This window comes from Choloepus didactylus (assembly GCF_015220235.1).
Source record: "Choloepus didactylus isolate mChoDid1 chromosome X unlocalized genomic scaffold, mChoDid1.pri SUPER_X_unloc1, whole genome shotgun sequence".
NCBI classification, from domain to species: domain Eukaryota; kingdom Metazoa; phylum Chordata; class Mammalia; order Pilosa; family Megalonychidae; genus Choloepus; species Choloepus didactylus.
Window position 1 is genome coordinate 618,497 of NW_023637621.1, and position 245,410 is coordinate 863,906.

Genomic DNA, 245,410 nt, shown 5'->3' on the forward strand with positions numbered 1-245,410 from the left:
GGAGAGAGGAAGGAGGAGGGAGGGAAGGGAGGGAGGAAGGAAGGAGGGAGGAGGGAGGGAGGAGGGAGGGAAGTCTTAGAGTCCCTTCTTTTTGTTGGTGTTTTTGGAGTAAGGGGAGTTATGTTTATCTGAGCACATACTGACTCCCTCTCAGGGTTTGAGCCGTGCCTGGCTAATCTCCAGCCTGAGCAGCTGGGGGACCCAGAAGTGTTGTGACACAGGGGCAACCTCTCCAGGTCAGTTTTGCCTCTTTATCTCTTGCAGCTCCCTGGTTCTGCCCAAGAACAGCCCAGAACCTGGTGGCCCAACTTTGCTTTCCTTTTGTCCCCCTCTCACCCGTCCCAATGGGGATGTCCTTGGCTGGCTCGTCTTACACCCTGCCCATCAATTTGCCCCACCCTCTGTGTCCTACACACCTGAGCCCTGCACCTGCCTCATGGCAACCGCCCCACCTTTACCTGAGCCTCAACACCTGCGTTTCACTCAAGTTTAAAGGGGGCCACCTGACCCCACCTGGTGCAGCCAGAGCTCACCTCAGAGCTGCTGAAGTCCAATGGGCGAAGCTCATTTCTCGGCTCATCCCCATCACACCTGGCACTGCATCCCTGAGCTCCTCACCCCACCTGCTGAGGGTCACTGACTGAGGGGACCAGAAAGCACCCCCCTACCTAGCTCCCTGGTCACTAAGCTTCCTACATGCACTATGCAGTTTGGGAGTCTCCTAAAAGGGTGACCATTTTCCTCGAAGAAGTAAGAAGGAGAGGGAGGCTTTCATCTCCCAGGGAGTAGTGGGGGCTGGTCACGGAAGACATAAGGTGAGTGATGGAGACAAAAACAAAGCAAACAAAAGCCTCGCTGGTCTGATGGGCTGAGGCTGCAAGGAAGGGGAGATATGGGCTGTGACTGTGGGGCAATGGCAACCACAAGGTGTAAGGAGGCCACTAAGGAGTAAGGACAGTGGGCGAAACTTCAGCTGGGATCTGTGGAAGAACAGAGCACATGCTGGAAGGAAAGTCGGGGGCGGCTGCCCAGGAAGCTGTAAGCAGTCACCTAACCTGGGGTGCAGGGTTTTGCCATGGCAACTTGAAGGAAGACGGCCAAGCCAGCAGCCTGGGACCCCGCCATTCAGGCTCATCGAGTTCAATTTACTATAGCAGGAAATTGCCCAACCCTTTTTGAATGGTAAGCAGTAATTATAATCATAACACACAGGAATACACACCAAGAAATGAGAACAAGAGAATAACATGTTTTAAAAAGAGGGTCCCAATGAAAGCCCTCAGCCTTTCTCCTCTGTACCTACCCGCTTCCAAGCCTAGGAGAAGGGGTTCCCTGGCTCTGTCTCCAACCAGACCCGATACTCATTGGATGGGATTTTTAGGGGTGGGGCCCCACTTGGAGGCGATAAAAAGGGCTGAATAGGGAGAACAAGCTTCGATTTCTCTTTGGAAAGGCTTCCTTTCATACAGCCAGCTGGGAAAACAACACAGAGCTGAGGAGCCTGCGGTGGGATGCGCCTGGGATTCGGACCCCCAGAGCAGCCAGACGGGACCCACGCGTGCTGCCTGCCAACACTGGAGTTTTCTTGGCATCCAAGGTAAGATCCCTGATGGCGGGGCAGGATGAGGGAAGCCACCGGGTCTGCTTTCCCAGGAGAGCTACACTGGCTGGGAAAGGGGAAACCATCCCTGGACAACCACTGAGCACTGGGATGTTGATGGTTCAAACTCAGATGTGCAGCCGTGAGCAGTACACACCACATTCCAAAGACTCTGTATGCAAAAAGGGATGCTAAATATCACATCGGTGATTTTTATACAGATTACATGTTTACGGGATGCTATTTTGGATGTATTGGGTTAGAGAGGATAAATGATCAGTATTGACTGCCATTTTTGCACCTTTTTAAATGTGGCTCCTAGAAAATTTAAATGGACCCCTGCGGATCAGTTTTTGTTTCTATTGGGTGGTGCTTGATTGGTAGACTTAGAGCTGTTTTGTGGGCTGGGACCACAGCCTCATCTTGCTATGTTTCCTGGCTTCTCAGAATCCCCAGGGAGCTTGTGAAAGTTCAGATCCCACACAGGGCTTAATTCACAATGGCCAAGACATGGAAACAGCCCACATGTCCATCAATGGAGGAATGAGTCACCATAGTGTGGTCTCTCCATACAATGGAATATTATTCAGCCATAAAAAGGAAAGAAGTTCTGCTCCATCATGCAACATGGATGAACCTTGAAAACTTTAGTCCCAGTGAAAGAAGCCAGACATAAAAGAAGTGCTGTGATTTCATTTATATGAAATGTGCAAAATGGGCAAATCCATAGAGATAGATAGCAGTTGCCAGGGGCTAAAGGCACATCTTTATTCCTTGTTCCTTATTCCTGGCAGTCTGAATCACCTCTGAAGCCTGGGAAGGGTCTCACATATGTGCCAAGTAGACTTGGCTTTGGATTCGGCTACCTGCTGCCTGGAAGTTCTTCCCCAGGGAAAGAGGAAGCTCTCTGAGCTGGACCATGTCTTCCCTGGACTTGCTGGGAGATGGTTCACCTGCTCTCCCCCAGGGATCCTCCCCCAGGCAGGGGCTCCCAAGGGGCTTGAGCCTTCCTTCCCCTCCAGCCTGGCTACCCCACCATGTTCCCACCCTCAACAGACTCAGTTTCCCCCAGGCTCACAGCTTCTTCATTAATTGGAGAAATGCAAGATATGCTGAAACACCAGTTAGATGTCTGACTGCACAAGCCTCGCTGTGCTAGAGGGATGTATACTGGGAACTTGGGGTGCTCAAGCAGAACCAGGGACCCAGACTCACTGCCCAGTGGATGCCCACAGGTACAAGCCCCGGACGGCCACCAGCCCCACCTTCATCAAATCATGAAGGGCTCCGGATGGCGTCAGCTGATACCTGCCCTGTTTTCACTTAAAATGTTGATATTTTGTCCACTGTGGATTTTTTTTGCATTAATTTTGATTTTTTTTAAAATTGCATCAAAGTATTTTGAGTTTTGGGGGGCTCCCTTTAAATTCTGCACCTGCGGCAAATGCTTCACTTACCTTATCCTCGTCCCAGCCAGTGAATAAAAATTGTATGCAAAGCATCTGTCCCATACATGTCCCCTGGAGCTTGCCAACACCCTTATTCCAGAACCAGCATTCCCTGGGGGCTGGCCGCATGCTTCGGGAAGAAGTTTGTGTATCATCTCAAATCACCTCGTGTAAAAAGTGGTACTTGTAAAAAAAAAAGTGGTACTTGCAGGGGGCTGCTGGGGACTGAATTGTGGGCCCCAAAAAGATAAGTTCAAGTCCCAGGATGCTACAGACTTGGGGAAAAAATATGGCCAAAACTTTGGACTTCCGGACTCTAAAACTGTGAGGCCATAAATCTCTGTTATTTAGGGCAACCACTGTGGGGTGTTTGTCACAGCAGCCCAGGAAAACCGAGGCAGGGGCCCCTGGGAAGTTGCATTGTTGGGGGGCTAACTCCCCTAAGAAGTCCTTGGGCTCCCAGGAATGGATCGGGGAGTGACTAGGAACCCTGAAGGCATTTGGGTTTGGTCCCTTCGTGAGGGAGTCTACGCCCCTTTAAAGGTGAGTTGGAATGATGGGGGGCTGAAAAAGAACCCCCTAACTAGGTATGGAGAGAGCCAGCACCCTCAGGCTTGACTGGTCAGCCAAAAACCCCCAAGTGAGATGCTTTGTGGGTGTGAGGGTCAGAGAGCATGGAAGGGGATGGGTGGTCCCCAAGGCTGGGGGTGGTGGATGTTGTCTGTGTGTCAGCAGCTGACTCCCAGCTCAAAAGCAGCACCCTGTTTGCAAAAGGCGGTGAGGGGTAGGGGCTCCATCAGGGCACCCAGCAGCCGACTGCCCCAGTGGATGTAAATGGCCAGTCCCCAGGGTGAGAGCTCCAGAGGGGGTCCACGGCCAGTGCCACCAATGGCTCCTGGCTGGGGGGCTGAGGCAGCACACAACCCAGACTTACAATAACTCCACTCAGGAAATTCAAGTCTGCCCTGATTTCATACTTTTAATTCAACTTCCTTCCCATGCTTTGTCATGAGAATGTTTCCTGGTGTGTGCTTTCCTGGTTTCTGGATAGGGCTTGAGCCAAGAGTGTGCCAAACCCCCAAGCCAGGAGCCACTTCTACAACAGTTTCTCTCTCTCCCTCTCTCTCCCTCCTTCCCTCTCTCTCTCCCTCTCTCTCTCCACCTCTCTCCATTCTGGAATGAGCTACCTGCCCCAGGAGATATTTATTAACGAGCTCCGCCACCCCCAGACTCCCTCAGGTGCTAACCCACACGGACACTCCATCAGGTAACTCCCTTCTCCTCTTTCAGCTCACCACTGCCCTCCCTCCCTGTGGGAGCTGCATCCATGCTGGCCTTCTCTTGGCTCGCTGTGTTTCTGATGACCGTTATCTGTCTGCAGCCTAGCAACCAGGGTAAGCACCAGACAAAATTCCGCGGATATGTGTGGGTCTCTTGGGGCATTTTGTTTTTACGTGAAGCTTTTTGTTTTTTTCTTTTCTTTTTCCTTTTTTTTTTTTTTTTTTTTTTTTTTTTAGCAATTATAAGAAATAATACAAAGAAATCCTGGGTAACTTCACCCAGTTTCCCCAAAAGATAACATCTTGCAAAATTGTACTATGAGTGATAAAACGTTCTTGGAACTTGATAGAGGTAGTGGTTGCAAAACACTGAGTGGACTTAATGCCGCTGAATTTTCCACTTAAAATGGCTAAAATGGGTAATTTCATGCCAAAAAAAAAAAAAAATTACACAATGTTACATCACACCCAGGATGTGGATACTGATCTGGTCAAGAGCTCAGGGTATTCTGATGTAAAGCAGATCCCAGGAACTCTTGCTTCATTCTGAATTATCATTTGGAGAGGGAATCAAATGCAGCATGGGTTGTCCCAAACCTGGGTAAAAGACCACAAATGTTATTAAAAATACGGTGGTCTCAAGCATCGAGAGGCAGATGAGCAAAAGGTGTAGCTCGGTTGCTTTTCAGCCCATTTGAAACCCCGCCATGTGCTGTAAGACTTTGGGGTGTCTCCTGGCAGCATCCACAGGACCACAGTGGGGAGAAGGGGATCCCTGAAGGAAAGGGGTGCAGCCACAAGGGTAACCGTCAAGACCACCATCCTCCTCACCTCACCAAGAGGCTGCCCTGAAAGCTCACCCCACTCCCTCTTCCCATCTGCACGACCCCAAGCTGCTGTGCAGCCATCAATTGACCAACACGAAAACTCGCCCTGTCCGCATGGAGAGCCACATGAAAGAGGCAGCCCAGCAGTTTCCAGCTCCACCCCTCTCCTGCACCCTGAGAAACATGCATCTCTCTCGACAAGCTCTGAGATGGGCTTTCCTGATTTCCTAAGTGGCTCCTCGATGAGATGTGAAATCCACCTTCCAGACACCCAATGTGTAACCATGGGGAGAAAAGAGGGTAACCCCAACAGAAACTGTGAAACTTCCACTTGTAAAAGAGGAGAAGGGGGGACAACTGGCAGAAGCTCCTTCTATCACTCGGATCACATAATGACCATCACAGATGGCGGGGTCTAACCACAAGTTTGGGTTTCCTCATTGCCCAATATGGCAGTTCCTGCTTCTGCTTCCTGTGGGGTTCTCCACTGCCCCCTCAAAGAAGGGTCTGCAGGAGTTTTGCCTCCATGAGCTGGATAACTACAGCCTTCAAGTTGGCAGAATTAGTTTCTGGGCAGCAGTGGCCATTTGCCAGGCTTAGGAGTTTCCTTAAAATAGACTTAAATTCCTAGTAGCTGCCAAACATTTGATTGGAGTCTTGTACCATCACAATCCCCTAATTTTGGCTGCATCCTGCAGGGAGTCCCATGTCTTTGCAGCTGACCCCACAACTCAGCCCCAGCCTAAGGCTCCAACAGAGGACAGGTTGAAGAGGCAAACAGGTGTGTACTGTTACCTGGCACACCACAGGATTTCATCAGACTCTCCTTCATGTCCTGATTTTGTCTGCCTGCCTCATCCAGCAGCAGAGGTTGCTGCGTCTTACTGGTCTCCAGGCACACAGATATTCTAGGATCTGAGACAACAGACAGGAGGAGTTTCTATGAGTTTCTGTCTCTCAGAACCTTACCAAAGGCTGAAAGAAGCAACTGAGATGCTCTAAAATTGTAACATTTTTCTTCCAAGTCTCCTGAAGCTCCACCTTTGGCCAAGATGCATTAGGAGGGACTTTGATACAATACAATTTTGCCTGGAAGTGGTGAGAGCAGACAGCCTTCCCCCATTCCCAGGCTTAAGGAAAGGCAGTTAGTCCTTCACCTTTTAGTATGATTTAGCTGAAGGATTTTCCTAGAGCTTCTATCAGTGTAAGGAAATTTTATTCTATTCCATGTTTGCTCAGGGTTTTTATCATGAGTGCATGTTACATTTTGTCCAAAGTTTTTTCTGCTTCTATTGAGGTGAGCATTAGTTTTTGGTTAATATGGCAAATTATATCAATTGTGAAAACAACATTGCATTCCTGGAATAAACCTGACTTTGGCATGGGGAATTATCAATTCCACATATTGATGGATTCTGTTTACCAATATTTTGTTGAGGAATTTTGTGCCTATGTTTGTGAAGGATATTGTCCTCTAGTTTACTTTCAATGTCTTCTTCTGATTTTGGTGTTAAAATATTGCTGGCTTCATAAAGTGAGTCAGAAATAATTTCTCCTCCTCTTGTATTTTAAAGTTTGAGTACATTGATATTATTTCTTCCATATATATCTGATAGAATTTACCAGTGAAGCCATCTATGCCTGGAGTTAGTGTTAGTGTGTGTGTGTGTGTTTGTGTGTGTGTGTAAAGGTTTTAAATTACAGATTCTATTGCTTTAATAGAGACAGCTTTCTTCAGGTTTTCTTTGCCTTTTATCAATGTTGTTACTATGTCTTTAAAGGAATTTATCCATTTCATGTGTTTTGAATATTTTGGCATGAATTTGTTCAGAATTTTCCTTTATTTTTCTTTCTAGTCTGATAATCTTTCCTTTTCATTGGAGTATTTAGATCACTCACATTTAACGTAATTATTAATATGGTTGGGTTTAATTTTACATGATGCTATTTGTTTCCTTTTTCCCCATCTTTTCTTTGTTCTTTTCTTTCCCTTTTTCCTGATTTCTTTCAGATTAAATATTTTTCAGACTTCTTCCCCCCACCCCCCATACTATTGGTTCTTTGGCTATTTCTCTTTGTGTCGTTGATTTAGTGGTTACTCAGGGTTTAAAATATGCATCGGTAACTTATCACATACTATCTTCAAATAATATGATTTTACATCACATATAATTAAGACTCTTGCAACAGAATACTTCTACCTTCCCTGTCTCATTCTTTGTGTCATTCTTTGTGCATTTTTCTTCTACATATCTTATAAACCCATAATGCACGGTTATTAATTTGCTTAAAGTCAATTTTCTTTTTTAAATAGTAAAGATGAGGCAAAAACATTTAAATTGTTTATCTACATATTTGCTATTTCTGGTATGTTGCTTTTAAATTCTTTTTTACCTTCCTTTAACATTCCTCTATGTAGATCTGATTTTCCATCCATTGTTATTTTCCTTTAGCCAGAATAAATTCCTTTAAGATTTCTTGTATTCCTGGTCTTCTGGCAACAAATTCTTTCCACTTTTCTTTGCATAAAAATGTCCTTATATCACCTTCAGGTTTTTCTGGATAGTGTTTTCTAGGTTAACAAGGTTTTTGGTCTTTCTTTCTTCCTTCTTTCCACCTTCCTTCCTTTCCTTTTTTCTTTATTTCTCATTTCTTTCTTTTTTTCAGAATTTAAATATGTCATTCTGTTATCTTCTGCCTTTCATTATTTCTAATGAGAGATCAGCAGTAATTGTTATCTTTGTTCCCTAAAATGTAGTGTGTCTTTTTTTCTCTAAGATTTTCTTACACTATTGTTTTGGTTTTCTTAAAAGTGGGGTTTGTTCATTTTCTGATGTGTGTGTCTGTGTGTATATATAAATCCTGCTTAGGATTTTTGAGCTTTTTGGATCTGTGGGTGTGTAATATTCATCAAATGTGGGAAATTCACAGCCATTAATTCTTCATATGTTTTTCTGACTCACACATTCCTGGACCCTAAATACACGCCTTGCCACAGTCATGGGGACTCCATTCTCCCCAGCCTTTTTCTCCGTGTGCTTCAGTTTGGATGCTTTTTCTTGCCATGTCTTACAGTTCACTGGTCATTTCTTCTTCAGTGTCTAATCTGCTGCTCAGCCTATCTGGTGAATTTTTCTTTTCAGATGTTATATGTTCCACCTGTAGAAGTTCCATTTGACTCATTTTTATAGCTTCCATTTCTCACTGTGTTGTGTTCATGTTTTCTTTTAACATTCACAATGGCTGTCTTGATGCCTTTTTCAATTATTTTCATAATCTCTTTTATTTAGGAGCCTATTTCTTCCTGGTTATAGGTGACCCATTCCTGATTCTTTGCATGTCTAGTAAATATTGGATGCTAGGTTTGGCGAATGATTGAGGAGTGTCTGGTTTTGCAGTCTTCCTTTAAAACATTGAGTTTTGCTTTGGTTGACCATTACTTTATTGGTGGAGGAGCTTCCTTTGAAGCTTTTCAGGGTGGGTTTATAGTAGACTTTAGTTTAGAGTGAGTTTCTCCCAGATCTAAGGCATGACCTTTCTGCAATCTCTTCTAACTGCCCTGGGTGCTCAAAAAAGGTCTCTCCCCGTGGCCAGTTGCAACTTCAGTGCCTCCTACCTCTAAATTAACTCTCAGAACTGTTGAGCTTGTAGCTACCCAGTAATTTTTTCCTGGCAGTTTCCATTGTTCTATACTGCCTCATCCAATGTCTGGAAGTAGTTGATTTGTGCAACTATGTATTTTGCTCTGTTTTCCAGTTGTTTATGGTGACGGGTAAATCTGGTACTAGTGAATCTATCCTGACTAGAAGAGTAACTCTTATCTAGTTTTTAAAATCTCCCCAAGTGATTCTAATGTGCAACCAGGGTTTAGAACACCACCTGCCTGTCTCTTTTGAAAATACTGAAGACTTGCTAGTTTATTGTAATAAAGACCTTATGCATAGTTGCATTGCTTTTATTACATTTTGCCTTCATGGACCTGATTTTACCATTTTTTGCATTAAATTTTGTTTCATTTGGGAGCAAAATCATAGTTGGACAGTGAATAACCCCTATGAAAGAGCCAAAAAAAAAAAAAAAAAACCTCTTAGACTTTGCAGAATACTGACAGAAAATTTCCTTCTTTTGACTTTTTAATAGTAACTAACATAACAATAGCCATCATTTATCTATTTTAATGAATTTGAAGCTGTTTCAGCAGAAGTGAGTATAAATTTTGAGACCTAATTATCCATTAAAACTTACATTTTCTATATGATAAAATATTTTGAATCAAAAATATAAAGCATGAAAAGTTTTAAAAGTCATAGAATTATACAAAACAATTGGTGAACCCTAATGTAAACTATGGACTATAGTTAGTATAATTATAATATTATTGTTTCATCAATTGTAACAAAGGTATCACACTAATGCAAAGTGTAAATAATAAGGAAAATTGTGTGTGGTAGGGAGGTTATATGGAAACTCTTTCTGCATGATTTTTCTGTAAACCTAAAACCTCTCTAATTAAAAAAAAATGTATATTTTCAACTTATAATAATTGGCCCTTGCAGACTATTTCTTTGTCAATACACTATTTTTATGAGTCAGGAGAAAATTATTCCAGAAATCAAGCTATTCATTTTGTTTGGGCTTGCTTATCACACCAAGATGGTTGATTATGGCAATTAACATTAATATTTACATTCCTTGTTTGTAAATCACCCAAAATACATACATTTGAATAAATTTCAAGGTTAACCAAGGCACACAAACCAGAAAAATGTGTCAATATAGAAGGCAGTCTCTATTTACAGGGTCAGGGTCTAATGTATTGTATTGTGACCATTTCAGATACAAACTCACCAATTCATAACAAGAGTGGATAAAAAAGAGCAATATTGACCTGAGACCTCAATGGAGATATAATATGTACTCTAAATCCTCTGAGAAATTGCCAATGAAACCTTCAGAAGTATCTGATGTATCGTTATAGTTTGAGTTTTTGGTTAAATGGGATTGATCAATGCCTTCTCCATCTTTTTACGAGTCTTTAATACATTGACACTGTTATGCTAACATGTATCCTTTGGTTACACTTCAAAATTTATTCAAATGCATGTATTTTGGGTGCTTTCCTAAAAATATCAGAATTGCAGAAGCAGTCTGTGAACTCCATAAGGAAATAAATATTGCATAAAAATCATACCTCATATGTAATGAAGCAGGGCAAAGAAATAGTCTATTACAATTTGAAAAGTGCTGTTCCAAAATGACAGTCTGCATAGGAAAACTTGAGCCAAATTTCTAAACTACAATTTGTTCTCCATGAAAATAACATACTGTTAGATGCCTGGTTATAAAATTAAGTGTCACATAAACAGGGATGGCATGTGATGTTTTTCTGCCATTATTTTTCATCATTGAGAAGGTGAGCTAATGAGATCAAGAAGATACCATTGCTTCATGGCTTCTGCCAATCAGAGACATCTGTAACATCCAAGGTATTTGCTAACACCATCAAGATGCTATCTTAAGAAAATCATTTCTCTCTCCTAATGCTAACTTGTGACCATTTCAGATACAAACTCACCAATTCATAACATAACAGTGGATCCAAAAAGAGGGATGTTGAGCTGGGACTCAATGGAAATGTAGATGAAATTATGTGCAACAAATCAACAAGGTAGCGCTACAAGGTAAGCCACGTTCCCTGTAATTGGAACACGAGATATTTCTGTCTCCTTTGGTAACTTGAGAGCCAGTGGGTCTTCAGTATCACAGAGACTGCTTCTGAATCCAGGTTCACCTGACTCAGTGATGGAACGAGCTCTTAGCAACAAAGACTCAGCTTCTGCATTTGTAGGATGTGTAAAATGGCAACTGCTTGAGATGGTTCATGGGGAAATTGGCCAAGATATTGCAGGGAGAGAAGCAATCCTGACCCAAAGCAAGTGCCCAGGAAACATTTTCCCCACCCCATCCCTTGCATCATCTCCTGGGTTGGGACCCATCACACCAGATCTTAAGGGAAGGCCATAGGGGGTCTTCAAATGATTCAGAATCCAAAATGACTCATGAGGAATGAACACTCATCAACTTCCTTAAGGATAAATTGGATGTCCTCAAATTATTCAATAATTCAATACAATTGAATTCAATACAATCCAACTCACAACCCCAGTGGGGATTTAATGGACTTGGCAAGTTGACTCTAAACTTTACCAGGAAAGTAAATACTATTGAAAAACCAAGAAAATTTTTTTTCAAAAGACTAGTGATTAGGAACTTCCCTACAAATCTCAAAATGTACCAATAAACTTACAATAATGTATAGTGTACATTAGGGGAATGCAAATAGATCCAGAAACAGAAAGAGGCATTTGTGGGAAATATATATGTAATTAATATGATATTTCAAGTCAGTGGAGAAAATATGGGTATTGAATAAATGATGTCAGTACAAATTCCAAAAGGAACTATAGTTAAGTGGGATTCCTATTTCACACTTACTTTGATATAAATCAAATGTATTAGAAAACTAGAATTTTTTAAATGACAGAAGTAGATACTATAGGAAAATAGTTTTAAAAATCAGAATAGAGACAATCTCTCCAAACAAATCATGAAACCTAGAAGTGAAGAAGGAAAATTAGACAAATTAACTATATAAAAATATAAACTTAAAAAACAGACTGGAAGAAATGTTTGCAGTATTTATATAGAAAAAGGTTAATCTTCATAACATGTAGCTATATAATTAAATGCATAAGCTATTATATAGTATATATAAAAATAATATCTATCATATATGTAACCATATAATATAAAGAATAGCTAAAATCAGGAAGAAAAAAAGACACCACCACAGAAAATTTTAAAAAGGCCCTGAACAGGCAATTCACAGAAGATGAAACATAAACAGCCAACCAAAAAAAAAAAAAAAAAAAAGAAAAAAAAGAAAAGGGACTCAACTTTTCTAGAAATCTGGAAAAAGCAATTTAAAGACAACTGCACAATATCACATTTTACCCATTTTACTGGAAAGGTTACTAAGATTAATTATGTCAAAAGAGGTGAGATGATGTCTTTCTCATATACTACTCCTGGTGGAGGAATTAAATTGTGAACTCTTTTTGCAGGAATTTTGGCTGTTCTTATGAAAATGTGAACTGCATATATCTCCAAATCAGTAAATCCATTCTAAAAATCTATCCTACAGATATATGCAAAAGGATGTTTATGTCAATATTGTTTTTAACAGCCAAAAATTAAGAGAAAACATTAGCATCCATGGAGTCAGTTTGGATTTTCCAGAAGCAGACAGCAAGACAGAATTCAATGTGCTAGAGAATTATTGGGGGAAATGGCTCTGAAGGATAAAGGGGAGAGGAGCAGGTGTAGACTGGGATCCATTGATATTAACCGACACCTGTGAAGGGAGAGAGGGAAGGAAGGAGCATGGGATAGACAAGCTAGCAGTGCAGCTCTGAGAATATCCCAGCCAGGTCAATGGGTAGCCCCCGAGCAGAGGTGATGTTTGGAAAGAGCCTTAATTGGTCAGAAATGCTCTGTCTCTGGTGCTCAGTCAGTCTGGGAGCATCCTGGAGAGACTGTGATCTCAGTGTGAATGGGGTGCATTCTGACAGTGTGGAAGCTGGAGCTTGTCAGCTAACTTCACTCCTCATAGCAGGTTCCCTCCCTGAAGAGACACCTCGTTGGTGCATCTCTAAAGCCACCACATTTGTCTATAGGAAAATGGTTAAATAAATGATTGTCTGTTCATAATCAGGAATACCATGTGGATGTTGAAAAGTAAGAGGTAGGTTTATATGTAGTTAGTTGGAAACAAGTCAATGATTTGCAAAAACAACAAACTCACAGAATGATATTAAGATGTAAATTTTTCTTCCAAAAATGTATTTATGAGAGTATGTTTCCATCCATCATCCATCCATCCCTCCATCCCTTCATCCATCCGTCCACCTACCCATCCACCCATCCACTCCCTCATCCACCCATCCATCCATCCATCCATTCATCCATAGATCCGTCTATCCCTCCATGCATGCACCCATCCATCCTTCCATCCATCCATCCATCAACTCATCCACCCACCATTCATCCATCCACCCACCCATTCATTATCCACCCATCCACTCCCCCATCCATCCATTCATCCATCCATCCATTCATCCATTGATCCGTCTATCCCTCCATGCATGCACCCATCCATCCTTCCATCCATCCATCCATCAACTCATCCACCCACCCCCCACCATTCATCCATCCACCCACCCATTCATTATCCACCCATCCATCCATCCACCCACCCATCCATTCATCTATCCATCCATCTATCCCTCCATGCATGCATGCATGCATGCATCCATCCACCCATCCCTCCATCCATCCAAGCACCCACCCACCCATCCATCTGTCCACCCACCCAACCACTCCCCCATCCATCCATTCTCCATTCATCCACCCATCCATTCATCCATCCATCCATCCATCTATCCCTCCATGCACCCACCCATCCATCCTTCCATCCATCAACTCATCCACCCACCCACCCAACCACTCATCCATTCACCCACCCATTCATCACCAACCCACCAATCCATCATCCACCCATCCCTCCATCCCTCCATCCATCCATCCAACCACCCACCTACCCACCCATCCCTCCATCTGTCCACTCACCCATCCACCCATTCACTCCCCCACCCATGTAACTATCCATCCATCCATCCATCCATCCACCCACCCATCTATCCCTTCATCACCCACCCATACATCCTTCAATCCATCCATCAACTCATCTACCCAACCACCCACCCACCCATCCATCAGTCCATCAATCTATCCACCCATACACCCACCCACCCATCCATCCAGTATGGCTATCCTGGTTGTTGAAAGCCCAGATCTGGTTTAATTGACTGGTGCTCATTTTGTCTATTTCTGGCATTATTCCAGAGCCTTTAGAGACCATAATTACAGAAGAAACACCCTAAAAACCTTATTAGTTAGGCATTTTTCAGCTTCTATTGAATTGAAACAACAAAAATTAAGATCTTTGTGAATGTATAACAATGCCCAAAATTTGAGGGGAAAAAATTCACTGGTTGTTTTGCCTGGGTCTAGACATTGACAAAGAACATCTGCACCCTATTCTTTTAAGAGGAAAGGAAACTAATTCTTCTGAAGAGCTTCCTCCAAACAACCTTTTCTTCAATTGGGGAAACACTTCCATCGTTTGCAGAATTCAACTTGGGGTCCCAGTTAGGGGAGCTCCAAGGTGGGAGTGGGCTGTGTTGCTTCTCCCCTAATTTCCCAGAAACCTTCTACTGGGAGGATGTATGGGAAGACTATTTGGTTTCTCAGTTCCACTGGCAGGTGGGTCCTTTCTAGGCACTGAAACCTTTTCTGGGGTCAGGATCCAACACACCTTCCCACCCACCAACCTGCCATGGTGGGCGTTGTCTCGGATGTCTGAAGCAGAATGGTTTAGAATCTATGGCCTCGTGACCCGTTGCCATTCCCTCATTGGCTACATCCCAACCTCAGAGGTGGGGGCTGGAGTTTGCTTTCAGGATGACAGACCACTTAGTTCTCAAGCCCTTTTACCATTTGTTTCCCAAACTTTCCTGGTGCTTGTTTTCTTTATCAACTTTTGTTTTTATCGGTGCTATATCTGCACATAGCTTAAACAGTAGAATAGTTATACAAGATTTCTTACGACAAAAAAGAAACAAACAAAAAACCACACACACACACAAAAAAACTGTCCTGTACCCTCCCTGCTCTTCATTTCCCTCAAGATGTCACTCTGACCTTTTAAAACTGATTCTGCTTGAAGACGATCGTATAAAAATGTAGCTTATGAGGGGTGACAATGTGATTGGGAAAGACATATGGACCACACTCCCCTTTGTCCAGTGTATGGATGGATGAGTAGAAAAACAGGGGCAAAAAAAACCCAAACCAAAACAAAACAAAAAAACACCCAGTGTTCTTTTTTACTTTAATTGTTCTTTTTCACTTTAATTTTTAGTCTAATTATTTGTGTGTGTGTGGTAATGAAAATGTTCAAACATTAATTTTGGTGACAAATGCACAACTATATAATGGTACTGTGAACAATTGAATGTCTGCTTTGTATGACTGCATGGTATGTGAATATATCTCAATAAAATTGAGTTTAAAAAAAAACTGATTCTGTTGTTGTATGCTTCTTGTTTCTAAATAGTGCTTGGCATTGCAATCCTTGATTATTTCAATTTAGGCAAAGCCTTGATTTTCCCTAAGGAAGATGAGTTGAATTCTGCTTCCTCCTTATACTCATCCCACACCTTTCTCTCCCTTCTTCCTTCCTTCTCCTCTTTCCCTCCCTTCCTCTCTCTTTCCCTCTCCCTCCCTCCTTCCCCCCTCATAATCATGATAAACAAATATTCCATTTATTACAATTATAAATGTGCTATTCACGACTGAGCGATACATGAAATTAACCATGTTCATTTTTCCCTTACTGCCCAAATTTGTGTTTTCCCTGAATTTAGTTATTTTTGTTATTGTTACCTGTTACACCATTATTTAATGTATTGATCACTAATTCAGCATCAGACTCTTTTCCAAATGGTGGTATCACCTCTCAAAACATTGAGACTTCCTGAAAAGTCTCTCCAGGGATCTTCAGACTTTCCTTGGTCTTTCTGTACACTCGGTTAACAGCCAAAATTCTACACCACCGACATGGGTACTCCTTTGCTTGTCTCGAGCTTATGGTCTCTTTCTATAGATTTTTAAAAATATAAGCATTATTAGTTATCACACTAAGTGTGTTTGCTAAATAATAACCAAATTATTATGTCTTTCTCAGGCCAAAAACAACCGGTATTGCCAACTTTTCGCCTTCTTCTCGTGTACAGCAACAAACTATACCATAACAATCACCAAGGGTCCTTCATTCTCAACTATGATTCGGTATCCTACAGAAGGTGAGGAAAAATGATTTGTTTGTTTTTAACCAGCATTCAGTCTTCTTAGTGTCAAAATAATGACTTTTAAGTTAGCCAAATCTCCAGGGAATTATGCTGAGTGAATAAAAGAAAAACCAATCCTAGGAGGCTACACACAATATTTCATTTGTACAACATTCTTGAAATGTAGAAATGGAGAACAGAGTAGTGTTTGCCAGGGGTTAAGTGGAGAGGGGCATGAGGGAGGTAGTTATGGCTACAAAAGTGTAAGGATGGAGATTTTGTGGTGATGGAATGTTCTGTCTCTTCACTGTATCAGTCAGCTTCTTGGTTGTAACATTGTACTCTAGTTTTGTAAGATGTTACCTTTCAGGGAAAATGTAAGACAGAAAAGTTGCCTTAAAGATTAATTCACATTGTTTTATCTTCTTTGCAAGCCCAGAAGGAAAACCTGGGACGGCTGCTGAAAATCTGACATGCTGGGTTCATGACAAAGATTTCCTTCAGTGCAGTTGGGCAGTGGGCTCGGCAGCCCCCAGAGATGTGCAGTATTACCTGTACATGAAGGAGGAGAGGTAGGTGTGGTGTTGGAACCCAGCCACCTTGCTGGGCAGGGTGACAGGGTTGCCCACATCTTCCATCACCTGCCCTCCTTGCAGACACCCCTTTGAGGAGCACAAATGTCCACGTTACAGAAAGAATACGCAGGGAAGACATGTTGGGTGTCATTTTGATGACATCTCTAGATTGAAAGATGATGTCCTCTTCTGATTCATGGTAAATGGAACCAGCAAAACTTCCAGAGTCTCCTGCACTGAAGACTTCAAGTCTTTAATAGAAATTGGTGAGTGAGGACCCATTGCAGGGTGATGGTTTGGACGCTGCTATGTCCATTTCACTTGAGGAAATGAGGCATTCTCTTGGAGCATTCTGCTAGCCTTGCATTCCGAAGGCAGCCAAGGGCTCATGGTATCACTGGGAGGCGAGGCAGACTCTCCAGTTCTCGGGTTCCCTCACTCACAGGCCCATCTCCAGGCTTTTCTATTTTAAGGCAAAACCCATGTTACTGAAGAGCCATTTTCATAGCCTTTTCCTTAAAGTGGACCCTCAAATTCTAACCCCTTCAGATGCTCTATTTGTTGTCAAGGCTGCCACCACAGACTACTCTATGCTGGGGGGCTTAAAACAACAGCAATTTATTTTCTCACAGTTCTGGAGGCTCGAAGTACGAGATCAAGGTGTGAGCAGGGCTGGGCTCCCTCCAAAGACTCTGTGTTAAATTCCCAATGGTTGAATTTAGGCTTTACTCTAATCTAATATGACCACATCTTAACCTGATTCCATATGCAAAGACTCTATTTCCAAAAAAGCTCATGTTCACAGGCTCTGAGTGGATGCAAATTTTGGGGGTTGGCAGGCAAAACATTCAACCCAGTGCAGTGTCCACAAAACCTGAGACTGCTCTGGCCAGACCGTTTACCTGAAGCTCAGGGTCAGCTACGGATATCGTGGGGCCACGCGTCCAAAACTCAGGGAAAAGTGTTCTCCTTTCTTCCATGGTCTCTTTCTTTTTTGAGCTCTCTCAGTGATTTTTCTTGGCCATGTAATATCTTGTTTCCTCTGAGGAGCAGACCCTCACAGGCACTGAGGCCACCCTGGGCTTGGGGCATGAAACAGATCCCGACCCAGGTTGTCTAGGGGAACTGAGCAGACAGGCACCTCTTGGAGGGAGGGAAGCCATTAAGCAGACTGATGGAGCCAATGCACGTGGAAGGTTTTTCTCCCCTGTGGGAGGCATGGTGGAATAAATGTCACTGGAATTGGCAAAAGGGCAAAGAATAAACATCTTTCTAGGGGATGGCAGTTCAACGAGGGAGGGTGAACTGCACAGTTGGCTGAAGAAAGCTTTTGAGGATGTCTCCTAGGGTGGGCAGAACTCTCCCACCATGCTAGCATCTAGGAGCTGGCCCCATTGCTGATTTAGGTTAAATATCTTTATGATCCTATATTTAGTCATGTGTTTCTGTCTGTATTTTTACCCACTCTTCAAACCTTCAATTGGATTTCCTCTTTCTATTTCTGAATTTGTAGGAGGCATGTTTCAAAGTATCTTCAGTAAAAGAAAAGTGATTTGCTTTACTCATAGAAGTGTTTTTCCTCCCAGAGGTGTTAAGTCCACCCAACATCACTGGATGGTGCAACAAATCCTATTCTTTCATGGGGTGGAAAATACCAAGCCTCTTGAACAGCAGACTTTCATATGAACTTCAAATACACAAGGTAAAAAGCTTTCCTGAGTCTTCATCCTTCATCCTCTATAATATGAAATTTGCAGCCTTGGGGTAGACAAGGTCTTCTCAGATAGAAAATAAAAAGCATGAACCATAAAAAAGTGATAATCTGGGCTTTAGCAAAATTTAAAATGGTTGCCTTTGAAAGAAATCATTAAGAAATTGAAAAGGCAAGCCACAGGATGGAAGAAATGGTTGTAATACACTTATCTGCCAAAGAACTTGTATCCATAATCTATAAAGAGTTCTTAAACTCAATAACAAAAAGACAAACAACCCTATAAAAAATGGGCAAAACATTTAAACACTTTCCAAAAGATATATTAATGGGCAATAAGTTCATAAAAGGATGCTCAACATCATGAGTCATCAGAGAAATGCAAATTAAAACCACAAGGAGATACCACTAAAACCCATTTAATGGTTAAAATGAAACAAGACTGATAATCCAATTGTTCATGAGGATGTGAAGTAATTGGAACTCTGATACATGCTAGTGGGAATTTAAAATGGTACAACCACTGTGGGAAACTCTGGCAATAAAGCCAGTCCCCTTCTAGGCATTGATTGACCCAAGAGAAATGACAACACATGTCTACCAAAGATTACACAAAAGGGTGCATACAAAAGAGTGTATGATTCCACTGATAAAACAAATAGAGAATGCAAGCTGATGTGCAGTGACACAAAGCAGTTCAGTGGTTCTCTGGGGCAGGGAGAGAAGGGAGGAATGAATTTCAGAGAGGCACGAGAGAACTTCGGGGGTAATAGAAATGTTCCTTATCCTGAATATAGTGGTGTACACATTTATCAATACTTGTAGAATTATACACTTTAAATGGGCAATTTACTATGAGCAAACTACACCTCAATAAAGTTGTTATTAAAAATGACCAAGTATTTTTTAGCTAATCAGTATTTTATACCATTTTTCTTTTTCTCTGGACAAATGCACCACAATTTTTTTCTCTCCCTTTAATTGACTCAAGGGAGCAGGTATAGCTACAACTGTAGGCACAGTCTTAGCCAGGTTTCAAATCTATGCAAAGTCCTCTGTGCTGTCACTACCTATCCTGCTGACCCAGCATGAGATTCTGGTGCACCAGATGTCCCTCCACCTCCCCCCACAGCCCTGAAGCCTCTGGAGAGACAGTGGGTCTTGCTGACTCAACTGATCTCCTTGATGGGGGCAGGGAGGCTTTCCACACTCACGAAGGAGAAGCCACTTCTTCAGGCTCTTTTTGTCCTCAAGCTCTTGGTTTGACACTCACTCCCCAAACCCTCCCTGCTGCTAGGCTGACCCCCATGGAGAGAAATACAGTGGGTATTTCTCAGAGGAGGGACTCAAGATTGAGCACTCACCCACTTGTTTTGCTTTTCTCTTGCAGAGCACAGATCCTGTACAGAGGGTGAGTGCCCCCTGCCCTTGCATCTCAAAGGGCCAAATTCACCAGGGCAAGTTTATGGTTATTGTGACCCAGCACCTGCCAGTGGTCAGACACTCTGTATAGGCATCACTCCCCATTACCCTAGTCTTCCAAGGTTGGTATTTTTACCTCCAAATTTAGAGACTCAGAAATGATGCTTCCAAGCTGATACAGCCAGAATGCTGTTGCTTGCCTGGCACCACCTGAGCAAGGCTGGCTCGTTCACCACCAAATTACTTAGACTGAACTTTCCCCACAAGCCTGAGGCTGTGCCAGGTACCAAGAGTTCAAGGCGAGCAAGTTGCTGAACGCTGCACTCTACCCAGTAAAGGCAAACTTCTCTCTACCCTCCCTTCTCTTTCTCTGTCTCTGTCTGTTCTAGTTTGCTAATGCTGCCAGGATGCAAAACACCAGAGATGGACTGGCTTTTATAAAGGAGGTTTATTTGGTTACACAGTTACAGTCTTAAGGTCATAAACCATCCATCAACAAAGGGCACCTTCACTGGAGGATGGCCATTGGTGTCTGGAAAACCTCTGTTAGCTGGGAAGGCACGTGGCTGGAGTCTGTTCCAAAGTTCTGGTTTCAAAATGGCTTTATCCCAGGACATTCCTCTCTAGGTTGCAGTTCCTCAAAAATGTCACTCTTAGTTGTTCTTGGGGTGTTTGTCCTCTCTTAGCTTCTCCAGAGCAAGAGTGTGCTTTCAATGGCCATCTTCAAACTGTCTCTCATCTGCAGCTCCTCTCTCAGTTCCTGTGCATTCTTCAGTGTCCCTCTTGGCTGTAGCAAGCTAGCTCCTTCTGTCTGAGCTTACATAGTGCTCTAGTAAACTAATCAAGGCCCATGCTGAATGGGGGGGGGGAGCACACCCCTATGGAAATTATCCAATGAAAGATCTCGCCCACAGTTGAGTGATCACATCTCCACAAAACATCCAATCAAATGTCTCCAACCCAGTCAACACCAATATGTTTCCTGCCTACACAACTGCATCAAAGATAATGGTGTTTTGGGGGACATAATACATCCAAACCAGCACACCTTCATATTGATTCTCCACACTCTGTCTCTCTCTGTGTCTCCCTCTCTGCCTCTCTCACCTCTCTCTCTCCCTCTCCCTCTTTTTATCTCTCTCTGTCTCCTTCTTTCCCTCTCTCTCCTCTGTTTCCCTTTTTCTCTCTCTCCTTTCTACCTCCCTCTGTTTCTCTCTCTGGCTTCCTCCTCTCTTTTTCTTCTTTCTTTCTCTCTCTGCCTCTCTCCCTTCCCCTCTGTCTTTCTCTTTCTCCTTCTCTCTCTGCATCTCTCTGCATACCCCCTTCTGTCTCCCTCATTCTATTTCTCCTCTCTGTCTCTGTGTGTCTCCCTCTCTCCCTCCCTCTCTTTCTCTCTCTATGTAGCTGACTCCAGACCCCTGTGTCCAGCCCATTAGGAGCAGAGTAGAGTGACAAGGCCAAGGCTTTTGAGGCAAGCTGCTCACCAACATTCCCTGGTGCCTTTAGATATGCATGGACTTGTCAGAGCAAGATCCCTGCAACTCACATCATCTCAGGGGTTCTGAGCTGTTCCCACGTGACTGTGGACCCTCCATGCAGGGCACATCACAGGCACAGACATCAGCTTGCACAATGCAGGCAGGGATGGGGGTGGACGTGTCCATGTGTCTGAGAGGCTGCCCACAGAGGACCACCTCTGAGCACTGGTCCTCCCCCACTGGGGTCGGGGGCCTCTGTCTTCCTGTCCTCTCATCTCCCTTTACCTCTCAGATGAGTGTGTGACAAGGAGCCATCCACGTGGGCGGGCAAAATGGCAAAATAGGGAGAGGGCTTACATTAGTTTCCTGGGGCTGCTGAAACAAATTACAACACATTGGGTTGCTTAAAAGGACGGAAATGCATCCTCTTACAGCTCTGGAGGCCAGAAGTCCTAACTCAGGTGTCGGCAGTGGTTCCTTCGGGAGACTCGAGGAGAGAGCCTGTCCGGAGCTTCTCTCCCAGCTCGTGGTGGCTGCCAGCGACCCTCAGGGTTGCTTGGCTTGTGGACACCTCACTTCAATCTCAGTCATGTGGTGACTCCCTGTTTCTCTGTTTCTCTCCTCTTCTCATAGGGACACCCCAGTCATTGGATTTAGGGTCCAATCATGCATGACCTCATCTCAAGATCCTTACCCAAATTCCATTTGTGAAAACCCCTATTCCAATAAGATCACATTCTGGGGTCCCAGGTGGACACACCTTTCGGGGGATACAGTACAACCCCTGACAGGCTTCTGTATCCTACACACCACCACCCAGATGGCTGTCACTCTTCTGAGCCTCACAGGATTTTGTTTACCTTCTACTTACTATTTTTAAAAAACAGGATTTATTATTTTGCCACTGAGAGCCGGGGCTGAGAAGGAAGTTGTGTTCTCTGCTCTCCCTGGCAGAGCCTGGCTCAGGCTCTCTCTGGGGGATGGGGTGGGGTAGGGCCCCTTCTCTCTCCAGCAACTGTGCATGAACTTTTCTTAATTATTGATCATGAAGAGGGAAGAAAATAAAAACTACACCACGCTAACTAATCCTGGAACCTACACAGTGAAAATCAGAACCCAGAGAAGGCACTCAGACAACCAATACAGCGCATGGAGTGCTCCCCAGCGATTTGGTGAGAGAAGCCTCCCTTTAATCTCTCCTATTTATTGCATCAATGCTGTGTGCCCTGCCCCATTTGCCACGGAAATGCAGCCTGCTGAGGACTGGCTTTTCATTTATTCTTCTTCATATTCTCCTGTCAAAGGAGGGGGGACTGCTCTCCATCTCCTTCTCTATCCCCAAAGAGGAAACTTGGACACAAATGTTATCTGCCCTGTGCTCTCAACCCACGGGATGGCTGAGAGTGGCAGGGACAAGACCATGCCACTTAGAGCTCCTTGGTCTTGCTAAGAATGATGCTGTCTAAACCACAGTGAGATACGACACACCTATTAGAATGGCTAAACTCCAAAAACTGACAACACCGAGTGCTGGTGAGGAAGTGGAGCAACTGGAGTTGTCATGCCTTGTTGGTGGGAAAGCAAAATGGTGCAGCCACTTTGGAAGAAGCCCAGCATTTCCTTCCTTCCTTCCTTCCTTCCCTCCTTCCCTCCCTCCTGCCCTCCTTTCTCTCTTTCCTTCCTTCCTTCCTCCCTTCCTTCCTTCCTCTCTCCCTCTTTCTTTTCTTTCTTTCTTTCTTTCTTTCTCTTTCTTTCCTTCCTTCTCTTTCTTTCTCTCTTTTCTTCCTTCCTTCCTCCTTTAATTTTTATTGTATTAAAATATACACAACATAAAATGTCCCCTTTTAGCCACAACCACATATACAATTCAGAGGTATTAATTACATTCACAATGTTGTGCAACCATTACCACTATCCATTACCAAACAGTCTGGTAGTTTCTTACAAGGTTAAAATTAGGATTTCCCTATTATCCAGCAATTGCACTCCTAGGTATTTACCCAAACAAGTTGAAAACTGATGTCATACAAAACTCTGCACATAGATGTTTAATAGTGAAGCTGTGGGCAAGCAGTGTGTTCCTTGGCTTCCATGACAAGGATCCCTGGATGTGGCTCTGGGGCCTAATTAGAAGAATTTACCTTGTATAAGAGCTATCCATGCTCCCTGAGCCTTTCTGAACCCTAATCTAGAGATACAACCACCCTCCTGGGCTCCAAAGAACAGTTCCCCCAATCCCAGAGGTGGCCCAGTGGGAGAGCTTGGCCCCCTGAGCCATGGCACCTGGGGAGGGTGTGGGAATCCCCCTACTCCCAGCGAGGCGCCCTCCCAGGGATGTCCATCCTCCTGCGGGTACAGAACAGCCCCACCTCACCCCATGCCAGAGAAGGCCATCCTGGGTCTAAAGAATGCCCCCCACCCCCATCCCAGAGTTGGCCCAGCAAGAGAGAGTTTGGTCCTCCAGCTCCTGGCACCCTGGAGAGGGTGTGGGAAACTCCTGCTTCCAGTTGAGCTCCCCCTCCTGCCTCTTTTATGTAAGGACAGCCACTCCTCCATTGCAGCAGACTTGCCTGGGCAGGTGGGGTCCCCTGGGCTGGCTCTTCAGTCCCCGTTAGAGCTGACACTGCCCTCTAAGGATCCCCTCCCCAGTCTGCAGCCACAGCTCTTGCTTCTCTGATGGGACCAAAAAGGACACGTGCAGTGGCTTCCCAACCCTTCTGAGACTTGTTCCCCTTGCACACGGAGGGATGGCCAAGGTCAGAGAAGGGTGACTGTGGCCACAGGGGGCTTGGGGCGGGGGGTGGATGAGGCTCTGGGGCAGGACGGATTCTGTCTCCTGGAAGATTAAGGTTGGGACTTTCTTGGGTCCAAAAGTCTCGGTCATCAAGGTAGAGCCTCCAACCATTATCTACAGTCTACAAAGAGACATTCTTTAGAAAGACTAGAGGTGCAGACAGGAAAATGCTCCAAGGCAGCTGTGTTCAAAGGTGTGTCCAAACAAGAAGCCTCGAAGGGACCCTGGGTTCCCATATGTCTGCTGGGGGGCCTGGGGCTTTCCCAGAAAGGGAAGCTGGGGGCTGCTGCCCCAGTGCTGTTTCCTTCTGCTACTTTCCCTCTGGGGCCAGCCTCCTGGGCAAGAGCAGTTCTCACCCACAGCCTGCAGGTGCCCTAGGACTTGCTGTGTTTTCTCAGCTCCATGGGCATCTAACTGGAGGCCTCAGAGGCTACCCAAAACCCCTCGCAATGGCCCCTGCCCCTTCCGTGCTGCATTCTTCCTGCTGAACCCCATTTCCCCACAGATTCCATCTCAGGGTTACTTCAGCTCGGTGTCCTGCCCCCACTGTTCTGGGGGGCCCTCTGGCTTCCCCAGCCATCCCACTCTGCAGAGAGCTTGCCCCCAAACATCAGTCATCCAGATAACATCTTTTACTCACTGTTTATACTGTAGTAATGTACATATAACACAACATTTCCACCTTAACCATTTTTGAAGTGTACAGTTCCATGGCATTAATTACATTCACAATGTTGTGCAACCATTACCACTGTCCATTACCAAAAGTTTTTCATCACCCCAGGCAGAAATGCTGCACCCATGAAGCAATAACTCCCCATTCCTCCTTCCCCCGCTCCTGGTAACTTCTGATCTACTTTCTGTCTCTATGAGTTTGCCTATTCTAGATATTTCATAGAAGTGGAATTGTACAATATCTGTCCTTTGTGTCTGGCTTATTTCACTCAGCATAATGTTTTCAAGATTCATCCATATTGTACCACGTATCAGAACGTCTTCCCTTTTTACGCTTGAATAACACTCCATTGTGTGTGTATACCACATTTTTAAAAATTCATTCACCCGTTGATGGACACTTGGGTTGTTTCCACATTTTGGCTCCTGTGAATGATGCTGTGATGAACATTGGTGTACAGGTATCTGAGTCCCAGTTTTCAGTTATTTTGGGCATAAACCTAGGAATTGAATAGCCAGGTCATATGGTAATTCTTTTTTTAACTTTTGGGAATCACCAAACTGATTTCCACAGTGGCTGCACCATTGTACATTCCCATCAACCAAGCTCCAGAGTTCTGAGTTCTTCACATCCACAGCAACATCAAGATACCTCTTTTAATGCAATATTTTTAAAAAGCAAAAATAATGCAAAAAAAAAAAAAAAAATCCACAGTGAACCAAATGTCAAAATGTCAGCATTCAAGGAGCCAGTCATCTGCACATATGCTGCTGTGCGTGGACGAGGGGTGGAGGAGTTGGCTTGCAGGAAAATAGTGGTTCCGGGGCGCAAACTTTATGGCCTTCCCGCCGACCCTCCTCCCTGGCGCCTTCCCCTTCCCGCGAATCTGGCTTCCCAGGTGCAGGCCAGGCTGCAGCAAGAGGGAAGGCCACGCTGCTCAGCTCTTTCCAAGCTCACGGGTGTCCCCCAGTGCCTCACACTGACCCAGCCCGCGAGGCCACACCCTGCCGTGGTCCTACCTCAATCCTCTCCTTGCCAGCGCCCCAAGTGCAAGTGCGCGGAAACTGGTTGCACTGGAGAGGGTGGGGGTTGGAGCTTCCGCCGAGTCTGCTCCACGGCAGAAGGGGTCCAGCACCGGGTGTCGTCTGTCCCCGGCGCGGCGGAGTGTCGCCCCGTGGAACCTCCCAGCCCGGGCCGCTCCAGGGCGGACCTGACAATATCCCTTCCCTCTTTCCCCGCAGAGTGCGGCCATGAGGAGGAATCGAGCCTCAGCGTTTGGCAGACTTCGCTGCTGATCGCCTTGGGGACGCTCCTGGCCCTCGGGCTCGCCGCGCTCCTCTGCAGGCGGTAGGCCCAGGCCGGTGGCTCCCGCGTGGCTGTGACCACTCCGAGGGCCACGCGGGCTGTCCAGGCAGCACGGGCGGGGCGCACGGCGAGGGCAGCCGTGGACCTGGGGAGTGGTCCCTCTGTCCCAACACGGGCGCCCCGAGTCCCCCACAACGGCCCTTCTGAAACAGGACCCTGTGGTCCCTGCCACCTACGGGACACGGCGCAGGGTTCCCAAGCAGCGTCGCGCCCTCGACCCAGCCCGCGCGACCCCCTCCTGCCCTCCTGAGCCCCCAGCCGGGCTGCTGCGGACCCACGTGGCCTTCGCACCGCCCCGACCCGCCCCCTGCGTGCGCCTGCGCGCGTTCCCTTAGGCGCTTCCTCCCGGGAGGGGTCCCAGCACTTTGGGAGATTTATGGCGAGGTTCGGGGGCCCCTTCCTGCACTGGGTGGGTAGGCAGTCAGCAAACTCTTCCTCTCAGCCCCCCCTCACCTCTGCCCACAGCAAAGGGCTCCGGCCCCAGCCCCAGCCCGGCTGGCGCCCTCCTGGCTGTGCGGTTTCTCTCAGGGCGAACGCCCCCAGCCCGGGTTTTGGTTCCTGTCCCGGGTCTCCCTCCTTGCTTCGGCCCCCCGTCACCCATTTTGTCTGAGCTGAACGACTTGCTCTGGGACTTAGCTTTTTAGCCACCCCCCCCCCCCACTGCCAACTCACCCGTGGCAGGCAAAAACCTGTTTGCTGTAATGAGGAAGCTGTGTGGGAGAGGGTCGCCGTGGCCATAGGGCTGGGGGCTGCCTCCTTCCCTGGCAACCTGCAGTCAGGACTCTGAAGCAGCCCAGAACTCTGCACCCTCACCTGGGAAGGGCTGAGACACCCAGGTTTGACCTATAACCCCTGGAGATACAGGTCTCCCAAGACCCCCTGCAGGTCACGATGTTAAAGCCCTGTGGTGGGGGCACGGGTACGTTCCCCAAATGGGGTGGAAGGGGGGCTGACAGGAGCCTTCTCTGGTATCCCCAAGGTGGAGGACAGGGTGGACGGCACCATGTCTCCCCCAAACAGGCCTGCAAAAGCCAGAGGACAGGGTTCCACCTTAGGAAGGCAGTGCTCTCTGGATGGGAGGGGGCCGTGGAGACTGAGGTAGGGACACAGCCGGGCAGAGTGCAGCCAGCTGGACCCGGGCACCACGCCGTGGTCAGTAGCTGGGTGACCTCAGGCAATGACTGATGCCCCGTGGGCCTTGGGGTTTTACCTGTAAAATGGGCACGGTGACAGCACCTGCGTCCCAGGGTGGCTGCGGACGACGAGATCCCTCTGTGAGCTCCTGACAAGGATGGAGGATGCAAAGCCTTCAGCCGCCAGTTCTTGCCTCCTGCTGGTCCTCCTGCTACATTCAGGCTGGGGCCGGGCAATGGGGGGCTCACCCCAAGGAAGTGTGAGCTTTCCACTCCACGACTCCACCAAGGACTCGGAGGCCCTTTCTCGGAGCCTCCGGCATTCCCCAAGATCCACGGCTGATGCTGGATTTACAGCCGGTGACTTTCTCTTCTCTCCAAGGTACTCGGTGATACAAAAGGTCTTTCCCCCTATTCCTCGGGTAAAAGACCCCATCAAGGACAACTTCCTGAGTGACAGCATCAGCATGGTACGTTGTGTGTGCTGCCATCTGATGTTCCTGGGGAGGTGGTCTAGAGCCATTCCCGCCGCGGGAAGCAGGATGCTCGAATGGTCTGTCCGTCCTGGCGGGTGGTCGGGGGAAGCGGTTGTGGAATGAGCAAGGAGGGGTCTGCAATGGGGGTGGTCAACAGTGCCTGCTGCTCCACTCCCACCCCCCACTGGGGGGACCAGGAGCTCCCATGAGCCGAGCCTGCTTGTTGGGTCTGCGCTTACCGCTTACCGTGCCTCCCCGCCTCTCCCCGCAGATGGTGTGGGACGAAGGCAGCGCGTGCCTAGAGGAGTGTCGGGTGGAAGAAGTGCAGCTTGTGGGGGAGTCGTGAAGCCCGGAGGGAGGGCAGGCTGCCTCGGCCACCGGCGTCCAACGTGGCTTTACACACAGCTCTTTACACGGCTGGGTGTCAGGGGTGTGGGCTGGGAAGCGCGAGAGAATTTAGTGAGGAGCTGCAGCTGAGAAGAACGGAACCTTTGGGTTTTGCTTATCTCCTGAATAAAGGGCTTTTTTCACTGCCTTCGGTTAATCCGGCCAGTTTGGGGCCACCTCTCCATCTTCCTGAAATTGGCTCCTGCCAGGGTATCAATTGCATGTCATCTTCCCTGACTCCTGTCAACCCCCCCCCCCTCGAGTTGTACTTTGTTTTCTTGCTGTACTTCCTCATTCTTTGTAAGCCACTTTAAACTGCTTGTGCGTCAAGGGGGTAGCTTCCCTACATTTGTGTGCAGAGTGTTTATACCTGTGGAGAAATAGGAACCCACTGGGAACGATGGGGGGAAGCTGCTGGCACGGGGGTCTCCTTGCCTGCCCTCCCCTGCCCCCTCGGGTCTGCCCCTACCCGTGGCCAATTGAGACCTCAGCTTCCTCCTCGGCTGTCTGGTGGTCCCCTTCCTGATTGCACTCTTGGTCTGGATGCTGACCCAACGTCGTACCCCTTCCCTGTTGGCTGCCAGGCTCTCCCAACCCGTCTGGGTCTCCCATCTGCTCAGGTAGGTTTGGACGGTCCCTGGAACGCCAATGAAGCACAAAAGGGAGATGGAGGTATTTCGGCAGCAGAGAAAGGAGTGCCAGTGTGTGGGAGAGACAGAGCGGCTGGGGCAGGGCGCGGTCCTGTGTGCAACAAAGCGGGAGGTGGAATCCAGATGCTGGTGGGTGATGGGGGGCCTTGGGGGTGCCACCCCCAGGCAGGTGGGTGACGGTGGGAGGGTGTCAGTGTCACTGCCTGCGGCATCAGGTGCTAACACACGAGCCACCCCCAGGGACTCAGAGCCCTGTAGTCCACAGAAGAGGGCAGTGAGCATGACCGACAAAACTCAAAACTACACTCTCCACTCTCCAAGGCCCCGGGGCGCCCCTAAAACACTGCCCCCGGCTTTCCCAGTAACCGTTTACTCACAAACTTAGCTCTAATTTTCTTTTAAAAAACTTTGCTTATATTTTTTAGTAACTTAAGTTTGCCTAGAACAGAAGCCACTCTAAATTGCAGATGCCAGGCTTAGAATACCAATTTTGAGAAAACCACACCTGCCAAATCACAAAAAGAGTAGGATCCACAGGTCAAGGGACCAGGAGAGTTTTAGTCAACTACTAATTTAAACAAGGCTTTAAAGACCCACATGAAGTTCTCATTTTCTGTAAGATTAAAATATGAGGGGGAAAATGTGTCCCAATGCTGGGCAGGGCTGTTACCACAGGGTGTAAGTTGTTACTCCATCCCAAACCGTGGGGTCCAGGGTTGTCTAAGTTCAAGCTGTCAGGTCCTCTGTGGATGCACATGGCCCTGGGGCTGTGGCCTGGGCTGGGTCCCGTCCTGCCACTTGTCGGCTGACTCCTCAGAAGGTGCCCTGTGACCTCACGAAAGCTCAAGACCTGACTTCCTTGTTTCTTATCTGCTGTCTGACCTAGTTATTGAGGAGGAATGATTATCTTGCGAAAATGCCTGGAAATCAAAACGACAGGTGAAGATCCTGCCCTTTGACCAGGATTTCTGGAAAACCCAAGACGGCAGGGTTTGGGGGAATCCATTGCTGTCTTCCAACACTGTTTCACGTGCAAAGACAATCCCTAGGTCAATGCTTCAAAATACCTACTTTCTGCAATGAACATGGAATTTGTGGAAAAACAGCTCAAAGAGACCTAGGGAACTAGTCTGGTTGAGGGGACCAGGCACCTCCCCACGCAGGACTCACAGGTGAACCAGCCTAAAGGTAGGTCATGGATGCAAACCTGCTCTCTACCACTAGGGGGAACCTCACACTGCACTGCTGATGCTTGAACCGCAGATAGTGGCCGCAAGGAGTTATAAGCCCAGAGAAATGTAAAGCCAGGAAGAAATCCACCCAGGGGAGCTCAAATGAGGGGGAATAGGGGGTGAATATTCCCAGGGTCCTTCAGCATTCCACCAGCAACTTCCAGGACAAGCTGAACTGCAGATGGGCAACTGGGAGTCCAGGCTCCAGCCTGGGCCTGCATGGCTTTCAGCCACTCCCTAGCTGGTGACTGTGGCAATCACGTGTCCTCTCCTGCCCTCAGGGGTGTTGTCAGGGCCTGGAACTGCAAGTCCATGGAGGACTTATGTGGAAAGACTATTTCCTATTGACCTTTGGTTCCTCATCCCAGAATGCTGAATGTGCTGGCACCGTGACACACCACAAAGTAACCCATTTCAAAAATGAAAAAACTCCACACCACATCTCTAAGAGTGTCCTGCTTATTTATTGTTTTGCAGCAGAATGCCCAACATAAAACATAATTGCAAATATCCAGCTGTGCAAAAGGAGATAGTGCTTAAGTACAAATGGGAGACATGATTTCTTTTTAAATAAATACTTAAACACAACTGAGGATCCTACAAGCATTTGGACTCGAGGGTTTCTAGGTCTGCGTAGCTGAGCTGCCTCACCTGTGGACCCACGATGGTCATGATTCCCCTCCCCCCCAATAATCAATACATGGAATCAGCAGTGCCAATGGTCAAATGTGATCACAATGATCCCCTTTTCTAGAGCTTTCCCTAGCCCTCTACAGACTTGATCTGCTTGGGTAAAAACAATAGGAATTTCTTGAAGGTCAATGGTCCATAATGGTTAAGTAAGGATTCTACATGATTCTCTTGTTCCCATTTCTAGGAAGACAGACACACTTAGATGACTTTCTTGAATTCGTCGTATAGGACCAGCACAAAGGCTCCACCCATGCCTCTGAGAACATTGGACCATGCACCCTTGAAGAAAGCTTTGCCACCTTCATCTCTGAAAATCTTCCTCCAGCAATCGACAGTCCCACTATACATGATGTCAGCTGCAAGGAGAGTTAGGATATAACTGTTAAGTTCCTCAGAAAACAACAGGCAAGAGGCAAACCAAAGGTATCTTAAAGAAACAAAACCCCAAATGTCAGTATGTGGACAACTTTAAAACTCAAGTTTTGGTCATAAAGGAAAACAGGATCTCAACACCAACTGTCTGGCTTGTTCTGGAGGTGTTTCAATGCACAGGCCTTAGCCCAGTTTCTGCAATATCCACAGAGTTCCTCATGAATGACAGAGAAGAATAGGATTCAGTGAAAGCAAGAATCGACAACACTAGGATAGCGGGATTTAGAGAGCATCACCTCAAGAAAGGAACACATGCAAGAAGTCTGTTGCTACTGAGGACTTGCGCTCAGGCTAGGCTCCTTTGTGAAAAAATATTCTCCACAACCTTTTAATGAAGTGCCTTATTTGATTGTTCTGGGCCTCATAAGGACTGAGGTGAAAAGGCAAATTAAGCAGCTCACATATTTTCACTTCCCACAAATACTTTATTTGCCTTAAGAAACTAACGCTCATTCAATGTTTAACCAGAGTTTAAAGACAAGATACCTCCTTTGCGCCCAGACTGCATCATCATCCGCCGCCTCACAGTGTCAAAGGGGTAGGAGACCACACCAGCCACAGCTGTCACAGTCTGAGCGATCATCCAGCTCACCACGATGTGTGTGTTCCTGGGGTCGGGGAGCATACCTGCAGAGGCACCAGCCAGCATGAGGCTCTCTGTCTCATTCACACATTCACACACACACACACAGTCACTCACTTTTGAAGAAATGCAGCAACAGAGTTTTTCAAAGCCAGAACTGACCCCTGTAGCTCCACATTAAGAACCAGGTAATTTTACAATACTTGGAGAACTCAGGATGGCTTTCCTGACAGGGTCAGTTACAAAGCCAGGAAGGGAAGAAACAGCCTATTGCATATGCTCAGGTTTAGAGCCTAGAGATAGCCTCTCTAGAAAAGGAAATGGCAGTCTTGGGAAATGAATACATCACACATCCAAGGCAGTTCCTTTGTAGAAATGGCAACACTTCAATCTAGCAGACCCAGGCCCCCTGACCTTTGGCCGTATCAAAGCTTACCTTTGGCTGTATCATACATGCCAAAATAGGCTGCCCTGTAGATGATGATGCCTTGCACAGAAACATTGAAGCCCTGGTACAGGCCCCGTATGCCATCAGACTTTGTGATTTTCACCAGACAGTCTCCCAAGCCTTTGAATTCTCTTTCTGCACCAGATTTCCCAACATCAGCTGCCAAACGGGTTCTAGCAAAATCCAGTGGGTAGACAAAGCAGAGAGATGTGGCTCCAGCTGCCCCACCGGAGGCCAGGTTGCCAGCAAAATACCTCCAGAACTGTGTGTGCTTGTCTACACCGCCCAGAAACATCTGCTTATACTTATCCTTAAAGGCAAAGTTGAGGGCTTGGGTGGGGAAGTAGCGGATGACGTTGGCCAAGTTACCCCTCCAGTAGGAGAGAATGCCCTGCTCCTTGGGAATGCGGACTATACAGTCCACGATGCCTTTGTACTGTCTGTCAGCGGCGATCTGTTTACTGGCATGTTGTACCTGAAAGCGAATGTATGTAAAGGATCAGGAGGGCGTTCCAGCAAAAGACTTAGTCTACACCCCGAAGTACCAAATTACAGGGCATGCATTCTTAAAAAAGATGCACGCATCATGGACATAGCGGTATTAATTGCTCATGCCTTGAAAAGTCCATTGTTTAAGGCGTAAGAGTAGACATTTATGGGAGCAATTTTGCCAAGTAGTGCGCTACTTTTGGAAACACTTTCACCATTAGTGGGACAGGATTCCTTTTAATTTATGATTGCATAATCTCTTTGAGCATAAAGGGAATATGGAGGTAAACACGACAAAGGAGGGGCTGAAACATGATAATATTAAAGCATTTTAGCGGGAGACGTGTGGGCAGGGGACAGGGGGTCAGTAGCATTGGAACTGACCCTTTGGGGAGGCGCGCAAATGTCAAAGTCAGGGTTCCCATGGTTAAAGCCGCTCGGCGGCCGGAGTGACAAAATCGCTCGGCAGCCAGGGAAGCCTCTCAAGGTTACTGGCGCCTCTCCACGGGGCCTGTCGCCGGTCCCGCCGCGCGCCCCCCGCGAGCAGCCCCCACGTGACCCGGCCTCGGCCCGCCCACGGAAGCCGCCCGCGCGGGGACAAAGCACCGAGGCCTCCTGCTCCGGCGCCCGCCGGTCCGATGCCCGCGGCCTGGTCCGGCCCCGCCGCCCTCTCCGGCGCCCCCCGCCCCGGGCCCGGCACCCCCGGCCCGCCACCCACCTGCAGCAGCAGCTTGACCCGCTCGATGGGCGCCACGGCCGTCTTGGAGATGGCGGCGGCGACACCGCCCGCCAGGAAGTCCTTGGCGAAGGAAATGGCCTGTTCCGTCATGGCTGGAGCGGGTGCAGGGCCGGGTGGAAGCACCGAGAGCCGGGAGGGTAGGGCCGCTAGCTCAGCGTAGCCGCCGCCGGCACCGAAAAGACGGGGCGCCCAGAGCGCAGCCGCTAAGGCGCCCACGCCCCGCCCCGCGGCCCCGTCTGCCGCTCCCATTGGCTGGGACGCCCGCTGTGTCCCGCCCCGCACCGCTCACGCCACGCCCCGGCCCGTTAGCCGTGCCCCCGCAGACTGCCGGGAGCCGCGACCCGCCCCGCCCCACCGCGCCCATTGGCTACATTGCCCGCTACGGCCCGCCCCTTCCGGCCGGGCGCTCCGCCCCGAGGGATGCCGGGAACCGCGCCCGCCCATGCGCTGTGGGGGCCGGGGGAGCGTGGGGAGGCCTTGACCTTCTCAAGGTCACGCCGGTGGCGCAGGCCGCTAGGAAGGGGTCTGTAAGGGGTCCTAAAGGCCGGGCGACCGCCGACTCCTCCCGGGCTGCCCGCCCACACCGAGAGGCGTGTCCTGGGGCTCAGGGCGTCATCCCCCAATCGCTCCCCCGCTCCCGACTCCCTGCGGAGCCTTCCGGGGAGGGGGCCTCGCGGGTGGGCGACCCCCTCTGGCCCTGCACCCCCGGGAGGGTGGGCGACCCCCCTCTGGCCCTGCACCCCCGGGAGGGTGGGCGAACCCCTCTGGCCCTACAACCCCGGGAGGGTGGGCGACCCCCTAGGTCCTGCACCCCGGGAGGGTGGGCGACCCCCTCAGGCCCTGCACCCCGGGAGGGTGGGCGACCCCCCTCAGGCCCTGCACCTCGGGAGGGTGGGCGACCCCCTCTGGCCCTGCACCCCCTGGAGGGTGGGTGACCCCCTAGGTCCTGCACCCCGGGAGGGTGGGCGACCCCGTGTCACCTTGCACCCCAGGAGGGTGGGCGATCCCGTGTCACCTTGCACCCCAGGAGGATGGGCGACCCCCTAGGTCCTGCACCCCGGGAGGGTGGGTGACCCCCTCAGGCCCTGCACCCCGGGAGGGTGGGCGACCCCCTCGGGCCCTGCACCCCGGGAGGGTGGGCGACCCCATGTGACCTTGCACCCCAGGAGGGTGGGCGACCCCCTAGGTCCTGCACCCCAGGAGAGTGGGTGACCCCCTAGGTCCTGCACCCCGGGAGGGTGGGCGACCCCCTCAGGCCCTGCATCCCCGGGAGGGTGGGCGACCCCCTCAGGCCCTGCACCCCGGGAGGGTAGGAGACCCCCTCAGGCCCTGCACCCCGGGAGGGTAGGAGACCCCCTCAGGCCCTGCACCCCTGGGAGGGTGGGCGAACCCCTCTGGCCCTACAACCGCGGGAGGGTGGGCGACCCCCTAGGTCCTGCACCCCGGGAGGGTGGGCGACCCCTCTGGCCCTGCACCCCCGGGAGGGTGGGCGACCCTCTCTGAGCCTGCACCCCGGGAGGGTGGGCGACCCCCTCAGGCCCTGCACCCCGGGAGGGTGGGCGACCCTCTCAGGCCTTGCACATCAGATGCTCAGGGGCCTGGGTCCCAGGGCCACCAGGGTGGATGCGTCTTCTTCATGTCCTACAAGGAAACGCTGAGATTTGGGGGCTCTGGGAAGAGCAGGCCAGACGCTGCCCAGTACTCTCATGCACAAGCACACAGGCTCACTCCTGCAAACATGCACCCTGAGAATGAACGCCGATGAGGGCCACCAGGCCTGGGAATGCTTTGAACTTTTTGTTGAACTTTAGAAAACTGCACAAGTCCCAAGTGTATCATGTGAGATGAACGTCCACAGGATGAACACAGCTGTTTAACCAGCACCAAGATCGAACACCGCCCTCCTAGCTACCCAGAAGCAGGGATCTACCCTCCTGCCTTCTTCTCCCACCCTCTTTCTTTCCTTCTTTTTCTTTTCTCCTCTTTTCCTTCCTTCCTTCCTCTTTCTTTCCCACCTCCCTCCTCCCCTCCCTTCCTTCCCTTACGTCCTCTTCTTTTTTCATTTTTTGGCCAGTATCCCCAGCAGGTTGACCACTTCTTGGCACTGAATGGATGGTGGATGGAAGGGACCCACCCAGGAGAGATCTGGGGCCCCTCATCCTGCGGATTTCACCAGTCTGCAGTGTCCTTGCAAATGCTGTCCTCTGCCCTACCAGGACGCTTCCCTGTAAGGCAGATAAGGAGCAGGGCTTGAGGCTGGCTGGATTCCAGAGGCCAGTTGGACTGGAGCAGATGAGACTGGCTCAGACAGTTTGGAGGGTCGAAGGTTCTAGCCTGGGAGAATTGCTGAGGGGAAGGCCTTGGAGCTTCTAGCACATTCTTCCACATTGTCTGGGCTGGGAAGGAGCCTGACCAAGCTGGTTTGTATCAGGGCCAGTCCTGGAACGAGGCATTTGTACTTCAAAGCATGTAGCATCTGCAGCAGAGAAGAGTGGAAAGTTCCTTCAAGCAGGTGGGGCAGTGGAGACAACACCCCACCCCCTACCCCTGGCCCTAAGAAGATGCTTGGCAAATGCTTTTGGGATCTATGAGTGTGGCATGTCCCTCTCATTGCTTTCTGGGATTTGGGACATGCTTATCTGTAGAAAGCATTGCCAGTGGGGATTAGATGTACACACCCACTCAATCGCCCCTCATCTGTCAGGGAGGCGGACAGGGCTGCCATGCCCCATCCCAGAGGAACCTGGGTAGAGGAGCGGAAACTCGAGAACACCAATCCCTGGGAAAGGAGGGTGTGGGTAGAGACGAGCTGGAATTGGAGAAGGGAGAGAGAACACCTGCAGGGTGGGGCTGGGTCACCCAGAGGATTAAATTGCCTGACCTAAGAGAGGAGACAAGGAGAGTTTGTCACCAGGGAAGGCTCACTCCTCAGTCTTGTCTCAGGAATTGTATTAAATAATTCTTATTTAATATTTGAAATATTTAATACATTTTGGGTTTTAGCTGATAGCTCCAACACACGTGATATCTTTATGGCTCATTGTCTGCACCCTCTCCTCACCCCCCTACAAGTAAATCCAGAGGGTAGTTTTTATTCAGTGACACATCAAAACAGAATAGCTCTGGTATACAGTGTTGCTCATAATTCTGCAGAATGAGCAAATGAAGGAATGAATTCCACCCGGGGCGGGGGGGGGGGGGGTCAGATTAGCCTGCCCTGCACAGAATTTCAACCTTGAAATCTCTATTGGGTTCTAAATAATGAAAACCCTTTAAAGACACATGTGCACACAGCTGTGTGTGCACACACCTACATGCACACACATCCCTTCTTCTCAGAGTCCCTCACAGTATTATTATTATTATTATTTTGCATATCATTCTTAATAAACAAGAGACATGTTGCACATGTCATATTTTCTCTTCTTGTATTTTTAAATTTTTATCATAGAAAATTCAAGAGGGGTAGTGCGTGATATAATGGCCCCCATGAGCCATTTATGCACCGTCCAAAAATGGTATCCCCCGTGGTTACTTTCCAACATAGGGGTCACCCTCTGGGGGGGGGTCCCTTATGTGAGGGTGCCGTCCGGGTATGTGAACTTGGCCACCCGGAGTTCCTAGGTCAGCAGCCACCTGCCCCCTTCCCTCCAGGGACCTGTGGCTCTCTCCCGTCCTTGCCACCAGCCTCCAGGCCAGCCTACTCCCTTGCTCAGCGGAGGCGGCGCCGCCTCCAGGAAGCCTTCTGGGAGCCACAGTCGGGGGCAGATGGCTTCCCACGAGCGCCCCGGACCCTGCGCCTGCGGAACGGCCCCGCGGCTGCCCCAGACCTGCCCTCCGCCCACCGCGCCGCGCGGGAGAGGGGCCGGGGCCGGGGGTGGGGAGGCGCGTCCTGTGCCGACGTGGCCCGCTATCGCTGGGGACATCTGCTGGGGCCTTCGCCGTCCACGTGGGCAGCGACGATGCTAACAAGGAAAGGCGACCTCGGGCTGCGCGGTGCCCGGCAGGACTGGACTGGTTTCCCTGGTCCGGGAGGGAGCTGGAGCACAAGGTGAACGGGTCGGCGCGCACCGGCTCCAGCCCGGCTGGGACTGGCCCGCGGTGGCCGTTCCCCTTGGGGCGCTCTCCCCTGGGCCGGGGCCAGGCTCGGGAGGAGAGCCCGGGCGGGGGGCGGGGGCGCCTCCCAGGGACACGCACCGCTGCCCGGCCGCCTGCCCACGCCCCCCACTTGACCCCCCCAACCCCAAACCCACCTCTGACCCCTGACCCCCAGCCCACACCTCTGCCAGAGACTCCAGAACTCTTATTCTTCATAGTTCTTAACCTGTGACAGCAAACTCCACCCATTCTGCAAACACAGCCCCCCCCCCCCCCCCCGTATACCCCCGTATAGCCAAAATTGATTTCCTTCTTCCTCCATCCGGGCCTGGAGGAGGACACATTTGTGAATTGTTTTTTATTTGGATTTCATCCAAAATTAGACATAGGTATAAAATATATGTGATGTACCTGTTGTATTTACATAATACGCATTTCATAGGTAGAATAGTAATTCATATAGGATTATATGTTTTTACAAACTATGTACCATGGTTGTTATAAGCAGGAAGGCACAGCTGAAATTTTAGTACCTGCCATACCATAGCTGAGAGAGTGTTGTATGTTCGAGCAGTTGCCCCTGTTTGACGGCCAGGAGATCGTCTCTAGTTATTATGTGTATTTCCAAATAACAGTCAGCCTATAAGTTGCTACATATTTACTATTGGGTAATGGACAAAAGAATTTGTGCACACTTGCTCTTTTAAGAAACAGAAACACAATTGAAATACAGGACAGGCTTCTGCTCGCCCTCAAACGTATAAATTAAGGACATTTGCAGCTGGAATAATCTTGACGTGATAAACTGCTGCCCCTTAGATGGGACCCCTTTGAAGAGTGTTTTTTCCCCTGCTCTGGAGACTCGTCTCGCATGGAGACATCAACTTCTGGTTGAAGGTCCACGACCAAACAGATGCTGAGGACTGTGAAGCGTCCACAGAAAAAATGTGAGGTTTATTGAGAGGAGGTTCTGTCTTACCCACCCCCACACCTGGCACCCTCCTCACGGGCACTCGGTCATGTTCGGGGAAGGGGTTCTACATGCCCTTGGGAGCCCCACGAGGAAGCCAGGTCTCCACAGCGCAGCCTGGAGCTCTGTCAGCAGGAGCTGAGGGGCTTCGTGGGCATCTGTGTCCTCAGGAACAGGGACACTTGGACCACAAAGGCAGTCCCGTGACTGTAAACAGGATATTTGAGAAGCTACTGGAAGGCCATGTCTTGGAGAAAACGGTATATCTCAGCAAGAAGCAGCGCTTTCTGGAAGACACAGCTGATGGATCTGGGTAGGTGCCACTGGCTCTCCTGGGTGAGGTACTGGGTTTATTTTTAAAGTCATGGTTTAACCATTGAACTGGGGGGAGGGAGGCACTGACTCCAGCTTCACTGTCACTATAAGGCTCAATCGACAGGACGCATTCAAAGACCTGCGCTGGCCGCTGGCCGGTAGGTGCTGTGAAGTCACACAGATAAGCACATTTAAAATAGGGATGTGAATAAACAAGCTCATAAATTTGGCCATTTGGCCATCAGCCAGGTTAAAAAATAAGCAACAGACTGGGAGAAAACATTTGCAACACATATAGCAAAGCATTAATATCCAGAATATAGAAAAAATTAAAAAAAAAATCTGTAAGAAGAAATACAAATGGCCAATAAATTATGGTGGGAAGTTGCTCAAACTCATTAGTAAACAGAGAGATACAAACAATGTGATATCATTTTTTATACATCAGCTGAGCAAAATATAAATACCTGTTAATATCAAGTTTTGAGGAGTATATGAGAAATTGGGCACAATATTTACTCTTGGTAGATAAACTGGAATAGCCTTTTCATAGGGCAAGGTCCATGGATCTAGTGTATACATAATTGTTATCCAGTAACTCCATTTCTTAGTATTGACCTGAAAAATATTCTTGCATGCGCACAAATATGTATGTACAAGGATTTTTCAAAAAAGCATTGTTTGAAATAGCAAAAAAAAAAAAAAGATTCAACGCCGAAGTGCCATATCCAATGACCATATGTGCATTTAATGTGTACAGCTTTGACTTTTATTTTCTAATGTCTTATAACTCATGGGTTTAAGTTTCTTTCCTCACCATAACAGGTTCCAAGTGTTCAGTATCTATTATTAGTATTACAATTATCATATAGAAAAAATTAAAAAAAATAATAAAATAAAATAGGGGTGTGAGATTAGAAAATATGGACTGGAAGCTTCCAAGCAACAGCCAGTCCTCATTATTCGCAGATTACGTATTCTACTCACGAAAATTTATTGTGACCCACAAGTCAATACTCGTGGCATTTTCAGTCATTTGCAGACATAGGCAGAGCATGGAAAAATTTGAGTTGCCCAATGCCTGCATTCCCAGCTGAGATGAATAAGCTCTCATGCTGTAATCGAGTGTCCTTCTCATGGCCGATTTAGTGCCATGCTTTCCACATTTTTGTGTGTTTTCTGGGTGATTTCTTTGTTTAAAACATCCCCCAACTGAAGTCTTAAAGTGCTGTCCAGTGTTTCCAAGTATGAGAAGGCTGTGATATGCCTTACGGGGAAAATATGTGATTAGATAAGCTTCTTTCAGGCATGAACAAAGTGCACTGCCATTGACAGTGGGTTCGATGCCGAATCAACAAGATCTATTAATTAAGATGTTTTTAGGCAGAAACACAATAAAACAAGGTGTTGATTGGTTGACAAAAATGGTGTGATCAGAGGCTCGCAGGAACCTCACCATGAACTTCCCCTGGGAGCAACGGTTTAGTGCCCCCAAGTTCAGTGTTGGCAGCAACTTTATAGACTATAAATAATATTAATATATAATTATTATTAATATAATAAATAATATTCTCATTACCTTGAAAAATGAGAGTCGACTGTACTTGAAATCTATTGGTTAGGATGCGTAAGGCAGTGCTGAGCCACTAAAAATCTGCTGTTGAAACGGAGGAAAGCAGTTCCAGCACGTGCCCCTTCCTCCACGCGGCTGCCCTGGCCACTACGGACTGTTCCAGAAGGCGACGTCTGCCATGTCAGCATGGACCCTGCCCTGGCGTGGCTCCAGCGATGGCTTTTCGGACAGGCATTGGGTTCGCACTGCCCCCTTCTCCCCGACCTGCCTTAGGTCAGAGCGTCCCACAAACGAATTCGGAGCCGGGCGTGCTTTCCGCACTCTTTACTGCACTCTGTGATAACTGGCACATGCGAGTGTTGCTCTCGTAGCGATGCTTTGTCTAAAAGCCATCCGTCTTCTGCACGGAGAGGCCTAGCGGGGAGTCATGGGGGGCTCTGCCCCTTGGCGCCGAAGCCCACGCCCCGCGCGCTCCCGGTGGGCAGAACCCGTGCGTCTGGGAAGCCGTGCGGCTGCAGCAGGCCTCTGTACTCGGTGCCCGTCCTCTGCCTGCCCTCTGGCTGGACCAGCATCTTCAAGGACTGCAGCCCGTGGAGCGCCGACAAAGCCAGAGTTACGCTCGGAGCACAGCAGGGAACCTGCGTGGAGGAGAGGGGAGCGCGTGGAGCCCCCAGGGATAACTCGGAGTGGCCGGGGCTGACAGCAGAGCCTGCCTGGGGCAGTTCGGGGGCAGGGGAGAGCCTTGGGGTGGCAGTCACAGGGGCCGGCTCCATTTTGCCACGGAAATGTGCCAGGAATTTTTGCAGCACTAGCAGGAGCGCGGGAGCCTGAGCCCTGCACCCCGGTTGTGCATGTTGGAGATAGGATGGATACCCATCGCCGACTGAGCTTCTGGGTCCCGGGTCAGCGCCAGCCAGTTGGGATTATCAGTTGAGAAAGCTGATGTGAATAAGCTTTGAAAAGTAGACAGACAGACAGATACATACTCGATATGGATTTTTTTTTTTTTTTTTTTTTTTGCTATAAGGATCTTAACTGATATGTCCAGAGTATTTAAGTCTATGGGGGCTATTTTAAGCAGATCCCCTGAACTCAGGATCCCCCTGCATTTCCGGGGCTGACCCCTGGTGCAGACTCAGTCTTTTCCCTCCTGGACTTTGTGTTCACCTGACCCACAACTCCTGGGGTTCTGATTTTAGAATTCAGTTTTGGATCTCCTGATTTTCTCATGTCTTCCCAACTTCCCATCTGCTTTTGTTCTTTCTTGGACTGCACTTTGCAGAGCCATCTATTTCTCAGGCTTCATGTCATTTCCAAGTGCTTTCTCATGTTCGGTCCTCATTCATGGCTTTCTGTTCTGTCCTTGGCTCTATATTCTGTTATCTTGGACTATTTTAGTTATGGATTCTGTTATGCTGTTCCCAAGGCAGCGTCTGTTTTCCGCTGAGCACCTTTGTCTGGCTTTGGCCTCTGTCTTGTCCTGGGAGATGCCTCTGGGTCTCTTGTGATTTCTGTGTATCCACTTGCCTGTAAGAAGTTGTGTGATGAGCATGGATCAGATGGGCTCAGGGCAGGGGGCTGCTGCCTTCCTGTTTCTGGGAAAATGCTGCCTGCACTCCCACCCCATGTGCCCCTTTTGTCCCTGTCCCCTTTGTCCTGGCAGTCCCACCCCCCTTGGCATCCCTTCCTTTGCTTTGATGCAACTTGGACAGGGAGGAGGTGGCATGGACTTTGGTGATGTTCAATCCAGTGTTCTTGGAGGGTGTGAGTCCAGTCACATGGAGGCTTAGAGGGATTTAAGTGGAAAGGTAAGTGATCAGCAAGGGCTATAGAGGAGGGTGCCAGTTTGCATAAGGTTCAGCTTCTGAATGACTTCAGACATACAGAGACGAAACGGTCAGCCTTAGAGCAAGGGACATGCTGGCCTGTCCCCTGGTAGGAGACCCTGCCCCGGATTAGGGATCAGCTCAGTCCCCTGGAGGACCCCTTTGCCATCCCTTGGAGGGTGGTACAAGATGAGGAGGGGGTATGCGGGGGGTCCAGGGTGGGGAGGGGGCACAGCAGGCTTCCGGGAAGAGCAATGTGCCGACAATCTTATGCTTGTAGCACATGCCACGACAAAGCACACAGGCCCTCAGGGATGACTGGTCAACGTTTTATTGGGAGCAAAATTAAAACTAAAACCAGGGGCTGGTTTAGAAGAATTCAGAGATGGAGTCAATCCTGGCAGATGGCTGGAAACCACACTAGAGACTCAATGTTCCAACACACAAAAATAACCCCCCAGATGGACCTTCCATTGTTCTGGTTTTGGTTCAAAGTACGAGACTCAAGAACAACAACCGTTTCCCAGGAGAGTGGAAAATAAAGTGCGAATTGCTAAATATTTCATGTTCTGGAACTGCAGAAAAGAGGCCCTGCAAACTCGGGGAACACAGGAAAACATGAGTTGTGCTGCTGGTGACGTCGAGAGCCTGAGGGAACCCGGGAACGAGCTGTGGTCCTGTCCTGGGATCTGCAAAGCCACCGGGAAGGCGGGTGGAGAACACAGAGCCTGTGGGTGGTGGGGACCACAGGTCCCGGGAGGTGACATATGGAGGTGTCCGGAGCAGTGCCCAGAACCACGCGGCAGAGGTCAGGGGTCCGGCTTTCGAAATGCCAACACGGCGTCCAGGAGGCTCCCGGTGACTTTGGTCCTCACCCGCGTGAAGCCGTGCCCTTCCAGGAGGTGCTGGTACTTGGCGGCGCTTCTCTGCTGGCCGGGGGACAGGCTGAGGGCTTGCAGCACCGCCCAGCGAGGGAGGGTCTTCTCGGCATCCAGCATCGTCTCGGCCACCAGCAGGGCGCAGCCTGCAGCCCCGACAGCCCCACAAGGGAAGGGAGATGAGACGCTGAGGGGTGAGTTGGCCCCGGGGAGGGGGCTGAGCCACCCTGTATCTCTGCTCTTTTGTTTTAACAGGGAAGTGAGCTGGCTGTGCTTACCTGGTTTGCAGCTCTCTGAGATTCTGCTCATTAACGCGTGGACTTTGTCATCCGGCCAGTGGTGCAGAACTCTGGAAAGAATGTAGAGCGCAGCTTCAGGGAGGTGGTCTTTGAAAAAGTCACCTGGATTGGGAACAAAATGCAGCAGATCGGTTTCAGGGACGCAGCCATGGGCAGGCTGCGGGTGGGACTGAGGCGAGAACAGGGGCCTCCCCAAATAGGTCACGGTGAGGGTTTAAGTCATTGCTTGGGGGGGTGGCCACAGGGCCTTTGCAGCTCCGTCCGGGCAGGCAGAGGGTGTGAGAGGGACAGAGGTCAGGCCAGGAGAATGCAGACGCCACCGGTCAGGGCAGGCAGCACCAGCAGGGATGGGACGGGCCCTCCCTCTCAGAGGTGGGGGTCTCCTGTGGGGAGAGGCTTGAGGGCTCTGGCTTCTGGGTCTGAAGGATGCCTGCAGTTTTGCTAAGTGGCCTCACTCTGTCTCCTTGCGGGAATGAAAAGGCACCCTGCTGATACCGTGCATCCTGGTTTCTGAGAAGTGGACCCTATTTGGAAATAGGTTCTTTGGAAATGAGGTCATCATGCTGCAGGGTGGGGCCTGACCCAATGGCTGGTGTCCTTACACGGAGGGGAGAAGAGGCGGGACATGCAGGGAAGGTGTCCACGGGGAAGGTAGAGAGAGCTGGGGTGATGCAGCCACAAGCCAAGGGACACCTAAGGTCCCCAGGAGCTGGACGAGGCAGGGAGGAGCCTCCTGGAGCCTCCAGAAGGCCGACACCTTGATTTTGAACATGCGGCTTCCAGAGCCATGAGAGAATACGTTTCTGGGGCTTAAACCCTACCAATTTGTGGTGCTTTGTTGCAGCAGCCCCAGGCAGCTAGGACACCTCCTTGTGGGAATGAAAACCTTTTTACTTGTTTATTTACATCTGCTTCAGTCCACAAAGGACCTGAGGCAGCTCATAGATATGCACAGAAAGCCACAAGATAAAGGGAAAAGTGTGAGATGGCCTGAGGGAAAGAAAGGGCATGGAATGTGAATACAAGGTTTGCAGACAGACGTTAGGATTCTGTGGTCCTGGATGGCCACAGGAAAAAGTGTGCTTGGTTTTAAAGGCTTTTTTCCCCCTCTTGCCTTTATCACTGGTTTTTCTTTATTTTTTTTGTAGATATGGCAAATCATTAGCAGAGTTTTCTCATACATCTATATCTCATGCTTCAAAGTAACTAACTTTTTCTTTTCTTAAAAAATTCGGCTGTTATGTACCCATGGAAAGGTCATGTTCTTTTAATCCATATTGTGGATGCAGACCATTGCAGGTAGGACCTTTTGATTAGGTTGTTTCAATTGAGATGTGACCCACCCCATTCAAGGTGGGTCTTAATCCTCTTACTAGAGCCCTTTATGAGAGGATAAAAGACAGAAAAAGTGCAGAGATCTCAGAGAGAGAAATTCTGAGAGGAGCTAAGAGAATAAAAGCTCCTGGAAGAGCTGAGAGAGAGAGAGCACCACTAGGAGGAAGGATGTTGCTGCAATGGCTGGTGCTGAAGCAGCCACTCTCAGCCACTAGGAAGAAGAATGTTTAACTGCAGCTGGAAGCCAGATGCTAACCCTGGGAAAGAAGGGCCAGCAGACATTACCATGTGCCTTCCCATATGACAGAGGAACCCCAGATGCTGGCAGCCTTTCTTCAGAGAAGGGGACATTCTGTTGATGCCATGAGTTGGACATTTTCATGGCCTCAGAACTGTAAATTGTAAATTAACCCTTATAGTAATAGCCAACCCATTTCTGGTTATTGCATTCCAGCAGCTTTAGCAAACCAAAACCTGCCTTTGGGCAAGGCGATGATCTGATGATATTGAGTTGCCAGGATGTTAAGTTTTCCTTTTACTGATGCTGGTATTTATGGCTACTGCTGGGAAGTTCTTCCTTTGGTCTAACTCAGGTCTTTTCTGTCACAGCTTTTGGTGCCTTCCTTTTGTGGTGTCAGTCATATAAACCTGCAAATGCTGTTCCAGGTTGTTCTCCCTCCTCACCTGCCCTCCCACCCCTACCACTTCCAGTGAAGTGTTAACTACACCTCCACTTACCTGATGTGGAGTCACACACACACACACACACACACACACACACACACACACACAGTCTGTATATGAATCAGGTTGGCACCTTTAACATATGGTCATGTAAAAGCAAAATGTACCTGACACGAAGCTGATTTGAGCTGTCTGTTGTTGTCTGTCGAGTTGGAAACACGAAACGTGTTCAATAACCTCTGGGAGGTCAAACACCGTGACCTTCAGGTGTGGGTACTCCTGAATGAGCTCGTGGGCCAGAGCTCCTGTGCAACCTGTGGAAAAGCAAACAGAGATTTTGCAACCAGACTTCCCAGTGCTGATGAAACCCTTGACACGTCTCTAGAGGTCGCTCCAGGCAAAAGTGAAATGATGTTTGAGAATGTGGCATTTGAGGCCTTTGCAGAGAAACAGAGCTGTTGGTGGCAGATAGTGGTGGTGTGCAATGCTGGGCTGGCAGCCCCCCAGGAGCAAGACTGTGTGAGTTGGTTTTGGCCAAGAGGATGTCAGCAGGGTGGGCACAGAACTCACAGAAGAATCCTTAGAAGGGAGAATCCATAGAAGGAAGTTCAGGAGTCCCTACTTTTCCATTCCTCCTACTACAGGGGATTCAGATGCAATGGCTGGTGCTGGAGCAGCCACTCTGGACCACTAGGAGGAAGGATTTTGAAGCAATGGCTGGTGCTGGAGCAGCCACCCTGGGCCACTAGGAGGAAGGATGTTGAACTGCAGCTGGAAAGAGCCAGGGGCCCTGAAAAGAGAAAGGAGCCATCACAGGGATTGATTCCACACCTAGATGTTGGTGAACCCAGCCTTCCCAGGCAGCACCCTACAAAATGCTATGAGAAGGCTGGGGACCCTAATGGACTATTATCTATACTATAGTTATGGTTTATATTTTATAGTTTTTATAAATATAGTGTTGTGGATTGAATGGTGTCCCCCCAAAAATACACATACAAGCTCTAACCCCTGGTCCTTATTTGTAAAACAGGTGTGCCGGTTTGGATGTGTTACGTTCCCCAAAACTTCATGTTCTTTGATGCAATCTTGTGGGGGCAGCCATATGAGTGTTGATTAGGTTGGAACCTATTGGTTCAGTGTTTCCATGGAGATGTGACTCAATCAACTGTGGGCAAGACCTTTCATTGGATTATTTCTATGGACGTGTTGCCCCACCCATTCAGGGTGGGTCTTTACTGGATCACTGGAGTACTTTAAAAAGAGCCACACAGGCCCAGATGCAGAGCAGCTGTGAGTGACATTTTGGAGAGCAACTGAGAGTGACATTTTGAAGAACAGCTGCAGCTAAGAGAGGACAAAATGCCTCAAGAGCAACATTTTGGAGAACGCCATTTTGAAACACAACCTGGGAGCAAGTGGATGCCAGCCACGTGCCTTCCAAGCTAACAGAGGTTTCCCGGATGCCAATGGCCTTTCTCCAGTGGATACTTTATGGCCTTAAGACTGTAACTGTGTAACCAAATAAACCCCCTTTATAAAAGCCAATCCATTTCTGGTGTTTTGAAAAGAGCAGATTAGCAAACTGGAACAATAGGGTTTCTGATGAGTCTTTAAGTTAGGATGAGGTTGACCTGGAGTAGAATGGGCTCTAACCCAGCCTGACTGGCATTATTATAAGGTGAGGAAATTTGGACACAGAGACAGAGAGGCAGAGAGAGCTGGCCATGTGGTGGAGGTGAAGATTGGGTGATGGCACCACAAGCCAAGGAGCGCCATGCATTGCCAGTCACCCACCAGGAGCCAGGGGAGAGGCACGGAACACATCCTCCTGTTAAGAGGAAGCACACAGAGCTTGTATTAGATAATAGCTCCCTGATGTTTAAGCCATCTAGCCTGTAGTACTTTGTTACAGCAGCCCTGGCAAGCAACGACATTTAGTCTACAATTATACTATGTTTAAACTACTATTTAAACATACAGTTTATATATACCATGTTTAAACTGCAGTTTAACTATACCATTTTTATATACTATGTTTAAACTACTACTTAAATATACAGTTTATATATACCATGTTTAAACTGCAGTTTAAACATACCATTTATATATACTATGTTAAACTAAAATTTAAATATACCCTTTATATATTGTGTGTGTGTGTATACACACACACACACACACACACACTATGTTTAAGCTATCATTTCAATATGCCATTTTTATACACATAGTATAAATTATAATTTATACATACCATTTAAAACTATAATTTATATATACCATTTCTGGCTACGCCATATATAAACTGTAATTTAAATATACCATTTACATATACTATGTTTAAGTTATAGCTTAATTGAACTTCCTCCATGGGATGAAGCCGTTAGAAACCAGGAAGATACATACCCTACTTGTGACAGCACTTAATAAGGAATGTGCAAATTGCTGCAAAGCCCAGGTGTTGCGCTGCCCCAATTTTCCTTTGACTGAGAAAGTTTCAAGACTTAGCGAGGGACTGGCCAAGGGCAACGGTGACAAGTGGGCCCCGGGCCTCCCGGTTCCTGCTTTACCGGGAGGGGCGGCTCCGACGCCCGCGGGCCGTTAGCTGATGCCACCGCGCGTCCTGGGGCGGGGGAAACGCAGCCTGGTGGAACGAGCCGCGTTGCTCCCACAACCGCCTCCTTCAGCCCTGTGCATCACTGTAATTAAAAGCGTTTCGCAGTTGCCCAGGTAGCATGCTTGCATCCAAGGAGCTGCGGCGGACCCTCCCCTCCCTTCCCGACTCGAAGGTCCTGAGGGGAGCAGGCCCCTGGGGTCTAGAATGGGGCTTAAGCCTCAAAGACCCCCTACCCGGACAGGCGGCCGTCCAGGAAGGGGCGTGGCCTCGCCCACCGCGGGGCCTTGGCGGCCTGAGAGCCCCTCCCTGCGTCCCAGTGTCTTCCTCCTGCACTTGGCTCTGGCTCACGCGCCCCCAAAGCGGTGACGCAGGCCGGGGCATGAGGCCCTGGGGCAGACGCAGGGGGCTATGGCAAGGGGTCCGCCAAGGCCCCCCTCCCCAAATCCATGTCTCCCTTTCACCTCCATCTGCTCTCCTGGGGTGGGACCAGGTAGGCGTGGGGTGGGCAGGGGAGAGGGGCATCCTCAGACCCTGTGGGGAGGGGAGGAGGACCTCTACGGACCATCCCCAGGAGCCTTCCAGAACTAGATTATTTCTGCGAGATCTGGTGCCCCTTCTCCCCCCAACACACACAGCTGAATTTAGGTCCCTCTGTGGAGCATAAAGCGGTAAACCCGTTTTGCAGGATTTTCAGCAGCAGGGAAGGTGCCGGGAACTAGGGAAAGAAAGAAGAGCCCGCCCGCCGTTTGCACGCGCTCCTGGGGCGTCCACGCACCTCCCAGGTCGCAGGCGGAGGAAAATCTGAACAGGTCGAAGGCCGAGGCCACGTGCGGCGCCGTCAGCTTGCTGAGGCCGTGCATGGCGCGCAGGAGCCGCAGCTTCGCCTCCTCGCTGTGGTAGCAGGAGTCCTGAAACAGAACTGGGTCTGAGCAGACGCAGACGGGAGGCCCAGCTGCTCCTGCAGGTTCCCGCCATTTCCAGCAAGGGTGTCCAGGGCAGCAGCGGCAGCACTCTGGGGCTGGGGGCCGAGGCAGAGCTGTGTCCCAGTCTCCAGGGGTGTGCTGGAGAGGGTGGGAGCCGCCGACGTGGGCGCCCGTTTCTTCTGGTTTGCACAGTGTTCCCCAAATTCATGTGCACAGGGAACCTCTTTGAAGGAAGGTGGCCTTATTTGGAAAGAGGGTCGTTGCAGGTGTAATTAGTTGCTATAAGGCCAGACTGGATTGGAGTGGGCCATAAATGCAATGACAAGTGGCTTATAAAAAGAAGACGGGACACAAAGGCACAGAGGAGGAGACGGTGTGAAGCTGGAGGCAGAGCTGGGGGTGATGCAGCCACAAGCCAAGGAGCACCCGGGGCCTCAGGAGCTGGAAGAGGCAGCAACGAGCCTGCCTGCAGCCTCCAGAAGGAGCTAGCCCTCCCCACAGCTTGATTTCGGACCTGTGGCCTCCAGAGCCACGAGAGGATAAATTTCTGCTGTCTGCAGCCACCCAGTGGTGGTGCTTTGTTGCAGCAGCTGCAGAAAACTCATGTGCTGTTCAAACTCCTCTGGCCACCCAGACACTCAGCCCTAGGAGCTGGAGCTCTTCCATCAGTGGGGTTTTTTGCCACAGATGCTCCAAATTCCTGTGGAACTGTCTCAGAAGAGGGAAAACAGGGGGACATAAATTGTGAGGCTTCCCCCTTGCCCCTTCTCTTGGCTTCTCTGTGCAGAAACAATGCTTCACTCGCTGCCCCCTGTGGTGCCCACGGGCTTTGGGCCTCACCAGGAGAGAGGACCCAAGTGCTGGGGTCGGGAGAAGGGGGTGCTGGGTGACCTGGGAGAGGGGAAGGGGATGCTGGGTGAACTGGGGAGGAGAATGGGGGTCCTGGGTGACCAGGGGAGAGAACAGGGTGCTGGGTGGCCTGGGAGAGGAGAACAGGGGACAGGGTGGCTCAGGAAGAGGAGAAGGGGGGGCTGGGCAGCCTGGAGAGAAGGGGAGTGCTGGGTGGCCTGGAGAGGAAAAGGGGGGCAGGTGGCCTGGGGAGAGAACAGAGTGCTGGGTGGCTTGGGAGATGAGACCCTTTCCCCTCCCAACAGGCATGGGTGAAAACGGGAGGGTCAGAGGTGGGGGCTCAGGAGGGGCTCGTGGCATTTACCCCATCTTGCGCTCTGCTTCCACCAAATTAAAACCACAATAAACTGTCAGAGCTGTAAGGGAATGCAAATCAAAGCCACAATAAACTATCACCTCACACCCAAGAGGATGCCTATAATTAAAAAGAAAATGAAAAAAACAAAAACAAACAAACAAAAAAAACCCAGGAAACAGCACATCATGGAGAGGCTGTGGAGAAATAGGAACCCTCAAGCACTGCTATGGAAATGGATCGTGGGGCAGCTGCTGTGGAAGATGGTTTGGTGGTTCCTCAGGAAGCTAACTATAGAATTACCATTGCGACCAGGCAATCCCATCACTAGCCATAGACCCAAAGTAATTGAAAGCAAGGACTCAAACAGATCTCATGCACCAGTGTTCATAGTGGCATTATCCACAATAGCCAAAAGGTGGGAGCCACCCAAGAGTCCATCAACCACTGAATGGATAAACAAAATGTGGTCTATGCATATGACAGAATATTACTCAGCTGTAAAAAAGGAATAAACTGCTAACACAGCTACAGCCTAGATGGACCTAGAAACAATTATGTTCAGTGAGGGAAGCCCATCACGAAGCCACATACTGCACGAAATGTCCATTATATGAAATGTCCAGAATGCACAAATCCTTAGAGATGGAGAGAGAGGTGGTTTCCAGGGCATGGGCAGGGGGACCGGGAAGGGTAGTGCCAGCAAATGGGTTTGGGGCTTCCTATTGGGGTGATGAAATGTTCTGGGACTGGAGAGAGGTGATGGCTTCACAGCCTTATGAATGTGCTAAATGCAAGTGAATTGTGCACTTTAAAATAATTTTATGTTATGTGAATTTTACCTCAATAAAATACACACACACACACACACACACACACACACACACACACACACGAACAACCACTTTAAAAACAAAGTCCGTACAAGAAGATGGGGTATGTGATGAATGGACATGTGTTCTGAGCTGCCTGGGGTCTGCCCCAAGGTTGGGGAGCAGGAGAGCCCCAGGGGACAAGCAGACTGGGGAAGAACTTTCAGGACCAAAGGTCCAGGATTCCTTCTTGCAGATCACATGGTCCAAATTCTCTCGATTACAGTCCGTTCTGCGTTTGCTAACACCTTCTGCTAACCAGGAGCAAGGACAAGCAGCATCTCTTGTGGCCTCAGCTCCTTCGCCAATGCCTGCCCTATTCTTTTTTTTTTTTTTATCATAAGTTTCACAAGAGCAAGCCTCAAGATCAAGAGCTTGCCTTATAAAGTAGGCGGTCCCTAATTTCACACAGCATAGTTCTGCCCATGATAATCAATCAATATCTCACATTATCATCACTTAGCCCATTCTTGGATGCTCCATGTTAAGGAGCTGCCCTGTTGGCCTGGCCACGTCCTGCCCCTGCAGCTGTATCCGCCTGGCCCCTCTCACACAGCACACCCCATCGACGTCCAGGAGCTCACTCCAATACCCAAGCTGGCAGTTCCCCACCCACCGGGTGTGCACGTGGTGCTGGGCTCTGCGTTTTCAGGCTCTGCCGGACTTGGCACGGCTTCTCCCCACTGGCCGGCCCCAGACGCTCCCCAGGCCGTGCTCAGCCCCTTCAAAGACTCCTGGGCTTGTGCTCCAGGCCTGGACCCCCAGGCTACAGCCAGCCTTGCTCCAACGCTGCCTCCAGGCCTTCAGCTCCAACCCCACGGATGGCCCCTGCCTGGCAGACTGTCTGCGAGTTCTTTCCAAGTCCCTTCTAGACCTTCCCTCCAGCAGAGAACGCTTCTCAGGCTTTGCTGATGAACATCCCACCAGCCTGGGCCCTCCGTGGTTCTCCTGTGGCCTTCTGAGGAGCTCTGAGTTTTTGGTGATGCTCAAGAAGTTAGAGCTCTCTCCCCCTCTCTGTCTCTCCATTTCTCCCTCCTTTTCTCTCTCCCTCTCTCTCTCTTTCTCCCTGCTCTCTCACTTTGTGCCACTGCTGTCTCTCTGTATCTGTTTGTCTCTCTGTGTCCATCTGTCTCTCTCTGTCTCTTTCTCTTTCCTCTGTCTCTCTGTGTCCCGTTTATCCCTTATCCTCTCTCGCGTGCTCTCTCTCTTTACCCTCTCCTGTCTGTCAATGTCTTTTTCTCCCCCCCCTTCTCTCTCTCCCACCGTAGCTCTCTGTCCCTCTCTCCCCACCCCCGACTGGATTGACACCCCAGGCCCTGCCTGGCTCATTTCACCATGGTACATGGATCCTGCTCAGCAAACGCCCCCGAGGAACTAGCAGGCTGCCGGTGGGTCCACCCCAAAGCCCACATCCCCTAAGGCTCTGCAGACCTCGAACCCCGTCGTGAGAAGGGCAGGGCAAGATCTGCGAGTGGGTCTGCATCAAACTCCAAAGGTACTCTCCCCGGAGAGCGGGGACAAACGAGGGAAGGACCTGCCAACCGTGGGTCTGAGATCTCCGGTGTTCATTCGACTCAAGCGCGCATAGCAAAAATGGTGCGTCGACTCAGCTCGGCCTGTGTAAGCACTGGCTAGGAGAAGAAACCGCTTCCAGCCGCTGATTATAGGGGTGCACGTGAAAACCGGGGACTGAACGCCCTAAAGCCTCTCGGCTGCAGAGCTGAACATCAGCTGCAGCGCTACGGCCTGCGGGAAGAACAGCGGGCGTTTAGGGTCGGGAGGCCAAAGGGACTCGGCTTCTTTGAGCCCACCTGTGGGACAGGGAGAGCGCCCAGCCCCCTGCGGAGCGCCCAGCGGTGCCGTCCACCCGGCCCCCTGGATAACCTCTCCAGACGCGCCGCCCCACGGTCTCTCCGCCCGCAGGCCGCCCGCTGCCTTCCAGAGAGAGGCTTTGCGCCCAGACAACGACGGCTCGCGGGATTTCTCCGCGGTTCCAGCATCCCACGTCGGGGACTCCCGGAGGCGCTTTCCCCACGCCCTTCTGCGGAAGATGCAAAATGCCAGGGACTCGCCTGCCAGACGCTACCTGGAACAAGCCCTCCGCCTCCTTCCCGAAGGCTCTGCGGTTCTCGTTGGTTCCTTCCCTGACGGCAAACTCCAGGTGCGTGAAGAGGTTCCACGTGTGCTCGTCGCAATGCATGACGACGCCGTGGAGAGAACGTTCCCCGTCCGAGGTCAGGTACAGGTTCGCGGATTCTGTGTTGCTGTAACCTTTATAAAAAAAAGACATGCATGGTGGAATGGCGGCCTAACACAGACACAGGAGCAGAGCTGTATGGAGGGGTGGGGGTAGGGAAGCCCCTTAACATCCCGAATTAAAATGAGCCGCCCCTCTCTAAGGCACCCCAACAGGGAATATCACGGCCCAGGGAATAGGAGTCAGGTGCAGGTGGACTTGAGCCCCCAAAAAAGGCATGTCCGAGCCCCAATCCCTGATACCTGTGACTGAGAGCTTATTTGGAAATAGGGTAGGTATGGATGGAAAATAGTTAAGGGAGTCCTGATCCAATATGACTGTGTATTTATAAGAAGGGGAGACCCAGGCACGCAGGGGAGGAGGCTGGGTGGAAAAAGGCAGGGATTGGGGTGATGCAGACACAAGCCAAGGAACCCCAAGGAGAGGCAAACACCAGAAGGTGGGAGAAAGGCAGGACATGTCCTCTCCTAGAACCACCAGCGGGAGTGCTCCCTCCAGAACTGGCGAGAATAAACCCCTGCTGTTTTCAGCTGCCCCATTTGTGGGGTTTTGTGGGGCAGCCCCAGGATATTTGTACATTCTCTGACAAAGAGCCTTACAGAAAGCCCCTCTGGTGACCCACACCTGCTCCCTTTCTCTCAGGTACCCTTTGCTTTTCAGGAGTAGCAGCGAGCCCGAGGGAGGAGGGCAGGGCTGTGTGGCCCCTGCCTCGCCCAGCCCTGCAGCCGCTCCCTCCCTGACCAGCTCCCACCTGCAAAGGTTCCTGGGGGCCCAGTCACCTCGCTCCGTCTTCCTCAGCAATCCCAGGCCCGCGCAGGCATCCAGCAGCCTGCCAGTCCCGCATACGGAGGCCTCGATCTTTCCCGCGACATTGGCAGCGTTCAGGACAGCGCCGTCCCTTAGTAAGTCGAACACCCTCAGCTTGCTCGCGGTGAACAGGGCCTGTGCGTTAAAAACGAGCACCGTGGGCTTCCGAAAACTCTTGGAGAGAGTCACTCTTTTCTCCCACAGATTCAAAAGTTGGAGGTTAAAAATGCCAGAGATATAGTTGAAGATGGTTAAAATGGTTTTAAGTTAGGTATATTTTACCACAGCGTTTTAAAAGTGAAAAAAAAAAAAAGTGTTTAACTTACCCACTTAATCTTATTTTTTTAATTTTCATTTTTATTTGACTGAATCTCCTACAGAGAGGAGTGTGTTTTGCCCCCAGCTAGAACAGGCTTTGCATGTGGTGAGAGCAAATGAGTCACTATGAAGCCAAAACCTGCCCCACCGGGACAGAATTCAATGGCAAAAGTGGTTCAGAGGTCCACACTCCCCTTTGTCTAGTTTATGGATGGATAAGCAGAAAAATGGGGGAAGGAAAAAAAAAAGGCAACCAGTGTTCTTTTGTACTTTGTTCTTTTTCACTTTAATTTTTATTCTTATTATTTTTGTGTGTGTGGTAATGAAAATGTCAAAATTAATTTTGGTGATGCATGCACAACTATGTAATGGTACTGTAAACAATTGAATGTACGCTTTGTTCTGTATGTTTGCATGGTATGTGAATATATCTCAATAAAAATGAATTTTTAAAAAAAACAAAAATGGTCCAGAGGTGAAACCAGACCTGGGTGCTCGCAGGGGAGTTGGCTGGTTTTCACAAATCGCTTCCTGCCCCCTTTTATTTTAAATTACATTTTATCCTGGTAACATCTATGTAACCTGAAGTTTCCTGTTTTAACCACTTGCACGCAGACAATTCAGAGCTATCGATTACACAATGCTGTGCTGTCATCTCCACCACCCGTTAACAAAACGGTTCCATCCGCCCAAACGGACCTGCACTTCGGGTGCGCCCGGGGTCCCTGGGGAGCGAACGTGCTAGACCCTCCCCATTCCTGTCCTGAGCTGCGTCTACTGCAGCTTCTGGATCCTTCCGCGAAGGGGTGACCAGCCAAGGCGCGCGGGCTCCCTCCGCCCCCAGACACGGCTCCCAGGGCATCGACCCCGGCAAGGCTGGTGATAGGGACGACCAGGAGGGCATGGAGGTTACTCGGTAAATCCCTGAGCGCATCTAGAAGAGCCTGGTGGTCCCCGCGAGGAGACTGAGCGCAGAAACGCCCGCAGCCCACTTTCTTCCTCCAGAGCTCCAGGGCTGGCTGCGGGGGACGGGCTGGTGGGGAGGGGGTAGTGGGTGGAGGGTCATTGAAACCCTGACATCGCTGCACCCCTGGGCACGTGGGGCGTTACAAGAGCGTTGGTTTAACTTTAACTAGAGGAATTAAGGCCCAATGTAACAAGCTGTCTTTATTTCCCAATCCCTAGATATCCGCCCCCCCCCCCCAACAATGAGATAGCAGGAAGGTGGGTAGCAGGTGGAGCAGGGAAAGGGGCAGTTCCCCACATCCCTTCTTGCGGGACACTGTTATCGAGTTCTGACTTGGCGGGCCTGGGCCAGGGGAACTGATCAGCCCCTAGGAAAGGTAGTGGGGCACGGGTGGTTGCGCCCTCCACGGCCCCCCGGGCCTGAGAAAGTGGAGCCGAATGCAGGCCCCATTTCCTCACCCCAAAGTAAAAACCATTGGGGAGGGCTTGCCGGAGAAAACCGCCCCCTTTACCTTGCCCACCCACTCCCCGTTACCGGAGCAACTCCCGCCCCTTTTCAATCAACCTCCGTGCCCTCTCAAAACCAATCCAAGCCTTTAACCCTTGCAGCTACCCCGCCCTCTAAATGCCCAATATAAGCTTGTACTCTCCCCTAATAAACTCTCTCTTGGTTTTCATCATCCTTAAAAGAAATCGTGTCCCGCCTGTTCCTTTCTCGCCGCCCTCCATACTTGCACGCCTCCCGCCGGGGACCTGGCCAAGTCCCCCGCCTCGCCCTCGCCTCCGGGAAAGAGCCCCCGCCGCCGGTACCCTCGGAGCAATCCTGGGAGCCTAGGATTTAGCAACCGGCCGCCACCCTCCCCCAGACGAATCAACTGCGACCGCAACTGGCGCCCAACGTGGGGCCCCTGGAATTAAAAGTCCTCTCCACGCAGCGGTCCAGTGAAACCACCCGCTCGCCCGGACGCCTCTCCAGCTCCCCTTCTCCTCGCCTGCAAAGTAAGGGCCGCCTCTCCCTCGCCGCCCCGCGGAGCCGCCCCTCCCTCGCCGCTCCACGTCTGGAGCCGCCCCTCCCACGCCGCTCCGCGCCCGGGCCGCTCTTCCTTTCCCGCGTTAACCTAACTCTTACCCCCGACTACCTTTCGTCTTCTCTTCCTATATCCCCCACATTCCTCCTAACACTCTTCCTCCAGTAGCTTTCCCTCTTCCCCTCCATTACTTTGCTGTGGTCCTCTGTGTCTTTGTTTCTTTGTTTCGCGCGGTGTGCCTCTTTGCAACCGCCCCCCCCCCCAAACTGCTCTCGCTACTAGAGGCTCCCTCTTTAGCTACTAGAGGCTCCTGCCTTCCATTCTCACCATCTCCTTCGGCCTCGCTGCCACAGTTTACCTCATTTTCTTTACTCAATAATCAAACCCCTTTTTTTCTCTTTTCTCACTCCGCTATGGGTAATCGTCTATCTGCACGCCAAGCACCCCAAGTTCGCGCTCTGGCGGGTCTCCTAGACACACATCGCTGTAAAGTGTCTGTCCGGCAGCTGCAGGTATACTGGGACCTCCTGCTGCCCTTTAACCCATGGCTCACCACTTGCCATCTTCGGGACCCTGTTACTTATGATCGCCTTATTGATCGGGTCACCAACGCCATGGAACATGAGAGCAAGCGCTTCCCTCCCGGCTTGCTCCCCACCTTAATAACCGTCCGCTCCTGCCTTCAAGGCTCCCTTCCCCCTGATCGAGGCCCCATTAAATCCAAGGAGGCCCTATCAACCCAGCCAACAGATTCAGACAGCGATACTAATGTAGACCACGATTCGGACACAGAATCCTTAGTCGAGCAAATTAACAACGCGCTCGAAGTCGCCCCCCAAAAACAAAGCAATACTAAGCCTCGCCAAGATAGCGAACTTCCTCCTTCTTCTTCCATCGAGGGGAGGAAGTGCTCCGGCGATGACGTCAGCCCTAAGCTGGGCCGGAAACCGCATGCGCTTTACCCCGCCCTTTCACAGGGCGGAGTTAGTCCGCCATCTTATGCCTTGGGCCCCACCCTTTCACAGGGCGGAGCTAGTCCACCATCCTATGCCTTAGCCACTCCCAACGCGCCGCCGTCTTGCGACGCTTGGGGCCTCCCACTTCCGCCTCCCCCTCCGGCGAGCTCCCCCTCGGAGCCGCTACCGGCAGCTGCCGCCGCTCCTCCCACCCTGCCGACTAACAACCCCTGGCTGCCTTCTACACCTCAAGGCAACCCTTGGGGCAACGCTCCCCCTACCCCCACTCCCGCGCCAAGCCCTCTGCAAGCGCGTCCTCCTTTCTCTCGTGCCTTTCGCTGCTTTCCTCTTAACCTTACCCCCACACCACAGAAACCGTATGACTGGTATCCCATTGACTCTAATACTATTAAGCAGCTTCGCAGGGCCGTCAAGGAGGACGGGTTGGGTAGCCCATACGCTTCCCAAATACTGCAGGATCTCGGCATGGACTTTTGCATCCCCCAAGACTGGGCCTCGCTTGCCCGTACCATTCTTAACCCCGGCCAGTTTGTTGATTGGCGTGCCCACTTCCAGGCAGAAGCAGCTAGGCAGAGCGAGCAAGACGCAGCCACTGGGGCCACTCATCCCCCCGAGGCTTACCTGGGCACGGAAACGTTTATAAATGCATCCGCCTATATTAATGCGCCTGCCACCTTTTGGCCTATCCTTCGGGGAATCGCCTTGCGAGCTTTTGCCAACTGCTCTGCCTGTCGGCCTAATAAATTCACCAAGCTCTTCCAGGAGCCGAGTGAGCCTTTCGCCACCTTTGTCTCCAGAGTCGAAGAAACCTGCGCCAGGAAGGTAAGTGATCCCCAGGCCCAATATTACATGTGCCCATCCTCAAATCCTGGAAAATCGTACTGTAATTCCCCCAACGAGTACTACTGTGCATACTGGGGGTGTGAAACATTAGCCACTAATTGGAAGCCTCCTGTTCCTAATCATTACCTTACCTTAAAATGGACCCCTACAGGGTGCAAACTCCCTACAGTTAACTGGCTCGGCCGAGAAAGCGAGGAATCCTGCACACATCTTAATCTTACAGTGCAGCTCCCCACTGATCCCTCCTGGTTACTCGGTCAAACTTGGGGCTTCAGAATCTATGAGAAAGGAGCCGACCGAGAATCACTTATTCTCATAAAAAAGGAGGCTGCAAACCAACCAGGCCAAAATACTGCATTAAGAACACCCTCTGGCATAGGTCCCAACCAAGTCATTAACCCCCTTTTTCCACAGCTCTCCAGCCGCACCTCAGCTCCAACCAGCCGCACCTCATCTGCAAACAATGCATCGCCAACCCCACCACCCCGACCTCCTCTACCCCCCTCTCGCTACTCCTCTCGCTACTCTTCTCCCCTCCTCGGCCTTATCCAAGCGGCCTTCACCTCAGTGAATTCCTCCAACCCCAATCTTACCTCCTCTTGTTGGCTTTGCCTCTCCACTTCCTCCCCCCTGTATGAGCCAGTAACCTCCAACCTCTCCTTTTCAGAAAACACAGAGGACAGCCCCTCGGAATGTAATTGGAATACCTCTGCCGTCCCCCTAACCTTTCATTCAGTCTCCTTTACAGGAAAGTGCATCCGCCCTCGCTCCAGTAACTCTCCCAGCCTCACTGCCTGTGCCAGCTACTCATCTCCCAGCAGCTCTGCCAAATTTCTCATTCCTCATAACTCCTCCCAATGGCTCTGCTCCTCTACAGGACTTACCCCCTGCCTTAACGTGCAAACCCTCAATACAACTAATGAAACTTGCCTCCTAATTGTCCTTATCCCTAGGGTCCTATACCACAGCGAGGAAGACTTCTTCCTCCGCCTGGAAAGAACTGCAGCCCCTGCTCCACTGCAAAAGCGAGAGCCCATCACCGTCCTCACGATTGCCTCCCTCCTAGGTCTTGCAGGCGCTGGCACCGGAATCGCTGCATTAGCCAGTCAAGGCTCCGCCCTAACTCACCTCCGGGCGGCTGTTGACGAGGACATTCGTCACCTACAAGACGCTATTTCTCATCTTAAAAATTCTGTCAATTCCCTCTCTGAGGTCGTACTCCAAAACCGCCGAGGCCTCGACCTTCTCCTCCTCAAAGAAGGGGGCCTCTGCGCCGCCCTAGGAGAAGAGTGCTGTGTATATGCCAATTCCACAGGTCTCGCCGAGGACAGCCTAAAAAAGGTCCGAGAGGGACTGGAACAACGCAAAAAAGACCGTGAAGCCACCAGCTATTGGTCCCACATCTTTACCCCCCTCCTCCCATACCTCCTCCCTCTCATCGGCCCCCTACTAATGATTATTCTAGCTCTCACCCTAGGGCCCTGCATTATCCGCAAAATTGTTCAGCTTGCTAAGCACCAAGCCAATGCTGTCTTTTCATCATTTGTGCAAGTCCAGTATCAACAACTTGCCTCCACTGAAGAAGCTGACCCTCCGCAGCGTCGCCACCCTCGTCCATCCCGCAAGCAGCGAGGCCCCTCTCGAACGCCCGGGCACCACACCAACGTCGAGCTCCAGCCTCTCTACCATCTACCCCTATCCCTTCCCCCACCTCCCCTTTCCCTCATCCCTTGGCGGATCTCTCCGGTAAGCTTCTTCCTCTAATTAGAAAAGAAGGGGGAAATGCGGGACACTGTTATCGAGTTCTGACTTGGCGGGCCTGGGCCAGGGGAACTGATCAGCCCCTAGGAAAGGTAGTGGGGCACGGGTGGTTGCGCCCTCCACGGCCCCCCGGGCCTGAGAAAGTGGAGCCGAATGCAGGCCCCATTTCCTCACCCCAAAGTAAAAACCATTGGGGAGGGCTTGCTGGAGAAAACCGCCCCCTTTACCTTGCCCACCCACTCCCCGTTACCGGAGCAACTCCCGCCCCTTTTCAATCAACCTCCGCGCCCTCTCAGAACCAATCCAAGCCTTTAACCCTTGCAGCTACCCCGCCCTCTAAATGCCCGATATAAGCTTGTACTCTCCCCTAATAAACTCTCTCTTGGTTTTCATCATCCTTAAAAGAAATCGTGTCCCGCCTGTTCCTTTCTCGCCGCCCTCCATACTTGCACGCCTCCCGCCGGGGACCTGGCCAAGTCCCCCGCCTCGCCCTCGCCTCCGGGAAAGAGCCCCCGCCGCCGGTACCCTCGGAGCAATCCTGGGAGCCTAGGATTTAGCAACCGGCCGCCACCCTCCCCCAGACGAATCAACTGCGACCGCACCTTCTAGAACCTTCCTCCATCACTAGATAGGCCCCTGGGGCCACCGCCTTTGGGAGAGGCAGGAGGGGTCTGCTCTGAAGGGATATGTTCAGGGGCAGCCCTGCCCACCCTAACCCGGGCAGGGACAGCGGACCATGTCTGGGGTATCCTTTGGTCATTGCAGTCCGCCGCACACAGGCCTGGAGGGTGGGGGAGCTTCTTGGGGATGCAGCTCACCGCCCCCCTGACCACGGCAAGCCTGGGCTGACGCCGCCGCCCCCGGCTCTCCAGAAGCCTCTGCCTTTGAATCGGTCTAAGGCGGAACGTCGCCTGAAATACCTTGGACGCTTTGAAGTCGTCTATCAGTTCTAGAAGGTCCCACGGAATCGGGAGCACGGTCTGCGCCGTCCGGTTGCGGCCGGCGTCGCCCCGGGCCCGCGGCTCGCCGCCGGCCTCCTCCAGGCCTGGGGTCTCCGCTGCGCCCGCGCCCTCGCCGCCGCCGCCCTCGTCGCTCAGGTCCTCAAAGGTGTCCACGGCCGGGATGGAGTCATCCTTGGCGCGCTGCACGGCCCCTGCGCGGGGCGGGTAGTACAGCTCGGCCAGCTTCTTGCAGAAGTGGTTGAGGGGGAAGCCCACGACGTTCAGGAAGTCGCCGTGGACGCACTCCACCAGCATGCCTCCCAGGGCCTGGATGCCGTAGCCGCCGGCCTTGTCCCTAGGAGCGGGGAGAGGGGGGAGGTGAAGACCAGGTGTATGGGGTGGGGAGCAAGGGCAGGGTGGGCAGCCCAGGGCCACTGAGGGGGACTGTCTCAGGCAAACCAGACCTGCCGAAAGAGGGAACCCAGGGCCGTCCACTTCCAGGCTGCAACCCAGCTCTGGGGGCACCACAGACCCCGGCTCTGCAGGCGGGACCCCAGCCCTCAACCTGCAGAGGGGGGTTGAATGGTCACCCCCAAAAGACACGTTCAAGGTCAAACACCCCTGATGCCATGTAAGTGGCAGATATGATTAGTTAAGCTGATGCCAAGCAGGAGGATGTGGGCTCAACTCCAACCGGACTTAGAAGATACAGACAGACAGAGAGAAGGAGGGCACATGAAGACTGAGCAGAGCTTGGGGTGATGTGTCCACAAGCCAAGGGACGCCTGAGGCCACTGGGAGCCAGAAAACGCAGGAAGGAGCCTCCCCTGGAGCCTCCAGATGGAATCAACCGTGCCGACACTTTGATTTTGGACTTGCAGCTTCCAGAACTGTGGGAGAATGAATTCCTGTTGTTTTAAGCCCCCCAGCATGTGGCATTTGCTATAGCAGCCCCAGGAACTCAAACTGCTCATAGCTCTTTGCAGCCTGAGCCCATCTTCCTTGCCTATATACTAATATATATAAATAATAACACAGACCTCCAGGTACCTTAGAGGATGGCGAACACGTGGGGTCCTTGGCTCAGGGCGTGCGGGTTTTTATTCCCACAGAGCTGGGGGCTCCCATGCAGGACCCACATGGTTTCACGCGGGCAGAGATGGCTCCTGGGTGTGGTGGGTGAGTCCTCCTGTGGCCGAGGGGACATGTGGTCACTGCCTGTCATGACTTGCTGTGATCATGCTTCTGCCTTTAATGGCATGCCCACTGGGGTGAACTGACCCCACACTGCTGGCACATCCTGGGGGCAGCTGGGTTAGTTCCTGAATCTTCTCTGGGGGCAGGGGGCTTGGCAGCTCCCTCCGTCTCAGTTAGCTGAGGCTGCTACAACAAATACCACATGCTGGTTGAAATTTATTGTCTTTGTCTTGCAAGTCCAATGTCAGGGTGGACAGGCTGTGCTTTCTACCAGAGCCTGTGGCACTCAGTGCTGGCTCACCGCAATCCTTGGGGGTCCTTGGTTTGCCCCTGCCTCCATCACGTGACTCTCTCTCGCTGTCTCTCTAGGTCACTCTCTCCTCTGATTTCTGGTTTCTTTGCTTATGTCCAAATTTCCTCTGCTTATATGAATTAAGACCACCCCCGTTCAGTTTGGCCGCATCTAGACAGGATCTTCACAGATCTGATTCCCAAATGAGAGCACCCTTAACCAACAAGGACATCTCTGAGGGTCCTGCCTACAAATGGCACAGAGAACAGGACCTGAGCGTGTCTTCGTGGGGCCGTGATTCAGTCCCAACCTCCTTGTCTCCCTTCCTAAGGGCTCACACTTGTCAGCCCGGCCCCACCCTGTCTGGTTACATGGACCCAAATGGCATTTCCTTCACCAGCCCCTGCTGGGGCGATGGTGCACCTTTAGCTCTGACCTATATGTTTAAGACTCACGGATTTATACCTCCGATTTGGACCCTGTGATGAAGGCAGGTGGACTTTCCACCACCACCCCCTGCCCCCTTCTGCTTCATTCTTGCCTGGCACATCCAAACCACCCCTCGTCTTCCTTCCGGAAGCTGCCTTCGTCCTCACACTGCACATTTAGTCCCTGAATCTGGGAGGGCAGCTCTGTGCTTTCCCTCACCAAGGCTCAGAGCCCTCCAAGACTCCCCCTTCTGTCACCCTTCCCAACCCATCTGCAGACTCTGTCCACTTTACCCTCAGAGTGGATCCAAAAGCTATGCATGATTTTTCTATCAATCTACAACTTCTGTGACAACAAAAAAAATCAATTAATTTAAATTTTAAAAGAAAGCTGAGTCCTTCCCACCAGTCCATCCAGGACCCTGCTGTGATGGGTTGAACTCTGTCCCCACACCCCAAATGGCATGTACCCCTCTTAGCTCTTAGTCCATGCCTGTGACCTTATTAGAAATAGGGTCTTTGCAGGGGTGAGTAAAGATGAGGCCAAAGCAGTTTGTCCTTTGAGGAAGAGGGAATTTGGACACAGAGGAGAAGAAGGCCATGGAGGATGGAGGCCCAGATGGGGCGATGCGGCCACAAGCCAAGGGACACCAAGGACAGCCGGCAACACCAGGAGCTGGAAGACGCAGAGAGGAGCCTCCCTGGAGCTTCCAGAGGGAGTTTGGCCTAGACCCCTCTTTGAATTTGGACATCTAGCTCCAGAGCAGTGAGACCATAAACTTCTGTTGCTTTAAGCCCCCTGGTTTGGGGAGTTCTGTTATGGCAGTGATAGAAAACTCAAAGAAAAGACATAAGGACCAGTGGCCCCTGCCCCAGCCAGATGTTGGACACATGAGTGGGACCACCAGGGACTGGCCAGTCCCCAGTCGGTGAGCCCAGTGAGGCCGGCCAAGGAGCCACCTGGGGGGTCCGGTGCAGACCTCGACCCCCAAGTCAAGCACTCATCCCCAGTGGCTGTTTGCAGCCTCGAGGCCCTGGGGGTGTGCTGGTTTGTATATATTATGTCCCCCAGAAAAAGCCATATTCTTTGATGCAATCTTGTGGGGCAGATGTATTAGTGTTGATTAAGTTGGAGCCTATTGATTGAGTGTTTCCATGGAGATGTGACTCAGTAAACTGTGGGCAAGACCTTTGATTGGATAATTTCCATGGAGGTGTTGCCCCATGCATTCAGGGTGGGTCTTTATTGGATCACTGGAGTACTTTAACAAGAGCCACACAGGCCCAGACACAGAGCAGCTGCAGCTAAGAGAGGACAAAATGCCCCAAGAGCAACATTTTGGAGAATGCCATTTTGAAATGCAACCTGGGAGCAAGTGGATTCTAGCCGTGTGCCTTCCGAGCTAACAGAGGTTTTCCAGATGCCAATGGCCATCCTTCATTGAAGGTACCTGTGCCAGTTTGAGTGTATTGTGTCCCCCAGATGCCATTATCTTTGTAGTCTTGTGTGGGGCAGAAGTTTTGGTGTTGGTTAGATTTGCTTGGAGTGTGCCCCACCCAGCTGTGGGAGATAATTTTGATGAGATGTTCCCATGGAGGCGTGGCCCCACCCATTCGGGGTGGGCCTTGATCGGTGGAGCTATATAAATGAGCTGACTCGGGGGGGAAGAAAGAGAGTGCAGCTGGGAGTGATGTTTTGAAGAGAAGCAAGCTTGCTAGAGAGGAACGTCCTGGGAGAAAGCCGTTTTGAGGCCGGAGCTTTGGAGCAGACGCCAGCTGCCTTCCTAGCTAACAGAGGTTTTCCGGAGGCCATTGGCCATCCTCCGGTGAGGGTACCCGATTGCTGATGTGTTGCCTTGGACGCTTTGTGGCCTTAAGACTGTAACTGTGTAGCAAAATAAATCCCTGTTTTATAAAAGCCAATCCATCTCTGGTGTTTTGCATTCTGCAGCATTAGCAAACTAGAACAGTACCCGATTGCTGATGCTTTACCTTGGATACTTTATGGCCTTAAGACTGTAACTGTGTAACCAAATAAACCACCTTTATAAAAGCCAATTATTTCTGGTGTTTTGCATTCTGGCAGCATTAGCAAACCAGAACAGCAGTGGTTGGTGACCATCAGCTCCTGCTTGCTGGCCTTCCAGAAGACAAGCACGTTATCGAGGCAGAGCTGCTGCAGGGCACAGGGCTGGGAGCCCTTCCCTTGATCCCCACAGAACATCCTTGGAGCTCTGAGCTGCCAGAACCAAGCACTGCATCTGCTCTGAGGCGTCGGACACGGCCACTGTGAACGTGGACCCCACACGTAGGCCATGGGTGTTGTCTCCCCACCCACCATTGCTGGGCTGCTGGGACCCACCGGGGAGTGCAGCCGCAGCTCCAGAACTCACATGGGCTCACCGCTGTGGATGTACTCCCACAGCAGCTCCTCGGACAGCTCGGAGAACGTCACCTTCGTCTCCTCGTGGAACTCGCAGACCTCAGTCTCCAGAAGGCCGTCTGAAATGAGAAGGCCCAGGAGAGAGGGCAGGTGCCTAGAAGGACAGACACCCGGAAGGACAGGTGCCGAGAAGGACAAACAACCCAGAAGGACAGGTGCCCAGGACAGAGGCCCCAGAAGGACAGGTGCCCCAGAAGGACATTAGCCCAGAAGGACAGACACCCCAGAAGGACAGGTGCCCAGAAGGACAGATGCCCCAGAAAGACAGACACCCCAGAAGGACAGATGCCCAGAAAGACAGACACCCTAGAAAGACAGACACCCCAGAAGGACAGACACCCCAGAAAGACAGACACCCCAGAGGGTCAGATGCCCCAGAAGGACAGATGCCCAGGACAGACGTCCCAGAAGTGAGTGGGGCCCTTTTTACTGAGGGCTCCCGTGAATGCACCCCCCAGCTCAGCTCCCACCCCGGCACGGTCTCCTGCAGGGATGCAGGCATGACCCCAACACATGCAGACGCACAGTGGGATGGCGCAGGGTCCGCAGTTACCTGGGCTGGAGCAGTGGACAATGGCCACGCCTGTAAACACACTGTGCTCCTTTCCATTCAACCTGCAAGGGAAATCGGGGCACCGTTGCCGCAGCCTGCAATCGGGTGCAGGCGCACGGCCCTTGACACTCCCTGGGGCGAGTTTCCTCGCTCCCGGACCCCTCTGCTCCTCCTGTGTCCCCCCGGGCCGAGGTCTCACGGGGCACCTGGAGGGCAGGTCTCCGTGGTCGTCCCTTACAGAGCGGACAGCACGGCTGGGCCATCTGTTTCCAGCCCAGGGCGTGTGGCCAGAATCCAGGCGCGGGCAGCCCCCACCACCCCAAGCCCAGCCCACCTGCCCACCCCAGCAGGGACGTGCACTTGGATGCACTCTGCTCTCCAGAAACGGTCGGACACGGTGGCTATTCTCAGACCCCGGATTTGAGACGCTGATATCTCAGGACACACAGGAAGTGGGCCTCAGGTAGGGGGGAAGCTGGTTGGATTGAACCATATCCATACAAGAGGCATGTTTTCAGTCTTAATGTACATTCTGGTCACTTTGAGCCCATCTGCAAATAGGACCTTTGGAGACGTTATTTTTAGTGAAGGACTCATTGGTAAATAGGATTCGAAGATGCTATTAAGATGAGGCCAATTGAATGAAGATGGCACAAATCCATATGCCTGGAAGCCTCAGAAGGAAACGGAATCAGACACAGAAGGAGAAGCCAGAAGTCAGTGGGAACCAGGAGCTGATGCAAGAGGGAGGAGAAGGACTGCCGAGGGACGGAATTCCTGGAATGCTGGGATTCCAGGAGAAAGCAAGCTGTGCCCAGAACCACAAGACTGTAAACCCCTGTGGTTCAAGCTGTTACAGCAGCCCTTGCAAACTAAGGAGCCAAGCAGTGAGGACAAAGGGGCTGGAGACCCCAGACTTGTGCTTACACCTGGGACACAGGTATGGGCCCCTCCTCATCTCCTATCTTATGAAGGATGGGCAAAAGCCCTGACCCAGGAGATGGCGGCCAACCCAATGTGAAGGCAGGGGACACAGTGGACCCTGGAGAGACGTGGCCCTTTCCCAGGCCCAGGCCTCAGGTCCACCACCACACACCTGGATAGGATCCTGTACGCATCCTGCTTGTCCACTGGCTTCTCCAGGATCAGTCCCCCCACTGCCTGCGAGAGAAAAGAGGTGGCAAGATCATGGAAGGGGCCTAAAGCAGGTCTGCAAAGAGACCACTGCTTGCTTTTTACATTTTTTTAAATAGAGGTGAAATTCATGTAATATAACCATTTTAAAGTGCACAATGCAGTGCCATATAGCACATTCACATGTTTCGACCCTATCACCTGTATCTAATTCTAAAAGGAAACCCCATACCCTGCAGCAGTCATTCCCCATTCCCACTCTCCCCAGTCCCTGGAAACCACTATCTCCTTCTATCTCTATGGATCTGTCTATTCTGGATGTTTCGTATAGATGGAATCATACGACAGGTGGCCTTTAGTGTCTGGCTTATTCCATTTAGCATGATGTCTTCAAGGCTCAACCTTGTAGCAGTGTGCATCAAACTTCACTCCTGCTTATTGCTAATATTCCATCATTGCATGGACCACAATTTGTTGATCCAGTCACCTATCAATGGACACTCGGGTTGTTTCTGCCTTCTGGCTCTTGTGACTAATGCGGCTATAAACATTGGTGTGCAGGTATTTGTTCAAGTCCTCTTTCCAGTTCTTCCATGCGTGTACCTAGGAATGGAATTGCCCCATCAGATGGTTCTTCTAGGCTTAACTTCCTGAAGAACTTGTGCTGTTCACTTTCGAGCCTCAACGTAGAAACGTCCTTCAGCACAAACCAGAATCAGAGTCTGCTTCTGGTCTGCACACATGCAGGTACCACACAGCCCACTTGGAAAGAGATGGCATGTGAGAGCACGGCCGGGTCCCTGGGAACACACGAGCAGGCATTTCCCAATCCTAGACTCCTGGAAATATTCAAATCCACAGCCCCCACCTGGAATGGAGATAGCACCTCGGCGTCCCCCAGTGACATTTGCCACCAGGCTGGTCCATCTCCAGTGCAGGGGCCAGCGCTGAGGTCCACTCCCCAGGACCTCCCACTGGGAGTACGTTCCCCATTGTCCATTGTAGTTTGAGTTAAATTGCATCCTCCCCAACATATGCTGAAATCCTAAAGCCTGGTTATCTGTGAATGGGGCTTTATTTGGAAATAGGTTCTTTGAAGATGTGATTAGTTAGGATGAGGCCAAACTGGGTCAGGGAGGGTCCTAATCTGATAGGACTGGGGTCCTTATAAGAAGAGGGAATGTGGACACACACACAGAGGAGGTGGCCATGAAGACAGAGCAGAGCTTGGAGTGGTGCAACCACAAGTCACGGGACACCTGGGATCCCCAGGACCTGGGAGAGGCAGAAAGGAGCCCCCCTAGAACCTTGGAGGGAGCAGAACCCCGTACAGACCTGGATGTCAGAATTCTGGCTCCAAAACTGGGAGAGTAAACTCCTGTGCTTTTTAGCTTCCCAGTTTGTGGTCTTTGTTAGAGCAGCCTAAGCACACAAGCGAACGACATCCTGCAGGGGACCAGCAGCTCCCCGCAGCACTCACTGCATCCATTGAGGATCGGAAACCAGACATTTAAACCAACTTAGAGGCTCAAAGGAGACCCCAGACAGACTCACCACAATGGTGTCGGCTCCGATGACAATTTCGGGGGTCCGCAAGTCTTTCTGCAGGAAATGCAAACCCGAATGTAAAAATAGCCCCACTGCTTGTCTTACACAAACATTCTCACATTGCTACAGGTGTGAACCATGAGACAGAAGCATCGGCACAAAGCTGGGCTAGCTTCGCAAACGATGGTCTGGGCTCCCTTGGTGCCCCGAGCAAGTATGTGGACATGAGAGGGTCACCAAGACTCCTTCCCTGCTTTGCACTCCCTAATGGCAGGCAGAAGAGCCACAGCCTGGCATGGCAAGCCCTGCAGGCTGGGAAGGGCCAGTGGCCTAGCAGCTCCTCAGACAGCCTGGGGACCAGAGCTCAGAGGGGACACTGGTTTTGCAAAGGCTCTCAGCTGGTTAACGCACAGCAAACACTGCACCATCCCAGAAGAACACACTCATATGAAATCCTTACACAACCTCGAACTTATGTCCCACTCAAATACAAGCATTACTAGCCTTTCCACTGCCGAAGATCAAGCCATCAATCAATCAATATTCAAAGCTCTATAACAATACTTAGTATAATCTTGATTATAATGTATTCTATCAATTGCCATGGTCTATGATATGGTAATACGTAGTAATAGATAAACTGCATTCATTATATATTATAAATGCCATTTATTTATAACATATACATTAAAACTTACACATTCCCTCAGAGCTGAAGAACTTTAAAAAATCAAGCAGAAAGGCAAAACGGCACTTACCAGATGCATCCTGTGTGCCACCTCCAGAGCTTTCTGCTTGGCTGTCTCGATGGCATAGGCATAAGGGGTGGGGAAGGAGGCTTTGTCCAGCGTCTCCTTAAATCTGGAAGGGACCACTTCAAACCGGAGGCCCTGGCACAGAGGAGAGGTGGTCAGGAGGTTTTGTAGCAAGGACCCAGGAAGAGGAGAGAGAGTGCAGGTTTACAAGGAATGAAGTCTCCCTACATGCTGTCTTCCCCGCTGACCGCTTCATTATCACTGTGAACTTGTACTGACCACCAGCCACCCACTGGGAGCCTGTAGCAGGGGCAGCATCCAGCCACAGGGCCTGGGAGTGGACTTGGCAGGAAGATGCTTGCCCAGGAGGCATCTTGGGGAAGCAGTGATTAGGAATTCAAGGCCGCTGACCCAAGAGGTCACAGGGCTCCCAGCTGCCCTAAAAACCAAGTGATCCACAAATACAACGCTGGTAGGAAATTAAACAAGCATGTCAGAAATTGTCGCTGGGTGGGGGGAGAATCAGAACTGCTTTAGTTTGATCCCAAAACATGTAATTTTGGAGGCCTGTTATAGAGACAGTGACATTTCCAGAGTCCTCTGGGGACAGAGATGTGAACCATTAACCCCCAATGAGGGTGCTGCCCCTTCCCCACCTCCCTACAGAGCCTGCTCAGCCCTGCACACCTCTCAGGCCCTTCCCCTGGACCCCCAGGCAGCACCTCTGTCCCCCCTGCAGCTCCGCAATCCCCACTTTTTCCACCTCCAGACACTCCCACCACCGTTGTGTACCTTTTCTCACCTGCAGGTGTCCCCCCAGCTCCCTACAGCACCTCCAAAACTGAACAGCGTCCCATCTGCTCTGTGCCTTCCGCCCACCCTGCCTCCATCGCCCTACAGCTCCCCCTCCCCGTCCATACCTCCCCTCACCCAGTGCACAGACTCCACCCCGGCCGGTAGACCCCAATCCCAACCCCTGACCCCCCGCCTCAGAGACCCCGACCCGAGAAGACCCTGCAGGTCTCTGCCTGGCAGCCCCCCACCCCTGAAGTCCCGCAGACCCTGTAGGCCCCGGCGCTCACCGCCTGGATGAGGATCTCCTGGCGGCGCGGCGAGGCGCTGGCCAGCACCACCCGCTTCCCCAGCAGCTTCCCGATCACCGGGCACAGCACCATGGCGGCGCCCGCCGAGCGGTCAGCCCGGAGCACCGCGGCCGCGGAGCGGCAAGGACGAGCCGCGCCCCGCCCCGCCAGGAAGCCACGCCCTCCGGGGAGCCACGCCCCTCCAGGAAGCCCCTCCCCCGCCTCGAGCGAGGCTCCGGCCCAGGCCCCGCCCCTAGCCGCCCGCCTTCCGGGTTTGAGGCCGCACCCGCCTCTGGCCCCGCCCTCTCCCCGCCCACTCCGCGAGGCTGCGGCTCGTTCTGCCTCGGGATAAAGGCTCCGCCCACCCCGGCCCAGGCCCCGCCCGGCCCTGAACGAAGCTCCGCCCCCGCCCTGCCTACTCGCTGAGGGACAGAAGTTCCCGAGAGCGGGGACGGTGAGGCCAGGAGGGGTGTCCCCGAGGGCGCGGTTCGGGGTGGTCTCGGCGGAGTGGAGGGTAAGTGTAGTGATGGGGGCTCCCCGTGGAGGTGTGTGGGAGGACCCCGTGGGGTGGGTGGGGTGCAGTGATGGGGTTTTCCCTTGGGGGGTGTGGTGTGGTCCCTGATGGGGAAGCAGTGGAGGGGGCTAGTCCACGGGGGCTTCCTGCAGATGGGGTGCAGATGGAAGTGGGGTTCTGATGGTGGGGTGCAGAGACGGGATCCCTGCAGGCAGGGTGAGAGGAGGTCCCCGTGGACTGTGGGGGTGCAGTGGGGACATAGCGCTGGGGGTCTCTGCAGATGGGGTGTGGGGGAGGATGCTCTGGGGTCTGGAGTGCAGTGGGGTGCAGGGTTGAGGGGTGTTTGAGGGAGATCCCAGTGGGTGTAAAGATAGGCTGGGGTGCCTGCAGGTGCAGAAACAGGGGTTCCCAGCAGGCACAGCATGGGCCAGCAGTTGGGGAGTTGCTGCAGTTGAGTTGTTTAAGAGGGACCCTGCAGGCAAGATGGTGGTGAAGTCCCTGCAGGTGGGGAGATAGGGGTAGGTTCTTCCTGCATGGGAGGTGAGGGGACCCTCCCTCACTGTGTGGGGTGTGAGAGACTAAACAAGGTGATTCTAAGCATGTGTGCACTGGCCAAGGGGTGGGATGAGCCCAGCACCTTGAAGAAGCAGGTGGGAGGAACTGCTCCACCAAGTGTCACCAACTATTTATGAGAATGTGGTCTTGTCACTGGGATGGAAAGAGAGAACAACCCAAGAGTGCAGAGAGCCCAGACACAGACCAGGGGGTAGACCCTAGATTTTGGATGAGAGGCACTGAAGATGGAAAGGGGACCCAGATGGCCTTTGGCAATTTGGTTCTTGGGCAACTGGGTGTGACTGAGGAGGAAGATCAAATCGGACCCTTTTTACATGGTCCACAAATATCATTTCCAGATGGATATAGAATTAAGTGTGCAAATCAGTACTATGTGAAACTTTAGGAGATGGTGCCAGGAAAAGAGTCCAGTCATGACCTCAGCATTGAGAAGGAGTTTTTAAACAATATTCAGTGTGTTCCATGACATTAAAGTGGAGAATATCTATTCATTCAGTGACAGTATAGAAAGAGTGAAAAGAGAAGCCAAGGAGTCAAATCCAGAGTATATAAAGAACTTCAGAGATAGTTGAGGAAATTGCTGGAGAAAATGAGCAACGGGCATTTTGCAAAATAGACAGTACATGTATGAAAACATGCTCACTTGCAGGCAAGTGTGCATTGAAAACACACTGAGTAGTTGTTATATACCCTGGAGTTCATTTAAAAGCAAAACTCAAATAATACCAATTTCTGGGGTGCAGATGTGAGGCCATTGGAGTGTCCATTGGTGGAACCACTTTGGGACACAATGTGGCATTGCCTAACGTATTAGCCAGGGTTCTCTAGTGAAACAGAACCGACAGGAGATAGATTATGTAAATATTATGAGATTTTTATAATTATAGTCTCACAACTGTGCAGATGAGCAAGTCAAAATTCCATAGGGCAGGCTGCAAGCTGGGAACTCTAATGAAGGTTTTCAGGAATTCCTCAAGAGAAGCTGGCTGGCTGTAGTAGAGATGGAAATTCTCTCTTCTGACTGCTGAAGTCATCACTTCTTTTAAGGCCTTCAACTGATTGGATGAGACTTCTCTCATTGTGGAAGGCAATCTCCTCAGTGGATTGTAGATGCAATCAGTTGTAGATGCGATCAGATGACTACTGATTTAGCTCCATCTACAAAATATCCTCACAGTAACAATCAGGCCAGTGCTTCCTTGACCAAACAACTGGATACCATCACCTGGACAAGTTGACACGTGAACTTGACCATCACACCTAGTAATGATGGAGAGATGCATTCCCTCTTAAGCCTGCAATGTGTACATGGATTTTATAGCATTATTCACAATACAAAAAGGTGGAAGCACCCCAATGTCCATCAGCAGATGAATGGATAAACAAAATGCAGTCCATCTGGACAATGGAATATTAATCTGCCATAGAAAGAAATGGATAATAATACATGCTGCAGTTTGAATGAATCTTGGAAATGTTATGTTATGTGAAAGTAGCCAGACACAAAAGGCCACATATTGCATGATTCTATTTGTATGAAATATCTAGAGTAGCAAATCCTTAGAGATGGAAGGTGGATTAGTGGTTGGGAGGGATGGGTGTAGGATTGGTGGGAGTGGGAGATGATAGCTAAAGGGTACAGGGTTTTGATGAAAATGTTCCAAAATTGACTGTGGTGATGGTTACACATATCTTGTACACTTTAAATGGGTGAATTTTATGTTATGTGAATTATATCACAATGTATTAAAATGTTAAGCTTGAATAATATGGGTGAAGAATGTGCCTGCATTTAATATCTATTTCTCAAAATTTGTTATGTTTAAAAAAGGAAAAAGCTAGCCAAATTTGGATTAGGGTTTCAGATTGTGGCTGAATAACTTTCTTAGCTTTGAAGCAATAGACGACTGAATTTTACCTACTGGACTACGTAAAAATGAAACTCAATGCAGGAAAAATATAAACATAGCAGTAAAGGAAAATGTCATTATCTACAGTAGACAAAATTTCAAGACTGTTACTCCCTTAAGAGTTTATTTACTGGATAAGAGAAGCACAGGGGTTCAATGTCAAAGGTGCAGATTGGCAAGTCACACAACAGGAGCTCAACTGTTTGATTCTGCCACATTTGCACATGCACACACACATACATGCACACACACTCCCCTACCCTCCAGGAGAGCCCCACTCTCTGTGACTGCAAGAGGGGTCCAGAAAGGGAAATCGAGGAAGGAGATGGTTGCCTTGGTGACAATCCGAGCAAATTCACAGAAACCAGGAGAAGAAACTCTGGTTTCCTGGACCATGCAGCAATCCCCACAGGCTTACTGGGGCAGGGAGGAAGCAGGATTATATGGTTTATTTTTTCCTGGGGAAGCCTGCAGCTCTCACTCTGTGCATCCCCTTCTACTTGCTCGCCAGACCCTTCCTCAAATAATCCTGTTCTTTGTCCTCTATTCCACTAATTTCTGGACTTTCCAACTTCTTATTTGAAGAGCAGCCTCAGCAGCTACCACTGAATGTGTATTTACTCATTTATAAACTATACACATGTCTTATGTACCACTATATTATTAGTGTAAATATATTCCAAAATATTAATTTTTTTAAAAGGAGATAAAATTGATAGCAGTTGAGGTGGTGATATTTTCTTCCCGTACCCCAGGGGTGTTTTCTTATGTTGCGTTTTGTAGATCTCAAACCCTTCTAAATGCCATAGCTTTCCTCCCCCAAGATGAGGCTCCAAAGACATAAAACCTCCTCCCATCAATACTAGCTGCTTCCTTTGCACTTGGGTTCCGTCTTGATAATGTCAAAGTGTGAGGTCCGGCTGTACCTCCTGCAGCTTTTTCTTTTTCAAAACCTCTGTTTTATTTGCAAGATTTCACCTATGATATTGGCTGTCTTCTCCCCACCCCCCCCCCAACCTCTCTCTCTCATTGTCTCTCTCTGAGAAAACTGTAGATTCACATGAAGTTGGAAGAAATAATATAGAACCATCCTGTGTATCCGTTACCCAATTTCACCAGTGGCGACATTTTGCCAAACGGTAGTATAATATTGTAACCAACATGTTAAAACCGTCTGAGTTTTCCAGGGATGCTATGACAGTTACTACACACTGCTTTGGTGTAAAGAACAGGGATTTGTTGTCTCATGGTTTTGGGAAGCTGGAAGTTTAACACAAAGTTCTCAGCAGTCCGTGCTTTCTCCCCGAGTCTGGTGCTGGCTCCCCACAATCCTTGGGGTTCTGGGTTTGCATCCATCACGTGACAATCTGCTTTGTTCTCAGGCTTCTACTGACTTCCGGCTTTCACCTCCACATCCGATTTCCTTTGCTTATAAGGAGTCCAGTCATTTGGATTAGACCCTCGCTGATTCAATTTGGCCTCATCTAAAACGGATCTTCAAATATCCTACTCAGAATCGAGTTCACACCTTAGCTAAGAATAACTTCTTCAGAAGTCCTAGTTACAAACAGGTTCTCACTCACAGGAATGCAGATTAAAACTTGAACAGGTGTTTATGGGGATGTCACTCAATCCCCAAGAGCCAGTTTCCCCCAGTGGTGATATTTTGCAAAACTGTAGTATAATATCACAACCAAGATATTGACATTACTACAATCCACCCATGCTATTCAGATATGCCCAGTTTTACTTGAACACGTGTGTGTGTTAGCACAGTGCAATCTTATCACATGTGTAGGTCCATACTCCTACCACCACAGTCAAGATATTGGACATTTTTCCATAACCACAAGGACCCCTTGTGCTTCCTTTTTATAGCCACACCCACCACCCTCCCACACTTCCATCACTCATCGCTTGGTGCCTTGGCAACCAATAGCCTGTGCTCCATCTTAAAATGTTGTCACTTCAAGAGTCTTAGTTGTATAGATGGTACCAAACAGTATGTAATGTTTTGGGATTGGCTGTTTTCATTCATCCTAATTTCCTGGATTTTCATTCAAGTTGTTCCTCTTTTGATGTTTTCTTCCCTTTTATTACAGAGTATTATTCCATGTTTGGGTGTTCTGTGGTTTCCTTAAGGACTCATCCTTTGAAGGGCTTCTGGGCTGAATCCAGTTTGGGGCTATTACAAATAAAGTGAAGGTTTGTAAAGGATCGGTGTGGATATAGGTTTTCACCTCTTTGGGATAAATGCCCAGAAGTGTCCCTTCTGGCAGTAGGATGTTCCCAAACTTCCTTCCATCTTTACTTTCTCTTCTTAGAGCACATTAATCAAGACATGGTCTGCTATGTTGGCTTTCTACTAATTTTAAAAATTCTAATTTCCAAAAAAATAATGGTAGATTACATCTTTGCACATATTCACATTTTCCATCCTAGTATGTTAAGATTCTATTCCAGTCAATAAAACCCTGCAAAGGGTCACCAAATGCAGAAAAAATGTCCTCTGACACATCATGTACTGAAAACAGTGCAAATCAAACAGACGCATGGTACTTTTTGAAATGTAAATATTGAAAACATTTTGTTGCTTCTCCATCCAGAAGCACAAAAGAATTGGAAGCAATTTAGTCATCTAATGTTGGGCAATAAACAGTTTATCAGATGCCTTAGCTGCAGGGTTTCTCAGGCATTTTAAGTCCCAAGTAAAAGGATGTGGTATTGAGAATTCCCAAACTTCACTTCACAACAGATTTTATGCCTTGCAGAGTAGCTGGAGGTCTTTGGAACTCACATTAGAAAATGCCCCATTAGCTTGTCCCTCTTTAGCATGCTCTTGGTTGTTGGTTTAGGATCAGTATCACTGGTACTTTTTTTAGGAAGGACTTTTCTTTTTGTTGTATCCTTGTGTCTTGAATGGCTGTTGAGAAAAGAACCCCTTTCTGCATTTATGGAGATGCCCAAGTTGTCTGTTCACCCATCCTGAGATGTGTTTTAACACTTATATTAAATATTTTTAAAGTATAATAAAGTCCTTAGTTTTAAGCCATCCCAACCTACCCAAATAAGCTCTACCTGAAGCAGGTCTAGCAACCCTTCATATATTCCTATTTGTCTCTGCAACTTGGTCCTTTTCTTTTAACAACATGTATCAAAAGCCCTCTGGGGCACCATGGAGAGCTCCAATTTATTCTTTCTGATAGCTCTGAGACATTACTTGTCGGCATTTACAGATGCAAGCCATCCTCCTTCTATTGAGCCTTCAGGCAATTTTTGTGCTTCTTATTTAAAATGATGTGATAGTAAATCCTGTTGTTTTTTCTTTCTGCAGGATGGTGGCGCAGAAGTAAGGGGCAGGGGGTGGGGGATGGCTCGGCCGAATGGTGTTTCTTTGATTACTTTTCATGGAGATTGCTAGGTTGCCTTCTGAAGGCTACAGCAAGCAACATTCTTTCCTGCTTTGGATGGGTAACGTTGTTCATATGTTTGCCAAAAGGAAGGATGGACAGTGAAATCTCGTGCTTGGGTTTTTGCTTCCTTGAGCGCTAGTGAGTGCCTTTTATCACTGAGACAGTCATCCCTTCTCTCCTCACTTTCAAAAGGAACTTTTGTAGATTGAATGCATGAACTCTTGCAAATGTGTCTGCCTGCTGTCCTGTGTCTTTGTGTCTTCTACCATATGATTAAAAGATGCTTAGTAGTCCAATGTATCTATTTCGTTTTCTCCTATCCTAAAGCTATATGGTACCTTGTTTTGTTTAGCTGATGGTATGGGTTGAATTCTGTCCTCTCCAAAAGATACGTTGAAGTCCTAACACCTGTTATCTGTAATGGGACTTTATTTGGAAATAGATTCCTTGCAGACAGAATTGATGAAATTAAAATGAGGTCATTCTTCAGTAGGGTATGCCCTTAATCTCACATAACTGTCCTTATAAGAAGGGGGAGAAAGACACAGAAACACAGGGAGAGGGCTGTGTGATGACAGAGGCAGAGATTGGAGTGATGCATCTACAAGGAACGCCAAGGATCACCAGCAAACACCAGAAGCTGGGAAGAGGGAAGAGGCAACCTCCCCTATGGATTTCAGAGAGAGCACAGCCCTACTGACATGTTGATTTCAGACTTCTGGCCTCCAGAACTGTGAGACAATAAATCTCTATGGTTTTAAGCCACCCGTTTGTGGTCCTTTGATATGACAGCACCAGGAAGCTAAGACAGTTTTAGAGCTATCCCTGATTCCTGGATAAGACAGATATTATCTATGACATTCCTCCCTCTCTCTTAAGGGTGTAATTTTAGGTGCTGGTTTTCCCTGATGACCCGTGAGTCCCTGGAGGACAGAATTTCTCTCTTTATAAAATTTATCCCGTTAATGGCGCAAACTGGGTAAGTAGCAACGGATGAATGATTGAAAGCAGTGGGTGCAGCATGTGAGCCTGCCCAGTTCACCAGTGTGAAGATCAGGGGGTCCCACAGGCACCTTGATAACTCAGCAGGGGCTGAGGCAGGCAGACAAGGAATAGCAGATAATTTTATCCAAGACATTCAAGTTCAGCCTCAAAAATAGCCTGCTTTGCTAACCACTGGGTAGTAATAAGGCATATGGGATTTCTGTGAATTGGATGTGTTTTCTTGGGTTAAAGGGATATTGAAAGGAGAAAATACTTTATATGTAGGAGAGGTTGAGTGCAATGATGACTTAGTATTACTCAATAGGTCTGAGGTTGTCAACCCTGTGTGCTGAGCTGTGATCACATTCAGACACACTGTTCTTGATAAAGCTATTCACATATACCAGGAAATGGTCAATTTACAGAAAGCCAAGCTTGTTGTGAAACCTATGACTTTCTCTGAAAAGTCTTGGAATTTTGAAAGAGTAACTCCATTTGTTTCCTCATCTATAAAATTAGGGAATGTGTCCATGTTAGGATTATGCTATCATCATAAGCAAAGAGATCAGAGGAAGTGCCTTTAGTACGTTGTGTTTGGTTCCTTGGGGAACGTGCAAAGTACATGGCCGTCCATTCAAAAATAGAAGAATTGACTTGGGAAACTCTTCAGTTTTCCACAAATAAGACTTTGGGGAGTAACTTTGTGTTCTAAGCTCTATTAATAATAAATCAGTAAAATTATTCAGTGAGCATCTTTTAGAGTCAGGTTTTAAAGGATTTGCCATGAGTCCTATCCTTGAAGGGCTCATTCTACATCAGAGCAGGGTTTCTCACCTTGGCACCATTGATATTTGGGGCTGGACCGGTCTCTGTGGTAGGGCCATCCTGGGCATTGTAGGATGTTTAGCAGCATCCCTGACCTCCACCCACTGGATGCCAGGAGCAAACACACTTCCAGTTATGAAAACCAAAAATGTCTTCAGACATGGCCAAGTAGCCCCTGGAGGGCAGCATCACCTCCAGTTAAGGACAACTGCATCAGTCAAGCCCCTACCCACTCACACACACTTGAGAACAATTGATCATTAACCCAGATGGTGACAGCTCAACATGAAAAGGACATTGAAGAGCAAAGCTGAGATTTGCAAATGGGAGGGAACCTTCTGGTGCATGGACAGGATAGGTCCATAGAGAAGCAGAGAATCCAGGTACAGGGGTGTGGTGTTTCCGAGGCCAGGGGAGACAGGTCCTTGGAACTTGCACCAGGGGGTGGGTCTGGGTATGGAAGGGGCCATGAGAGATGGGCATTCTGTATCTAGGGGTCCTTGTGAGGAGCAGGAGGAGAAAGGGTCAGTGTGGATGTTGGGTTTCCCACAGTGGGTGAAGGCTGAATCGGATGTCCAAGCAATCATGGATGCTTGAGCCTCAGACCCACGTTTAGAAAGAATTTAATGAATGATGCCACCTAAATGGGACTTGGCCTCCATTTTAACAAGTGTTAAAGTCCTTCATTTTCTGTGTTGAGTTTATGGTTGAGCCATTTGGACATAGTCGCGGGCTCTATTGACTTTTTTTTTTATTAAAAGTATTTTATTAACTGAAGTTCATAGTTTTCATTAGGGTTCCCTCTGTTGTACAGTTATATATATAAATATATATATATTTTAATTGTAGTAACATACACACAATGTAACATTTTCCATTTTAACCACTTTCAAGTACACAATTCACTGGTGTTAATTACATTCACAATCTTGTGCTACCATCAACACCAAAACTTTTCCATCACTCCAAACAGAAACTTACCATTTGGTTTTTTTTTTTTTTGTTTTTTGTTTTGTTTTTTTTTTTAATCATCGTTTTATTGAGATATATTCACATACCACGCAGTCATACAAAACAAATTGTACTTTCGATTGTTTACAGTACCATTACATAGTTGTACATTCATCACCTAAATCAATCCCTGACACCTTCATTAGCACACACACAAAAATAACAAGAATAATAATTAGAGTGAAAAAGAGCAATTGAAGTAAAAAAGAACACTGGGCACCTTTGTCTGTTTGTTTGCTTCTCCTACTTTTCTACACATCCATCCATAAACTAGACAAAGTGGAGTTTGGTCCTTATGGCATTCCCAATCCCACTGTCACCCCTCATAAGCTACATTTTTATACAACTGTCTTCGAGATTCATGGGTTCTGGGTTGTAGTTTAATAGTTTCAGGTATCCACCACCAGCTACCCCAATTCTTTAGAACCTAAAAAATGTTGTCTAAAGTGTGCGTAAGAGTGCCCACCAGAGTGATCTCTCGGCTCGTTTTGGAATCTCTCTGCCACTGAAGCTTATTTCATTTCCTTTCACATCCCCCTTTTGGTCAAGAAGATGTTCTCCATCCCACGATGCCGGGTCTACATTCCTCCCCGGGAGTCATATTCCACGTTGCCAGGGAGATTCACTTCCCTGGGTGTCTGATCCCACGTAGGGGGGAGGGCAGTGATTTCACCTTTCAAGTTGGCTTAGCCAGAGAGAGAGGGCCACATCTGAGCAACAAAGAGGCATTCAGGAGGAGACTCTTAGGCACAAATACAGGGAGGCCTAGCCTCTCCTTTGCAGCAACAGTCTTTCCAAGGGTAAAACTTATGGTAGAGGGCTCAACCCATCAAACCACCAGTCCCCTATGTCTGCGGTCATGCCAGCAACCATGGAGGCGGGGCAGGCGAACACCCCTGCACTCTCCACAGGCTCCTCAAGGGGGCACCACATCTTTTTTTTTTTTTTTTTCCTTGTTTGTCTTTTTTCTTTTTTTTCTTTTTTTTTTTTTTTTAACTTTCCCTTCTTTTTTAAATCAACTGTATGAAAAAAAAAGTTAAAAAGAAAACAAACATACAATAAAAGAACATTTCAAAGAGACCATAACAAGGGAGTAAGAAAAAGACAACTAACCTAAGATAACTGCTTAACTTCCAACATGTTCCTACTTTACCCCAAGAAAGTTACATAATATAGCAACATTTCAGTGAACTTGTTCCTACTACATCCATCAGAAATTAACAGACCATAGTCATTTCTGGGCATCCCCAGAACGTTAAATAGCTTATCTGTTCTTCTTGGATTATTGTTCCCCCTTCCTTAATTGCTCTCTACTGCTAGTTCCCCTACATTCTACATTATAAACCATTTGTTTTACATTTTTCAAAGTTCACATTAGTGGTAGCATATAATATTTCTCTTTTTGTGCCTGGCTTATTTCGCTCAGCATTATGTCTTCAAGGTTCATCCATGTTGTCATATGTTTCACCAGATCGTTCCTTCTTACTGCCGCGTAGTATTCCATCGTGTGTATATACCACATTTTATTTATCCACTCATCTGTTGAAGGACATTTGGGTTGTTTCCATCTCTTGGCAATTGTGAATAATGCTGCTATGAACATTGGCGTGCAGATATCTGTTCGTGTCACTGCTTTCCGATCTTCCGGGTATATACCGAGAAGTGCAATCGCTGGATCGAATGGTAGCTCTATATCTAGTTTTCTAAGGAACTGCCAGACTGACTTCCAGAGTGGCTGAACCATTATACAGTCCCACCAACAATGAATAAGAGTTCCAATTTCTCCACATCCCCTCCAGCATTTGTAGTTTCCTGTTTGTTTAATGGCAGCCATTCTAACCGGTGTTAGATGGTATCTCATTGTGGTCTTAATTTGCATCTCTCTAATAGCTAGTGAAGCTGAACATTTTTTCATGTGTTTCTTGGCCATTTGTATTTCCTCTTCAGAGAACTGTCTTTTCATATCTTTTGCCCATTTTATAATTGGGCTGTCTGTACTATTGTCATTGAGTTGTAGGATTTCTTTGTATATGCAAGATATCAGTCTTTTGTCAGATACATGGTTTCCAAAAATTTTTTCCCATTGAGTTGGCTGCCTCTTTACCTTTTTGAGAAATTCCTTTGAGGTGCAGAAACTTCTAAGCTTGAGGAGTTCCCATTTATCTATTTTCTCTTTTGTTGCTTGTGCTTTGGGTGTAAAGTCTAGGAAGTGGCCTCCTAATACAAGGTCTTGAAGATGTTTTCCTACATTATCTTCTAGGAGTTTTATGGTACTTTCTTTTATATTGAGATCTTTGGTCCATTTTGAGTTAATTTTTGTGTAGGGGGTGAGGTAGGGGTCCTCTTTCATTCTTTTGGATATGGATATCCAACTCTCCCAGCCCCATTTGTTGAAAAGACCATTATGGCTCAGTTCGGTGACTTTGGGGGCCTTATCAAAGATCAGTCGGCCATAGATCTGAGGGTCTATCTCTGAATTCTCAATTCGATTCCATTGATCTATATGTCTATCTTTGTGCCAGTACCATGCTGTTTTGGCAACTGTGGCTTTATAATAAGCTTCAAAGTCAGGGAGTGTAAGTCCTCCCACTTCGTTTTTCTTTTTTAGAGTGTCTTTAGCAATTCGAGTCATCTTCCCTTTCCAAATAAATTTGATAACTAGCTTTTCCAAGTCTGCAAAGTAGGTTGTTGGAATTTTGATTGTGATTGCATTGAATCTGTAGATGAGTTTGGGTAGAATTGACATCTTAATGACATTTAGCCTTCCTATCCATGAACATGGAATATTTTTCCATCTTTTAAGGTCCCCTTCTATTTCTTTTAGTAGAGTTATGTAGTTTTCTTTGTATAGGTCTTTTACATCTTTGGTTAAGTTTATTCCTAGGTACTTGATTTTTTTAGTTGCTATTGAAAATGGTATCTTTTTCTTGAGTGTCTCTTCAGTTTGTTCATTTCTAGCATATAGAAACATTACTGACTTATGTGCATTAATCTTGTATCCCGCTACTTTGCTAAATTTGTTTATTAGCTCTAGTAGGTGTATCGTTGATTTCTCAGGGTTTTCTAGATATAAGATCATATCATCTGCAAACAATGACAGTTTTACTTCTTCTTTTCCAATTTGGATGCCTTTTATTTCTTTGTCTTGCCGGATTGCCCTGGCTAGCACTTCCAGCACAATGTTGAATAACAGTGGTGACAGCGGGCATCCTTGTCTTGTTCCTGATCTTAGAGGGAAGGCTTTCAGTCTCTCACCATTGAGTACTATGCTGGCTGTGGGTTTTTCATATATGCTCTTTATCATGTTGAGGAAGTTTCCTTCAATTCCTACCTTTTGAAGTGTTTTTATCAAAAAGGGATGTTGGATTTTGTCAAATGCTTTTTCAGCATCTATTGAGATGATCAATTGATTTTTCCCTTTCGAGTTTTTAATGTGTTGTAATACATTGATTGTTTTTCTTATGTTGAACCATCCTTGCATGCCTGGAATGAACCCCACTTGGTCATGGTGTATGATTTTTTTAATGTGTCTTTGGATTCGATTTGCAAGTATTTTGTTGAGGATTTTTGCATCTATATTCATTAGGGAGATTGGCCGGTAGTTTTCCTTTTTTGTAGCATCTTTGCCTGGTTTTGGTATTAGATTGATGTTAGCTTCATAAAATGAGTTAGGTAGTGTTCCATTTTTTTCAATGTTTTGAAAGAGTTTGAGTAAGATTGGTGTCAGTTCTTTCTGGAAAGTTTGGTAGAATTCCCCTGTGAAGCCATCTGGCCCTGGGCATTTATTTGTGGGAAGATTTTTGATGACTGATTGGATCTCTTTGCTTGTGATGGGTTGGTTGAGGTCTTCTATTTCTTCTCTGGTCAGTCTAGGTTGTTCATATGTTTCCAGGAAATTGTCCATTTCTTCTACATTATCCAGTTTGTTGCCATACAGTTGTTCATAATATCCTCTTATAATTTTTTTAATTTCTTCAGGATCTGCAGTTATGTCACCTTTTTCATTCATTATTTTGTTTATATGGGTCTTCTCTCTTTTTGATTTTGTCAGTCTAGCTAGGGGCTTGTCAATCTTGTTGATCTTCTCAAAGAACCAACTTTTGGTGATATTTATCCTCTCTATTGTTTTTTTGTTCTCTATGTCATTTATTTCTGCTTTAATCCTTGTTATTTCTTTTCTTGTACTTGGTTTAGGATTGGTTTGCTGTTCATTTTCTAGCTTCTTCAGTTGATCCATTAGTTCTTTGATTTTGGCTCTTTCTTCCTTTTTAATATATGCGTTTAGTGCTATAAATTTCCCCCTTAGCACTGCTTTTGCTGCATCCCATAGGTTTTGGTATGTTGTGTTCTCATTTTCATTCGTCTCTATATATTTAGCAATTTCTCTTGCTATTTCTTCTTTAACCCACTGATTGTTTAGGAGTGTGTTGTTTAACCTCCAGGTATTTGTGAATTTTCTAAGTCTCTGATGGTTATTGACTTCTAATTGTATTCCATTGTGGTCAGAGAATGTGCTTTGAATAATTTCAATCTTTTTAAATTTATTGAGGCTTGTTTTATGTCCCAGCATATGATCTATTCTGGAGAAAGTTCCGTGAGCACTAGAAAAGTATGTGTATCCTGGTGATTTGGGATGTAATGTCCTGTAGATGTCTGTTAAATCTAATTCATTTATCAGATTGTTTAGGTTTTCAATTTCCTTATTGGTCTTCTGTCTGGTTGATCTATCTATAGGAGAGAGTGATGTGTTGAAGTCACCCACAATTATTGTGGAAACATCAATTGCTTCCTTTAGTTTTGCCAATGTTTCTCTCATGTATTTTGTGGCACCTTGATTGGGTGCATAGACATTTACGATTGTTATTTCTTCTTGCTGAATTGCCCCTTTTATTAGTATGTAGTGGCCTTCTTTGTCTCTCAAAACATCCCTGCATTTGAAGTCTATTTTATCTGAGATTAATATTGCTACACCTGATTTCTTTTGGCTGTAGCTTGCATGAAATATTTTTTTCCATCCTTTCACTTTCAGTTTCTTTGTGTCCCTGTGTCTAAGATGAGTCTCTTGTATGCAACATATTGATGGTTCATTTTTTTTGATCCATTCTGCGAATCTATATCTTTTAATTGGGGAGTTTAATCCATTTACATTCAACGTTAAAACCGTGAAGGCATTTCTTGAATCGGCCATCTTATCCTTTGGATTATGTTTGCCATATTTTTCCCTCTCTCTATTAATATCCTTTATTGTACCCATACCGAATCTCTTTAGTACTGAACCTTTCTCCAAGTCTCTCTGTCCTGTCTTTGTTTCTCTGTCTGTAGGGCTCCCTTTAGTATCTCCAGTAGGGCAGGTCTCTTGTTAGCAAATTCTCTCAGCATTTGTTTGTCTGTGAAAAATTTAAGCTCTCCCTCAAATTTGAAGGAGAGCTTTGCTGGATAAAGTATTCTTGGCTGGAAATTCCTCTCACTCAGAATTTTAAATATATCGTGCCACTGCCTTCTTGCCTCCATGGTGGCTGCTGAGTAGTCACTACTTAGTCTTATGCTGTTTCCTTTGTATGTGGTGAATTGCTTTTCTCTTGCTGCTTTCAGAACTTGCTCCTTCTCTTCTATGTTTGACAGTGTGATCAGTATATGTCTCGGAGTGGGTTTTTTTGGTTTTATTCTATTTGGAGTTCGCTGAGCATTTATGATTTGTGTATTTATGTTGTTTAGAAGATTTGGGAAGTTTTCCCCAACAATTTCTTTGAATACTCTTCCTAGACCTTTACCCTTTTCTTCCCCTTCTGGGACACCAATCAGTCTTATATTTGGACGTTTCATATTATCTATCATATCCCTGAGGTCCATTTCGAGTTTTTCAATTTTTTTCCCCATTCTTTCTTTTATGCTTTCATTTTCCATTCTGTCATCTTCCAGGTCACTGATTCGTTGTTCAACTTCCTCTAGTCTTGTACTATGAGTGTCCAGAATCTTTTTAATTTGGTCAACAGTTTCTTTAATTTCCATAAGATCATCCATTTTTTTATTTAGTCTTGCAATGTCTTCTTTATGCTCTTCTAGGGTCTTCTTGATTTCCTTCATATCCCGTACTATGGTCTCATTGTTCATCTTTAGTTCTTTGAGTAGCTGCTCTAGGTGCTGTGTCTCTTCTGATCTTTTGATTTGGGTGCTTGGGCTTGGGTTATCCATATCGTCTGGTTTTTTCATATGCTTTATAATTTTCTGTTGTTTTTGGCCTCGTGGCATTTGCTGAACTTGATAGGGTTCTTTTAGGGTTTGTAGACCAGTTGAAGTCCTTATCTCTAATTTATCAGATCTACAGCTTCGTGGAGTACACTTTCTCTAACTAACCAGCAGGTGGCGTCCACGAGCCACCTGTTCTCCACAAGCCAGATCTCCCCTGCTTAGCCTTTTTGGTGAGTGGGGGAGTGAGTCTTGTGGGGCCCAATTGGTGTCCCAAGCTTGCGTGTGTAGTTGGTGTTGCCTGCCCTGTATGTGGGGCGTGTTTCTGGGCAGTCGGGGAGGGGGGGTGGCCCTAACAATCAAATCTCCCTGATGATCCTAGAGTTTTAAAGCTGCTGCAATAGTCTAATCCTTCAGGTCAGTCCTGCCACAGTTTGTCTCTGCCACTGACCCACAAGTCTTTGGTATTGGCGTATGGCTCCTGAGACTTGCAAGTGGGCCCCTCTTCCAGGCTGTGCACCCCGGGTCCTCTGTTGAGGGATGACTGTGCTATGTCACAGGTGAGTGCCGTCCCCCCAGGGCAGTTCTGGGCTGCTGGGCTGTGTTGGGAGGCTCCCAGTCTGCTCAAATGATGGCTGAATGGGGCTCTGTTAATTCACACTGCTCCCCCTTCCCAGCTCTGGGACATTCAGCTGAGGTTGCAGGGAAGGCTAATGTCCACGCCCAGTTTTGTGGTGTGTGCCTGTTATTTGAAGCACTTCCGTCACACTGGGTTGTCTGGGACAACTCTGGGCTATGGGGCTGGCGATGGGCAGGAGTGTTTCCTGTCCACCAGGATGGTGGCTGTGAGCGGACACCCCCCTTTTCTTGGGAAGTTGTGTTGTTTAGTGAATTTTCCCAGCCACTGGATTATTGCCTTTTGTCTCAGAGCTCTCTTAGTTCTGCTCTTGACTTGACGTGCCCAAATTTCAATTCTTTGAAGCTTTCTGTATTGAGCTTCTTAGAGTAATTGTTTTAGAAAAAGCAAAAAGGATTTAAAAAAAAAAAAAAAAAAAAAAAAAAACGGCCCTCCTCAGAGATCTAATGGGTTATTGAAATGCTAATAGACAAAGCAACCAGGGCCATTAAGGAAAGGTGCACAGGGCAGAGAGATCAGCTTTGCTTCGGGATTTGCATATGTGCCTCAAGGCCTGATCTCCGCCCTTCCCCTTTCTGTGTTCACCAGAACTCCAAAAATCCTCTGCTTTTATTTTGGAGTTTTTCGTGTTGTTTGTTTTCTATGCCTGTCTCCTCTCTGCTGGGCTGGCTGCTCTCAGATTCTCTGGTGTCTGGTCTCAGTCTATCTATTGTTGGAGTTTGAATCAGTAGAATGAGTTTCCGATAAGAGCAGCCACTGCAATTCTCCCTTCTCCTTCCCGGAGCTGACAGCCCCTCCTCCCCCGGGACTGAGCCTGGCAGGGAGGGGCGCGGGTCCCCTGGCCGCAAAAACTTACAGATTTCGCTGATCTCAGCAGTTCCACGTTTCATGAGTGTTGTATGAAGTATGCCCAAAGACAGATTGCTCTGTGGTGTCCAGTCCACGCAGTTCCTGGCTTTTTACCTACTTTCCTGGAGGAGTAACTAAAACATACAGCTCACCAGTCTGCCATCTTGCCCCGCCTACCTCTATTGACTTTTGGACTTGTTCTCCTGGAGTAGATAGAGTCTCAGCCCCGAGTTCCTGTGTGTAAACACTGGAGCCACAGCCAAAGCTGGCCTGGCAATTCTACTCCTGATATATGGCCAAGTGTTTTGGTTTACTAAAGCTGCCAGAATGCAATATACCAGAAATAATAGTGGTTTATTAGTTTCCAAATTTACAGTTCTAAGAGCCATGAAAATGTTCCAATTAAGGCATCAGCAGGATGATAGCTGGACTCTGGAGAAAGGCCACTGCCATTTGGGACACCTCTGTCAGGTGGGAAGGCAAATGCCGGCTTCTGCTGGTCTTTGCTCCTGTTTCCATTGCTTTCAGCTTCTGATTCCAGTGGCTTTCTCTCTTTGTCCTGTGGGTCTTCTCTTAGAGTCTCTGAGGACATTTTTCTCTTTAAGCATCTGTGAGTCCTCTCTTAGCTTCTCTGGGGCAAACTCTGGATTTCATCTCTTAGCTTCTCTTAGCTCTCTCTCCATGAGCTATCTTAAAGGACTCCAGGAAAAGATTAACACCCACCTTGAATTGGGTGGGTCACATCTCTAAGGAAACAAGCTGATCAAAAGGTGCCACCCAACATTAGGTCTGCCCCCACAAGAATGGATTAAAAGAACATAGTCTTTTCTGGGGTATGTAACAGATTCAAGCCAGCACACCAAGAGAACTGAAAGCAGGTGTTCAAACAAAAACCTGTAATGGAAGTTCACAGTAGCATTGTTCACAGTAGCTGAAAACTGGAGACAACCCAAATGTCCATCACCAGATGAATGGATAAACACAACGTGGTCCATCCAAATGATGGAATATTATGCAGCCAAAGAAAGGAATGGAGTTCTGATGCATGCTACAAACACGGGTGCAAAATGAATGAAGTCAGATACAAAAGACCATGTGTTGCATGATCCCATTTGTATGAAATGTCCAAAGTAGGCAAATTCATAGAGACAGAAAGCAGATCAGAGGGTGCCAGGGGCTGGGGCTGGAGAAAGGGAATGGAGAATGACTGCTATTGGGTACAGGGTGCCCTTTTGGGGTGAAGAATTGTCTAAGGACTAGACAGAGGTGGTTGCACAACATTGTGAATGTACTAAATTATACCGATTGTACACTTCACAATGGCGAATTTTATGTCATGTGGATTTCACCTCAGATTTAAAGAGCTGGATTTGCCTGATTTTAGCACGGGGACTGGGCAAGGTGTGCATTCTTGGAGGAGAGAGATCCCATAACTGTCATCAGATTCAAAGACTTCTGAGACCCTGCATCATGGAAGGATATGATGGACTGGTCAGGGAGCTCTAGAACCCCCTATAGCCCTGCATGCTGTCTTCCTTCCAGGACTGCCTTGCAATGAGATGTCCTGTTGTGGGATTTTTTCCTCTTTTGATTTTTATGTAAGTGTGACCTGTGATTTCCAGTCTGTGGTGACTTACATTGTAGGGAGACACTGGGGAGAGCCCCTTCTGCTGAAGACTGCAGAGCTGGTGAGCAGTCACCATGCAGCTGTCACGGCTGAGGATGGGAACTGCTGGGATCAGAGCCAGTGGTGGCCGTGGACCCCAGCACATCTGAAGGGCAGTGGAGAGTCAAGGTCAGTGAGCTGGAGGGTGGCCCAGTGAAGAGCTGGACCTGTGCCAGCTGGGTGGTGGACTTTATGCCTCATCACTGATAATTGGACTTCACTCTGCTCTGGATTCAGAAGAATCCCTGATGCTGTGTTCCACTGAAGAGCAGTTTGGGGACAATGCCCTCATTTTTCAGATGGGAGAGTGAAGGCAGGGTGGTGAGGTAGGAGAGGGGCCACATGTCTAAGCTGTGTAACCACAGTCCCATTCCATGTTCTCTTGGGGTTTTAGATGGCTTTTAATTGCCTTTATCCCAATGAACATATTCTCTCTTCTGAGGGTAGGGTAGGTATTAGTGACATTTTAATGTTGTTGTATTAGCCAAAGTTCTCCAGAGAAACATAGCCAACAGGATATATAGGCATGTATGTAAATATTAAGAGATTTATTATAGGAACTGTGGAGATTGGCAAGTCAAAAGTCCATAGGGCAGGATGTAAATTGGAAACTCGTTGAAGATGATGTTGAATTCCCCAGGAGAAGCTAGCTGGCAGAAATAGAGATGGACATCCTTCCTTCTGACTGCTGCAATCATCAGTTCTCCTTTTAAGGCTGTCAACTGATTGGATGAGACATCTCTCATTGCTGCAGCCCATCTCCTTTGTTAATTGTAGATGCAATCAACTGTAGATGCAATCAGATGACTAATGATTTAGATCCATCTACAAACTATCCTCACAGAAACCATCTGGCCATATGGTGCTTGCTGGACACCATAACCTGGCCAAGTTGACCCATGAAATTAACCATCACATGATCATGCAGTGAAACGGTGCTTTAAGAATGTAAGTTTCACAGTGGAGGAAGTGTTAATATGCTGGTAAAGGTAATTTCCTAACAGCTTTCCCCTGGATCTGAAGGCACAGCCAGTGGTGAGTGTCTGCTAGCCCACAGCATCAGAACACACTTGGGATCCACACTCTGGTTGGATACAGGAGGCCCTGGGTGGATACAGGGGACTTTGGGTGCTTAGAAGAGGCTTTGAGTGGATACGCAATACTTTGAATTCTTTGTTTCATCTTGTGAATGGTAAATACTACACCATAAATTCAGAGGAACTCCAGCACAGTGAAGTCAACATCCCTTGATGGTTTTGTTTCTTTAAAATGGAAATCAAAGGTGAGGTGGGTGGTGTGTGTGTATGTGTCCATTCTAGAAATGAAGTCTGGGTTCTAGGAGGATACTGACGTATTCGGAGCTGCCTGGAAACACTGGTGGAAATTCAGAGTGTGTAAATGGAAGTCCCTTCTAGGTGGCCCTGAATCTCATGACCCAACTTTCTCCTTCCCTGGGAGTCTCTGCTTCTCCAGCATGCTTAAATGTCCTGGATGCTCTGTGCACCTACCATGCCCAGCCACGGAACCATCCCTTTCTCGGGAGCCCTGGCTTCCTGTACTGAGGTGTCAGACTCAGCCTCCACAATCAGTGCAGTGGTGGATGATGGCTCCCAAAAGATATGGGCACCCAGAGCCTGGGGATGGGACCTTATGTGGTTAAAGGGTCTTTGCAGATGTAATTAAGTGAAGGGTCTTGAGAAGAAGTCTTCCTGGATCACCTGGATGGCTCTGAAATCCAATGATGGGCATCCTTCTAAGAGGAAGGCAGGATGAGAGTGAAGATGGGGACACACAGAGAAACTGGGACATCCACGCGAAGACGGAGGTTTGGGGAGCTCCTGGGGCCACCAGGAATTGGAAGAAGCAGAATGAACCCCCCTCTAGGACTTTCAGAGGGAGCAAAGCCCTCTCGACACCTCGATTTCAGACTTCTGACCTCCAGAACTGGGAGAGAATTAATATCTATGGTTTTAAGCCTCCTGGTTTATGCTCATTTGTTGCAGTGGCCTCAGGAAACACATACATGCACAAACATATGTAGATGTAGATGTGTATGTGTATGTATATGTGCATGTGATGTACGTGTATGTATATATATGTGTGAGTGTATATTTTATGTGTATGTGTATATGTATATATGTGTGTATGGGTATTGTATGTGTGTATACAGTGTATTGTAAGTGTATATGTATATACGTGTGTATGGGTATTGTATGTGTATGTGTGTATGTATGTGTATGTGTACATATGTGTATGTGTATGTGTACATATGTGTATATGTATATATGTGTGTATGGGTATTATATATGTGTATTGTATGTGTGTATACGTATATATGTGTGTATGTGTATTGTAAGTGTATATGTATATATGTGTGTATGTGTATTGGATGTATGCATGTTTATATGTGCGTATGTGTATTGCATGTGTGTATGTATATATATGTGTGTATTGCATGTGTATGTGTATATGTATATATGTGTATATGTATATATGTGTGTATGTGTATTGGATGTATGTACGTTTATATGTGTGTATGTGTATTGCATGTGTGTATGTATATATGTGTATATGTGTATTGTACGTGTGTGTATATATATGTGTATTGCATGCGTATGTGTATATGTACATATGTCTGTGTGTATTGGATGTGTGTATGTGCATTTTATGTGTGTGTATCAGCATATGTGTATATGTGTATATGCATATATATGTGCATATGTGTATTGTGTATGTGTATTGTATGTGTGTATACATATATATGTGTGTATGTGCATTGTAAGTGCATATGTATATATGTGTGTATGGGTATTGTATGTGTATGTGTGTATATATGTGTATGTGTATATATGTGTATTATATGTATATGTGTATATGTATATATGTGTGTATGTGTATTGTATGTATGTATATATATGTGCATATGTAGTGTATGTGTGCATGTATATATGTGTGTATTTTATGTGTATGTGTATTTGTATATATGTGTATATGTATTTATGTGTGTATGTGTATTGTATGTATATATGTATATTGTATGTGTATATGTATATATGTGTATATGTATATATGTGTGTATGTGTATTGTATGTATGTATGTATATATATGTGCATGTGTATTGTGTGTGTGTGTATATATGTGTGTATTTTATGTGTATGTGTATATGTATATATGTGTGTATGTGTATTGTATGTATATATGTATATATATTTGCCTGTGTCTTGTATGTATGTATATATGTGTGTATTTTATGTGTATGTGTATATGTATATATGTGTATATGTATATATGTGTGTATTGGATGTATGTATATATATGTGCATGTGTAGTGTATGTGTGTATGTATATATGTGTGTATTTTATGTGTATGTGTATTTGTATATATGTGTATATGTATTTATGTGTGTATGTGTATTGTATGTATATATGTATATTGTATGTGTATTTGTATATGTATATATGTGTGTATGTGTATTGGATGTATGTATGTATATGTGTGTGTGTATTGTATGTATGTATATATGTATATTGTACGTGTATGTGTATTTGTATATATGTGTATATGTATTTATGTGTGTATGTGTATTGTATGTATATATGTATATATATGTGCATGTGTATTGTATGTGTGTATGTATATATGTGTGTATTTTATGTGTATGTATATATGTGTGTATGTGTATTGGATGTATGTATATATGTGTGTTATTGTATGTATGTATACATGTATATTGTACGTGTATGTGTATATGTATATATGTGTATGTGTATTGTATGTGTATTTGTGTATGTATATATGTGCGTATGTGTATTGCAGGGGTGTGTATGTGTATTGTATGTGTATGTATATATATCTGTGAATGTGTATTGTATGTGAATGTGTGGATGCAGATGAATGTGTACATAAATCAATGTGGCTTCCTATCACTTATTTTGTGTGCATTGCTACCTGCCCTTTTTGTTACTTACCATTCTTTGCTTGCTGTTTGCCCCACAAGTCAGTGCGTAGTCTTTGAAACAACTTTCAGCAGCTGCAGCCCACTTCATCTCATGCACCAGAGGTCAGGGCTGGGAGTCCCTGGTCACCTCCGGGAGCTGGGGTGGGGCAGCCTCAGGGCACCAGGAGCCGAGCGGCCGCCCCTCTTCCCCTCCCGGCAGCCCCTCTCCCCCTCCCCAAGGTGCTGTCAGCCTCACACAGCACATCCCAGGGTCACCTTCTCCCCCAGGAGCTGCGAGCTGGGTGAGCAGAAGCTGGGTCCCTGACCCCCTCCTCCACTGCCTCCCCATCCCTGTCCACCCCCAGCTCCCCCACATCCTACACAGGCCACTCATGGGACACACACCCAAGGGGTGACCTGTCCATCTCACTGTCCCAGCACACCCAGGTCAGATTTGCCATTTGACCTCAGCCAGGACTTCCCGCCAAAAGAGGCTCCCGTGTGTTTTGAGACTCATTTCCTTATTGCTTGAACTTTTAATTTACTTAAAGGTCTCTCATTATAGATATTTATATATAGTAAACAGCTTTGCAATTACAATTATATCATCTCCCAGTCATGCCACAGAGTATTAGACTAAAAAGGTTAAGAGTAAGGCTGTTTGTTAGTATTTTCACATTGCCCGTCAGAAATGGTGTCAAATTTACCCTCCCACCAACTGGTTCATTTTTTCATTGCCAACCCTGGGGTAACTTAGTTTTTATTGATATGAAGAAAACATGGAGAGATTTTGAAAGAAAAGTTGAAAGAAATCTATTAAAAGATAAATACCTTTGAGAAGTCCTTGTGGTGTTAGCAAAAAGCATTAGATGAGGTCAGCTCCTCCCCGTTCTGCAGAACTGGGTCCCAAAGGCTTCTGCTTAATTCTATACACAGAATACACGTGGGCTTGCTTGCAAATCGGATGGCCGTCTTGGGCTGGAATTCATGACCCAACTCTTTGATGTTTGTTTGCTGTGGTCATGGTGGATAAGCCAAAATTCTCATTTTTGAAAAACAGATCTTTTATTTTGGAATAATTTTAGCTTTACAGAGGAATTGCACAGACTGTACAGAATTCCCATATTCCCTCCCCAGTCCCCCTTTCATTTCCCTTTTGCTCAGCCACAGTACATTTGTCAAAACTATTAACTAACACCGGTGCACTACTCTACTAATATCCAGACTGAATTAGCATTTCACCCTTTTTTCCGATGCTCTTCCAGGATCCATTTAGCGACAAAGTCATTTTCATTGCAGATTTCTGCTTTCTTCTTTCCTCAGCATTGCTAGTAAGCAGAAAAAGAGTTTGACTGGAGTCCTGACCTTGTTTTTATTTGATGTCTACACTCTAAGAAAAACCTGAATTACAGTTAAATGACCAAAAACTGAGAATAAAAAAAGCAAGAAAGAAATGATGGGTGGGCTTAGGTAAGCCCCAAGTTAGGTGCCTGTCATTAGGGAAACATGCTTGGATGCTAAGCAGATATTACAACACCAGCCCTTGGCTCCATGGTTGTGGGGTTGGGCTCAGGACAAGAAGTTCAAATCCCTCTTTCCTGCTCAGCAGCTCTGGGACTCTAGGCAGACAGCTACACCCTCTGTGCCTCAGTTTCTTCTTCTGAAAACTGTGCCTGGTACCCACCTCCTCAGGGTCAGTTGAATGAGTGGAAACAGGGGAGGGGCTTGGATGTGCCCCTCCCAGAGTAAGTTCTTAATAATTGTGAACCCTGATTTGGGTCAAAACTCCTCCTTCGGAACAACTTCATTTTACTCATTATCTCGTGCTTTTCAGTAAGCTCCCTCCCTGAGCCCATTTTGCATTTTAATGGTAGTAAAGAATCTTTTTGGAATTTTGGAATACCATAGATTTCCAAAGACACTTAAGAAATTAAAAAGTCAAGGTTGAAGACATCATGTTGAAAGAAATAAGCCAGACATAAAGGACAGATATTGTCGGATCTCACTGATATAAAATAATTAGAATAAGCAAATCCATAGAGTCAGAAACTAGAATATAGGTTACCAGGGGCTGGGGTGGGGATAGGAAATAGGGACTTAAGGCTTAAAAGGTACAGCGTTTCTATTTGGGATGATGGAAAAGTTTTCATAATGGATGGTGGTGATGCTAGCACAACATTGTGGATGTAATTAACAGCATTGAATTATATGCTTGAATGTGGTTAAAAGGGGAAATGTCAGGTTGTATATATGGTACTAGAATAAAAATTAAAAAAAAATGCATGTACCTGCACAACACAATGAACCCTAGTTAAACCATGGACTATAGTTAATAGTACAATTATAAAATTGTGCTTTCATCAATTGTAACAAATGTCCCACACCAATGCCAGGGATTAATAATCGGGTGGTGTGCTGGTTTGAATCTATTATGTACCCCAGAAAAGCCTGTGTTGTTTTAATCCAATCTTGTAGGGGCAGACCTATTGTGGGTGGGACCTTTGGATTAGGTTGTTTCCATGGAGATGTGACCCACCTATTCAAGGTGGGTCTTAATCTCCTTGCTGGAGCCCTCCATGAGAGGATAAGAGGCAGAGACAACTTGGGGAGAGAGAAGCTAAGACAGAAGCCCAGAGACATTTGGAAAGAGAGAGCCATTTTGAAACCAGAACCCAGGAGAGAAGGACAACAGACATTGTCATGTGCCTTCCCATGTGACAGAGGAACCCCAGATGCCATCAGCCTTTCCTCAGAGAAGGGATCTACCTCTTGGTGCCTTAATTTGGACATTTTCATGGCCTTATAACTGTGAATTTGCAACCTAATAAATCCCCATTGAAAAGCCAACTCATTTCTGGTATATTGCATTCCAGCAGCTTTAGCAAGCCCAAACAGGTGGTATATGAGAATCCTGTATTTTAAGCATGATTATCCTATAAGTCTACAACTCCTCTAATTAAAAAAAAAAAAGTCAAGGTCAAAAGTGTAGGATTTGTAACAAATCTGAACTTGAACGATCTCTACCCTGGTTGAACAACTATGAAATTTTTAAGCCTTGAAAACTTTTCCTTGGCTATCTACCTCAGAAAGAGTAAAACTGGAGAGTAGAAATATGTTCATGGCACAATGTAATAGAAACAGAGTTTTTGGAGCTGGACACTTCATCCTATTTCTCAAATATTTTGATTTGGTTGCACCCTCTTTGGAGATTTAGGTCAAAGTTTGGTTTCCTTTAGGACAATGGCTTTAAGTTCAGTTTCTCCTAATCACCAAGATGATTATAAGGCTTGGGCTTCACTGATGAATGTGTAGACAAAGTGTGGTCACCCAAACACTCGGACACTACCAAGAACCAAGGTGGACAGATAGATACATGCTACAGCAAGCAAGGACCTCAAAAACATTGTGGCAAGCCAAAGTCGGCAGATGCAGTGCCCACATGTTGTGAGTTTATGTGTTTCCATTTTCTTTGGCTGGTCAAGCAAATACCATGAAATGGGTTGGGTTAAACAATGGGGACTTATTTGCTCATGGTTTGGGGCTGGGAAAAAGTCCAAGTCAAGGTGTCATCAAGGTGATGCTTTCTTCCCAAAGACAGTGTGTGGTGTTCTGAGGGCTGGTTGCTGGTGATCCTCGGTCTTTAGCTTGCCACATGGCAATGCATATGGCGGTCTCTCCTGGCTTCTCCTTTCTCTTCTGGGTTCTGTCAATGATCAGCTTCAGGCTGCTGCCTCTGTGGCTTTCTCTCTCTCTGTCTGAATTTCATTCTCTTATAAAAGACTCCAGTAATAGGATGAAAACCCATCCTCATTAGGCTGGGCCAACCTTAACTGAAGTCATCTCATCAAAAGGTCCTATTTACAATGGGTTCACACCCTCAAGAATGGATTAAGCTTAAGAACATGTTTTTCCAGGATATGTAGAGCTTCAAACCATCACATCATGTATATGGAATAAACAGAAAAGACAACCCGATAGTTGCAGAAAGCAGATGGGGCTACCTGGGGCAGGGCAAGAAAATGGCCTGGGGCTGGACTGTGGTGATGGAATAACACCTCTACAAATTTACTAAAAACTTAAAATGTGTGAATTTTATGGCACATAAATTATACCTCAATAAGCTGTTTAAAAAATCAGTGGCAAGATGGGGAACAGTGGCTTGTTCCAAACTCAGCAATTCTGAATGTCCATGGTTTCCAGTATTCAATAATGTAGTTTGCACAAATCAGTGTCTTAGTGTGACATTTTCAAATATATCACATTTTTAGCATAGATATTTTGAAATGAACCAAAACTAAAGGGAATGACAGAATGAACTCCATGTTCCTTTCACACAGATTCAACCATCATCAAAATCAGCATTTTGCCATTTTTCCTTCATCCAGCTCTCTAAATTGTGGATGTCTGCCCCTGTGCATTTACTGCAGTGTTTTAAAGCAGATTTCAACCATCATAACATTTCACCTGTGAATACTTACACATGAACCTCTAACAGATAAGGATTTTTTTTTTTAACAAAACCACATCCCAGGAAACAAGATTAACAAAAATCTTTACCTTCATCTCAAATCCTCTGTTGGGTTCCATTGTCCCTGATTTATGCTGTATATTTAAAAAGGAATTTGATTCTGCCATAGTTTGAAAGTCTTGGTATTTACATATCAGAAAGATAAAGCATTGATTGGAATGTGAAATGGGATGTGTCTTTAGAATGCATGTATCTCAGAAATCAGGGGGATAAACTTGTCTCCCCTCAGTACTGGGGAAAATTAAGACCATCTTTTGGGGTTTGCTTTTCTGAGAGCCAGCCTCCCCACTCCCACCAAGAGCAGAATTAAATAGTCTTCTGTAGCTTTTTTATGTGTATCTGAAAATGTCGCGCTAAGACATTGATTTGTGCAAAATACATTATTGAATGCTGGAAACCATGGACGTTCAGTATTGCTGAATTTGGAACAAGCCGCTATTCGCCATCCTGCCACTGATTTTTTAAACAGCTTATTGAGGTATAATTTACATGCCATAAAATTCACCCATTTTAAGTGCATATACTTCAATGGTTTTTAGTAAATTTGTAGAGGCGTTCTGCCATCACCACAGTCCAGCCCTAGACCATTTTCTTCAGGTCACCATAGAAACACAAATGTTTTATACTTTTAATGCACGCCAAAGAGCTGAGCAGGTTGGCTCAGTGTCTGGAAATAAAAACACCCCAGAACTTTGTTAAAATGGTTAAGACTGGAGCAAAGCAAGCCCTCGACTTGGAGGTTTCAGGAGAGAAGACAAAGTAACAGGTGCTCTGAGGCTGCAACTTGTAGACTGATTTCCTCCAATGCATAAAACTGACAGACTGAGCAGATTCAGAGGAGTTGGGGGCCCTTCTACACAGAGCTACAAGGAATGTCGGCCAAGTAGCTGCACAGTCAAATCACCACCATCACCGTCATCATCACCATCCTCAACATCATCGAAAACTCACTCCTTTGTTTACTTCAAAGAGTTACAAGCATTTCACACCCCATTGGGAAGGATATTACCTAGACAGACTTTCTCTGAATTCAAACTGTCATGCTTTTAATCAGGCTGTTTGAAGGTGGTTTGGGGTTTTCACAGCTTTTTTTTTTTTTTTTTTTTTTTTGCATCTGATCCATGCACACACACAGAAAACTCGCTGCATGTGGGAGATGAGCTGCAGAACTTCTTGCTGACTCGGGGTTTCTGACTCCAGATGCTGCCGCTAAAGCCAACTTGCTTTCTAGGGTTCAGCTTCTGGTCAGCATTGCCCAATCTCAGTCGGCCAGGTGAGGAAACTCGGGTCTCAGGTAAATCTCAGTGTTGTCCTGAAGATTTCTGCACATTCTAGATTGATGTGCATGGACGCTGCCCCTCTGGGGATGTTTCCAGAGCCAAAAGACGGAAGGCGTCCTCTCTGGAAGGCTGTGGGCAGTGGCTGCAGGCAGCCCCGACCTGGGTTGGAGGGGGACTGAGGGGACCCCCGAGCTGCAGCTGCCTACCCCATCCACAAATCTTGCTGCCTCCAAAGGTGCATGTCAGCAGGGTGCAAAGAAGGCAAGTTGGTTTGTGTTCCAGGACCACGCGTGGGGAGGGTCCTCAGCTGGATAGCCAACCTTGGACGTCCGCAACGAGTGAAGTGATCTTTGGTCCTTCAAGCCAGAAGCAAAACCAGATTCAGAAAATGCCAGTTTTGAGTTCCTTCTCCTGCCTGGCCTTGGGCTCCCCAAGAGGTCATTCCTTAGAGTGACTGATGGTGCGTCAACCCAGGGGATTAAAATGGCTTAAAAAGCATTGAAGAAAAGCCAACATATTACTGTCCAGTCAAGTAACTTAAATGCAGAAAGATACTGTAGACCTCAGAACTTGGGTTTAGGTGCTGAGTGCTGTTGGGGAAATATAATTAAAATCAAAATCTTCTCCCAACCCAAGCAACCTCTCCACAAAGGTAGAAGAGAATGAAAAGCAGTTTTATTATGGAATAAGCTTTAAAGCAGAATGTAATGCATCACTGGCCATGTGCTAAAGGGATTGCAAAACAGCGAGAGAGAGCTCACCCTTTTTATGCAGCTGAGCAGGTACAACCCATCCCATTTACAGTCTCAAGATATTTCTCATCTTTAGGTTTGCAGAGGTAGGTTTGCAGTTTGGATCCAGGAGCTCCCCTCCATGCCCCAAAGTTGTGCTCACCTCTTTCCAAGAAACTGGGAAACTGGGGGCTAATATGATCCTTGATTACAGTTCAAAGAAATGGCTTCCTTCCTGGAGGAGACGTGCTTGAGTGGTGAAATTTTTTTAACCTTTAAAAAAAGATTTATATACATTTCAAAGGGATGGAGAAGAATTTACAGTTATGTTTTCTAATGTAAAAACCGAAAGAAAAGGGAGTGGGGAGGATGTCTTTTTCCCTTTTTGCGTCAGGGAAAAGTCATTAAATTCATTCTTTGTTTTCCTGTTTTTGATTTGTGTTTACCATTACAGTCTTCATCTCTGGGGCTTGGTGGGAGGATGGAGGAGATGGGAGCCAGGAGCTGCAGCTCGAATCCCGGCCGCCGCCTCTCAGTCCACCTCCAGGGGCATCGGACTTTGGGGCTGTAGTTAAAATAAAAGCACTGGCTCTATGTGCTTCACAGCATTGTTCCAAAGTTAAAACCGGGTGAGATGACGGTGCGCCCAAAGCCACTGACTTTAGGTCTTTGGGGACAGAGAAGGCAGCACATTTGTGAGACATAGAGATCTTGGAGTGTCCTGGCAACTGCTTGCACCTAGCCTTTATGCCGGAGTCACCAAGGATCACCACTGGGCAAGTGGTGCCTCCACCAGGCAGGCCTCCGGCAAGCGTCCATTGTCCCTGAGCAGGAAGCAGTGCTCCATCCCACCCTCTTGGCCATGGGACTTTAAAGGGCTCAAAAGTGTGTCTGGGTTTCCCGTGGCCGCCATAAGAAAGCTCCACAAACTGGGGAGCTTAAAACAACAGGAATTTATCATCTCACAGTTACAGAGGCCAAAAGTCTGAAGTCAAGGTGTGGGAGGGCCATGCCTCCTCCAGAGGCTTTAGGGGAGGCTCCTTCCTGCCTCTTCCAACTTCTGGTGGCTCCAGGCATTCCTTGATTAGTGGCTGCATCACCCCAAGCTCTGCCTCCAACTTCTCATGGCTTTCTCCCCTAAATCTCCCTCTTCTCATCGGGCACCAGTCATTGGATTTAGCCCCCTGCCAGTAATCCAGGATTGCCTCATTTCAAGATCCTTACCATAACCACATCTACAAAGACCTTTTTTTTCCCAAAGAAGGTCCTATTCACAGGTTCTCAGTGGACATGAAATTGGGGCGGGGGGGGAGGGTGTCCCAGTATTCAGGGCCCTACACATGTATCTCTTTGTCTCCCAAAGCAGTAAGGGCTGCACAGGCACACAGAGGGTCCTGTGTAGCATTTCAAGCCCAATTGTGGGGGGCTGGCTACCCCAGAGTCACCCTGCCATGGAGGTCCCCAGCTCCTGCCAGGCAGGCTGTGGGGCTGTTTTTCTGTCTCAAGGCAGTCTTGGACTCCAACAGCATGTTTTCGTCTTGGCATTTGCAAAGTAGCAGAAACTGGTGTGACTCAGCACAGTGTCCTGGCATCCCAGACACTTCAGGAGCTTGGCCTGTCTCCCTCCACAAGCAGCTCCGGTGTTGGGGCTCGCACAGGTGTGCCCTGGGCTGTGGCATGAGAGACAAAGCCCCTGCCCAAGTGCTGGCTCCATCTGCAGGCATCGAAGGGGCTGGGACACGCATCCTCCAGCACGCTTTCCAACATCCACGTCCTAATCGGATGCCAGTTTCAAAACAGTCCTGTGTGGCATGCCACGTCTGCACCCTGCAGAGACTCTGGGAGGGCTCACTGCCAAAAAGGGGATAAAGCAGACAGTGCAAGTGACCCCGCCCCCAAGCCGGGAACTGGGGTGCTGAGCCTGGGATGAAAACAGGTGCAGGGAACCCCGAGGAAAGCTGCTGCATCGCGAGGCCCCTTTGCAGGTGCTGAGGTTTGGCATCCCCAAGCTCGGCCTCAGCAGCTTCACTTCCCACCAGGAGACCCTCAGGCACTCGGGAGGGGTCCGAGGTACATCCTCTGGGCATTGCAACACTCAGTAGACATGGAGGCACGATGGAAAGTCTCTGTGGTGGGTCCTCGGGGTCATGGGTTTGGGGGAGAGACCCCTGGGCTCCCAGAGAGATGTGAAGACAAGGGGTCCACTGTCCTCTCAAGCGGTCGCAGAGCCCGGAGTGACCGAGAGGAAATAAACAGAAAGCTTGGTGTGTGTCTGGTTGGGGGCTGCTGCCCGGGACCCCAGACCACGGCAGGTCTCCCCAGATAATTCCACTCACGTGAACAGGTGGGCAGCCCAGGTGGGGTCAGGCGAGGAGAGTGAAGTCGCAAGGCACGGACTAGCCTGGGCAGGCCCCTGCCGACTTCTGGGGGACCCTGGGCTCTCCCTTCCAGGCGCCGACTCTGTGTGTGCGCCTGCGCTCTCAGCACCCTGCGGGAGGCGCGGCGCGCGTTCCGTGTGCCTCCGCTTTGCTTCCCATCTCCCGGAATCGCTGTCTTTGGGAGCCGGTCAGCGCGGCGGCCACAGGTGAAAGGGACTTGGGTTGGGGCGAAGGGATGCTCTCTGTCCGGGACGCACGCTGCTTTCTGCAAACTTCCAGGGCAGGCGGACGCTCTCAGCTCGCCCTCCGTGTTCCCCCCGGCTGGCTGCTACGGGGTCAGAACACGCTCTCCTGCCTTTTGAGGCAGGACCGGCCGACGGCCTCGGGCAGGTCTGCGTGGCTGCTGGAGGTGGAGCGCGCGGAAAGCGTCCTGGCGGAGAACAGGCTGTCCCTGCGCGTCTCCGTGCTGTCCGCCGGCAGCCAGCTGTAGCCCAGATACCTGCGCAGCCGGATCTGGAACTCCTTGGAGGCGAAGTAGTAGACGAAGGGGTCGAGGCAGTTGTTGAGGCAGCTCAGACACAGCGTGAGCTTGTACACGTGGTAGTAGCTCTTGTCGTAGAAGAGGCGGCTCACCATGTGCACGAGGAGCACGAAATTATTGGGCGCAAAGCAGGTGACGAAAGCTAGCAGCACCACGGCCGCCAGGCACACGGAGCGCCGCTTCTGCCCGTCGCCGCAGCGGCCCGACGCGCGCACGAGCGTCAGGATGGTGGCGGTGTAGCAGGCCACGGTGATCACGAAGGGGACGAGGAAGAGGACGACAAAGAGCGTGAAGAGGAAGACGGCCCAGGTGGCCACGCCGGGCAGCATGGTCCACTTGAGCACGTCGAAGCACGTGACGATGCCCAGATCCTCCACCTTGTAGGTGAGGTCCGTCCTGGCCAGCGGGGACAGCGCGACCAGCAGCAGCAGCCACATGCCGACGCAGGCGACCACCGCGTAGCGTCTCCGGCGCCAGCGCGCTGAGGCCAGCGGGTACACCACGCCCAGGAAGCGCTCGACGCTGATGCAGGTCATGGTGAGGATGGACGAGTACATGTTGGCGTAGAAGACGATGGTCACCACGTTGCACAGGAGCACGCCGAACACCCAGTGGTGGTGGTTGCAGTGGTAGTAGATCTGGAAGGGCAGCGCGCTGGCCAGCATGAGGTCCGTGATGCTCAGATTGATCATGAAGATGACCGACGGCGACTTGGGCCCGATGTCGCGGCACAGCACCCACAGCGAGAAGAGGTTGCCCGGGATGCTGACGAAGGCCACCAGCGAGTACACGGCGGGCAGCACCACGGCGATCGTCGGGTTGCGCAGCATCTGCAGCGTCTCGTTGTCCGGCTTGGTCACGTTCCGCTCCATCCTCCGACAGAGGCGCGCCTGCGGGGGACAGGGGCGCGGGGGCGTGAGACGTCAGAGAGAGACAGGGGCGCGGGGGCAGGGGGCGCCCGCGAGAGTCAGGGGCGCGGGGGCGCGAGGCGACCACGAGGGACAGGGGCGCGGGGGCGTGAGGCGTCCGGGAAGAGCTGGGTGCCCGGGAGAGGAGCGATGGGAATGGGGGAGTGGGGGATAGTAGAAGGGGCGCCGGGACAGGGATCCCTGCCTGCGCGCAAAGGAGCTCCACTGCCTACTTAGTAGTGGGGACGCCCGGCTCAGGGTCTCTCTCCCTCCCCAGGCCCTCCTGACTCTGCCTTCTTCCCTTCCAGTCTTCCTGGCTTGGGCCTCGGCCCCTCTCCCTACTCTCTTTCTCTCTTCACCCTCTCCCCTGCCTCTCATCTCCTTGCCTCTCTCTCCATCTCCGTCCTCTTTCCCTCCTTCCTTTCCTGCCTTCCTCAAATGCATCTGCCTCCCTCCCTCCCTCTCTCTGCTGTTTTTTCCCTCCTTTTCTCTCTCCATTCTTCTCTCCCTCTCTCTCCTTTCCTCCCATTCTCCCTTTACCCTTCTCCCTTTCTCTCTCCCTCTCTCCCTCTCTCCTTCTCTCTCTCCCTCTCTCGCTCTCCTCCTTTCTCCCGTGTCACTCTCCCTCCTACCCCTGTCGCCCCTGGCCCTCCTGCCCTCCTTCTCTCTCCTGCCCTCCTTGCCTGCATCCTTCCCTCCCCCTCCCTCCCTCCTTTCTCCCTACCTGTTTTTCTACCATCCTATTACAGAACCATACACATTAAATACTGAAACAGTGGATAGTACACAAACACAGGAAAGAAACAAAAATCATCCACAACCGAACTACCTGGAAACGGCGGTGGGGGGGGGGCAGTAGGGGACAGGTGGCTCTGGGCTCCTCTGAAGTAGGCACAGCCAGGGCTGAACCAGCTGAGGGGGCTCAGAGCTCAGCCCCTCTACCCCGAGAGGGGAGCGGGAAAGAGGCTTGGGGGTGGCAGGAGGACACGGGGAGCCACGTGCCCGAGCCCCGGGTCCCGCCAGCCTCTGCCCCGTGCCCGCCTCTCCTCCCACCCTCTCAGACCATCACTGCCTTGTCCGGATGCCACTCACTCCTGAGCCCCAGCTCCCAGGGTCAGGAACACCCGTGGGGCACCCGTTAGAATGAGGGACTTCCCATCCTCGGATCATGATCACAGCTTCCTCCTTCCTCCCCAAAACATGCTCTTCAAAGATGAATTTTTAAAAATTATAAAGTTTATATTGTATTTATTAAATTAAATAGTAAATATATTTATTAAATTATATTTATAATTATATAAATTAAATTTATAATTTCTGTAGTAAATAATTATATTTACAAGCTCTGTCATTATTTTTAAATGGTTAAGAAAACTCTTCCTTTCCTCCTTTTTTTAAAAAAATATTATGGTTATATATATATATATACATATGTACATATGAGTATATATATTTACCAAATTCTCTCCCTCTCTCTCTCTCTATATATATATAGACACAGATAGAATTTGCTATTTGAACTATTTTTGAGTGTACATTTCAGTGGCATGAAGCACTTTCACAATGATGTGCTCCCACCACCTCTATTTCCAAAACTTCTGTCACCCCAAGTATAAACTTTGCGTGCATTAAGCATGAACTCCCCCCTTCCCTCCCACTGGCCCCTGGAAATGTCTAATTTGCTCACTGTCACTGAGAAATTGCTCACTCGAGATATGCCTTGTAAGCAGAATTTGATGATGGGTTTCAAGCCCAACAAATTCTCCGTGAGTGTGAGCATCACGCCGAGCGCCGAGGAAAGGGAGAAGACCCCGAGAGGGGCGTGTCGAGTGGGCTGGCGCAGGCGTCCCACCTCAGCCGTGAGCTCCTGTCCCTCAGGCACCCCACATCCCCCCGGGGTCCAGGCCTTGGCTGACAGGTGGGTTTCAGGGCCGGGAGAAAGTTCTCCTCTTCCTCCTCCTACCGGCCAAACAACCTCCACGCCTTCCTTGATGCTCTAAGGCCTTTGGCAGACAGTTCACTTTGTTTTGTTTTTTAAACTTATTTACAAGATATATAGGTTACAATGGAAGGGAAGCCTAAAAACTCTTGTTTTGTAGTTGCTTCAAGCCTTTTGTGAAATTAAGGTACAATGCAGAAAAGCACACCTGGATCCCCAAACACGCGTGCCCAGCAGGTTTCTGGAACTTAAACAGCTTTCCTGTCCCCTAGAAAGTGCACACACACATCCCACAAGGACACCCGCTTCAGGCTGACAATAGGTACCCAGGACTTGGGGCCACTTCACGCTAAAAACCACCAGGAAGACAAAACACCTAATTTGTTTCAACATTGCCATTTGCATTTTGTACCTTTTTTCTCTCTTGATTTCCCAAAGTAGCTCCACAACTGTTTTCCACATTTACTATTTGTTGACTCTCATGGGGTATCCAATAATCTGAACACATCAAAATAGTAGGGGAACCCCCAACATCTGGTGATTTTTGTTGGCCAAAGTTTTAAAAGAATATTTCATTTATTTCCCTCAAAGGTTTCCCTGAGCCTTTTTCCTCGTCCCGCTTGCCAGGGGACCCGGGTCAGCTCTTACCTTGGTGGGGTCTTTGAGCCCGAGGTGAGGCCGCTGGAGCTGTCTCCTGCTCCGCGTCCGTCCGTCCGTCAGCCTGAGGCACAGGCTCCTCATGCAAAGGTGATAACGGCAGCGCAAACCTGTGAGCCAATGGGCACCTGCTGAGCAAATGAGCTGCTTGCTCTCTCAGGACAAATCTTCACCTTGCTCTCTCTTACCAGCTGAGAATTTAAAAGATGTGTTTTATTTTCTGTCTTCTGCAACAGACAGACAGGTACAGAGATGAAGATGAAAAGTTTTGAAATGAGACGGTGGTGATGTTTGCACAACATTGCAAACCTGTTAAATGCCACCAACGTGTTTACTTTAAAACGGTGAATTTTGTGATGTGAATTTCACCAAAATAAAAAAGGATAAAGAAACAAATTAAAAACTCCCTACAGAGAGAGAGGAGGGGAGAGAGGAGTTTCCATGCCATGCTATTTAAGCCTCTGGCTTTTACTTTTAAACTCTTCATTTTGAAGGAATTAGAGATTCACAGAAAAACTGCAAAGCTGGTACAGAGACTCGGCTCAGCCTTCCCTGGTCTTGCCCGATGCTGACATCCTCCAGGGCCACTGTGTGTTGCCAATACCGTTGGCTCTGCACACCTTTCCAAGGTGTACCACTATGTTTAAATGGACCAGTGTGGTGGGAAAGCCCAGCGACATGGGCGAGGGTCTGGGTTGGTTCAAGATCTGTTGTGACGGTAACAAGGACCCCACACCTCTTGGACCCCACATCCTTTTCATGAAGCCCCCTCCCCTGGTCTTCCAAGGCAAAGACCCCAGAAAGGGGCGGGAGGGGCACATGCTGCGTGAGACGCGGGAAGACTTGCTGGGGGATGGTGTTCATAGAAAAAAGGGGCCTCCAGTTTTCAGAGGGAGTTTTACCTAGACTTTTGTGATTCTCATGTTGGCTTTAATTGTGCAGGAGGGGGTGGCTGCAGCAGTGAGGGGCCCCAACCCCTGAGCTCTGACCTCCGTCTCCACATTTGCACAGCTGCCGGCGGCCCCCAGCTGCTCCCCCCTTCCCCAGCGATGGACGCAGGTGCATTCCTGGGAGACCTGAACTCCTCAGACAGCCTTGAGACCCTTCCTCAGACCACAGGGAAGTCTGGACACTTTCCCACCCTCCATCCATCCATCCTTCACTTGGAGTCAATCCTGCATCCAGGTCAGCCAATCTCCCAGCCTTCCCGGGCTCCCTCTCCACTCTCTCTCACACCAACACTTTCTCTAATAAAATCCTTGCATGTTTAATCCTCTTTTAGCACCTGCCTCGTCCCCACCCTCTCTTGGTTCCCTCTAATAAAATCCTTGCACCAGGCTTAACCCTGTTTTGGCAACCGCCTCGCAGTTTAACACAGTTAATGCAGGAGCAGGGGTAGGTGCTTCTCTCTAGAAGGCAGTTGCAACCCTGGGTAAGCTCATGATCCCAGCAGATGCTTTCCTAAATCTGTCCCCAGAATCTCTTGTCATCTTAGTTATGTTGATATGTGAGGAGTGACGCCAGGAGAGGGTCCCAGCTTCTGCTCCTCCCCAGTCTCCAAGCATCCTGGGCTCCAAAGAGCAGGCTCTGAGCTCCCAGCAGGGAAGAATTATCAGTCTTGTCTTCCAGCTCCTCCACCCAGTGCCTGGAGACTTTGGGAAACCTAACCCCTTTCCCAGCTGCATCTGCTTTTCATGTTTTGCAATCTAGTAAAGGTTGGTGCAGGGCTAAAGTGGCCCCTGGAGGTTCAACGCAGTAGGCTGGGAGGTTGCCCCACTCCCATGATTCTAAATGACTCTGTCAAACAGTCAGGAAAACAGAGCCTCTCAGAGGCAGTAGACATTGGGCTCTGGCTGCTGCAAATCAAGGTCTAACCCTGGGACTTCTGTTTTCTTCTGCTTATCTTCAAGTTCCAGCTGTTCCTCCTTCACCAGCAAGAAGTGAGGAAATCTGCGAGCTCCACTCTTGCCTCCTGTCACGGGCAGAAGGGGCCCCTGTGGTGCTCCACTTCTGGCCCAGCAGCTCCTGCCTATCTGGTTTTGTTTCCTTTGTAGTTTGCCACACGAAGGCAGCTTCACGGTTCTTTTGGATTTACATATCCCAGTGATTGCTTTGGTCCTTCACTTGCTGTCCTTATATCAACCTGCAGAGCATCTTATTTCTCTTTATTGGAATGCTGGGGAAAAGAGCCTTAAAGATGAATGTACGAGGAAAACAAAAGCATGGTGTGTATCTTTTCTTGCTCTCAGAGAGGGTGCCCACATTTGACACCGTGACCTGGTGTTTCATTGGATGGGAACTTTCAGTTGGAGAGCAAGGTCTCATCTTCAGGATGCTTTAAGACAGGATTTTGCATGATGTTGAGTTGGATGTCTACCCAGCATGCCACAACCTTTTTGAGGGAATGGAAAGATGCTTTGAGTGAAGTGTGGGGCACCTCAGATGTCCTCTCCTTACAAGGACCCCAGTCATATTGGACGAACCTCATCTTAACTATTGCATCTTCAAAGATCCTGTTTCTAAATATAGTCACATTCATTGCCCTGGGGGTTCAGATTCAGACTTGCCTTTGGGGGGACACAGCCCCAGCTCAGGCTCTCTCCAATGCTTGTCCAGAGCAGCCCTTGGAGGTGTTGGTAGCAAATGAACAAACAACGAACAACAAATGTCCCACCAGAAGCTTGGTCTAAATGCAAGGCAATGGCTCACTCCGCTGCATAAATGTCCACAGTATAGCCCTCCCCACCCATCCTTGACCACCGTTGGGATGCTAAAGCCCAGGTGAACAGGCCTGATGAGGTGTCTTTGGAAATCAGACCCATGCTCATCCCTTGACTTCAGAAAATTGGTTGGGGGGAAGGGGCAAGGGGCAGAGGTACCACCAGGCTGTCATCCTGATGCTTGGTGGGAGCATGTCCTGCATGTGTGAGTTGGGGTGCACAGAGAGCTGTAGATCCCCAGCCTAGAGGACATGCACCTACACACAGGGGTTCAGTACTCAGCGCAGTGTGGCCCCACCCCATTTTTCCAACCTTGTTCTCCATTCCTCTCCTCTTACCTGGCCTCATTGGGCTCCTCAGCTATGCACCATTCCCAGTGTATGCCTTCCAGCTTCCAGGCCTTCTCCACTGTGGTGAAGCCACCACATGCCTTTCTGTGTCCTCTCCACAAGGCCACATTGAACCGCTATTCCAGCACCGAGCAGTATGCTTCTGGGAGCCTTCTCTCATCTTTCCTTGAGTGAGCCCCCAAACCCTTCATTTATGACCCTTTCTGAGCTCATCACATGCCCCCTTTTATTACAGTTCAAAATTTAACACATTCTCAGCTCCCTGAGATATATTTGCTGTGGGATCCTCAGCCTAGCACTTGAAGGCTCTCAATGAGTATTTGTTGACTGACTGACTGAATGAATGAATGAATATCAGTAAAACTTCAACTACCTAGTCACTTCAGGGAATGAGTCTTTTGGATAACTCACTTTTTTGGAAAGCTGACCCATTTCAGGGTGAAGAACTTTACTTTCCTTATAATTCTTTTGGGATGGAGACATCCATAAATCTGTCAAACACACCTATGGTAAATAGAACCTCATCATTCAGCAATATATGATGTCATTTAATCTTCTCCCAAATCCTTTAAGCTGTGTGCCCTTGGTCAATATCAATCAGAATCAACCCACTGTCTTCTAGAAAAATTGTAAGTACATGAAATGAACATGATTAGAAGGTTCATAAGTATAAGCACACATCTATGTTTTTAGTTTGTTTTTGTAAAGTTGCAGAATTGAATGTGCAAGATCAGTAGACTTGGGAGAACATACTTTGGTTCATAATGTGTAGGAAGACAAGAGGGAAATGAGGAGGAAGATAGCAAGACTGGATACTTTTGCACTGATGAAAGAAGAGTGAGACAAGGATGCGGTTCGTGTCTGGGCAAGTGGGAGAGAGATGCTGAGGGACAATTGGTTCGGTGCATGGAGTTGCTGGTGGGCAGGCTTCCCAGGCTCTGCCGGAGGCCATGGTGGGATAATGATCAAGTTCCAATTGTCTAATGATCAGGAATAGAGCAATGCTCGATGCTGTGCAAGGGGAACTGTGGGAAGAGCAGAGAATGAAGGCAGCACTGGGAGGTGTGGTGGATTGAACCAAGTACCCCATTTAGACACATGGTCTTAATTTGGATCCCTTAATTAATTAAGATAAGCGGTCTTAATTTGGATCCCTTGAGGACTTTATAGGCAAAAGAAATTCAGACACAGTAAAAGAAAGCCATAGAGAGGAGTTGGAGGCTGCAAGTCAATGGAACGCAGAAGACAAAGGACAGGACATTGCCAAGGGTCGGGAAAGCCAAGGAAGCCACGGATGACCAGCTGGCCAGATTGCTACCATCCCTGGGAGAAGCCAGTCTTCCAGCATCTAAACCATGAGCCAATCCATGGTATTTGCCACAGCAGCCGGGAATCTAAGAGAGGAGACGAAGGAGAGGTGTGTGAGAGGTAGCCTGTCCATCTCACTTCCCACTGGCTCGGGCTCAATCCTTGCAAGTCCACAGCTGCTTGCCCAGTCAGCTTGAAACCTCTTTCTGCTCTCCCTGACACTGTGCAGTGTCAAGCCTGGCCCCTGCAGTGGAGGAGGTGTCCCAGCTAAGACAGGAGCCTCTTACAGAAGGAACTGCTACCTTGAAGAGGCTCGAGTGCAGAGCTGAGGTTTGAAAGAAACCAAGCTCCAAATCACCAAGCTACACTGTCTCTGGATGTTGAGCCTTTGCACATGCAGTGAGCCTTGCTCTGCTACCATTATACTGCATGTCAATGCAGTAATAATACATAGTACAAATAATAGTAACTGGTATATATTCCCTGAGCTATAGATTGCAGGGTCCTTAATCCATTGCCCTGTTCCATCCTTGCCACAGTGCAGGTGGTGGGCAGGTACCTGTTTGTGTTTTGCAGATGGGGCAACTGAAGTTGCCAAAAGGGGACTGACTCTCCAGGGTCAGTGTGAAGAGGATACCACCTGGCCCAGTGGCTCTCAATGCTGGGCTCTCCCTGCTGTGGTTTCTCTATATAGGACAGCTGGCCCCTGGCTTGCTGTGCCTCTGGCTTGCAATTAGGTCTCTCAGATAAGTTTTCTTGTGTTTTCATCTGGTCTATGCTCACCAGGTCGTCAGATCCCCTTCTGGCTGTGCTGAGGGGCCCTTCCTCCAAAAACTCAAGCCTGCAAGAAAGTGTGTAAAGTCAAAGTCAGCAGGCTCTGAGGGAGAGCCGAGGAGCCTTCTTCATGCCCAGTGGAGCCCTGGGTCTCTGTCTCAGGGCTGCTGGATGCTTGGCTTAGTCTGCTTCTCACTTGGCTTCAGGTCCTGGATGATCGCTTTGCTAATTTGCAGGTGGCTGAGGGTTTTTATTTGTTTGCTTTTTCCATTTTTATCCTGACAGTCCTTGGAGACTGTGCGTGCAAGATGCTGGGGCTCTTGAATCCAGGATGTGGGTCCTAGAGCTCATCTGGGCAGGTGGGCCACCCTGTAGCCTCATGCTGAGCTCACTGCTTGCTGCCATGCAAGCCCCAAAGGCTTCCTGTATTCCTGGCTGTGACTGGAGGACTGGGCTTGGGTGGTTAGGTCCCTGGGGGGGCTGTCAACTGCACAGCTCCTCAGCAGGAAGCACATGACACACATGCCAGAGGGGCCACCACGTACCCTCAAACCTCTGTCTCCATCGTCAGTCACATCTCAACCCATCACCCCGAGCTTGTACTTCTCCCTTCGGAGATCCACCATCTGTCGCAAGAAACTGCAGAAAGAGCTTCTTCAAACTAATTTTAAAACGGTCACAAGTTTCACTATGAGAATGAAATTTTCTGCTCCGCTTGTCCACACCCAGGTGTGAAGCCTGCAGCTATTTGGGGCCACCTCTGGTCACCCCAGCCCACTCTCCGCTGCAGAAAGAAAAACAGACCCGTGCATGTTGGGTTCTCATTGGTGGGAGCGCAAATCGCAAAGAGGAAGATGCATCCCAGAGGGAGACACAATTAAAGCTTACTGGAGACAAAAAAAAAAAAAAAAAAAAAAAAAATGAAGAAAGAAAGAGCGAGCAAGCCAGCCAGGTGGCTGCTGATAGCTTTAGAGACTGTCTCTCATGGGGGTCTAGGAGATAAGGGGTGGGGGTGGGGGGACAGAGCTGAAGATAGTACATCAATTCTGGAAATGGACTGTGCTGTAGAGTTCCACCTTCACAGAGGCACTGGCAGGGAACAGGGGGCTCTCTCTATTTCTCCCCCTAGAGCTGCAAATGCACTGGGTTTTGCTGCAGAATCTCTCAGCTGCATGCCTCTGGAGAATGCACGTCTGCACTCTGTGCTCTCTGAAAGGCGGTGGGCAAGGGCATCTGCTTTGGAGTGGGTGCGGGGGAGGAGGGGCTGCAGACAGACAGACATGGGGTCTGCGTTCCAGCCCTCTGACCTCTGCCCCTGCTTTTCATTTGCGTCATCTCAGAATAGGGGGTACCCGTCCGTGCCGTGGAGCACGGCACTCTCCCCAGACGGGGTGGTGGGGGGAGGACCTGAGGGGCCTGGGGCTCTCAGGCCGCCAGCAGCACGGATGATTAATAAAGAAATCACCTCTAACCGACACCGGCTGCCCCCAGACGTGTGGCACTTGTGGTCTGAACCTGAGGCGGCAGGATGGAAATTTTATGAACAAAGCAAAAAAGTTGCTGTCCCCTGTCCGGCTCGGTGGCAGAGGCGGCTCTCTTTAAAGGACTTGCACCGAGATGCTAAAAGCCGAGGAGCCAGTGGTCACGCATTCCGAGGGGGGCGGCGGGACCCCTTTCCTTTTTAGGGTTTGCAAAAAAATGAACACGGGTCTGAGATCCATGACTGCGGATCACCGAGGGTCACTGACTCTCTCCTTTGAAAAGATTTATGCGATATTATCTGCACAAAGTCCACCTATTGAAAGAGGACAATTCAGCGGTTTTTAGCGGATTCATACACTTGTGCAGCATCAACACCATCTCGCTCCAGAACGTTTTCATCACCCCAAAAGGAAGCCCCACATCCATCCCCTCCTCCCAGCCTCTGGGAACCCCTAGTCTACTTTCCATCTCTATGGATTTGCATATTCAGGGCATTTCATTTAAATGGGAATTGCACAATATGGGGCCTTTTGTGACTGGCTTCTTTCACTGGCACAAAGGTTTGCAGGGCTGTCCCCCTCACAGGGTGGCTCAGAACTTCATCCCTCTTCCTGGGGGAGTGACAGTCCACTGCACAAGGGGACCACGCTGTATTTATCCATTCCTCTCTGGGTGGGTGCATGCGTTGCTTCCACTCGGGGCTGTTGGGAATAACGCGGCGTGTCCCTGTATCCCTCGCCTGGTGAAGCCCACTCCAAAGGCTCCTGATGCTGAACACGAGGATCCGGCGGCCATGCTGGGGGTGAACTTCTCCTGGCTGGGGTGATGAAGAGGCAGAAGGAGGCAGGCAGCGCGAGGGGCTCTCTGTACTCTTTGGAAAGCCGTTGCCCCGCCGAGCCACCACCCGTGTGTCCTGGAGCCGGGGCTGCCCCTGCTGCTCAGCACACGGTGGGGAAAAGGCCGACACGACCTCAGGAAGCCCTGAGCTGGGCCCCTCAGGGCAGGCTGGGTTTCTCTGCTGGGATTCTTGGGTTTTTGTTTTTGTTTCCCCTACGGAGTGTCGTTGGAGCAGACGGCGGTTGGAGGCACTAACTGCATCTCTGGAAGGTTTTCGTGCCTGCGGAGGTCAAGGACGGTCTGCAGTTCACCCCCAAATTTGGGTTTTCCCCAAAGATTTCCACGTCATTGCCAACATACCCCTACCCTGTGTGCTGCTCCCGAGAGCAGAAGTGAAACCTGGCAGCACCGAGGAGAAGAGGCGAGAAGTCCTGGATGTTTCAAAACAGAAGGTGGCAACAGCGAGGTTTGGGAGCCAATCCTACAATGATGGTGTTGATGCGAGTGATTTGGGGGGTCCGGAGCTTATCTGGGAAGCTGGGGAGGGCATCTTGGCAGCACGGAGCTTGTCCTTTGCTTCCTTCATCCATGACTTGTTATCCCCCTCCTTCATCTCTCTCCCTCTCTGCTCTTCCTCCTGATCTCCTCCTTCCCCCATTCCCTTTGTGTCTCTCTCCATCTGTCCCAGCTCTGTGCTGCAGCTGAATGTGGCCTCATCATCCCTCCCGACCAATGTCCGATCGATGGCCGGCTGCCCCTCCCTCTAAGGATGGGCCCATCTCCTGCTGCCCCTCCACGGCCTGCCTGGTTCCACCTGCCTCCCAGTCGCCTGACCCCAAAACCTCCCTTTGCATGGGGACAGCTCCAGCTCCCCAGACACTGCCCCTTTGGCTGCCACCCAAGGCCCCAGGTTCCCTCGGCCATCCCCCACCTCAAAGGTCACCAGAAGCGGGCACCAGCTCTACCACCCAGCAGCCAGCCAAGGGGTTACCTCCACAAAGCTCAGTTTCCCTGGGGTCACCCAAACTCAGGTCCATCAGGAACCTCCAAGACGTGACCTTCCTTGGCAATAGGCTCTTTGCAGATGCAATCAGCTAAGATGAGGTCATGCAGGAGAAGCCTGGGTCCTCAATAAAAAAACTGGTGTCCTTACAACAGGCAGAAGAGGAGACAGACATGCAGATGCACAGAAAAGATGGCTGAGTGATGACGGAGGCAGAGACAGGGGTGAGGAAGCCCCCCAAGGAACACCTGGGGCCACCAGGAGCTGGAGAAGCAGAAGTCCATCACTTTGGCTTTGCAACTTGCCCTGCAAGTGGACATCCACTGTCACCCTGCCCATGGCCTGGGCCCCAGGACTGGGCATGTGTTGAGAGACGATGGCCAAGCTCATACATTTCCACCAGCCTCGATGCTGTTCCCACCACTGCAATTTGTCTGTGCCCCCCCTTTTTTAACTGCTGGGCCTCTGAACCCCAGAAGACTCCCTCGATTTCTCAGCAGTGGATATCTCTCTCTATTTCTTTCCATCCCAGCCTTGGTGGCTGAGCTAGGTAGTAATTGTAGAGCACACCACAGTTTCCAAGCATTTCCCTTTCATCGGGTCACTCAGTACCCAATGGTAAGAGTTGATATACTCGGTCGGTGGACACAGGCATCCAAGGAAGTGGTGCCAAGTCAGAGGGTGTGATTCTATCCCCTCCCCCAAGGGGACATGTGGCAATGTCTAGGGCTATTTGGGGTTGTGAGGATGGGGACGGAGTGCCTCTTGCATGCAGTGGGTGCAGACTGGGAATGCTGTTAAAACCCTACAAGGCGGAGGCGGGGCAAGATGGCAGACTGGTGAGCTGTATGTTTTAGTTACTCCTCCAGGAAAGTAGGTAGAAAGCCAGGAACTGCGTGGACTGGACACCACAGAGCAATCTGACTTCGGGCATACTTCATACAACACTCATGAAAACGTGGAACTGCTGAGATCAGCAAAATCTGTAAGTTTTTGCGGCCAGGGGACCCGCGCCCCTCCCTTCCAGGCTCAGTCCCGTGGGAGGAGGGGCTGTCAGCTCCGGGAAGGAGAAGGGAGAACTGCAGTGGCAGCCCTTATCGGAAACTCATTCTACTGATCCAAACTCCAACCATAGATAGACTGAGACCAGACACCAGAGAATCTGAGAGCAGCCAGCCCAGCAGAGAGGAGACAGGCATAGAAAAAAACAACATGAAAAACTCCAAAATAAAAGCGGAGGATTTTTGGAGTTCTGGTGAACATAGAAAGGGGAAGGGCAGAGCTCAGGCCCTGAGGCGCATATGCAAATCCCGAAGAAAAGCTGATCTCTCTGCCCTGTGGACCTTTCCTTAATGGCCCTGGTTGCTTTGTCTCTTAGCATTTCAATAACCCATTAGATCTCTGAGGAGGGCCCTTTTTTTCTTTTAATCCTTTTTTCTTTTTCTAAAACAATTACTCTAAGAAGCCCAATACAGAAAGCTTCAAAGACTTGCAATTTGGGCAGGTCAAGTCAAGAGCAGAACTAAGAGAGCTCTGAGACAAAAGGCAATAATCCAGTGGCTGAGAAAATTCACTAAACACCACAACTTCCCAAGAAAAGGGGGGTGTCCGCTCACAGCCATCATCCTGGTGGACAGGAAACACTCCTGCCCATCGCCAGCCCCATAGCTCAGAGCCGCCCCAGACAACCCAGTGTGACGGAAGTGCTTCAAATAAGAGGCACACACCACAAAACTGGGCGTGGACATTAGCCTTCCCTGCAACCTCAGCTGATTGTCCCAGAGTTGGGAAGGTGGAGCAGTGTGAATTAACAAAGCCCCATTCAACCATCATTTCAGCAGACTGAGAGCCTCCCTACACAGCCCAGCAGCCCAGAACTGCCCTGGGGGGACGGCACTCACCTGTGACATAGCACAGTCATCCCTCAACAGAGGACCCGGGGTGCACAGCCTGGAAGAGGGGCCCACTTGCAAGTCTCAGGAGCCATACGTCAATACCAAGGACTTGTGGGTCAGTGGCAGAGACAAACTGTGGCAGGACTGATCTGAAGGATTAGACTATTGCAGCAGCTTTAAAACTCTAGGATCACCAGGGAGATTTGATTGTTAGGGCCACCCCCCCTCCCTGACTGCCCAGAAAGACGCCCCATATACAGGGCAGGCAACACCAACTACACACGCAAGCTTGGTACATCAAATGGACCCCACAGGACTCACTCCCCCACTCACCAAAAAGGCTAAGCAGGGGAGAACTGACTTGTGGAGAACAGGTGGCTCGTGGACGCCACCTGCTGGTTAGTTAGAGAAAGTGTACTCCACGAAGCTGTAGATCTGATAAATTAGAGATAAGGACTTCAATTGGTCTACAAATCCTAAAGGAACCCTATCAAGTTCAGCAAATGCCACGAGGCCAAAAACAACAGAAAATTATAAAGCATATGAAAAAACCAGACGATATGGATAACCCAAGCCCAAGCACCCAAATCAAAAGATCAGAAGAGACACAGCACCTAGAGCAGCTACTCAAAGAACTAAAGATGAACAATGAGACCATAGTACGGGATGCAAAGGAAAACAAGAAGACCCTAGAAGAGCATAAAGAAGACATTGCAAGACTAAATAAAAAAATGGATGATCTTATGGAAATTAAAGAAACTGTTGACCAAATTAAAAAGATTCTGGACACTCATAGTACAAGACTAGAGGAAGTTGAACAACGAATCAGCGACCTGGAAGATGACAGAAGGGAAAATGAAACCATAAAAGAAAGAATGGGGAAAAAAATTGAAAAAATCAAAATGGACCTCAGGGATATGATAGATAATATGAAACGTCCAAATATAAGACTGATTGGTGTCCCAGAAGGGGAAGAAAAGGGTAAAGGTCTAGGAAGAGTATTCAAAGAAATTGTTGGGGAAAAACTTCCCAAATCTTCTAAACAACATAAATACACAAATCATAAATGCTCAGCGAACTCCAAATAGAATAAATCCAAATAAACCCACTCCGAGACATATACTGATCACACTGTCAAACACAGAAGAGAAGGAGCAAGTTCTGAAAGCAGCAAGAGAAAAGCAATTCACCACATACAAAGGAAACAGCATAAGACTAAGTAGTGACTACTCAGCAGCCACCATGGAGGCGAGAAGGCAGTGGCACGATATATTTAAAATTCTGAGTGAGAAAAATTTCCAGCCAAGAATACTTTATCCAGCAAAGCTCTCCTTCAAATTTGAGGGAGAGCTTAAATTTTTCACAGACAAACAAATGCTGAGAGAATTTGCTAACAAGAGACCTGCCCTACTGGAGATACTAAAGGGAGCCCTACAGACAGAGAAACAAAGAAAGGACAGAGAGACTTGGAGAAAGGTTCAGTACTAAAGAGATTCGGTATGGGTACAATAAAGGATATTAATAGACAGAGGGGAAAAATATGACAAACATAAACCAAAGGATAAGATGGCTGATTCAAGAAATGCCTTCACGGTTATAATGTTGAATGTAAATGGATTAAACTCCCCAATTAAAAGATATAGATTCGCAGAATGGATCAAAAAAAATGAACCATCAATATGTTGCATACAAGAGACTCATCTTAGACACAGGGACACAAAGAAACTGAAAGTGAAAGGATGGAAAAAAATATTTCATGCAAGCTACAGCCAAAAGAAAGCAGGTGTAGCAATATTAATCTCAGATAAAATAGACTTTAAATGCAGGGATGTTTTGAGAGACAAAGAAGGCCACTACATACTAAGAAAAGGGGCAATTCAACAAGAAGAAATAACAATTGTAAATGTCTATGCACCCAATCAAGGTGCCACAAAATACATGAGAGAAACACTGGCAAAACTGAAGGAAACAATTGATGTTTCCACAATAATTGTGGGAGACTTCAACACATCACTCTCTCCTATAGATAGATCAACCAGACAGAAGACCAATAAGGAAATTGAAAACCTAAACAATCTGATAAATGAATTAGATTTAACAGGCATATACAGGACATTACATCCCAAATCACCAGGATACACATACTTTTCTAGTGCTCACGGAACTTTCTCCAGAATAGATCATATGCTGGGACATAAAACAAGCCTCAATAAAGTTAAAAAGATTGAAATTATTCAAAGCACATTCTCTGACCACAATGGAATACAATTAGAAGTCAATAACCATCAGAGACTTAGAAAATTCACAAATACCTGGAGGTTAAACAACGCACTCCTAAACAATCAGTGGGTTAAAGAAGAAATAGCAAGAGAAATTGCTAAATATATAGAGACGAATGAAAATGAGAACACAACATACCAAAACCTATGGGATGCAGCAAAAGCAGTGCTCAGGGGGAAATTTATAGCACTAAACGCATATATTAAAAAGGAAGAAAGAGCCAAAATCAAAGAACTAATGGATCAACTGAAGAAGCTAGACAATGAACAGCAAACCAATCCTAAACCAAGTAGAAGAAAAGAAATAACAAGGATTAAAGCAGAAATAAATGACATAGAGAACAAAAAAACAATAGAGAGGATAAATATCACCAAAAGTTGGTTCTTTGAGAAGATCAACAAGATTGACAAGCCCCTAGCTAGACTGACAAAATCAAAAAAAGAGAAGACCCATATAAACAAAATAATGAATGAAAAAGGTGACATAACTGCAGATCCTGAAGAAATTAAAAAAATTATAAGAAGATATTATGAACAAGTGTATGGCAACAAATTGGATAATGTAGAAGAAATGGACAGTTTCCTGGAAACATATGAACAACCTAGACTGACCAGAGAAGAAATAGAAGACCTCAACCAACCCATCACAAGCAAAGAGATCCAATCAGTCATCAAAAATCTTCCCACAAATAAATGCCCAGGGCCAGATGGCTTCACAGGGGAATTCTACCAAACTTTCCAGAAAGAACTGACACCAGTCTTACTCAAACTCTTTCAAAACATTGAAGAAAATGGAACACTACCTAACTCATTTTATGAAGCTAACATCAATCTAATACCAAAACCAGGCAAAGATGCTACAAAAAAGGAAAACTACCGGCCAATCTCCCTAATGAATATAGATGCAAAAATCCTCAACAAAATACTTGCAAATCGAATCCAAAGACACATTAAAAAAATCATACACCATGACCAAGTGGAGTTCATTCCAGGCATGCAAGGATGGTTCAACATAAGAAAATCAATCAATGTATTACAACACATTAACAAGTCAAAAGGGAAAAATCAATTGATCATCTCAATAGATGCTGAAAAAGCATTTGACAAAATCCAACATCCCTTTTTGATAAAAACACTTCAAAAGGTAGGAATTGAAGGAAACTTCCTCAACATGATAAAGAGCATATATGAAAAACCCACAGCCAGCATAGTACTCAATGGTGAGAGACTGAAAGCCTTCCCTCTAAGATCAGGAACAAGACAAGGATGCCCGCTGTCACCACTGTTATTCAACATTGTGCTGGAAGTGCTAGCCAGGGCAATCTGGCAAGACAAAGAAATAAAAGGCATCCAAATTGGAAAAGAAGAAGTAAAACTGTCATTGTTTGCAGATGATATGATCTTATATCTAGAAAACCCTGAGAAATCAACGATACAGCTACTAGAGCTAATAAACAAATTTAGCAAAGTAGCGGGATACAAGATTAATGCACATAAGTCAGTAATGTTTCTGTATGCTAGAAATGAACAAACTGAAGAGACACTCAAGAAAAAGATATCATTTTCAATAGCAACTAAAAAAATCAAGTACCTAGGAATAAACTTAACCAAAGATGTAAAAGACCTATACAAAGAAAACTACATAACTCTACTAAAAGAAATAGAAGGGGACCTTAAAGATGGAAAAATATTCCATGTTCATGGATAGGAAGGCTAAATGTCATTAAGATGTCAATTCTACCCAAACTCATCTACAGATTCAATGCAATCCCAATCAAAATTCCAACAACCTACTTTGCAGACTTGGAAAAGCTAGTTATCAAATTTATTTGGAAAGGGAAGATGCCTCGAATTGCTAGACACTCTAAAAAAGAAAAACGAAGTGGGAGGACTTACACTCCCTGACTTTGAAGCTTATTATAAAGCCACAGTTGCCAAAACAGCATGGTACTGGCACAAAGATAGACATATAGATCAATGGAATCGAATTGAGAATTCAGAGATAGGCCCTCAGATCTATGGCTGACTGATCTTTGATAAGGCTCCCAAAGTCAATGAACTGAGTCATAATGGTCTTTTCAACAAATGGGGCTGGGAGAGTTGGATATCCATATCCAAAAGAATGAAAGAGGACCCCTACCTCACCCCCTACACAAAAATTAACTCAAAATGGACCAAAGATCTCAATATAAAAGAAAGTACCATAAAACTCCTAGAAGATAATGTAGGAAAACATCTTCAAGACCTTGTATTAGGCGGCCACTTCCTAGACTTTACACCCAAAGCACAAGCAACAAAAGAGAAAATAGATAAATGGGAACTCCTCAAGCTTAGAAGTTTCTGCACCTCAAAGGAATTTCTCAAAAAGGTAAAGAGGCAGCCAACTCAATGGGAAAAAATTTTTGGAAACCATGTATCTGACAAAAGACTGATATCTTGCATATATAAAGAAATCCTACAACTCAATGACAATAGTACAGACAGCCCAATTATAAAATGGGCAAAAGATATGAAAAGACAGTTCTCTGAAGAGGAAATACAAATGGCCAAGAAACACATGAAAAAATGTTCAGCTTCACTAGCTATTAGAGAGATGCAAATTAAGACCACAATGAGATACCATCTAACACCGGTTAGAATGGCTGCCATTAAACAAACCGGAAACTACAAATGCTGGAGGGGATATGGAGAAATTGGAACTCTTATTCATTGTTGGTGGGACTGTATAATGGTTCAGCCACTCTGGAAGTCAGTCTGGCAGTTCCTTAGAAAACTAGATATAGAGTTACCATTCGATCCAGTGATTGCACTTCTCGGTATATACCCGGAAGGTCGGAAAGCAGTGACACGAACAGATATCTGCACGCCAATGTTCATAGCAGCATTATTCACAATTGCCAAGAGATGGAAACAACCTAAATGTCCTTCAACAGATGAGTGGATAAATAAAATGTGGTATATACACACGATGGAATACTACGCGGCAGTAAGAAGGAACGATCTCGTGAAACATATGACAACATGGATGAACCTTGAAGACATAATGCTGAGCGAAATAAGCCAGGCACAAAAAGAGAAATATTATATGCTACCACTAATGTGAACTTTGAAAAATGTAAAACAAATGGTTTTTAATGTAGAATGTAGGGGAACTAGCAATAGAGAGCAATTAAGGAAGGGGGAACAATAATCCAAGAAGAACAGATAAGCTATTTAACGTTCTGGGGATGCCCAGGAATGACTATGGTCTGTTAATTTCTGATGGATATAGTAGGAACAAGTTCACAGAAATGTTGCTATATTAGGTAACTTTCTTGGGGTAAAGTAGGAACATGTTGGAAGTTAAGCAGTTATCTTAGGTTAGTTGTCTTTTTCTTACTCCCTTGTTATGGTCTCTTTGAAATGTTCTTTTATTGTATGGTTGTTTTCTTTTTAACTTTTTTTTCATACAGTTGATTTAAAAAAGAAGGGAAAGTTAAAAAAAAAAAAAAAAGAAAAACAAGGAAAAAAAAAGATGTAGTGCCCCCTTGAGGAGCCTGTGGAGAATGCAGGGGTATTGGCCTACCCCACCTCGATGGTTGCTAACATGACCACAGACATAGGGGACTGGTGGTTTGATGGGTTGAGCCCTCTACCATAAGTTTTACCCTTGGGAAGACCGTTGCTGCAAAGGATAGGCTAGGCCTCCCTATGGTTGTGCCTAAGAGCCTCCTCCCGAATGCCTCTTTGTTGGTCAGATGTGGCCCTCTTTCTCTGGCTAAGCCAACTTGAAAGGTGAAATCACTGCCCTCCCCCCTACGTGGGATCAGACACCCAGGGGAGTGAATCTCCCTGGCAACGTGGAATATGACTCCCGGGGAGGAATGTAGACCTGGCATCGTGGGACGGAGAACATCTTCTTGACCAAAAGGGGGATGTGAAAGGAAATGAAATAAGCTTCAGTGGCAGAGAGATTCCAAAAGGAGCCGAGAGGTCACTCTGGTGGGCACTCTTACGCACACTTTAGACAACCCTTTTTAGGTTCCAAAGAATTGGGGTAGCTGGTGGTGGATACCTGAAACTATCAAACTACAACCCAGAACCCATGAATCTCGAAGACAGTTGTATAAAAATGTAGCTTATGAGGGGTGACAATGGGATTGGGAAAGCCATAAGGACCACACTCCACTTTGTCTAGTTTATGGATGGATGAGTAGAAAAATAGGGGAAGGAAACAAACAGACAAAGGTACCCAGTGTTCTTTTTTACTTCAATTGCTCTTTTTCACTCTAATTATTATTCTTGTTATTTTTGTGTGTGTGCTAATGAAGGTGTCAGAGATTGATTTAGGTGATGAATGTACAACTATATAATGATACTGTAAACAATCGAAAGTACGATTTGTTTTGTATGACTGCGTGGTATGTGAATATATCTCAATAAAATGAAGATAAAAAAAAAAAAAAACCCTACAAGGCACGGGGAGCCCCACAGCAAGAATCACCACCCCAAATGTCCTGTGTCAAGGTTGGGAAGCCCTGGTCTGGGGAACTCTGTGACAAGGTTGTCAAAACCTTGAGCTGTCCAGGTACATTGGCTAAGGGGAGGACACATCCCAGGGAGAGGTCCAGCAGGGGCAGCGGTGAAGGGGAGGGACAGTGCCCCTCGTGGTGTCCCAGGGAAGACCCCACTTGGGTGCCCCTTGAAGTGCCTATGAGTGACCCTCCCTGACCCTCCCTCACTGACCCCCTTCTCTGAGCTTCCATCTATGACCCTCCCTCGCTGACCCACTCTCCTTGACCTGCCCATGCTGATTTCTCCCTGTTCTCCTTCCTGACCCTTTCTCACTGCCCCCCTTCTCTGATCCCCCACCCTTTTGCACTGACCCTCCCTGACTGACTCCTCTCCTTTACATCCCTCCCTGACCCCCCAGTACCCTCCCTCCTTGACCCCCTCCATGTGTGTGGAGGGGGTCCCTTCTGGAGAAAGAGGCTTATTCCTCGAGGAGGCAACCACACCTGAGCAGAGGGCTCCTTGGGGCCCCTGAGGCCCCTGGCCAGAGTGGGTCTGGGGGCAGAGCTGGAGGACACATCAATGGGAAGTTCATCTCTCACCTGCACCCCTCATTGGCTTCTGGTATTTCCCCTTGGCTGTCTGGCTCGCTCCTGGCCACCGGGCTCCACCCCAATGAGACTGGGGTGAACACCCCCCTTTCTGAGTCCTCCTACCTCCCACCCCAAGGACAAGTGGACAAGTGAGCTTCCAGACTCCACTGGGTTCAACCTTCATTTAAGTTTTCCTCCTTTAAGTCACAAAGCACACATGCATTCTACGAGTAAAACAAGAAGAAATAGAGGTGGTATGTTTCTAACCCCTCAAATCCTCTCTGGTCCCACCTCCCCTCCAAGTAACTATGGAGAGTTATTAGCTCCAGTCACCCTTGCAGATATTTCTCTGAGCATCTCAAATATGCACACGTGTGTGCAAACACACTCTGATGCTCATGCTTACAAGTAGGGGTTTTATTTTAAATACTAGATGCGTCTCCTGCCAGTGTGGTTCTTGTTTTCTTTTGGATTCTTTGGAGAGTGCTCCATGTCTTACATAGAGTTTGCCTCCATCTTCTTCAACTGAATGATTGAGTGGTGTGTTTAACCACGTGTGCCATGATGGATTCCTAGCTTCAGAGGATGTTGTAAGCATTTTTGTGCACACACAAGAACCTTTATTTTAGGCTAGATGCCTTGGAGTTGAATAGCTAATTCAAAGGGCATGTGGATGTTATGTTTTGGTGGATATCACCAGACATCCCTCCAATGAGTTGTACCAATGTGTGCTTGCTCCAAGAGAGGACTCATCTTCCACGTCCTCACCAAGGATGGTGTAAGCTACCTGCTTCGTCTTTCCCATCTGAGGGGTGAGCAGAGCAGTGGCATTGCACTAATGTTTCAACTCTCATTTTCGGGGCAGCCAGGGAGGTGTAGCATGTTCTGCACATTCTTTGCCCACTGGTGTTTCCCTAAGTTGTTTCCTCCTCTGCTGGGTGACTTGACTGAGCTCAGAAAGAGTCATAAACAAGGGGCTCAGGGACTCGCTCAAGGAAAGACGAGAGAAAGGTGCACTCACTGCTCGGGCTTGGAAGGGTCGTTGATATGGCCCTGTGGGTAGGACACGGAAAGGCGTATGGCAGCTTCACCAACAGGGATCTGGAAGCTGGAAGACATGCGCTGGGAACGGTGCATAGCCACGGAGCCAAGGTGGGCAGATGACAGGGGAGGAACTGAGAAAAGTGCTGCTCAGAATTGCTCTTCCTATCCCAGAACTATCACACACTCTCCTCTGTCACTTTTGAGTGCATGATGGTCTGAATTTCCACATTCCCATCCTCGTGCCATTGCCTGTGTCGTGTTGTGATTCTTGTTCATGTGTTTCACACACGGAGCTAGTGCAGGGACTTGGTGTTTGCTGAGTGAGCACATGGCTTGATGCAAGAAAATGCAACATGAAATCACAAACTCTCAGAAACCCACGGGACCTGGGAGATCCCCAAGCTGGCCTACTCTTTTCAGCTTGAATGTTGCCCAGCTGGGGCTATAAAACTGTAAGCCCTTCCTTGAGGAGATCCAGCTCATCTGAGGTGCAGGTGAGACACTTTCCAATCTCAGAGCCTCCTAAGAAGATGCTGATCTTGGCAATGTGATTCTAAAGTTTATTTGGACCTCAACACAAGGGTTTCAAAAACAAGAAAATAAAAAGAAAATTAAAAAAGATAAAGTTTGTTTGGAGAGGCAGAAGATCCAGAATAGCCAATACAACCTTGATGGGGAGAAACAACTAAAGGCCTGGCACCTGCTGATTTCAAGTTGTACTATAAAGCCACAGTGACCAGGAGAGTGTGGTCTTGGTAAAATAATTAATAGACAAATAGGGTGTGACAGTTTAGATATATTATGTCCTCCAAGAAAAAGCCATGATCTTTTAATCCAATCTTGTGGGATATTGGGATTAAGTTGTTTCCATGGAGATGTGATCCACCCAACTGTGAGTGACAACTTTGATTAGGCTGTGACCTATTGATTGAGTGTTTCCATGGAAGTGTGGCCCCACCCATTCAGCCTGGGTATTGATTAGTTTACCTGAGCACTATAAGAGCTCAGACAGAAGGAGCTTGGAGAGATGCAGCTAACAGACACATTTTGGAGAACGCCATTTTGAAACACAAGCTAGGAGCAAGCAGATGCCAGCCACGTGCCTTCCCAGCTAAGAGAGGCTTTCTGGATGCCAATGACCATCCTTCAGTGAAGGTACCCTGTTGTTGATAACTTACCTTGGATACTTTATGGCCTTCAGACTGTAACTTTGTAACCAAACAAACCCCCTTTATAAAAGCCAATCCATTTCTGTTGTTTTGCAAAATGGCAGCATTAGCAAACCAGAACATAGGGGAATGGACCATAATAGAAAGCCCAGAAATAGATGCACACAAATAAAGTCAACTGATCTATGACAAGGGAGCAAAGGGTAGGATTTTCAACAAATGGTGCTGGAACAACTGGTCACGCACATGCAACAAAAATGAATCTAGACACAGACCTTACAGCTTTTACAAAATTTAACCCAAAATGGATCATAGATCCAAATGTAAAAGCAAAATTGTAAAAGTTCTAGAAGATAGCAAAGGAGAAAATCCAGGTGACCTTGGGTTTTGGGGATGGGGTTTTAGATAGAACACCAAAAGCACAATCCATGAAAGGAAAAAAGAAAAAGACAAGTCAGACTTCTTGAAATTAAAAATTTCTGCTCTGTGAAAGACACTGCTAAAAGAATGAAAAGACAAACAATAAACTTGGAGAAAATATTTGTGAAACATGTACAGCATCTGATAAAGGACTTGTATCTAAAATATACAAAGAACTCTTAAAACTCAGCAATAAGAAAGCAAATAACCCAACGAAAAAGTGAGCAAAAGATCTGAAGAGATGCTGCACCAAACAAAACACACAGACGGTAAATAATCACATGAAAAGATGCTCAACTTCAGAACACCAATAGGGAGCTGCAAATGAAAACCCCAATGGGATACCACTTTGCATGTATCAGAATGACTAAAATCTTAAAAAAAAAAAAAAACAACCACCTGACAACACCAAATGCTGGTTAGGACAGGGAGCCACAGGAACTCATCCACTGCTGATGGGAATACAAAAGGACGCAGTCACTTTGGAAAACAGTTTGGCAGTGTCTTACAAAGCTTAACAAGGGTTTGCAGTATGAACCAGTCAGCAAGCTCCCCAGAATTTACACAAATAAGTTGAAAATGTATGCCCACACAAAAACCTGCACACGGGCGTGTTTAGAAGCTCGATTCATAATTGCCAAAAATTATTGGAAGCAGCCTAGATGTCCTTTAATAAGCAAATGGATAGACACATTGTGGCACATCCATACAATGGAATATTATTTTGCAATGAAATGAGCTATCAAGCTTCCAAAAGACATGGAGGAAACTTACATGCATATTGCTAAGTGAGAGAAGCCAGTGTGAAAAGGCTACATGCTGTATGATTCCAATTATGAGACATATGAGAAAAGGCAAAACTATAGAGACAGTAAAAAGAGCAGTGGTTGCCAGGGGTCCAGGGAGAGGGGGAGAGGGAGCACGGGCTATTTCGAGAGCAGTGGAACTATTCTGTATGACGCTGTCACGTATTTGTCAAAACGCATAGAACTTGGCAACAGAAAGAGTGAACCCTAATGTAATCTATGGACTTCAGTGAGTAACAATGTATCAAAATCGTTTCATCAGTGGTAACAAATAGACCACACTGATGCAAGACATTAACAATAGGGAAAGTGTGGGGGAGGTAGGGGGGACAAAAGGGAATTCTCTGTAGCTTCTGCACAATGTTTCTGTAAACTTAAAATTGCCCTAAGAAGTCTATTAAATGAGACCTAGTGTCCTCCTATGCCTCCATCTCTCACGGCCCAGCCCTCATTTGTGTATGTGTACCGTGGCCCCTGTCACACCTTCGAACGCTGTTCTACTGACTTCAAAGTGCAAACAGAGCAGCAGCTGGCAAGGATGGGACCCAGGGCTTGCCACCTGCATCTACCTTCAGCAAAACCCTCAGGCCGCGGGGCAGGCGACCTCCCTAGCTCGGTCCCAATGCAAAAGAACACTCTTCTCTCTCTCCCCTAGATTGCACAATCCAAGCTTACAGTAAGTGAGGGTGATTTGCATGATGTTTCATATATATGGTGTAGGTTTGTCTCTCTGCCTCCCGCAAGACAGGAACAGGTTCCATTTCCTTTGATTTCCGTGCCTCTTTCTCGGGGCAGGGTACGGCCAATCGTGTCTTTGTAACTAGCCGGAGAACAGATTCTGCGAAAAGCAAGCGAGGAGCCGGTTTTTAATATTTGCATTACAATTGATATTTCAGTGTTCACCCTGACACAGGTCTGTCTTAGGTAGTGGTGTTTTCACGGCAACTGCAAAGTAGGCAGCTGTCAGTAAGGCAGGAAGTGGATGTCACGTTGAATTAATTAGCATTCAATGCCATTCTGTTGTAAAAACTGAACTGGCTGGAGGTGGGCTCTTGCCCAGAAATAGGATCAGAAAGTGAGAAAGCAGTACACATTTGTGAAATTCAAACCCTGCTGCTATGACTGGCCCAGAACTCCTGCAGTTTTAATAAGTTGGAGAGATTTGTTTAAAAGATAGTTTGAGAGAGAGGAGGGGGTAGGTAGAAAGAGACGGGAGAGAGAGAGAGAGAGAGAGAGAGAGAGAGAGATGTGTGTACATACCCAATTTACTAAAAGCAGTTCCCTCTTTAAAGATAGTCACTAAGATTCTTCTCTAGAAGAGTTTTCAACAATGTGTTCTGCAAAGTGGCTGAAGAGAAAACCATTTCCAGGTGTCCTCCCAAAAGAAGCCAAGAAGCTCATGTCTCAGACTCCTGCCTAAACCTGAGCGTCAGCCTCCCTTGTCCTCTTAACTCAGAACCCCAGCATCTCTCAGGTGCACCAGCTAGCATGGCATTTGCACTTCCCTTCTTTTGAGATGGCGTTTACATCTGATTTTTAAAGTGGAGAGCTTCCAAACAAGACAGTGAAAATAAAGACAGATGTATCTCTCTGTTCTCTTTGTGATGTTTGGAAATACTCAGACACACAGGAAAGGATATTTTACCACTCAGCTGAGATATGACACTTTACAAACACCTGCTCCCCACCCCGAGTTCAGTCCCCTGACCCCCAGGCCCAGAAGGACGGGGTAGGACGGGAGGGGGGGGGCTCTGAACGCAGGCTGTGACAGGGCAGGGACCCCAGCTGATTAGACACAGCCTGGAGCCAGGCTCTCCAATGTGGGACCCATGACTCCAAGTTGAAAGTGAGATTACCCACTGGGGTACAAGAAGAACATTGTAGAATGTGCCTTTATATTCCTTTTCTAAAATCTAAAGCCCCAAAATACATGGCACTTTCCTAAAATTGAATAGAAGGGTAGGCATCCAAAATGCATATGGTTTCTAAATAAAATGAATGCACTCATTTTGGGATGCTTGAACATTTACCCCTTATGGGTAGGGAAGTGCACATGCCTGGGCTGAAAGTTTGAAAAACATTTCATGTAGAAGAGTTGTGGTGAGTGGAGGAGCTCAGTTTGCAGATGCTACGATGACCTTCTCCAAAGAGGTGAAAGTTGGTCTTTGCCACACAACTGGGCTAGCTCCAAGTTTCTCAAGAAGATGAGAATTGAGACAGTGAGGGAGGGTTACCTATCAGGAGGGTGATTTCTGCTTGGGACACAGACAGAATTCATCAGACAAACCCAAAGGGAGGACCCTGCTACCAAGAGATGTTTGTGTCAAGTAAGACAAACTCAAGCTGAGGGAATGTTCCAGAACAAAGGAGGATAAAGACAGCTGGCAACTGACACAATTACTTGACCCCAGAGCAGATCCTGTTCTGGAGGGGGAGCATTTTGTGGGTCCACAGACAAAACTGGATTATGGATTTTGGACTATAGATTATAGATTATGGATTATGGATTATAGATTACGGATTATGGATTATGCATCATTCAATGTCCTGAAGTGCATGTCTGCTCTGTGGTTATCTAAGAGAATAACCTTATTCTTGGGGAATGTACACTAAAGCGTTTAGGCTGTGCAGTATGCAACTTACTCTAAAATGGTTCAGGAAAAACGTGTAGGTGCAAGGAGAATAAATGTAGAATGTTTGCTTCAAATGTTTCCCCCATGACGGTCTCATTTAAATGCACAACTTATCATTTTCTTTTCAAAAGAAGTTTGCTTGTTAACTGCTCTGAATCAGTCCAAGCCCCTAACAGCTGTACACAATGATATGCAATTAGATATTTGCTTCATTGTTTCATCAGGAAAGCAGCATCGCTAAAGAAATGGATGGAAAACTGAGGTTGGTGGATATTCTGTTGGGTGATCCCCAAATCCAAGGAATGACTCTTGGGGGTGGGAGTCAAGTGTGTGTGTGTGCGTGTGTGAAAATCTCCCAAACAGACCCATTTACACTTATGTTCCATTTGAAGGGGATTGCCTGTCCCACAGAGCTCTTTTTGCAGGGGACAGCCAGCACATGTCACAAAATCAAAATGAAGGCAGGAGGGTTGAGGTGACCAGGGGCCGTGCAGCCCAGAATCTGGGGTTAGTGAGACCCAGGCTCAAATGTGAGCTCTGCAAATGAGGGGCTCTGCAACCCCAGGCAGCACCCTCCCCTCTCTGAGCCCCACTTTCCACCTTGGAAACCGGGGGCGGTGATATTTTGAAGAGCCTCTCTGAGAGGGAACTGGGATGGTTTACCCAGAGCATCTTGTGTGGGGTTTAACCCACGTTCCTGGTTGTTATTGCTCCGTCGCTTGGGGCTGGTTTGCACCCATGTGACATTCAACCTTTACAGGCAGGAAAACAGCAGCCCTGGATGGACTCACCTTTGCCGTTTTTCAAAATTAAATGGACCCTCCCATAGGACACAGACACAACCAAGCGGTTGCAGTGTGTCCTGATAACAATCATTGAATAAATAGGTGCTGTACAAGGTAGTGTATCTATATGAGTTCACCGAGTGTCATCAGGCACCAAGACTCCCAGCCAGGGTGCATATTCTGGGAACTTATTAAAATGGCACTCAGAAGGGGGTTAGTAGTGCAAATATAAGAATATTCATCTATGAGCCAAAACAAATGTATGACACTATTACAAGGTGTTAATAATAGGGTGGTATATGGGAAAAAAATACAACTAATGCAAACTATGAACTATAGTTAGCAGTAATATAATATTCTTCCTTCAGTTGTAGCAAAGGTAACAGATTAATGTTAAGTGTCAATAATAGAGGGGTATAATGGGAAGGGAGGTTTTCTTTTTGGAGCAATGCATATGTTCTAAAATTGATTGCAATGATGAGAGCATAACTCTGTGATTACACTAAGAGCCACTGATTGCACACATTGGATGGATTGTATGGTGTGTGAATAAAACTGCTTAAAAAATTAAATGGAAATGGAAAGCCATGGGGGCCCTTTTGGAGCAAGGAAGAGAGTCCTTCACCACCACTTCCACTCCTGACTATTTCCATTTTTAATTGCCTTGTGAAAACAGAGTCAACCCTGAAATTATCATATGACCTAGTAATTCTGTCCCTGGTATGTACCCTCATGAATTGAAAACTGAAGTTCAGATAAAAACTTGTACCTGCCGGTTCAAAGCAGCATTATTCACAATAGGAAACAAGGTGGGAGCAGCCCAGATATTCATCAGCAAACAACTGGATACACAAAATGTGTCATATGCCAATGTGATTGGGAAAGCCATATGGACCACACTCCCCTTTGTCCAATGTATGGATGGATGAGTAGAAAAATGGGGGCAAAAAAAAAAGGCACCCAGTGTTCTTTTTTACTTTAATTGCTCTTTTTCACTTCAATTTTTATTCTTATTATTTTTGTGTGTGTGGTAACGAAAACATCCAAAAATTAATTTTGGTGATGAACACACAACTATATAATGGTACTGTGAACAATTGAATGTACGCTTTGTCTGACTGCAAGGTATGTGAATATTTCTCAATAAAATTGAATTTAAAAATGTGTCGTATGCATGCAATGGAACATTATTTGGCCATTAAAAGGAAAGAAGTACTGATATATCCTACAATGAAAATGAACCTCGAAAACATGAAGTCAAGTGAAAGCAGCCAGAGACAAACATCCACGTACTGTATGGTTCCATTTATAGCAATTGTCCAGAAATGCCCTAGAAAGAGAAAGTGGATCAGTGGTGGCCAGGAGTTGAGGGAAGGGGGTATGGGGAAGAACTGCTAATGGGCACAGGGTCTACTTTTTGGGGTGATGAAAATGTTCTAAGAGGTATAGGGTTTTCTTCTGGAGTGAAGAAAATGTTCGGGAGCTAAATAGCAGTGGTGGTTGCACAACATTGTAACCATATAAATGCCACTAATGGTTCAGTCTTTGTTACGTGTGTTTTGCTACAATAAAAATGCTTGTCTCTTGGAGAGCAGGGAGAAGACATTGCTGTCCTGGTTTATTCCCCTTGAGTCTCAGATGACCCTGTCACTCATATCCCCCTGCTCTCCACTCAGCCCGGTTCTGAACTTCCTGTACCTCTTTTCCTGAGTCGCCCACATTTCCAGCATCCTGGAGCAGCCCAGAGCAAAAGCAACCTCTTCCCTCTGGGACAATCCCTTCCCTTTCCCAGGAGGATGCTGGAGGCAGCACGAGCTGATTCCGCCTGGCTGCAGCTGAAGCCTGTGGTTGGAGATGCTGCCAGCACAGGGTCCCCACAACTGAGGCCACGGCTTGCACATCCTGAGCTGGCTGCATGGGTCACCGCTGCTGATTGCATCTCTGGCTGGACGCAAGCCAGAGGAAGGGGAGGCCAAGGCTACTTTAACAGAATGCTTAGAGCTTTCCTTCCAGGAAGTGACAGTTTACTGGCTCAAGTTCACAGACAGCCACCCTTGGCCATGTTTCCTTATTGTTTGAACCACAGAGAGCATTCTTTCTACGTCTGCTGTCTGGGGTGACTTGTGAGTCCAGCCAAGCTTCTCTTTCACACCCACAGGCACTCACATGTGCCATAATTACACGGGACACAAGTTGAGAGCATTTCACATCCAATGCCTGCAAACATTTTCTCATATGATATAACCTTCCAACAACCCTATGAAGAAGACAGTCTCACTATCATCACTTTACATCTGGGGAAACTGAGGAAACTTGTGCAGTGCATGAGAGGTGCAGCTGGGGTCCAGCCTCAAGATTTTCCATTGCAGGGACAGAAATTGCAGCACGCCTCCAGCAACAATCTTCAAATATGAGCTTCTGCAGGCAAAGCATGCACACCTCTTTGAGCCCCACACTTTGCATGGCTTATGAACGCTGCACACCAGGCAGGGAATTCTTGGACCATGCTTTGTGCTGAGAGTGTCCAAGGAGGAGAAGGAGGAGGGTGCAGCTGCAAGACTGGGGTTTGTACCTGCCTTTTGTGAGCTGGGCACTTCCCTGAAGCTGAGACACCATTCTCACACGTGGCCGTTTGCTTTGAGCCTCCAAGGACTTGCACACCTGCTGCTCCGGATGGCTGGCTTGAGCAGTGGGCTGGGAACACCATAGGGGGAAGGAAGAGGCAGAGGGTCCCAGGAGGATCCTCATGCCCACTGGGGAACAGCTGAGCCACCCAGGAGACCCTCGGCTAGCCTGGGTCGGTTGAAGCAGAATGAACAGGGACCCTCACCACCGCATTCTGTTCCCAGCAACACCAGTGGGAGCAGTGAGTCCGACCACAGCTAAGCGACTCGAAGTGAAAGACCGGGAGGGAGTTTTCCTCACTCTGCTGTCTGTTGTGTTACAGTCTCTCTGGCCCTGTCATGAAGCTCATCCTCCCACATCTCCTTCCATTGTTCCAGCTGCTTCCTCCTGCCCCATGTGACACTTTGCTGCCATCTCTACCTGGCACAGTCCTGGGGTGAGGTCCCACTGGCCACACCCAAAGGCTGGACGATGCACATGACCCTCTTCCCCTTCCCCATCCAATCTGTATCCCATTGCAGGAGGATTGATGGCTCACTTTGGGCAGTGTCTTCTGCCTAAGTGAGGACCTTCTCTGAGCCAAGTACTGGTCACAGAGCCCTCAGAATCCACAGTTAGAGTGAGTGAATGAATGAGCAGCAAACAAGATGCTCAATAAATGTGGCATGAATGTGTGGAAGGGTGGATGGGTAGATAGATGAATGAACGGATAGTTGGATGGACGGATGGATGGGTGGGTGGATGGATCAATGGGTGGGTGGGTGGGTGGAAGTGTGGATAGATGCATGGATGAGTGGATGGATGGCTGCATGGATGGATGGACAGATGGATGGGTGGGTGGTTGGATGGATGGATGTATAGATGGATGGATGGTTGGTTGGATGGATGGATGGATGGATGGATGGATGGTTGGATGGGTGTATGGATGCATGGATGTATGTATGGGTGGGTGGATGGATGGGTGGATGGATGGATGGATGAATGAGTGGGTGACACACAGGGTGCTCTCAAATATGGAGTGATGGATGATGGGAGGAGTGTGAATTTTGTGTCCTCCATGCCTCCTTTTCTCTTTGTCAGATGGTCCAGCTTATCCATGGCTCTGACCACTTGTCTCCAAGTAGTAGAATCTGGGGCCCTGAACCTCCTTTCCCCTGGAAACTCCCTCTCCCTGATTCTGTGTCAATCTCACAGGGGCTGTCAATCTCACAGGGGTGGGTGTAAGCCCCAAGCCTGACCAATTGTGGGGCCCAATCACCATGCCCTCATTGATTGGTGCAAGGGGTGGTTACATAACCCCAGAAAGACTAAGAGGTCCTGCTCATGGTATGTAAAGATGGAAGCCCAGGACTACCAGAGACCCTCTTTCCCAGCACACAGAGGAAGTTGTCTTCATTAAGAGAGACTAAACCCTGCTTCCAAGGGTGACTGTGAAAAGTGGAGCTAAAATATAGGATGAGAGAGAGCAGATGCCGACAACCATTTAAGCTCTTACATCAAGCCTTGCCTGAAGCCATCCCTCTCATTCCTGATGATCCAAATCAACCAATCTGCACATTTACCTAAGGCAGCTTCAGTTAAGCTTCTATTACTTGCCACCAAGGGAGTCATGGTTCACTCATCTAGGTTTATGTAGATGATTCCAGGAATGTGCATGGAGCTCATCAAGCAAGGTGATGGTGTAAGGCTAAGTGAATGAGTAAGACTGAGCTGCCCCCTCAAGGGCTCAGAGTCCAAGGGGCAAAGGGGTAAGCTGCTGACTCTTTTCAGTCCTCTTCCTTCCAGTGTATGCCATATCCTCATGAAAGCCACACTCCAGGTTTGAGAAACAAACACCAGCCAGTCATCTCACACATTGCCTCTTGCACATGATGGTGAGTTCCACTTGAATGCTGCCAGCCAAGTCAAGGGATGGGCTCATCTCTCACCCAACGAGCCCCTCCCCACTGGTGTGGTATGGACAGGCACTGGCCACAAGCAGATTGGCCAGCTGGGGCTCAGTGTGACCACAGGGGACATCGAGGCAGAGCTCCCTGGCAATGCTCCTTTCCCATCTCTTCTCACCTCTGGGCTGCTCGGGCCTCTTCCTCACCAGAACATGGAGCTGGGTGCTGACCCATGCAAGTTCTCATGGCCATACCTAAGGTGAAGGTCCCTGAGCACCCTCTGGCCACGCCCTCCTCCATCCAAAGGTTTGAGGGACACTCTGAGGCCTGGCAGCAGGGACCTCTGGTGTGTCTAGAGTTTGGCCAGCTCTGTTTGGTTGGAGGGAGGAAAGAGTGGGAGATCTGCACCTATCTCGTGAAATGCATACAAAGCCACAGCTGCGTTAGCAGCATTTCAACACAGATTAGATATAGATATAGATATAGATATAGATACATATAGATATATATAGATATAGACACATAGATATAGATAGATGATAGATAGATGATAGATAGATAGATAGATAGACAGATAGAGTGCAGCAAGCCTTTACTCCCCAGGGTGAAGGGGTTCAGATCTCACAGGCTGGGAGAGAGTTGACTAAAGGAGGTCTGTGCAGTCTTGTGGAGCTGAAATGGTCAAACACTCTTGGAGCCAGTGTGCAGGTTCCTGGGCAGGGGACAGACAGCTGCCAATTCTACAGAGGGCTGCACTGCCCATGCCCCCTGGCTCGGCCAACACACACTCTATGGTTAAATACCCCTGTGGTTGAGAGTGTGATGTGAGGCTCCCAATACCCATCTCTGCCCTCTCTGGGAAGGGATCTTGGAGAGGTCCTTCAACCCCCCATGCCTCGGTTTCCCCATCCTTTAAAATAGGGATGATTAAAGCAGATCCTGACTCATTGGAGTTTGCAAGTTCCAGAAATATAACCATTGAAAAAGCTGGCACTCAGCAAACGTTGACTACTAGTATTTGTAAAAGATAAAAAACAAACCAAAAACCGGGTGTGAAGAGAGTTCCGGAAGAGCCCACTTTGAACAAGGCAGGCTTATCTTTTCAGAGTGACTGAGCATCTCCAGGAGCACAGTCTCTACCTTTAGGGCAGGGGTGTTTCATGTTCGGCAGTGGTGCTGTCTAAAGTCCCACAAGATGGTTTTGCTAAGTTCTTGCTCAAGTATCTTAAGGTGTGCCAAGCATGAGACTTTGCTAAGGCAACCTCAGCCCTCTCCAGTGCCCCCCATTCAAGCCCCACGACTTCTTTCCAGCCTGTGCCTTCTCTGCAGGCATGGCTCTGAAGCTGAAATGACAAGGCTCCAGGCAAGCTGAAATTGGAACTGCGTCTCGAAGGCAGCGAAGGCTGTGCCCTGATTGCTGGGCATCGCTGCAGGACAGTTTCCTGCCTGCACCATCTGCACACACACACGGGTCCTCTACATGAACCCTTGGGGTCCTGATGACTTAGAGTGACAGCCAGGAAGGCCATGGTCTCAGGTGAACTGTTGGTGTCAGCAGTGGCCTTGGGGTCCCCCTAGACTGGTAACTGCCACTCGAGGACCTTCAGCCACATCTCCCTGAGTCCTTGTGCCTTCTGGAGACAGCCCCCGAAGCTGAGAGATGGCCCCTTGCCCTCCCCAGGGATTCCCACCAGCCTCTGCACCAGCCCCAGCTCTTCTGGGGAACGAGGTGGGGGAGGCACTTTTAAGAGGAACCAGCCACCTGCAGAGTTAATTAAACGCACAAAGGTCATGGAATAGCATGCCCGAGAAGGCAGAGTTCCTCTTTTTACCCTCTGCCAGGACATGGCAGATTAGATCACTGGAGGGGAATTTTAAAAATTCTTATTTCTTTTCTTTTTTTTTTAATTTATAAAGTATATTTTTAGAGCAGCTCCAGGTTTCCAGAAAAATTGTACAAGAAGTGCAGAGTCCTCATAGACACCCTCCTCAAGCATGCTTTTTCTCCAATGGTAGACTTCTTGCTTAAGGTGCTACATTTGTTACAGTGGATAAGCCAATATGGATACATTAGTAACTAAAGCCCAAGGTTGATGAACCCATATGGATACACAGTAACTGTGCCAGCTTGGATGTATTATGTCCCCCAAAACGCCATTATCTTTGATGCAATCTTGTGAGGGCAGATGTATTAGTGTTGATTAGATTGTAATTCTTTGATTGAGTCTTTCCATGGAGATGCAACCCAGCCAACTGTAGGTGATAACTCTGATTGGATAATTTCCATGGAGGTGTGGCCCTGCCCATTCAGCATGGGCCTTGATTAGTTTACTAGAGCACTATATAAGCTCAGACAGAAGCTCATAGCTATAGCTGAGACAAACATTTTAAAGATGGCTGTTGGACGTTTTGGAGAACACCATCCCCGGGCTATTGGGTACCTTAACTGGAGGATGGCCAGTGGTGTCTGGAAAATCTCTGTTAGCTGGGAAGGCACATGGCTGGTGTCTGCTTGCTCCCAGGTTGCATTTCAAAGTGTTACCTTGAACACTTTATGGTGTTTTGCATTCTGGCAGCATTAGTAAACTAGAACAGTAACTAAAACCCACAGTTCACACTAGGGTTCCCTCTAAGCGTTCTGCAATTCTGTGGGCTTTGCCGTGTCATGGACCCAGCATTAACATAGCATGCAGAGTTTCACTGCCCTAAAATTGTCCTGAGTTCCCCCTGGGCAGCTCTCCTCACTGGAGGGGATTTTGAATATTTAAAAAAAAATATTTTTCATACATGTTAAAAAAGTATGTCTCATCTCAACATATTCAGGGTATGACATATGACAGTTAGTTCACAAGCAGACAATATGGTACCTTCACTTGAATATTTTTGATATCAGCATATGACCATTACTTGACTTTAAAAACATACTGAAAATACCTGTTTTTAAAATGTTCATTTTAACATTACTTATTTAGAAGCTTCACCCACTGGATTTTGATGAGTGGTCTTTTTTCTCATGTAAACAGCTGGACATGGTATATTCTCACAGTTGAAGTGGAGCAGGGGCAGGTCAGGGGGCAGATGGAGTTCTTTAAAGAGGAAAATGCTTTTTGAAAATAATTCCAAATATCACACAATTTTATGTATATTGTATCCTATATGTGATGTAAATATATAGGATATAATAATAATATACATATACAAATACATCTGCCATCTATGCTATAAAAGTGGATTTCCTTGTCATCTACACCCTCCCCACCCAGGAAACCATCAGAGTGATTATTTTGGCGACTGTTTCTCTTGGGTTTTGTCTTCCTGCTTTGGTTTTAGGCAGAGGCATGTCGACACAGGGTGGGAAATACACACGAAAAGTGATACTCTTGCTTGGTTTTAGGAACCACATGCGAGGCCCCCGGAGTGGGTCACGGCCCACAGTCGGTGATTTGTGACGATGTCCCGGCTCTGTTCTCCTGCCTCCCCCGAGGGTTTTCTCCTCATTCCCGGGCCAGCCCTTCCCCCATAGTTGAGAAACCCACTCCCCAGGGGGAACGGGGCTGGGAAGAAAGATTATTTCACCTCAGTATAGTCAGGAAATAACTTCACAAGGGTTGGTTTATCTCTAGGATGTGTAGTGAATTTAAGCACAGCTTGCATCCTGGGGAAAATATTTTCATTATTCACTTTTTATGAGCAGAGCCACCACAATGGAAAACAGGGAGGAGAGTAATTTTTTAAAACAGTGTGTTGGAGGCTGTTTCCTACTTTTAAAAATGTGCCGCTCCTCATGCAAAACATCAGGGGGTACAGCCAGGCTGGAGGGCAACGTGCTGGTTTCCACAAATGGTGGCCGAGTGGGTGGTGTAAGCCACACACGGTTATTCTCTGTGCTTCTGGAGTCTCACCCTGAGAGGGGTCTCCACGGGCTAAAGCCAAGCTCTGGGCAGGGCAGGTGCCTTCTGGGGCTCTGGGAGATCTTTTCCCAGCCTCTTGCAACTTCCAGAGGCTCCCGCATCCTGGGCTTGTGGCACCGTCCCCATCTTCACCCCCCCCCCAGATAATCCAGGATTCTCTCCTCATTTCAAGGCCAGCAGATTTCCAACCTTAACCCCACCTGAAACCTTCCCTCCCCTTTGCCTTGTAAGGGAACACAGTCACAGGTTCTGGGGACGAGGGTGCAGGCAACTGTGGGGGCTGTTAGTCTGTCCTGCACAGGCAAGGATCAAGCTGAATTAATTTCTAGAGCCCTAATGCTAAGCTCTGACCTGGTTGTAGTCAATGCCCAGTTACTATGTAAATGGAGGGATGGATGCGTAGATAAGGAAAGAAGGAATAAAGGAGGGAGGGAAGGAGAGAAGGAGGGAAGAAGGAAGGAGGGAAGGAAGGAGGAAGGAAGGAGGGAAGGAAGGAGGAAAGAAGGAAGGAAGGAGGAAAGAGGGAGAAAAAATGGAAGAAAGAGGGAGGGAGGGAAGGAGGAAATAAGGAAGGAAAGAAATGCAATGACAAAACGGAGGGAAAAGGGACCATCTTGGCTGGGGAAGGGGCCAGGATTCCGGCAGAGGCAGCAGCCCACCCCAGGACTTTGAGAGGCCCCAGTGAGGAGAAAAATTATTCCAAGAGGCAGCCCAGCCAGAGCGGGCACGGAGGCGGGGACCAGTGTGGAGTGGGCAACTTCAGCTCCCAGGGGCTGGGAGTGGGTGCAGCGAGCAGCCACGGAATGGGAGGGCAGAGGCTAGTTGGGGAAGTCGGGGTGCAGGCCCTTGGGGTCACCCTGGGGACCACAGTGCATTTGTTTGGCAGTGAGAACAAGCAGGTATTTCCCAGACATTCATCAGAGTGGCCCAGCTTCTCGTGCCCTCCTGAAGACTTGTGGGGCTGGAAACAAATATTTCTGGTTCTTGAAAAACGTCCTGGGGATGGTCAGGACGAGCAGTGGTGGATCCCCCGAGCTTGGGCTGCTGAGGGTTTCTACCTTACTTAAGTCCATCTTTGCTTTTAACTTCAGTGTAGAGAGCTTGAAGAGCAGACAACTTTCCATGCCCGTGTGCATATTTTATAGTGAAGGACGACGGTCAGTGGTGGTTAGAGAACACTGGGATGTGAAACTTTCAGTGCTGAAAGGAGGAGGGTCCCCGGCTGCTGGGGTGGGCTGGTGACTGCGTTCCATGCCGTTTGGGTGAGTTGTCCTCCTCACCCCGTGGGAACAGTTTTCCAGCGGGGGTGTCCAGCGTGGGGCAACTGTAATCTCGGTTCTCCCCAGTGGGAGCTGGGGATTTGCGATGCTGACCTTTTCACGTCACCACGGGGATGCTGGGTGCAGCCGACGTGGTAAAGAGTGAATCCGTCTGTGATGGTTAATTATATATGTCCACCCGGCCAGGCTAAGGTGCCCAGTTGTTGGGTCAGACACCAGCATGGGTGTTGCCGTAAAGTTGTTCTCTAGGCGTGGGTCACATCTATGGTCAGCTGACTTTAAGTAAAGATTTCCCTCCAAATTGCAGGGGAGGGGCTCTTGTTCAATCCTTAGAGGCCTTAAAAGCAATTTTCCCAGAGAAGAAGGAATTCTGCCACAAGACTGCTTCCCAAACGCCTGCCTGAATTTCCAGCCTGCCTCCTGCCCTGCAGATGTTAGACCTGCCAGCCCCACCATTGTATGAGCCAATTCCTTAAAATGCGTCACTCTGTCTGTGTGTAATTAGATCCTGTTGGTTCTGTTTCTCCAGAGAACCCTGACTTACCCAACTGCCACATGTTAATACTGTAAAATCAGAGGTGAGCTAAGAAATAATGTTTCCTTGTTTCCTGTGTGTTCCATGAGGGGGTCTGAAGCTCTCAGACTTGACTTGCCATACCCTGGGGCACCGTCACCCCCATTTTATAGATTATACATTATGTTTTACAGAATATAGATTATTTTCCTGAGGCTTAGAGGGGCTTGGAAGAGCCAGCAGAAGCCATTTGTACTCTTTCCACCCAGTCCCGCTGTTGCCTTCTTCTTGTATGCAGTGGGGTTGTGCAATGTAATCTTGTTTTTATGCATTGACACCTTATATATGTGTCTATGTTTATTTATCTGAGCCCTCTATGTTAGTCAGGTTTCTCCAGAAAAGAAGAACCAATAGGACATATAAATGTGTTATATATATATATATATATATGTATATATAATGTATAAATATTAACAGATTATAGGAATTGGCTCACAATTGGCAAGTCAGTCCGAATTCCACAGAGTGAGTTTGAAACTTGATGAAGATGAAGTTGAATTCCCGAGGAGAAGCTTGCTGGCTGAAGTAGAGGTGGGAATTCTTCCTGAAACCCTCAGTCCTGGCTTGAAGATCTCCAACTGATTGATTGGATGAGGAGAGTCCCCTCAATCTTCTTTGTTGGTTGCAGATGCAATCAGCAGTAGATGCAATCAACTGATGATAGACACACATCCATCTACAAAGTATCCTCACAGTAACAATCAGGCCAGTGCTTGCTGGACCAAACACCTGGACAATATAACCCGGGCAAGTTGACATGTAAAATTACCCTTTTACTGGTACAACATGCCTGTGATGAAGGGAGGGAAAGTACTGTTTGGTCTTGTTTGACCAAAGAGGAAATTGAGGTTAAGTCATTAGGTCACTGGTGGCCGTGATTTGTGAGCACAGCTGAGAGTATTTAAAGGCCATGTGAAGGAAAGTACCCACAGCCCACACTCCTCCTCTCAGCAAACTGGCCATGAATGTTCCCAGCGTGCCTGCTCACCCTCACTGCCCACCTCGTCTGTCCCACCCAGGATGGAGTTTTTGCCTGAATCCTCATTGCATGGGATCCTTCCCTTCATGGAGCCCCACACAGACCCCAATGGACTCCAGGGAAGGGCCAAGCACTGTGGTAGGTTGTTATTCACTGGATTCCACACAACAGATTCTGTCTGTCTGTCTGTGTCTGTCTATCTATCTATCTATCTATCTATCTATCTATCTATCTATCTATATCTTTCACCTATCATTATCATGTATCTTTCATCTATCTATCTATTCATTGCTCTATTTATCATTTGTCCTTATCTATCCTTTATCTGTCATCCATCCATAATCTATCACCATCTATCTTTCATCTGTCTATCCATTGCTCTGATTATCTCCATTTATGTATCATCTATCTGTCATCCAACTATCCATCATCATCCATCTATCATCTATCCATCATCCATCCATCCATCCATCCATCCATCCATATATTTTCTATTACCTACCCATCCATCCATCCATCCATCCATCCATATATTATCTATCTACCTAACTACACATTCATCCATCCATCCTTCCATATATTATTATCCATATATATTATATATCTACCTATCCATCCATCCATCCATCCATTATCTACCTATCCATGCATCCATCCATCCATATATTACCTATCTACCTAACTATCCATCCATCATCTATCTATCCATCCATCTATCCGTCTGTCCATCCATCCATCCATCCATCCATTCATATATTATCTACCTACCTACCTATATACCTACCTATCCTTCCATCTGTCATCCATCCATAATCTATCCATCCATCCAACCGTCCAACTCTCTATTCATCCATCCATCCATCCATCTATCCATCCATCCACCCATCCACTGTTTATCTATGGCAGTGTTTTTCAACTAGGCATGATTGCACCACTCAGGGGGTGTTTAGTGATGTTTGGAGACATTTTTGGCTGTCCCAGCAGGGGATGGGGCGGTGCTCCTGGCATCGAGTGGGTGGAGCCCAGGGAAGCTGCTAAACACCCCACAATACCCAGGATGGCCCCACCCCAGAGAATCATCCAGCCCCAAATGCCAAAAACGCTGAAGTTGTAACACCAAGGACTAGGTCAAGCTATATTGAATTCAATACAGAATACTCTGATTTTCTAGTGACAATTGATTTTGGACATTCTATGAAAGTTTATGAAGCACTGCTGGATGGCCACCAAGATGGCAATTTTGAAGTTTGTCCAGACAATGTGAGCAGTGCAGCCCTGAGCACAGACCTGCTGAGGAGGGAGGGCCATGTGCAACTAGGGTGTGGCTGGGTGCTATGCTTGGGTTTAGACCCCAGCCCTGCTGCTCCATGTCCCATCTCAGCCTCTCATCTGCCAGGCACGGGTGCTGTGGGTGGTGACTACCTCTGCCTTGGGCAGTACGAGTGCAGGCATGGCTGCCTGTGATACACCTGCACCACACCTGTAATGCACCTGCAATGCACCTGTAACACTCCTGTTCTAGTTTGCTAATGCTGCAGAATGCAAAACACCAGAGATGGACAGGCTTTTATAAAACGGGGGTTTATTTCACTACACAGTTACAGTCTTAAGGCCACAAAGCGTCCAAGGTAACACATCAGCAATCGGGTACCTTCACCGGAGGACGGCCAGTGGTGTCCGGAAAACCTCTGTTAGCTAGGAAGGCAGCTGGCGTCTGCTCCAAAGCTCTGGCCTCAAAACGGCTTTCTCCCAGGACGTTCCTCTCTAGCAAGCTTGCACCTCTTCAAAACGTTACTCACAGCTACACTCCGTTCAGTCTCTTTGAGTCAGCATGTTTTATATGGCTCCACTGATCAAGGCCCACCCTGAATGGGTGGGGTCACACCTCCATAGGAGTATCCCACCGAAGTCACCACCCACAGCTGGGTGGGGCACATTCCAAGCAAATCTAACCAGCACCAAAACGTCTGTCCCACAAGACCACAAAGATAATGGCATTTGGGGGACACAATACATTCAGACCGGCACATTCCACCCCCTGGACCCCAAAATGACAATATCTTTCCAAATACAAAATACATTCATTCCACCACAATATCACAAAAAACTTAAATCATTTCAGTAACAAAAGTTAAGTACAAAATCCCATCAAAATCAATTACAGGCGTGGTGGGTCCTAAGGCAAAATTCTCCTTTAGCCTTGGATCTGTGGACTTAGAACAAGTTATATGCTTCCAATATACAAAGGAGGGACATTCATAGGATAAACATTCCCATTGCCATAAGGAGAAACAGTAAGGAAAACAGGGTTAACAGGACCAAAACAGTTCCTAAAACCTGCAGGACAAACTCCATTAGATTTCAAAGTCTGAGAGTCATTTACAGAACAACGTTGCATCCTTGGGGCTTGAGAGAGTGGAAGCCTAACCCTTCCTAAGGGCCTTTTCGGCAGCCCTTTCCTCTCCAAATGCTCACATGAGTGCTCCAACATACCCACACATTGGGGAGACCACCTTCTCGGCCCCACCGTCCTCAAACATCAGGGCAGCTCCCGGATTCCCTTCCATCTCCCGGGCACATGCTCAACCCCTTCAGAACAGTGTGGTGGCAGCCAGGCTCTCCCCAATTCCCTGGGAATGTGCTCCAACCTCTTTGTGACCTGAGGTGGCAAAACTCTTCCAGAGCATCGAGGCGGAAAGCCCGCCCTCAACCTCCAGGGCTAACTCACCCTTTCCATGGATGTGGGCTCCTCTGCTCTCCCAGCCCAAGACCTCCTGACTCCAGACCTCAACCTCCATGGCTCTGTCCTTGAAGAAATTTTTCCTTTAATTTTTTCCTTGTCTGTCTCCTCCAGTCCAGACCAGCAATGGCTCTGTCTATAAAGATCTCGCAAAAATTCTGTTGGCTTTGCATGAAGCACACAGGGATCAAACCCATTAGACAATAGGACTTTCCACAAATCCTTTCTGGATAATTCCATCTCCAATCTTGGCTTGTACTGAAATGGTGGCTGGGTTCCATGTTTGGTTACATCCTCATGTTGGGCTGTAGCTCCTGGGATTCCACCCCCTGGAAGCTTGTAACTTTCCAAGCCATCAGCTTCTGGTTTCTTTGAACCCAAGAGTTCAGTTCTAAGTTCATCTCTTTCTGCTCTCATTTTACTATAAGCTGCAAGGAGAAGCCAGGGTATATCCTCCACAGGTAGTCTGGAGATCTCCTCAGCTAAGTATTCCAGGTTGTCACTTTTGAATTCTTCCTTCCATCTGACACCAGGACTCAATTTTGCCAAATTCTCTGCCACTTTAAAACAAGGATCGCCTTTCTTCCAGTTTACAACAACATATTCATCATTTCTGTTCAAGGCCTCATCAGAAGTATCTTTAGAGTCCATATTTCCACAAACAGTCTCTTTAAAGCAGTTTTGGCCTTTTCTATCAAGCTCCTCCCAATTCTTCCAGAAACTCCCCATTATCCATTTAAAAAGCCATTCCAACATGTTTGGTATTTGCAAACTCAGCAGCAAGAGCACCCCACTCCTGGTACCAAAATCTGTTCTAGTTTGCTAATGCTGCAGAATGCAAAACACCAGAGATGGACAGGCTTTTATAAAACGGGGGTTTATTTCACTACACAGTTACAGTCTTAAGGCCACAAAGCGTCCAAGGTAACACATCAGCAATCGGGTACCTTCACCGGAGGACGGCCAGTGGTGTCCGGAAAACCTCTGTTAGCTAGGAAGGCAGCTGGCGTCTGCTCCAAAGCTCCGGCCTCAAAACGGCTTTCTCCCAGGACGTTCCTCTCTAGCAAGCTTGCACCTCTTCAAAACATTACTCACAGCTACACTCCGTTCAGTCTCTTTGAGTCAGCATGTTTTATATGGCTCCACTGATCAAGGCCCACCCTGAATGGGTGGGGTCACACCTCCATAGGAGTATCCCACCGAAGTCACCACCCACAGCTGGGTGGGGCACATTCCAAGCAAATCTAAACAGCACCAAAACGTCTGTCCCACAAGACCACAAAGATAATGGCATTTGGGGGACACAATACATTCAGACCGGCACAACTCCTATAGTATACCTGTATTGCAGTTGTAATGCACCTGCAATACACCTGTAATGCATCTGTAACACTCCTGTTATGTACCTGTAACACTCCTGTAACACACAAGTAATGCACCTGCAACATACCTATAATGCATGTGTGGCACACCTGTAACACACCTGTAATGCACCTGTAACACACCCACACCTGGGCATGACCTCGGTGGACGTTCCATGTGAGTGGAGATAACACCAGCTGTGCTCACATCTCTCTATCAGAGCTGAGAACAAAGAGCACACCTGTGTGCTGAAGAAGCAGCCCTCACTGTCTTCTCCCCGTCATCCTCGTGTCCTACCTGAGGACGTTGGGCATGCATGGCCCCAAGGCCCCCAACACCACATCCATGCTATGGCTAGCAGGGTTCCGTCCTGGGCCTTGGACCCCTTTCTGTAGTCAACTGTCATCACCCATGTCCTTCCTGGTTACTGCAGCTCTTCCCTATCTGGTCCTCTCCTCCACCCCATGCTGCTCTCTGCCATCATCCAGTGCAGCCATGCATACCTTTCTAGAGCACCAGGTGAGCAGGGTTCTTTGCCCTCCATGGTACGGGGTGCCCCTGCTCCTCTTGCCTTCTCCCAGCCCCTAGTGCAGTGACCATCACCCCAGATAAATGAGTAAATGACACCATGGGGGGCCCAGAGTCTAGCTAATAGTCACACATCTTGTCGAGGGTCTCCCTGGGGGGGTGACAGCATGTCCCTGTTTGCCCAGGACTGTCCACACTTTAGCCCTGAAAGTCTTGCATCCTGCCGTGCCCCTCTGTCCCAGGTAAACTGGATGGTTGGTCACCTTGCACCTGAGCAGGTAAGCAGGAATCTGCTTAATCCAGATGGTGGGTTAGGCTATGGGGCCACAATCTGTGGGGACAGGCTCCTGGTGTCTCCAGAGGTGAACTATATATAACCTAGAATTCACCATCCAAACCCCAGCAGTGACGAAGTCACAATCAGCACTGCCCTGTGGGAGGTAACCTGCCCACAAGACCACAAAGGTGTTGAAGCAGTGATGCTCTGGAATATGTTTGAAGAGTCCACCAAGCTGCCTTGCTGGCAGCCAGCCCCCGTTTCTTCCCCTCTTTCCACCTCTTACCACAGCTGGGTTCTGAGCTTGTATGGAGAGACCTCATGGACATCCCTAGCACTCACTGCCCATGGGGGCCAGTTACTTGCTTGGCTGACTATACCCCACCATGGCATATGCACCACGAACACACACCTCAGAGGAAGACGGGTCCTGGAGCCGGGGATGCGATCAAGACCCTGGGCTGTTGCTAGGTGAGGCGTGAGGAGGTTGGCCAGGTGCTTGGCATGCACACCTGGTGGACAGGTGAGAACTGTGGTGGTTGGGGCCGGGGCAGGTTGCATTTGTCAGGCATGGAGCTAGAGGCAGGGGCCAGGCAGCAGAGATCCTTGTCCTCTGAGGACAGTCCTGAGCACAGACGGCAGATGCCAACCTCCACGGGGAAGGGGTCAGTGGGGAGGGGTGCAAGAGAGACCCCCAGCCCTTGCCCCATCTTGCAAAGTCTCCCACCTCTGCCCCCGCCGTGTGCACAGACTGGGGTTCCATCCCCCAGAGCCTGAGGATGAACTGGAATAGATGAGAGGAGTTGTCTGAGCAATGTGGAAACCAATTTCAGTGGGCAAGAGGCCCTGTGGCTAATTTGTGTGTTGAGCTCTGGGCATGCAGGAGAGAGAGCCGTGGTGATCTCACGTGGGCAGACAACGGGCAGGTTAATTCTCGTGGGGAAAGTGTGACCCAAATGAGGTCCCCAAACAGCCAAATAATTGAGGCCAAAAGTTTTTGCACTGTTCCCCAGTTCTCTCTCTCTCATAGTCCCATTTTCTCTACAGCTACGGGCACCGAGGTAGACTTGGTTCAAGGTGACCACCTTGAGAACTGGAGATCCAAGCCGCAATGAAGAGCACACTTCGCTTCTGGCCCCAGGCACACAGCTCCCGATGATCCCCTATAGGCATGCTTGTTTAGAAACAGCAATGGGAGTGTTTACGGAGAACCTAGCCTTGCATGGTGAAGGCAGGCACTCGGCAACACTGTGGAGCACGATGGGTAGCTCTGGGTGGGGGTTTCAGAAACGCCCTTCCTTTGCTTCCTGTGGCTGTGACTCACAACCTACAGGGCTGGCCCTGCTGAAAACACCTCCTTGCAAAGCAGGATTTATCACCCAGTATACGGAAGTAAGAGTAGGGGCATCTGACGTTGTTTTCTTTTCTTTTTTAAAAACAAAGGTGAACTATATATAACCTAGAATTCACCATTTTTAAAGCAAACAATTCAGGGGCGTTTAGTAGATTCACAGTGATGTGCAACTGTCACCTGTATCTAGTTCCAGAACATTCTTATCACCTGCAATGAGATGGTTATTTTTAAAATTTTAAATGCAGATACCACATGCTAACATGCAGAATTGTGTAAAGATCAACATATTGGGGAGCGGGGAAGGGTGTAATTTCTGGGGCCAGTGTGCCTGGGTGTCACTTTGGGAAAATCGGTTCATCTCTGTGCCTCGGTTTCCCCACTTGTCGACAGCACCCTCTCAGAGGGCATCATGAGGTTTCCATGAGTTGAGCTGCATTAAGCTCGCACAACAAGCACCTCAGGGGCCCGGAGCTGGAAGCCTCCTTTGGGACTTAGTTTGGGATAAGGGTTCAGCATGGGACTTTCACCATTGCCACGTGATGCCTGAAATTTCCTCTGCCAGCTTGCCCGCATTGCACACCCCCCCCCACCCAGCCAGTGCCATGAGAATGGGTTTGGTTGGAGCTTCTGCTGCTAGTCTAGCAGCCCTCTAAGACTCACCTCCATGGAAATCCACCGCTGGGAGAACACCTCAGCTTCGGCCAGCCAGGCTTGGCTCCTGTAGGAGCTCCTCATGTTGAGGCCTGGGGCAAGAGGGCTTGGCAACCTCTCTGCATACCTTTACGTGTGTTTTTAGTGGTTCATTGCTCTCAGAATGTCATAGTACAAGAATAAGTAGAGTTTGAAAATATCATCACGGAAGCCAGGAAAGTGAAGGCATAATCAATTGTATGTTGAATATTAATAAGATATTTGAACTGAAGGTTATGCATTTTAATGCATCTAGTTTTCAATGTTTTGATATTTTTTTCAACAACTTTAATGTTCTGGGGAAAATTAACCATGAAAAAAAATACATAATGGGAAGGTACAATTGTGCAGGCAGTGTGGAATAGTTTTGCTGTTCCTCAAAAAGGTAAACATAAAATTACCATATGACCCAGCCATTCCCCTGCTAGGTATATTTCCAAGAGAACTGAAACCACAGACTCAAACAGATACTTGCACACTGATGTTCATAGCAGCATTATTCACAATTGCCAAAAGATGGAAGCAATCCAAGTGTCCATCAACAGATGAATGGATCAACACAATATGATATATACAGATAATAGGATATTACTCAGCCATTAAAAGGAATAAAGTTCTGAAACATGCTGCAAACTGGATGGACCTGAAAAACATTATGCTGAGTGAAAGAGGCAAGGCAAATAAAGACTAAAGCTGTATGGTTTCACTTTCATGAAATATCTAGAAATAACAAATTTGTAGAGTCAGAAAGTAGAGGGGCTGGGGGCAGGCGGAAGGGTGGGAGCTACTCTCTGGTGTGTGTGAGGGTTAATTTCATGTGTCAGTCTAGCCAGGTCAACATGTCCAGTTGCTTGGTCAAGCAAGCTCTAGCCTGATTGTTACCGTGAGGGTGTTTCACGGATTTAAATCATCAGTAAGTGGATTGCATCTACAACTGATTGCATCTACAAGCAACAAAGGAGATTGTCTTCAGCAATGAGAGATGCCTCATCCAACTGGTTGAAGGCCTTAAAAGGAGAGCTGACGATTTCAGCATCAGAAGGAAGACTTTCCATCTCTACTTCAGCCAGCTAGCTTCTGCTGGGGAATTCACCATCACCTTCATCAGAGACCCCAACTTGTGGCTTCTGTTGGGAAATTCAACTTCACCAACAAGTTCCCAACTTGCAGCCTACCCTGTGGAATTTGGACTTGCTAATCCCCTCAGTTGCATGAGCCAATACCTATAGTAAATCTCTCTTTTTTAAATTTATGATTGTATGCTCTTGTTTATATGAAGTTCCTATAATAAGCAAACTTCATAGAGACAGATAGTAGATTGTGGGTTACCAGTGACCTTGTGGCAGGAAGTGGGGGGGAGTGGAGAGTGTGGGGGAGGAGGAGTTATTGCTTTATGGGTGCAGAGTTTCTGTTTCAGGTGATGAGCAAGTCGAGGCAATGGATGTTAGCAATGGTAGCACAGTATTGCAAATAGAATTAAAGTCAATGAATTGTGAACTTGCAAGTGGTTAAAATGAGAAATTTTGTGTTGACTCTTTGGCTCTACAAGTTTTATATATATATATAATGTGAAACAACAGTTCTATTTCCCACCTCAGTTTTCCACCTGTCTTCCCAAGACATAACTAATGCAATCTGTTTCATGAGCATCTTTGGACAGAAATTTTAGAAATAAACAGGTCTCTGAATTTGTGACCTCTCCCTGTATAAATGGTAGCACATGCTACAAAGAGAAGATAACTCTTTGGGAGACTTCCTGAGTTAGCATACTTTCTCTCCATCCTTATTGCAAGTATTCAATCCATTGTTGAAGAGCACAGGTCTGTTACTTTGTACATTGCCACTCAATTTTGCTTGTCTGGTGTATCCTTGTGATTCAATTAAGCACGAGCACTTTTGGCAGTAAAACACAGAAGGGCTATTGTGTCTTTCTTAGGTGCTTCATTTCAAGAGGCACCTCGTGTTAGTCTGTATTCTTGTTGGTAAAGTGAAATTTGAGCACTTGGTTAACGTGGAGATCAATAGGTTCCTTCATCACAAAGTTACCAGTTTTCACTTGTAATTAATAAGTAATCCATGGGTAGAATTCTTTAAGACAATATGTATCTTGTCCTTCGTAAGACATTCACTTTGAGATTTTTACATACACTGATGATTTTTGCCGGAATCAGTCATTACTGTGATGATTAAAAAATGATATATATTCATTTTATTTTTACTGTCCTCAGCTCTGCTGAACTCTGGATCTGGGCTGGGTGAGTGGCACTGTTGAGTGCGTGCCTCTTGGACTCGTCTCCGCCTCCTGAAGTCTTGCTTACCATTTCCAGAAAGCTCAACTTGCTTTCTCAGAGGAAGTGTGCATTCCCATGTAGAGTGAGGAAGAGTTGGGGCTCAGGATGATGCTCTCAGATACCCTGAACTAGTTTCTGTGCCCCCTCATTCTGGTTCCAGAGAAATAAAACAGTTGCTAGTGAGGTTGGTGATATTTTGTGTTGCTTCCATGCCTTGAACTCTCTCATCTCAGAGATTGTGTCCCTTGTCTTGTATTTATTCAAAGATCTCACCAGGTTCTCTTTTTCTCTGGACAAGGAATCTAGATCTTTGGTTTTGAAACCAAATTTGGACTCTTGACTCTGGAACCCCAATTCTTTAGCAAGTCATTCTCTGGCATTGATCCCAGGGTCAGGGTTGTTCTCGAACACCTTGATGAGGGTGTATAATCGGGGAGAGCTACAGGAAGGATGTCACTGTCTGGCTTCTCTATCTTGAATCTCTGCAGAGGAGTCTTGCCTGTGGCTTGGCTTGATTCTAAGGCCTGCTCTGTTTCTGCTCTTCTCCGGAACAAGTAGCTCTTCAATTCTGAAACCAAATCTGGATTCTAGACTCTTCAGTGTTAATTTCTAAAGCAAGTTTTTGCTTGATAGCATAATCCAGATAAGGTTTTTGGTTGAAAGTGTCAATGAGGATTTTCAACTGATCCACTGTGAATTTGATGTGTCTGTGCCTTGGATTGTAGTGATGATCTTGTTTGTGGAGCTGTCCTGGGCCATGTTGAAAAGGATTCCTGGTTGTTCAAACATGTGACTAGAGGAGTATGTGGCAAATCTCTTTATATATATATATATAGATTCTTTGAGACAATATATATCTTGTTTATCATAAGACATTCACATTATTGGTAGCATATAATATTTCTCTTTTTGTGCCTGGCTTATTTCACTCAGCATTATGTCTTCAAGTTTCACCCATGTTGTCACATGTTTCAAGACATTGTTCCTTCTTGCAGCCATGTAGCATTCCATCGTGTGTATATAACACATTTTATTTATCCACTCATCTGTTGAAGGACATTTGGGTTGTTTCCATCTCTTGGAAATTGTGAATAATGCTGCTATGAACATTGGCGTGCAGATATCTGTTCATGTCACTGCTTTCAGATCTTCTGGGCATATACCGAGAAGTGCAATCGCTGGATCGAAGGGTAACTCTATATCTAGTTTTCTAAGGAACTGCCAGATGGACTTCCAGAGTACAAATGCTGGAGAGGATGTGGAGAAATTGGAACTCTTATTCATCATTGGTGGGACTGTATAATGTTAATAAACTTCTGAAATTTTTAAATAAAAAGCCCGTAGACATCCATTGTCAAAAGGACAATTAGACATGGATGAAAAGAAATGAGCTATAAAGCCGTGAAAGACATGGAGGAATCTGAAATACATCTTGCAAAGTAAAGAAGCCAGTCTGAAAGGCTACATATTATATGATTCCAAATATATGAGATTCTGGAAAAAGCATACTTATGGAGACAGAAAAATTTCAGTGGTTGCCAGAGGTCCTCGGGGAAGGGAGGAGGGACAAACAGATGGAATAAAGGCCATTTTTAGGCCAGTGAAACTATTCTGTAAGATTCTGTAATGAATGGCTACATGAAATTATGCAATTGTCAAAACTCATAGAACTGTAACACAGAGTCAGCCCTAATGCAAGCTATGGACTTTAGTAATAACAGTGTATCGATGTTGGCCCATCAATTGTTACAAATGTCCCATGCTAATGCAAAAATGTTAATAATAGGGAAAACTGTGTGTGAGAGGGTGTGTGTGGGAACTCTGTACTTCCTGCATGATGTTTCTGTAAACCTAAAGCTGCTTTAATAAAAATAAGGAAATAAAATACTGCACTGAAATAGTCTTAATGTTGATGACTGAGCTTTTTGTGCTCTTGGGTTCTGTGCCTGAGACGAGCACTTTGCTTTCCTCACCCTAGTCCTGACCCTGCTCGATTTCCTCACTGGCACCACGGTGATAGAAAACTTAGTCTTGCAGGGTTGTGATGAGGGCCCAGTGATATCCCAGGAGAGCATTCAGCAGAACCCCTTTGCACACAGTAGGAATGCCACACATGCTAGGTGTCCTACCCCCTTCCTTCTGCACAGAGAGGATGAGGCTGGGCCAATGCAGATGCTCAAGAAAGCAGTGGACATGGGCCAGCTCCCCTCCCCTGTAGCCTTGCAGCAGGGCGCCATGACCCAGAGAGGGACTTGGGGTGCTCAGCACCCCCTCCTTCCTTTCACCTACCCACCCATCCATACACCCATCCACTCATCCATTAACTTACCCATGCCCCTACCCCATCCATCCATCCATCCATCCATCCATCCATTCATCCACCCATCCAGCCATCCATCCTTCCTCCTACCCACCTACCTACCAATGCATCCACCCATCTATCCATCCACCCACTTATTCATCCTTCCTTCTACCCCCCCCCCAGCCACCAGTCCATCTCTCCATCCACACATCCACCCACCCATCTAGACATCCAACCACTTGTATATCCATAAGTCCATCCATCAACCCAACCACATACCCATCTACCCATCCATGAACCTAACCATGTACCCACCCATCTATCCATCCATCCATCCATTCATCCATCCATCCATCCATCCATCCAACAGTTATTGAGACACTGGTCATTTCTTCTGCTCTGAAATTTACAAGATCACAACTAGTAAAGGAACCCTGTGTGTTTGCTCACCATGGCCCATGACTGAGAGGTTACCAGAACGCTTCCAACCCCAGGACAGGCTGGGGAGCCTGCAGATCCTGGATGGCGCCCATGGTAGTGGGTAGAACTTGTGATTGACATGAGGGTGCCCCAGACTGGCCCCAGCCCCTCCACTGACTAAATGGCCCCTCAGAGGCCCCCTGACCATTTTGAGCCTCAGTTTCCTTATCTTTAAAGTGACACATTTTGCAGAGAAGCTGTTTGCAACACACCCACCTTGAGGGCTGGCTGAGGAACAACAAAGCACTGTGTATAAAACTACTCCTGAGTGTAAATTACTGAGCAGGTTGGTGAGTGCTTTGAGGGTCACTCCCCACCCTGTTGCATAGACAAGTACTTGCAGACCTCTAGTCTCACCACCGAGCATCAGGAGCTGCTGCCTGCCCAGTATTTGAACTCAAAGCCTGGCAATCATGTTTTTAAAAATATTTTATTGTGATTTTATAATAAAAAAATTTATAATAAAATTTGTCATTTTAACCATTCTAAGTGTAGAATTCAGTGGTGTCAATTACATTCAAAATGTTGTGCCACCATTATCACCATCCATTACCAAACTTTTTCATCACCCCAAACAGAACCTCCATACCCACTAAGCAAAAGCTCCCAATTGTGATACCACAAGCTCTGCTTTTTCCAATAGAAAGGCCCACCTGATTTGGGGCTACAAAGGAGAAACTTGTCTCTCAGTGTGAAGGACATTTATTGCAAGTGCACTATGCTGGTTTGGATGTGTTATGTCCCCTCAAATGCCATGTTCTTTGGTGCAATCTTGTGGGGGGCAGATGTATTAGTGTTGATTAGGTTGGAATCTTAGGATTAAGTTGTTTCCATGGAGATGTGACCCATCCAACTGTAGGTGGTAATTCTGATTGGATTATTTCCATGGAGGTGTGGTCTTGCCCATTTAGAAACCTTGGCACGGACCCAGACACTGGCAGGTTTAGCTCAGAGATGCTTGGAGTACAGAACCCTGACGCTGGCTGCAGCTTAGAGGGACATTTTGAAGACACCCATTGAAAGCTGGCATTTTGGAGAATGCCATTTTGAAACACAACCTGGGAGCAAGCAGACACCAGCCACATGCCTTCTCAGCTAACACTTTATGGCCTTGAGACTGTAACTTTGTAACCAAATAAACCCCCTTTATAAAAGCCAATCCATTTCTGGTGTTTTGCAAAACAGCAGCATTAGCAAACTGGAACATGGACAGACCAGGAACTAGAGGAATCTTCCCCAAAACAGTTCAAAGTGAGGATGTGAGTAAGGGTTTTTAGAGGTAGAAGAAGGGGTCACTGGTTAAAATTAAACTAAGACATTGTATCTTAAACATTTTTAGTCTTTGGTGTTATTAGGTGTTTTTTTCTTGATTTTTTTGGTCATTTCTTGCTTTTCTCAGGGTTACTTCTTTTATGTAGAACTTGATGATATTAAGCAATTAGCCATGGGGATTTTCTTCTTTCTCTTGGTGTCCTATAGTCTGGGGCAATATGTTATTTGCTTCTTGTAGCAACTTAAAACAGGATTTTAGTTAGGGTTGGCAAAGGAATGCCATGCACAAAGAAGAGACTATTATTTAAAGATACTAGACCATTGCCATGGTTATCATTTTTAGCTGCTTACTTTTCTGTAAGCTTTTTTAAACTGACAATTGCCCCATTCCTTCAGCCCCTGGTAACCTGTAATCTTTCCATCCCTGTCAATTCCTTATTTTAGATTTTTTTTTATATGTGTGGAATCATATAATATTTGTTCCTTTTGTGTATGGCTTATTTCACTTAACATAAAGTGTTCAGGTTTCATCTACATTTTGCCTGTATCAGGACTTCATTCCTCTTCATGTCTGAGTAATATTCTATTGAATGGTATGGTGGTTTGGAGCTATATGTACCCCAGAAAAACATGTTCTTAAACTTAATCCATTCCTGTGGGTCTGAACCCATTGTAAGTAGATATTTTGATGGGGTTACTTCAGTTAGGGTGTGGCCCAGCCCAGTCAGGTCTTAATCAAAGCTGAACATCAATGGAACCAGGAAGAGAATGGAGAAGCTGGGAGAGGCCGCCATATGCATTGCTACGTGACAGAGGAGCCCAGGACCAAGGATGGCCGGCAGCTAGCCCCAGAACATCAGTCTTCTGGAAGAAAGCCTTGCCTTTGTGACACCTTGATTTTGGACTCCTCCTACCTCAAAACTATGAGTCAATAAATTTCCATTGTTTAAGCCAACCCATTGCTTTATCAACCAGAAAATTAAAACATGGATAGACCACATTTTATTTATCCATTCTTCTGTTGATGGACGGTAGAGTTTCTTCCACCTTTTGGCTTTTGGAAAGATGCTGCTATGAACATTGGTGTGAAAATATCTCTTCAAGTCCTTGTTTCAAATTCTTTGGGGCATAAACCTAGGAGTGGCGTTGCCAGAGCTTATGGTAATTCTATGTTTAACTTTCTGAAGAACCTCCAAACTGTTCTCCATGATGGCTGCACCACGCACTCACCTTTAAAGAACATCTTTTCAAACATCTTTAACTGCTCACGTGAAGACCCAAGAAACCACTGCTCACAAGGAGAGGTCTCCAGTCTTTGGATTAGAAGGAGCTTTGTAGAAAGTTAGAGCCTTGGGGTTATTGGCCAATGCCCCGGAGTTGACAAGGAGGCTGGATTGAGATGTTGGAGTGACCACATCCTGCAGCAGCAGAGGTGGGGCTGTGCCGTGCTGGGGAGCCACACCGGGGCCATGCTGGGGAGCTGGGGCCACACTGGGGGCCGTGCCAGGGAGCTGGGGCTGTGCCAGAGAACCATGTCTCCTTAACCCGCCTCATTGTTTCTCCCTGCACAGTAGAGTGCTCGTCAGATCTCTCCTTGTGGGTCCCTTTTTGTTGTTATTTGCCCAAGCCAGGACTTAGCTCCCCATCAGGAAAACATGCACCATGAGGATGTTGCATAAACCCTGCAGGGACCTCGGAGTTCAGAAGGTGGAGGAGAAAACCCTAAAATCCTAGCATGTCTCCCCGCAGATCCTGACTGTGGAGAGAAGGATTTCCTACTCTATACACCTTTTCTCTGTGTCTTTTGCATTTTTAATTATTTTATTATAAAAGCAAAGGCCTTACAGCATGCTGGAAGTGAGAAATGGGGAGAAGAGACCCCTAATTTCCAGAGCTATTTTCTTCTCTTCTTGAGACATGAGAGAGGTGAGGCTATTGGGGAAATGCTGCTATGGACAACCCATTCCTCAATCCTTCTCTTCCTCTGACCCAGGAGTTCCCAAAAGGGAGGCAGTGCCCCCTCCCCAGGAGAGACTGGGCCATGTCTGGAGATAGTTTTGGTTGTCTCATTAGGAAGGTGTGGGGGATGTTACCGGCACATAGTGAATGGAGGTCAGGGATGCTGCTAAACATCCTATAATGCACGGGGCAGCTTCACCACAAGGGACAACCTGGCTCCAACAGTCGGTTGTGCTGAGGTGGGAAACCTTGTTTAGCACAAGGACTCTGTCTGTCTGTCTGTCTGTCTATCTATCTATCTATTCATCTACCCCCTATATCTCTCCATCTATCATCTGTCTATCCATCTATCATCTCTCCATCCATTTTCTAATCTCTGTATATCATCTATTTATCTACCGTCTATCTATTAATCTATCATCTATCACTCATTATCTATTAATCTGTTATCCATATCTATCTAATCAATCTTCACCATCTATATGCATCTTATCTCCATCCTTTATCTGCTTATTATTTGTCATCTATGCATCTATCATCTTTCAATTATCATCTAGCTAATGTATCATCTATCATCTATTTCTGTCATCTATCTATCCATCTATCTGTCGTCTCTCTATATCATCTATCTCTCAACTCTATCTTTTATCTGTGTATCATCTACCTGTGTCTACCATTTGTCTCATCTATATCTTTCCATCCATCATCTATCTATCTGTCTGTCTATCTACATCTGTCTCTATCATCTATCTAATCAATTATCATCATCTGTATGTCTCTTATTTCTATTCTTTACCTGCTTTCATCTGTCATCTATGTATCTATCATCTATCAATCATCACCATCATATATTTAATCTTTCATCTATTTTCTATCTATCATCAATCTATATCTATGTATTGATTACCTGTCTATCTATCATCTATCCATCTAATCTATCTGTCTTTTTTCTATCTATTGTCGTCTTCTCTATCTCATCTATCTATCACAGTGGTTCACAACCAAGGATGATTTTGCCCCGCAGGGGACAGACACTTGGCAGTGTCTGAAGACATTCTTTGTTTTCACAACTGGAACAGGCAGGTACTACTGACATCCGGTGGGTGGATCCCAGGGATGCTGCTTGACATCCTACAGTGCACAGGATGCCCCACCACAGAGAATCATTCAGCCCCAAATATCAACAGTGCCAAGTTGGAAAACCTGCCCCAAGTTCCCCTCTTGCCCCTCTCTTCCTGCACTCCACTCTCTGCATTAGAGATCCCATCCCTCAGGCCTTCCCTCCATAAGCAATGCCAGGTCTCCTCTCTGCCCCTTGATTTGCTCACCACCCTAGGTCTGGGCTCTCGGCTTGTGGTCCTCCCTGGACGTCGGATCATCCCCGTGGCTCCACACTCACCCTCTTAAACAAGCCCTGCTCAGCCCAGTCCCCCCAATCCAGCCTCCCTGCCTCAGTCTGTCTCACCCTGCATTCTGGCCATTGAGTCACCCTGGACTTGTGCTCCTCATATTCAAATGTGATCAGTGGGCGAATCAGATTCCACCTGTACAACGTCATTCAACTCAGGCCATGGGGCACCCTGTCACAGTGCCCCCTGGTCACCTCCCTCAGCCCTCACTGATTTCTGTGTTCCTTGCCCCTGTCTTCAGGGCATCCCCACACTGAAGCACAGCTCCGGTAGCATCATTTGCCCATTAGAAGCTCCCACAGCTTCCCTGAACATGATGATGAATTCACAAGCTCCTCACTGCAGGCTTCCTTGCTCCCTGTCTTCTCCACAATCCTTCCAGCTGGAAGGCACACCTATCCTCTCCAAAAACCTGCCTTCTCCATGCTGTGTCCCCATTCACGACTTCCTCTGCCGTGGTCCTGGAAAGCGTCACCTTCACCATTGTTTTAGTTTGCTAATGCTGCAGAATGCAAAACACCAGAGATGGATAGGCTTTTATAAAACGGGGGTTTATTTCACTACACGATTACAGTCTTAAGGCCACAAAGCGTCCAAGGTAACACATCAGCAATCGGGTACTTTCACCGGAGGATGGCCAATGGCGTCCGGAAAACCTCTGCTAGCTAGGAAGGCAGCCGGCATCTGCTCCAAAGCTCCGGCCTCAAAACGGCTTTCTCCCAGGACTTTCCTTTCTAGCAAGCTTGCTTCTCTTCAAAACATCACTCCCAGCTACACTCTCTTTCCTCTCTTTGAGTCAGCTCATTTATATAGCTCCACTGATCAAGGCCCACCCTGAATGGGCGGGGCCACGCCTCCATGGGAACATCTCATCAGAATCATCTCCCACAGCTGGGTGGGGCACATTCCAAGCAACTCCAACCAGCACCAAAAATGTCTGCCCCACAAAACTACAAAGACAATGGCATTTGGGGGGCACAATACATTCAAACTGGCACAACCATGAAGCCCTCCGGGGTTCCTTCCCACCCTTAAACCTCATGGCTTGAAGCCTGCAGTTGCACTCGTTGTGACATGGGGTAATTTTGTCTAACGCTCTCATCAACACAAGACAAGGAAAAGCCCTGGGGGACTGGTTAAGCCACAGATTCTGGAGGCTGAAGTTCTGGGTTCAAGACTCCTAACAAGACCTGTGTCCCTAGGCGAGGTCCTTAGCCTCTGTGAATCTCGGCTTTTCCATCTGTAAAGTGGAGGTGACAGTCACATGGTTAGGACAGAATGAGGTGATACATCAGGGCATGTGTCTGGGTATACAGCCAGTGCACAAGTGTTGACTCACAGCCTGTTTTCCAACAAACACTTCCTCCCTGTGACACAGCACTTGTTTTACAGTCACAGAATCCGAAACTTGGAGAGCACAAGCTTCTGGCCTGAGATGAGCCAGCCCTGGGGGTCAGCACAGAGAATGGAACCCAAGCCCACCAGCCCTTCTATGGTCCTTCCTGCTGGCCACAGTGGGACAAGGGCACAAAGACAGTGGGTGCCACCCTTGGGACTTTCTGCACTCGTAGACAGAAGTTTGTGTTGGAAGTCACCAGCTCCTTCCAAAGCTGCTGCTCCCTCCCAATGAACATGGACATGGTGTCCATCTGTCCATCCATTCCTGGAGGATGTGGACACAGATGCAGGGACGTCGCTGGGGAAGCACAGTGAGGCATCTCTCTGTGCTAATGTGCAGGGCTGCCCATCCCCCACAGTGCTGCTTGGCCCTGGGGTGGGGTCTTTACCTGGCAGAGGAAGAGGAGGGTGCTGCCAGGTGGGTGTTTTGCCTCCTGACCCTCTGCATGTCTCTCTGTCTGTCCCTCCTCCCTCTGCGTGTCCGTCTGTCTGTCCCTCCTCCTTCTGTGTGTCCCTCTGTCTGCCTTCCCTCTGTGTGCCCTTCTGTCTGCCCTCCTCCTCTGTCTCTATGTCTCTCCTCCCACGGTCCCTGTGCTGCCAAGCACAGGCTGTTGCAGACGACCTCTGGGTGGACGTTCTCATGCTTTGCAAACACTGACTTGGTGCCCACGTGCGTCTCCTCCTCACTGCTCCCCACAGTCCCTGCCCCACGTGTCCTCTCAGGGCAAGGACTCTGGGATTCAGGGGGCCTTGAGTGATCTCTCCAAGTACCCTGGAACTCACCCGCCTTTCTCTCAGCAAATGCCCAAATGAAAATAACATTTTTCAATGTGGAAAATGTTTAAAGTGAAAAAAGCAGATCCTAAAAGTACCCAGTCACATGTGCCAGCTCAACAGAGAAAATGCACATATTGGTCGACTTCTCAACAGATGGCGAGAAACACGGGGGTTCTGGCCGGGCAGAGATTTAGCCCCAATTTGCAGCTTCCCCCTTAGCAACATCCCCAGAGTTTAGCTTCTGACTACACATGTGACAGACTTGACAAACACAAGGAAAACCCCTTCTGTGTTTGGGAAGACAAAACACAACGCTTGGTTTCCCCTCTTCCATGTGCCCAAACTACTACAGACAGCCTCTGCTCATAACCTGGAGGTCCCGGGCCAGCAGCCCACCCCACGGGGTCACCTTTTCTCAAGACCCTTCCCAAGATATGAAATATGATAAGCTCAGATATCTACATGAGCCGGTGCAAACTGGGTACGGCAGAGGTCTCGAGGCTGTCACCAGCTGCTTTCACTGTGAAAGTCCCCTCCCCTCTCACTTTCCAGCCCGTTAATCCCTGGGGAGCGTTTAAAGCAGTGCATCTTTGCCAGCTGGGGCTTTTGGGCATTGCTGCTAAGGGGCTCTGCAAAGCATTCAAATCTTTTTGCCTGCACGGCCCAGAAGAGAACACAGCCTAGACCCTCCTTCACACCGTCCACACACTTGTCCCCTCCACGCCCGTCCCATGGCCCCTCTCTTATCCCTTGACCATGCACGCGAGAAAAGCAACAGTGCTCACCTGAAGCAGCTGCAACAGGCTCGAGAATGTCAGGGTGACGGGCTCAGAAAACACCGCTGACGGCTGCTCCCCAGATGCGGACTTGGGAAGCCACGGGCTGTTTTGCAAGCCCCGGCGCTCCGCCGCGCTTCTCCGTCAGCCCCGCGTCAGCAGGCGGGTGCTGTCGAGGCGGCCGCGGCACCCCTCAGCCCTCTGCAGACGCAGCATCGTGCCGTCCCCTCCAAATGCAAATGCAGCGTCCCCCCGTGAGCAGGCAACTGTAGTGCGGACGCCCAGTCTAGGTGCAGAGGAAGCCTATTTTGAAATTTCCTGTTTAACCGCCTCTCTGGTGGAAGGCAGACCCACTGGAGCTCGCCATGCAGCGGCTTTAACCGCCTGCAGCTCCCGCCTCCCCGTTGCCGTTTGCCGGGGAGCCCTGCCTGGGGCGTCACCCGCAGCCCGAGCCCTCAGAGCTGGTTTCTGGAGGATGTGGGCGTGTCGGGGCTCCTAGGTGTGCTTTCCCCTTACAGAAAACCGTTAGAGCCAGGGAGGCAGGAAGAGCCGTTTCGCTGATTTTAAAGGATGTGCTGAACTGACGTTGCATTCCCAGACGGAACAAATTCCTGTTTTATTTTTAAATAAAAAAAGAGGAAAATATGCGAACAGAACTTATTTCCCTCTAGAATTCAGAACTGTACAGGCCGTGCCATGTTGCGGTATGTGGCAGGAATGTGACATGCTGAACGGCTCAGAAAAGCAAATATCCATTCACCAAGAAGCCCCCCATGGATATTGGGGTGCTGTCTCACCTCCCACAAGGAGTTTCAGGGTGCACCCCGGGCCATGCATGTTTCAGGAGAACAAGCAGTGTGTAGTCTCAGAAGCTCATGGTTACACTAGTGGAGACGGAATCCCCCACAGGAACCTAGACGCACACAGAAGTTAACACACTAATGTCACCGAAACTTGTCCTTTCAGGGAGAAGAGTGCCATTACCAGAAAGATTCCTTGGAGAGTCAGGTTTGACCCTTTGGTGCCTGTGACTGTGCACAAGTGTTTAGTGCAAAGAGCAGGACACTCTTCCCTGGGGATGAGAAGCCTTTTCTAACCTGCCAAGCAAAGGTTGTGAACCTCTGAGAGCCTCCAAGTCGGCAAAATGAGTGGAAAGAATGAAAACATTCAGACTCCTACCCCGGGGTTTACCAGAGGCAGACGTGCTGCAGCAATGCTGGGGATGTGGCGTCCTTGTGTTTTTAGAGTCTTTGCAGCCAAGGGAAGGGGAGATGCTGGGCATGGATGGTGATGCTTGTCTGAAGGAGAGGTGGTGATGGGCTCTGAGCAGAATTCTCTGCATCCTATGATTCTTGATGATCTTTGGACCCAGGAAGCCAAGTTTTAAGGGTGAGCCAGGTGGGCACATCCAGGACAGCCCAGGACTCTGCTCTGTGCCATAATGCACTGGGACAGGCACCCCTGGGGCTAGGGAAAATAATTCCCAATGAGCAATTATGAAACCTCAACATGAACCGAGAGCCCTTCCTGCAATTGTCTTTTAAGTGCCAGGCTTGGCATTTGTCCTCACAAGACACACACATAACGTGCTCTCCTGGGGCCGACTTGCTCTCCTTGGATTAGGAGGGTTGGCCAGACCTTCCACTTGGAAATTGCTGACTCATGTCCAAAGGTTCATTTTGGAAAAGCCTGGCATGGGGGGCCTTCACAGCGGCTTAGGGGCTGTTGAGCTGACAGGGTGCTGGGAGGGATGTGGCATGGTCCCCGCCAGGCCATGGGGGTGGGAAGGGAGCCTGCAAGCTTGGGTTACAATGGCTCAGAAATGCACAGGTGAGGCAATGAGGTAGATGGGGCAGACAGATGAGAGCAGAGCCGTGTGCTTCTGGGGCTCCCCCCACCCCACATGAGGCCCGTCCCCAGCTCTGCTCACAGAGAAAGCCCCAGACCTCAACCCTGTGCTGGAACGTGGGTGCAGCTGGGTCCTGATCTGGCCAGCTCTGGGGGCCCCTGATCCTGCCCCCCCCACCCCATCCTGATCTCAAAGTCCAGACACGCCAGGACACCCACCCGAGAAGGAGGCTCTGACTCCTTTGGATCTGGTCTGATCTTCCTCTGTGGACTGGCCCAAGCCCCCAGCTGGGACCTCAACCAGAGGAGCTGGGGCTTGCACTGAGAAAACATCAGTGGTCAGGAGCCCAGAAAGCAAATATCCACTAGAGGGGAACACAGGACCCCATGAGAGGGACATCCCTACAGAAGGGACAGCAGGACCCCAGGACCGGGATGTCCCTATGGAAGGGTGAGTGGGACCTCAGGAGAGGGATGTTCTATGGAAGGGACAGTAGGACCCCATGGTAGGGGGGTGTCCCTACAGAAGGGACAGCAAAACCCCAGGAGGGGGACATCTCTATGGAAGGTACAGCAGGACCCCAAGGGGGAGATATCCTATAGAAGGGACAGCAGGACCCCACAGTGGGAGGATGTCCCTACAGAAGGGACAGTGGGACCCAAGGACAGTGAAGTCCCTATGGAAAGGATAGCAGGATTCTACAGTAGGGGGACATCCCTATGGAAGGGACAGTGGGCCCCCACAGTGGGAGGATGTCCCTACAGAAGGGGCAGTGGAACTCAGAAGGGGAACATCCCTACAGAAGGGACAGTGGGACCCTACAGGGGGGACATTCCTATGGAAGGGACAGCAGGACCCCATGGTGGGGGACATCCCTATTGAAGGCTGAGTCAACACTTGAACGATTCTGAGAAACAGAACCTGAAGGCAATTAGAGAAGACTGGAGCTAGACCCCATAGCACGTATGAGGCATAGGATTTTGGTGTTTCTTTTTAGGCAGCTGCATCTCTTTTAGGATTAGCTGCTGCAGGACTCCCTGCAGCTCTCTGGGCTTCAGTTTCCTCACCTCTAACATGAAGAAGTGGGACTAACTGACACCTTGTCCCCTTGCTTCTCCAGTGGGGCCTGGCATGGGCTGCCGATGATCACACACACCCCACCAAGAGTTAAGTGCGAAGAGGTGGTTGTGGAAGCTCTCGTCAGGGTCAGTCTGTAATTATCGGGATTCTCTTATACCAGATGCACCCCAGAACCCCATAGGGGGCCCTGATTTTTTAGTGGGTTGTGGCCCCTGAGCAGGGCTGGGCAAACTTCTCCTATAAAGTTCCAGAGAGCAAATATTTGAAGCTCTGTGCACCAAATATTCTCCATTGAGACATCTCAACTCTGCCATGGACAGTAGGAAAGAGTGTGTGCATCCTGTGTGCCAATAAAGCTTTATTTACACAAGCAGGCAGGGGGCCAGGGTTTTCCAAGCTCTACTGTCTACACGTGGTTGCCTTGTTGGGGGATGTCAGGCTCAGAAGCAGCGAGGTGGGGTCTACAGACCATGAGGTTTATCAATCCCAGGAAGTTGTGGGTGTGCATTGCAGGGAATTGGACTCGTGGTCCTCAGTGGTTTCCAGGGTGTGCCCAGCCCCCAAAAGTTCAAACTCACCACTGTGGAGGTCGGCTGTGCTCTAGCCAACTGGGGCGGCTGGGTCAGGGCTGTTTGGGCATGTTCTCAGGACAGGGGGAGGGAAACAGGATGTCCCAAGGACCTGAGGGAGGTTGGAGCCTCAAAACCTGGAAGGAGTAATGGAAATCTGGCAGGTTCCCAAGAAGGAAAGGACCAGAAGACCAAAATAGCAATCCCAGGTGGCCTGAGGCTGCCTGAGATTGGGGTCTGAGTGCTTCCAGGGAGGCCCTTTTAGGTCTGCTGTGCATTGGTGGGTTCCAGAGCTGTTAACCCAAAGGGTGGAGAGAGAGAGATGACGGCAGGCGGTGGCTGGGGCCTGGCTGAGTCAGTGCCATCGTTTCCTGGGTGTGACAAACACCTTCCATGGGGAGTGGGGGAAGAGAGCCCTGCAGCCCCCTGCCAGCCAGCCCTCTCCTTCCTCCAGGGAGACAGAGCTTGGGGTTGGGCAGGGCGTTTACTGGGGTAAGGGGTCCCCTCGGCAGACTGAGGGGCTGGAAGCTTGTCTGTCCAAGCCAATGGGTTAAATGTCATTCTACTAGCAGAAGCTGGGGTATGTATGTGTCGGGAGTTAAAGGGAAGCTGTTCGGGTTTGCTAGAGCTGCCAAAATGCAAAATACCAGAAATGGATTGGCTTTTATAAAGGGGATTTTATTTGGTTGCAAATTTACAGTCTTAAGGCCATAAAAGTGTCCACACTAAGGCATCAACAAGAGGACACCTTCACTGAAGAAAGGCTGATGGTGTCTTGAACACCTCTGTCAGCTGCGAAGGCACGTGGCTAGTATCTTCTTCCTTTTCTCCTAGGTTGTGTTTCAAAACGGCTTTCTCCAAAATGTCTCTGGGCTTCTGTCTCTCTTAGCTTTTCTGGAGGAAACTCTGGGCCAGCATCTCAAAAGCATCAGCAAACATCTGGGTCTGCTCCTTTTAAAGGACTCCGGTAAACTAATCAAGACCTACCCTGAGTGGGTGGGTTCACATCTCCATGGAAATAATGTAACCAAAGGTCTCACCCACAGTTGGGTTGATCAAATCTCTGTGGAAACAATCAAAATGTTCTACCCAATGAAATTGGATTAAAAGATCATGATTTTCTGGGGGACATGGTATATCCAAACTGGCACAGTGGCCCCCCCCCCCCAAAAAAAAAGACATGTCCACATCCTAACCCCTGGTACCTGAGAATGGGGCCTTATTTGGAAATAGGCTCTTTGTAGAGTATCCAGGATTATCTGTGCAGGCCCTAAATCCAATGACAGGTGTCTTATAGAGACACACAGAGGAGGAGAAGGCAGTGAAGACAGAGGCAGAGCTGGAGTGATGCAGCCACAAGCCAAGGGGCACCTGGAGCCATCAGGAGCTGGAAGAGACCAGGAATTTCCCTCCTCTGAAGCATCTGGAGGGAGCACAGCTCTGCACAGACCTTGACTTTGGACTTCTGGCCTCCAGAATGGTGAGAGAGTAGAGTTCTGAGGTTTCAAGCCTCCTGGTTTGTGGTAATTTGTTACAGCAGCTGCAGGAGACTCATACTGTTTGGGAGTATGGGAAAGTCTGACTCACAAGTCATGGGAGGACTTGTGTTGGGGCAGTGGGAGGGATGTGGGGAGGGGCTGCAGGTAATGTGCAAAGGAGGTGGGGGTGGGCAGGAGACCTAGAAAGGGTCCCCTTGGCTGTTGGACAGCCAGTCACCCTGGGCTGTAGTTTGCATTCTCCCTAAACACCCAAGGATAGGCTTGGGCATAACTGGTTTCTCTGGCAGGTGATCCAGCAGTGGACAAGTAAGGGAGAGAGCAATGGGGGCAGTGGTGTCATGAGAAGGCTACGGATTTGGGAAACTGAACCTGGTTCCTGCTGGGATCCTGTTGGACAACAGGTAGTACTCTCCCCTTGAAGGACGGGGAGGCTGGGGTGTCATGTCTGAGTGAGCTCCCCAGGGCTGGAGGCAGACAAGCAGACTGGTGTGAGTGGCCAGGACCTGTGCAGCACCGTGGCTGCAGGGGACTGCTGGGCTTGGCAAGGAGCCGGGAGCTTTCTGTCCAGGGAGATCAATCCCTTTCTTCCCCCATAGGTCTCTTCTGAGCCTTTCAGGATGGAGTGAAGGCACCAGGCACTGGGGGTCTGGAGGAAGTGAGGGTGTCTTGGTGTGATGGGGCTGCCCCATCTTTGTCAGCCCAGAAGAGGTGAGTGAGGGCTCTCTGTGGACTGCCCCCAAGGACAGGGGAGCCCCATGGGGAGTGATAGCTGGCAGGGTCCCCTGCACCCTTGGGGGAGCACTCTCTGCACAGTCCCCTCACCCAGGAGCTCAGGGTTCTGCCCACGGGTGGCTGGAAGGCTTCCCATGAGCATTGAGTGTCCACAGCTCTTCCAACAGGGGACTTTCCCAGTCTCCACCCCCTGACTTTCCCATTTTGCCACAAGCCCTTTAAGTTATCAAAGGTTGGCAGTGAGGAAATGAAGGCTCAGAGAATTCCCACTGTTTGCCCAAATCATGGAGTGGTCCCAGCCCACAGCACATGGCCATCTTTAGGATGCTATGATTCTCCTCATGGAGGATTCCATCCTGGATCTCTTGGCAGCCCCAGCCCTGCACTCTGCAGCTCCCACACCTGCTGCCAGTCCTTCTGTCCTTCCCACAACTCCTGTTACCTTTGAACAGACCGCATCTCTTATGTAATTGCTCTGTTTCTGCCTCTGCACTGAGGCAGGGAACTGTCCTCCAGCTCCTAGAACAAGGCTTGGCCCCTGGAAGGTGCCCTGTAAATACCTGTTGAGTGGAGAATGGATGGAAGAGGGATGGACAGATGGATGACGGACGGCTTTGATAGAGGCTGATCTTAGCCTCCTGGGGCAGCCACGACAAAGCACCACAAACTGGGTGGGTCAAAACAATGGAAATTTATTCTCTTGCCAGCTTCTGCTGGTGGTTGGCCCTCCTTGGTGCTTTTGGCTTGTGGCTGCATCACTCCAATCCCTGCCCCATCTTCCCTCTTTCTCTGTCTCTTGGATTTAGGGTCCCTGCCTCCCAACTCCATTGTAACCTCATCTGATCTTTACTCATTCCATCTGGTAACAACCCTATTTACAAATAAGGTCACCTTCAGGGAGCTAAGGAGTTGACACACAGACATCTTTTGGGGGTCACACTTCACCCCATGACACCTGTGCTGGTGGGGGACCCTGTCTTGGATTGGGAGGGTTTTGCTCCATCAGCTGCAATGCAGCCCCCCAAGCTCACCATCCTTCCCACTGTGCTCATTTCTGGATGTCTCTGCTGAGCCTCTGTGGTGGTCTTGCAGGGTCCAGCAGCCCCCAGCAGAGGCTCTGCCTTCCCGGGTACATGCCCTGTCGTCCATCTTCAAAGCTAGCAGTGGAGCGTCTCCCTCTCTCTCTCTGACTCTGACCCTCCTGCCTCCCTCACAAAGCACCCCAAGATGACATTGGGCCACTGAGATAATCCAGGGAAACCTCCCCAGCTTAGGATCTGTAGCCTCATCACATAAGCGAGTCTCTTTTCCACGGTTGGTGGCCTAGTCACAGGTTATGGGGATGGAAGGTGGCCATCTTTGGTGGACTGTTGTGCAGCTGACCACAGACCTAGACTGAGGCTGTGAGGAGGGGTCTGCAGTGTGAAGGCAGCCAGGAAGCCGGCTAGGTGGGTCCTGTGCTGATCTGCAAGTGACGAGGACACCAAGGCAAGTGAGCTACTTCGGGATTTGGGACTGAGCCCTCGATAGATAGAATAGCCAGTTTCAGCAACAGATGAAATGGCTCAGTTCCAGGGACACTTGCTTTAGGCCAGGCCCCTTCCAAGGCCATAGGGAGGTGAAGAGGATATTTCCAAGTGGAGCTCAGTCTTCCCTTGTAGGTGGACTGAAGCTCTGTTGAACTGGGCAAAAGGGCAGGAACCCCTTGTCCCAGCTCTGTTTCCAGGACAAGCAGACACCCCTAGAAACCCTCTAAGAGGTGGGCTCCTCTTTGGGTGCATACTTCTTTCCTGTTCCTAAAGGGAGGGAAGGGAATCCTTCTTCATGGCAGATGGATGTGACTTAAAGCTGGAGAAGGGTTTCTCATCTCTCCACACAAAACAACCATCAATTAAGGATGCTTTTAACAGGAAGCAATGAAAAACAGTGGCTTAACACTGAAGGGGATTTTATTATTCCCTTAACAACAAATCCATATTTGAAGCTCTTTTTACTGTTCCCCTCCACACTCCTTAGAATCTTAGCATCCTCAACTTTGTGTCCTTGTGGTCCAAAGTGGCTGCCAGAGCACCGGACATTACATCTGCATTCAGGGCAGAGGAAATGGAAGATGCTCTGTTAGTCTCCTGTGCTTTTGCCAGGAAGCACCAACATTCTCAGCATCACTCCAACCAACTTCCTGGCAGGTGACATTGCTCAGAATGGGAACTTGTAGCCATCCCCCAGCCAAGGGACACCGGGACCCTCCAGGACATGGAAGAGGAAGGGAGGATCCTTTCCTGGAGCCTCTGGAGGAAGCACAGCTCTGCTGACACCATGACTTTGGGCTTCTGATCTACATAACAGTAAGAAATTACTTTTCTGTGGTTTTGAACCACCCAGTTTGTGGTGATTGGTTACGGCAGGCACAGGAAACGCACACAAGGGGGCTGCTCCAGGATGTTGGAACAGGCACCAGTTCACTGCCCCGCCCCTTTCCTCACCCCCCCTTCCTCTCCCCCACCCTTCCTCACCCTCACCCCTTTCCTTGTCCCCTCCCCTTTTCTCACTCCCCTCTGCCCCTTCCTCTCTTCTCTCCCCCCCTTCCCTCCCCTTCCTTCTTCTTTCCCCTCCCCTCTTCTTCTCCTCCCATTTTTCTCACCTTCTCCTCTCTTCTCACTGCCCACTTCTGCCCCTCCCATCTTCTATCCCTCCCCACTTGTCTCCCCTGCTCTCTGCTCCTCTGCAATGGCCAGGCTGGTTGCCAGGGCTTGTACAGAAGCCCTGAGGTCCCCTCCTGCTCCTGCAGCCTGTGAGGCGAGTGGGGGAACGGGAGCAGGGCCGCGGGTGGGGGGCTGCCTCTTCAGCTCTGTTGCTGCCTCTTTTCTCCCCTCCTTTGTCCTGGCTGCGGGGGGTGGGGTGCAGCACTCTGACAAGGTGGCCTGTGACCTCCCAGGCTCCCCAGGGGGAGATAGTGTGTCCCACACGAGAGTCAGGTGGTGTGTGTGTGCATGTGTGTGTGTGTGTGTGTGTGTGTGTGTGTGTGTGTGTGTGTAAGGCAGGGGCAGAGCCTCCTGCAGAGTCTAAAAAACAAGGAGATGAGGATGTGCCCAAGGATGGCAGGGAAAAAGGGGTCTTCTGCCTTGGCTTGCTTTTGCACTTGTGTGTGAGTGTGTGTGAGTGTGGGTGGGCGTACATGAGCATCTGAGTGTGTGATTGTGTGAGAATGTACCTGTGAGTGTGTATTTGTGTGTGTGTTTATGAGTGCATCTGCATGTGTGTTTTTTCAAGATGAAACCCACATAACATGAAATTCACCATTTTAAAATGCACAATCAGTGGCATTTAGTACATTCACAATATTGCACAACCACCACCTCTATCTGGTTCCAGAACATTTCCATCACCCCCAAAGGAGACCCATCCCCATCAGCAGTCACTCCCACCACCCTTCCCCAGCCCCTGGAACCACTAACTGCTTTCCATCTCTACACATTTGCCTCTTCTGCACATTTCACGTACATTGAGCCACACACCACGAGGATTTTTGAGTCTGGCTTCTTGCTGCAGCATGTGTGAGAACTTCACTCCTTTTTCAGCTGGATTACTTCCCCTTGGATGGATGCACCAAGACTGATATGGATCCGTTCATCAGTTGGTGGGCACTTGAGTTGCTTCCGCCTTTGGGTGACTGTGAATAATGCTGCGATGGACATCGGTGTGCAAATGTCCATCACGTCCCTCTTTTGGTGCCCTTGGGTCGATGCCTAGGAGTGGCCTTGCCAGGTTCCCTGGTAATTCCACGTTTAATTATTGCAGCAGCTGCCAATCCACTCTCTCCAGCGGCTGCACCATTTTGCCCTCCACCAGCCGTGTGGGGGGGCTCGGATCTGCCGGCATCCTCGCTAGCCCTGCTCGCCTTGCGTCGGAGGCAGGCAGAGCCCTAGGCTTGGCTGAAGCATGGTGCGGGTGTGGGTTTGGGGCAGTTCAAAGCCAAGGAGCTTGCCCTCAGTGCACTTTGATGCCCAGTCTGACAGCACGGTGTGGGCAGATCTGCACCCCCTCCAAGTCTGCAGGGAGCTCCCTCCTGCGTCTTCCAGCTTCTGGGCCCCCCCCCCGGTTCTCCTTGGCTTGTGGCCACATCACCCCAAGCTCGGCTCTGTCTCCAAGTGGCCTCTCCTCTGGGTGTCTCCTCATTTTCTAAGGACCTCAGGCTTTAGATTTAGCCCACCGTCATCCAGGATGACCACATCTTAATTAATTCCACCTGCAAAGACCATTTTTCAGAGGAAGGTCACATTCCCAGGGGCTGGAGGTGACAGAGTCAATGTGCATTTGGGGGAACAACATCCAACTCATAATATATAAAAATTAGTGCCAACTACAGCTGACAAGCCTGTCTTTGGCACGCTGTCTGAATCAAACTTGCATAGCCGGGCCCTCACCTGGTATTCTACAGGTAGTTAAAGTCAAATGACGAGTGAGAGCATTTCTTTTCTTCCTAGAGTTTGTTATTTTGAAATTTTTCAAACCTTCAGAAAACTGACAAGACTAGTCAAAGGAACTCTGTGTGCCCTTTTTCTAGTTTGACCAATTGTTGGCATTTTACCGCATTTGCTTTATCTCTCACTCTCTATTCACACACACACAAATACTAAAATGTGAGCCATTTAAGAGTTGGTTGCAAAAATCATCCCAATTCATCCTTAAGAACTATATATATCTTAAGGAAAGGGCTTTTTAAAACAAAAAAACAAAAAAAAAGCATGTAACCACAATATACTTATTATCATACATGGGAAATTAATATTGGCAAAATGCCATTGTCTTATATATAGTTCATATTCAGATTTCCCCAGTTGTCTCAATAATGTCTCAGAATACATTTTTCAGATCTTATTTTTAATCAAGAATTACACATTACATTTAGGCATCATTTCTCTTTAGTCTCCTTTAATCTAGAACCATCCTGTAGCCTATTTTAGTTGTTCGTTATATTGTAGTGCTTTAAGTGCCCAGGCTAGTTGTTTTGCAGAATGTCCCATTATTTGGTTTTTCTGATTGTTTCCTCATGATTAGATTGAGGTTAAATATTTTTGGCAGGTTTATTACATAGGGACTATTACAGTGACATTTCTTTTAAAAAAATTATTGAAGGAGGAGGGAAATTACAGGGAGTAGTTAAGTAAGAAGCTGTAATTTTTCCTAAACTTGGTAGGTTGGGAGGCTTTTGAATGAAAGAAGGAAATTTAACTATTTATCAATCAGATAGTAATCTTAGTGTTTAGCTATTATTCTTATTCAATTCAAATTTTATCAGAAGGCTATGTAAAGTATTGTTAAGCTGTAGGAGATCCTACATGGAGAATTAATTAAAAATAAAATATTTTAAAATAAAGTTCTTTCCAATATATACCCATTCAAAAAAAGTAAGTGCCAAGGCACAAAGAAATTATGTATAGGGAAAGCAAGAAACCACTCGTTTCTTGAGCACCCTCCTATGATTTGTGGGTGCAGGGGTGATGTGAAAGAGGGGAGGAGGTAGGGAGAGAGCAGCCCCTTGTGTTTCCAGGGGCTCTGTCTCACCTGCTCCAGGCCTAGGAAAAGAGAGGTCACATCTCCACATGCTTTGGGCTGATCCTGTTGAAGAGAATTTGGGGATACCTAGGTCATACTAAGGCAACCAGCCTCGACCCCCTTCACCCCAAACTCTAAGACCCATTACTTTGGGCTCATCCCTCCACCCTACAACACAGGGTTCCAAGTCCCAGCCAACAAGGCAAGAGGGGATCACCCATCTCCAAGGGTGTGAGCAGGGTCCCCTGGAGCCGATGCATGCACCCCAAGTCTGTGTGTGGGAATCTGGGTGCCCCCCTCCCTCATGCATGCCACACAGCCTCCAGACTCGTGGGCCAGCTGGAAGCCGGTGTCCTGAGAGCCTCTTTCAATGTCACCTGTCTAAGCATACCTGGCCAGGTGTGGGCGCACCTTTTCTACTCCCCTCATTGAACTCGTGAAGCTGCTCCTCTTTGGCCCACCTGCCTGCTCTCCCCGCTGCAGCCCTGGGGGCCTGTTATCTACACAGTCACAGTGGTGAGCTCACGGAGAGGAAGAACCCCACCCTCCACTTGCCTCACCGCAGCTCCCTATCAGCCGTCTGCATCTTGGGGTTTCATGAAACCTTGAGTAAAACCAGGCCGTGAGGACAGGAGGCTCAGGCAGGTGGTTTCACTTCCTTACGGACTTGGGCTCAAGGCTGAGCTGCTGGGTCTCTCGATGAAATCATGCTTCAGTGTCAGAAAGAAATGGAGAAAGCTTGTACCCCAGCAGCCCACCGTCACCAGGCAAAGACATCCCCAGAAGAGGATGGCTCACGTGTTCAAAGCAGCCAAAAGAAGGGTGCAACCCAAGGACCCCTCAGTCGATGGATGGATAAACCCAATGTGGTTGTACAACGGAATATCATTCAGCTGTAAAAAGGAATGACGTTCTGATCCATGCTGCAATGTTCTGGAAAACATGATGCTGAGTGAAAGAGCACAGACACCTACCCTGTTGTCTTTCTCCAGTTGCCAAGCTCATCTTCACTTGGGACCCAAAGCCAACTCATTGGCTTGAGGAAACCAAGGCCCAAAGAGTTAAGTAGCTTATCTGAGCCTTTGCATGGCTGGGGAGGGGGCTGGGGCTGCCCCATCCCAAGCTTGCTTGGCCTCCTCTCTCCTCTGCACACAGAAAAGTCCACACAGGGGGTTTCCATTGCAAGTTCACCTCAGGAATGTAAAAGAAAGCAAATCCCACCTGAAAATGTCGTGTAGAGCTGAGGGGAGGATGATGGTTAATTTCATGTGCCTCCTGGACTAGGCTAAGGTGCCAGTTAGGCAAACATCTGACTAGGTGCTGCCTTGAAGGATTCTGTAGATGTGGTTTCCACCTATAATCAGTTGACTCTCATCTAGGTTTTGCTGTGGAGGGATTCTGTGGAAGTGATCTATGCCTACAGCCAGTTGACTCTCGTCTAGGTTGTATGGATGGATTCTGTAGATGTGGTTTCCACCTACAGTCTGTTGACTTTAAGTAAGGGAGATCATCCTTGATAATGCAGGGGTGCGGGAAGGCACATCTAATCAGTTGGAGGCCTTAAAAGCAATCCCTGAAGTTTCCCGAAGAAGAAGAAAATCCCCCTCACGACTGCACCACCCTCTCCTCTCTGTTTTCCGGCTGCTGGCTTGCCCTACCGATTTCAGATTCAAGATGGCAGCATCAACTCTTGACATAATTTCCAGTCCACCAACCTGCCTGCAGAATTCAGACTTGCCAGCTCCACAATCATGTGGGCTAACTCCTTAAAATTAATTTCTTAATATTAACAGGTTAATATTAAATATTAAATGTCCTATTATCTGTATCTATATCTATTGTCCATCTATCATCTATTAGTCTGTTATTTACCTGTCATCTCTATCTAGCCATCCATTTATCATCTATCTTCTTTTTATCTACCTATAATCTACCAACTTCCATCTATCAATCTTCTATCTATCCATTCATCAATCTATCATCTATCATCTTTTTGTCTACCTATCTATCATCTACTGATATCCATCTATCATCTATCTGTCTCTGTCATCTATCTCTTCCTCCATCCATGTATTATCTATCTACACATCTATCATCTATCTATAGCTATATCTATCACTCTACCTATCATCTATCTGTCCTTCTATCATCTATTTATATGCCCATCTATCATCTATCTATATCTATCTATCTATCTATCTAATCTATCCATCCATCTGTCCATCCATCTATCCATTCATCCATCGTCTATCATCTTTTTGTCTACCTATCTATCATCTACCGATATCCATCTATCAATCTACCATGTATCCATCTATCATCTGTCTCTGTCATCTGTCTATCTATCTCTCTGTCCATGCATATATTTTCTATCTACACATCTATCATCTATCTATAGCTATATCTATCACTCTACCTATCATCTATCTGTCCTTCTATCATCTATTTATATACCAATCTATCATCTATATCTATCTTATCTATCTATCTACATCTATATTATCTATCTATCTACATCTACATCTACATCTACATCTACATCATCTATATCTATATCTATGTCATCTATCTACCTACACACATATGCATATAAATACATATGGTATCTTGTTGGTTCTGTGCATCTGGTGAGCCCTGATTGAAACAGGAGGTGGAGTCCTCGTGGCTTTCCAAAAGGACATGGACCTGCCAATTCCCTCTCCGATTGCACACACAGTGTGGCCGCCCAGCCCAGTCTTCGCAGCTACCCTGGGGTCTTGTTAAAATGCACACACTGGGCACGACAGGGCAGGATAGGAGGCTGTTTCCCACAAGCTCCGGATGCCGTGGCGGGGTCCACAGCCCACCCCAGGAGGGGCAAGCTTCCTGGGAGAGCCTCGGGCAGCAGAGACCCATACAGAACCCGCTGCCTGGGAAGCTGGGGTCTCCAGGGACCAAGGGGGCCGTCCTGCCAGCTCCAGGCATCAGCGACTTCCCTCCCTGCTTGCCAACTTCTGTCTAAGGTCGTCCTGGTACTGAGAAAGTTCCAGGCGGGTGCACCCAGGTGCTGTAATGAGCAGTTGTACAAGCAGACAGACACCCCCAAGCTGTCCTTGCTGAGCATCCCCCAAGTCCTCGTCCAGCTCAGGGGTCCCACAGCCTTCTGGCCCCACTAACTCCTGAGACCCTCACCCTGCCAGCTAACTCTAAAGCATGGCGGGAGCCAGCTCCTCCCTCAGTGCCGGTGGCCTCACCTCCTGGTCTCTTTCCTGGGTTGTCCAAACCTCAAGAACAGCCAAAAACTTCTGGTCTGGCCCACCATTGCCCCAGGTATGCAAACCTGCAAAAAAAAAAAAAAAAAAAGAAAGATAGAATAAAACCAAAAAGGCAGAAAGGAAGCATGCTGAGTCTGTGCAGAAACTTGGAGCTCACCGTGGTGGGCAGCTGGGGATATGGGCATGGGTGGGGGTCCCAGGGGCACAGCCCTCGACTCTCCAGGGGCAAAGGACCTCTGCAGGAGTCTGACTGGGGGTCCTGGCCAGGAGGGGGCCCCTCCAGAGTGGCGAAGCCCTCCTGAGACATCCTTTGAAGGACGCTGTCCCTCACCTTGATTCGGAGATGTGGGGGTGTGATGCTGAAATTGATTAAAGTGCTGGAACTCGTTACAACGGCTCAGACCTGTTTTCCCTGCTGTGAGGATAAATATCATTAGGGTTTATCAACGACCTCTTAGTAGCTCACATTTCTCTGAGAGTGAAACTGGCCTGAATTTTGCAGGATAATACCAATTTCAAGTATTTTGGTCCCATTAGCAGATTGCATGGCAGGCATTCTGATAGGTAGCCCACAAAACAAAATCATTGCACCTGTTTAGCTTTATCAATAATAAATTCCAGTCGGCCTACCTCCTGTCCTCTGGCAAACAACAGTCAGAATTTTCTGGGGCTGAATTGCTTGAATTGTTGCCCTCAGCTGTCCATTGCAAAATCACCCACAGAGCATCTTAAACATCAACGTCTGGCCCCCACTCTCCTGAGTGACAAAATCTGGATCTCTGGGGTGGACACCATTTAAAAATACTTTATAAAAATACTTTCGCAGCCAGAATGTGAAAAATGCTTTCCAAGAATTATATGTTTTTCTGTATTGGCTATTATTGCTTTAATATTAATTTATAGAGCTTTGTTGTACTGTATTACAAATGGAAGCTCTAGCAGTTTAATTTTGGAAAGAATATTAGGTGTTGATGGGTATTTTACTGGTGGGCTTTTAAAAATTGAATTGGCTTATGTGCTTCAAGACATACATGACATATACATATATTTGTGTATACAGATATGTACACGTACACTCTTCTTCATGGAAAGGAAGCACGCTGTCTGCAAACAATCAAGAGACCCGGCTTAATTTTGGGTCAGATCCAAGCAATTTCATCCGTTTTCAGCAGTGCATGTAATTTATAACCTGTCCAACAGGTGGCAGCACCACACCAAGCCATTAACAGGCACAGGTGTAAAATTTGGCTTCTTAATGAGGAGGGGATCTGGGTTGTGCTGGAAGGAGAGCTAAACTATCTGGGAGAAAATTGTTTGCAATGTATTTTTTTTTTCCTAAAGAACAACAGACTTTGGGTTCATTTGGATGAAAAGCCATTGCTTCGATCTCACATTATTTAAAAAATCAAAACAAAAAGTCACACACCCTTTCTATCCTTATATGTATTTGAACCCACTGTTGCTGTGACAAAGGGAAACCCACAGCCCTAGGCTAACGGGCTGCTCTAAATTTCTCTGTTATTTTAGGACAATCCCAAATGCTCTGTTGTGCCTTGGTTTCCTCACCTAAGTGGGACTGTGCGTTACCGACCTCTCTAAAGTCACTCTAGCCCATCGCAGATCTGAAAAGGCAGCATTTTATCCAGACACCTGAAATTCTAGAGACTCCGAGAAAACTGGAGATAGATACATTGTGGTGATTACGTTTGTAGAAAAATAAGTCCAAAGCATATTCACGATTTTAAAGAGAAAATGGAGGGAGAGAGAGAATGCCAGCAGATGGCTGGGATAAGATCAGAAGAAATGGAAATGCGTGCTTCTGAAATCTCTTACAATGGGGATCTCTATAGTACCTCTGCCCCGAAATAACAATCCCTTGTCTCGTTAATATTTTTTGGGTTGCAAAGCACTCTCATGTCCCATACTTTGCATGAACCTTCTCTCCACCTCTGCTGGGGTAACTAAAACTGAAGTTATTCAGCCCAAGATGAGACGGAGGATGAGAAAAAAGAGTGACATTTAAAGGTGAATGCAAAAGGGTAACTGGTTCTCATGGGCTCCTCAGGATCCCCGAACATTGTCTCTTGTGAATCTCAGTCTCAGGCTCCTGGGAAACATTTCCCCCAAACCATCAACAATGCTGCCCGAAAGCTCTGAGGTTTGTAGAGTTATGGGGCTGCCATCTTGGAGAAGCTAGTCTTTATGTCTCTGAGGGAGTATTTGTCAAGAAAGGACAGACACAGTTACCTTTATAACCCTGAAAGATGGAGGGATTCCATCTTTACTCTGGCTTGGGTCCCGGCGAGTCAAACGTAGGGGTGGGATGGGGCAAAATCAAGGGGGAGTCAGAATATAAGGGGACAAGGGAAAAAACAATTGAAACAACCTTCCAAAGCATCCAGCCCCAAACCTAGACAGCAGCCCCCCAGTATCCACAGCTGGGGTCCCCAGGCCACCCTTCTCTAAATTCCTCAATTGTTCCCAGACGATTGCTGGACATCTTTCGTCTTGGGGCCAGTTGCTGAAGCTCACGTGGTTTGTGTTGTAAAGACTGCACCTGCTTTTTAAACTCCAGAGCCAACCCTCTCTCCCTTGAAATTTAGCATCTATTTCCCTGCATTCTCCCTTGGTTTTGGTTTCACAGTCTTGCAGGATGCTGAGTGACGACGTGGGGCTGTGTTCTCTCCACTTGTGGGAGAGCTGAAAGAAAGAGCTCTTCTCTCCTTACTTCACCCAAAGGGCTGTGGAATCTCCATAAGCAGGAAAAAGGAGGGAATTGTGTTCTCATTGCAACCCCCCCCCCCTTTTTTTTTAATTGCCTAAGTGAGTTTCCTGTGGTTACCATAACAAATTACCCGGATGAGTTGAAACAAGAGTAGTGTATCTTCTGACTGTTGTGGAGACCAGATGTCTGGAATGAAGGTGTGGGCAAGGTTGGCTCTTTCTGGAGGCTCTAGGGAAGCTCTTTCCTTGTTTTTTTCTGCTTCTGGTGGCTACTGATGTCCTTGGCATCTCTTGGCTGGAGGACCCTGCCCCCATGTCAGCTGGCCTCCTCCTCTGTGTGTCCCTTCTCTTCTTTTAAGGACACTCCTCATCGAATTTATGTCCCACCCTGATCCTGGACAACCTCATCTAAGAGCCTTACCTTTTTTTTTTAATTCATTTTTATTGAGATATATTCACATACCATGCTGTCATACAAAGCGTACATTCAATTGTTCACAGTACCATTATATTGTTGTACATTCATCACCAAAATTAATTTTTGACATTTTCATTACCACACACACAAAAATAATAAGAATAAAAATTAAAGAACAATTAAGTGAAAAAGAACTCTGGGTGCCTTTTTTTTTTTTCTTCCCCTATTTTTCTACTCATCCATCCATAAACTAGACAAAGTGGAGTGTGGTCCTTGTGGCTTTCCCAATCCCATTGTCACCCCTCATGAGCTACATTTTTATACAATTGTTTTCGAGATTCATGGGTTCTGGGTTGTAGTTTGATAGTTTCAGGTATCCACCACCAGCTACCCCAATTCTTTAGAACCTAAAAAGGGCTGTCTAAAGTGTGCATAAGAGTGCCCACCAGAGTGACCTCTCAGCTCCTTTTGGAATCTCTCTGCTACTGAAGCTTATTTCATTTCCTTTCACATCCCCCTTTTGGTCAAGAAGATGTTCTCCATCCCACGATGCCAGGTCTACATTTCTCCCCTGGAGTCATATTCCACGTTGCCAGGGAGATTCACTCCCCTGGGTGTCTGATCCCACGTAGGGAGGAGGGCAGTGATTTCACCTTTCAAGTTGGCTTAGCTAGAGAGAGAGGGCCACATCTGAGCAACAAAGAGGCTTTCGGGAGGAGGCTCTTAGGCACAATTATAGGGAGGCCTAGCCTCTCCTTTGCAGCAACCGTCTTCCCAAGGGTAAAACCTGTGGTAGAGGGCTCAGCCCATCAAACCACCAGTCCCCTATGTCTGTGAGCACATCAGCAACCATCGAGGTGGGGCAGCCCAACACCCCTGCATTTTCCACCAGCTCCTCAAGGGGGCTCTGCATATTTTTTCATTGTTTTTTTTTTTTTAATTAACTCTTTTTTTTAAATCAACTATATAAAAAAAAAATAAAAAAAACATACAATGAAAAAACATTTCAAACAAACCATAACAAGGGAGTAAGAAAAGGACAACTAACCTAAAATAACTACTTTGCTTCCAACGTGTTCCTACTCTACCCCCAAGAAAATAACCTAATATAGCAACATTTCTGTGAACTTGTTCCTACTTTACCCATCAGAAATGCCAAGCCTCTTGTTCCAAAAGTCACATCCTGGGTTCCAGGTGGACTTGTCTTTCAGGGGACCACCTTGAACCCCGATAGTCCTGTGTATTTTAGCTCTACCCTCCCACTCCCAGAATGCCGGGTACACAAAGGCAGAGAATCTCTGATGTAAACTGACAGATACAAACTGGCTCAGAGTGTGTTCAGTAAGCACTTGCTGAATTTAATAATTTAATTTGAAGAACAAAACTCAGCTGTCTCCATGTAGAAGCATCTAGGGTTGAATTTTTTTTTTTTTTTTTTTTTTTTTTTTTTTTTTGGTAATCAAATAGAAAACTAAATTTCCACAAAATTGACATTGGAAGAGGCTTATTTCTTGCTTTACTATCCAATGTGAGTAGTTAGGTTTTTTTTGGGGGGAGGGGACTGTGTTGAGAAAATTGAGATGGGGAGACTTCAGTGCTTTCTTGCTCTGCGTTCGTTACGAGTAGGCTGAGTTATGTAACCTCTCCCCCCAAAAAGTTCTTAATTTTAATCCTTTTTCTGCAGGTGTGAACCCACTGTAAACAGGACCTCTTGAAGATGCTATTTTCACTGAAGCTGTGGTCCAACTGAATCAGGGTGGGTCTTAACCCTAAACTAGAGGCTTTATAAAGAGAAACTCATGGGTGGGGGCTAGGGTGGTGGGGAAAAGAAGCTAGAAGTCAATGGAACCCAGAAGAGAAGGGAGAAGATGCCACCATATTGCCGTGTGGTGGAAAAGCCAAGGACCCCAAAGAACACCGGCAGACAGAAGACACCAAACCAGGGAGGAAGGCAGCCTTCCAGCCTCTGAAACTGTGACCCAATAAATCTCCATTGTTTAAGCCAACCCATTATGTAGTGTTGGCCATAATAGCTTGGGAACTGAGACAGCAGTATAATCCCTCATTCATTCACTCATTCACTCATTCATTCATTCATTCATTCATTTAGTGGCCATGTGCCTAGAGGCTCCTGTTCCTCTAAATCTCTCTGTCTTGGGTGGGGGGTGGGACAAGTACAGGCTTTAAAAATAATCAAATAGGCAGCAACCTTGCAAACATTATTCTGAGCCAAAGAAGCACACCTGTGATGCCATTTAGACAAAATGTGCAGATTAGGCAAATCCATATAGAAGGCAGGAGGTTTGGGCTCAGGTGGCGTAGCGGGGAGAGGTAGCTAACGGGTTTGGGGTTTCCTTTGGGGAAGATGAAAATGGGAAGTAGACTGTGGCTGTGCTAAAAGCCACTGAGCTGTACAGCTTAAAATGGTTACTTTTATGGTATATATATTTCACCTCAGTAACAAAAAATCACTCAAGTAAACAGAAATTTCACCGTGACAAGTGTTGAGGACATGGAGTGGAGAGGGGGTGTATCTCCCTGGTGCTTTTGAGAACAAACCCACTCAAAACCACATTACTCAGGGAACCGGTACAAAAGTTTAGCAAACAGTAACTCCCCTACCAAGCACAATCATTCTGAGTACATCTTCTTCTATTTTTAATTTCATGTGTTGTGGCTTGTGTTTGAGATCGATCCCAAAACTGTACTCGATGACATGAAAGTTATATTATATCAAAGACTCGGGAACTAAAGTCACGGACAGCCCCACCCAAAGGACAGGGTATTTTATAGTCCTAACTAAATCAGCCAACGATAAACCACTACACTATTCATCATGAGAGGCTTGTTGGCATTTTATTATTTTTTTTTATTTTTAAATCAATCGTTTTACTCTGTTTATAGCATAGTCACATGGTTTGAACAGTGGCATTTTATCCTTCAAAATTATATTGTATTTTTAAAAATTTTTACAAAGAGATAACTTGTATTTTATTCTAGTCTACATTACTTTATTATTTCCTAATTGAAGTTTTTTAATATTAAATGCTCACTATCAACTAATGGGTTTTGCTGATACCCTATGGGCTTACAAACTGCAAGTTGGAGAACATCGTAACATAGAGATCTGGCTAATCAGGGAAGTGTGGGATTGTGGCCACAAGGAAATGGCAAATGAGCAAGGCTGGAAGGGTGAGTGCTGCTGATTGGGAAAGAAGGGGGGACAGACAGCTCCCTGAGAATGGAGGAAGAAACAGCCTCTGCCAAGACCCTGAGGTGGCGGCCACCTGGGGAGCAAGAGGGTCTGGGAGCAGAGTGGGGGATGGGAGGTGGCGAGTGGCAGCAGCCTGGGAGCAAAGGGGCAGGTTTCACCAGGTCCTTCTTTTAAAATTGTCTGAAAACTGTTAAACCATCCAGAAGGTGATGGGGGCTGGCGGAGCAGGCTGCCATTGGGAGACGGACAGCTGGCCATGATGTGGACCCCTGAAAGGGCCCAGAGAGCTGGGAGACCAGTTGGCTGCAGCTTCTGTCTGACGCACAGGGCCACCCCCAGCTCGAGAGAGCGAGAACAAAGCCTACAATGGGTTTAGGAGCCCCAGGACGCGGCAAGGCTCGGTTACGGATTAGGGACCCAAGGGGAGCGAGTGGCTGGGTGCATAGGGCACCTTCTGGTCCAGATAGACAATGCAGCCTTCCACAATGGACTTCTGGTGCCACCCAGATGCAAAGGCTAGAGTTCTGGAGCATGAGACTTTCTGGAGACTGCTGCACATGCATCCCCCTCAAAGCAGCAGGTGGCCAAGGTGCAGAGAGAAAACCCCAGGGAAGGAGCCTGGGGAGGGACAGAGAGGTCCAAACGGAGGAAGGAAGTGCATCAGCTATCTCCTGCTTTCATATTAGGTAACAAATGCAGCAAAGAATGGGGACTCCTTGCTCTCTCCCCCAAAGTATTCTGCAAAGATAATCTCAGTTGCTCTTTCACTTAAGAGATGACCAGCTAATGTTGGGGGGGGGGGGCTCAGATGGGCTGAGAGGACAGCTGCCCAGACATTCCTGGAGATGTGTCGATTCAGCTCCTCTCCTGCCCCCTCCCCTTCGACGAGGAACAAACTCTCCTTATATGGGATGGGGTGGGGATGGTCTGAAGCCTTTTCTCTAGGATGCTTCTCTGAGAAGGACACGCTCTCCAGGACTCTTCTTACTGTCTTATCAGGAAACGCTGACCTTTAGGATGTAAATTCAGGAAGAACATCTAAGGAGGATGCACGTTATTCACAGCTGCTAACTGACCACCTCACTCTTGAATGGACAAAAAGAAGACTGACGATGGCAGAATGAAGGCAACTCAAAACATTGCGGTGAGATATTTTCTTCTTGGGATTTAGACAAGAGTGAGCTTGTTTATTTGGGGGTGGGGCATAAAGATACTTTAAGGCAGGTAAGTCCAGGTGAGTAAGAGATGGACTCTGGGATGTGTCTGAGCCCCCTGGGTGAGGGTGAAGCCAGGAGGAAGTGTCTTGGGGGAAATGGGGAAAAAACCTCATATCTGAAAAGGAACTGTAATATTAGAGCCACATTTGTTGAACGTTAGCCTGAAAAGGTGGGTCTGCAACCTAGGGGTGGTGGGAGAGTGAGCCAGGGGGCCGTCCTTGGTTAAAATAAATGGGGGTGGGTGGGTACTCACTGCTCTTTGTCAACCCCCAAGCCTCTTTCCCCTTCCCTGGTCCTGCTTGGTGAATCCATTTACTCCTAGTGAGTTACTGAGAAGACAACCCCTCTGCAGGCTTTTCTCCCCCAGTGAGAAGGAGAGAGAACAAAAGCTAATCTCAAGGTTATTTTCCAAGCAAGAAGTGCTTAGTTAAGCAGGTAGAGGTGAGATTCAATGGGTTATCAATAGAATCCCTCCCCTTCATGCAATCATCGTGTTGTACTTTATTTTAACTGGGGTAAAATATACCTAAAACAAAATTTAGCATTTTAAAGTGCAAAATCCAGTGGCAATTAGTACATCCCCAATGTTGTGCAACCATCACCTCTATCTAGTTCCAAAACATTGTATCACCCCAAAAGGAAACAATGTACTCATTGGCTGTCACTCCCCCCAGCCCCAGGCAACCACCAATCTGCTTTCGGTTTCCACAGAAATATTGCAGCCCCCAGGGATCTGGGATTTTCAGGCATCATCCTGGTGTCCCATCTTCTCTGCTGCTCAGAAATACCTTTGTCTTGCCCAGTAACAATTCCTCACTTTTTAGCTCAGAAAACATGTTCTCTGTGTTTGTAAGACACTATTTTAAGGCTCCAGTCTAACAGGCTGCCCAAATGTTTAGCTCCTGTGGTTGGGGGAGTGTGGCTGCTGCATTGAAGGACATTGACGCCTTTCCCATGGACAGCTGTGTGGGCAGCAGTGCCACCCGAAGATGGTCAGAGGGAATCTATGGGTGCTTGGTGGGTAAAATATGGATCGGGCAGCATAGGGCAGGCAATAGCTCCCTTACTAGGCCACCATGGAATGGTGTGGGTGGATGGATGGATGGGTGGGTGGATTGATGGAGGGATGGGTGGATGGATGGGTGGGTGGATGGATGGGTGGTTGGATAGATGGATGGTTGGATGGGTGGGTAGATGTATGGGTGGTTGAATAGATGGATGGATGGGTAGGTAGATGGAAGGATGGCTGGATGGCTGGATGGCTGGTTGGATAGATGGATGGATGTATGGGTGGGTGAATGGAGCGGTGGGTGGGGGGACACATGATTGAATAGATGGTTGGATGGTTGGATACATGTTGGGTGGATGGAGGGATGGATGGATAGAGGGATGTATGTATGGGTGGGTGAATGGCGGGGTGGATGGGGGGATAGATGGTTGAAAAGATGGTTGGATGGATGGATGGTTGGATGGTTGGATAGATGGATGGATGAGTGGGTAGATTGAAGGATGGATGGATGGTTGGATACGTGGTTGGGTGGATGGAGGGATGGATGGATAGACTGATGTATGTATGGGTGGGTGAATGGAGGGGTGGGTGTGGGGACAGATGGTTGAATACATGGATGGATGGATGGATGGATGGATGGGTGGGTGGTTGGACAGATGGATGGTTGGATAGATGGATGGATAGATAGGAGAACAGATGGAAAGATGGGTGGGTGGATGGATGAGTGGGCCAATGGGTGGAAGGATAGACTGATGAACTGATGGACAGAGAGATGGTTGGATGGAGAGGACAAAGGTGGCCAGTTCTCTGACATTGAACCCTAGTTCAGTTAACTGGTCACTGGGATATTCTATCTTTGCAAATGCCCCCACCCGTCCACCTCAGGGTGCAGCTATAGGAGGTGAGCTCCAGGTGTTGAGGGTCAGGACTTTCCTCAGTGACATCTCAGGACCAGGTACTGCTGGAGATTCTCTCTACGTCTGGTCTCACTCATTGTAGGTCTCTGAAGGGGCCACTGTCCTGGGCCTCCCTCTGCTGCCTCTTGCTGCTGGAAACCCCCACATGGCCCATCCCCTGCACCCATCTGCTCTCCAGGCTGTGTTCTCTCTTGTCTCGACTTGTCTCAGTCCAGTATCTTCCAGTCTTTTCTGAATTATACTCCAATTACCCCAAAGAGAAGAGGAAAGGTCACCTGCATCTGAAAGAAACAGGAGGCCATCCTTTCTCTCAGGACCGTGGCCAACTTTTATATCTACATTTTATATCTTTATCTCTCCTTCTGAGGTGCTATTCTACCTAATCTTAACATCTTATTTTCCACTCTACACAAAGGAAATGATATCTTTCTCTCCAGCAGCATATCTCCTTAAAATATCACTTGCACAGCAACATTTAATCAATTCATAGAATCTCCATCAAACCAACCAGCATTTTTTTCACTGGGCTATGTTTTTAATGAAAATCTCCACCAAATCTCTTAGCAACAACCTTGTTGGTTGTTGCACAGAAAGCTTAGCTGTGTCCTCAGTTCCTTCTTGCAGAGACTATTTGATTCTTGTCACTACTAGGGATGAGTGCAAATCACCTTTTCTTGCAACCTCCTCCAAGCCATGACCAGTGACTGGGGCAGGTTCTCTCTCCCCCTTACACCTCTCTCCAAACCAAATCTCCATGCCTTGCTCTGAGAAGCTTTGTTTGCTCAAAGCCATTCTTTCTCTGAATTGTCCCCATAATCCCCAGTTATCTACCCAATTATCCACAAAACCAATGTGCACATTGTTAGGCAAAACTCCCCACCCCCAAAACATACAAAACACACCCTTAGAAGCTCTCCCACAACAGACATGACTGTTCACATAAACCCCACTCTTAGCTAACTTAACAGTCTGAGCAAGGACAAAAACAAAATTTTTCCATAATGTAATAACCTCCCTGACGTTAACTCCTTATCTTACCCTAATGTCAATGCCTTATCTTACCCTGAAACCCTGACATCAACTCCATATCTTACCCTAAGGTCAACTCGTTACCTCACCCCAAGAAAACCAATCCCCTGACTCAACTCCTTACTTCTCTATCTTACCCACCAACAGTTATTCCCCCCTCCCCCCCCAAAAAAAAGCTATAAAACTGTTGCCACTCTGAGGTTTCAGCCTGCCTGCACATGGCTGCAATAAAACTTTCTCCAGTTGAGCTTTGATCTCTTCTCTTCCTTGTCAAAAAACCTAACACTCATCATGGCTGTCAGTTTTGTTTTCTACCTTCTATCAGGAGGGACAGAAATCCTGCTTATAGATAAATAGGGTTAAAAGCTGGACTACCCAAGTGTTCAGTGCCTTAAATTTATGCTTAATGAATTATTAACTTACCACAAACTCAGTTTATATTTCCCTTAACTTCCTAAAACCCATGTTTTCCTTTATAGATTTAATTATTGCTTTTGAATGACTCCTTAGCTTGGATTTACCATTTTCAATATATAATCACAAAACAATATAAAATTTTCAAGGAAAATACACAGATCCAGGCTTGAGGATAAGCAGAGACATGGAATCGAGGGAAAGCCAGGTTGTAGCGTGAGGTGAGGTAAGGAAGCTTGTGTGCTTGGTTGATGGAGGGGAATGGAAATATGTCCATCGTGAGACTTCCCTGATGAGCTGCTTGCTTGTGTCTGCAGGGAAAGTGGGGTTCACAAAAGTCACAACCTCTCATCCTCTGGAGCCTCGTCCTGTTTCTGAATGGGGCACAGGATGATAGAAGCCAAATTTCATGTAGAGCTTCAGCTCAGACCCCTGAATCTCCAATAGGAAGAGCCGTCTGTGGAGACCCCCATGGGCTGAGCACTGAGACTTCCATGCAGGGGTTATCTCACAGATCCCACAGCCATCCTGTGAAGGAGGCACATTCGCCATCCCTGTTCACAGAGAAAGGTGCTGAGGGCAGCGAGATGCAGTGTTCAGCTTGTGTGAAGTCAGGCAGCTCCTAAAAGTAGAGCCAGCATGAAAAGTACCACTGTCTCAGCTTTTCTGTGCATGGATTCTGCTCAACCTGAGCATACCTGCCTGTTCCACTTTGCTAAAGCTGTCTTTATGCAAAATACCAGAAATGGATTGGCTTTTATAAAGGGGAGTTGTTAGGTTATAAATTTATAGCTCTAGGGCCACAAAAGTGTCCAAACTAAGGCATCAGCAAGAGGACACCTTCACTGATGAAAGGCCAATGGCGCCCGGAACACCTCTGTCAGCTGGGAAGGCACGAGGCTGATGTCTGCTGGTCCTTTGCTCCTGGGTTGTGTTTCAGATTGGCTTTCTCCACAATGTCTCTGGGCTTTTCTTTTTTAGCTGCTCTCAGCTCTTTGCCTGGTACTCCTGAGGTGTTTCTGTTTAAGCATCTGGGGATCCTCTCTTAGCTTCTCCAGGGCAAACTCTGGATTTCATCTCTTAGCTTAGCATCTTCAAATGCCTTTCTTAAGTCTGCATCTCCAAGTGTCTGGGTCTGTGTTGGCTCTTAGCTTCTCCTGGGATTACATATTTTAGCTTTTCTCCAAATGTCTCTCTCAGCTTCTCCGAGCTCCTTCTCTCTGGAACTCTCTTAAAGGACTCCAGTGATCTAATTAAAACCCACCCTGATGGGCAGAGTCGCACCTCCATGAAATAATCTAATCAAAAGGTCCCACCCACAGTTGGGTGGGTCACATCTCCATGGAAACAACCTAATCAAAAGAACCCACCCACAGTAAGTCTGCCCCCACAAGATTGCATTAAGGAACATAGTCTTTCCTGGGGTACAAAACAGATTCAAACCAGCACACTGCCCTTCAACTAAAATGGGTGAAATATCCTGTCTATTAATCAATTAAAAAAAAAAAACAGACTACTTTTTTTATGGGCTTAGAGATGAGGGGGAAGGTGTATGATTTTCCAAAGGCTTCTATGATAAAGCACCCCAAACTGGGGGGTTTAAAACAACAGAAATTTGTTCTCCTCAGTTCTGGAGACAGATGTCTGAAATCAAGGTGTAACTGGGACGACTGTTGTCCGTTCCAGCTTCTCGTGGCTGCCTGCCATCCTCGGCATTATTGCCCCCCCCATCTCTGCCCTCATCTTCAGTACTTGTCCGCCCTGAGCCATCTCCCTTCTCCTACAAAGATTCTTTGTTGTTGGGTTTAGGGTCCACTTGGATAGTCTGGGATGATCTCATCTTGAGATCTTATCTAATTACCTCTGCAAAGACCTTATTTCCAGATAAGTGCCCATTGTTCTGGATGGACATGGATTTTGGCGGATGCTATTCAGTCCAGTATGGGGGGGCATGAGGTTAAATATTCTATAACTTTTCCTGTTGCATTGTGTATTTGGCTTAGCATATGTGCATACAGGCATATATCACAGTATTTTCTTGAGCATCCAAGATTGCTTCCAAAGAAAGGACGTTCCTTGCTCTGAGGCATTTGTCTAGTTCCGGTATGCAGGGATGGTTTGCCTGGTCATCTGGAAGTCTCCCTTTCCTTTCAAATTCCCGTCTGAGTCTGTGCTCTGTTAGGCACCGATGCACAGCCCTGGACCCAAGCTCCCACCTGGGTTGACTCCTTGCTGCGTTCCACTGGCTTCATCCCGGGGTGAGGCAGCTTCTATCGGGCTCTTTCCTTGGAGGACTTGTCTGTGTCCTTGACATCATCTCACTCTTTTGCGGGTCCCTCCAGCAGGGCTTCTGCCCACGCCCAAAGCAGAGTATCGGTCAACATCCCGCCAGTCACAGCAGGGTGTGTGTGAGCCCGGAGTCTTACCAGGAATGGCTGCACAGCTCAGCCCTGCAAGACGTGGGCTCATGACTCTTCACCTGGGTTTACCTGCTGCATGGACTGCATGGTCCGGGCATCTGGCCTTCCTCAGCCACTCTCACGAGACTCAAAAGTCATTAAATAATGTGTCTAGAGCACTCAGAGTGGAGCAAATGTGCACTGCAAGGCAATGTTTAAACCACTAGCTCTTGCAGATCCTATTGTCACTGTTATTATAGTCTCAGAATATATCATCTCCTTGTGCAAAATAAAATAAAATAAAATAAAAAATGAAAACACAATGCAGACTTGAAAATAAACCTCCAAAGTCTTAAAATAACAGATTGGTTCCAAGAGTGGTCTTCAGGCATTGTGGGGAGCAGTCACTGTGGGACCCCAGAGACAGTCTGAGGGCTTTGGAAGTACAGCTGGTTGAACTGTGTCCCCCAAAAAGATATGTTCGAGTCCTAAGTCCTGATACCCAGAATGAGAGCTTATTTGGAAAAAGGGTCTTTGCAAATGGAATCAAGTGAAGATGAGGTCCAGCTGGAGCATGGTGGATCCTGCACCCACTGACTGGGTCCTTATAAGGGGAGACACAGAGAGGAGGAGGCTGTGTGAAGACAGAGCAGAGCTGGGGTGAGGCAGCCACAAGCGAAGGGACACCTGGGGCCACCAGGAGCTGGAGGAGGCAGGAAGGAGCCTGCACACACCTTGGCTCAGACTTCTGGCTTCTGGAACCGTGAGAGAATAAAATTCTATTGTTTTAAAGCACTCAGTGGTATTTTATCAGAGCAGCCCTGGAAAATGAAGACAGCATGCAATGCAGCTGGTGAAAGGGCAGTGTCGCTGCTCCTAGGGTACGTTTTCTGGCTTGGCCCTGGGTGTGAGATTCCAGCTGGCCCAACTCCCTCTCCTTTCCTTCCTGACCGTCTGTGGCCCTGGTCCATCATCCGTAAGGTGGGACAATGCCATCTTGCAGTGACTTGAAGCTAAAGAGCACAAGTGATACTCACCTTTTCCAGTGTCCCCTGGAAAATAGGCTTCATTGAAAGATAGAAACATGCCAGCCAAACCTCAGAGTTCTGTACAAGTGTGAGCAATGTTGGCCTCAAGAGGTGATAAATGCCCTTCTCCTGGTGTGTTGCCCAACCTGAGCTGGAGGAAGGAGAGGGCCTTGGCCTGAAGCTGACACCCTCTGGTCTGTTCAGAGAGAAACCCACCCTGGGCCCCCAGGCCCAGGTTCCCAAGAACCCTGAACACATGGCAGAGCATGGGCAAACCTGCAGCTGCCTTTCGGCACAATGGGCCCAGGGTTGGGGAAGGCATGATGTACTTCCAGCTGCAAAATTGGGGACCTGATGCTACCTGCAGCTTTCCCCGGGCCTTCCACCTTGAGGAGAGAGAGCTCATTAGGAGGCTGGACTACAGCCCAGTGGCTTCAGATCCTCTGTGGACCCTCTGCCTTCTGGTGAGGGGCCCTGGAGACCCCAGGGCTGGGGGCAGAGCCTGATGCTTGCTAAGGCAACTTGTAACCTTCACGCCTGCTTCCAGAGATCTTTTCTCTGGGTCCTGGGACCTCAGCCTTGTCCTGAGTTGGGGTTTCCAGGTTGGTTCAACCCCCCCACCTTCATCTCTTTCCACGACAGGTGGCCCTTGGTGTCACTTGGGCAGATCCGGGGTCTCGGCCAATGGAAGAAACAGAGGGAGGGAGGGAGGAGGTGGCAGCAGAGGCAGAGGCAGTGGACACAAAACACAGGGTTTTCCTGACTTCCTGTGAGCTCCAAGCCAGCAAGCAGGGGCAATACAGGGTTCCTTCATCAGGTACTGTCCAGGTGCAGCAGGGCCTGTCCAGGTGTAGCAGGGGTTCTCCAGGTGCAGCAGGGGACTTGCAGGTGTAACAGGGGACATCCAGGTGCATCAGGGAACTTGCAGGTGCAGCAGAGGACACCCAGGTGCAGCAGGGGACTTGCAGGTGTAGCAGGGGACATCCAGGTGCAGCAGGGGACTTCCAAGTGCAGCAGAGGACACCCAGGTGCAGCAGGGGACTTGCAGGTGTAGCAGGGGACATCCAGGTGCAGCAGGGGACTTCCAAGTGCAGCAGATGATGCTGTCCAGGTGCAGCAGGGGTCATCCAGGTGCAGCAGGGGACACCCAGGTGCAGCAGAGGACTTCCAAGTGCAGCAGAGGATGTCCAGGTGCAGCAGACACCATCCAGATGCAGCAGAGACTGTCCAGGTGCAGCAGGGGATGCTCAGGTGCAGCAGGGGACACCCAGGTGCAGCAGGGGACTTCCAGGTGCAGCAGGGGACACATAGGTGCAGCAGGGGATGCTCAGGTGCAGCAAGGGCCACCCAGGTGCAGCATGGGCCTTCCAGGTGCAGCAGAGGACACTCAGGTGCAGCAGGTACTGCGGTCGCAGTTTACTCGTCTGGGGGAGGGTGGCGGCCGGTTGCTAAATCCTAGGCTCCCAGGATTGCTCCGAGGGTACCGGCGGCGGGGGCTCTTTCCCGGAGGCGAGGGCGAGGCGGGGGACTTGGCCAGGTCCCCGGCGGGAGGCGTGCAAGTATGGAGGGCGGCGAGAAAGGAACAGGCGGGACACGTTTCTTTTAGGATGATGAAAACCAAGAGAGAGAGAGAGTTTATTAGGGGAGAGTACAAGTTTATATCGGGCATTTAGAGGGCGGGGTAGCTGCAAGGGTTAAAGGCTTGGATTGGTTCTGAGAGGGCGCGGAGGTTGATTGAAAAGGGGCGGGAGTTGCTCCGGTAACGGGGAGTGGGTGGGCAAGGTAAAGGGGGCGGTTTTCTCCGGCAAGCCCTCCCCAATGGTTTTTACTTTGGGGTGAGGAAATGGGGCCTGCATTCGGCTCCACTTTCTCAGGCCCGGGGGGCCGTGGAGGGCGCAACCACCCGTGCCCCACTACCTTTCCTAGGGGCTGATCAGTTCCCCTGGCCCAGGCCCGCCAAGTCAGAACTCGATAACAGTGTCCCGCAGGTACCATCCAGGTGCAGCAGGGCCTGTCCAGGTGTAGCAGGGGACACCCAGGTGCAGCAGGGGACTTCCAAGTGCAGCAGAGGCTGTCCAGGTGCAGCAGACACCATCCAGGTGCAGCAGGGGACACCCAGGTGCAGCAGGAGACTTCCAAGTGCAGCAGAGGATTCCAGGTGTAGCAGACACAATCCAGGTGCAGCAGAGGCTGTCCAGGCGCAGCAGGGGTCATCCAGGTGCAGCAGGGGACACCCAGGTGCAGCAGGGGCTGTCCAGGGGCAGCAGCAGCCATCCAGGCACATCAGGGACTGTGCAGTTGCAGCAGGGGCCATCCAGGTGTGGCAGGGCATGCCCAGATGCAGCAGGGGATGCTCAGGTGCTGCAGGGGGCTTCCAGGTGTAGCAAGGGACACCCAGGTGCAGCAGGGGACTTCCAGGTGCAGCAGGGGGCACTCAGGTGCAGCAGGGGTTGCCCAGGTGCAGCAGACACCATCCAGGTGCAGCAGGGGACTTCCAGGTGCAGCAGGGGAAACCCAGGTACAGCAAGGTCCACCCAGGTGCAGCATGGGCCTTCCAGGTGCAGCAGGGGACACTCAGGTGCAGCAGGGGACTTGCAGGTGTAGCATGGGCCATCCAGGCTGACAGGTCGAGGGATCAGGAGCCCAGGCACCTCCACATTTGCAGACCTGCATGGGTCCCCACCTCTCTGAGTCTAACTGCAAAGGAGCAATGATTGGAGCCATTTGTCACATATTTAGGATCAAATGCCTGGGTTTCTCTGCTCAGTTTGAACTGCCTGCAATGAGGAAGTCTTGAGTGCCTTTTAAATGTGGTAATCCTGAAACTGTCTTTTCATTTTGTGATTCTGTGGGTTAAGCAGAATAACCCAATTGCTCCCCCTTCCATGATCCGGTTAACACTACAGTAAGTGATAAGAAACGAATGGAATTTCCTTGAAATTCAATTTAATCTCCTTGAAGGCTCAGATGCTTCCCATTTCTCAGGTCTCCAGATCCCTGGATTTTTTAGGACCCGGTTTATGTGGGTTTGCAGAGACCCCTTTGCTGTTCTCCATTTCTTCTTCTCAAAATAGGAGGAAGTTTCTCAAGCAACTTTGCTTTGACCTGGATTCCCGAGATGCCTGGAAGTTTCGGTCATGATGCCTCTGGTGTGAGCCAATGGACCAAATCATCAATTCTGACCATGTCTTCCCATTTCAAAACAGAAATAGAGGAATATATAAATACCCCTTCTTTTACTGTTGGAAGCTTGCTGCTGACCCATTCTTTGAAGGAGAAATTGAATGACGATTCCATGGAAGACAGGACCGAAAACTGGAGGTGAACCATGTGGATCTGCGGTCAGTCCCTCGGTGAATGATAACAGGTTCTTTCAAACACTCACACAATGTAGCCACTAATTCCAGGGCTAACCACGCTGACTTTGAGGAAGGAACGTGGAGATGTAAGGGATGTGGTTGAGAAATTAAAGAGAAGGCACTCAGGAATGAAAATACTTCATCCATTCTTCTTAAAAGTGGATAATACAGAGCCACCTTTGAACAAACGGAGGAGGAAGCTCAAGAAACTAACCTCAAGCTTCAGAGAAGAGCCTGAAGTTCATGTGAAGAAGGAACTTCACGTGACAACCCACAGGCAATGGGGAAGAGGGGCGATGAGAGTGAGCTGAACTCAGCGAGATGTATTCACAGTCTCCACCAGGACTCTGAGCTCTGCTTTGACAGGTCAGAGACTTGCAGAGATCCCCTGAGAGTCCACTCTCCAAGGAGGTGGGTGGGAGGTTTTCATGATCTCTCCTGTGGAAGGCACGATGAGCACATTCAACCCCTGGAGGGCTGTAGGGGGACGGCCATTCAGCTCCAAGAGGACAGATTCCCCTTCTCTCACCCTCTTTTTTTTTTAATTCAGTTTTTTTGAGATATATTCACATACCATACAATCATCCATGGTGTACAATCAACTGTTCATAGTACCATCATATAGTTGTGCATTCATCACCCCAATCTAGTTTTGAACATTTTCCTTACACCAGGAAGAATCAGAATCAGAATAAAAAATTCCAATAAAAAAGAACACCCAAATCATCCCCCCACTCCCACCCTGTCTTTCATTTCATTTTTGTCCCCATTTTTCTACTCATCCATCCATACACTGAATAAAGGGAGTGTGATCCACAAGGTTTTCACAATCACACTGTCACCCCTTGTAAACTACATTCTTACACAATCATCTTCAAGAGTCAAGGCTACTGAGTTTGAATTTGGTAGTTTTAGGTATTTACCTCTAGCTTTTCCAATACATTAAAACCTAAAAAGTGTTATCTGTATAGTGCATAAGAATGTCCACCAGACTCCATTTGAAAACTCTCAGCCACTGAAGCTTTATTTCATTTCGTTTCATATCCCCCTTTTGGTCAAGATGTTCTCAATCCCATGATGCTGGGTCCATATTCATCCCCGGGAGTCATATCCTGCGTTGCCAAGGAGATTTACACCCCTGGGAGTCAGGTCCCACGTAGGGGGAGGGCAGTGATTTCACCTGCCAAGATGGCTTAGCTAGAGAGAGAGGGCCACATCTGAGCAACAAAGAGGCATTCAGGAGGAGGCTCTTAGGCACAATTATAGGGAGGCCTAGCCTCTCCTTTGCAGCAACAAGTGTCATGGGGGCAAGTCCCAAGACAGAGGGCTCAGCATGTCAAGCCGTCAGTCCCGTGTTTGTGAGAACATCAGCAACAATCCAGGTGAGGAAATCCAACACCTCTGCATCCTACCCCAGCTCCTCAGGGGGGCCCCGAATTCCTCTCACCCTCTTAAGACTTCTCCATTCTCAGGAGACCCTCCCTTGCCCTAGCTTCCCTCCATCCCTCCATCTCATCTCCTGGTGCTCCTACAACAAAGCACTACAAACCGGGCAGCATAAAACAACTGGAATGTATTCTCTTCCATTCTGGAGACCAGAAGTCCGAAACAATGTGTGGTCAGGGTTGGGCATCCTTTGAAATCCACACAGAAGAGTCTGTTCCATGCTTCTCTCCTGACTTCTGGGGATGCTTTGGTGTTCTCCACTTTCATTGTAACATGGCATTCTCCCCTCTGTCTCCAAATTTCCTCTTCTTGTAAGGACACTAGTCGTATTGGATTAAGGGTTCACCCTTCTCCAGGAAGACCTCATTGTCACTCGCCTAAATCCACCTGCGATGACTGTATTTCCAAATAAGGTCATGTCTGAGGTCCCAGGAGTTAGGACTTCAACATATTTTTGGGGGGAGATGATTCAGCCCATCACCCACCCTTCCACATTTTCCTTTGAAGCACTTGTCATAAGCAGAAGGAACTTTGTTTGCTGTGTTGCTCTCTGGTTGCCTACCTCCTTCATTGAGGGTGTAGGTGTATGCATGTTGCATGCACTCGTGGGCACCTGCTGGTGTCTCCGTACCTGGCACATGTAGGGGCTTGTTGGGTGGGCAAATGAAATGTAATTTCAAAGACAGTCTCCCCATCTTTATGTGGCTGAGTCTCAGCCTGGACACTCTTGGGGATCCCCTTTCCCTTCAACCACCATGAGATCCTGGGTTGGTCACCAGGTGAGGGAGCTCCAACTTGTAGCCGTTGTCCTCCACCTCTGCTCTTGGCCAACCCAACCTGAGTTTGATCACCTTTTGGAGACTCATGTAGCTTCAGGGGAGGCTGGGTCTCTCTCCTGCCCCAGGGGGTGAGTCTTGATGGGTTCGAGCTTGGTTTGAAGGTGCACAGGTCTGGAGAGAAAATTCAAAGCAGTGATGGGTGTGTGTGAGGGAGCCTGGGGGGAAGGTGTTCTGCTGATTCTCTCCATCTGCTGGCCCATCTCTACCTTGCCCTAGGCTCCTTGCTGTCCATTGCCTGCCTCTCTCTCAGACGGTGACATCCCCAGCATCCTGTCTGCAGTTTTCTCCTGTCCCAGGGGCTGCAGTTCCCACATCTTGGATTTCCGACTCCTGGACTTGTCCTGAGCCCCTCACCTTGTGGGACAGCTCAAGGAAGGTAGCTGTCCAGTGCCTCCAAGTCAACATAAGTCCTAGGAACCCACCCCTCTCCTTCCTGTCCCAAACTGCTCCTGCTCCTGATCCCACTCCATGTTTAAGTCAACAACCTTGGCCGGTGCTTGGAGCCTGGGATTCGTCCCTTGCCCTGCACATCCAACACCACAGCCTGTATTTCACCCCAGGTCCTTTACCCCACCCCACCTCCTTTCTCAGCCTTCTACAGCACTGCACCTCCCCACCCCAAACTGCCAGTCCCAGCTCAGAAGTCACCACTGAGTATCTTGTGATGGCAACAAAGCAAGCATGCAGTTCATCACCATCTATGACATGCCTTCTTCACACAACACTGCATCTTGTTGGGCGAGTACAGCTATATCACACTCAGGGTTGGGTTGGGCTACAACCACTCCCCCTACATGTGTGTACATTGCAGCTGTTTTCAATTTGGGGTCTTATAATTAATGCTACCAGAGGCATTATTGCATTAATTAATACATTAATTACCCACTTCTTTGTATGCCTGTGGGGAATATATAGATATGTAATACATACATGCATTATATACAGATGTATATATACATAGATACATATATACATACATATATGCACAATAACTGTATAGTGCATGCAATGTCTGCGGTCGCAGTTGATCCGTCTGTGTGGGGGGGGTGGCGGCCGGTTGCTAAATCCTAGGCTCCCAGGATTGCTCCGAGGGTACCGGCGGCGGGGGCTCTTTCCCGGAGGCGAGTGCGAGGCGGGGGACTTGGCCAGGTCCCCGGCGGGGGCGTGCAAAGTATGGAGGGCGGCGAGAAAGGAACAGGCGGGACACGGTTCTTTTAGGGTGAAGAAACCAAGAGAGAGCGTTTATTAGGGGAGAGTACAAGCTTATATCGGGCGGTTTAGAGGGCGGGGTAGCTGTAGGGGTTAAAGGCTTGGATTGGTTCTGAGAGAGCGCGGAGGTTGATTGAAAAGGGGCGAAAGTTGCTCCCGTAACGGTGTCCGGCAACAATGTATGCGCACCGGTGGTGATGGGAGTTGCGCTGGCAACGGGGAGTGTCCGGGCAAGATAAGGGGGTGGGGAAAAGGCGGTTCCCTCCGGCAAGCCTCCCCTAACATTGGTAATTTGGGTGAGGAAATGGGGCCTGCCTCCGGCCTCACTTTCCCAGGCCCGGGGGGCTGTGGAGGGCGCTGTCACCCGTACCCACTACCCTCCCCAGGGGTGGATCCGGTCCCCCAGCCCAGGCCCACCAAGTTGAAGCACGTAATCAGTGTCCCGCAAATGTCTCTATCATCTATCTATCTACCTACCTATCACTTATCTACCATCTCTATTTCTCTATCATCAATGTACCTATCACATCTATCATCTATCTATGTATCACCTATCTGTCGATCATCTCTATCTATCTATGCAATATAACTTGGACATACCCTTTTGTTTATCTGTGGGGAATAATTTTATAGGCTGAATCACCAGCTGTGAGTGGGATTTTTGAGTCAAAGGGACTGTGTGCTCATTAAAAATGGTAATAGAGCCTCACAAATTCCCTTTCAAAAGTTTGGCCAATTTATGCATTCACCACAAGTAGAGGAAGGAGTATGTCCCCCCTACTGTCCCCAATATGCGGTGTGGATATTTTAAAGGCAACATAACAACCCTTTCTCTTTAGCATGTGGTTTAGGGAAAAACAGACACCGGTTGCATGAAAAGTTCTGGAACAAATGAAGAACTTTCTAATAAAAGAATGACTGCACAGGGTGGATTTCATAAATAGGGTAACATTCGTGGGAAACCACTGAGCTGGCATTTTTCCTGAGGACTCGTGATTTATGAGCTGACCCTCAAGACCTTGGCGTCAAAACCAGAGGATAAATACAGCTTCACTTCCTCCAGCTTTCATTAGGGTGGTGGGTGTGCCATCTGGTGGAAAGGGGCATTTTCCATAAAGGCTTGAGGGGCATGGATATTGAGGAAAATGGATGGAGGGATGGAGGATGGATGGGTACAGGGATGGGGGGTGCATGGAAGGGAGGATGCATGGGTGGGTGGGTGGATGGGTGAATGGATGTGTGGATGGATGGATGGATGGCTGGCTGGCTGGATGGGTGGATGTGTGGATGGATGGGTGGGTGGGTAGATGTATAGATGGATGGATAGATGGATGATGGATGGATGGAAGGATGGATGGATGGATGGATGGGTGGATGTATGGGGGGTGGATGGATGGATGGATGGGTGGGTGGGTAGGTGGGTGGATGGATGAATGGATGGGTGGATGGATGGATGGATGGATGGGTGGATGGGTGGGTTGGGGGATGGATGCATGGATGGGTGGATGGGTGGATGGGTGGGTTGGGGGATGGATGGATGGATGGGTGGATGGGTGGGTGGGGGGATGGATGTATGGATGGGCGGATGGGTGGGTGGGGGGATGGATGGATGGATGGGTGGATGGGTGGGTTGGGGGATGGATGGATGGATGGGTGGATGGGTGGGTGGGGGGGTGGATGAATGGATGGTTGAATGGACGGATGGATGGATGGGTGGGTGGACGGATGGGTGGATGGGTGGGTGGGTGAATGGAGGGATGGATGGAGGGATGAATGGATGGGAGGGTGGATGCATGGATGTATGAATGGATAGATGAATGTATGGGTAGATGTATGGGTGGATATTCCCAGATAGATGAATATACACAGATGACAGAGAGATGCATCTATACATTTATAGACCCTTATATTTACATACCAGGCATTTTTCCTCTAGGAGTAGCTTACGAGATATCTTTATCTGGGTCAAAACGAAAGGAATGCAGACAGAGTGTGTTGGTTTGGCTATATTATGTGCCCCAGAAAATACCATATTCTTTGATGCAGTCTTGTGGGAACAGACATATTAGTGTTGATTAGGTTGGAAGAGTTGGATTAGGTTGTTTCCATGGAGATGTGACCCATCCAACTGTCTTGACATCTTTGATTAGGGTGTGACTTCTGATTGAATGTTTCCATGGAGGTGGACCCCACCCATTCAGCGTAGGCCTTGAGTGGTTCACTGGAGCCCTAAAAGAGCTCAGACAGAAGGAGCTCATTGCTAGCTGCAGCTGAGACAGACATTTTGAAGATGGCCGTTGGAAGCTGATGCAGACATTTTGGAGAATGCCATTTTGAAACACAACCTGGGAGCAAGCGGACGCCAGCCACATGCCTTCCCAGCTAACAGAGGTTTTCTGGATGCCAATGGCCTTTCTCCAGTGAAGGTACCCAACTGCTTATGCCTTACCTTGGACATTCTATGGCCTTAAGACTATAACTTTGTAACCAAATAAACTCCCTTTACAAAAGCCAATCCATTTCTGGTGTTTTGCAAAACAGCAGCATTAGCAAACCAGAACAGAGGGAAAGATGTAAAACCTGTAGGAAAGTCAGAATCAGATGGACTCTGGGTTGTGAAGTTTCAGTTTCGCAGCTGCTAAAACAAACGCCACACATTGGGTTGTCTTAACAACAGGAATTTGTCAGCTCATGGTTTCAGAGGCTAGAAAGTTTGCTTCCTCCTGGGGTTGGTATCTTCTGGCTAGCTGCAATTTTGGGGGTTCCTTGGCTTTTCTATCACATGGCAATGCACACGGAAGTGTCTTCTCCTTTCTCTTCTGGGTTCCACTGACTTCCACCATCTGGTTGCTGCCCATGCTACTCTCTCCGTCTGACTTTCACTCTGCCTATAAGGCACTTCAGTAATCTGGATTAAATCACACCTTTTTTCAGTGGGGCTGTACCTCAACTGGAGTAGCATCTTGAAGAGATCCTATTAATAGTGGGTCCACACCCACCAGAATGCAGAGCAAGACCAAGAACATGTCCAAACTGGGGTACACAGTTCAATCCTCCACAGAAAGCAAGCACTTAGTTTATAAGACCCACTTCTTGTGATGCCTCATTAAACACCAGTGCTGAGCATGCACCCGTGGTCATCTGTATCAGGTGGAGCCTTTCCAAGTGCAAGCGACAGAAACTGAACTCAAGAGAATTTCACGACTCGTGGAACTGACAGGACAGGGAACTGCTAACCAGGGCTCACAGCCTGTCACCAGTCCCCAGTCTTTCTGACTCCGAGCTTGTTCTCCTCTGTTTTGGCTTTGTTTTCAGACCCTGCATGGTGTCCACAGCTGTGCGCTTGCTTCTGAGTGGCTCCAATGTCCAACTCCAGCTGGGAGCGTGCGGTGCTTCCTCAAGGATGGAGCAGAGCTCAGGCTGGCTCCCACGGATGTGCCAGGAGTCCGATTCTAAAGCTTGGGCACAGCGTCTGCTCAGGCAGCTTGGGGTGAGAGACCACTGAGCCTGCTAATAGGCAGGGAGTGGCTCCCCAAAGCAAAGCTCAATGCTATTGCTAGAAGGACTGCCCACAAGTGTCCACGACACCCCAAAACATTCATTGGCCTGATGCTCACGGGCCTGGGAGTGGAATCAGATATAGCTCTCTCTCCACCCGGCAGATGGGCCTCAGATTCCCTGGAAAGGCTCGCGAGGAGCATCAGAGTCAGGGGCAGCTGATGCATAAGAGGGAGCTGCACGGGCTACAGTCCCAGCCACTCCGGGGAGAGGAAAGTCTGGGCCACGACCCATCACACCCACGTGCTGGGAAGGCGTTTGGAGCCAATGACCCTTGACACATTGTCCTAGTTTGCTAATGCTGCAGAATGCAAAACACCAGAGATGGATTGGCTTTTATAAAAAGGGGGTTTATTTGGCTATACAGTTACAGTCTTAAGGCCATAAAGTGTCCAAGGTAACACATCAATAATCGGGTACCTTCACTGGAGGATGGCAAATAGCGTCCGGAAAACCTCTGTTAGCTGGGAAGGCACATGGCTGGCGTCTGCTCCAAAGTTCTGATTTCAAAATGGCTTTCTCCCAGGACATTCCTCTCTAGCAAGCTTGCTCTTCTTCAAAACGTCACTCACAGCTGCACTCCATCCAGTCTCTCTGAGTCAGCATGTTTTATATGGCTCCACTGATCAAGGCCCACCCTGAATGGGTGGGGTCACACCTCCATGGGAGTATCCCACCAAAGTCACCACCCACAGCTGGGTGGGGCACATTCCAAGCAAATCTAACCAGCACCAAAACGTCTGTCCCACAAGACCACAAAGATAATGGCATTTGGGGGACACAATACATTCAAACCCGCACACACATGAATGCAGAATTCTTTCCTTGAGGTTGAGCGTGTGCATGTGTGTGTGAAGGGGTGTGCCTGTGTCCATCTTAAAGTCAGCGCTGAGATGTTGCAGTGTGCACACACAGATGCACACGTGCATGTACACACACGAGTGAAGACATGCAAACATGTTCACAGGCAAGGGTTTGTGCACACTCCCAAATGCACACCTACACATGTCATATTCAACAGTGAAGACACGCATGGGCACACAGTTGCACAAATGCATGCCTACACAAGCATACACACAAGTACTGGCGTGCACACACACAGTCTAGCTACACACATGCACCCACACATGTAGACATGCACATGCATGCACACACAACTGGACACACCTGCACATGTGCACACATGCAAACACATACATAAACAATGGCACACTTGTATATACATTCCTGAATCCAAACATGGACATCTGTGAACACAGATATGCTCACATGTGTACAGAGATACATACATGCACACACACAAGAACACACATGCACACACCCACAACTGCCCAAGTGCACACGCACACGGTCATGAGGAAACACACAAAGTCACAATGCACACTCAACTGCACACACACACCAGAGCACACACAACACACAGCAGCACACATGCTCAACTATACACACTCTCAACTGTGCATACACCCAACCACACACATGCACACTGAAGCTGGACATGCACTCAACAGTGCACACATTCACTTGCACACATTCAACTACACAGACACACTCATCTGTACACACTCAACCACACACATGCACACTCAACTGCACACACGCTTGCACACATGCACACTCACCTGCACACATGAACGCACTCAACTGCACACACAGTCACCCGCACACTTGCATATACAGGGACTCCTATGGTTGAGTGACATCTTCCCACCTCCTCCATCTGCTTCTGGACCCAAGTCCCCAGGGCTCTGTTCCTAACTTGGGATTGAGGCCTTCGGGTGAACCTGCAGCTGCAGACTTTCCTGGGGAGGTGTTCCACAGCTTTTATGTTCTCAGAGTGGCTTGTAAACCAGCCTGGGCATGCATGTGCTCCCTGGCTGGAGAGTCGCCCCTCCCTGGATCGGGGATCTGTGTTGTTTCCAGAAGGCCTAGAAGTGGCTACCTCCGCAGACTTCGCCAGTGGAGGACAGGCCACGCAGGGTCGTCGTGGGGGGTGATGATTCAATGCCTGTGAAAGACTCGCCTAAAACACTGCACTCCCAGCCAGACTCGTGCTCCAGGATGAAACACACAGCGTGCATTTTACCTCCGTCAATGATCTTGCTGCCAACTGCATCTCAAATTCTCCTTTTGGCAGAAATGTTTTAGGAGAAGCCTTGAATTTCAGTGGGCAATTTGGGAAGAGGGCCAGGAAATTCGGAGAGAAGATTGGAGTGCAACCTGGTTGGAGAAGGCATTTGCAAATCACAGAAATGTCTCCAGGGGATTGAGGAAGCAAATGCAAAACACCGGAGAAAGCCAACTTGGCTTTCTCACCGCCCTCCCCCCTACATGGGACCTGACTCCCAGGGGTGTAAATCTCCCTGGCAATGCAGGAGATGACTCTCGGGGATGAACCTGGACCCGACATCATGGAATTGAGAATATCTTGACCAAAAGGGGGATGTGAAATAAAACAAAATAAAGTTTCAGTGGCTGAGAGATTTCAAATGGAGTTGAGAGGTCACTCTGGTAGGCATTCTTATGCACTATATAGATAACTCTTTTTAGGTTTTAATGTATTAGAATAGCTAAAAGTAAATACCTGAAACTACCAAACTCCAACCCAGTAGCCTTGACTCTTGAAGATGATTGTATAGCAATGTAGCTTACAAGGGGTGACAGTGTGATTGTGAAAACCTTGTGGATCACATTCCCTTTATCCAGTGTATGGATGGGTGAGTAGAAAAATGGGGACAAAACCTAAATGAAAAATAGGGTGAGAGTAGGGGGATGATTTGGGTGTTCTTTTTTACTTTTATTTTTTATTCTTATTCTGATTCTTTCTGGTGTAAGGAAAATCTTCAAAAATAGATTGGGGTGATGAATGCACAACTATAAGATGGTATTATGAATAGGTGATTGTACACTTTGGATGATTGTATGGTATGTGAATATATCTCAATAAAATTGAATTAAAAAAAAAGACTGGAGAGGCCACAGGGAACTGAGGCATCTTAAAATGAGAAGTTGTTAGAACTGAAAAGTGTGGAAGAGAAGCTTGAGTTTTGAAGTCAGGGTGATACATTTGGGCTGAGGTAAAAGGTTAATATGCATTTCTGATATAAAGTCTTCATATGTGCCCATTTGTCTCCATCTAACGTGTTTATTTAACATCAAGACCGTTCAATGCCTAATTTTTCTGTTTGGTCTTTGGTTCTAGATGCCTGCTGGACCTGTCCATGTTTAAAGCTCCCTGGGGACAGGAGATGGTGGAGTCTCTTTGAAGAGCTCCTACAGAGCACAGGTGACTTGTGAACTCTTTATTTGAAGAAGATGATGAGCAAAATGACAAAATTGCTGCTTATCTAAGCATAGAAAGGAAAACATTTCTTGTGTGTGTGTGGGATGCAGAGATGAGAGCCTAAAGATTCGTATGTTTTTTCCTAGGTGTAGTAGTTAGCTATTGCTGCATAACAAATTACTTCATGCATAGGTTTTTTTGTTGTTGTTGTTTTGTTTTTGTTTTTGTTTTTAATCACACGGTTTCTGTGGTTCAGGAATCTGGGCCTGAGCTAGCTGGTTCTCTGCTTAGGATCTCACAATCTCACAAGGCTCCATTCCTTTCTGGAGCTTGGAGTCATCTTGCAAGTTCACTGGTTGTTTGTTGAATTGGGTTCCCTGTACTTGGAAGACTGAGGCTCTCAGCTACTAAAAGCCACCCGCAACCCCTACCCCTCTCCACAACATGTCAGTTTTCTTTCCCAAGGCCAACAGAAGAATATCTCTGCTTCCTTGAATCTCTCCAACTTCTTCCCTCTCTTATCTCTAGACCGTCTAAAGTGCTCACCTGATTAGGTCAGGCCCACCCAGAATAATCTCCTCTTTGAGCAACCCTAATCAATGGATTAATTACACCTGCAAAATCCCTTCACCTTTGCCAGAAAACCATGGATGTGATTTCCTATCATATTCAGAGGCCCCACCCACACTTAATAGGAGAGGGGATAAGACAGGTCACGTAGGGGAAGTACTTTTAGAGGTCATTTTAGCATTCTGCTAACCCCCTGGGGTGGGATTAGGACTAGGCTGCGGACATCAGGCAATTTTGATTTTCTATTTCTAATGTGCATTCAGGAGATGGTTATTTTCCTGAAAAATATAAAAGCATTTTCCTTGACCATCTCCCAAATTATTATAATTATCTCTTGAATGACTCTGAGACTGGCCTTCGGAGATTCTGAGGGAGTGAATGTATCATTTTTCAATTTGCTTTGCAAATCGTCCTGAGAGCAGAGTGGAATTGGAGTTTCCAAATTTAACATTTCCCCAAGGACACAATCATGCCATCCTCACATGCAAAGCGGCCTTTGGGAGAGCGATTTTCAAGAGAACATAAGACACTCTTCTGTTCCCAGAAAGAAATAAAAATGCAAACGAAGAAGAAAAGATATGTGCCTGTCTGAGGCAAACTCTTTGGGTTCAAAGAGGACTCCCCTTTCCTGGGGCTTCTTAGTGCCTCCGTTTCCTCGTGTGTAAGGAGGAAGTGATGATAATTCTTGTTTTCAAGTCAGCCCAGGAAGTGGCATAATGACTCACACATGGTAAATACCCAGAAAATAAGAATCAGTCCCTTTTTTTTTTGAGACTTCCTTTGCCATCAGGGTCCCTCATCGACTGCCAGCCCCTTCGGAAGCTCATGCTTTGGTGCGATGCGTGGATCAACGGGGAGTTCTGCATTGCCCTCTGGCTCTACATTTTCATTTTGAGGATATGTGACATACTAGGGGCATCAGGATAAAGCTACCCCCTTTTAAAATTTAGACCCAAATGACGGGTCTGACGCTTCTACTGTTGAAGTAAAATTATTGCACGCTTCGGCCCCAAAAAGTTTCCTTTGGGCGGACCTGAGTGAACACCCCCACCCAACTGCGTGCTGTGGTGATCCCCTAGCGTATGTTGTCACAAACATTGGGACTGGTGGTTTGATGTGCTGAGCCCTTGAGCATGGGACCTTGCCCTTATGAAGCACATTACCACAAAGGAGAGTCTAAAGTTGTATGTAATGGTGCCTAAGAGTCTCCCCCTGAGTACCTCTTTGTTGCTCAGATGTGGCCCTCTCTCTCTCTAACTGAGCCATCTCGACAGGTGAACTCGCTGCCCTCCCCCCTACGTGGGACCCAACTCCCAGGGGTGTAAATCTCCCTGGCAACGCAGAGTATGACTCCCGGGGATGAATGTAGACCCGGCATCGTGGGACTGAGAGTATCTTCTTGACCAAAAGGGGGATGCAAAATGAGACAAAATGGTTTCAGTGGCTGAGAGATTCCAAATGGAGTCGAGAGGTCACTCTGGTGAACATTCTTATGCACTATATAGATAACACCTCTTAGGCTTTAATGTATTGGAATAGCTAGAAGTAAATACCTGACACTACCAAGCTCCAACCCAGCAGCCTGGACTCCTGAAGACAATTATATAATAATGTAGATTACAAGGGGTGACAGTGTGATTTTGAAGACCTTGTGGATCACACCCCCTTTATCTAGTGTATGGATGAGTGGAGGAATGGGGATAAAAACTAAAGGACAAATGGGGTGGGATGGGGGGATGATTTGGGTGTTTTTTTTTTCACTTTTATTTTTTATTCTTGTTCTGGTTCTTTCTGATGTAAGGAAAATGTTCAGAGATAGATTGTGGTGATGAACGCATAACTATGTTATCATACTGTGGACAGTGGATTGCATATCATGGATGATTGTATGATGTGTGAATGTATTTCAATAAAACTGAATTAAAAAAAAAAAAAAAAAAAAAAAAAAAAACTGCAGAGAGCAAGCGGCACCGTGGGGGCGGGATGAGGCCCGCGCAGGCGCAGTGCAGAGCCCGGGCCACCCCGCCCCCACGCCCTCCCCGGAAGTCCCGCCCACCAGAGGGGGCGGGGATACGGAGGAGAAATCAAGCACCGCCGCGCGCCCGCTTCCGCGGGTCCAGACGCCGGAAGCGGAAGTGCGTCAAGGGGGCGGTGCGGCGTCGGGTCACATCCGGGGCGCCTCCGGCGGACGGCGGCGGCGTGGGGCGGGGACGCCGCGCCTCCGGGGGTCGTCGGGGGTCGGCGGGGAGCTCGGGCCCGCCGAGGCCGGGTGGCAGGGAAGCCCCGCGCCGGTGAGCGCCTGCCCGCCCCGGAACCACTGGTTCCGGGTTCTCGACCGCCGCCGCCTCCCTCCCCGCGGGACGGGCCGTGCCGGGCGGGGCGCCGGGGGTATCTGGGCCTGGCCTGGCCGGGGGCGGGCGGAGGCCGGGGGAGGGGCACTCGGGGCGACGGGGCGGTCGCTGGTGCCAGAGTAGCCGGGCCTGGCCACCGGGGCAACTGGGGGCGGCTGCGGGGTGTGGGGTTGCTGGGGCGACAGGCCGGGGGGACACGGGCGGCCTGGGGACCGGGCAACAGCCGGCAGCCGAGGGTACCGGGGGGACAGGGGGCGGCCGGGGGAGGGTGGGGCAGCCGGGGAAGCCGTGTGGGTTCTGGATCCGGAGCGGCCCTCAAGGGCCCCGGGATGGGGTCGTGACACTGGCTGGTCCTGAGCAGCCAGGGTTCCTCCCCTGTATCCCCCCCTAACCCAATCTGCTCCGGTAGCCTCTGCTCCTCCGGGACCCTCCCGCTGCAGACCCCAGGCCCTGGTAGGGAAGCTGCGGAGCTGGGGTGATGGGCGGCACGGTCGGCTGGCGACCACCTGTATTGTTTGTGCTTCCGCGGATCAGGCCCATCCCCGGAGCCTGGCTTTCCGGAAGCAGCCAACTTGTCAGACCTGTGGGCTGGAGCTGGGTTTCTCCAGGGTGGGTGGAGGCAGAGGGCACAGCCTGTGGGTTCCAGGCCTGAAGTTTTGGAAAGGCTCTTGCTCTTTGACTTTATGTTGGGCAAAAAGAAGTTTACATCTGCAGGTTGATAAGATAGATGTTAAAGTTGAGGGTTCTCGGGGTTTTTTTTCCAGCCTGTGTTTCCTTCCTGTTCCGTGAGCACATATACACTCTGCCTCCTTCACAGGACTTTTCCCGATGCCTGGAGCTGAGCTGTTTGCAGCCCCTTCACCTCCCCAGCGCAGTGTGTGCAGTCTCCTGTGGAGCAGTTTCTAGTGTGCCACTTCCCTGCCACTGAGGTTAGGTCACACACCGTGTTCAGCTTCCTGGGAGAGTTCCTTGTAGGTAATCAGTGTAGACCCAACGGCAAGGGGAGTTTTGACACCAGAACTTGCATTAAAAGACTTTTGCAAACTTTTTTTTTCCCCTTTAAAGAATTATATTTTAAACTCAGTTGATGGTGGCCTTTAATGAGGTAGAGCCCAGCATCTCTGACAAGGCAGAAAAGCACGTTTGTTTCTTTTCTCTAGGTCTGAAGCCCCACCCAGCTTGGTGACACTTCATTCTGTGCCTCGCCCTGACCGTTCATGCTTTTCGTTTCAGGCCCAACGCGCAGCTATGGCAGCAGCGACCATCGTACACGACACGTCTGAGGCCGTGGAGCTGTGCCCCGCGTTCGGCTTGTACCTCAAGCCCATCACGAAGATGACCATCAGTGTGGCGCTCCCGCAGCTAAAGCAGCCGGGCAAGTCCATCTCCAACTGGGAGGTGATGGAGAGGCTGAAGGGCATGGTGCACAGCCACCAGTTCTCCACCCTCCGCATTTCCAAGAGCACAATGGACTTCATCCGCTTTGAAGGGGAGGTCGAGAACAAGAGCCTTGTGAAGTCCTTCCTTGCCTGCTTGGACGGCAAAACAATAAAGCTCAGCGGCTTCTCTGACATCCTGAAAGTCCGCGCCGCTGAGTTCAAGATAGATTTCCCCACGCGCCATGACTGGGACTCCTTTTTTCGAGACGCAAAAGATATGAACGAAACTTTGCCAGGAGAGAGGCCGGACACGATTCACCTGGAAGGGCTGCCGTGCAAGTGGTTCGCCCTCAAGGAGTCCGGCTCCGAGAAGCCCAGTGAGGACGTCCTCGTCAAGGTGTTTGAGAAGTTTGGCGAGATCCGCAATGTCGACATCCCCATGCTGGACCCGTATCGGGAAGAGATGACTGGCCGCAACTTCCACACATTCAGTTTCGGGGGACACTTGAACTTTGAGGCCTACGTCCAGTACTGTGAGTACGTGGGCTTCATCAAAGCCATGAGCGCCTTGCGTGGGATGAAGCTCATGTACAAGGGCGAGGACGGCAAGGCGGTGGCCTGCAACATCAAGGTGAGAGCCGCGGCCTTTCCTGCAGAGCGCTCGGTATAGTTTAGAGGGCCAGCCGGAGGTTTTGTTGTCTCATGCCCCTGCATGTTGGGGGCATCCCCATAGATAAAATTGTAAAAGCCACTGTGTTTTCAGTAGCATTTCAGATGCACGGGTGTGAAAACAGGTGGCTGTTTCCACACCTTGGCTCTGGCAGGTTTTGTAAAATGGAAAAGGTGGAAAGGTGGAACATTCCATCGTGGTTCAGGTGGTAACTGTTGGGAGAACTTAACCGTGCTGGAGCCGAGTGGACCGGGTTGCTCTCAAGGTGGCCCCGTAAATTGGAGCTTGCAGCTTCTTACATCATCATCGAGTATGGTTTGCGTTTGCTTTCGGGGGAAGTAACCCAACCTTGTAGAAGATGCTGAATTTTTGTGCCGTCTGTTGCTCATGTAGGGGCCTTGCTCCAAGGGAAGGGTGGGGGCCCTGCGAGCAGAAGGGAGAGATTGTCTTATAAACATACTGATTTTTTTAATTAATAAATGGCCAAGTGCAGTTATATCTCAGCGTTGGTTTGTATTCCTTGTTGAATTATATCCTTGTTGGATTGGCTAATTCTTGAGGCGCTCATTGGTTGGCTGATTTGGTTTAACTTGGGGCCCCCCTTTTTGTGGTCTGCCTGATTTGGTTTAACTTGGGGTCCCCCTTTTAGGGTCTGCACATGAGGGTTTGCGAGTGGAAAGTATTTCAGTGTCGCGTGTTCTCTGAAATGACTCGGCTTCCACGGGACGGCTCTAGGAAAGCTTCCCCGTGTGGCTCTGTCCTACCGTATGTTTAAATAAAATGGTAGGTAATTCTATCTTGCCCTGTTTCTTTGCTTTTAAAGGTTTCTTTTGATTCAACCAAACACCTGAGTGACGCCTCCATTAAAAAACGGCAGCTCGAAAGGCAGAAGCTTCAGGAACTCGAGCAGCAGAGAGAAGAGCAGAAGCGCAGAGAGAAGGAAGCCGAGGAGAGGCACCGGGCCGAGGAGAGGTACCTGCTGCCGGGAAACCTGCCTGTGCAGGGCGACCTCCTGCCTAACACCTGGGTGTGCGCACGCAGGAGCCCTGCCTGCGTGGGGCTGTGTGCACACATCCGTGTGCCTGTGTGTGCGTCTGTGTGTCTGTGTGTGCACGCGTATGTATGTGTCTGCACGCATGTACTTGAACGTATGTGTGCACGTGCCTGCGTGCACGTCTGTGTGTGTTTGTGTATGTACATGCATCTGTGTGTACACGTATTTGCGTGTCTGTATACACCTGTGTGCGTGTCTGTGTGTACGTGTGTCTGCCTGTGCACGTGCCTATGGTCTTCTGAGTGCACACGTGTGCATGTCCGTATGTGCACACGTGCACCTGTGTGCATGCATGTGTGCAGATGTCGCTACATGTGCGTATGTGTGTATCCACATGTGTGTGCACGTGACCCTGTGTGTGTCTGCATGTGTGCATGCGTCTGCACATCTGCGTGTATGCATGCCTCTGTGTGTTTGCGCACACGTTTGTGTCCACGCGTGTGCACTGGCTGCCTGGTGCACAACAGAGAACGCACAGGCAGGGCTCCCACTGTGGTTGTGGGGTTTCTGCTGGAATGTGTCAAATAAGCCTCTCCTTCCACACCTCCTTTTGGGTACAGATGGTGTATTGTGCTGAAACGTAGAGTATCTTGGCCGTTTTTCGATTTTGTATTTAGGTTGATGCTACATTAACAAAATGAAGTTATCCAGATTTCAGAACAAAACAAACACAAAACCCCAGTTTCACTTTTAAAAAGGCCTTTAAAAGAATTGCTTCAGTCTCTCACTGTGGTTTACATATCAAAGGAAAAACTGAGGTCACTCTTTTAAAAAATTTGTTGTTTTAGTATTTTAAAAGTAACTTCACCAACTATGTTACATCAGTTTTGAAAAATAAGGAGAAATGCTCCGTCTTCCGTCCCTGCTGCTACACTTTTGGCATTTCTTTCTGCCGTATGTGTGTTTGTGTGTGTGTGAGATATATAAGTTTTCTATCCTGCTTTATTTTGCAGCCTAAGTCAGACATTTTTCATTTGGCTGCGCTGCCCCCTCTGTCTTTTTGTTTAACTGCTTGCTTAAGTCTGTTTAATTTGTTTTAACTCTTCCCCAACTATTGGGGCTTTTTGTTCTGTTTTGTTTTCCATTTTTCGTTGTTATAAATAACACTGATGCAGATAGGTTTATGCATTTGGGCGTTTGGGTCTAGAGCCCCAGAGTTGAATTCCTGGGTAACAGGTTTGAACCACTGGTGTTATTCTTACTTGACACCCTCTGCTTTCCCCAGGTGAGTCAGCTCTCGGGTCTGCCGTGTGGAGGGAGCTGTAGGACAAGGCGGGTGCACAGCGTGAGGCTGTGGAAATGGATCGGGGTAGGGAGAGGCCCTGGATCCGCCCTTGGGGGCCCTGGGTGCCGAGGCGGACGATGCAGAGACGAGGCGCCTTGGGAGAATGTGACATGCTTATTGCGTCATGTTCCCCGAGAGCCTGCCCTGGGAGGGGCAGCTTGGATTTACACTGAATGAGAGTCCCCTGCATCATGAGGCGCAGAACAGCAGGTCTTGGTTATAAAAGCATCTTCTGGCCTGCACACACCCAGAGCCTTACTCCAGTGTGAGTCCTCTTTCTTGAAGCCTTGCCTGTGACCCACATACCTGTGAACTGTCAGTCTTGCAGACTTTCTCCCACAGTGTCTTAGAAAGCAGCTCCGAGGCGTCCTTAAAGAAAGCTGCGTGCTTGACGTCTCCCATCAGGACAGACACGGGCCCGGGAACACAGGCTGCGTCGGGGCCTCTGAGTGAAGGCAGCTCCATCTCTCGGTGCCAGCAAGAGTCCGTCCCAGGGGCAGCAGCAGAAGGTCCCCAGGCGGGTCGGGGCTGCCCCTCCCCTGTGCTGGGGAGGAGACAGCATGGGTGAGGGGGTGACAGGAGGCCCATGCGAGGAGGAGCCAGGTCGGTGCCACACGGCTGACGGCAGGCTGATCCTCTGCTCGACGGCCTTCCCTCAGGTGTCACCCGCAGGCTGCTCCATGGGGAGCCACCAGCCTCTTCGCTCTAGTGCTGGAGATTGGCATTTGTGCGGTGTTGGGTTTTCATAAGGGAGAAAATTGTGTTTATTGTAGCTGTCGTATTCTTTGGGCTCCCGGTCCGATTGGACGCAGTCGCAGCCTTGAGCTGCGTGGCCTCTGCCTGGCCCGCTGTCCCGAGCTGCTCTGAGCTTCTGGGTGCTGACATGTCCGGGAAGGATAACGCCCTTGAGGAAGTGTCCACTCTCCTGTCGCTTCTGGTTGCTTCCTGGGGTGGATTCCCAGCTATGGCTCTGTGCTTCGGTGTCAGCTGGGGTGGGGCTTTGGCCATTCGTCCTTCCTCGTCCCAGTACCTGCGAGTGTCTGGGCCCCGGGAGGCAGCTGTGACCTGTTCTCTCTTCCTGCGTCTTCTACCACCAGAGCAGCTTAGACTTTCCACTGAGTCAGTAGCCTATTCGAGTAGATTTTAAAGCCACAGCATGGACGAAGACGTGCTGTGCAGACCCCCCAAGGCTTCCAGACTCCCCCGGGCCTGGCCTGGGCCTGGGGCCTGTGTCACTCCCAGCTGCCCCTCGTGCCCCTTTCCAGTCGCCCCTCACCCCCACCCAGGCAGCTACAGGGCAGCAGTTTTTTGTCATTATTGGTTTGCCTTTTTTGGAATCGCGTAAGGAGCCCTGTACGGTGTGCCGTCTTTTGCATTTGCCTGTCCCTTGGTAGAACGGCTCCGAGGTTTGTGTGGTTGTGCGTGTTCCTAGTCTGTCCGTCCATCTGTCCTTACCGCCTGGTGGTGTCCAGTGTAGATGAACGGCCTCCTTCAAAAGCCCCCGGAATCGGCCCCTCTCACCACAGGAAGCACGTCAGTGTTTACTTGTAATTCTTAGAAATTTCTCGTTTTTGAGCCGAAACTGACCTCCCAGTCACCTCTGCTATCGACACTTAGTCTTTCCTTTTGAGCACCAATGCCGGCGTGCACTCGAGGGCCTTGTTATATTTTTGTCAGCAGTTTGTATTTTTCTTCTGATGCCTGCTTTGTTTTCCTGTTGGGCCGCATGACGTTTCCTTCCTGATGGCAGAGAGCGCTGAGTGTGAGGGAGGGCCGTGTTTTGACTTGTCGCAGGTACTTTTCCCAGTAGGTTGCTTTTGACCTTCTACCTGTTGGTGGAGCATTTTGTTTGAAACACGTAATCTAGTCCATCAGCTCTTTTATGGTGTCATGTTTTGGATCGCACTTAGTAACACTCTGCTTTGACAGGTGATGAGAGTCCTCACTTCTGTTTACTTTTCAAATTCCTAGGCTGAACTGAAATTCATTTTGAAATAAAGAGTTTAAGTGATTAATCAATTGTACCATTACCTAGAGATCCATCTTTTCCCCACTTGCCTCAACTGTCACCTTCGTTGTGTCTCAAGCATTTACTTGCAGTATGTCACCTGCTCAGCACAGTTTCTTGTACCTTATGCAGGAAACAGAAAGAACTAGAAGAATTGGAGAGAGAGAAAAAAAGAGAAGAGAAGCTCCGCAAGAGGGAACAAAAACAGAGGGACCGTGAATTCCGCCGAAATCAGAAAAAGCTTGAGAAGTTACAAGCCAAAGAGCAGAAAAAATTACAAGAAAAAATAAAGCTGGAAGAGAGAAAGCTGCTGCTGGCCCAGAGAAACCTGCAGTCCATCCGGCTGATCACGGAGCTGCTGAGCAGAGCCAAGGTAAGTGCTGGGCAGAGCGCACGGGCCTCGTGGCGGGAACCCCGAGAAGCCGCCTCTCCCCGGCTCAGGCTCGCTACCTGCGTCTCCCAGACCTGCCGGACAGTGCCAAGGACTCCCTCATGCAGCCAGTTGCACCCGCAGTCGAAAAAACGAGCGCGTCAGTGCCAAGGACGCGGTCGGCTGATGCTGTGTGTGTGGCCGTCGCCCGTGGTCCCGAGTGTTGGAGGCGGGCTCTCCCCCCGTCCGCAGGACTTCGATTAGCAGCGTCTGTGGCAGCCTCCCCGTCCCTGTCCTGGAGGCCGTGAGCCCTGGGGGCAGAGGTTCCCTGGTTGCAGGAGAGGGGGCTGAGCACAGTCGCTGGCTTGTCCTCCCTGGGGCTGCCGCCTCGGTCCTGGTCTGGCCACGAGGCCAGACTGACCTCGGCAGGGAGATAGGGACTGAGCCCACTTTATGAGGAGGGGTCCGGGGAACCCCAGGACACCACAGAGCTGGGCCGGGCGCAGCAGCTGCTGTCCGAGCAGGCTCAGTGCGTGGTGAACATGGTGAGCGCTGGGCAGCGGCCTTTCGGTGCCAAGATGCCCTCACGACTCCCGTCCAACGGCTTCTGCAGGAGGCCCTACCCGGTCTCGGGGCGAGCCACGGTTGGGGCACGAGATGCCCCCCACCCCGCCCCTGGCCCTCCCGGCGACACAGACTCCGAGCGAGCCCGTAACCTGTTGTCTGCTTACAGTTGCGCTAAGTCCCAGGAAGGAGACTGCAGGCGTGCTGGACCTGCGGCCGCTCAGGTCCATTTCATGGTGAATATTGAAGACACTAACCCCGGCTGGGCCGACTCGCCCCGGCGGCCTGTGTGTGCCTTGTAGTTGCAGCCCCTCTTCTGGCGAGTGCTGGGGACTCGGCCACGGGCCCGCTGCCCACTGCCCTGCGTCCGAGGCCGGGCCAGGCCCAGGCACCCCCGAGGTGGGGAGGCGAGCTTGCCGACAGTGTCCTCGCTCGGACGGCGCCCACCTCGGGAGGCGCCCGGCTGTTGGACCCTCCTCACCTCCGGGCTGGCCGCTGAGAAAACCCTCCCAGCCGATCCTTGGCGTGTCCGAGTGGCGTCAGAACCCTGTCTCATGGCACTTTCCTCTTTCTTGCAGGCCACGAAACTCCAGGAGCAGGAGCAGAAAGAGGAGAAGCTGCGGCTGCAGCAGCTGGAGGAGCGGCGGCGCCTGCAGGAGGCCGAGCTCAGGCGCGTGGAGGAGGAGAAGGAGCGCGCCCTGGGGCTGCAGCGCAGGGAGAAGGAGCTGCGCCAGCGGCTGCTCAGCATCCTGCTCAGCAAGAAGGCCGACGGCTGCCCCCCGCCCGACGAGCTGGGGGTCTCCCACGCCGACCTGCTGCGGCCGGTGCTGGACATCCTGCAGACGGTGTCGGCCGGCTGCGTCAGCGCCCTCTCGCCGTTCGTCCTCGCGGGCCAGGCCCCCCACGGCGCCCCCAAGGAGGCCCCGGGCAGCCCCCGGGTGGACTCCCCTGCCAAGACGGTGAACGGCAGCGCCGCCGAGGACGCCCCGTGCAGGGAGAGCCCAAGCGCCCCCGGGGCCGCGGGGGACAGCTCGCCGGAGAAGAGGAGCACGGGCGTCCTCTCCTGCATCCCCGACAACACTCAGCAGCCCAAGGACGTTGCCGCCTGCGTCGCCAAGAAGGACGCGCGCTCCGAGCAAGACAAGTGCAACCGGGAGCCCAGCCCCGGCCGCGGCCGCGCCAGCCGGGACCGCAGCGGCGAGGACCGGCACCGGCGGGAGAGGAGCGGGCCGCGGGCCGCCGGCGGGCAGGGGGACGGCGGGCAGAGGAAGGAGCGGCGGCCGCACCGCAAGCACTCCCGCAAGGACGCGAGCCCCCGGCACGCCCGCTCCCGCCGCTCGCGGAGCAGGGGCCGGCGCAGCCGCAGGGAGCGCAGTCGCGACGACGAGCGCCGGAGCAGCGGCAGCCGCAAGCGCAGCCGCCGCCGGGGCTCCCGCTCCCGCTCCACCAGCCGGCACCGCAGCACCTGGGACAGGTAAGGAAGGGCCCCGCGGCCCCGCCCAGCTCGGACCAGGGCCAGGCAGGCCCGCCCCGCCCGCCGCTGCCCGCACGGCCCGTCTCAGCGTCGCGAACTGAAGGTGCGGGTGCAGCCCGCCGGCGAGGGGCGGCTCGCTGCGTCTGAAATCCACGTTCTCTCCTCAAAGACGAGCTCCGGGCGCCTCTGCCCCAAAAGCCAATAGTCAGTCGTCAGCTTTACTTTCCCTTTTCAAATTCCTGACCCAGCAGCTTTAATGTCTCCAGTTCTTTCTGAGTCAGGAAAAACGCGCAACTGGCCATTTCTCAGACTTGCAGACCTTCGGCCCAGCTGTATGCAAACACCCGTCACGGTTCCGGGGCTCGCAGCGCCCACCACAGCTGGGCGCCAATTTCCAAAAGCTGTGGGCAGCCAGCGTCCCTGGAAAGAAAACCACCCTCGTAATTGCTTTTCTTTTCTTTTTCTTTTTTTTTTTTAATGATCAAAAAACACTGTTGGGGTGGAACACCAAATCCCTTGAGTCGGTGAAGCAGGCCCGAGTCCTTCCAGGTGGAAACCCCCAGCCGGGCACCCTCTGCAAGATGCCAGCACCTGGGGGCTCGGCATGGGCCTGTCCAACCCGCCATAACTTCCGAAACATTCACTTTTTACAAATTCAAGTAACTAAGCTTAAAAAAAAATATGTTGGTTCAAAGCTTTGGTTTCTAGTAAAGATTAGCGTGTGTGGTTTTTTTAAGAAGCTGTTTTGCTAAGTTATTTTTACTTGGAATGTTTCAAACAGATTCAAGGCCGCAAACTTGTTAAATTTTATAATCGTTTGCTTCTCAGATGTGAAGCTCAGGAATACTTCAAGATAGCCGTCACCTTTGTGTTAGGAAAGATTGTGTTTATTCCAGTTTGCATTTTTATGGTGAAATAAAATCCTTTTCCAATGAACTGAAGCCTTTCATGCGGACGTGTCTGTGTGTGTGTGTGTTTGTGTTTGTGTCCTTGGGACTGCGGTGTTCGGCTCAGCATGTTTCAGTGCATTTGAAATGATGGAAATCTTCGGGTTGATGCCAAACTGATTCGCGATGCATTTTGTAATCCTGTCACTTTTGTAAAATAGTCCCCTGAGAAAAGAATTCTGGATGTTAAAAGGTGTTGATAGTAAATTTAGAAAAGCAGCCTCTTTAAAGCTAAAAAGCTGTTTTTAAGAAGAATTTAAGTTTTTTTTTTTCCCCTCACCTAAAAATCGTGGGAGCCACTGGTGCTGCCACCAAAACCATAAGCCTTTCACCCATCCCTGGTTGGAGCCCTGGGCTCTAGGCTGGAGCTGCCGGGGTGGGAGGCAGGTGGGAGCAGGTACAGAAACGGGGGTGTGGGTTCCGGGGGATCCGAGATGGGGCTCCCAGGAACCCTGGGGAGGGCAGAATGCAGTGCTGACGGAGCCCCCTGCCCTCTCGGTGCCCCCGGCGAGTGTCGGGGGTAAAAGCAAGGACTTGGCCACAGGGCTCCTCCTGCCAGTCCACTCACCTGCTTCCCTACAGGTTAGGATAGGGTTTCCGCTGCCTGATGCCACCATGATTATTTTCTGTTTCTCATTTCTCCCCAAGGTCCATTACGGATGCAGAATCACTGATAAGTGAGAACGGGGGTAGGCTGAGACAAGTGTGTCATTCATTAGGGTATTTGCAGCACAACGCTTTCAGGACAAATGGGGGTTTTTCTGAGGTCTGAGGCAGGTACCTGGGAAATAACATAAAAGCTGCAAACGAACATTTCATTGAATGGAGGTTTCAACATGAAAAGCAGCAACTGAAGCTCTTCTGGAGTCGCTGGACAGGAGGGCAGCCACTCCTTTTAGTCTTCAAGGGGCTTTGTCCCACTGTTTCCAGGTGGCTGGGTCATTAGCTCACTGAGTGAGGAAAGGCACCCCAGATTTATTCCAGTTGCACTGGTGGAGTTGCTACAGAAAAGGAGTTGACTTACTAGGAAATCAGAAACGACAAAGTGTGATGCTACTTCATACTCCAGTTAGAGTGAGGTTGGGTTAGTGTGAGCTCCTGGTGACTGGGAGCTGAGCCCCCTCCCCGGTTACCCACAAGCCCCCTAGTGGGCAGTGTCCTCCTGCCTCAGGGGCCACCCTGGGACCCTCCCAGGGGAAAGGAATTTCAGGGAAGGATACGGAGGCAGGAAACCGGTTCCCAGATTTCCCCTCATCTCCAACACCAAATCTGTTCTGTGCGTCATCAGGCAAGTGCAAGAGCATTTTGGCCTCCAGTCCTACTTGTTTTTTAATGTGAATTTTAAACACTTTAGAAGAACGAAATGCAACCTCTCATCCCTGCTCATCCCTCTGTCTGGGCTTTTGTCTCACTGCTCACACCCAGACCCGCTGATGGGGGTGAAGGAAACCAGGCTTAGACCCACCTGCTGACCTGTCCATTCAGCTCGCAGTTTCCTAAGTCGTTTACAACGGTTTACCCATCTGCAAACACTCGGGGATTTCACGCAGCCCAAGGGGAGCTCGATGGGGACTTGTTCATCTCTAAGTCCTCAGTTTCCCTCTCATTCCTGCCACTGATCCGCCTAAGAAATTGCTTCTGTGACTCCTCTTTCCTGCTCTCCCAGCTCGCTAAAAGCCCATTTCTCTCCTTTATTTTTCTCGGGTGCTGCTTCCTGGGATGGGCAGGCCACAGGTCGACTCAAATGTTGGGTACTGGGGTGGGAGGTGACTGTGCCACCCAGAGGATGACAGAGCCCTGTCTCCCAAGGGGATCCCCTTCTCTGCTTCAAGAAAAGGAGACACCCTTGTGGCGGGTCTGCAGCACCATCAGTAGAACTGACAATACCGAGTATCAGATTTATTTCCGCCTAGTTTTGATGTGGACATGATTTCTGAAGACGTAAAGAGAAACACAGAAAAGCAATTCACACTAAGCCATAACGAACACGCGCCATCTATCTCATCAAGAGATGCATTTCCAACAGAATTTCACTTTGTTTTTATAACAGGAATTTTTCAAAAACACTTAAAACCTTATGTTGACACTCAAAAAAGAAACATACACAATTTCAATTTTTATATTTATGTTTCAGGGATGTACAGTTCAAATGAGCAAAGAACCTTGCGAGTGTAACAACACAACACAGAATCCCATTGGAGAAGTGGGTTGGCACAATTGGTTCAAGTAGAAACATTAATTGGTCCATGTATTTTTTCCTAAATGGATGAATATAGTTATTGAATAGCTACAGTGTCTAGATGCTACTGGACACTTCTAAAGAACGAAGCAAAGTATTTTTAAATTCCAGAAATGACAATGCCCTTTGCAAGTTGGAAAGGGTTCAGGAGACATTGAAAGTGCTCAGGGATGGTGTTTGACAGACCCCTGTTCACTCCCAGCAATCCCAGACTTACAGGTGTGTACGACCCCCTCAACCCCGGGGAGCTGGAGAAAATGCAGATTCCAGTTCTGCAGGTCCACGTTGGGGCTGAATCTGGCATTTCTCACCAGCTTCCCATGATGTGGGACCCCGTTAGCAAGTGCCACCAGCCAAGAGGGTCGTCTCTGACCTCCATCTCCCCCTCCCGCTCCCTGCCACTCAGTGCACTTTGTCCTGACTTCCCTGAGACAATGGACGTCCTCCCAGGGGGTCCCCAGTGGCCCAAACACCCACTAAGTCGATGTGATATCTGGTCCAACAGGGCCTGGCTTCCTGCTGGAGGAGGCTCCCCAGCCAAGTGGGCATCTTCCCACCAGCTTGCTCCGGCGAGCTTACAAATGACACCGATCAAAAGCTGTGTGTTCTCTGCCTGATGCGCTCAAATGACCAAACCCTGAGATACTGGGATTTCGAAGAGAGAGAGTTTATTGCTAGGTCCAAAGCAGGAGAGCTGATGGCCTGATTGTCCAAAATATGTCTCTATGAACTGCAGTAATTCTGATAGTTTTATAGCATCACAAGATGAGTAAGTTTTAGGACAATGAGCACAGTGGCACCAGATGATGTAATTGGAGGTGATCTAATTATTGAGCATGCACAGATTGATTACATGCTTAGTCTCAGAAGGTGTGTAAGAAAATGGCAACCTTAAAATGGTGATGGCTGTGATTTTTAGTATTATAATGAGGTATGGGTGACTTGTATGTTAACATCTGAGCTACTGTGCATGTCAGGTGGGCCCATGTTGGTTAGCTCCAACTTCGGTTATCAAGATAACTTTGGACTTGGGGTGGCTTAGTTCTGGCTGACCCAAGGCCCTTCATTAATACACGTTAGGGGCTGTCTTCAGTGATCTTAAGACTAAGTTGAAAAACAGGATTAAGGGATACAAGTGGGGGTCAGTCACAAGGTTTTTACAATCACAAAATAGAGGCTCTATAGCTATACAATCATTATCAGAGATCAGTGGCACTGGGTTACAGTTCAGAGATTTCAGATATTTCCCTCTGTGCCCGAATACAGTAGAGGGTAAAAAGGAACATCTATGTAATGATTCAGTCATCATAATCATCTCCTAAACCCCAACTTCTCGGTTGCACAAACAGGCTGCCACTCGCCATCTCCCCACCTTTGCCCACACCACCTTCAGCCCCAGGCATAGTTTTCTCTCCCAGCTTCAGTTCCCAGTCCTGCTCCTGCTCCCTCTCAGCCCCTCCCCAAGGCAGCGTCTGTCCCCAATGCCCCCACTTCCTCTCCCGGACCCCCTTCTCCACTGAAATGAGGCTGCAAGAGCTGCCAGGTTGCTCTTTCTGACAGCTCGTCCGCGCTGGGGGTCGGCTCCAGCTGAAGGCAGCAATGGGCAGAGCTGGGCCTGGACGCCATGTTCCTGGGGTCCCCTTCCTCGCTCTGACGTTGGAGGGCTTCCAGACGATCAGTCCCTCCCTCCATGGCCTCGGCAAGCTCATCAGGTATCTGGGCCCTGTGGACCGTCTTCACACCTGCACCTTCCAAATCCACAGTTCACCATGCTGCCCGCCTGGCAGTGCCTGCTCAACACCTGCTGCCTCATCCCAGCTACGCTGTGTCCCCAACAACACTGTATTCCTGAGTGGCCACCACAGCTCTCCACGGGCCATGGCTCAAAGAGAAAGCATTGGCCATGCAATGTCCTGCAGGGCTGAGCCAAATGCCCATCACCTGCTCCATCCTCCTTCCTCCTCCTGCTGGCTGCCTCTCTCCTCCTGGATGCCCCGGCCCAGCCGGCTTCTTGGCTGTTCTCTGAACGTGCCACGTGTGCTCCTGCCCCGGAGCTTTTGCATCTGCCCTCCCCTTGCTTGGGATGCCCTTTCGTCACATCACCTGGTTGCCTCCCTGCCTTGGGGGCCGTCTCGCCCCCCCATATTTTTCAATGTAGCAGAAATTCTTCAAACTTCTACCCTAGTACAGCTTTATGCACCTGTTAAAAATGAATACATAAAACATTGATCTAGTGTAACTAATGTGATAATTAAGTTGGTCCACTCACCCATAAGGGTGGCCATAAAAAGATAACAGACAATAACAAGTGTTGGCGAGGATGTGGAGAACTTGGAAGTCTCGTGCATTGCTGGTGGGAATGTAAAATGGTGCAGCTGATACGGAAGACAGTTTGGTGGTTCCGCAAAAAGTTAAATACAGAATTACCATATGACCAGCAATCCCAGTACTAGGTAAAGACTCCAGAATAATTGAAAGTGGGGACTTGAACAGATATTTGCACATCGATGTTCTATGAGGCTTTATTTACAATAGCCAAACATGGAAGCAACCCAAGCGTCCATCCACAGATGAACGGATAAACAGAATATGGCATGTAGATATGATGGAATATGGTTTATCCATAGAAAGGAATGAAGTTTTGATATATGCCAAGATGTGGATGAATCTTGAAACATCATGATAAGTGAATGAAGTCAGTCACAAAAGGACAAACATTGAACAATTCCATTTATATGAAACATCAAGAAAAGACAAATCCACAGAGAGAGAAAGGAGATTAGTGGTTGCCAGCAGCTGGGGCTGGGGGCTGGGGAGTGACGCTGATGCAGATGGAGTTTTATTTTGGAGGAATTAAAAATTCTGGGATTAGACATGATGTTTGCACAGACATTTGAGAATATACTACAACCAGTGACTCAAACACTTTATAAAGAGTTAAAATGGTAAAGTTTCCTTCTGTGTGTTTTACCACAATTAGGACAACATGTTTGGGCTTTTTCTTCACTTTCCCCGGTGCTGGGTTCTGGAGGTCACTCGCTCTAGTTTGGCTCAGGGACAGAAGTCTACAGGAGAACTGCCCAGGCAACTGGGCAAGCCAAGCCCCTCCTGGGCACGTGGAGCAACTGCTGAGCTGTGGACGAAACTGCAGCCCTGCCCTTCGTGCTTCATCCGCTCTCGGCACCCAGGTGAGTAGATATGTCTCAGCTGCCCAGCGGGGCTCTGTCTTTTCTCCCCTCTCTGCATTTCCCGCTCGCTCTTTGCATACGGCATGAACGTATTTCCCTGTGCCAAGACCCTGCCTTTGGTTCCTGGGGCAGCTGTGACAGCACCACAAGTTGGGTGGCTTAAAACAAGAGGGATGCACGCTCCACGGTTCTGGAGGACAGAAGTTGGACACCGAGGTGTGAGCAAGGCTGAGCTCCTTCCGGAGCCCTGGGGAGGCTCCTTCCTGCGTTTTCCAGCATCTGGGGGTTGCCTGCCATCCTGGTGTCCCTTGGCTCGTGGCGACAGCACTTCATCACTTCATTTCCACCTCTGTCTTCACGTGGCCTTCTTGTGCCTCTCCGTGTCTAATTCCCCTCTTTTCATCAGGACCCCAGTCGTCTTAGACCACAGCCCGCCCTGCTCCAGCTTGGCCTCATCTTAACCAATCCCATCTTCAAAGACCCTGTTTGCAAATAAGGTCCATTCTCTGGGAGTCGGATGAACTTGTCTTTTGGGGATGCAACCCAGCCCATAATGACCCATCCTCGGCGAGACACAGTGATTCGGACGCTTGGCCGAGAGGAAAACCGCGTCCTTGCTCCATGTATCACTGGCCTCGTGTCCCGATTTCAGAGATGTTGAAATGCAAACAGTGAGCATTTGGGGATTGACACAAAAATGGAGGCTACACTAATTCCAAGATTATAAGATTATGCCTATTTCCTCCGGCTAGATTCATGATTCTCACTCTTGCTTGCACTTTAGACGACCCCGGGGAAATGTTGAAAAAACACTAAAGTTGGACCATTCCCTGAGATGTGGATTCAGGATGGGGTTCTGTGGGGGTGGGGAGGCAGGCCTCGATTTCCCCCCAAATTTGCAGTCACGGTGGAGAACCTGCTGTGCTGAGTGAGCATCGTACTCTCTGCTTCGTTCCTGCACCCCAGCCTCCAGGAAACTTGAATTACGGCCACCCCGAGGTCACTCCCATGTATGACAGCCCCTTCGTTTTCCGCTTTCCAGGGTTTCTGGGGACGGGGTCAGCCAGGGTGGATCCTTGAGATCTTTCCTGCCTCTTAAGAGGCAAAGACTTTTTCTTCCACGAGACATGAATTAAGTTTATGGATAAACTTTGGAGAGGCCTGGCATTCTTACCAAATGGACTGTTACCGATTGTGGTATACAGTTTTCCAGGAGCAGACACTTCTCTCCATGAACTTTATTTTATGTTCTCCGGCCGGGTGTGGGAGTGCCCGCATGGAGAGTTTATAAATTTATGGTTCTGTTTATTTTATAGGGTTATCTGACGTTTATGGCTGTGTATCTCAAAACACAGAGAAAGGTACAGTTTCCCAGCACTTCACACACAGAAAAGGGGGAAGAAATTGGGGTGCCACTGTGTGTCCCCCATGTGTGTCTTTAAGTCTACAATGAACATGGGGACCCCAGAAGACAAAAACACTGTCTTTAGCTGTAGGAAGTCTCAGGCAAATCTTCTGATCAGGCTCCTGGCTGTCGTCATTTTGAGCTTCGGTTCATTTTGTTGTTCCAAAGTTCCCACACACGCTTTTTTTTTTTTTTTTAAACAGCTTTATTAAGGCATAATTCACGTCATGTAATTCACCCATTTAAAGTGCCCACAATTCCCTGATTTTTACTGTATTCCCAGAATTATGCAACCGACACCACAATCCAACTTTAGAACAGTTTTGACATACCCACTCTCATTAGCTAGGTTCATTTATTTATTGTGGTTTTTTTATCTGTATGTGTGTGTGTATATATATATATACACACATACACATATATATGTGAAATTTGCCATACTAGCCATTTTTAAATGCACAGTTCAGTGGCATTAATTACATTCACAATGTTGCGCTCCATCACCTCCATCCATGACCGAGACTTTCCATCACCCCAAACAGAAAGGTGAAGACCTTCATGGTCCAATTCAATGAGCAGTTATATGAGCTGCCATGGAAGATTCTGGCGATGCTGTTTATTGCACCGAGTTCTTGTGGTCCTAGACCGATACATCTCTATCCTCCAGCCATGAGGTCAACATGCTGCTCTTTCGTCTTCTCAGGAACTGTACATCTCTGACCTGCATTCACCTGGAGTTCCCCATCCTGGGTGGCACACCTGGGGAATTCTGTTCCCACACCGTCTTGTCTTCTGTAGGAAGCCAGCCATAGGCCATCCTGCACAGCCCCCACCAACATCCCTCCATGCCAGACCCCCGGCTTGTTTCCGCCATTTCTTGGGCACCTCATTACCTTCTCACTCAGCTCACGATGCTCTCTCCCCTCACCTCCCAGAATCTAAATCTGTCTTGGAGACCTTGGCTTTGGTCAGCTCTCCCATGTCACCACTTGGATTAATAAACTTGGCCAACGTGTGGATCCAGGGATGGTGCGTTGGCAGCCCATGGGTTCCTTTTGGGGTGTGGCCGGAGGGCAAGGGGACAGCAATGCTGGTCGATTTTGTGTCTCCACTGGACCAGGTGATGGTGCCCAGTTGTTCAATCAAACATGCTTCTACACTTTGCTGTTGAGGGATTCTGTAGCTGTGGTTAATGTCTACAATCCATTGACTTTAAGAAAAGGCATTGATTCTCGCTAATGTGGGTGGACCTCAACCAATCAGTTTCAGGCTAGAAGAGAGAAAACCAAGGTTTCCCGGAGAAGAAGAAATTCTGCCTCAAGATTAGAGTCCATTTCTGCTGCGTTTCCAGTCTTCTGGTCTCCCATGTGGATTTTGGACTTGTCAGCCGGCACAATTCCTTAAAATAAATATCTTAATATACATGTGTGTATTTTACTGGTTTTTCTGTTTCTCTGGAGAATTCTGACCGCTCCAGGTTGGATGGAGCATGGAGTAAGGGGAGCTGCCCTTTTTCACTTCTTGGGGCCCTTTCCCGTGCTGTGCTCTGTACTCCCAATTTGGGATTCTTCCCATGTTACCCCAAGCACAGGACAGAAAGAACGTAGAGAATAAAACGAATCACTCACCCAAATTCGAGAGGTAGCTTTTTAGCAGCGCCTCTCACTAAAGTTCTTATTGCACTTATTTAGTCACAGCAAAAACATGCCATTGAGAAAAATTGCAAAGTTGAAACCAGTGATTTGGGACACGTGTGCTTGCTAGGAGAGCCAAGAAGGGAGTCATTTTGCACAGCTTAGAAAGATCCCTGAGCTGTGAAAGTCAGCTTCCTAATATCCGCTTCTGTCCCCATTCCTAGGAGAGCAAAAGATGTTCAATCCATAAAATGATTAATCAGTGCTATTGATCAGGGAGCATATTGTTTTGGGATTAGTTCTGCAGATGATGATATAAGAGCACTGGGGAGTCATTGACTATTTTAAGGCTCTGTGTGCATGAAGGACAGAAGGAGGGGAGAAGGGAGCCAGATGCAGCTAGAAGATTCTGATCCCTTTATAAGGCCAATGGAGCTTTGTAGGGTGGCCCACTTTGGGATCACTAAGGGACAGCCAGCCCCCAGCTTGCTAACAGAGCCAGTACTCACCAGAGCGAGGACAAACAGAGCTCCCAAACCCATGGCTGGAAATGCAAGGAAATGAGCTCCACAGACGAGCAAGCCTACCATCTCTTCACTGAGAACACAAATGGCTTCATAGTTTCCCAGGTAAGGATGCTCCATGGCACACAGAACCAGAAGAACTTTCCAATCAGCACACAAAAAGCAATTGTGCAAAAGAATAAAAGGGTTCTATGTAGACAGGTAGGGAGATGGCTGTGTTGTAGATCAGGGGTTATTGTGAATCATTTTAACTTGGATAATATGGCCTCAGCTTAGAGACAGTCAGGTAGATTGATGGAAATGAATAGAGAAACCAGAAATGGACCCAGGAATACAGGGGAGCTGGGACTCCATGGGTGGGGTGTCTCTGTGTCGTTTTAGAGGTTTGGCCATTTTCATCCGAGGATCCCTTTGGAGACTTGTGGTCACCCATGAGTTCCTTCTCAGCGTGATGTTTTTAAAAACTTAATTTACATAGGATGATAAAGGAGGCAACTTTTAGCAAATTTCCATTATCAAGATATTTAAAACATTTTGTGATAGAGTAATGTAAGTGCTTGCTTATCAATGCACTGAATAACAAGACAATACATTTAAAATACAGGCAATTTTTCAAGGTCCATCTCATGTTGAAGCATGTGTGGTACTTCATTCCTTTTTTAATGCTCGAATAATACCATGTCAAGTGAAAGAAGCCAGAACAAAAATTACATACTGCACAATTTCATTTGCATGCAATATCCAGAATAGGTTAAACACATAGAGATGGAAAGGAGTCTGGTAGTGGCCACAAGGGAGATGGGGTGTGGGAGTGACTCCTTTTGGGGAGATGAAAATGTTTTGGATGCACTCTTCTAAATGTACAAAATGCCACTGAATTGTGTGCTTTGAAACAGTTATTATGGTATGTGAATTTCACCTCAATAAAAAATATAGAGGTGAGTTAACATCAGATTTTGTTTTTTAAAGACGCATTAGTCAAATAGGGCCGTTGGACACAGGGGCTCTCTTTCATCATACAACACGCAGCTCAAGTTCGACTTCCAATTGGTTTTGGTTTTCCATTTGTCAGGACCGAGTGCTGAATGTCTCCATTGCAAAATGTATGGGTGTGAAAGGAATAGAAGAGTCAATAGCCTGCTTTGTGGGGTGAGGGAGAGCTTCCCTTGGAACACCAGGATTCTCTGAGGCTTTTTGGGGTGAAACTCCAAAATTTTGAAATGATACAACTTCAGCATTTGGTGGCTGAGCTGCTCGTCGGCATAGACCTGCCGGAAGGTGGGAAAGTCTGACACAGGGAGAGGGTGATGATGGGAGAGCTAGTCTTGTGTCTCAAACTACCAGAGTTTTGGATTTGCATTGCGTGCCCATGGCATTTAGAATTATCTGCAGCAGCTGTAATGAGAGATGAAAATAGATGTGTTTTCTGTTGGTCACAGTCACTGACTCTGCAAATCCCGGTGGGGTTTGTGTCTAGGTGTGTGATTGAAAGGAGTGCTAATTTCAATTAGAGGTTAGGGAGAATTAAAGTCAAGTTTCTGTCCAGTCCACATTCATGGACCCCCTGAATTCTATCTACACATCCCCAACAGTGAAGAACAGCTATTTTAGACCTTCTGAGATATGGACATGGGATCATTCTTCTCCAGAAAGCAGTGATGTGCTTCCTTCCTCTTCTTTGAAAGGCAACTTAACTCTCCTTGTGAAATTTATCCAGCCCACCAAAAGAGCTCATTCAGTGTCTGCTGCTAGTTGACAATAATTGTTCAGAGATGGGGCTTGCTGCGTTATAAATCTTGGGAGGAAAATCATTTCAGTACCCATAACACGAGATCACATTCGTTGCCATGAGCTAACAGAACAAGAGGTCGACAGAGCAGAATACAAGAGCTGATCCAACCTTAGCAGCACAAAGCTCATTCAACCCTAATAGAACAAGAGCTTATTCAAGGTTCATAGAATGATAGTTAATACATTGATCCTATCTCGATAGAAGAGTCAATACAACTTCAACAGGACAAGAATTGCTATGATACATTGATCCTATCTTGACAGGAGAAGAGTGAATAAAGCTTCAACAGGACAAAAATTAATAGAATAACTCACTAGTATATGAATTGATAGAACTTTAATGCACTTGTTCTCAACGAGGAGAAATTCCACCCTCCAGGGGACACTGGCCATGTCTGGAAACATTTTTGGTTGTCATGACTGGGGAGGAGGTTCTCCAGGCATTGAGTGGGTAGAGCCCAGGGATGCTGCTCAACATCCTACAATGCCCAGGACGGCTACCACAGAGGACCATCCAGCCCCAAATGTCAATAGTGCTGAGGTGGGAAATAATAAGAGATAACAGAACCTTCATAATAGAGTATTTGTTAACATGTCATTACTACCTCCCTCCCTCCCTCCCATACAGAGTTTTAGGACTTCCCTCTGACCTCAGTGGATTTTGCTGTCAAAGAGAAAGATGGTAGTTGTATTTATCTCCACAGGCTGCTGAAATGCAGGTGTGGGGTCTGTGGTAGGGGCGTGTGCCTCCGTCTCCCATCTCCATTATCTCCATCGTCCATGCCTTACACCCACCCAAAACAGTGAGCTCCGGAGAAGGAGAGTATTTATTATTTATTAACTACTTACACTTTATGCATTATTTAAAGGGGTTATTTGTTAACTTCTTTATATAGAGAGGTACAAAGAAGAAAACAGCCAATCCCCGAGAGCCTTTGATACACAGTGCAGGGAACCCCACTGGCATTTTAAAAATTAAAGAAATGCGTGTCCGTGCTTAGGAAATCAAAAGGAAATGGAAAGTCTCCTGTGGGAAGTCTCAAAAGGAAAAGTCTCAAAAGGAAAAGCAGAAGCCAGTCCTCTGCCCCCAGCCCGACGTTCTGCCCCAGGGAGAAGCAGGGATTCTGCAAGCTTGGCTGTGTTGGCACAGCTGTCTTCCCTTTGGGGACTGGAGATTCCACTGTGGAGGGTTTTTCTCTCCCAGAACGGTTTCCAGGCTCTTTTGTTTTAGGAGTGAGGCCGCGGCGGGCATGTCCACTTCCAGGACAACTTTGTGGAGGACACTTTGCTCTGTTTTTGCCGAGGGGCTGGGAGGTTTGGTGAAGTTTGTTGAGGATGGGCTGGGCATGGGGAGGTTGGACCTGCTCAGCATCCCCTTGCTTTGCTCTTCCTTGGCCGGCTGGGCAGTCAGGGTCAGCCTTGCTGGACCCCTGCCCAGCCCTCACCCACACCTTCCTGGGGTTCAGTCCATTGGATAGCCGGTGTCACACCTGGGCAGGTGGTCAACCCCAAACAGGGGCTTGGAGCAGCAGAAACTGCTGTTTCCTGAGCCTACAGTTGCAGCAACATGTAACAATGTATCTCTTGGGAATGTAAAGTGGTGCAGTCACCATGGAAAGCAGTATAGGATCCACTGAGTAACCATAGGACCCGGCAATCCCATTCCTGGGTGTATGCCCCACAAAATTGAAAGCAGGGACTCCAACAAGTATTTGAATGACGATGTTCATAGCAGCATTATTCACAATTGCCAAAAGGTGAAAGCAGCCCGTGTCCATTGACAGATCAACGGACACACAAAATGTGGTCTGTACACACAGTGGGATATTATTCAGCTGTAAAAAGGAATGGAGTTCTGATGCACACGACACCATGGATGAACCTTGAAGACATCATGTTGAGTGGAATAAGCCAGACACAAAAGGACCGATATTGTAGGATGACACTTATATGAAATATCTAGGAATAGAAAATTTTAGAGACAGAAAGCAAATTGGAGTTTCTGGGGACTAAGGGGAGAGAGAAAGGGGAGTTGTTGCCTGGAGAGTACAGAATGTTTATAAATTTTAGGCGTTTTTAAATTAAAAAACAAATGTATCCCTTGCAACCCATGGTGTGTGTTTCTGAGTGGGGTCTCCAGGAGACAGAGAGCTGGTCCTGTTGTTTTTTCTGTTGTTCTCGGAGGTTCTCTTTGCTACCTGTGAGCAGGGCGTGTTTGACTTCCTCATTGAGGCCACATATCTGGGCACCAGCACCGTAGGACGGAGCTTTTACCAGACGCCCATGCATCCCTGAAGCTTCTGAAAGTGGAAATGAGTAGACGAGAAGGTAAACGCAGGGCAGAAGGAGACGCTTGGCCTTTGAAATGAGGCATTTCAAATGTGCATCCTCAGCAGACTCTCTAAAGGACCAGAGAGTAAATATTTTCAGCTTTACAGGACTTGTGGTCTCCCTTGCAAAGGCTCAGCCCTGCCTTTGTAGAGTGATAATATGCTATCAAACGGGCATGGCTGGGTGCCAGTAAAACTTTATATAGAAATATGTATCAAATTTGGCCCCCAAGCTGTGGTTTGCTGAACTGTGTTCCAGAGGTTTCCACACACAGGTGTGCACACAGGCAAGTGTGAAAAAGTATCTGATGAATGAACAAGACAAAAATGAGAAAAAAAATCACAGGTATGTAATTTTTCATCATGCTAAATTTATTCAATTATATTTTTTCATTTTGATGCTAAATTGGCCTTTCTTTTAGGAAATATGGTGATGGTAGCTGGTGTATATATATATTTAATGTCCTTTGTTTGCAAAATTCAAAATTGTCAGCTCGACATCATTTTTGGAGTTCTCTAGATGCTGAAGTTGCAAAGCCTAAGGGCTGTTGTCTGAACCGAAGCACAAAAGAACAGGATGATGTGGCGTGGCTGTGTGTGTGGGGGGTGACAGTGGGGGGCTTTTTGCTGCCAGTGAGGAGTCTGTGGGGTGCCGGCATCAGGGATGAGCTGCCTTGAGTGGGAAGGTGGCTTTGGGGTGTTGGTTGCTCTCAGATTCCCAGGATAAGAAACCAGGAGGAATTGGGGTGCAAGCTACTCAAAGCAATGCCGCCCCACCTCTTGAGCTGTCTGGGGGTCCCCCATGCTTGTGAGCTGTCCCCGCAGGCCCTGGGTTGGAGACACGCTTTCCCTGCTTCTTTTCCTCAGCTCTGGTCCCTGAATCCTAGGGTGGCTGGTGATGGAGCGCATCTTAGTTTCCTAGTTTAAGCGGCTGAAAACAACAGAAATGTACTCTCACAGCTCTGGAGGTCAGACATCTGAAATCAAGGTGTGGGCATGGCTGTGCTCCCTTTGGAGGCTCCAGGGAGGCCCCTCCATGCCTCTTCTTGGGACCCCAGGTGTCCTTGGCTTGTGGCCACATCACAGCTTTGCTCCATCTTTATCTGCTGTGTCCAAATTTCCCTCTCCTTTCTCGGATAAGGGCACCAGGCATATTGTATGTAGGGTCCATCCTACTCCAGATTCCGTGTGCAATGACCCTATTTCCAAATAGGGTCCCATTGACATGTACAGCATTTAGGGCTTGAGTGTGTGTTTTGGAGGATGTGATTTAATCCCCTACAGTGGGGTGCTTCCTGGCTGAGCTAAGCCTGGGTCCTGGAAGGGAGACTGGCTCTGACACAGCACTGGCCGGTGTGTCCAGCTCAGGTCCCACGAGCCGACACGGAGGCTCTCCAGGCTCAGCTCGGAGGCCAAGCGGCTGAGTGTGGCTTCCAGCTTTCCCTCCGGGCTCTGCCTTGGGGGTCCATGGAGAGGGTCCTGCAGGCAGAGGGCCAAGTGTTCAGGGACGGTGGAGACCCAGGCCCAGGACTCAAGCTCATGGGCTTCCTGGGCTGTGCAGGCTGTGCTCCCTGTTGTAAAGGGAAGCGTGTGGGCAACTAAGCACAGGAAGAGGCCAAGGTAGAGTTTGTGCAAAACCTCAGTGGGAACCGGGTCCCAGGAAGGGAAGGAAGGAAGAAGGGCAGGGAGCTGATGTGGCAAGGATGCAGAGAAAGTCGATGTGGAAATGGCTTATCTCCCAATGGGATTTGCAAAGACTCACCTCAACAGGTGGGCCATCTGCCCATCGGCCGGACCTCCTGTTCCTTCAGTCCTAACCCACAGGTGTAAGGATGAGAATCGATTTAAGTCAGGATGTAGGGAGGAGGGGTGTTGTATCAGCAATGATGGGAAATTTAACCTGTTTTCTTTCTTTCTGTTTGTGCTCAGCTCTGTATCAAAACACAGTGCTCTTGAGCAACTACCTCACCAGGGCCAGCCCCACATCCCAGCATCATGTGCTGCTGTACCTGGCCAGGACGACGTACCTGTGCTGGCTCACCTGGCCAATGCTGTGAGGTGGGCATGGCCCTGGTGGCTTTGGCTGGGTCCCAGGGCTCAGTGGGGGCTGCTTGAAGGGAGTCCAGGCAGGGAAAATGCCAAGTTTTCTGTAGAACCCACCCCCTACCTGGCTAAGCTTGGAAATCCCAAGCAGAGGTTGCATTCAGCAGGAGTGGACAGGCAGGATTCATTTCACTCCTCAGTGGTGTGGAGTCCTGTGGGCTTCGTGTGTCTCTGGGGAAGGCGGTCTGTGCTGCTGCTGAGGCCAAGCAAGGAAGATGACTCAGCACAGTGGTGAGACCTAAAACACAGGAACCAGCTCTCATCGTCATTGAGGCTTCTCAACCCCAGAGCTATGGGCATTTGGGGCCGATCATCCTTTGGGGTGGGGGCTGTCCTGTGCACTTTCCTGTGAAGAGTGTTGAGAAACATCTCTGGTCTCCATCCACTCGATGCCAGGAGCACCCCTCCAAAAAATGTCTTTGGACATGGCCAGAGATGCCCTGGTGACAAAATCTTCCCTGGGTGCAAACCACTGCCATAGACAGACAGGTCCAAAGACAGACAGATAGATGATAGTTTAGACAAATAGATAGATAGATAGATAGATAGATAGATAGATAGATAGATAGACAGATTAGACAGATGATAGATAGATTAGATAGATGATAGGTAGATAGATGATGGATGGATGGATAGATGAATGGGTAGATAGATACATAGGTGATGGATGGATAGATAGGTAGATAGTAGATACATGATCAGTGATGGAAAGAGGGATGGATAGATAGATAATAGATGATGGCTGGATAGATAGATGACAGATGATAGTTTAGATAGATAAGTGATGGATGTATAGATAGATTATAGATAGATAGTAGATTTATGATAAGTGATGGTGGATAGATGCATAGTTAGGCAAATAGATGATAGATGATGGATGAATGGATAGATAGATGATAGATAGATGATACATAGATGATGGACATATGATAGTCTAGATGATAGATAAATGATGGATGGATAGGTAAATGATAGTTTACATAGATAAACAGATAGATAGATAAATGATGTATATATACATATAGATAGATGATGGATGGAGAGATAAAGAGTTTAGATAGATAAATGATGGAAATAGATAGATGATAGATGGATAGATAGATGATAAATAGATGATATGTTAGATAGATAAATGATGGATGGATAGATCAATGAGGATAGATAGATAAGATAGATGATGGCTGAATGGTTGGATGGATGGATGATAGATGATGGATAGATAGATGGTAGATAGATGACATAGATGATGGATGGATAAATGATAGATGATTGATGGATAGATAGATGATAGAGAGGTAGACAGACAGACAGAGACAGAATCTTTCATGCTAAGACATGGTTCCCCACCTCAACCCTATTGGCATTTGGGGTTGAATGGTTCTCTGTGGTGGGAACCATCCTGTGTCTTGCAGGATGTCTAGCACCGTCTCTGGGCTCCACCCACTCAATACCAGGAGCCCTCCCCCCCGAGGAGTTGTGACAACCAAAAATGTCTCCAGACATTGCCAAGTGTCCTCTAGGGAGAAAAGTCACCCTCAGTTGAGAACCCCTGCTCTTCATTTTATTTTTTAGTTATCTTAATTCAAATCAAATATAGCTTAGCTGTGAAAAAAGCTGGGGCTGAGTTTTGACATTTATTTTGGAAAATATATTCCCCTTACTTATTTTCCCTTCTATAATCTTCATTTGATTTAATTTTATGTTCTGAAATTGCCTACATGTGAGATTCACCTGAAATGTTTCACCTGAAGGCTGTTTTGAGCCCCTATGGGTGGCCGAGGGGTGGAGTTGGGAGCGGGGAAAGGATGGGGAAGGAGGTGTAACGTGCCTGGGGTGGGGTGTGCTGAGAGCTGGTGCAAGGGGGCTCTGAGTAGTTATTTGTCAGAGATCCAGTCCTCAGGAGGCTCAGGTTGCAACCTCAGACATTATCCTGCTAAGAAAACTCTTATTTCCTTCCCTTGGGTTCCGGGGTGTCTCCTTTATCATCCTCCATCTGCTCATTCATGCATCTTACCAAGTCTTCCCTTGTATCAGGGCAAGTGCTTCTGGCTAAAATTCCAATGGGGGAGCTGCAGTAAATGAGGGATGCAGTGGGAACTGTGGCAAACGGGCGTGTGCTCATCTAAAGAGGCAGCCTGCTCCATCAGCTCAAGTTGGTGGGTGCATGGGGAGACAAGGCCACTTGCTATAGCTTCATTTTATCCTGATTTTTGTGTTTAAATGAGAAATGGCATATCCACATTTTAGTGTGACCTCTCTCAATGTTTGGATGGTGGGACTCTCAATTAAAATAAATGGAGAGGATAAAACAAGTGTTTCCATGGGCTCGACACAGCCCTGGGGTTGCTTGTTTTAGCTCTTCCCCAAAGTGCTGACCCCTTAGAGTGGGTACACTCCAGGTCTCTCCAGGTCTTGCTGGACCACTGCCACCTGTCTCCATGACATGACCCCTGATGATGGGCACCATCTCAGGTGGTTTATTTACAACTGCTGTTTCTGTGCTGCAGGTAGCTATTGATTTACCTTTCTTGTATTCTTCATCACATGGTGACTGGTCGTCTCAGAGGGTCAGGCAAAAAAGACATGGTTATGGTGGCCAGGAGTTGGGAACTGTGAACGCCAGGAGAAAGATGGGATGGTTTTGTTGGTTTCAGAGCCTCCACCAGGATGGAAGTGGGAGGAATGTAGGGAAAGCATTCGCCTCCATATTGCACAGGACTTGTCCAAGCGGTGTGGATGATCAAGGTGGGTGTGGACGGTCAAGGTGGGTGTTGATGGCAAATGTGGGTGTTGACGGTCAAGGTAGGTGTTGATGGCAAATGTGGGTGTTGACGGTCAAGGTGGGGTGGATGGTCAAGGTGGGTGTGGACAGCCAAGGACACCTCTATGGTGAAGAGAGCAGAGGGCAGTGCAGAGTCAGCTGCCTTGCCCCCACGAGGCGCCTCTGTGCCCAGATGCCTGGCAGTGAGTTTCGGGACGGCGACGCCTGCTGACTGTCCCTCATTTCCCTTCTAGATCGTCTTTGTAGCTCGTTCCCTCCTTGCCTGGGTCAGGAACAAGGCAGTAGCTCAGGAGGCTGCAGCTTAGCGTGTGTGTTTGTGCGTTTAGAAAGGAATTGCTGCCTGGGTTTGCTGACTTAATTACATCCCCCGTTTGTTGTGGACGTGATGCAAGACGAGTGCATGGGGCCACCGGGCTGTCCCTGGTGATGTTCAATGAACGTGTGCATATTTAAGCGAAACACTTTCCCCTTTTTCAGAGAAGGGAAGAACCACTACAAGAAGGCATTCAGAGTTCATCAGATGAGCTCTTCACAGCCATCTACAGGTAACGCTTGCCCCTCAGAAAGCACCGATTCTGATGGGTTCATGTTTATGCATTTTTTTTTTATTAAGGTGAAACTCATACAACACAAAATTAACCATTTTAAAGTGAACAATTCAGTGGCATTGCATACATTTGCAATGCTGTTCAACCACCGTCTCTATCTAGTTCCGGAACATTCTAATCACCCCAACGGAGACCTGTTTGTACCCATTAAACTGCCAAGTGGGAGATGCTAGATATGAAAGGTCATTTACTTTGGACTCCATTTATGTTTATTTTAAAAGTAATTCCAGAAGTGAATAAATGCATCCAAATAGAATGACAGAGAAGGGAGTGGATATTTACTTTTTAAAATGATCAGATTTTTCTGTTCTGATGTTTTCCTTGATCCATTCCCTGGGCAGACGCAAATGCCCTTCTCTTTAAGAGATTACTCATAATCCCGTCATTTAAGTGGAAAATTCAAACACAGTTTTTGCTAAATCCAAATTCAAGTAGAAAGTTGAGACACAGTTGTACTAAATCCAACATTTATGTAGAAAGTTGAGGCATGATTGTTGCTAAATCCAACACTCAGGTAGAAAGTTGAGGTGTGATTGTTACTTTGGCCAGAATGAGCGTGGTAATGGCTTAGTTCTTCGCTTTCCTTGGCATGTATAGGCAGTTTTTGCATACACATGAAGCTCTGGTATCGAGTTCTGTGATGGTCATGAGTTGATGGTGGTTTCAAGTGTTTCCAGATGGCCAAGGGGTGCAGGACAAAAAGGGGGAAAGGGTGGGGTGGTGGTGGAAAGTGCATGAGTTGGGGTTGCTGCCAGAAACTCTGACTTCCCCTGCCCTCCTCTCTCTCCCACCCTCTCCTCTCCCTCCCCCTCCCCATTCCCTCTGATTGCAAACCAGAGAGCAGGCTGGGGGTGGGGTGGGGGGTTCTGGGTGAGGGAGGGGATTGCAAAAGGAGGGGAGAGAAAGCTCCCAGCCCTCCCCGCGCTGTGTCCTTCTGCTCGCCCACCTGTCACCCCTGCGGAGACCCATCCCTTTCCCGCAGCCTCTTCCCCACCTCCCTGAATTCTCACCTTTTGGATCCTCAGCCCCAGGGCATGTGAACCCCCCTCTAGGGCTCGAAATGGGGGCCATTCTTGCGCTCTGGACTTTGGGTGGAGGGACCCTTTCTTGATTCTCCCAATTAGAGAGCATGTGGACTCATTTCTGATGGGAACATCCCAGACGGGCTGCCAGAGAACCTTTGAGTCTGTCCATGTCCATGTCCATGTCCATGGGGAAGCTTTGGGAGCTGACCTCTTTGGGGGTTCCACGGTACTGCTCACTCCATTTTACAAAGGCCAGAACGTGGTAAAGAAAATGACGAGGGAATGTGGGCAGCAGGTCAACTCGCATTAGCCCACGGGAGGGTGCATCCGTGGACTGTCCCTGCTGCACAGACAGGATTTGTTGGACCTCATCATGGGGCTGATCCATCTCCCACATGTTGACAGTTGACTGGTGCCCCCAAAATGTGTTGAACTAACCCCTGCAACCTCAGAATATGCTTTATGTGGAAATAGATGCAACAGGTGGAAATTTGCAACTATAGGAACTATAATGAAGATGTCATTAAGTTAAGGATCTGGAGATGAACCCATCCTGGATGTACAGTGGGTCCCAAATCCATCTTTTAAGAAGAGGGGAGACAAGAAGACAGAGAGAGAGAAGAAAGGAAGACCACAGAGATGCAACTACAAACTGTGGAGTGTCGGGGCCACGAGGAGCTGCAAGACGCAGGAGGGAGCTTGCCCTAGAGCCTTCGGAGGAGATATGACCATGCCCCACCTTCATTTCATTCTTCTGTCCTCCAGGGTAATGAGAGAATGACTTTCTGTTATTTTCAGCCACCCATTCTGTGGTCATTTGTCTCAGCAGCTGCAGGGAATTCATACATAACATTTAAGAAATCGGGCATCTGCTTGTAAATCCCTTGGGGAGCTTTGCTTCAAAGATGTCCTACAAGCTAATGAAAGAAAAAAATGGAAATCCCACTTGGAACAGTGAAGAAATTCTTCTGCATTTCCTACTTTGGAAGACTGCTGGCCCCAGCTGTTTGCTGTAGCCAATGAGCAATGGCTGAAAGGAGAGGGGTTGGGTACATCAGGGATCCCTAAACTCAAGCGTCTGCCAGCATCCCCTGGGGATTGCCGGGTGTCAGCCCCAGAGCTTCTGATTCAGCCTGTCTGGGTGGAGCTGAGGGTCCTCACGTCTAACAAGTTCCCAGGGAAGCTGCTGGTCCAGGGACCCCACTTTGAGAACCACTGGTGTGGATCAAGTGGATGTTTTAGCCAAAGACCTTGTTCTCTTCCCTCCTCAAGCTACACCTGCACCCCTGGAAAACAATCAGTGGAACCATCGAGCAGCAACTTGCTGCTTTCCACATTGCCTTCCTGGAGGAAGCAAAAGGCTGGCTGAGCCTAAAGGGACAGATGCATTTTCTGGAGTTCTGGGGCACAGATGTCCCTGGAGCCTTAGGAACTCCATGCTCTGATGCTGAGGTATGACAGGGACCCCTGGCCATCTCTGGAGCATCTTTGTGGGTGTAGCAGGCCCCAGCATGATACCATTGGGTCTCCAATGCCCCAGAGCAGGTGTTTATCATCCTTGTCTTAGAGGTTAAGAAGGTAGAAGTGGCAGGGCTGGGGTTTCCCCTGCAGTCTGCTACATGTACATCATCTCACTCCCTACATCACCCTGTGCTGCCTTCCCAATAGGGGAGGTACAAAGGTAGGAGCCTCTTGGTAAGACGGGATCTGCTTTCCACAATGCAGTCTCTGGCTGGATGCACTTGCTGTGGTTACCCTTCCAAGCTGCAGGAGGAAAAACCCTTTCATCAAAACCATGGTTCGGAGGCATTGGCTGAGCTGCTCAAAATGAAGTCAGGATGCGTGAGGCATGCTCAAAAGGGGCATGGTCCCAAGTTCCTGGATCTGAGGGTGCCCCCCTCATCTGTAGGGCAGCATCAGGGCATAGAAGGAAAGGGTTCTCTCCGTGAGGAACTCTGGGATCTATGGAAGCCAGCCCAAAGGTGTGTGTGCATCTGCTGTCCACCGTGGTTGGCAGGGTCAGCTCCAGGCAAGGAGCTGTCTGAGTTCAAAATCCCTGGCCACTTGGCTCTGGGCAGGGCCCAGGGTCTCTCTCAGCTTCGGTTTCCTCAGATGTACAATGAAGATGATTGTGATGATTGAATCACTCAGAAGTTTCTCAGTGCATGTGCAGATTTTCCACAGTCAGTGATATAGTCAGTTATTGCAAGCAAGAGAGGAGCCCAGACTGCTCTGTTTCAGCAACTTGGGATGAAAATTCAAGACAAGGAGCATCGGAGCCTCTAGACTCAGATATGCCCCTGTGAAGAATCTGGAGGGGTATCTTCCCTGTTGTCTCACCTGGACATGTCTGCTACAGGAAATGTGTGCACTTCTCACCTACAGAGTCTGCCTGGGAATTCCCGGCTCCTTTAGGCTGTCATCTGCCCTTAGCTGGACAGGGACCCTGGGCACAAAAGGTTAAGCTGGAGCCACTGTGGACGGTGAAGTCATGGTCAGCCCAGTCAGGAAGAGGAGCTGAATTTCGGCGCTGGTCACTGATGATGCAGCCAAAAAGACGGGAGTGGGGGAGGGACCCCAGCTTGGTTCACCCCGGGGCAGAGGGTGTGGGGCTGCCTGCAAGCCCTCTGCCTGGCTCATGCTTTGTGTCCACTTCCAGGCTGTTCTAGAGCCCTGGTCAAGGAGTGCATGTCTCCATATCCAGGGTGCAAGGTCACTGTTTTCATCTACCAGATGTGGTACAGATGGCAAAAAAAGCACTGCTTATGCCAGGAGGGAGAACGGATCGACTTTGTGAAGGTAGGTTTCCTTTGCTGTCGATGTCCTCAAGGAAAGACAGATGCATTCGAGACAGGGGTGGCCGGACGCTTACCGTCTCCGATGGAGGTTCAGCGTGGCTTCCTAGACCCTAGGTAATCCCCTTCAATGTGCAACTGTCTATTATTCACAGTGAATGGGAGACTGCATAAGGGTATCCTGTTTCCTTACAATGAACCCTTTCTTGGGTATCTAAACCAAATGTACTTATGCAATAAGTGGGACTGGGTTAAATTAAGGTGAGAAAACGATGAGGAGACAATGACTGATTCAGGAGAAGCATTTCAGCCATTCTGAGGTGCAGAGGCCACAGAACCGAGCTGACTGCTGCGGTGAGGAGCTGTCATTTATTGCCTGGGAAACATTGGATATGGCTCCCTGTAATCTGTCAGGAATTTCTCTCCCATCTTCAGATACTCTGTCCCTCCTTTCAAGGAAGAAACTGACCTTTCATGGCTCTTTCTCTTCCCTGCATCAGAAAGAAAATGCCAGGGAAGATATCAGCCACATCTGTTCTTAGTTCTGCCATGAATTTGGTATTACTGTTTTTTTTCCCCCATCATCTCCAATTTTTAAGCCTTCTTGTGGGACATCGGCCACCACAGCGATGATGAATCTGTACTGGGGCAGAACTGGACATATGTAACATAGTACATACAGTATATTTACTAAGTCAATGAGTCATCTCCTTTTGAACTTCTCTGGATCCGACAGACCACAATTTAGGGTGAGTCGAGTGCAGCCACAGCATAACATTCTCAGGGTTGGTTACTGTATTTAAGGCTCTGATTTTTGGTGCATAGTAGATTTTTTGCATTAATTTTGGTTTTTTAATATATCCCATTGAGATACAATTTATGTTATTGACCGAGTCTTTTGGGCCCCTTTAATCTGGAGTCAACGTGAGTGCCTTGCTTGCTTCACCCTAGTTTTGGCCTGGTGAGTGTTTTTTTTCACTTCTTAGAGAGGAATGCTCAGTGTTGATTTCTGTTTACTCATCTGAAAAGTGGAGTCATGAAATGACCTTCAGAGGGTCAGGGAGTTCAAAGAAATGATAAATTAGAGTTGCAAGCCAGAGCCTGCACAGCTGAGGCATGCATTTGGAACTCTGTTGTTAGCAAAGAAGGGAAAAGCCACATACAAAGTAACAGTAGTCATCCATAAAAAGAAACAAAGTTCTGACACCTGCTATGATGTGGATGAAGCTTGAACACTTTAAAAAAACACATGTTGTATGATTCCATGGAAATGCCCAAAACAGGCAAAACCATAGAGAAAGCAGACAAGTGGGTGCCCAGGGCTTGGGGGACGGGGAAGGGGGAATGACTGCTGATGGACACGGATCTCCTTTTGGGTGATGAAAATGTTTTGGAAGTAGATAGAGGTGTTGGCTACACAATATTTTCAATGTACTAAATGCCACCACGTTGTGCACTTCAATAAGATTAATTTTATTTTATGTGACTTTCACCTCAATTTAAAAAATTTAAAAAAAACACAAAAAATCAAGGGAAAGCTAGTGGAAGCCACAGTCTTGGACAGGAATTTTCTTGCACCTGTTCTGTACCTCTCCCCACCCTCCCACCTCCAGAGTCCCACACTGAATTTTCCATTTTCTAGGAAGATGCTTAAAGGGGCTGTGTCTTTGTTTTTCCTGCTGGATATTTTAAACCCATCTAAACAGCCATGTCATGAAATAACTAAACAAATAGCTGTATCTTCATGCCCCCAAATTGCAAAGCTCCAGCTTCTTAGATTCCTGAAAGACATACCGTCCTTTCTGCCTGGGGTTTGCCAACTTTTTCTGTAAAGAGCTAGATGGACCATGTTTTAAGCTTTGCTGGCCAAGAGGTAACACTGAGGATATTATGTAGGTGCTTTTATAACGGAGAGAAAACACATTTCCATGTAGTTTTTAAGTTGACGGATGCTGAAATGTGAATTCCATGTCATTTTCATGGATCAAGAAATTATATATTCTTCTTTCAATTTTTTTTTCTATCATTTTAAAAGGCAAAAACCATTCTTAGCTCTGCAGGTGACAGTTGGCTGACTTTGGCTCGTGGGCTGTGGTTTGCTGAGCTCTACCTCATCTCATTTGCAGAAGACAATCCTTGGGACTCACGCCTCCCTTTCCCTGCCCTACGGCATGGAGGAATGTTTGGAGACCCCGAATCTCCGCGGACACTCGGCACAGGGGTGAGAGGTCAGAGATAACCAAGATGCTGTTGGTTCAGACATTCACTGAGGCTGAAGTCTTTCTGGAAATGAGGATGACCCGTCAGCTACAGAGTAAAATTCAAGAGAAGTAGCCAGTGGAGAAGAGAAGGCATGGAGATGGGTGTCAGTCTCTCCTTAGATTTCCGGAACATACCGAGGCTGGGGAAGCCACTCTTGGCTGTTAGTTTATCTGTGTGCCCATTGCATGGCATCTCTACAAAATCTCCTTGGATTCCAGGAGTTTCTACCATGTACGTCAGATAAGGCAGCTGGACTGCCTGGGAATTTACTTTCTGGGAGAGGAGATGGCAGAACCCCAACAAAAGAAGAGCATTTCCCCATGCAGGGAAAGTAACAAAGAGACTGAGATGGGGAAACAGAGGAATATCTAATTTAATACCTTGTTCAGAGAAGGCTTCTCCCAGCAGAGGGTACGTGAGCTGAGACTGGAAGGATGGAAAGAAACAAGTTGCATGCAGATTGAGGCTTGCAGAAGGAGGCAGCGGCACGTGCAAAGGACCTGCAGTTGGGGAGAGAGCTGTAAGATTTTCCAATTAGGTACCATCCCAGGCACGTTCTCCTTTCTCTGAGTGTTAAGAGCTTGTGAGTGGGACTTGCTGCTTCAAAAGAACATAGAGTGACCATGTTCGCCATCTGAGTAAGTGTGAGCCTCTCACCAAGAGACCCAGGCAAGCCACTTAACTTGTTTGAGAGACAATCTCATGATTTGTGCAATGTGGGTCCTCATTTCAGTGATAAGTCAGTTTTATCCGGCAGGACCTCCCAGGAGCCAGGCAAGGGCCAGACTATTCTTCGGAAGGTGCAGAGTTCAGACAACAGAGCTCTGCTGAGTTAACCCTTTGCTGCATGGGGTTTTCCATGCTATCTTCCAAAATTGGTACCTTTTGATTTTGTAGAGAGAATATTTTCAGAGTCAAGTGCTTGACTTCATGCGTGCATAGATGGCCTGTCTTTGGGATTTCCTTTCAATCAGGAAATGGGACTTGATGATTGGGTCAATTGAATTCATCCCAAAGGATTGCCCTGGGGTTTGGGCTCTGTCAGGGCATTAGGAAATGAAAACGTTTTCAAGAGGCGAGACGGGAAACGTCACCCCACCCATCTTCAGGATTTCCCGGTGTTTACACTGAGCTGTGTCTCTGTTCAGTGATAAATCTGCAGGTGACCACCTGGTGAAACCTGGGGGATGGCACACTCACCAGGTGACTCCTTGCTGGTGCAGATTTTGTAAAGTGGGAGAGCTCACAGCTGACCCCGGTGCACCCGCTTTGCATTACAGGATATTTCTTTAAAGAAACCCTTCTGGAGGTGGGTCTGTTTGTTCTGATGAGGGTCCTGCATGACTGGAAGGATGAGAAGTATTCATACCTGCTGGCAAGGATCCACCTGGCATGCCTGCAAGCCAGGTGGGTTTGGGTTCTGCACATGCACCTGAGCTTGTGAGCCCTTTGGAAGCAGAATTCCTGGGGTCTCATTTCAGTGCCATGTCATGAGTGGGTGTACAGGTGAGTGTAGATGCCAACTGATTGGATTTCCATCTGGACAGATGAGTATAACATTCCGTCATTCCATCACTAATGCAGTAATAGATGGAGAAAGTACACAGATGTGAAATCCCCTGAGCCTCCGAGTAGTGTAAATTTGGTGAATTTGGCCCAAACCGTCCATACCTGGGCACAGCCACTGTTCTGTGAATGGGAAAGGTACCCAGCTAACCTCCAAGACACACCCATCCTGAAGGTGCAGGATGATGTGGTCACAGCTGTTACAAACGCCACAATAATAAATGCCTCCCCAATAAGACATGACCTGAGATTGTTAACGATCAGTATCTCTATTTATTAGATGAGAAATCTCAGGTTGATGGAGTTTAAGAACTTTCAAAGTGGTGCTTCCCAAATATTGTCTGTGACATACTCATCCTAAAACATTATGGTTTATTTGAGATCAACTTAACTGGGCTTCCTGTATTTTTGTTTGCTAATTCCTGCAAGCCCATTCAGGGGTCTCTGAAGCCCTTTTTGCTCTCTGGCTTCCCACCATCTCCCACCATCACTGTCTACCTCCTGGCACCAGAATCTGCCCTTTTGTTGGTTCTGTTGGTGGGGAGTGGTCTCCAGGGACCACGAGCTAGGTCTGGGGGTGCTGAAAGCTGGGGTGCCTGTTTCCAGCCCCCTTCTGTGGGGAGATCTAGGAAACATATCTAATGTTCATGATTCTTACTGAAATTTCCAATTCACAAAATGGCATTTAGCTCTGTGCTTTTATATTTGCAACTTCTCTTAGATCTGGAGTTCTGATTCCTAGTTATATTAAAATGCTACTTGTTTGCTTTATACAGTAGAATAGATGACATTGTAACAAAGTAACTAATACATGCCATTGTAACAAAGTAACTAAATCAATGTTGCTACAAACAACTACCAAGTGAAGTTCATGGTTTCTTGGCAGTTCTTGTCTTGAAACATATCCCCTCCAAGGAGGTTGTGGTTTCTGTATTCAAAGAGGGCTCAGAGCAATGGTTTTCACCTTGAAGTGATATTATCAATTTGATACATTGTTAGGCTCAAGTACTTGGGTTTGCTTACAATTTTAGTCCTTGCTTTTTCCCTTTGTGTTTTAATTTTAATTTTTGAATAGTAAAACATGCTTCAAGAGCCAATAATTAGAATAAGCAAACTCCTAGAGTCAGAAATTATAATATAGGTTACCAGGGGGTAGGGTAAGGTAGGGGATAGTCAATTAAGGCTTAAAAGGCTGCAGAGTTCCTATTTGGGACGATTGAAATGTTTTGGTAATGGGTGGTGGTGACGGTAACACATTGTGAACAGAATTAACAGTACTGAAATATATATATGAATGTGGTTAAAAGGGGGAAATGCTGGGTTGTATATATGGTAATAGAATAAAAATTAAAAAAAAATCCATGGAACTGCACATTATCAACAGCAAATCTTAAGTTCAAGCATGGACTATAATTAATAGCACAACTATAAAAATGGGCTTTCATCAATTGTAACAAATATTCCAAACCAATGCAAGGGGTTAATAACAGGGTGGCATATGGGAATCCTGTATTTTATGCATGATGATTCTGACAACCCATTTCTCTAATAAAAAAACAAAAAAAGGAACAAACAAAAATCCAAAACTACACAAAAAAATTATGTTTGGAGAAGTTTAGCTTCCATGCATAACCCATTTCTCCCTGGCTATGTAGTGAGCAGTTTTATTAGTTTCTTATTTATTCTTCCAGCGTTTCTTTTGTAAAAGCAAATATATATATTTATATTTACATAAATTTTTCTATATCTTATATTTTATATTTTATGTATCTATAAATATATTTCATGTTTGTATTTGGTTTATATATAAGCATATTTATATTTGACTTATATATAAAATTGAACATACCTTTTTGGAGGGCACATTCAACTCATAACTATATATGCACAAGCACCTAGTCATATACTCTGGACACTAGTTTGCTCGTTGCTTTCTTCACTGAACAGTGGAACCAGGAGACCAGGCTATGTCTTGATGTAAAGTGCTTCTCCACCTTTTTCACTGCTGAGTAGTATTCTATATGCAGATGTCCCAGCATTTACTCCACCAGCCTCCTACCGAGTCATTTCTAAATAATTACAAATTCCTGCAAATTATATATACATGTTGCTTTGTTTTGATCTCCAGAGTGAAGTCCTATAAATATTATTTATTGGGTCAAAGGATAAATGAGTTGGTAATTTTTCAACAAGATTTTTAAATGACATTTCATCATGTTTTGTTCAAGGATCAGGTACATAACAAAACTGGTTGAAACTTATACATAACAATTGTTTTCGTAACTTGATCAGAATTGTTTCCCTTTGAGCTTTTGGAGAAAATAATATTTTCAGTAATATTACATTTAAATGATATAATTAGTAATAAGGGGCTAAACAGCAGCCTGTTATTTTCCTGCTCTGTTCTCCAATAATATATGATGAGTAGAGATGATTCTTCTTTCCCCAAACTGGAAAGCCAAAGGCTGCCTTTGATGCAATGTGCTTTCTCTAAATCTGGGTTTTGAAATGGTGGAGTCTTGTTGACATCCTCTATAAGAAATTTTATCAGATGCCTCTAACTACAAAACCAGAGCTTGAGGCAGTTTGCTCCTCATTACCTTGCATTTTAGCATCAT

General features: G+C 48.2%; 6 protein-coding genes and 1 long non-coding RNA gene across 20 annotated transcripts in view; 4 read left to right on the plus strand and 3 right to left on the minus strand.

Moving 5' to 3' along the window:
* Positions 1 to 1,273: 1,273 nt before the first annotated feature.
* Positions 1,274 to 10,015, plus strand: LOC119525824. Its single transcript, XR_005215025.1, has 3 exons — positions 1,274 to 1,597; positions 4,339 to 4,442; positions 9,992 to 10,015. It is a non-coding gene; the product is annotated as an uncharacterized LOC119525824 (long non-coding RNA).
* A 739-nt stretch (positions 10,016 to 10,754) lies between these two features.
* IL3RA (interleukin 3 receptor subunit alpha) lies at positions 10,755 to 28,488 on the plus strand. Of its 7 annotated transcripts, none has more exons than XM_037824617.1 (10): positions 10,755 to 10,836; positions 16,023 to 16,140; positions 16,560 to 16,697; positions 16,782 to 16,966; positions 18,287 to 18,402; positions 19,802 to 19,822; positions 22,363 to 22,483; positions 26,023 to 26,128; positions 27,662 to 27,749; positions 28,027 to 28,488. In XM_037824617.1, the coding sequence occupies exons 4-10, from the start codon at positions 16,897 to 16,899 to the stop codon at positions 28,099 to 28,101; spliced, it is 597 nt and encodes a 198-aa protein (XP_037680545.1). In that variant the 5' UTR covers positions 10,755 to 10,836; positions 16,023 to 16,140; positions 16,560 to 16,697; positions 16,782 to 16,896; the 3' UTR covers positions 28,102 to 28,488. The 7 variants fall into 7 exon arrangements, 5 of the variants coding, with proteins under 5 accessions (XP_037680545.1, XP_037680544.1, XP_037680546.1 ...); XM_037824616.1 differs by having other exon boundaries at positions 16,565 to 16,697; XM_037824618.1 differs by lacking the exon at positions 16,782 to 16,966 and having other exon boundaries at positions 10,757 to 10,836; positions 16,565 to 16,697.
* Positions 28,489 to 30,467: 1,979 nt separating this feature from the next.
* Positions 30,468 to 33,593, minus strand: SLC25A6 (solute carrier family 25 member 6). The gene is made up of 4 exons (XM_037824621.1): positions 33,388 to 33,593; positions 32,169 to 32,655; positions 31,636 to 31,776; positions 30,468 to 31,073 (listed from the first exon to the last, which is right to left on the minus strand). Exons 1-4 carry the CDS (start codon positions 33,496 to 33,498, stop codon positions 30,916 to 30,918), a joined length of 897 nt encoding a protein of 298 aa, XP_037680549.1. The 5' UTR covers positions 33,499 to 33,593; the 3' UTR covers positions 30,468 to 30,915.
* An 8,912-nt stretch (positions 33,594 to 42,505) lies between these two features.
* Positions 42,506 to 70,496, minus strand: ASMTL (acetylserotonin O-methyltransferase like). 4 transcript variants are annotated; one of them, XM_037824622.1, is made up of 13 exons: positions 70,336 to 70,491; positions 69,257 to 69,388; positions 68,505 to 68,552; positions 66,913 to 66,977; positions 65,817 to 65,878; positions 65,214 to 65,322; positions 60,883 to 61,258; positions 54,042 to 54,204; positions 53,092 to 53,276; positions 48,782 to 48,914; positions 45,554 to 45,700; positions 43,347 to 43,469; positions 42,506 to 43,214 (listed from the first exon to the last, which is right to left on the minus strand). In XM_037824622.1, the coding sequence occupies exons 1-13, from the start codon at positions 70,426 to 70,428 to the stop codon at positions 43,000 to 43,002; spliced, it is 1,851 nt and encodes a 616-aa protein (XP_037680550.1). In that variant the 5' UTR covers positions 70,429 to 70,491; the 3' UTR covers positions 42,506 to 42,999. The 4 variants fall into 4 exon arrangements, 3 of the variants coding, with proteins under 3 accessions (XP_037680550.1, XP_037680551.1, XP_037680552.1); XM_037824623.1 differs by having other exon boundaries at positions 43,073 to 43,214; positions 43,347 to 43,417; positions 70,336 to 70,496; XR_005215026.1 differs by lacking the exons at positions 42,506 to 43,214; positions 43,347 to 43,469 and adding an exon at positions 45,957 to 46,176 and having other exon boundaries at positions 45,560 to 45,700; positions 70,336 to 70,496.
* Positions 70,497 to 98,458: 27,962 nt separating this feature from the next.
* Positions 98,459 to 161,692, minus strand: P2RY8 (P2Y receptor family member 8). Of its 5 annotated transcripts, XR_005215022.1 has the most exons (5): positions 161,276 to 161,692; positions 127,654 to 127,816; positions 105,799 to 105,917; positions 99,548 to 103,193; positions 98,459 to 99,243 (listed from the first exon to the last, which is right to left on the minus strand). XR_005215022.1 is itself a non-coding variant. In XM_037824606.1 (4 exons), exons 2-4 carry the CDS (start codon positions 127,673 to 127,675, stop codon positions 102,099 to 102,101), a joined length of 1,236 nt encoding a protein of 411 aa, XP_037680534.1. In that variant the 5' UTR covers positions 127,676 to 127,816; positions 161,276 to 161,692; the 3' UTR covers positions 98,459 to 102,098. The 5 variants fall into 5 exon arrangements, 4 of the variants coding, with proteins under 4 accessions (XP_037680534.1, XP_037680536.1, XP_037680535.1 ...); XM_037824606.1 differs by having other exon boundaries at positions 98,459 to 103,193; XM_037824608.1 differs by lacking the exon at positions 127,654 to 127,816 and having other exon boundaries at positions 98,459 to 103,193; positions 161,276 to 161,691.
* A 44,925-nt stretch (positions 161,693 to 206,617) lies between these two features.
* Positions 206,618 to 215,750, plus strand: AKAP17A (A-kinase anchoring protein 17A). The gene is made up of 6 exons (XM_037824627.1): positions 206,618 to 206,729; positions 207,607 to 207,718; positions 208,023 to 208,799; positions 209,662 to 209,810; positions 213,318 to 213,558; positions 214,698 to 215,750. The coding sequence occupies exons 3-6, from the start codon at positions 208,038 to 208,040 to the stop codon at positions 215,595 to 215,597; spliced, it is 2,052 nt and encodes a 683-aa protein (XP_037680555.1). The 5' UTR covers positions 206,618 to 206,729; positions 207,607 to 207,718; positions 208,023 to 208,037; the 3' UTR covers positions 215,598 to 215,750.
* Positions 215,751 to 225,566: 9,816 nt separating this feature from the next.
* Positions 225,567 to 245,410, plus strand: part of ASMT (acetylserotonin O-methyltransferase) — a 20,780-nt gene continuing 936 nt past the window's right edge. Inside the window, 10 exon segments of the mRNA XM_037824588.1 lie at positions 225,567 to 225,635; positions 229,506 to 229,572; positions 229,575 to 229,649; positions 231,015 to 231,206; positions 231,581 to 231,685; positions 231,688 to 231,709; positions 235,014 to 235,048; positions 235,051 to 235,081; positions 242,375 to 242,388; positions 242,507 to 242,623. Coding sequence (XP_037680516.1) covers positions 225,567 to 225,635; positions 229,506 to 229,572; positions 229,575 to 229,649; positions 231,015 to 231,206; positions 231,581 to 231,685; positions 231,688 to 231,709; positions 235,014 to 235,048; positions 235,051 to 235,081; positions 242,375 to 242,388; positions 242,507 to 242,623 — 727 coding nt within the window.

Coding starts and splice junctions, on each gene's coding strand:
- IL3RA (XM_037824615.1), top strand. CDS start 25,305: ATGGTAATTCTTTTTTTAACTTTTGGGAATCACCAAACTGATTTCCAC. Junction 26,129..27,661: donor GCCGCGCTCCTCTGCAGGCG/GTAGGCCCAGGC, acceptor CTTCTCTCCAAG/GTACTCGGTGATACAAAAGG. Junction 27,750..28,026: donor TGAGTGACAGCATCAGCATG/GTACGTTGTGTG, acceptor CTCTCCCCGCAG/ATGGTGTGGGACGAAGGCAG.
- SLC25A6 (XM_037824621.1), bottom strand. CDS start 33,498: ATGACGGAACAGGCCATTTCCTTCGCCAAGGACTTCCTGGCGGGCGGT. Junction 32,656..33,387: donor GGGTCAAGCTGCTGCTGCAG/GTGGGTGGCGGG, acceptor ATTCGCTTTCAG/GTACAACATGCCAGTAAACA. Junction 31,074..31,635: donor GCAGTCTGGGCGCAAAGGAG/GTATCTTGTCTT, acceptor CTCTCCTTGCAG/CTGACATCATGTATAGTGGG.
- ASMTL (XM_037824622.1), bottom strand. CDS start 70,428: ATGGTGCTGTGCCCGGTGATCGGGAAGCTGCTGGGGAAGCGGGTGGTG. Junction 54,205..60,882: donor ACGACTTCAAAGCGTCCAAG/GTATTTCAGGCG, acceptor TTTAACGCACAG/GCCCTGTTCACCGCGAGCAA. Junction 48,915..53,091: donor AGGCGGAGGGCTTGTTCCAG/GTAGCGTCTGGC, acceptor GTTCTGTTTCAG/GACTCCTGCTACCACAGCGA.
- P2RY8 (XM_037824606.1), bottom strand. CDS start 127,675: ATGCAAATCACCCTCACTTACT. Junction 105,918..127,653: donor GCAAATCACCCTCACTTACT/GTAAGCTTGGAT, acceptor ATTGGCTCACAG/GTTTGCGCTGCCGTTATCAC. Junction 103,194..105,798: donor GGCTCAAAGACCCCACCAAG/GTAAGAGCTGAC, acceptor TGTCCCCCGCAG/GCGCGCCTCTGTCGGAGGAT.
- AKAP17A (XM_037824627.1), top strand. CDS start 208,038: ATGGCAGCAGCGACCATCGTACACGACACGTCTGAGGCCGTGGAGCTG. Junction 209,811..213,317: donor AGGCACCGGGCCGAGGAGAG/GTACCTGCTGCC, acceptor TACCTTATGCAG/GAAACAGAAAGAACTAGAAG. Junction 213,559..214,697: donor AGCTGCTGAGCAGAGCCAAG/GTAAGTGCTGGG, acceptor TCTTTCTTGCAG/GCCACGAAACTCCAGGAGCA.